At 43.6% G+C, this 274,366-nt stretch overlaps 3 protein-coding genes across 4 annotated transcripts in view; 2 read left to right on the top strand and 1 right to left on the bottom strand.

The window, feature by feature from the left end:
• Positions 1-28,611: 28,611 nt before the first annotated feature.
• Positions 28,612-33,658, bottom strand: LOC116673999 (zona pellucida sperm-binding protein 3). The gene is made up of 12 exons (XM_032506464.1): positions 33,141-33,658; positions 32,959-33,064; positions 32,411-32,529; positions 32,184-32,302; positions 31,675-31,778; positions 30,831-31,008; positions 30,551-30,668; positions 29,786-29,877; positions 29,517-29,605; positions 29,011-29,046; positions 28,910-28,974; positions 28,612-28,747 (listed from the first exon to the last, which is right to left on the bottom strand). The coding sequence occupies exons 1-12, from the start codon at positions 33,567-33,569 to the stop codon at positions 28,622-28,624; spliced, it is 1,581 nt and encodes a 526-aa protein (XP_032362355.1). The 5' UTR covers positions 33,570-33,658; the 3' UTR covers positions 28,612-28,621.
• A 25,003-nt stretch (positions 33,659-58,661) lies between these two features.
• Positions 58,662-201,701, top strand: pard3ba (par-3 family cell polarity regulator beta a). The gene is given in 24 exon segments (XM_032506458.1): positions 58,662-59,104; positions 66,744-66,845; positions 85,980-86,154; positions 92,982-93,076; positions 97,686-97,768; positions 102,467-102,488; positions 102,490-102,554; positions 102,766-102,891; positions 103,855-104,327; positions 106,330-106,469; positions 107,879-108,007; positions 117,606-117,791; positions 120,626-120,778; positions 122,169-122,255; positions 127,514-127,646; positions 129,861-129,996; positions 130,706-130,812; positions 146,351-146,566; positions 147,527-147,728; positions 163,882-163,992; positions 164,746-165,009; positions 173,496-173,607; positions 188,317-188,393; positions 200,242-201,701. Coding segments are annotated over 24 exon segments (3,705 nt in total). The 5' UTR covers positions 58,662-58,987; the 3' UTR covers positions 200,636-201,701.
• Positions 201,702-233,228: 31,527 nt separating this feature from the next.
• nrp2a (neuropilin 2a) overlaps positions 233,229-274,366 on the top strand; it is a 61,011-nt gene continuing 19,873 nt past the window's right edge. The window contains exons 1-11 of one of the 2 annotated variants that reach the window (XM_032506370.1): positions 233,229-234,093; positions 243,474-243,648; positions 252,789-252,970; positions 260,223-260,453; positions 262,414-262,569; positions 263,150-263,319; positions 264,040-264,195; positions 271,300-271,444; positions 273,124-273,299; positions 273,823-274,002; positions 274,114-274,258. In XM_032506370.1, the coding sequence (XP_032362261.1) occupies positions 234,018-234,093; positions 243,474-243,648; positions 252,789-252,970; positions 260,223-260,453; positions 262,414-262,569; positions 263,150-263,319; positions 264,040-264,195; positions 271,300-271,444; positions 273,124-273,299; positions 273,823-274,002; positions 274,114-274,258 (1,792 nt within the window). In that variant the 5' untranslated portion in view covers positions 233,229-234,017. The remainder of the gene's footprint in view (positions 234,094-243,473; positions 243,649-252,788; positions 252,971-260,222; positions 260,454-262,413; positions 262,570-263,149; positions 263,320-264,039; positions 264,196-271,299; positions 271,445-273,123; positions 273,300-273,822; positions 274,003-274,113; positions 274,259-274,366) is intronic. The other variant, XM_032506369.1, reaches the window with a different exon arrangement.

Below are 274,366 nucleotides of genomic sequence, written 5' to 3'. Positions count from 1 at the left end.
AAAGGCTGTTTATTGTCGACAGAACTCACGACGTGTGAATGACTTGTTGCTGACAGATGCCTGAAAGTAATGTGTCAGGAGCAACTTCCCAGATCAAACCAAGGCTGCGCTGGGTGGGAATGGTTTCTCCATCCAGGTCAAGTCCTTGATGTCTTTTGCAGGTCTTCCACTGGAAATGCTCTCAGGACATCTACGCTGTTTGATGTTCTTTTATGAAGCCTCAAGTTTGAATCAGAGAGAGAGGCTTGTGTTTCTCTTTAGCAGGGTAATAGCCTCCTCCTCAGTAGCCAAGAAATGAGTCCATCATCCACATAGAACTCACGTTCTACAAAGTGTCTGGTGTCTGATCCATATTGCTGTTCTCCCTTTATAGGCAGCTCTCTGAGGCCGTAGGTGGCCACGGCTGGCGAGGGCTGTTGCCAAACACATGGACCCTCATCCTATACTGAACCACATCTCGCTTGGGTCATTATCACGATACCAGAGAAAGCGTAGTATCTCGATGATCGTCTCTCACTACAAACAGTGAAACATTTGTTGAATGTCTGCAGTCACTGCCACACGCTCCTTCCTGAAGCGAACAAGACACCCATGAGGCTGTTATTCAGGTCCGGTCCAGTGAGCAGAACATTGTTCAGAGAGATGCCATTGTATTGCGCGCTGGAGTCGAAAACCACTCTGATCTGGTCCGTTTTCTTGGGTGATAAACTCCAAAAGTTGGTAAATACCAGCACTCCTTTCCTTTCGTAAGTGGAGGAGCTGGCTCTGTGTGGTTGTTGTCAAACACCTTCTGCATGAAAGCAACAAACTGTTCCTTCATTTTTGGCTTTCGTTCTAGTGTGCGCTGTAGAGAAGTCAGACGGTTTACTGCTTGTTCTCGATTGTTTGGCAGAGGTGGTCTCGGATACCTGAAGGGGAGAGGTGCCACCCAGCTGGAAGACTCATCCTGGAAAACCTGTTCGTCCATGATATTTAGAAAGTGTTCATCCTCTATAGAGAGTGCACGCTTTTCATCATCCACTGTTCTCTTGAAGACTGTGAGCCCCAGGGAATCCTCATCCACGTTACTATTCCATCGTTCATGAGAGAATCCATACAATGAGCTGGGATTGACCTTTTCTTTAAGGTGGACATGACTTGTGCACGGTCTAAACAAAGTAGGTCTTCCATCTTCTAGGATGCTTGTCTTATAAGTGCTAACCATGGGCTTATGGACATTCCCTAAGCATACATCACCCACCAAGACCCATCCTAGGTCTAGCTTCTGAGCAAAGGGTGTGTTACCAGGACCGTTGATCTGCTTCCTCACCTTGTGGGCTCTAAGAATGTCTCTCCCAAGTAGAAGAAGGATGTGGGCTTCGTTATCTAGAGCTGGAATCTCAGCAGCAAGGCTCTTGAGGTGGGGTTGATAGAGAGCAGCCTTAGGTGTCGGGATTTCTTCACGATTGTCTGGTATGTCATTGCATTCAATCAGTGTCGGAAGTGTAAGACTAACTCCACCATTTAGTGCTTCAATCTGATAGCCAGACGCTCTCCTGCCTGAACTTTCTCTCATGCCGGCACAAGTCTTCAAAGTGTAGGGAAGCGTATGACTTTGGATACCGAACAAATCAAAAAACTCTGACCTGGCTAAAGATCTGTTGCTCTGGTCATCGAGCATAGCATACATCTTGACAGCATTCTCTTGGTGCCCTTTAGGATAGACCTTGACTAGGCAAATCTTGGAGCATGACTTTGCTGTAACGGTGCTGCCACAAACCTCGGTGCACAGAGAGTTCACAGCGGGTGTTGACGAAGCATCCTCTTTTTCCTCCTCCCCGCCGTCCTCTGATGGGGAGTTGGAGGTACTGAGTGTCCATGGAGGTGGACCAGGATGTAGAGCTGTAAGGTGATGATCACTGTTGCATTCATCACACTTCAGTGCAGCTTTGCAGTTACGAGCGAGATGTGAAGATGAAGAGCAGCACTTAAAGCAGATCCCCTGCTCTTTCAGGTAGGCTTTCCGTTCCTCAATTGGTTTCAATCTGAAGCCACGGCATTTCCTGAGTGGATGAGGCTTGTTGTGGATGGGACAGTGCTTAGCTACATCATCATTAGGTGCCGTTTTGTTCTGCGCTACAACAGGGAAAACATTAGTTTTATGCACTGACACTGGAGCTCTGAAGTTTACACGCTTTAAAAAAGGTTTCTCACTCCGATGAGAGCTGTTGCCTGGAAGTGCAAAGCTCGGGTCGTTTCTTGTTTTAGCCTGGTGGCATATGAAATAGGTAAAGAAAGAAAACGGAGGGTAAGAAACATGATACTCCTCCTTATACTTTGATCCCTGAGAAATCCATTTCTCCTGCAAGCCATATGGCAGCTTCTCCACAATAGGGCTAATGCCGCGGGCGGTGTCCAAGTAAGCCAAGCCTGGTAGATAGCCATCTTCCTTAGCTGAGAGTAGCTCCATTAAGAGATCCCCTAGTTCTCTTAACCTGTGGTTGTCCTTATTTGTGATCTTTGGAAAATTGTCAAGCTTCTTAAAGAGAGCACTTTCTATGACCTCTGGAGCACTATAACACTCATCAAGCCTTTCCCAAGTCATTTTTAGAGCTGCTTGTGGGTTGCTTATGTGAACTGCCCTCAAACACCTGACGTATTCTGCTGACTCATTACCGAGCCATTTTGATAGCAAGTCCAACTGTTCTCCAGCTGTAAGGTCCAAATCCCTTATTGTGTTGAGAAAAGATGACTTCCAAGCTCTATACGTTTCTGGGCGGTCATCAAAATGTGATAAGCCGGTGCTGACAAGCTCTTTGCGTGCTAGATACTTTGCCATATCCAACATAACTGAAGACTCTGGCTGTCGAACAGGGGAACTATTTGAATACTGAGGGGCATTTAACCTGGGCATTTCATGCAATATGTTATTGGTCCGTAATGTCTCTTTTTTCACCTGAGGGAGAGTTCTCCCTTGCAGCTGGACCAATGCCAGCGGGTTGCGACGTATTTGTGTGGTCTGGGGTTTCTCTGACCATTGTTGTGGGTTAAGTGCTAAGGGGCAGGCACCACCTTCAACATGCTGGTTACCATCTTCCTCCATAGCATTCAGAGAATGTTGAAAGGGAAATCCAACGGGGTGCATTGCTTGTTGCTCATGTTGGAAGTGTAAGGCTGATTTAGATTGCTGGCTCAGACGTGTAGCTTGATCTTTTACATAATCAGCCACGCGTTCCTGTGCGCCTTGTCCTGACGCTTGGTAGCTTTTTCCACTGTGAAAATCTTCACCTTCTTGTTCTGCTGCTGCCTCCAATATTTGTGCCTCGGCCGAAGCAGCTGCAGCCTCCTTTTCAAGATGCAGAGCTTCCAAATTAGCCTCTAGTCTTGCTTTGTCAACTTTAATAGCAATCTCCCTCTCTGCAAATTCAACACGGGCTCTTGCAGCCTCTGCTTTTGCTCTTGCAGCTGCAACACCCACTGATGATCGTGATGATCGTGAGGATCGTGAATGCTGGGAACTATGAACTGATGCTCCATGGTTTGAGCCCTGAGTTTCTTTAGGGTCTTGGAAATCCATGTCATCCATGACAGTTATGTTTTGTTTACTCACTGCGATCTACTGCTGTAGCATGTTTAGCCAGCTGCGTACTCGTCTTTTCACTATGCTGCTCTCCTTGTGTGTGTACGTGTACACAATTCAGCAGTAAGCCAAACTCCATTCAAATGAATACGGGAGTCAGGATATAGCGTCCAAGCTCCTGGTGATTTATTTGGCGTCACCGTCATATACAGTATGAATAGGAGTGAAACTGTAGAACATAAACAAAAATATACAATAAGCAAGATGCACAAAGTTTAAACTGTAATATAAACTCTACGTAGCTGCTAACAGTACATCAGTTGTATAGTATTTTAAGTATACGGTCAACATAGCATGCAGTTAAGCTAATACGTGTGGTTGATACTACAAGTTACCAATTTACAAAAATATGGCTTGGTAAAACATTCATCGCAAAAATAATGCCCAGATATTGTTGTATGATCTGTGTTAAACTAGTACTTACAGACGATGCTTTCGAAGGCATAAACAAAAGAAGGATGGCAGCAGATGAAATAAGTGAGTCCCTTCAATAAAAATAAGGCTGCCTGCTAAAACTAAAATGGCCAACTTCCTTTTCTGGGTCAAAGTGTATCTCAAACTACAATAAATTTAAAGGGCCGGTAGCGGGTTAATTCACTAAACTTTAAGGCAAAACAAGGTGATGTCTCCTCCAGACTTAGAATTAAGCTGGAATAACGTCAGGATTCCTATTTAGAGTAGCCTGAAAAAGAGAAGAATATGCCTTCTGAAAAAGAGAAGAATATGTCTTTACTAGCCTGAAAAAGTGTCAATATAGCCTTGGTTTCAAGGCCTTAATTTTAAAACCGTACATCAGAATGCTCTGAAATTATGTGAGAGACACACTGGATAGGTGATGTCTCCTCCAGACTTAGAATTAAGCTGGAATAACGTCAGGATTCCTATTTAGAGTAGCCTGAAAAAGAGAAGAATATGCCTTCTGAAAAAGAGAAGAATATGTCTTTACTAGCCTGACAAAGTGTCAATATAGCCTTGGTTTCAAGGCCTTAATTTTAAAACCGTACATCAGAATGCTCTGAAATTATGTGAGAGACACACTGGATAGGTGATGTCTCCCCCAGATTTGGAATTAAGCTGGAATAACGTCAGGATTCCTATTTAGAGTAGCCTGAAAAAGAGAAGAATATGCCTTCTGAAAAAGAGAAGAATATACCTTTACTAGCCTGAAAAAGAGAAGAATATGCCTTTACTAGCCTGAAAAAGTGTCAATATAGCCTTGGTTTCAAGGCCTTAATTTTAAAACCGTACATCAGAATGCTCTGAAATTACCCGAGAGAAACACTGGATAGGTGATGTCCCCACCAGACTTGGAATGAAGCTGGCATAACGTCAGGATTCCTATTTAGAGTAGCCCGAAAAAGAGAAGAATATGCCTTCTGAAAAAGAGAAGAATATGCCTTTACTAGCCTGAAAAAGTGTCAATGTAGCCTTGGTTTCAAGGCCTTAATTTTAAAACCGTACATCAGAATGCTCTGAAATTATGTGAGAGACACACTGGATAGGTGATGTCTCCTCCGGACTTGGAATTAAGCTGGAATAACGTCAGGATTCCTATTTAGAGTAGCCTGAAAAAGAGAAGAATATAACTTCACTAGCCTGAAAAAGTGTCAATATAGCCTTGGTTTCAAGGCCTTAATTTTAAAACCGTACATCAGAATGCACTGAAGTTACCTTAGAGACACACTGGATAGGTGATGTCTCCTCCGGACTTGGAATTAAGCTGGAATAACGTCAGGATTCCTATTTAGAGTAGCCTGAAAAAGAGAAGAATATAACTTTACTAGCCTGAAAAAGTGTCAATATAGCCTTGGTTTCAAGGCCTTAATTTTAAAACCGTACATCAGAATGCTCTGAAATTAACTGAGAGAAACACTGGATAGGTGATGTCCCCACCAGACTTGGAATGAAGCTGGCATAACGTCAGGATTCCTATTTAGAGTAGCCTGAAAAGAGAAGAATATGCCTTCTGAAAAGAGAAGAATATGCCTTTACTAGCCTGAAAAAGTGTCAATATAGCCTTGGTTTTAAGCCCTAATTTTAAAACCGTACATCAGAATGCTCTGAAATTATGTGAGAGACACACTGGATAGGTGATGTCTCCTCTAGACTTGGAATGAAGCTGGCATAACGTCAGGATTTCAATTTAGAGTAGCCTGAATAAGAGAAGAATATGCCTTCTGAAAAAGAGAAGAATATGCCTTTATTAGCCTGAAAATGTGTCAATATAGCCTTGGTTTTAAGGCCCTAATTTTAAAACCGTACATCAGACTGCTCTGAAATTATGTCACACACACACTGGATAGGTGATGTGTCCTCCAGACTTGGAATTAAGCTGGAATAACGTCAGGATTTCTATTTAGAGTAGCCTGAAAAAGAGAAGAATATGCCTTTACTAGCCTGAAAAAGTGTCAATATAGCCTTGGTTTCAAGGCCTTAATTTTAAAACCGTACATCAGAATGCTCTGAAAGTATGTGAGAGACACACTGGATAGGTGATGTCTCCTCCGGACTTGGAATGAAGCTGGCATAACGTCAGGATTCCTATTTAGAGTAGCCTGAAAAAGAGAAGAATATGCCTTCTTAAAAGGAGAAGAATATGCCTTTACTAGCCTGAAAAAGTGTCAATATAGCCTTGGTTTCAATGCCTTAATTTTAAAACCGTACATCAGAATGCTCTGAAAGTATGTGAGAGACACACTGGATAGGTGATGTCTCCTCCGGACTTGGAATGAAGCTGGCATAACGTCAGGATTTCTATTTAGAGTAGCCTGAAAAAGAGAAGAATATGCCTTTACCAGCCTGAAAAAGTGTCAATATAGCCTTGGTTTCAAGGCCTCAATTTTAAAACCATACATCAGAATGCTATGAAATTATGTGAGAGACACACTGGATAGGTGATGTCTCCTCCGGACTTGGAATGAAGCTGGCATAACGTCAGGATTCCTATTTAGAGTAGCCTGAAAAAGAGAAGAATATGCCTTTACTAGCCTGAAAAAGTGTCAATATAGCCTTGATTTCAAGGCCTTAATTTTAAAACCGTACATCAGAATGCTCTGAAAGTATGTGAGAGACACACTGGATAGGTGATGTCTCCTCCGGACTTGGAATGAAGCTGGCATAACGTCAGGATTTCTATTTAGAGTAGCCTGAAAAAGAGAAGAATATGCCTTTACCAGCCTGAAAAAGTGTCAATATAGCCTTGGTTTCAAGGCCTCAATTTTAAAACCATACATCAGAATGCTATGAAATTATGTGAGAGACACACTGGATAGGTGATGTCTCCTCCGGACTTGGAATGAAGCTGGCATAACGTCAGGATTCCTATTTAGAGTAGCCTGAAAAAGAGAAGAATATGCCTTCTTAAAAGGAGAGAATATGCCTTTACTAGCCTGAAAAAGTGTCAATATAGCCTTGGTTTCAATGCCTTAATTTTAAAACCGTACATCAGAATGCTCTGAAATTATGTGAGAGACACACTGGATAGGTGATGTCTCCTCCAGACTTTGAATGAAGCTGGCATAACGTCAGGATTCCTATTTAGAGTAGCCTGAAAAAGAGAAGAAATGCCTTCTGAAAAGAGAAGATATGCCTTTACTAGCCTGAAAAAGTGTCAATATAGCCTTGGTTTCAAGGCCTTAATTTTAAAACCGTACATCAGAATGCTCTGAAGTTACCTTAGAGACACACTGGATAGGTGATGTCTCCTCCAGACTTGGAATTAAGCTGGAATAACGTCAGGATTTCTATTTAGAGTAGCCTGAAAAAGAGAAGAATATGCCTTTACCAGCCTGAAAAAGTGTCAATATAGCCTTGGTTTTAACGCCCTAATTTTAAAACCGTACATCAGAATGCTCTGAAATTATGTGAGAGACACACTGGATAGGTGATGTCTCCTCCAGACTTGGAAAGAAGCTGGCATAACGTCAGGATTTCTATTTAGAGTAGCCTGAAAAAGAGAAGAATATGCCTTTACTAGCCTGAAAAAGTGTCAATATAGCCTTGGTTTCAAGGCCTTTAATTTTAAAACCGTACATCAGAATGCTCTGAAATTATGTGAGAGACACACTGGATAGGTGATGTCTCCTCCAGACTTGGAATGAAGCTGGCATAACGTCAGGATTCCTATTTAGAGTAGCCTGAAAAAGAGAAGAATATGCCTTCTGAAAAGGAGAAGAATATGCCTTTACTAGCCTGAAAAAGTGTCAATATAGCCTTGGTTTCAAGGCCTTAATTTTAAAACCGTACATCAGACTGCTCTGAAATTATGTGTCAGACACACCGGATAGGTGATGTCTCCTCCGGACTTGGAATGAAGCTGGCATAACGTCAGGATTTCTATTTAGAGTAGCCTGAAAAAGAGAAGAATATGCCTTTACCAGCCTGAAAAAGTGTCAATATAGCCTTGGTTTCAAAGCCTCAATTTTAAAACCATACATCAGAATGCTATGAAATTATGTGAGAGACACACTGGATAGGTGATGTCTCCTCCGGACTTGGAATGAAGCTGGCATAACGTCAGGATTCCTATTTAGAGTAGCCTGAAAAAGAGAAGAATATGCCTTCTTAAAAGGAGAAGAATATGCCTTTACTAGCCTGAAAAAGTGTCAATATAGCCTTGGTTTCAATGCCTTAATTTTAAAACCGTACATCAGAATGCTCTGAAATTATGTGAGAGACACACTGGATAGGTGATGTCTCCTCCAGACTTTGAATGAAGCTGGCATAACGTCAGGATTCCTATTTAGAGTAGCCTGAAAAAGAGAAGAATATGCCTTCTGAAAAAGAGAAGAATATGCCTTTACTAGCCTGAAAAAGTGTCAATATAGCCTTGGTTTCAAGGCCTTAATTTTAAAACCGTACATCAGAATGCTCTGAAGTTACCTTAGAGACACACTGGATAGGTGATGTCTCCTCCGGACTTGGAATGAAGCTGGAATAACGTCAGGATTTCTATTTAGAGTAGCCTGAAAAAGAGAAGAATATGCCTTTACTAGCCTGAAAAAGTGTCAATATAGCCTTGGTTTTAACGCCCTAATTTTAAAACCGTACATCAGAATGCTCTGAAATTATGTGAGAGACACACTGGATAGGTGATGTCTCCTCCAGACTTGGAAAGAAGCTGGCATAACGTCAGGATTTCTATTTAGAGTAGCCTGAAAAAGAGAAGAATATGCCTTTACTAGCCTGAAAAACTGTCAATATAGCCTTGGTTTCAAGGCCTTTAATTTTAAAACCGTACATCAGAATGCTCTGAAATTATGTGAGAGACACACTGGATAGGTGATGTCTCCTCCAGACTTGGAATGAAGCTGGCATAACGTCAGGATTCCTATTTAGAGTAGCCTGAAAAAGAGAAGAATATGCCTTCTGAAAAGGAGAAGAATATGCCTTTACTAGCCTGAAAAAGTGTCAATATAGCCTTGGTTTCAAGGCCTTAATTTTAAAACCGTACATCAGACTGCTCTGAAATTATGTGTCAGACACACCGGATAGATGATGTCTCCTCCAGACTTGGAATTAAGCTGGAATAACATCAGGATTTCTATTTAGAGTAGCCTGAAAAAGAGAAGAATATGCCTTTACTACCCTGAAAAAGTGTCAATATAGCCTTGGTTTCAAGGCCTTAATTTTAAAACCGTACATCAGAATGTTCTGAAATTACCTGAGAGAAACACTGGATAGGTGATGTCCCCACCAGACTTGGAATGAAGCTGGCATAACGTCAGAATTCCTATTTGGAGTAGCCTGAAAAAGAGAAGAATATGCCTTCTGAAAAAGAGAAGAATATGCCTTTACTAGCCTGAAAAAGTGTCAATATAGCCTTGGTTTTAACGCCCTAATTTTAAAACCGTACATCAGAATGCTCTGAAATTATGTGAGGGACACACTGGATAGGTGGTGTCTCCTCCAGACTTGGAATGAAGCTGGCATAACGTCAGGATTTCTATTTAGAGTAGCCTGAAAAAGAGAAGAATATGCCTTCTGAAAAAGAGAAGAATATGCCTTTACTAGCCTGAAAAAGTGTCAATATAGCCTTGGTTTTAACGCCCTAATTTTAAAACCGTACATCAGAATGCTCTGAAATTATGTGAGAGACACACTGGATAGGTGGTGTCTCCTCCAGACTTGGAATGAAGCTGGCATAACGTCAGGATTTCTATTTAGAGTAGCCTGAAAAAGAGAAGAATATGCCTTCTGAAAAAGAGAAGAATATGCCTTTACTAGCCTGAAAAAGTGTCAATATAGCCTTGGTTTCAAGGCCTTAATTTTAAAACCGTACATCAGACTGCTCTGAAATTATGTGTCAGACACACCGGATAGGTGATGTCTCCTCCGGACTTGGAATTAAGCTGGAATAACATCAGGATTTCTATTTAGAGTAGCCTGAAAAAGAGAAGAATATGCCTTTACTAGCCTGAAAAAGTGTCAATATAGCCTTGGTTTCAAGGCCTTAATTTTAAAACCGTACATCAGACTGCTCTGAAATTATGTGTCAGACACACCGGATAGATGATGTCTCCTCCAGACTTGGAATTAAGCTGGAATAACATCAGGATTTCTATTTAGAGTAGCCTGAAAAAGAGAAGAATATGCCTTTACTACCCTGAAAAAGTGTCAATATAGCCTTGGTTTCAAGGCCTTAATTTTAAAACCGTACATCAGAATGTTCTGAAATTACCTGAGAGAAACACTGGATAGGTGATGTCCCCACCAGACTTGGAATGAAGCTGGCATAACGTCAGAATTCCTATTTGGAGTAGCCTGAAAAAGAGAAGAATATGCCTTCTGAAAAAGAGAAGAATATGCCTTTACTAGCCTGAAAAAGTGTCAATATAGCCTTGGTTTAACGCCCTAATTTTAAAACCGTACATCAGAATGCTCTGAAATTATGTGAGGACACACTGGATAGGTGGTGTCTCCTCCAGACTTGGAATGAAGCTGGCATAACGTCAGGATTTCTATTTAGAGTAGCCTGAAAAGAGAAGAATATGCCTTCTGAAAAAGAGAAGAATATGCCTTTACTAGCCTGAAAAAGTGTCAATATAGCCTTGGTTTTAACGCCCTAATTTTAAAACCGTACATCAGAATGCTCTGAAATTATGTGAGGGACACACTGGATAGGTGGTGTCTCCTCCAGACTTGGAATGAAGCTGGCATAACGTCAGGATTTCTATTTAGAGTAGCCTGAAAAAGAGAAGAATATGCCTTCTGAAAAAGAGAAGAATATGCCTTTACTAGCCTGAAAAAGTGTCAATATAGCCTTGGTTTCAAGGCCTTAATTTTAAAACCGTACATCAGACTGCTCTGAAATTATGTGTCAGACACACCGGATAGGTGATGTCTCCTCCGGACTTGGAATTAAGCTGGAATAACATCAGGATTTCTATTTAGAGTAGCCTGAAAAAGAGAAGAATATGCCTTTACTAGCCTGAAAAAGTGTCAATATAGCCTTGGTTTCAAGGCCTTAATTTAAAACCGTACATCAGACTGCTCTGAAATTATGTGTCAGACACACCGGATAGATGATGTCTCCTCCAGACTTGGAATAAGCTGGAATAACATCAGGATTTCTATTTAGAGTAGCCTGAAAAAGAGAAGAATATGCCTTTACTACCCTGAAAAGTGTCAATATAGCCTTGGTTTCAAGGCCTTAATTTTAAAACCGTACATCAGAATGTTCTGAAATTACCTGAGAGAAACACTGGATAGGTGATGTCCCCACCAGACTTGGAATGAAGCTGGCATAACGTCAGAATTCCTATTTGGAGTAGCCTGAAAAAGAGAAGAATATGCCTTCTGAAAAAGAGAAGAATATGCCTTTACTAGCCTGAAAAAGTGTCAATATAGCCTTGGTTTTAACGCCCTAATTTTAAACCGTACATCAGAATGCTCTGAAATTATGTGAGGGACACACTGGATAGGTGGTGTCTCCTCCAGACTTGGAATGAAGCTGGCATAACGTCAGGATTTCTATTTAGAGTAGCCTGAAAAGAGAAGAATATGCCTCTGAAAAAGAGAAGAATATGCCTTTACTAGCCTGAAAAAGTGTCAATATAGCCTTGGTTTCAAGGCCTTATTTTGAAACCGTACATCAGACTGCTCTGAAATTATGTGTCAGACACACCGGCTAGATGATGTCTCCTCCAGACTTGGAATTAAGCTGGAATAACATCAGGATTTCTATTTAGAGTAGCCTGAAAAAGAGAAGAATATGCCTTTACTACCCTGAAAAAGTGTCAATATAGCCTTGGTTTCAAGGCCTTAATTTTAAAACCGTACATCAGAATGTTCTGAAATTACCTGAGAGAAACACTGGATAGGTGATGTCCCCACCAGACTTGGAATGAAGCTGGCATAACGTCAGAATTCCTATTTGGAGTAGCCTGAAAAAGAGAAGAATATGCCTTCTGAAAAAGAGAAGAATATGCCTTTACTAGCCTGAATAAGTGTCAATATAGCCTTGGTTTTAACGCCCTAATTTTAAAACCGTACATCAGAATGCTCTGAAATTACCTGAGAGAAACACTGGATAGGTGATGTCCCCACCAGACTTGGAATGAAGATGGCATAACGTCAGAATTCCTATTTAGAGTAGCCCGAAAAAGAGAAGAATATGCCTTCTGAAAAAGAGAAGAATATGCCTTTACTAGCCTGAAAAAGTGTCAATATAGCCTTGGTTTTAACGCCCTAATTTTAAAACCGTACATCAGAATGCTCTGAAATTATGTGAGAGACACACTGGATAGGTGGTGTCTCCTCCAGACTTGGAATTAAGCTGGAATAACGTCAGGATTTCTATTTAGAGTAGCCTGAAAAAGAGAAGAATATGCCTTTACTAGCCTGAAAAAGTGTCAATATAGCCTTGGTTTCAAGGCCTTAATTTTAAAACCGTAAACCAGAATGCTCTGAAATTATGTGAGAGACACACTGGATAGGTGATGTCTCCTCCAGACTTGGAATGAAGCTGGCATAACGTCAGGATTCCTATTTAGAGTAGCCTGAAAAAGAGAAGAATATGCCTTCTGAAAAAGAGAAGAATATGCCTTTAGTAGCCTGAAAAAGTGTCAATATAGCCTTGGTTTCAAGGCCTTAATTTTAAAACCGTACATCAGAATGCTCTGAAATTATGTGAGAGACACACTGGATAGGTGATGTCTCCTCCTGACTTGGAATTAAGCTGGAATAACGTCAGGATTTCTATTTAGAGTAGCCTGAAAAAGAGAAGAATATGCCTTTACTAGCCTGAAAAAGTGTCAATATAGACTTGGTTTCAAGTCCTTAATTTTAAAACCGTACATCAGAATGCTCTGAAATTACCTGAGAGACACACTGGATAGTTGATGTCCCCACCAGACTTGGAATGAAGCTGGCATAACATCAGGATTCCTATTTAGAGTAGTCTGAAAAAGAGAAGAATATGCCTTCTGAAAAAGAGAAGAATATGCCTTTACTAGCCTGAAAAAGTGTCAATATAGCCTTGGTTTCAAGGCCTTAATTTTAAAACCGTACATCAGAATGCTCTGAAATTACCTGAGAGAAACACTGGATAGGTGATGTCCCCACCAGACTTGGAATGAAGCTGGCATAACATTTGGATTCCTATTTAGAGTAGCCTGAAAAAGAGAAGAATTTGCCTTCTGAAAAAGAGAAGAATATACCTTTACAGCCTGAAAAAGAGAAGAATATGCCTTTACTAGCCTGAAAAAGTGTCAATATAGACTTGGTTTCAAGGCCTTAATTTTAAAACCGTACATCAGAATGCTCTGAAATTACCTGAGAGACACACTGGATAGTTGATGTCCCCACCAGACTTGGAATGAAGCTGGCATAACATCAGGATTCCTATTTAGAGTAGCCTGAAAAAGAGAAGAATATGCCTTCTGAAAAAGAGAAGAATATGCCTTTACTAGCCTGAAAAAGTGTCAATATAGCCTTGGTTTCAAGGCCTTAATTTTAAAACCGTACATCAGAATGCTCTGAAATTACCTGAGAGAAACACTGGATAGGTGATGTCCCCACCAGACTTGGAATGAAGCTGGCATAACATTTGGATTCCTATTTAGAGTAGCCTGAAAAAGAGAAGAATTTGCCTTCTGAAAAAGAGAAGAATATACCTTTACTAGCCTGAAAAAGAGAAGAATATGCCTTTACTAGCCTGAAAAAGTGTCAATATAGCCTTGATTTTAAGGCCCTAATTTTAAAACCGTACATCAGAATGCTCTGAAATTATGTGAGAGACACACTGGATAGGTGATGTCTCCTCCAGACTTGGAATGAAGCTGGCATAACGTCAGGATTCCTATTTAGAGTAGCCTGAAAAAGAGAAGAATATGCCTTTACTAGCCTGAAAAAGTGTCAATATAGCCTTGGTTTCAAGGCCTTAATTTTAAAACCGTACATCAGAATGCTCTGAAATTATGTGAGAGACACACTGGATAGGTGATGTCTCCTCCAGACTTGGAATGAAGCTGGCATAACGTCAGGATTCCTATTTAGAGTAGCCTGAAAAAGAGAAGAATATGCCTTCTGAAAAGGAGAAGAATATGCCTTTACTAGCCTGAAAAAGTGTCAATATAGCCTTGGTTTCAATGCCTTAATTTTAAAACCGTACATCAGAATGCTCTGACATTATGTGAGAGACACACTGGATAGGTGATGTCTCCTCCAGACTTTGAATGAAGCTGGCATACCGTCAGGATTCCTATTTAGAGTAGCCTGAAAAAGAGAAGAATATGCCTTCTGAAAAAGAGAAGAATATGCCTTTACTAGCCTGAAAAAGTGTCAATATAGCCTTGGTTTCAAGGCCTTAATTTTAAAACCGTACATCAGAATGCTCTGAAATTAGGTGACAGACACACTGGATAGGTGATGTGTCCTCCAGACTTGGAATTAAGCTGGAATAACGTCAGGATTTCTATTTAGAGTAGCCTGAAAAAGAGAAGAATATGCCTTTACCTGCCTGAAAAAGTGTCAATATAGCCTTGGTTTCAAGGCCTCAATTTTAAAACCATACATCAGAATGCTATGAAATTATGTGAGAGACACACTGGATAGGTGATGTCTCCTCCAGACTTGGAATGAAGCTGGCATAACGTCAGGATTCCTATTTAGAGTAGCCTGAAAAAGAGAAGAATATGCCTTCTGAAAAGGAGAAGAATATGCCTTTACTAGCCTGAAAAAGTGTCAATATAGCCTTGGTTTCAATGCCTTAATTTTAAAACCGTACATCAGAATGCTCTGAAATTATGTGAGAGACACACTGGATAGGTGATGTCTCCTCCAGACTTTGAATGAAGCTGGAATAACGTCAGGATTTCTATTTAGAGTAGCATGAAAAAGAGAAGAATATGCCTTTACTAGCCTGAAAAAGTGTCAATATAGCCTTGGTTTCAAGGCCTTAATTTTAAAACCGTACATCAGACTGCTCTGAAATTACTGAGGAAACACGGATAGGTGAGTCCCACCAGACTTGGAATGAAGCTGGCATAACGTCAGGATTCCTATTTAGAGTACCTGAAAAGAGAAGAATAGCTTCTGAAAAAGAGAAGATATGCCTTTACTAGCCTGAAAAAGTGTCAATATAGCCTTGGTTTCAAGGCCATAATTTTAAAACCGTACATCAGACTGCTCTGAAATTATGTGACAGACACACTGGATAGGTGATGTGTCCTCCAGACTTGGAATTAAGCTGGAATAACGTTAGGATTTCTAATTAGAGTAGCCTGAAAAAGAGAAGAATATGCCTTTACTAGCCTGAAAAAGTGTCAATATAGCCTTGGTTTCAAGGCCTCAATTTTAAAACCATACATCAGAATGCTATGAAATTATGTGAGAGACACACTGGATAGGTGATGTCTCCTCCAGACTTGGAATTAAGCTGGAATAACGTGGAAATCTCTGTACACTAGATGATTATGAAAGCTTTTAACCCAAATGCTTAATGCGGCGCAGGTTTAATGGACAGAGCTTATGGCAGACACAAAGCTCAGTAGACAGTGTGTGTGTGTGTGTGTGTGTGTGTGTGTGTGTGTGTGCACATGCACACTTTCATTGCGGGAAAGTCAATTTGATTGATTGTAGGGAGATCGCATAGGTATTTTACTACCACTATGACTTTGATAAACATTTTACTAATCACAAGGCCTAAGTAATGACAGGTTGAAGATGGTCCCGCTGTTATTAAACAAACTGATCCCCGAATGCGGGCACGCTGCACAGGGAGAGCTGAGAGGATCCATTTTGAGGCAGACTCATTTGTCCACTGAGAATAGACTAGTTATGCATCACCATAAATCTCCTGCTGCAGCCATTTGTTCATATTGCTTCATCGGCTCCTCCAGGATCCACGTCAGCATATAAAGGAAGATACTGTAGAGTTCTGAATCGTATGCGAGTCAATTAAAAAGAAAAATCAGAACTACTAACTCAGCCCACTGTGCTTGATCATTTAGCTGGTGTTCTGATTAAAGAACTCACAGTCAATCTGTGTGTTTCAAGCTATTAGGCCTACTGTAAGTTAGTTAAAGGAATAGTTCTACATTTTGGCAAATACAGCCTGTTAGCTTAGTTTAGCATAAAGAATGCAAACAGAGGGGTACGGCACCTAGCTCTACCCAAAATATACCCAAAACTGACCCCTAAAGCTCGCTGATTAACATGGTGTATGTTGTTCATTAATCCATGACAAAATATATTGATTTTTTTGAGTCCCTGGTGGTTGGTTGCCTGGAAACCTCATGGTAAAGACAAGACAAAGATTTAGCTTACGTCATTTTTTCACGTTAGATCCATTGTCAATATAGAAATATTGATTAGCAGGCCTACAGCTTTACGCGGAATCTATTTGATAACAGTCTATTTTAGTACTTTCCACCACTGGTTTCTTGAACTGATTGAACAAATACTGGCTAATATTAAAATCTTCATCCCTGGCACGTAGATCCATAAAATATGCAGATGATAGATGCTCCATTTCATGAGCTGTACCAATGTACAGTCGGCCTATGTAGATTTCAGAAAACACATGACTCAGTGTCTCATGAATACGTGTTCCATTCTGTAAAAGCACACTTTTGTTAACCAATAGCTAAGTTAGAAATGTCTGAGTGTACCATTAAACTCGTAGCAATAATAAGAGAAATTATATATAATTATAATTAAATTAACCCACTTAATTATCATTCAACCTAACAGAATTAGGATTTGTCTTTATTTTTCAAAACAACTGCCTATTGTTTTAAATATTTCATGAGTTCCAGATCTTGCCCCACAGCAGAGTGAATCCAATAATGAATAGTGGTATTTCAGAAAAGAAGACAGATGGGCTGTAATTGTGAGAGATGAAAATCTCGGAAAATGTCAAGAGAAATTGCATATTACCATGACAACACGGCAATTGTCTTGTCAATGTTGCAGTGGAGTTCAGCTGCAACGAAACCAGACACTGACTGTTGTTCTCCATCAGGAGTCATTGCAATAAATCGTTCATATACTACAACCCATTATTTGCCACTAAAATCAAATTGTTCCTTGAAATTGCTCGACCAAAAATCAATGTCATCAGCCCCCCCCTCCCGCGGTCCGAAGTGCTTCTAAATACAGTAGAGGTATTTATATTATTCATGAGCTCCCGGTTCAAACGAGGCCAGCAGCTCGGCCCAGACTTCTTGATGGCTGAACCGCCCTTCATCACGGCCGGACCGCCCTGTGATCCAGGCTCGGCACTCACTTAGCCCAGAAGATTGAGACTCCTTTGAAATATTCAATAATGCATTAAGGATCAGAGAGAAGTCAGCAAATTATGTTCACACACACACACACACACATGCACGCATACACACACAAATACAAAAGGGAAGTTAAGGGTTGTAATTGATTTTGCACCTTGACAAGCGGTCATGATGTTGGGTTTTTTTTGTGAATAAAAAAAATGAACGATTGGGTTTTCCCTGTGATGTGAGGCGTTATTCTGTTTCTGTCTTTCGGTGTCAAAGATGTCAGATGTAACAGTGAGAAAACATGTTGGCGTAGATGTGTTGGTGTGTTTCCCTCCGTGTAAGAGACAATAATAACCCATCTCAAGGCGACCCATCAGCTTGAAATATTGATGCCTCTGCTGCAAGGCTGCTGGCTGCCACAGCAGGCTACAAGGACACTTCCAATGCCTCATAGAAGAGCGGGCAAGCCCCCCCCTCCCCCCCTAGCAAAGACATGCTGACCTCCTAGACTGTGTAACAAACAATGGACGTGCCTCTGTATGATAATGATAATGTATACCTTATTAATCCCCCAAGGGGAAATCACAATATCCACTCTGTTGTTATCACACACAGGCCTGAATCACACACACATGCTCAGTACCTATACATGCACTAAAGGGAGAGATGTCAGAGTGGGGGGGGCTGCACATGGAAAGGCCGGTTCCCAACCCCAATCCCTACTGATTGAACTACTACCACCCAGTATGGGTCTACTTGAGAAGATTTGTCATGAACATAGTATGAGACTGTGACTAAATTGAAAAATGTAGCATTTTTTAAATTTCAATCCATATCTTTTGAGGCTAGTGGTGCGTTCAGGGGGGGTCTGCAACTACAGTAGGCTGCTAGCCAGGCAACAATTCCAGGGCAATGTGAAACATGAAAGCAACTCACGATCTATATTTGCGTTCTTCAACGTAGTTGTACCTCTGTTGTGTGTCAATTGTCTTTGAAAGTTGCACTGAAACCAGTCCTGAAGGGCCCCGGGGTGACTACGGGCTTTGGGCCCCTCTGATTTTCCCACTCTCTGTGCATATTAATTAGTTTTTGGTAACCTGAGTAATCCCAAATTTAGTTTGGAAAATGCACATTGTAAGCACATTCCTTACTAAAATAATAAAGGGCCTTAAAGAAAATGTTAATTCAGGGCCTTTCTACAGGATGGGACTACAACACGAGGGAATAATGCAGATGTTGCAAGATCTCTATCATTTCAGTTTAAGTGATAGGGTCATTGGTTTTACTTTTTTACATTATGAAACAAGCTCGCAAGGTTTATTAAAATGATCAGTGACCTACAATGAATCCAACAGAGGGATCCAAACATCTATTCTGCTGCTAACTGAACGGCGCACGTCATATTTTCTCTGCAATTATCAATTTCTAAGTGGCCTTGCAAGCACCATCAGTCAGAGCCTCCTTCAAGTACAGCAATTATTGCATTACTGTAACCATGGTGATTTATTTGCTGTGTGATTTGCAGTGGAAATGTATTTGTGGATGAGAGTGGGCGGAGGATCAGCGAGTGTTTGAGTGTGTTTGTGCACGAGTGGTGTGCCAGGGGCTGGATCAATTAAATACCTTGCCAACACACCCCTGCACACACACACACACTCGCACACACACACTCACACACACACAAGTCTTGACCTATACGCCACAGGCACAGTTCTCATTATAATCCAGATATAAAAAAACAGTCTTATGTTCATTGTGTGTGCAGAATATACAATGTGCTGGGATAATAGTAATATTATTGCTATTTATTAGGCTATCCAGATTAATAATATCCAGATATTGTATTGGGATATAAAGACTAAGTTGGTTCTTTCTGGCAATAAAAGCATCTCAATTTATCAATTTATTCATCATTTATCAATTCAGATAGACACAAGGCTAGTGGATAGGCAAATATGAAAAAAGGCTTCTTATTATTCTGCCTGTCCAACTCCATGGAAGTTCTTGAACCCCAATAATGAATAGACAGCCCCATCTAGTGGCTGTGGCAGGTAGGGGAATAACCCGTCATCATCATCAGACTCTAGACATGATAGTACTTCAACAACCTCATCTTCGTCTTCAGAACGTTAAACTTCACATTCCAAAAATAATCCACACTACAGTCCATACAGAGATTATTTAGTATTGCACTTCTATAAAGTTGGAAGACTCACAAGAATCAGATCAAACAAAGGTAACGGTCAAAACTGGAGCAGCAATCGCTTTCCTTTTAGTCTCTTGCATGGGTCAGAGTCACAAAACTCTGGATCATACAATTCCCATACTGCAACTAAGTAACATCTTTTATCAGACTGATCGTTCTTGTTTTTAAGTTTGGAAATCTCCCTCTAGCCACAGACAGATGTTTAACCTGAGTGGTTCTCCCCAAGTAAACTAAACTTCATGTGTAAAATTGGTGGAGTGCCCCTTTAAGAGGATGCCCTATCATCTCAACCTTATCTTTAAAGCCTCTCACCACTGTTTTAATAAACCTTGGCTTTCTGGCCCCCCAGGGTGTCCGGGCCCTAAAGAATTAAACCTGTGATTATAAGGAACACATAAAGGCATGGCTATCAAAACCACAAATATTAAAGGTCCCATGACATGGTGCTCTTTGGATGTTTTTACATGGGGCTCAGTGGTCCCCTAAAACCATATCTGAAGTCTCTTTTATATAGACCTTAGTGGTCCCCTAATGCCATATTTAAAGTCGCTTTCATATGGACCTTAGTGGTCCCCTAATACTGTATCTGAAGTTTCTTTCCCAAAATTCAGCCTTGGTGCAGAATTCCAGCCACTAGAGCCAGTCCCACAATGAGCTTTCCTCAGTATGTGCCATTTCTGAGTCTGTAGCTTTTGAAGAGGAGAGAGAGGGGGCAAGGTGGAGGCTGGGGGTGTGGCCTTTACCAACTGCCACTTTGCTCGTTTGAAAGCCATGATGAATCTCTCTAGAGAGGTAACCGAGATCTGGAATCTTGATCTTGAGCATTCCAGATCGGCCCATCTGAGCTTTCATTTTCTCAAAGGCAGAGCAGGATACCCAGGGCTCGGTTTACACCTATCACCATTTCTGGCCACTGGGGGACCACAGGCAGGCCGGGGGAACTCATATTAATGTTAAAAAACCTTATAAAGTGAAATTTGCATGCCATGGGACAACATGAGCCCTCCCTACCCCATTTACAAACCATCCACATCGTGATGTGCCCCCCTCTGAACTGCCATAGGAGGGCAGCACAGCAAATGAAATGGCTTCCATCTGGCCCAGTCCCAGTCAAACAAACCCCTCCTTCACTGGACTAGCTGCACAATAATAGATTCTTTAGTTCTGTAGTTCTATCTATTAACTAAATCTGACATAGGGAGTGGAGAAAATGAAAGGAAAAAAATAATTATTTCTGTCAAACATGTGTAATTGCAACACACGTGACTTGCACGAGGCCTACTCTGTACCATGCTTGAAGGAAAAAAGTTGCTGGGAAATATGTTTTATGTGACTTTTGCACACAAAAAAAGATGTAGACAATCTTGCTAAAGAAACAAAGTTAAAGTATAGATAATTAAATGCTGTTTTCATCTACTAGTTAGCATGAATGGCTCTCCTTTAGAGCTCCCCAGGTGTGAGTGTGTAGAATTGAGACGTAAGGGTGGTTACTAAAAGAGCATACAGGCTTAGCAGTAGGTTGTAAATGCTACTGTGTAATACATTTTCATCCAAACAATATGATATTTATGGTGGGTATTATTAGTGTCTGGGCCCCTACAAGGTTCAGGGTGCTCTATTTGAGCATATCCGCATAATGGATTGTGATTGTACTTGTCTTTTGTGAATAAATTGAACATGAACATGAACATGAAAAATCCTCTGAGCGAGGTTTTAAAAAATCTCATTTCCTTCACAGACTTTATCTGTGTTTGATTGAGCATGTCTTATGAGAGTGAACGTCCCTTTTCTGACATCTGTTGGCTGCAGGTGGCAATGTTGCTCTGCCAGAAGGCTGAACAACACACAGCACTGCCTCCCTTCTGTGAGCATTTTTCGTTTCTTTTGTTCTTTTGATGAATGGAAAAAAAACCTGTAGAATAGAGCTTTTTCTGCGGTACACACCATCAAAGGCTAACAGTGATTATTCTTGACAAATTGGTCTTGTCCTGCATATTCTAGAAATCATGTCAGTGGAATAGCAGTCATTATCCAACAGAGATGTAGGACAATTTGGCACAATGTACTGCATAAATTACTTGCCTTATTTCTAAGTCGTGGATCCAGAATCATGTTACAATATGCATAAAACAAACTGTAAGTCATTGATAACAAGATCTAGGTTTCTGACATTGGGCCCAGGATTAAACTAACGTCCTCATGGTTCACAGTAGCTACAGGTGTCAAAACAGACACATGGGTGTGATATAGGATGGCAATGGTGCAGAGACAAGTAATGGCAAATACATCTCGCAAACAGGTTTAAAGGCTGACAAGTTGGAAAATCCTGTTTTCTTTCCTCCTAACCTGGAAATTTCTGCAGCGTTGCGGATTTATCGACTGCTGAAAGATATAGGCTCAGCGGCCGAGATAAGCAGGAAAGAGGGATCATGTATGGACGGTGTGGAGGGATGCATACGTCTCACGCACATGGAGGGAAATGACTCTCCGGGGATTGAAAAACCAGGAGGATGGATTGGGTAGAAAAACAGGATTCTGTCTCCGTATGAGGCAAAGGCAAAACCAAAATAGAGGTGCTGACAGCTTCCTCCATCCAGACCCGGTGGGAGCGCTTATCCAGTTTTGCGTTGTGAGATAAGAGGGGGATTTATTTATACAGGTTGATATCTCTGGCACACTTTGAATGATAAAGGAGTGTGTTTGTGTGCAGGGTGCCAATCAGTATTAAAGGTCGCGGTCTATAGGATGAAAATGCATATATCGGCATCCATAAATGAAGAGGTGCGAGTTTCTTATCCCATTGTCTGTGGCCTTGTTCCTCTCAGCACCTGAGAGCTGGGATCAAACCTTGTTCAGCACGTTCCCATTAAAGCACATGAAAAACACCCAAAGGAATCCACATCAAACACAAAGGCCAGAATATTTTCTTCCATTGTGTATCCCAAAAAAATACCCACATCTAAAGGGGGAATAAACGGAAGGGGGGGCCTTTTGTTGTGGTTATCCTCCTGGTGGTTAAAAGGAAGGTGTTGGGTTCTAGTTTACTCTTCTATGGATCTTGTGTTATTTCTGTCAGAGAAGACATCTGTTCTGCAGTAAGTCACATCCGTGTTAACTTCCCTGGTGCAGATGCTTCCCAGCATGGAGATTTATTCATCACGTACGGTGGGCGTTTGGGCCGGAGAGGTTCTGCAACGGTGCTGTTGGCACAGCTGACGAGGAGCCATGGGAACACAAGGCCTCCAAGAAATACTTTATTTTCATTTTGGGAGCTGTTGCGTTTGGCTCACATGGCCCATCTACATACGGTTAAGAAGAATGCGGTTTTGGAACAACATAACTTGGGGGAAAAGGGCACTGCAACTTTAAGAAAAGGTTCAAGTGAATTCAGTGAATTAATCCTGCCTGAGTTCTTTCTATTTTGCAATATTTAGCTCTGTGAGGTCGTCCAGAGGCAGAACATTGACAGCTCAAGATCTGCTGGCAGGCTGCAGTGCTGTTGAATCATACGCACTAAGGCCAACGTCTACAACCCTGCTTATTTGAAATGGAATTAATGGATTACAGGCTTTTTCGTGATTCTAAGACATTAGCCCCATGCCAAGGAGCTCGTACTATCATAACAACATGGAATTTAGAACCAGGTTTCACTGTGGTCAGGGTGGATCAGTGGGTGCAGCAGGCACACATGTACTTTGAGGCTCATGCCTTGATGCAGAGGTTCGGAGTTCAAGTCTGACCTCTGGTGATTTCCTGCATGTCTTCAGTCCATTAAAGGTGGAAAAGCCCAAAAGTAATCTTAAAAAAAAACAGGCTACACCCTGTTCTATTACTTTGCATTGTTTGTTTTACACCTACACAAAGAGCTGAACAATATGGCTTAAATCAGTATCACAATATCACCTCCGCCAATTCTGCACTTAAAGGTCACTCTTCCTGTGAATACAGTTGTTTAATGTCATATGTGGCTCTAAATGAGCTGTGACACATCTGTGAAAATCCCTCTGATGGAGTTTGAAAGACTAAACTAGCTAAAGGATGCTATTGGTTGTTAAAACTCTCAACTACATCTCATGGTCTTCATAAGCAGATGGAGTTGGAAGACGTTTGCATAAAGCTAGCAAGTGGACCTGCAGTTAATGTGTGTTATCAGACTATTGTTTCAAAGACTGAACTTTGATTTCCATGCTTTGGGAAATGTAAGATGGAGAAGGATCCAGACAAAGGGCTAAAACAATGTCTCTGCCTTTGGCACATTAAAATTAATATATATACAGTCTATGGTTTTGACCAATGCTTTCTGTCTCTCTTGAGTTCTGCAACTTTGTGAAAGTGGAATACTAAATCACTGAAGTGTCCCTTTAGTATTTTTTGGGATGTCACTATATTGCAAATATATGCAAAAATCACTTGTAAAATACCCTAAATTGCAAGTAATAATAATAGTCTTACCTCAAGGTCCACATTCTGTCTCTCAGTGAAACAAACTACATCTGCTGATGCAGATAAAAGCTTTAAAAAAAAAGCTTGTGTTCCGTTGTATAGAAACAAAACCACATGTCATTTTCGATTGATCTGCACAACGTTATTTTGTAATAATAGTGTATTGAAATCATCACAACATGCTTGATAACTGAATAAAGTTACTCAATTATTATGTTGACTTATTGGCCAGCCTACTTCCATGGATTGGTGACACACAGAGCAATACAATGATTCCCAGCATGCACCCATTTCTTTAAAGTTATCTACAATCTGTTGTGATACGGTAAAACTCAACTATCTGGGAACTGAACAAAGGTCTGTCAGTCAGCTCCATAGGTGGCCACATGAGACCCTCAGAACCTGGATGAAAAACAAATCTCACAATAGCATCAACTGGAAAACTGTGGAGATCTGAGGGAGCGTGGCAGCCCCCATCACGGATGTTTAGGGATACAGGGTAGTGGGGGGGTGAAGGTGCGGCTCCGCAGGTCAAGCCACCCGCTTTCCTCTCTTCTCCTCTGGGAGGGACCCCAGTGTATGTTACAACAGGAAGAGACTGAAGGTCAAAGCACAGACCTATTGTCTTCCTGGCTGTGTGACAGACGCCTGTCTATCTCTCTTTGCTATCTCTGTCGAAAAACACACACCTCAACGTATAGGGTGAAAAAGACAAAGAGAAAAAGTGGTCTGCTTGTTAAATTCGATTTTTTAAATATAAGCTATGAATGTGCAAATGCGTGCTTGGATATGATTAAACAAGACAGATGGACAGAGGACAGTTCCACGGGCAGGCAGGAACTTATTTGATTGAAAGCCAGCAGGGGTTGGTGGCACACAATCAGACAAGCAGACAGATGTACGGCCCTGGAGTCCCCCACCACTCCTCGGTCCATTATCTCGCCCCTATGAAGCCCTCAGCAGTACAACATCATAGGCATTTCCTCCATGTGAAAGACACACTTACCCTCCTTGATAAGATAAACTGCAGAAAATAACAGCAAAGCGAGGCCTCTTTTAGCTTCTCCAGCCAAACAATTCAAATGTCTATTTTAGCAGATAAGGTGGTGCAGACAGACTGCCCCACCCCTGAAACCTCGGGGACACACACTCGTCCCTTTGTGCCCCGATAAAGGAGAGCGCTGGATGCATGTAATCAGCATATTATTCATAGTCTTAATGAGAAAGGCTCTGAGTCATTGAAGCCATTAGCCAGGATAAAAGAGGCTTAATTGTTTTGTGTGTGTGTGTGGGGTGCATGTGTGTGTGTGTGTGTGTGTGTGTGTGTGTGTGTTTAACGGCGTGCTCATGCGCCTGGGCTAAGACCAAGCTAATTAAATCCATTTACTTTGTTAGGTACTTTTTTCTCTCTCTTAATTAAGAGGGTTAATTACGGGGCCCGGACAGGGGTCACGTGCATGTCTGCGTGCACGTGCATTCTCTCGACCAGACCCAGATGTAACATTGTAATCTGAATCACAGATAGCATAATAACAATGCACACTCCTGGTTTAAATTAAACAGCCTTTGACATTTATGTAAATTCAAAGAATGAAGGAATAATTTAAGTCAAAGAGTATAATAGTAAGTGATAGAGTTGTCTGCTTTGAATTTTTAAGGCTCGGAGTAATAACATAGCACCATCTCTTTCATGGTGGTCACCTGTGTCTGTCTGTCTGTCTGTCTGTCTGTATGACTATCTTGAGGAGGAATCAACATGTTTGGCATCTTGTCAAAAATCACCAACCAACTAGTCTGGTGTTAACACCGACTTCTGTCATCACCGCCGGTGTGTGGTGCGAGTGGACGTCTGCAGCATACCAATGGTGTGGAACAATATTCCCCAGCACGCTCCATCTACAGCAATAATATCGTTATGGCTGCCAGACATGAGAGGACTCTCCCTGCCTGCCACTGGACACACACCATTACTTTTGATGGCCTCTGTGTGTGCGTGCGTGTGTGTGTGCGTGTGCTTGTGCCCTGCGGGTCACACATCCTGTTGGGGTAAAATGGTTGATTCGGGACTCTGCCATTTTGCCAGTCAGCTCTGGTCCATAACCGTTATACATCTGTGGGTGGGTGCCTGTTGATGATGATGATAATAGTGATGATGATGATGATGATGATCCTCCGCGGCCGTAACAAGACATTAACACCTTTTACACTCTGTTGCATCCTCCGAAAGCCACAGGCAAGTCGTGCGTGTAAAAAGAAAACTTGTCTAGGCAGCCTGCGTCCCAAAAGTCAGGATGTTATGAAGGAAAGCAGATCACCCCTTTGAAATAATACTTCACTAATAATTCAATAATTCATCACGTTCATATGGCACTTTATCCTAGACACTCAAACCTGGGAGGTGGGGGGGACTTCCAATGTGTAGCACCCACGAAGCCAGGTGCTCACCACACATTGGTACACGGGGAGGGGAACATGTTTTTAGTGGTGGGTGGAAACATTGGTACTGAACTCTACATCAGATTCCCTGGTAATGCAGTCTAGTCCTGAATCATGTGTTTCCTTTATGATTTGTTCTGTTGTAATATCAATAACATTTACGTTTCCACACCTGGTATAGCAGCGACCTTTGATTCTGGTTCATTCCAACAGTTGTGTATGAAGTCGCTTTTAGGTTACAAACCACAATTTTAGTGGTGGAGAAGTCCCCAGAGAAAACCCATACACACAGGTAGAACATAGAAACTCTACACAGAAAGACCTGGGACAGGTATCAAACACCGTACCTTCTGGCTGTGAGGCCACCGTGCTAACCATCGGGCCACCCTGCTGCTCAAATACAAACCATAGTAGACGTGCTACATTTACCAAAATTAAATTGTGCAAATGTTCCTGGTGCACATTAAAGAGTGAAGCCAGGGCTTCTGGGTCATCTGATGAGATGTCTCCATGTCCACCATTTACCTATTAATATGTCTAGGGTGTCTTTATGGCTTGTTCTGCTGCCCCCGGGTGGCCAAAATAATCGACTCATGCAGCCATCTTGTAAATCCTGCCAACTCACACTAAATTTAGACAGCAGCTAACAGTCAATTGTTTCTTGTTCTTATTTCTTTTGTGTCCTCCATGCTTTCTCCTCTATCTAAAAAACCACGATGAAATCCTGTCCCCACATCCGCAGTGACCGCTTTCAGGGCGAGGCTTGTGAGTGTGCGTCTATCGCCGTGGCTCTGAGTGTGCATGCTTTTCACTGTCACGCTTCCTGCTGGTGCATCGTTAGGTATGGCTTTTTATTAGCCTCTGGTGTGTTGGAGATGGGGGGGGGGGGGGGGGGGGGGGGGTCAGCATCACCCCAGCGGTGAACTACTGCTGCAGTCAGACCCGCACACAGGAACAAACACCCCATTAAACCAAGGCCTTCACATATTACTGTAATAAAAGCCCCCGCTCCAGCCTTTATGGGCTTTTTAATTATGTCTATTTGTCTTCCCGGGCTTGTGAGCAACAGTTCATGATGAGCCCCATTTCAGAAATGCTCCACCACTGGCAGAAAGCTAGAGGGGGGGAATTAAAGGGAAAAAGCCTCGAAGCTAAAATATGACTATTGTTACCGGCATGGTATTTTATATTTTTACCTCGCAGCTGAGCGGAGGCAATGGCGATCTGCTTTTCCTTTTTCTTTACTTTTTTGAGGGGTTTTCTTTGTGGATTTTGAATAAAGATGGAAAAATGCAACAAAAGTGAATCACATGGCAGCTCGGTAATGACCTTATTAAATTAGCTCCCCTAGAATCGGGGCAATAGCTCGGCTCGCTGCATGCTCCCTAAAAATAAAACCATACAAATCATCCCTGCACGAATTAAAGCTTTATTGCGTAACTTTTCTAATATTAATGAACAATTACATTCAAGCCATTGCCAAATGAGTTGCTACAAAGCTAATGAAGACTATCAGCTCTACACAACTCTCTCAGTATGACTATGTTTAGAAGATTTTGGTGTACAGTGACTTTCAGGAGCTCAAGTAAAGATAATTAACTCTTTTGACAGTTTTGTCATTACTTAGAATTCCTCATGGGGGCAACAGAAAATACACACCATGGCTTTGAGCATTGAGGCCGGCACTTTGGGTCATTTCATAACTCTCACTGTCCACTTTTTGTGACCATACAATGTAGTCACTCACAGTTAAAGTGTTCATAAAGGTCACCCACCAGCCTTCCCCACATTGCTACCCCATTTACAGTTTAAAAAAAAAAAAAAAAAAAATCTAAACACACCCCTGGACCTTATGAAAACCTAAACCACACAAGTTTTATTGCACCGTGCAATTATATTATACACTGCCTCATTGTACACAGTATATATTTTTATGTATTTTATGTAGGGCTGGACACTACTTAACCCCTTTTAACTCTGACAAGCCTCCAACACTTAACTTGGAATATAATGAGCAGCATGCTGTACAGATGCAACCTAATGTAGCCCTTGCAGAGAAATACGGTCAGTTTAAGTGCAATTCTTAAAGCAGAACAAATTGTTGTTTGACTTCAGGCTGCATCTTTTCAGACTTTTCATTAGCCTGGGGAAAAACAAAGGACAAATGTGGCATGGTTACAAATGTTTTATTGTCTTAAGTCAGGTACAAACAAAGTGTCCAGTGGGTTTGTATCGTCTGCTGCAAATGATAACAGCCATGAAAACTAGCAGCACCAAAGGCAGCGCTGCACCCACTCCACACAGCAGGGCCTTCGACGAATGGGAGGCTGAGGATAGAAGGAGAACAAAAGACAAACATGGTCTCTATTAGTCATAGCGTTAAGAGTTGGTATTTAGGAGCAGAAAGGTGAGCATGGGGGAAAAAAGTGACATTAAATGCATTTTTCAGTGGAGTTTCATTGTTTCACGTGTGCGAAAATCACCGGTGGCTTCTTCTCGAATCACTTCGTGCGTTTGGAGCACGGACAGTGCAGTCAGCCCCTCCAGCAGGACGGTGTCTTCCAGCAGGACGGTGTCTTCCAGCAGGATGGGGCCCAGAGCCGCTGTCCCCTCCCATTGCAGATCTGGAGAAAGCCCAGCAAGTCCAACATTGGGAGGATGGAGGGGGGAAAAAAAAACAAAAATATATCCACTTAGCACATTTAGCCAGCTGATTAATCCGTTCACGACACGACCGATTGGCTCGACAATTAAAAAAAAAAAAAAGAAAAAAAAAAAGGGATCAGCTCGAAGTCAATCCTCTAAAGATGCATAAACCCCATGTGTGCCAAATGAGGGCAAGTTAGCTTGTCTAAATATGGGTGCAACCTCTGCAGCATCTCTGTTAGTCTGTGGCTGATTATATTTCACTCGTTACTGGCAAACATTGGGTTCATTTCCAATAGGATAGGCTGAGGCCTTTTTGTGATAATTGTACTGAACAATATGACTGCAGGCAGTGGAGACGGTGTCAGAATGTCTCCCCAGGGTCAGTAGGAAATGTTTTTAGGATTCATCCCCGTGTGTAATGTAGTATTGCTTTTGTAAACCGTACCAGCATCTGCCCCAAGGCTTCTTTTCCGTCTCTTGCAGCTGGTCTCACAGCAGTCACACACCTTATTGTCTCCACCTGATGCTACCCATCTGTCCAGAGCCAAGAATATTTACAGGCTGAAATAAAGCTTGTTATAGCAGTAGAGTCACGGTAATGCAGAGAGGGGGGGGGTGGGGGGGGGGAACATTTAAAAACAGACGGTAATAGAAAATATGTCAGTCACCCATCCACGTGTTAAGCTTCTCTGAATTCTCCTTGTGGGAACTGACCTGTTTGCTTCAGTCAAGAAGGAACACGCTTTGTGTTGCGTGTCGACGGGAACGGAGAGTTTGGTTGCCTTCAGCTGACATGTGATGTAGAGCTATGACATTTAAGACATCAAGATTCAGAATGCACAGTATTAAAATGTGGATAAATATCAAAGTACTGCACAGGTATTTCCACTAATTAAATGTTCCCAACTTTGAATTAGGTTTAACTGCTAGCATTCCTTTTCAGGAAGATTTTTTGTTTTGCACCAAACCCTTAGTGTTTTTTTTTTTTTTTTTTTTTTTTTTTAAAATCAGATTTTAAAGTCTGTTGCATTGGGAGTAAAATTTCCTATTTGGCAAAACTATCAAGGTTAATTTAAAGTTAGAACTCTTCCAATGCTCTGATTGGACAGAGAGGAGACTGGCTCGGCTCAAATGTGTGGCACAGCTCCATTCTGGCTTCTTCAGCCTAAATGAAAGCCACGGAGTTTGCCGTTACCTGAGGCTCTCATTTCCTTTGTTGGAAAGTATTTGAACCAAGCACAGATCACAACGTAGGCCTTCAAAGAACACTCACTAATGTGTACATTATGTGCCAACTTAGCACGTAAGAGACTAACAGAACAGTTGAAAGGAATGTTAAAGTAACACTTTGGCTGGTCACATCAAGACAGTGATGCTTGGAAAATTTAAGGGAAGAGAAACTGACTACATGATGCCAAATCAGTAGTTCTAAAATTGTATAAAAAAAAAAAAAAATAAAAAAAAAAACACATCTCGTACTGAATTGTTGTGATCATGGTGGAGCCTGAAGGCTTTCAGCTGGAAATGAAGTTTATCCTCCTGGCTCCTCTGCTTGAAGTAAGACTTGGCTCCTGTCAGCTTAGCATCACTGAAACACCTTATTTGGCAAAATACAGGCACAGGATTCACATCCATAAACACAGACGAAAAATGCTCTCAATTAGGTACTGCACGGTACGCAACGAAAACTAAATCTTCATTATTATGACTGGCTGACTCTTTTACATAAATACTGCACGTGCAATCTGCAGCTCCTCACCCATGGTTGTTGATGAAGGGGTATCTGGGTTGAGAGTTAGGGTCCGGGGACTCTGTGGCCACACAGCTGTCGACATAGACCCTCAGTGGAATGTGGTGACCCTGGATGAGCGCCGCTTCGATGTATATCACGTCACTCAGGAAGTAAACACTGGAAGGCCTCTGCGACTGCCAGTCCTCTAATCAAATACAGGAGGAGAAAAATACAAGGGGGGGGAAGTAATGGTGGGACCATCATCTGATTAGTTGGGAGTTAAATGATGCCCGTGGGGGAGAGTGGGTCAGTGTAGCAGCAGTGAATAGGATACAGGTACTATAACAATAAGAGAAAAGTACTTTAAAAGAAGCTATAAATGAATTACAGATGTAGCATCATTGACCCGGAAGAAACAGACAAGTGTCTGTAAAAAAAACAAGTTTAAAACTTTTATATCTTCCCACAGGCCGTGATACTTTTAAAATAAATCACAGGAGATGCTAGGCCAACTTTTAAAACAATGTGGCGCAGTCGCTATCTGCATTGTTGGAATTAATTAGAAAGCATAATCAGCTGTTTATTGATCACTTTATTGTGCGAGTGACCCCGTTAGGTCAGCCGCAGCCCACAAGGCATGTAATTTCAGCTCATCACCATGCCTCAAAAGAGCCACTCCTGTTCATCAAGTCACTGTTTAGCATCTTTTAACAGTCGCAGCAACGTCTGCGAGGCCTTGAGTGATTGCAATTACACCCGTCGCTGGGGAAATTAGCCAAGCCGCCTGGCGCAAATCACAAGTTTTAACTTGCAGAACATCCAGCTCAAAGTTTTGTTTCCTTCATGATCTGTGTGTGTGTGTTTCCCCAACCTGTCATGAGACGCAGGGAGAAGCCCAGCTGCTGTTCTGCTAACATGTTGAAGGCAAACGGCTTCCAGGTAGGCTTCACAGCGCCGCTGCTCACATAATGCCTCCTGTGAGGACAATCACAGCAAGGACGGGCATTTCACTAGAGAGAGGCTCATCGAGAATTAAAAATATATGCCTCAGAGAGCGAGAGAGGGGAGACCATAACACAGATAGGTACATTTAACAACAACATGGTTTCAGCAGGGCTCAACCAGGTAACTACAAACTCAGATCATTATAACATAGAATGCAATTTAGGACAGGTTTACTGGAGGAAAACCAAAAGAGATGATGAGGCCTAGATTTAATTATTACTTTTCTGTAAATGTTAAACCAGTTATTTTTTAATACCTCGTTAAAGCTTCTTTTTTTTCCAGACCTGCAGGTGTTCTAACAAATCTGAACTACAGCAGGGCTAGAATTGAACTTGCCAGACTAAGGAGGGGGAATACAAGATGATGAGACTTTACCTTAGATAATGGCATTCAATTACCACCTCAGCAGGGTTTGTCTTTAAAATAAAGGTGTTTGCAATGGGTGTTGGGGAGTATGTCAGAGAAAAGTAGTAGATGAGGGCTTCTTCGGTCATCTGAGGAAAAGAACGTTACAGGGACTTCAAAAACAGACAAGAGTGGATGGACACCGTAGGAGACAGAGAGCCACACACACACACACACACGCAGACACGCAGACACACCGTCATTGTGCTGCCGCAGCCCTGTAACTCCGTCTGGAACTGCACAACGTGGGGAGGGGTAGCTCGTGCAGTGCAGCCCCCTAAGGTCAGATCACTTGGGCGGATCAACTGACCGTTTCCTAGGAACGAAAGAGGGAAAAAAAAGGTGCAACTTAAATCAGGACCATTACCTGAAGCCATTCCTCTTCCTGGTCCTGGTCAATAACACTCACAGCAAGTGCAGGTTCAGCCACAGGACAAATAATGCATCACTGAAAGTCAGCATTTGCGCACTGATCAGGCATCCAGAATGCTCCTTCTCGGGAGTGAAGACATAAAAGGAAACATAATATTGATCGCCGATACCATAGTCTGTGCCATTTGCAGTAATCAGCACAGTGTCCTATCTTCACCCTTCCATTTTTCCAACTCAGGCCTCTAACCTGAACCCTTTCTTTTTTTAGTCCTTAGATCAGAAAGGATGTTAAATGGACTTGTGTCGGTGCCACTGTGGACAAAAAGCCCACAACGGATCAATTCAAACAAGTAACCGGCAGCCATTACCCTACCTAAGAGGTTCTGTTTGACCTCAATGGTGACCCCTCCTTCTTCACAGTGCGCTGCCACGCTGTTGGCTGGCACGGGCACCCGCTGGTCAAACACCAGCGTCAGCACCTGGAACATCATTCAAGTTTAATTACACTGAACTTTAATGGTGCAGAAGATCAGAAAGGTTGCGTAAAAGTCATACCTTTGATTCCGGCTTGACAGGTGGGTTGAGATCTGGGCCTTGGACCAATTTTAACAACTTTGGGAGATTTACCTCTGGCTCCAGCTGCTCTGAGGTCAGCTTTGTGGTCTTGGATGTCCGCGGGTTTGGAAAAGTGTGCGCTGAAAGAGACTGGGCCGGTTTTTGTTTCCTGACAGCTGGTTCTCTGAGCTGGTAGGTTTTGAGACGGTAGGTGAGAGGAGAACTGGCCAGATTGTCATGCTCCGTCCTGTTTGACTGATGACCAGTTGTCTGCGTGGCTCTTGGCAGCTGTAAGCTTGTTATCACTTGTTCTTGTGGGTTCAGAGTGTCATCGGTGCTGAAGTTTGACCGGTTTTGTGTGGCAGCGCAAAGATTTCCACCTGAAAGGAGAAGCACAAACCCTAACAAAGCTGCCCCTCTGAACCCCATTACAACTTATCACACAGAAACCTGAGTTCGGGGTGCTTTTTTCAGGGAACTCTGCGGCTTTTTTCTTTTGACCAAAACTAAGATGTGTGAGCTTGGCTCTGGCTCCACCTCCTCCTGATGACTTGATTGGATTCCAGCCTGGAGGATTCAATCTCTGAACCGTTCCTTTCCTCTCTTTCTTTTCATAGGATATCTGCTTGGCTGTGCACTCCATAGGTTGAATTAACAGTTTTGGTTTGCTCACTCTGTCTTTATGTCAAAGACAATAACTATTTAAGTTCAATAATCATGTGTACAGTGTGGGAAAAGCAAAACATACTGAGCATTCTTTAAATGTTTTCAGGGCAAACACCGCCTGCTTAATCTCCACTTGTCACGATGGTAATGAACAAAGACTTTTATAAACAGAAACAAGCCTGACCCTAACAGTGAGTGGCCTTCACTGCCCCCATGGGACAAATCAATCAACGCTTTCAGGGAGCTGGATCCCCGTTTTTTTTTTTCTCCATGCCAAGTGGTCTTGAATGTCAAGGCTGTGCCGAGTTCGGCAGTCGCTCATAAAACAGAGATTTATGATCATCCTCTGTGAGACTTTACAAATGTCACCACCACCAAGTGCTGTGTGTGTGTGTGTGTGTGTGTGTGTGTGTGTGTGTGTGTGTGTGTGTGTGTGTGTGTGTGTGTGTGTGTGTGTGTGGACATGTGACAGGAAGCAGGGGGTGGGTCTTGAACCTGTGCCAAGCTGGCATGTCAATCACACTGTTATAGTGAGACATGTTTTAAAGTCTGTTTAACCTTTAAACTCTTACTTTCTCCCCCCAAAATTCCACTTAAGTTTCTTTGAATTCTTTGAATTTGCTCTGTGCTTGTTCTGACACTTACAATGTGTCTTGGGGTGAACATGTACTGGAAATATTCTAGTTGTGATGTGTATCATTTTATAGGCCTACTCTTTTAAATATTTAGTCTGATATAAAAAATGTCAAACATTTGTCTCTCCACTAAAAGTTGTATTTGGCATGAAGTGTAATTTTTGTTGTCAACAAATCCCATAAAAACATATACCATATATCAATAGTGTGATATATATAGTGTGATAGATAAATGGATATAGGTAGGTAATAGATTAGACATATTACCAGCCTTATTACTTTAAAAATGTTTCATACAATAACAGAAGAAAGTTATCAGTATGAGTTTGGAACTTTCTCACCAAACTCTATGTAAAACGTGGTGACCTCCTTTTAGGTTCAGTTCGGATTCTGTTATTATTATCAATCTCTGTGATGTCATATAAACAGACTTTAAAATGAACATTTCTCGTCATCCAAAGCCATATTTGTGGAACTATTTCCAGTAAAAACACATGGATAAAAACCACAATAAGATCTCATTTAAAGAAACTCCTGTTCAAAAGGCTAATTTATTTCAAATCACTTCCTCTTGATGCAGACACACTAATCTCGGCTGACCTGCAGGAATACATTACAGCTCCTCTCTAAGCCAGGAGCTCCCTGCAGACTCCCCAACAGAGAGCTGCCATTGTCAGGAATTGGCTTTTATCTTTTGCTGATCAGCGGCAAAACAAAGAGAGGAGGTGTGTGTGTGTTTGTGTGTGTGGTTAGTTCAGGAGGCTGGAGTGAAATCGGTCCATCCCTGCCAGTCAGGCCCCCTCTGCTGCCGATCTCTAACTTGGTTAGCTGCATCTAATTTGGCCCCCGGAGGGCCCTAATGTGGCCCCCGCGGGGGTTTCTGAAAGGGGCCTGGCAGCTTCTACCTCCACACACTCACACACACAGACTGCGGCCACTCCCATCAGCTTCTGTTTCCAACAATCCTGGTGCAGTTTGAGACAGGATGATGCAGGTAAATAGGCCCTTCTGTTTAGACAATAAACACACATCCTCGTACACACACACACACCCACCAGATGGAAAATCGTCAACCGGGATGGCACACCGACGACGCAGATGCTCAGTGACAGTAGGCACACACAAATGTACACACACACATGTCCCTTGTCATGTTTTGCTGACAGCACAAAGTCATGGAAACGGCTCGATTTGGTCCGGGCTGCACTGCACCATACGGATAACGGTTATGGAGGCTCATTAAAAACATGTAGTGGGAGATGGATTAGTTATAGCCTGCTGCTGTGGTGGGCGAGCAGCGTTCAAGATCAGCTCATTTCTATGCGTTTTGTCAGATTTCAGTGGTGGTGGTGGTGAATAGATGTTGCGTGAGACAGGGAGTGAAATTTTCTCCTTCCAACATGCCCTGGCATGTGTTTTTTACAAGCTGGCATCGGTTCTGGTGCCACTGCTTCAAACGATCTCGGTATGTTGGCAATTTCTTGAAAAGGGAGCAAATGTGGATCTGCCAGGAGGGCAAAGTCAAAGATGAAATATGTGAGAGAGGCAGAAGAACAAGTGTGAGAGTGAGAAGGAAGCAAGAAGTAAGAGTTCGCAGCGTGAAGGGGGGGGGGAGGGAAGAGAAAGTTAAAACAAAAGAGGGAAAGAAGAAAAATATGCTTGAGGTCAGTGATCCTGGGGGGGTGAGGGATAACAGACAGCAGCCCGGCTGGTGCTGGGCCCGTCCCGTTGGGAGCAACATGAAATAACAACACGCTGGGCTCTGATTCACGGCCCATCAGCGGCCATTTCCAACACGTCCACACACAAGGACACACGTCCTGTTTCCGCACAAATGGGAGTGTGCACAAACACACACAGCCTAGATACCAGCCCCTATACAAAGGAGACACACACGCAGAGAGCTAATGGACTGTTATTAAAGACATGCATCACACCAGAGCACCTACCGACCACACATAAAGCCACACATAAAGCCACACACACACACACACACACACACACACACACACACACACACATATCTGAACATTGCTCCCACACACTCCAATGGGATAATGATCTCCCAGCACTGCAATAACAGCTGATGTGTCATTTAGCCAAAAAGCCACAGTGACCAGCGAGGCCACAATGACACACACACACACACACACACACACACTCCAGTGGAGTGTTTTTGACATCAGACAAAATTACTCTCTCTCTACTAGTACTCCGTTTGCGGCTGACCTCGTTTTTCTTTTTATCACAACATCCGTGACATTTCTCATGTCTGGCTCAATAGCCGGCGAACGGCATTTGTCCTGTTCTAAAGGTCTTCAGCGCGGGTTGATTGACAGGTGTCATCGCCCCATGTAGAGGTACAATGCAGCGGCGGGAGAGTCAGGAGCTGACCTTTGCCCCCCCCCCCCCCCCCCCCGCCCCGCCCTACATCATGGGTTCCAAAGTTTTTCTCAAGGGAGCAGCTTTTCAGTTTCTCCTTTTGTTTGATTTGTGTGCCATGGAAGCGCTAATCTGATGATATTTAGCTGTTTGATCGCTGCATTGTGTGGCCTGTAAACCCTCAGTTTATATATCCAAAGAGCTTAAATCTCAGCCATTGATATGACATTTTGAACATCATACTTTTTGGTTGGAAGATTAACCTCTTTTGTGTAATAATGTCTACTTAAAGCTGCATAAATCGGTAATCTAATCTAAAGTAATCCACATACAGCCACTTGTCAACACATGACCAGAATTCTGTAATACGTCACTTCTCAGGAACTAAACGTGACAACTGAGTGACTCTAAGGTCACAAAATGTTAGATTTGTTTTTGGTCTGACTTCATAAATCTTCAAGAGGGAAGTACTTACCTCAAAGCAGAAGTTTCAGACTGTGAGACAATTTCATATTTCCTCAATTTTCCCACCCGCCTCGATATTGGCGCTCAGGTATTTAGGCTTTCAGCCCCCTCCGTAAAGTAGAAATCTATTGGGCAAGGTTTTAGAAAGGTTTTTTAAAGTTGGGTCTGGAACAATAAAGGAGCTATAGTCATTCCAAACTGACAAACGTTAGGATGAATTTAAATGGAGAGTAAAGGTCAAACATGACAAAATGTCCATTGAAATTTACAAAGCCACTCCTGGCACCAAACAATCCCGGTTTCCCCAATAATCCCAAGACTGTACTTTAGGTGGAGCTCCGGAGCCTTTGGAATTTACTGCAACTGCTGTGAAGCTGACTATACTTCATTATATCCTGAGATCCATTTCACTGTAATGCTTTTCCAGAGGGGAATCTATTTAAACGATACATGCTGCATGATGACTATGTGCATCTTAGCGCACATCCACCTCTTCTGAGTGACGTTTCCCACTCAACACTTCTAAATGCGAGCTACATAATTAGATATATGAATTATGCCTCTGTATGAACTGCAGGTTCCTTGTTATAAATGTAAGAGATGACAGGAAACAAATGATCTGAGCACATTAACAGAACATATGTTGGACGCTTTTAACCAAAGTGCCATTTGAACGTGGGTGGCCCCATTGGGAATCAAACAGCGTTCACAGTGTTAGTGCCATGACCTCACTGACATTTTTTATTCCAGTGTTTATATCCTCACAGGGCATTTTTAAATGGTAGCGTTGACTCTGGAAATGACCTAAAATGGTGTGTGTGTGTGTGTGTGTGTGTGTGTGTGTGTGAATGAGTGTCTTCCTTACATGGGCACACACAGTCACACACCTCAAAAACTCGCAGCCCCCGCTTCTCTCTCATCGCTTGAATCTTTCTCAGTTATGCCGCAATTCAAGCCTTTTGTTTAATAAACAATTTGTCAGTGATGTATTGAACGCCAGCTCTAATTTGATTGTCTGTGAATTGTGTATGGAGGTGGCTGCCTGCGCTCTCTCTCTCTTTCTTTCTCTCTCTGAGAAGCAACAGTGATATTCTACCCTGTCTTTCCCCTGCAGGTGTGTGTTTGTGTGCTCATACATGTGTGCGTGCATGTGCATTTGTGTGTCTGTACGTGTGCAGGGAGGAAGATGGTGGAGCAATCCTTGAGGGTTTGCAATTACATCTAAACGGCATAATCGGACATGATGGATGGCTATTGCCTTTCCACAACGTCTAGACCTCAGTTCCACCAGCGCAACGAGGTTATAGGAGAGCGGGAAATGATAAAAGATTTAATAGTTTTGTTCTGCTTTGCTTTGTTCGACTTCACTCCATATTCCCCCTTTAAAGTCCCCCTCCGGTGACCTCACCAACGTTTGAACATTTTTTGTCGCAGACAAATCAGCTAGTTTTCTTGGTGAAATGGGCTGAATGACTCAATTCTGCCATTTTACAGCAAGTTGGGACACTAAGTAGTGGCATTGAATGTATTGTTTTGTAGTTTAATCAACTTACTTGGCTCTAGACAGAAAATAGTGCATACTTAACTTTGTGATGCAAGCATGTAAAGTATAAACCAGACTGATTTGCCTATTCAAAGCTTGAAAAAAACAATGTTGGGCCAAAATGAACCCATTGCATGTCTCACATGAAAGTCTTGAATTAGTTCTTCGTCAATAGGTGGCACTGTGGGACCAAAAGTTCAGTGCTCAGCACATGTTTCCAGCAGCTTAGAGAAGAACAAACCCAGTAAGTGCAGGGCGGTAGGTAAAACAAGGTGTGTTCTTGAAGCTCTCACTTATCCCTGCTTAGTGTTCTTCAGCACAAAGCCAGAAGTGACAGAATGACGCGGTTTTAATTCACCACAGCGTTCCAAATGAAGGCCTTGAAGTTGCCAAAAGGATCACTTTAGGATCTGAGGTAAGATGTTTAATGGACAGAACAATTGGGAGATTTTGCAAAGGCAATTTCTCGCAAGGTTCCTAGCAAATATCGTGGACATTTGCATCTTTTGACTCGCCAGGTGTTTTAAATGAAATGAGAGCAAGGCGAGGTGGAGTACAGTCTCAGACGGAACTTTGGCCATTTGCTTGTGTGGCGAAAAGCAGCTGGTAAATGTGACGAGACGTGAGGTTGTCAGACACGGACAAAAAACAGACATCTTCCTCGCAGAGGCGACGACGAATGAGGTCAGTTAGGAGCTGTCCTCGCTCACATTGGCACAGGCGAAAGAAGCAACACTCTAGCTCTTCCTCGCTTCCTGTCAAATGAATCTTTGATTGTGCTTGTTCATCTGGTCCCTGTGACATCACCAAGCAGGCCCAGCTTCCTCATGAGAACCTCATTACCAGAGGGTGACTACGATGTTGTCATCACCTGAAACGCCATCAATTACTCTTATTCTCTCTCTCTCTCTCTCTCTCTCTCTCTCTCGCTCTCTTTCTCCATCTCCCTCCTTCTCCTCTCCGTCTTTCTGCTTCGCTGATCAGACAGGCGAAGCTGTCGCTCGGGAGCATCACACAGATGTTCAGTAAGCAACAAGAAAAAAAACAACAACTTCAAAAATAGACATGATCCCTGGTAGAAATACACATTTCGTGTCTCGGGTGAGGCTGTTGTTGTTGTCACTGCTGATGTGTAAAAACGGAGACGAGAGGAGAAAAGATGGAGGCATGTCTCGCCCGAGCCACGCTCTAATTCTGTGATCACCAGGCCCCTCGTGCAGCTGAGCCCACCTCACACCACTTTGGATTGAGCTCTCACTCCGCCTCCGAGCCTACCATGAATGCTTCCTGCCTGCAGGCCGGCTATGCTTATGGTGGTCCTTTTGATCACATCTATATTTTTCCAGACATGACTTGTCATCCACTTGATTTAGAGATGAAATGCGCGAGGCAGTGTGTGGATGGATTGCCTCATCTGATTGTCGGTTTATTTCTGCTGCTGTGGCATCTGAGCTCAACAAAAGGAGGACGTTATCCTCAGACTACATTTCACACAGTTACATTTCTCTCCCGCGTTGTCTGAGCAGCTCTACTCTGATATTTCTTGTATCTATCTTTAAGTTGTTGTTTTTTTTTTTTGCAACGAAAACTAGCGGTTCCCCCTCTGCAGCCATTAAGAATGCAAACACCCCAGCAACACGAGCATTGAAAACACAGTAGAAACAAACGACTTTGTGAAATAGCCGCTGGCAGAGAAATCCTTCTTGTCCTAATGTCGGCAGTTAGCAGTTCTGACAGTGAAAAACAGAGAGAAAAAAAAAGTAGTTTCTACCCCCGTCGACTCTCCCTGTGACATACAGAGAGATATTTACCCTGTAAAGATCTTGACATTTTGCTGCATGCTCTAATAACATTGTGAAATATGAATAAGAGTGCAGAGAGTGGAGAGGAGCCCCGCAGAGCTTTTGTTAACAGGTATTGATCGATACTGAGGGGGAAGGAAGGAGCGCGGGCCACTGATCAGCTGTTAACCTTGTCAAAAGATCTCGCCCGCTACCTCAGACTGGGCCGGGGGCGTCCCGATTGGTCATCAGAGAGGCTGTGATTTCCTTATCAAAGCCGAAAAATCCAGCCGAAAGCGCAGTTCACTTGTTAGTCACAAGATGTTAGACAGCGGGATCGATGTTTGGACACCAGCAACTAGCAGCAGCGGTGATGATAGGAATGATGATGATAGGTGATGATAGGAACTGAAATCTTAGAAAAAATGTGTTTTTTTAACCCTCACGTTGTCCACGAGTCAAGTTGACCCACTTTCCTATATCAATGTTCTTTTTAACTACCCAGTTACCCAAAATAACATGATTGATTCCACACAACGCTCTTCGGCAAGTACAATTCTCAACTTTCATTAATTTTGGGGCGTCTTGTTCAATTTTATTGCATCTGGAGAAAAATTGAAGTGGATTTGAAATAGTATTGAGTAAAAGTTGACATATTCCAGTCTGTGATTACCCATCAACATACATTCCTTTAATTTTAGTCTAAATTATTCCTAATTTCTGCTTTTCTAACTCAAACATTTGGAAAAATTTCCTCTAAATGAGGTTTACTGACCATAAATTCCAAAAATAACTGTATAACAAAAGTCAATAAGTTAGTGTTACGTAGTGTTAAACGTAAAAAAAAGTTGCAAACATTGAAAAATAAGGGTAAAAAATGGAGAAAAACAGAAGAAAAACTTAAAGGTTGTTTTAAAAGCCTCGACAAAAGGGTTGATTTTCAATTTTGACGGGAAGACAACACGAGGGTTAAACAAAGGACTCATTACTGTGATTAAAAAAAAAATCTTTCTTATGCTTATACAACAACTTTATACTGACGTGATGGGACTTGTTATGCATTTATCCTCCGTGTGTGGTCTTATCAGCAGCCGTTTTATGTGGTGGGGATTTGACAAACTTTGATTGGAGGTTGTCACTGTAAGTATGTCTTCAGAGCAACTGGCCTTGTGGTGTTACAGAGCAACATGTTGAACTGAACTGAGCTAAATTGAACTGATTGAAATTACATTTTAATTAAATTAAGTTTATCTGAGAGTGAGCCAGGCTGCACTTAATGATGGCATCAAGAGCTCTGATGAACAGCTGACTACTGACCCACAGTGTCAGGTTCAATTCTGGTCAATAACCCAGTAACACTGTCTCTACAGCACCTGTTCACTGGTTCCACTATTATTCCACTTATTTAGTATTATTCATCATTCTCATTCTCATATCTCACTTATTATTTATTATTTACTATTTACTCATCCTTCCCATTCTCACATCTCACTTATTATTTGTTGTTTACTCATCAGTCTCATTTCCTATTTCAGAACTGTCCATAATGTTCATACGGTTCACATTGTAATATAATAACATAATACTATTTATCCCAGTATCCTTGCAACTATGCTCCATATTTAAATAATTTTTATTGAACTTTTTGTTCCCTCATGCCTCTATGTTGTTTCTGTTTGGAGTATGTATGTATTGTGTATATATTAGTGTGTGTATATTGTCGTTTTGGTTGTTTTGTGTGTGTAAGCACAGTGTGAGCAACGATGCTCCAAAGAAAAATTCCTCGTATGTGTCCTCATACCTGGCAAATAAAGCGGATTCTGATTCTGATTCTGATTCAAACATGGAACTGACATACCTTTGTATGTCATCTTTGTACCTTTTGATTTTATTTACCTTTTGGTTTTATTTCCCACTGTCCTCACACATGACTATGTTCATACATTAAGACTTAAGAATTTCAAATGATGATCTCCTCCACCCTTGAACAGAACAAATATGGAATTGTCAATCAACTTGAATAATAGTCCTATAGCCTAGGCTAACTGACATCCTACTCTTCTGTATTAAAAGTATTTTCTTTATTTTATTTTTTTGAAAGTTGGTCAAGTCTTTTCTTGCAGGCTTAAAAGTGTGAACATTCTCTCTGTGAACTTGATTTTTTTTTTCAGCCCGTGCATCCAGTTTCATGTCAACTTACAAGCTGTGTGGCCAAAAAAGGCCTACAGCATGTCTGCCTGCTCACAGCCATTTTGACGTTTGATCTCCAAGAACCAAAGTTGTGCAATGTTAAATAAATATGACACAATACCTATAATGCTGACATCATGCTCACATTACTAATTTACCAAATGCATCCGTTTATGAAGTTTATACTGACTTATATAACACATGTTGTGTGTTCTGTGACGCTGTAGCTAAATGCTAACACCAGCATGCTAACCAGCTTACAGTGACAACGGTAACATGCTGTTTAGCAGGTATGTTGTTTACAATGTTCACCTCAGTTTACCTAAATATTCTCTCTAACTAGTATGCTAACGTGCTAATTAGCACTTGTAACAAAGTGCAGTTGGCCACTATGTGATTAGATGTGCAGGGATTGGGTCGGATAAAGGAACTGACTGCACAAACTTGCAAAATATGATTTACAGGCAGGACCCTGAATGCTGCACAGCACAGACCCGAATATACAAACTTTTAAAACAGAGCTTGCAGGTAGAAACTTTAACGCACAAGCTTACAATGCTAAGATGACAAGTATAAATTACACGGAGAGGTAGGCTATGTGGTGTCTTGCTCAAGGACACTCCAGCGTGCAGATTGCCGGTGAAGCTCCAGTCCAACTGGAAAAGCTTATCTCCATGATTGCTGCGATCAAGAGGAACCTCAGGGAATTCAAAATGAGTGCATACATTACTGCATTTTATTCAAAACCTCCAGGAGCTCAAAACGAGCGCATACATTGATGCATTTTATTCTAATGACACGTAATTTGTTGCATACAGTAGCTCCGGCTTATTTCTCCCTCCATGATTCTAAAAAGCAGTTTAAGGTAATTACAAGAGATTGTTTTTAATGGACGATAAATGGCTCAATGCAGGCTGCAGCTAAATCAATACTTCACTACAGTTTTAAAACTGTTGTTGCATCATTGGCTGAAATTACCACCATTGATTGGTTGCCATCAGTCATTTTGATTTCATTTGAAATGACTGTAAGGAAGGGTGGAAAAGAAAGACATTTCTTTGTGTGATAGCTTTTTCTACCAAAGGCCATTGGAGAGGAGATACAGGAAAACAAAGTAAAAGTCCTCCCTGAAGCGATGCAGAATAAACCCGAGTGATGCTTGATTCTCTGTAATGTAATGACAATAGTGTTTGTTTTTCCTGTTTTCTTCGAAAGTCTCGACGAGTTTGGTTTACTGCAGTCGAATGTGTCCAAAACTTCCTTAATTAGCAGATGAGTCCGCTCAACTGAACAACTTCTGCATTGCTCGTTATCTGTCAGATATTTTACTGTGTATAGGCTAAAAATGGGCAGAGAGTGGGACGGTCGGGTATGAGGTCAAACATTTAAGTCAAACGCTGTGCTAATGAGCTTGAATCATGCCACTGACCACCCACGCGCCTTAGACTCTCAAGCACTTATTGATTTCCTCGGCCCGGACAAGCTGTTCCTCCTCCGACCCACTCACCGGCCTTCCACACACATCTTTTTCTCTTATCTTTTAATGTTTTTCTGTCCTTTCATTTCTCTGTTTCTGTCATCTCTAAACTTTCCCCAAACATGACAGCTCTTTGATTTCTTGAGTTCGGCTCCCTCCTAGGGCGTGACTGCCGGAGTGAGAGAGGAGATCAGATAACAGAAAAGCTGCTGACTCAGGCTGGGATCACCTGGAGGCCAGCGGATCTTACTGCAGAACGGCTGAAGTATCAAGGACGACGCTGACTGTTCCACTCTGTTACTTTGAACTTCTAATGAAATCCATATTTGGACAGGGACTATGTGATCCCTACTGTTGCCAAGTGACGGACACTTCCATTACAAAAGACTGCAAAGGGGACATGCAGGTAAAACGAGTCCCTTCAAAATGAGTGGGATGAGTCTGAGGTAACAGCATGGCATGGTCTGGTGGAAAGTTCAAGATGCACCTGCAACGACCTGCATGCAGGTACTCTTATCTAATTATGACAAAAGCTAAAAATTGTATTAAAATATTGTAATTGCCTTATTGCAACCAAACCCTATAGTAAGTAACTCAATTAATATCGTATGTGCCTACAGGGTATTTAAAGCTGCACTAATCAACATGTTCATATCAACTATGTGGATGTAGATGTAATGTGGAATGGGTTGCTAACAGTGATGAACCCACCAAGAATTATAAACTAAATCTGTAGCTTCATTTTTTCGGCCAACAACTCTCAGGAGTTTACCAAAACATAGCAAAAAGAAGAAGGAATATTGGATTTACATTCATCAGGTAGCCAGAAACACACACAACACAAAGATTGCTAATGTAATCGCTAAAGAAACGTGGAGAATACGCAGGCATGTAGTCACTTTATTAGTTCATGTGTTTAGTTTAGTTGTTTAGTCTTTTATCTGACACGTATATTATTTTACAAAAGATAATTTAGAGACAGTCTAGAATATATTTCCAATATGAATACACTGGAAATGCCAATCCACTTGCTAGCATATAACTTTGTCGACTCACCTATATCATGATATTACCTATCACTGGTGTGTGTGTGTGTGTGTGTGTGTGTGTGTGTGTCTCTGTGACAGCCTTATTTACAGGTCAGTGGTGTGTTTAATGGGGCCCATGAAGCAATGATCGCTCATCCAATCCTTTCTCGCCTATACCTCTTCTGCCTGGGCCTGATACTTACAACTCATCTTTTAACCCACACACACACACACATACACACACTCGACGTCTATGTGATGCAAGAAAGTGGTCACACATATACCCCAAAGTCTACCCACGCACACGCACACACACAAATCCTGCTTTATAGGGGATAATCCAATGACAGCCAATTTGCTGGAGGGATATACTTTTTTTTTATTCCATTCTTTATTTATCCATCGCTTCTGCTTTTACAAGGCAATTTGTTAGGTGGCCAGCTGGAGGAGGGAAGTATTAACCTAGACTTCCATTACTATGCCTCCCCCCCCCCCCCGACCCCCAACCCTCTCCTCCCACTCTCCCCAATCCTGCTTCCCCTCTCCCGCTCATCCTTTTAAGATTAAGCTGGCCCCCCAAAAAACGGGGTCCAGTGTAATCATGAAAGTGTCACATTTCAGCTGAGAAAAGAGGAAGCGGTGGCTTCAGGGTCACTCTAAAAATTCTCCACTCTTCAGTCTCACTTTTATTCTTTTCCCTCTTTCTCTACTTCTTCCACCCACCCACGCTCTCTCCGTCCCTGTATTTCCTCTCCCCTTCAATTACATATTCCAATCTGTATCACTCCTCTTTGCTCTCGCTACCCCTCGACTTTCTCTTGATTTTGTCCTCCCTTTCTTCTACCTACCTTCTCTTCCATTCCTCTCCAGTCTTGTTATTCCTCCACCTCCTCTCCCTCCCTTTCTCTCTGACAGTGCTTCAATAAGCAGTGCCTCCAGAGTGGTCTTTCTCAGTCAGTGGCCAATTACCCAGTCACACTGCCTGTCCTCCGGGACCGATAGGATTAGCAGGATCCGTCGTCTGACCAGACACACGCACACGCGCACACACACACACACACACACACACACACACACACACACACACAGAGTCTTGGACACCTGTCACTTAGACCTGGACAGACAACCTGTGGGTTCTTTTTTGTCTGTGGTTTTAAAAAAAAGAAAAGAAAATAAAAAAAGCTAAGGCTCCACCATCTTTTCCTCCAACAGGCAATTTGACAGGCCAGTGAAGAGAGGCACGGAGAGGCTGTGGAGAGGAGGAAATGTATGCAGTGAGGTATCAAATGCATAAAAGCTCAGTACAAGCTCCACTGGTGCTGGTGGTCAGCGTGGGGGGGGGGGAGGTAACCAGTAGAGTAACACCGGGGAATCAGACCTCACCTGGAGCAGGTTTTTGCTTAAGGGCAGCCAGCTCAAGGCAGCGTGATGGCCACAGCAGTGTAGCATGTGAAAGCAACATCAGGACCTTAATGTCACTCACTTCTACCTCTACTAGGGTCAAACTTCTTCCTTGTTGTAAGCACTTCTCTTTTGCACACTTCACTTTGCATAGCCGAGCACATTTTCTTTTTATAAGCATCTGCAAGAGGACAAATTATTCCTTAATTGAACAACTTTGTGATGGTGGTTTGGTACACTTTTGCTGCAGCAGGGAATACAAAAGAAACACCCACTTTCACTTTGATATCTCTAAGTACAGTATGAGCTTGTGGCTGATTGATGCTGGCACATGGTCATTGTGTGTTAGTTACGCTCCATCGTTATTACAAAACCTGCGTTTTCTCAAATATAGGGGCAAAGGTGACATAGTAAACATAGTGTTTACAGTAAACTTAATGGCCCATTAGAGCCAGCAAAACTTTACAAAAACAACTTAGTTAGGTTAAGGGTTACTGTAAGATGTGTACGCTGTTAAGATCAGGGAACTGTTGTTGTTACGGTTACCATAATAACCAAGTTGTTAAGGTCAAGGCACGACCTGGTAGTCATATTTAAAAGAAATCAACATTGACTGTTCCACTAATAGGGACATTGTTTCTGGAAAGAAACCCAAACTGGCTGCATTAATAAGCATCACATTACTAGACATCACAGAGGTGAGAAGTACTATATCTTTTTTTGGCCAACTGGCCCTTTAAAAGTGATTAAAAAAGAAAAAAAAAAAAAGAATGACACCCATAGGAGATGCATCCGTAGAAGCGATCCCAATCTCAATTTTAAAAGGAGACTGCTTCTATAAATAATAGTCCATGCTTTTGTGGTTGATATGATACCTAAGCTGTTTAGCACAAGCCCATTCTTCATCACAGATACAATCACTGTCCTGTCTCCAGTACTACTGACACATTATTCATATACCCCAAGTCCCAAAAATAACACTTGTGTGATGATTGTAACATTTTGTCTCCAGAGGAGAAAGAATTGCCAAGCTCGGCCGTGGCTTAACCCCTTCAACCCACTCAGGTCCCCCGGTGGGGCCGCCGTTCCAGCACGGGGGGAGCTCAGTTCAAGCTTAGTTCAAACCCGCTGTACTTCATTTCCAATTCTAGTCGAGATCCCGAAGTTTCCCAAGGCACCAAACATGTCAGGCTGAGTTACAGTGAAATGTGTTAGCAGCCATGTGAACATCTCGTGGGTTTTATTATTTCACTAACCTTTTTGTGATATGCAGCACATGCATGAGTTTAGTTTTCTGACTTTGAAGGGAAACTGATTTTATGATACTGATACTATGTTCAGTCCAGAGTCAAAAAGCCTGTTAAGCTTGACCGGATTTTGGCAAGACGGTTTGGCGCTGGAAACGCAGGGGGTGACTTCTCGTCTCCCTGAGGTCAGAGTCAGAGTGGGCCTGTTTGGGCCTGGTCACCTCCGTCCTGTGATTACACTGCTTTCGTTCCGCCAGTTCTTTGACTGTCAGCACTTCCTGTGATGCTTGAGGGGGCTAAATGATGACAGCAGCATGATGTGGCTTAAAGATGGTATAGGGGCATTAAAGAGGTGGGGGGAATGACAAAAAGCCTAAAGGAAAATCTCAATTGGTCTAACACGTATAATATAAAATAATATAGAGCTTTGTCATGGAGAGCATGTTATTAAAGCCTCGTGGGGCTACAAACATAGACTTGTTTAATATTCATTCAGTTTTGGCCATCCTTTCTCTTGGATATACAGTGATACTTACCTCTGTAGTTGTAGAGATACAGCTTGGAGACTCTATGCAACATGCATGTAAAGCTGACAGAACGATGTGTTCATGTTCTTGATTGTGATCCGGAACTATAGGAGGTGACTAATTGCACGTTTCTAAATCAAAGACAAAAAGATGTCAAAATGAAGACGCTATTCATATATTTTGTGTCTGCCCGGCCTTGCCCAGAAGGAAGCAACCAAAACGTCTCGAGTCACTCAGTCCCCTTCAATCTTTCCAGGATTTTTTTTTTTTTTTCTCTTTCCCCTTCTGCGGCTGATTGCTGACACGGTGGGAAATGAGGCTGGAAATGATCTGAGGAAGAGCCGGATTCCTTCCTCTGTTTCAAAATCCCTCCGTGGGCCCTTTTGAACTTGCCCCGCGTCCAAGGCCGGCTCATCCAAACACTTCAAAGACACTGGAGACCGCGCGTTCCATCACGGCTGCGGTGACCACTGACGGGCTCGCTACACGTGTGGGAACAGAGAGAAATGTCCTCTAATCTCAGCCCTGCACAGAGAGGCTTTCATGTCAGGGCTGGCGTTTTTCCTCTCTGGTTAGGGGGGGGGGGGGGTTATACTTGCAGGGTTTCCAGCAGGTAAGTGGCACCCCGCCTTATGTCGGATGCTACAAAAGGTTCACTTAACTTCAGTGGAGATGTTTTGGTATATATTGTGTGTGTGTGTGTGTGTGTGTGTGTGTGTGTGTGTGTGTGTGTGTGTGTGTGTGTGTGTGTGTGGGGCAAGTTTGGGAGGAATTCACTTTCAACTCAATCTTGTTTTCTTTCGATTTCAGGAACTTGCACTATTTTTCTGTAAAAGCATTATCACGCGTCTCCACTGTCTGACTTTTATTTCCAATTTACCCTTTTGAATCAAATGAAGTTAATTGCGCCTATCTCAGGTCTGCACAATAGCTGAAGAATATTAAGCAGACAGAGAGATGGGATCAATATTAGTTCTGTCTACTATTATGGGATTCAAAGTGTACTTTCACTGAAGTCCTCACTTTTAAATGACTCTGTCACCGAGTGAAAAGGCCACAACAGATGTATCTGACAACCTCTCATCTATAATCAGTTTATTGCTCACGAGAAGAAAAAAAAGCAGTAGCTGCTTACAGCGAATGGGAGCCAAACAGCATCAAAATTACTATCATTCCCTACCTTCTCCTCCAGAAAAGCTCTTTTTGATATTGACTGAATCAAAGAGGCATCTCTAGGTAATTAAGTAAATTATGGCTCGGCAGAATTGTACACTTGGTTGAGAAACTACGCCGTATGGATTCGTCTCTAATTACAAAGGAGAGCTGGACAGAAATAGCTCTTCCTTTTCATCCTTGACATTGGTGTAGTCTAGATGAAGCGGATTTAAGCCTGGATTTAGCCCCCGCTATCGACCTGCGGGCCTTGAGCCAGAGTTCATTTCCATGCTTGACTTATCCATATTTATATTCCTTCCTATTCAATTACATGGGAAAGTGTAGTTTGGATTTAGTGAGATGAGAAAAGGAAGATACAAGACGCTGTATTGTTGAATTAATGGGGATACATGGGCCTGGGATTAGAGGAAATTGATAGTCTCAAGGTAAAGAGGCAGGGCTGGATTTAGGACTGAAAACAAAGGTTCATGATGATATTACTTGCCAAACTTATCAGGTAAAATCTCAAGATATAAAAAAATAACAAAACACTTTCAGCACAAATTCACATTTTATTGGAATCAATACTTGGATTTAATTCTGCTCCATGAAATATGGTTCACAGTTTACGAGCCCCTTTGGTATTTAATAACCCTTTCCCCAGAATCAGGAAAATGTTGTATGTAAATTGCCACCCCCAAAAAAAGAAAGCAGGACGCCAATCAACTAGTGTGGTCACCATAGCAACGGTTCTCCCAAATCAAACGGCAGAGCAGCTAGCTACGTAGCTGCTGCTGGGTGGTGTCTGTCAAAACCACACAGTCATTACCTGTACCCTCGTCCCTTTGTGTCGCAGGCAATCACCGCCTATTCACAGTCTGCAGCAAGCACGGATCCTTTCTCTCCCAGAAAGTGATCACGTCTGGATTTTGAAAGAATCGCAGCGTGAAGCTTTCCCCCGTGACAAGTTCAGACTACTTTCCTTCCAACCTCCTCCTCGGTATTGATCGGGGCTCCTTTTCACCACGCCGAGCGCCTCTCTGCCATGGAATCAGGTCGGGGCCGGTCAAGTGAATAACAACCTCTGTCTCGCAATCATGCACTGCAGCGAGTCTGCTCTGTAATGGTGGGAGAGACACCTTCATCACCAAAAATCTTCCCTCGTGGAGGAAGATTCAAATTGGGGGCATTTAGGTTAAAAAGTACCTTCATCATTTCATACTAGGCTAGCTGAAGGCGTACAGAAGTCATTTCTGCACTCCCTGATTCTCTATCTTCTCGCAAAAGTACGAGGCGGTGCGAAAGTTCCAATAACGCGAATAACAGGGTGATGGAGCTCAATTTTTCGACTGAGACATTTTTCCCACCATATCATTTTTGCCTTGTTGAACTGCCCCTCTCTTGGACTGTTATACCAATTTTCTCAGTCGGCGGCACAGCCTGAGCCTCGGTATGATGGGAACATCATGTGCACGCTCAAAGCCAGGCTTTTCTCCCACTCAGTTCTGCGAATGCAAATCAAAGTTGGATCAATCGGGGATTGTCTAATGAACTAATTATGCGGTAATTGTTCTGGTCTAGACCACTGATCCATTGTATGAGAGCGGCTCTTTGTGTCTTTCCAGTGCTGATTGAGAGTGATAATTGGGTTTTTTGATTGGCAGGGGGGCAATTTTGATCTCTCTTTTCTTCTTTGCCCCTGTACATGTATGTGCACACCCTCCTCCATTCATCCACTATTGTATACCCGAGACAACTCCATCTTGCAAGCCAGACTGTAAACTGGTATGGAAACCTTTAAACAGGTTACAGAGGGTTAAGTGATGAAGCAGGACTGCTATGCATTTGCAATTAGTGCATTTGCATAACTTAATTGAGTGTGTTTGGTTGATGGGTTGTCATTTGTTCTCCAGACACATGCACGACAAAGTTGTGATGACACAGACTTATGTCCATAGTCATAGGACTGGCGGACAAGCATGCATGCACCGACACAACACAGCAACTCAGTGTGTCTGACTTTTATTTCTCTTTCCCACTTCTTCTCAGTATGAGCCATGACTGCCCAGAATCCCCACAATTTGACCAGGGTCACATAACAGCAACAGAACCTCGACCGTGTCCCCTTGAAGCCAGGTCAGCCAAAACAAATATCTCACCCCGTTGGAAAGGTAATGCTACCCCATAATGAGGTGCTGTTATTGCCGCAAAGCCTTTCTCAACTTTTTCACTCTTTGACCTTTGACCTCTGAGGCAGCAACCAATTAGACAGCCACTCCTGCTTGTAATAAAATCCAGGTTTGCTTGCAGTGGGAAAACGGGATTACAGGCCAAGTTTAAAGGGCCAGTTCAACCAATTCACAAATAAACATGGTTCATTCTTGTGGTGTGTAGCCACGTTTCTGTTCTGGCACCACCCTTATGGTTGTAAACATGTGGTGCCAGTATTCTAAACCATATACTATAAACGTATCAAAGCAACAGCAGATTAAAGGGAAACTATCAACACAGCTAGATACCACATGGTAAGATATTTGGATGAACTGTCCCTTTAAAAGCAGAACCACATACACTTTAGTATGAAATTCTGGTTATACAGAAGGTGACCATGGTGCCTGCTGTAAATAGAAATGTTCTTTTGGTCAAATTACCGGGTTGAATAAGCACAATAGAAAAGTTCACGAGGTGGAGCGGCGTGGATGAGCCACAGGATGTCAGACAGATTGAAAAGAATGACATCACTGGGACATTTTCCAGCTGCAGACAGAGTGAAAGGTGCCATTTTAGATCCATTAAACTATCTAGATATGTACCACGCTGCCCCCTCTCCTCTGCTCTCTCTTTCGTTTTCCCTCCATGCACTGAAGTCACACTCTGCCCCCTCCCCACTTCACCTTTCCCAACCATTGCCTCTGCCTTGTTTGCTTTTGTTGCAAATGTAGCCCCATAATTGTCCAAATCAATGTTTAGCCGTCTCTCTCGCTGTGATTAGGCAGAAAACGAGGTTATGCGGAGGTTGCCATGGTTTCAAGGCAGCAGATTTTCTAAAAAAGATTTCCGGCGAAACCAGAGACTGGCACGGTGTAATGAACTTAAATTAAAGCAACTTTTGTCTCATTGTAGATTTTAATTAAACGAGGAAGAAAAGGAGAAGAAAACGGAGAGAGAAGAAGTGAGGGGAGGGGTGGTGTGGGAGAATGGGTAGAAAACAGGGTTTATGTGCCAGAGCGCTAATTTGATCCATTAAGGGATGTGTGTGATTGTGCGTGTGTGAGAGCGAGTGTGTGATATGCTACCTGCCTGGTGAATATAAAGTCTCATTCTCACCCATCAAGGAGCATGGTGCAAAGGGCGAGAGTTGTGTCTTGTTAAACTCAAGGTTTCAGCTGAGAAAAATCTAATTAGTCTAATGAGGCGTGTGCAACAGTCGAAGACGGAATAAGCTCTCCTTTGTGAGAGAAAAGTGAGAAAATATGTTTTTTCCTAGGACGAGTGTGAAAATATGTGCGGACGGGTTGATGTAATTGACAAATCCACATCCTACCTTCTGACTGCAATCGCCTGCAGCGTGATTTCTTCCTTCTTAACCTGCTCTGATCTGTGAGCCTTTATGCCGCTGATAATATAATAACTCATTTCTGGTCTCTTGCCAATGGAGCTGCTCCAAAAGTAGATAATTAACACAAAACCTCACTCATCCGCTTGAATAACAAGATAGATTCAGTCAGCCTCTGGCACTTCAACAACCTCCTTTATGGAGGGTTCGATCAAAGAAAAGGATACCTGTCTTCAAATAAATGCGTGACATTTAACAGGCGACAAAAAGACACACACACACACACACACATCAATTAGATAACAGATGCTTCTGTTTTGTGGGAAAGATGACGTGCAACTGTATATCATGTTAAGGTGTTCCTTTTGCATTGGGGAAATGTAACTACGGCTTCTTTTTGGGAGGAATGTGTGCAACTCATAGACTGTATATATTTATGTATATATATTGATGTATTAATAATAACAGTCTACGGTGCAACTATAGAATAGGATTTCCTGGTTTAACAGCATTTCAAAGAATCCACAGAAATACAGTACAAAAAATAAAAGTGAACTACAATGCACATTTGCATGTTAGGTTCCTCTCTTTCTGCGGACTTCCCACACATTTCACTTGGAATGTCAACGGTATTTCACAAAGTAAAAGCCTGATAAGTTTGTTTTTCTCTCAATTGTGTGCCATTATCTCACGTTGGAGGTCCTTCTGAATTGAAATCCTACACTACGTGGGAAGGTTTTATAAGAAATCCAGGGTAAGCTTGGACTTACATGATGAACGCCGGAAGCAGAATTAAAACATAGGGCTCACGGCTCATGGGGCATCATAGGGCATTCAAGTCATAAAAATAAAATATAAACACTTATAAGATTAAGTACGACACATGGGCCAGCTGAAAACCAGGCTTAAAAAAAGTTGAAACCCTTATGGTTGTGTTTAACACAGTGTGCAGCAGGGCGCTCCAGACAGGTTAAAACCTCAATCTGTCTGCATTATATTTCAATTCTGTAGCAATGTGGTAACATTCTCCACATTTACTAACTTATGGTAGCTATCTGAGCTGGAAATACTGTATGCCGCATATATACCACATTGCTTTATAAGATTAAAGGACACAATAGAGTCCAACTTCCTCTTATATTTATTGTTTTGTACACTTCTCCTTATACTGTACCTGTATGGAAGTAGACTGCCAGCAATACTTGACAAAGATCCCCCTGAGTTGCAGAAGTGTAATGAGTGAAATATGCATTTCTGCGTGTCCATAGATCATGGTGTCTGATGATAGCTGTTTTGATGTGATTATTCCTGACAACAATTGGAGAAACTTTGGCAACACTTGTAATTCACAGGCGAGCGCCTTCGGCCATTCGATTGGAGCTTTTCAGCAGTCACACACAAAAGAAATGCAATTTTGCGGCATGAATATTACACCTGAGGTCTGAAATGAAATCCTCATGCTGAATGAAAGTCATATTTTGTGATTGCGAACACTATCTCTCCTACCCTACTTGCGCAGCTACACACACACACACACACACACATCCTCACAGAGAGCGAGAGCAGGTTTTTATTTATGAGTAATCCTTGCCACTGATTCAGGGCCTGTAATTGTAAGCAGCACAGCAGGAACTGTAGCAAGTCTCAGCTATTGACCAGCTTCAGTCTCACACTGAGCTAAAACACAGGGGTGGTGGCACTGCCGCTGAGAACATGTCAATTTTGCTCTTTAGAAAAGGGGCACTGCTTGAAGACTGAAAGCAAATCAACACGACTATCGACCCAGACAACCCAACCCTGTAAATTGCACTCAGAGAGCTGAACAAAACAACAAAAACCATCACTGGGATTTTATTGACGTCCAACACTTTGGCTAGATCGCCTTAATTCCAAACGAGGGTAAGATTGAAAAGACCCAAAAGAAAGGCCTGATAGACCGCTCAAACACATCCAGTATACGTCTTTATAACAGCGTGTTAGCTCAAAGATGACTGGGAATGTGAGCTTTTTCAATTCTGATGAACGCCAAACTCTTAAAAAGTGTTACTTGTGCATTGCGTCTTGCTATATTTACCACGTTCCGATTCTGTGATTTTTCAGGTGCCGCTGGAAATACCGCTGGATGTCCCTCTTTTTAGGCCTAATGTCTATTACCATTACCTTTCGCTTCCTTTGTATTGGCATTCTAATCTCTGATCGATTTCTAAGGACTACGGTTACCTGCTCCTCAGATCTCTGCAGGGTGAATCCAGACAGCTAGCTAGACTATCTGTCCAATCTGAGTTTTCTGTCGCACGACTAAAACAACTTTTAGACGCACACGTTTCCCGAGGTTATTTTGAAGAGACACCGTCATTGTGTCTGAGGCTTAGCCCCGCCCGAGACGATTGTGATTGGTTTAAAGGAATGCCAATAAACCAGAGCATGTTTTACTCCCAATTCGGAATACTTTGTGGACTAGCTAGACCCTCCTCCGCAGCGCTGTGGAGAAAAATCTGGCAATGCGAGACTACATACTGTATTGCCCAACACCACAACAGGTGAAGGTGTGCTTTAGAAAAGAGCATCCCGCTCTACGGATGGAGGGACACACACAGCACACACTGCAGCGAGGCATTGTTGTCAAACTTGTCTGCTCTCAGGTCAGACGTCATCTCCTTTCTGTATCACATGGGAACAAATCAAATTCTCACTGTGCTTGGTTACGACACTTCATTCTGTTCTTTTCACAAAATCCACTGTACGTTGTTTCTCTGACATAAAGGGGAGCTGTGCACAAAGGCAGAATCCACCTTAAATAAGCAGAGACGCTTCTCGATGCAGCTGTAATATCTGTTCCAGCGTGTTTGTGTGTACACAGTTTATGTGAAAATGCATGGGTGCTACTTTGTTCACTAAGTACTAAACTCTATGAAGCTCTGTAGTTCAGACGAAGGTTATGTAATGTGGTCAAAACTCTGGAAAAAAGCGCGTAAGGGAACTTTGAGTTTTGAATATTGTTCACAAAATCAATTATCCACCATAGTGTGTTGTTTTCACTGTACTGTGCAACCTATTATGAAATAAGGAGAAGTGGAAGCTGCATTAGGAAAGTTGTGATGCTAAAAAAAAATGCATTATGGTCACTGGCGGTGTGTGCACAAGATAAAAGAAATAATAAAGTTGTCTCAGTGTAAATGTCAATTAAAGCATAAAAGCATACAGCGGAGATAAGACGGTGCATCGTTTGGATCAGGGAACAAACAGACCAACAAAACAATATATGGCATTTAAAAATCTCAAAAGTGTCTCATTCATATGAGTGCAATCAATTTTGGTTGGGGACCTTTGTTGCATTTCCTGTCTGTATCTCTACTGTCATTATCAAATAAAGGCAAATGCTCTGAAAAAAAACCTTAAAAATATAAATGGATGCAATAAAAATATACTGAGAGTGTGGTGTGTTATTGAAGGACTGTATAGGCACTTCACAATCAGGACTCGCCAACATCACCTGAAATATTGTTTGCAGCTCACCTGCTGATTCAAATAATACATATAGGTGCAGTCTGCTGGTGCAACTTAACAGGACTTCTGGGTAATGATGAAGTCCTCCAAGCTTTCAATCAAAAATTTCAATCAGCAATCTCTCATTGCCACTTACAGCTGCTGAAGTGCAAAGTGACCAAGTGCAGCTACTGTAGTAGGAAGATCATTGGAATACTTCATGTTTTACAGCAGGTGAGTTCGGAAAATAAATAAGAGACAGTTCTCTTTATCAGCAAAGGAATGTGGGGCCTAATCATACACAGCTGTGTCAGAGCCTTTCATTAAGTAACAGGTTGAAGGTTGGACCTTGGATACAGAAAGTTTAAAATAACAGGAAAAATAGAGCACCACACTGTGTATTTCCTAGCTTACAGTGGTTTAATAAGGATGTGTGGAAACACTGCTAACAACATCAAATATGAATCAGCAGCTGCCATGATCACACTGGGAGAACACACAGTAACCAGCATCATATACTGTCAGTGGCTCTGCAAACGCAGTGTTAAACCAGGTGTGAAATGATGGAGCCCAGGGATTATGGAAAAACTCATTGTAGGATCTGCAAATTAGGGATCATGTCTTTCTTTCCATCTCTCTATTTGGTTTCTGCCCTCATACCTTGCTCTCTCACCCCCTCCAATACTCACCCTGTTTATAGGGAATGAGAGGAGTGAGTTGCAACGAGAGGCAAAAAAAAAAGGCCCCTCAGTCCTTTATTGGTCTGTTCCGTACATTTGGGGTGAATTACACTGGCAGTGGAAATAATTGCTTGTCCCAATTATGAATCCATCTGCCGCGGTGGCTTTCGGATTTGATGGGGAGGAAATTCCCAAGAGCAAAACCAAACAAAGCGTGGGAATTAAGGCACAGGAGCGTGTCAGCGGCCATTAATATCCATAAAGTCAATTTCACAACACACCTAATGACATAAAATGACAGACAATAAGTTAGGTAATTAGTATGCGTGATGTGTGTGTGAGTACAGGTGTGGTGGTGGGTGAGAACAGGGACATTAGAGCAGAAAAGCTAATATATTTCTCTGCAAATACGCATGGACAGTTCACCTCACATCACCTTCTGTCCTGCCTGTAAAATAACACAGTAGGATTTTACTGGAGTGTGTAGACATAAAAATATGGCATTTAGGAAATGCTTTAAATACTATAATATCCAAAAACATGCACAGTGTTACTTAAATAAATCATGTAAATTATCAGCAGACTTTACTATTAAAGGTAAAGGTAGACCTCCTTATGGACGATGACCACTGTCCATGTTAAAGTCTGACACATTAAAATTAATATATTAATATTTGATCAATTTTACAATGATCCATATTTTATAAGCTGGTTAAAGGCTGTGTATGTAAAATATGTATCTGTAAAATAGCTTAACAAGTTATACAAATGTACATTATTGGCCTCTAAAATGTAGTAAAGTAGATCTATAGGATCTAGGAGCAGTCCCATGGAATCAGCTCCTATATTACATTTCTACAGGTTTTATTTTGCTTTTAGTTATAATAATAATATCCACATCTACACTGTATATAAGATCAATTGTGAGTTAATTGTTACTTTATACATGTAATACCATTACAGTATTTAAGACACATTTGTTTTGTATTTTCCAAGTCAGTGAATGTGTCACTTTTATTTTTGTCTTTCTTTATGCACTTGTTTTTTTTTTAAAGCAAATATGTGTATTATATTTAATAGCTATAACCCTAACAACCACTCAAACTACAGAGGAAACAAAGCAAGAACAGTCTTTTAATTTCATTTAATACAAAATGTGTTATCGGTTCATTGTCAAACATGTGAAACAGTTTTCATAATAAATGGGAAGAAAGGTAGTGAACTGTGATAAAGGTGTATGGGTGTTGGAGTGTCAGTGGGAATGTAGTTTCCTGGAGTTCTTCCGGGTTCCACTCAGTTTGTTTTGCCTGGGTGTATCAACGTAACAGAAAGTCCCAGTCTGCGGCTCTAGCGACCGTTTTTCTTCGACTTACATGACGGCTTTGCTGAAAATAAGATGCCCCGTGAGGTTGTGGACCCGTTCTCAGCACGGGAAGTCGGACAAGTGACTTCACCGTGATTTCACCCCGACCCGAGACACCTGTTGCTCCAGTTTCGACAGACAGGTGTCTTCGTCTCAAACAGGGAGCACAGCGGGGTCGAGAGAGAGAGAGAGAGAGAGAGAGGGACACACACTACCGAAACTCGGATAAACTATCTCCAAAAGAACATTTGAATTGACAGCCGCTATGAAAGTTACAGTAACTTTCGGGGACACGTCAGTGGTGGTCCCCTGTAAAGCTGGGTGGACCGTCCGGGATTTAGTCGACCAAGCCACGCGGAGATACCGCAGGATTCTGGAGCAGGTAAACCGGCTAGAAACACCCTTCAAACCGTCACTTAGCTACGTCAGGGCTCTCACATCACACCAGGGTACGTTATTGTGCCACAGAACATAGTGCTTAATTCCACTCACTCTTCATAATTTGACTAAGATGTCATTTGACCACGTTACATGTTCCTAATATTATTGCTAACCTTAGCTACTAGCTAGCTTAAATGTCATGTGTCTGCATTAAAACGATGTGACTACAATTGTAGGGTAGTAGGGTAGTACTAATCTTTGTTAAACAAACTACAAGTTTAGTTTATAAAAAGTTAGACCTAAAACCTTTAACATTTCAAATGTACCAACATGGTATTGGGTTTATGGATCTCCTACTTTTATTTTGGTGGTGCACGATATGAGGATATTGATATTGCAATTGCGATGTGATTCTCGGTATTGGAGGGAATGATCATTTGTGTATCACTATAATCATTTTCACAGAAAAATATCAAAATCTAAAAAAATAAAATAAATCATAGTGTGATTTTTTTTTTTTTTTTTTTGCCAGGATCTGTACAAAACAAAGAGGTTTATTTTAGTCTGTAGGACACAATTAGTAGGCCCAGTAGTCTCTGCACGCACCACAACACTTCATTCAGTATGGTTGGACACATATTTTGCCTTGCCCACCTGCAATACCCCCCCCCCCCCCCATATGGACATTGCAGTACTCCATATTACGATTTTGATAAAATCACGATTAATTGTACAGCCCTAAATGCAACTACAGTTGATTTTTTTTTTTTCCTTTGAGAGTCAACTGTTAAATCTGTCAACATAAGTGAATTTAACATTTTATACACGGGTTTATATAAGTATCATTTACTTTTTAATGTTCAACAATCACATTAAGAATCCATCACAGAAATATGACCAACTTTCCTCAATAGACCAGAATGCAATGCAACCCTGGGCATTTCAGATTATGAGTTGTGATTGGCGTATGCCTCGACTGCACTAACACCGTGCAGAACCCATCGGGATGCTCTGTTCTGCTGGGAACAGGTATGAGCATCATCATTCACTGAACACCCCAAACCAAAAACTGAGGGTGTAATATAGTAGTTGTTTTCCTGTGACTTGTGTTGTTTTGAATGCCCCACATGTGCACAAAGAGATGCACCCCCTGCTTTCTGCTCCCTGATGTTGCAATCACTTGAACATTAATCATTCTGCTGAACTGACCTTTTATTAATCAGCCGCCTTGTATGTGCATGCTGTCTTAGCGTGATAGGGTGCTGATGTGCGTCTCTGCGAGGATGTGAGTGGAGCCGGCTGCAGGCTCAGCTGTCTACCTGTACAATAGCTCCCTGCTTAAGCCCTGGTATCTCAGTGGGCAGGTGGAAGTTTACCGTTTGATGTCCTCAATGTGGCCGCAGACGAGGATGTGCGCTGCGGACAGGCGGCTTTGTCCTGTGAGTGATTGGGGATTAGGATTGGTGACAGGTCCCGGTCTTATCGGTTGGTTGGTCCCCCTCTCAGTCCGCCCACTTACCCTACCCTCGGTGAGGCGAGAGGCTGGCATTTTGAGATGCAAGGCCGCTGAAGCAGGAATAGAAAGACCGATTGGGTGGCTGCATTGGTTGATATATTGCTTCCTCTCAGTGAAGGAGCACACACACACCTAGATGGCCACACACACACACACACACACACACACACACACACTTGGAGGAGCTCATCTTGCTCGGTGTCCCCTGAGCTGTCACGTCTCTGCTTCGCTGACACCCACAGCCATGCCCACCCTGCCCAGCGGTCCCTGTTGATTCTCACTGAGACACGCTGCGATGCACAAAGTAGGCTAAATGTGAGCGTGTGATTAAAATGCACCCGGCCCTTTATTGCTTTTCACAGAGCATGTTAATTAGGAGCCTTTGCTAGACGCTGACTCAGCGGTCTGTCGCCTTCTCTTAATAGAGGCACATCATGAGGACAGTCCAGCTCTGTAGCTGCCAGAGAGGACCGAAGAGCTCTGACCGGGTGAGCCGGCAGCTCCTGCCAGCAGAATCCACTTAGAGCCCACATTAACCGCAGGTTTCTCCACTCTCTGGCTTCACCCGCTGACAGCGGGGACAGTGTCAGAAACATGGGTATAATCACAGCGAAGGTGTGTTTATGTGTGTTGGTTTTCAGGATTCTGCGTGACCTCACTGGTTATTGCAATAATGGCATTCAGATCTCCTTAATGAGCAGGTTATTGTAATGTGATCTCAGCTGTGCCTATGTCCATGTTCTACTTGCACACGTTTTGTTTAGTTAACTGACAATTATTGCTCCTCATACAGTGTGATTTGTCAAATGTGAGCGTACGAGTTATTATAGAAGATTTTCCCCAAATAGTTTCCGGACATTATTCAGTCCTTGCTATTGTGCCATGTGATGAAGATTGTGGGAGTTGTGTAAAGATTTGCACCTAAGGTGTCATGATTTATATGTAACAGTAGGTATATTTTTCAATTTAAACTTCCATCTGTCATCCATATAATTATTCAATAAAGAAAAACTAGGCATGATGTGTAGAAAAACTATTCTATTTCTATATAAAAAAATGTATCCTAGGGCTGCAACTTTTTTCCTATCAGATAATTAGTCTATAAAATGTGGACCTGCTCACCTAAAGATATTCAAATTACAAAGATTTCATTCTGCAAACCCCTTACATTTGAGACTCTGGAACTTGCAAATGTTTGGCCATTTTTGCTTGATAACTGAGATAAATAATCAATCAATTGTGAGGATGGATGAATTTTGACTCATCATTTCAGCCCCTTTCCTCTAAACTGCAATGAAATTAAAAAAAAGTCCACAGCTGCAGGAGTAAAGAGGCTTAGGGGGGGGGACCAGCATGTAGACTGGGATTGTGGTGCGTTCTCAGGGGAAACAGCCAGGTACTGTAGCTGCCTCTCCCTCTTATGGGCTATATGTGCAGGTTCAGATCAGACTAGGGCCACTATACCAACCATGTTCTGACACCTGACAGCGCACAAGCTGAAAGCACTTTGCCCTCGTTCTTATGCGGGCGGGAGGGAGAGGCGTGGTCCAGTGTGGGGCTGGTATGTGCGTCACAACTCAGCTATGCAAAAGGCATTTTAAAAGTAACAAACTGTTCAAACCTGTTGTTTCTCTTCCCGTGGTTGTTTGTGTCATTGGATTTCAGACCTGGCTTGCTGTCAGACGTGTTCAGAGAAACCGTCTGCATTCATCAAAGTGCTGTAGTTGTGTATTGTGAATGCATATTGTGGGGAAATACTTCAAATAACTCCTAAGCTACAGAGCAGCCTCCTGAGGCTCACTGTTGCTGATTCCCGCTGGCGTTTGACTTTAAACTTCGGCATCCCAGACATCAGGACTATGATAACTTCTTAGTTACAGAGACATGAAAGTACAAAATAAAAATAATTTAAATCAAAATGCCGTCCTTTCTGCTTGCTACTGTGGAACTTGCTCAGGAAAAGCAATTTCACTTGGCAACAACCCATCCCCATTCAGCATGTATAAGCAGTATATAAACAAGTAATACACCGCTACCAAATACGTAAAAAAAAAACAAATGTTTTAGAGGCGTGGTTTATTTCATAGGCTGTGCACCTGTGTCACTACATTATCTGGATCACATAACAGTTGCTTAACCAAAAGATGTATCCTGGAATTCACAATTTGTTTAAAAAAAGTAATAAATGAATCAATCGTTTTTAATTTGACTTAAAGAGCCAATTATATTGTTAATCGCAATTATTTCCGAGGCAATTAATTGTACAGTGAAACTTAGAATTGTTACGGGTCTAGTCACAGCTTCGGCACGCATTCTTCTGAGGATCAAAGTGTGAAATAGCACCCCCCAACACCCCCAACCGCTGCCGCCCCACTGAATTTAGCTTCACTAATTGCTGAGCGGTGTCATGTTTGCTCACCGGGGAAGGGGGGAGAAGGAGGAGAGATATATCGCTTTAAATGGTCAGGGACTTAACGGTGTAATTTGCAGGAAATGTACTCTTCTAACTGTCACGGTAATTCTCCTCCGCTGTTGACTGACTGACTCCCCACTCCTTTTGTTTTTTCATGTCACGGGAAGAGTTCAGGATACAAAGGGGAATTACCAGGGATTGACAATGAGGGACTTCAGACGAGTGTTATTTTTTTTGTTCACTCCCTTCTTTCCTCTCTTTAGATTACGTTTCCTCTGAAGTGCCGTGCATTCATCCCTTTTCATCACTAGGTAGAAAGAGAGGAGCGTGTTTCCTCGGGCCTTGTGAGTTCCAGCTGAGGAAGAGGGGGTGTGCTTAGGCACACAGCCTGCAGAGGTGGTGCTGGTTAAAGGCCCTGACACACCAACCCATCAGTGTTGGTCAGTGTTGAGGATGTTGATAGTAGTCGAGAAGGATCGTCGTTGGGCGCCCGGGTAGCTCAGTTGGTAGAGCGGGCGCCCATAGAGGTCTACTCCTCGACGCAGCGGGCCCGGGTTTGACTCCGACCTGCGGCCCTTTGCCGCATGTCATTCCCCCCCTCTCTCTCCCGATTCATAGCTTCAGCTCTCCTGTGAAAAATAAAGGGCGAAAATCCCCCCAAAAAATCCCCCAAAAAAGAGAAGAATTGTTGTTGTCATTACTCGCTGAACGGAAGATAATACCATGGCTAGTAATAAGAAGATACTGCCGTTATTTCTAGTTTTCTCGTGCACTGATTCGCTAGTCAAGGGCTAGCACTCCACCAATCGGATTGGTGATTGAGTCCGACTGCCCACTGGCCGATTCAACAAGTCAAATCGGCCAAAAATGGACGCCGACGGCTTCTTCCCCACGACGGCACAGAACACACCGAGCAGAGTCACCGACGTCTCCCTACTGTCCGACGGCCGTTAATGGGATTGGTGTGTCAGCGCCTTAACACGCAGGCATTGGTGAACCCCCCCTCCCCGCAAAAATCACACTAATACACCTTATGTCATTGATGCTGGTGATGTCACCGCAGTAAGAGCCATGTTTTGCTGTTGATATCACACACCCACACACACTCGCTCACACACACACTGTACTGTAAACCGTATCGGTGAGAGGCAAAAGAATGCCGGCAGCTGGTCAGGTTGGACCGGTTTCTCTGGCGAGGTGTGAAATGCTTCGCCCTGACGTCCTGGCTGTATCTGTGCTCCACCGGTCTAACGTCTCCATCCTGTATGTGCAGCTTCATAGCAAACATTTTCAAAACAATGCTCAACGAATGATCACTAAACACACCTTTTACCTTTTCGGATTCATATTACATGTTTTTCTACGCTGTTTATTTATTTATTTATTTATTTATTTATTTTTAGCACTGTCACAATTTCATAATCTCAATAACTCCTCTTTCTTATCTCTCACTTTCTCTGTCGTCAGTTTCAAATCAGGTCAGTTTATAGCGTATTTATTTATTTTCAGTGGTCATCTAACTCCATGTGTTCCTGCTGTCTATAGCTGCCTTTTTGAGAAGCTACAGGTGACCCCTTCCTCGGAAAAAGAAGAATAAGTAGAGTGCATAGAACGTTCTGGAGAGTCAAGGCTACTGAAAAGTCAGCTGCGGATGTTTCCAGCCGGTATTGCCTCCCTTTACCTGAGATTCACCGTGTTTGTAGTTCACTTATCCAATTTGCATCATGAGTTCTATAGTGGGAACGCCTCCTGTATTAATAACAGGTGTGTTGGCACAAGTCTGTGATCAGATGTCATCATCCAGGTGTAAATTGGCCCATGAGTTCAAGTTACTGTAGCGCCCCAGCATGCATTGGGTTTGGCTGTCTTTAAATAATGTGTCACACAAAATGAAAATAATGCAAACTATGCTGAAGGTATCCAATCTTTCTTGTATTTGTATGCTAGTTGTAGCTGCAGATTACTTGCTGCTCCTTCTCACAGCTCCGGCGTTGGCATTATGGCCGCTTCTGAAGACAGAGAGGTTCTGGCTTTATTCCTGTGATTGAAATCCCAGGCTTTGTTTTAAGAGAATGGACTCGGCCCATTGTGAAAGGCAGACACCCTCTTTTTATTTTTTTTTATTTTTTTTTATTTTTTTGTGCCCCCTAATTCACATTGGGATGCAGCGGAGCAAGGAGGAGCCCATTGACAGCGGGTCTCAGTGAAACAGCAGAAGCCACTCGCTGGGTCTCAGCCAAACTCATTTCAGACTCCAAGGCTTATAGGCTATAGCTGTTAATTTAGCTGGTAATATAGTCTTGTGTTGCTACGGACAGATTGCTTATTGGTATGGGCAGATCCTAATGGGCCATTTTCTACTGCACACATTGTTAGAAACGATAAGCCTTGTCAAAGATTTCTTTTCTTAGTCTTGGTCTTACTTTTAATAGAAGTTGTTGGGTGGGGGCGGAGTAGCTAATATTTAGTAAACAATTCTAAAATTGACCCATCCAGGAGCTTGGAATTATATTCTGTTTTTAACTTTGTATTTATATTTAATGCAACGTATCATCATCCTCATCTTATATTGTCCACAGATGCAATTGCATCGCCACAATAGACTCCGTGCTGGTCACGGAAAGGGGAAGATGCTATTGTTCGTGTACTTCTCTGTTGATTTTGCTCACAGATTACAGATTGCTGCTCAGTCTAAAGTCCGGGTTCTCGTTGATAATCGAGGGAGCGCCAGGCGAGGGGGTACTTCCTGCTCTGTGCTGGGTTTTCACCCTGACCTCTGTCTTCATGGTAACAATGAATGTGGCCTGGAATGTGCCCACCACTTCTCCCCACAGAGCAGTAAAAACCGCTAATGTTCCTCTCCTCGCCCTCCTCTCTCACATTCTTCTGTGCAAACTGCACTTTGGAAACCCAGTACAGTGTAATGTAGGTCATCTGTAGCTACTGTACCTGCCAAACAAAATGGGAAGCCTGCTGTTGGGTCCTGATATACATGCGTGGTTGTTATGTTGACTGACTGTCAGTATTGTGTCACATTTGTTCCCCATCCCATTCATAGTGGTTACAATGGCCAAGTGGAGTTATTACATTTTTTCCCCCCATATTTTATAGGGGTATGCAAAAAAGTTGATTTATGAGTTGATTCAAGCTCTACCGATTCCAAATTGATCCATAGAATTCAAAAAATGTATTAATATTTTTTTTTTGTAATGGCGGGTATACTATCCCATGGAAAAAGAAACTACATGTACACACTCAGAATCGTTTTTTTTAAAATTGACAATTGTTTTTGAATCAAATTGATATCGAATGGAGACATTTTCTGAACCGTGCACCCCTAATATGTTATATATTGAAACAGTGACTCAAGAACATCGCAATACTGTATACGTGTGAATTAAAAAATGACATATGAATGATTTGTGTTGGTTGATTTGACTTTTTGTTATTTAAAGTCTGTGTAATATTAACCAAGGTTTTGATCAATTTACGTGTTCTGACCAGTTAAAGCTACTGCTGGACATCTGAGCTAGACTGTGAGCTGATTGGTTTAAACTCCCACTCAGATGTCACTGCTTGTTGCAGTTATTATTTGCTTATTTTCTGACAGTTGATTTAAAATAGGGATTATGAGTCCACTTCCATAATGTTTGTAATTCAGTCTGTAGCCATTCTTGTCTCGACCTCATCTCATGTCATCTTTGTGTCCAGCATGGGGAGACTGCAGTGAACACCCACCACTTGGAGTACGTTGACGGAGGGATCCTGGACATGGACGACCTGCTGATTGATCTAGTGGAAGACAGAGACAAGGTGAGGAGGAGTCAATGGCGCATCACTGTTTTCCTAAATTCAAACCACGAAACTACAGTGAATGTTGAACACACAGTGTTGTCCCGTACCTGTACCTCATCCACGCTCCAACACATAGACGTGCTGGCATCTGATGGACAGCCGTTTCTCATGGTCGGACAGCTTAGCATAACATGAGCTGTGATGCGTATAGCAAGCTGTTTCTTGATTGTTCCAACCTGGTATGAGGTGCAGTAAATTACAGCAGTGAATCCGTCATTCTTAGCCGTGCTTAGTCTGGTAGCAGATTTATTTTGACTCCGCTTGTAAAGTCTCCAGCCTGGCGGGATGACAGCATGTCCACAAAACAAGGTATTTGTGAATTCAAAACCTTGGTTAGCGTGTCGCTGGCTGTTAGAAGTCTAAACCGGCTAAATACCAAATGTGAAGAAAAAACATATATACTCTGATTGGGTTTGATTGGGCCATACATGCTTGGTAAGAAAATGAACTTATTTTCTCCTCTGGTTCTTCAGAAAGGGAGAGTAGGAGTGGTGACGGTGTTGTGTGATTTAGCTGTCATGTTCATTTTTTTACTGAGACGGATGAAAGGACACCATTTCAAGCAAAGGGAAGTTCTCCAAAACAGCCATGATGTAACTTCACAGAACTGGGTTGGCAGATGAAGTTCCCTGTATTTACCACACACACACACACACACACACACACACACACACACACAGTGGCCTCATTTCTATGAAGAACAAATTTCATTCGACTTGCTAATTTCCCTTAATGCATTCCAAAAATGTGCTAATAAACTGCCCAAATTCCATATTCATAAGCCCCAGGCCCGGAAGAATTAAGAATTATCAACACTTAGTCAGCAAGAAGGCCAAATGAAATGGAAATGGAATATATTCAGGCGACCCTGTGCCACGCAATAACAATTTGTGTTTTAAGCTGCATGAACAATAGTGTGAGTGGGTTAGGGTTGTGTGTTGTGTGTGTGTGTGTATGTGTGTGTGTTTGTGCACGCCGTCTTGTGCATGTGGGACTGCAAAATACTCTTTGTGGAAACAAAAAGGGGACACAACTAAATAATAGATGTGTAAACACAGTGGGAATCTTCAGCTTTTTGCAATCCCAGAGAACAGAAGCTTCATTTCCGGGGATGATGGAATTATAATCATAAGATCTGCGTCGTATTTGTGCATAAGTCCTAGATTTTAATGACTCATTTTTTCAGCATAAACCTGCTTTTTTGTCAGCATCCTCGGAATGATGAAGTGTCACAGATCAAGTCCCTCACTAACAAGTGAGCCTGGCGCCGGCTGTCTTTCCCTAGCCGCGGTGCTTTTTGTGATTACGGGCTCTGCTGAGCGAAACGCTTCACCAGAACCTGCACCATGCAGGAACTGTCTAATTTACCTTTTGTTTCTAATGTCTCTCAGCTTCCACCCAATTCTCCAAACGCCCCCTTTCATCTCACTCCTCATTTTATCCTTTTGTTTTTGCTGCTGATGAAAAGATAGCAGACGGAATAGGACGAGCGCACGTGATCTTCATGACGTGCCAGTCATCCGACTTATCTCCGGGCTTCCAAACGGCGTCGGCTCTCGTAGATTAATGAGCTCTGCCTGGGATTCTTGATTAGTCTGACTTCCTTTTGTTTGTCTACGTTTTTATTACCTCGCCGCAGCCGACAGATTCTATCTTTAGTGCTTTTCTTTTTTTTTTACTCTGTTATTGTGGCCGACGCTGTTTCGCCATCAATCATACAGGAGGGGTCCCATTGTGAGGGCCCTCCACCACACAGCATGGGCCCTGTGTTAGCCGCGGATGCTAATGAGAGATAATGGTAAGCTATTTGTACGCCTAGTGGTTAGCTCCCCCGCGAGTCCAGACCTCTTTATCAGGGCCAGTCCCTGACCATTATTCAACACACGCAGTTACACACACACGCAGTTACACACACACGCAGTTACACACACACACACAGACACACACAGACACACACAGACACACACAGACACACACACACACGCACACACGCGCGTCTCAGGCAGGCGTGTAGTGTAGCATGTTAGCATTAGCGTCTAGGGAAGGAGCGCCACTGGTGGTTGATGAGGGTGGAGATGAGGGGGCGTGTGTGATTTGATTACAGTTCTGCCCCCTGCGTCTGCGACACACACACACACACCAGCCAGCATACATAATCCGTTCATTAGGACCCCTTCTCGAGACACCGGCCACCAGCCTCCTCATGAATATTAATATCAATCTGATGAATGTGAAGACGGCCATGGGGTGTTGGCTTAGGTGAGACCACAAACACACAGTACACTCACTGACAAAAAAGACCACAGTATAAAGAGAGCAGGTCATGGTGCCGTCAATTATACTCTATCCTTTACTGTGTGTGTTGTGTGTGTGTGTGTGTGTGTGTGTGTGTGTGTGTGTGTGTGTGTGTGTGTGTGTGTGTGTGTGTGTGTGTGTGTGTGTGTGTGTGTGTGTGTGTGTGTGTGTGTGTGTGTGTGTGTGTGTGTGTGTGTGTGTGTGTGTGTGTGTGTGTGTGTGTGTGTGTGTGTGTGTGTGTGTGTGTGTGTGTGTGTGTGTGTGCGTGTGTGTGCGTGTGTGCGTGCGCATGTGCGTGTGCGCGCGCGCGCGCGTGCCCGCCAGCCCGCCCAGCGGCTCAAAGAAGACAGTTGGAGGCATGTCGGTTGGAGTCATTGACCTGTCAGATACCCCACTACTTTGTTAATGGTTTGGAGAAGTGGGCAGACATAACAGCCTTTCAATCTCTTCCTCTTTCGTTGCGCTGTTTCTGCAGACGAGTTAACCTGCCTTATCCTCCATCAGTCAATTTTTTTTCACTCACGCACACACATGCACTTGTACAGTGGGCAGAACAAGTATTTGATACATTGCCGATTTTTCAGGTTTTCCTACTTGCAAAGCATGTAGAGGTCTGTAATTTTTATGATAGGTACACTTCAACTGTGAGAGACGGAATCTAAAACAAAACTCCAGAAAATCACATTGTATGATTTTTAAATAAGTAATTAGCATTTTATTGCATGACATAAGTATTTGATCACCTACCAACCAGTAACAATTACGGCTCTCACAGACCTGTTAGTTTTTCTTTAAGAAGCCCTCCTGTTATCCTCTCATTACCTGTATTAACTGCACGGCCTGGTCAGTGACCTGAAGAGAGCTGGGACCACAGTCTCAAAGAAAACCAATAGTAACACACTATGCCGTCATGGTCTAAAATCCTGCAGCGCATGTCCAGGCCCGTCTGAAGACAGAAATAGAGCTTTTTGTTCTAAATTCCACTGCCTGGAGAGTGGCCTAGCCAGTCTCCAGACCTGAACCCAATAGAAATTCTTTCGAGGGATCTAAAAGTCCGTATTGCCCAGCGACAGCCCCGAAACCTGAAGGATCTGAAGAAGGTCTGTATGGAGGAGTGGGCCAAAATCCCTGCTGCAGTGTGTGCGCAAACCTGGTCAAGAACTACAGGAAACGTATGATCTCTGAAATTGCAAACAAAGTTTTCTGTACCAAATATTAAGGCCTTTTTGCGGATGTGTCAAATACTTATGTCATGCAATAAAATGAAAATTAATTCTTCAATCATAATCATACAATGTGATTTTCTGGATTTTTGTTTTAGATTCTGTCTCTCACAGTTGAAGTGTACCTATGATAGAAATTACAGACCCCTACATGCTTTTTAAGTAGGAAAACCTGCAAAATCAACAGTGTATCAAATACTTGTTCTCCCCACTGTATGTGGTTGTAGAGACGGGCGATATGTTATATATAAAAGCCGTTAATATTGGACATGATTTCTGCAACAATGTGCTGGAGTGTCTTGATTTCGTCAGGTATTTAGTCTGCCCAAATCAGACATTTCCATCTTTTGTTTTCTTTTTCTTTTCCTCTCCTCATCTCGCCCTCGCTCCTCCATCTCTTTGCTCCCTTTGTTGTCAGAAGCAGTTATTACCAGATGTATTGCTTTACCTCTGCACATTCGCCCATATACGCCGCTACCAGGGCTGTCATTCTCTCCCATTGACGGTCCTTTTGGATCCTGCATTAGCAGCGACCACTACTCCCGTTATGTCTCCACGGCACACAGGAGCTGTCAGGTAGGCAGTCCAATGCCAGCATGCCATCAATAATCAAGCCGGTTTCATTTGGCAAGCCCTCTAAGGTACATACCATATACCTGGCTGCTGTTTCCTGTGTTCATTGGAGAGATTTTGTTGTTGCACTGCGCGGTGCGACACAAAGGAAACTGCACATAGATGCTGCTTGATTGGAAGGCCATTGCACATCATTCCTCTCCTTCGCCCACATGCAGCTGAAATTTGAATGTTTAACATGTGCGAGTGTCCTCTCTTGTCACGCCTATCTCCTCCAGAATGGGAATTAAACTCAGGGAGCATAACATCTCCTCATAAGTAGACTGTCACTCCTCATTCCACGTGCTCAGACACACATACACATTGCTCCACATGGACCTTGTTTTGAGGGGGGGGGGGGGGGGGAAGAACCATAAAAAGTCAACGTTCCATCCAATGCAGCCAGACGAGAAATCTAATTTCATGGGAAATTTAATGGGGGAAAAAAAAAACTGGAATGATTTCCTCCATCTCCCTTTAATTAGCCCTTTTTAATCACTGCGCCTACAAGGCGTCCATGAACCTCCTGTGCAGTCTCTGGTTGCCCGGGATGTAAATGGTAAGGGTGCATATCCCAGCTGATCTCCCTCTGAAATGTCAACCTGCTTGATTACGAGGCCATCTCCCATCATCCATCTCACAGTGGCGGACGCAAGGCTATTAGAATGAATCGGTCTCATGGAAATAAGTTAGGATATTTGAAGTAGATCTGTGGTCATGAGCAACTTTCATATCTTTTTTTTTAAAGACAAAATGACACCTCTGTGAAAAATGACTTTAATTTCACTTCATGTAGTCATTAATATGTCACAAAGTTAAATTGGCACTAGTAATAAAAGATTTCAAACTTTTGAAACTACTGCGTGAGGATGTAAATATGAATGTAGGTCAGTTTATGAAAAATGAAATGCGTTCAGCATGTTTGTTAGGCCTTAAAGATCCGCACAGAGCATTTCACTAGGAAACTCTGAATCGAAACGTAACCGAATTTGCTTACAAGAACTTTGAATGCATGCAGGCAAATACTTACCAGAGTACATAACAGCCAGTGTGGACACACAGCCTTGTGGGCCAGTCTTGAGCATCAGATTTTAAAATCAATCAATCAATCAATCCAAATTTATTTATATAGCACTTTACAGCAACCTGCAATAGAAATAGAAAGAGTGAACATAGAAAACAGTAAAACTCACAGTGAAATGAAATAATGCTGCAGCAGATGTTTTTTATTTTATTTTATTTTATCCCCACCAGCTCTTTCTTGTAAGTTATTTCGGGTGATTTGTCATTTATTACATGTCAGATGTCAGCCCCTCTTGACAGGCGACAATAAGGCATTACTTGAAATGTGCTAACCCGCCGGAGAAAAAAGTTTAGTGAATGGGACGTGATTACGAGGCGCAGACGTGCTGATTAGCCTTTGACGCTCTGTGACATCTCGCTCCCTCACCTCCCCTCCCCTCGTTCACCGCCGCGGCGAGCCGCGTTTGATTGGCATCTGAATAGTCCCGTAACTCTGCACAGGGTCTGAATGGCCGGTGATGAGCAGGAGCAGGAGGTTCAAGTGCGCTGATTAGAAAATGTTAAGGCAGGTCAAGTTTATTTCCATAGCACATTCCATACACAAAGGCAATTCAGAGTGCTTTAAATAAAGCGTTAAAAAAAGACATGAAAAGGAAGGAAAATCAACATAAAAACGTGCAAGTTAAAAGAACATAAACTGGTAGAAGAAGAAAGTTTTTTACTTTTAGATTTAAAAGTGGTCAGAGTTGGTGCAAGTCTGATATCCTCTGAGATTGAGCCCAATCATAATGCCCTCTTCAGATTGTACCATGATCCATACGTCCTCACCTATGTCTGTATGACACATTTGAATATTAATTAGAAATCTTGCATGGATTCCGAACATGCCCGGTGTATAAAATGAATCCGCTGTAGTTCATCTGGAACGAGTCATTACGTTCCTTCTGTTGTCTGCTTAATTGATTTTTATTCTAGCAAAAAGAACGTTCATTTCTTAAGGTTGCCATCTCTGTTGAGGCCTCGAGGCTCCAGACATGTGGAGCATTCGAAATTTGATTGTCTGAAGCTAAACTGCACAATGGAAAATGGGTTTTTTAAATGTTTTTTTTTTCAGCCTTGGCCCTGGTGATTTCATTATGTGAAATCATATTTCTAAATATTGTCTGTCCATTTTGCAAAACATCTGTCTGATATTGACAATTCATCATTTCAAAATTACATAACAAACTGTATGTGTATTTGAGTGCCACGGAGCCGATGACGTTAGATTTCTCTACGGATTTCTGTATCGGTCGGTGTCTCTGTGTCCCAACCGGCCGTCCACCATAGCCTGGGTCTGTCCCAGGTCCGTTTCTGCCTAAAATGATGTCTTTCATGGCCATTCTTGCCTGATATGCTTGCTCTTGGGGAAACTGTTGGATTTGTTGGCTCTGTGCAATTATAGAGTGTGGTCTAGACCTACTCTGGCCCTGTTTACACGTACATGGTTATTTTGAAAAACTGAGACTTTTCCTTCGTTTGTGCCCTCGCTTCACACGCAAACGGAGAATTCACCTCTGAAAACCAGTCATTCTAAAAACTCCGGCCAGAGTGGAGAGTTTGGAAATCTTCGCTTGCACGTAAACGGAGAGGAAGTGATTCGTTGCTGTTGCTATTTTCTGGATTCTGATGAGCTAACGTGGGCTTGAGCTTCTCGTTACACTGCCACCTACAGGTTTGGAATGCCCTTGACTACATTGATGGCATATATACACGGGTATGTGCAAATGAACACTTTTCTAAAAACTGACAGCTGTGAACGATGTTATTTTTGAAAACGGAGAGGATGAAATGACTGTCTATGAAAATAGCCGGTCAAATCTGTAAAGTGTCTTGAGATAACTGTTTGACACTATCAATACAATTGAAATAAAATTGACTCCCTACTTGCTGAAGGTCCTGTACACCATGGGAAAGTCTAAGTTTTCTATGCTGCCCTCTGTCATAATGACTCATATAAAACTTAAAACATGCCGTTGGTGTAACCTTTTAAAAAAGATACAGAGCTATTAAATTAGATGGAAGGAAGAGGTGTTCCTGTTGCTTTCTCCTCACCTCGTATTTATTATGCATCCTCCTCATCGTCGGTGATCGTCCATTAACGTATTCATCTCTCCAGTAAACGTACACTATATTAAATAAAGTTGGATTATCTCTGTTGCCTGCAGATCAGATCAGACCGGAGCGGTTGAATGTTTTGCCCGGCGGGATTCGGTCACTTGATCTGATTTTATCATATCTCATCAGCCTCGACCTTGATTCTAACCCCCCCCCCCATCTGAGCACCACAACAGCTCCTCATCTGATTATATTCAATTAACAATACCCTCTACACATACCCACACACATTCACCAAGCCCCGTTTGATTGTAATTACGATGCGAGAACTCTAGGAAGGCTTAAGGAGCAAGAATTCGTGCCGTGCCCGTCTGCTTTTCATTAGCTTTTCTCATAAAGTCGCACTTTGGAATTTTAATTCCTTGTTAGATGATCCATTGCTCTACCTTTCGACTTTGAATGATGGCACCTCTCCAAAGTCATTTGTCAGTTCACTGAAGCGAAAGGCTGGGATTCAGTTAGGATAAGGCCCCTTTCTGTTTTCTTTGCGTAGGTGTGTGTGACTTACCGAGGCTACACTAGGTCATCACACCCTCAGATCTTGTCCTTTGGTGTTTCTCCGTCTGTTAATCCCACAGACTCCATGTTGCCCTCTGTGTCACCATCACACCACCCATTAGCTCCTAATGGAGTGAGACGGTCAGGCTGTAACCTGACCTGCCTGCGTCTGGCAGGATGGACCGGGGGGAGGGAGGTGGCGTGTCGAGGCCAGAGGTACACTACGCTCTGTGGACTCACTTTTCTAATGACACATGCACATAATCAGTGTGGCAGGAGAGGATGAGGCATGAGGATGTGGAAGAGTCGGCCTGTGTTTCAAATTATGTGTGTAATCCCGTGCTGCAGCTATACCCCCACCCCCAAACATTTGACATGAGATATGAGCTTTAGTTTAGAAAAGCAATCGTGTGGTATTGTGACGCTGCAGCTTGTGTTTGTCATCAATATTAGCTTCATCAGTTAGCGGTGACTTTTGTCACAGCAACCTGCAGAGATGCTAATCACATCCTGCTAATGCTCTATTATAGATCAACTTGTTTACAGCAAATCTACTCTCTGACCTAAGCAGCCTCACACCAGCTGTTTTCCTAGATGGCAGTGCCCCAGACTACTGTGTGTGTGTGTGTGTGTGTGTGTGTTTGTGTCATAGTGTGTGCATTGTCTGAGGGTTTTTGAAAAGCGTGGTGTGTCCTCCATCCGCTCACTCCAACTGCTAATAACTCAAATCAACAGAAAGTCACACTCCCGATCTTGTTTGTAGGCGCGCGCGCGCGTGCGCGCGTGCGTGCGTGTGTGTGTGTCCGTCCGTGTGTGTGTCCGTGTGTGTGTCCGTGTGTGTGTGTGCGCGTGTGTGTGTGCGCGCGTCCGTGTGCGCGTGTGTGTGTGTCAACTAGAGGATGAATGCTTGTAATACTGAATCCAACTCATTAAGGGTAAGTATTAAATGATTTCTGGTGCAATTACACAGCTGAAACCGCATCTGGGTCCATTGTGTTGCACACACACGCAACCACACAAACTACATTGTTACTATTCGTTTTTCCTGCCTCTCATCCTCCATCAACTAACTGATTGGGCTAATAAATTGAGCTCCGTGGACGGTAATGTGTCTGAATAGGCCACTCGAGTTATTAGCCATCTGACATCAAGGGCCATGTAGAAAGGTGGAGTGGTTGTTTTACTAGTTATCACATCCCAGATGATGATCATGTTAGATGTCGGTATTGAAAGACAGTAAAACGTGAGTCGGACTGAAGAAACGTCCCCGACTGGCAAATCACATTCAACCTGGACGCTCCTGATTCGGGTACAGCTCTACACAATTGTGAAAAATATCCATCTCATATGTCAGATTGTTTAATACGTTCTCTTTACAATACCTAGACGAGCAGCAAAGCAGGAAGTTGGAGATTATGCCTGGTAAATAACTGAAATAATGGTTCACTTATTTGGATTGTTTGCAATATATTAAGATGACCACATACAATAGTTTGTTTTTCTTTCCTCTTTATTTTCTTTCCTTTTGGTCTAAAGCTGTAATCTATATTTTTACATTAGCAATGGATAACATTAAGGGGTCGCTCGTAGTGGCAAAAATGTATTTATACGTTTTAATTTTATTTTCAAGTTCTGATTGGTTTCTATAACTGCTATGATGTTACAAACTCGGTGAAAAACCAGCTAAAATAGAAAAAGAAGAAAAATAGAAGAAAAGTAATCCAATGAGCCAACAGATTAATCAACTAATTGTTTCAGAACTTGGTAAGTGTCTCGTTTGCATTGCTTAATTACAGCAGAAGTTGTTGTTAAAGGGCTGAGTCTGCGTCATTGAATTGCTCCATAAGAGTCAGACTATTTCAACTGCACACCCATTATATACATGTATGGTTATTTATACTGAAAAGGCTAGCATGCAGTAGGAGCTCCAGCCCCCTCACATTCATATGTACAGATGGATGTTGCTGTCAGGTGGTGTTCTGTACTTGTGACGCTTGCAGACATGTAATGCTGCACAAATCCTACTTTTCTACCCCAGGCTTTGATGTAGAGTCAATAACTATCTACTAAGGCGTGTTGGAAGGAACACATATGTTGATGCCCCCCCCAAAACACCTTCAGGCTGTGAGTCATGGTGGCTCTCCATGGCAACGGCAAGTACTGAATGTCAGTAATGTATAGTTCGTATAGTCTGAACATATATATATATATATATATATATATATATATATATATATATATATATATATATATATATATATATATATATATATATATATATATCAGCGAGCTCAACTATAGAGGAGAGCACAATGTTTACCCCTGAAGAAATAATCTGAGCTGAAAGATTCAACTGTCCAGGGAGGAAAAGCACTTTTAGGTCATCATGGACATAGAGGAAAACTGGTTAATTATTAATAATTGAATGATTAATAATTATAATAATAATAATACCGACGGATACATATTTTCCTTTTTTAGACCATCAAAGCTCCGTCTACACAAAGAGAAACGCGACAGGCAAAAAGAAAAATACGATGTGACGTATGGTATGAAAGTCTAATGTCAAGGGAGGGCAGATGGAAAGAAGAGAAGGAGGAGGAGGAGGTGGAGGGGCAGCCTGTGGAGGAGAGAGCCACAGGTGAGAGGGCACAAGCCTCGCAGCTCTGAGTTAATCACTCCTTCCAGTTCTCTGTCAGATCCCGGGAGGGAGGGAGGGAGGGAGGGAGGGAGGATTGAAGAGGAAGTTAGAGGGAGCAGCTGGCCTTGCGATGGCCACAGGGAAAAGAAAGCTGATTATTAGGCTCCGGCTCTGACTTTTGGGGAAGAGAGTTGGAACATGTGTTTGTGTGTGTGTGTGTGTGTGTGTGCGTGTGTGGTAATCTGTGTTTATGCACATTTATGAGAAAGAGGTTATGAGTTTCTGGTGCCACGGGAGAACGCGTTCCCGTGTCAGTGAGTCGTGTCCACAGATGTGGAGCCGGCCCAGTGTACCCATCACTGATGTGCTTGCGCTGCGGGAATGATGAATATGATATTTGTGTTGCCGGCCCAAGAAATACGAGGCCTGGAGCTCCCCTGTCACCCATATCCCTCACTCCTCTGCTCCCTCTTTCCCCTCATCTCCCCCACCTTCCTCCGCCTCCTCACCCCTCCTTCTCTCTCTCGGCCTCTCGGGCATGTGTGATTTATGAAGAGTTTACCCTCTCCCTTTATGAGTGTGCATAAATAATAATGTGGCCTTTCACTGTGCGTAGTCGGCACTGCAATACCTCAGCTGGTGGCTCGATTTGTGCGTGCGTGCGTGCGTGCGTGCGTGCGTGCGTGCGTGCGTGTGTGTGTGTGTGTTTACGTGTGTGTACACTCAGTTGGTGCACACATACTCCATCACTGTGGCTGGTGCGACAGATGTGAGTGTGTGGATGCAGAAAGAGAGAGAGACGGAGAGAGAGAGAGAGGGAGATATTTCAATTCTGTTCTTTTTGGCAGTGTGCCAGAACAAGGTCTGCATTTTTGCGTTTTCTCCAAAAGCTTTGCTTAACTCCTTTCATCAGTGGTTGTGGGTGGACTAGGGTTGAATTCTTTTCCTCAGAATACATACCAAGTAGTCCTGGGAAAACTGTGATTTCTCACCTTAAATGATTTCAAACCCAGAAGTGTCAATAATTCAATCAATCAATCAATCAGTAGATCATATAGTATACAAAAACACAATGCCATTTCTATAGAATCATTCAATGTTAATATCAGTTTTTTGTTTTCTTATTTAGGCATTTGATGCATCACCTGTTGAATGCTGCTCAGCAGAGCCACTGATTTGTGAATAGAGTTCTTCACGTCCCATTAAGCCACTTTCAACCTGCAGGATTTGCTTTAACTATATAAGTGGTGAATAAGCGGCACTTATTCTACAAATTATTGTAAATTGCCATTTTGCTAGGAAAAGTATCTGGAAGAAACTTGGCATATGATCAGCTTTAGTATGCCAACACAAATAACTAGATCAAAATGGGCCCTTATAACTACTGTATGTGTATGCTAAAATGTCGGGTTTTCACAGGTGTTTTTCCTGGACAAACAAATACAAATACAATTTGGTAATAATGCCTTGGAAGCACCAGGATCCAAAGTTCCAATATACAACCCCTAATATTATATTTCCCTTAATGGTGATGTGGATTTGCCAATACCAGTCCAATTTGTCTTTCTTTCTTTCTTCCTTTTTTTTTTTTTTTAACTTTGCATCTATAGTTGAGTCAATTTTCTAAACAAATGGTTGTTGCCTTTCAATGCAAATGGTGTTAGTAGCTAATAAAATGTTGTTCAAGGAAAAGCAATTTTGATTTGACACAGTACTGTATAACCTCTCCTAAATGATTTCCTATAGTATTTCGTCTTATAATTCAATTTCAGTTCAATTTTATTTATAGTATCAAATCAGAACAAAGTTATCTCGAGACACTTTACAGATAGAGTAGGTCTGGACCACATTTTATAATTTACAAAGCCCCAAAATTCTAGTAATTCCCCCAATTATAGTACTTTGTATTATATCTATGGCGGAGATAGGAGTGTCAGGTAGAAATGAGTGTGAAGTATTGGCTAGGGTTTTTTTTTTACTTCAATTTGCTATTTTTACTTAGTGGAAGCAGTGTGAGATCTGGGTCACTATTTGCTAAATTTGCATGAATGCAAATGCTTAGGCCACTGCACCAACAGGCTGTTTAGATCAGTCTGTCAGAAGCATCAAAGAGACGTTATGTTCAATGTGGAAGCACTAGCTGCTATTTGAAGCCACTGGCATCGCTTCAAACGGAAAGAAGGAAACATTTACAGGTTCAAGTAGTGAATGTCTCAGTATATGATTCATTATTTTGAAGGAGTCCCTTAGCACAGGCTCGACGAGTTGGATTGTGCATCTGTTTAAGCGCTTCAGTTCGTGTGTGTGTGTGTGTGTGTGTGTGTGTGTGTGTGTGTGTGTGTGTGTGTGTGTGTGTGTGTGTGTGTGTGTGTGTGTGTGTGTGTGTGTGTGTGTGGTGTGTGTGTGTGTGTGTGTGTGTGTGTGTGTGTGGACTGGAGCAGGATTAGCCCCGCTCTCACCGGTAATACTACCACTTTTCTACTTGTATAAATAACAAAGGCCAAACATTCCTGTGATGGACCCATACGGTGTGTTGAACATGGCTTAGTTTTTGGTACATGCTTTAGTGCATGTAAGTATATCTTTGTGTGTGGTGTTTGCATGCAGTCTTCTGTACTTCTGAGTAGATCCTAGTAGTCCCTGTGTAAGACAAATCTACTCTAAATCACTTAAGACAATGAACAAAAACCGCTGTGTGTTACAGTATCCAGCCAGAAGAGTATTACCTATTGAAATGAACTGCTAGTGGGTTTAAAGAGGCAAATAACTGCTGACGCCTTGTTTCAAATGAATTGCCGTTACTCACATGATGCCATGCATATCAAGAGCCGCTCAGTCAGCGTTGAGACACTTCACCCCTCTGTACCTGTGCACTGTCAGTATCCATCACTCTTTACAACCATTGAAAACCCATTCTGTACACATCTGATCTGCTCTTTGTTCAGCAGCATCTAATTCCTACATGCAGCGGGTATTTTTCTGTGGGTGAACAATTCGACTTTCTAGTCTCCTCCCACCTCAGCCGCCTGAAATTCAGTGGATGAAAAACAACACCAGATGCACGTATGTTACCAGCCATACAGTATGGAGAAAGTATTTGTTTTCGCGCACAGTTCCATCAGTTGAATGTAAACGGCAGTTTAAATCCTTTTAGCTATGGTGCGTTCAGAAACATATACACCAAGTCAGATTGTCGGGTAGTGAAGGCTTTCATATTTCAAGTCAACAGAGTCACTGAGAGTGGGGGGTTTATTTTCTGTGATTCAGATTTTAGAGCTTATAAAAGCTGATGTCTAAAATAGACTTTGTAAACCTGTACTTTAGGAAAGTGTGTGTGTGTGTGTGTGTGTGTGTGTGTGTGTGTGTGTGTGTGTGTGTGTGTGTGTGTGTGTGTGTGTGTGTCTGTCACATGATTGGGTAACCACACTACTGTCTGAATGCCGCGCGCTCCTTCTGAATAATGCATCTCTCGTTCAAGAAAGAATGAAGAACAGCGTGAGGGGGAGAAAACGTAGGAGGGGGGGGCCATCTTAAGATAAATGACAACAACACAAAAGCAGAGCATCTCAATAGACTGGTAGCACAACACACACACGCACACACACACACAGACACACACACACACACACACACAGCAGTGCTAGACAGCGATGAGAGAGGAGAAGAAAAATAGGGTTGATTAGTACCAGCGGATGAAATGGGGAAGTGTGTGCGCGTACGTGCTTGTGTGTGTGTGTGTGTGTGTGTGTGTGTGTGTGTGTGTGTGGTGTGTGTGTGTGTGTGTGTGTGTGTGTGTGTGGTGTGTGTGTGTGTGTGTGTGTGTGTGTGTGGTGTGTGTGCGTACGTGTGTGCGTACGTGTGTGCGTTCGTGCTGATGCTTATGTAAAGACTAGTGGCCTGAGTGGTACCAGCATGCAGTAGTGTTTAAGTGAAGCAAGGTGGCACTCTTTATCCTCTAACTGTAAAAAGTATGTGTCTGATTATTTCCACACAAACCATTTGTGTTTTTGTGGTGTGTATTTTTCAATAATGGCATTATTCAATGCATGAACATTACTGATTTATATATATATATATATACGTGTGTGTGTGTCCATGCTGAACATACTATTTTCTCCCCAGTGTATCCCATACAGGACGTGCTTCATTTAGCTAATTAATTCTTAGTAAATACATAAATTATTAAAGACACTCAACTGTTCCATCTGTGAGTTGCGGCATGTAAACACCATCTACAGTTTACAGCAGCTGGGATCATTTCATATCCTCGCTATTAAAAACTCACAAAGCATGATGCATGCAAACTCTGCATCTGATTGGCTCTAACAGCCTGTGTGAAAGCAATCCCACTAATGGTGAGCATAATAATGTGCTACTTTATCGATCACCGTAAAGAAATCCTGTTTTGTCTTTCCCTCTCGTGACGGGGAGGTCAAAGGTCAGGCTTGGCTACAGCACAGCAGTCGGTTAACAGGGTGGAAGGTCGCTGTATGGCTGTACACCCCCCCCCCCCCCCCCCCCGCTGCCTGTTGTAAAGAGCCATCTTCATAATCAGAATATCTTGATTTAACATAGGAATAAAAACTGCTTTTGATATGAGGATGCTCGCTAACACTACAATATATAAACAGTGACTTGATACTGTTTATTTTTTAGGGCAATTTGATAACCACGATGACGTCATAGACATTAAAAGCTTTTTTTTTTTTTTTTGGTTTCACCCACATCTCAGGTCTTCCGGGATGCGGGATTGAGTTGTCAGGGAAGCGCCCCCTTGAATATTAAAACGACACCTGGAACAACATTACAGTAAACCAGAGACTCATTTATCTTGAACATAATAGTTTTGAAGCTGTCCCTTCGGTGTTTAGGAGGTATGGAGCCACAGCTGTGGCATTCATCAGGCAGACTGGGTCGTCTGCTGAAAGCAGGGTCGGCGGTTGGATCCCCGGCATTGTTTACGTCCATGTTGACTAGACCTTTTTCATGGGAGACATTTAAACAATTTTGTTAAAGACCATTTTTATCGATTACACCTGTTGGGTTTCAGATGGAACAAGTCTGGCTGTCTTGATTTTAACGAGCTTCTTGTCATTATTTTTCTCAGCCTACATGTACCCATTCCAGCAAAGTAATTTAAATCTACTCTGGCAAAGTAGGAAGAAATTCACACGGCTTCATTGTAAAACAACTTGATTAGATCTGGAGAAGAGCATCGGTAAATCAACATAAAGCAAAATCATTAAATCTACTGTATCTATATATAAGTATTATAGGATATGTGTGGGTGGGTGTATGCCTGCGAGAATCCTCACATACAATGTTTATCTCTCTCTCTCCATGCTTCACGCATGTTATTGCATATGGCTTTCATGTATGTTATGCTAATCACTTTTGCTCTGCAACACACACACACACACACACACACACACACACACACACACACACACACACACACACACACACACCACACACACACACACACACCACACACACACACACACAGTCTTCCCAGTGAAGTCTGGTCATGTCGGATACACACGCTGCCATTTGTATTTGGCACGGGTATCAGTGTGTTTTTGTGAGCATGTGTGTTTGTGTGTGTTATGGAAATGAAACAAAGGGGTCACATTATTCAGCAGTAGTTGACGTGCAGGCCCCCCCCAGGTCCATATCAATATCCCCCCACAGACGCAGCCGGAAAAATAAGGCGATTTGTTTCCTAGAATACTAATCACAGTCAGGAGGGACAGAGAGAAACCTGTGTGTTAAGTAAACACACCGTGAGCCACTCAAGGTGCTTTTCTTCTTCCCGGGGCACAGGGTCCTTCATAAGAGCATGTCGGTGCTGTGTTTGAAGGACTGAATTTCAAACCCCTTTTTCCTTTTCCAAATTTCCTTTCCTGCTGTGGTGTTTCACAGCATAACTCGTGTAGTCTCTTTTGGCTGATAGCATGAATGTAATCTGTAATGACATGCACAAACCCAGATTCTTTAGCAGGACTCTTAAAACGTGAAACGGTCAGTTCACTCAAATTGTAACAGCAACAAATGGAATGGACTGTATTTATATAGCGCTTTTCTAGTCTTAACGACTTCTTGAAGCCTGTTTACATAGTACAGGAACTATTCACCATTCAGGTGCCATCAGGTAAACACTCACACACGTTTACACTGTTCAGTGTCTTGCCCAAGGACTTTTCGACATGGGACTGCAGGGCCAGGGATCGAACCACCAACCTTCCGATTGGCAGACAACCACACGGCATTGGTTGCCTTGTAGCCACACTCCAGCTTGTCAGAAAGCGGATGTTTGCTTGAGTAATGGAATCCGTGTAGATTTGCCGTCAGCATTAAAACAAGCTGACGGGCTTTTTCCTCACCTCAGTTTGACCCTCATCAGCACCCATCAGCTGTCAGCTTCCCTTTCAGTCTGCATGGACCTGCGTCCATTTAACACATTATCTATTTAAAGAATCATTTTTGTGAAGCAAATTTTAGTTTTTTCTACAGGTAAGGCTGAGCGATATAGAGAAAATCCAATATCACAATATTCTTGACCAAATACCTCGATGTCGATATTATGACGATATTGTATGATTGACTATTGTTGTTATTTACACAACGGCATTTTTTGATAAGTATTCTCCAGAAATGATTTAATGACTTAGTGGGTAAAGGTAAATCATAGAACAGCTAGAACAGTCTAGTCAGTTCAGAAAATGACATCACTTTACTCTACTGCAGCCTTTAAAAACGGGAAAAGACAACATTTATGCCATATTACGATATATCCAAAATTTAAGCCAATATCCAATCTCATATCACAATATCGATAAAACAATAATATATTGCCCCAGCCCTATTATCAGGTCTTTGGCTAGAAATATAGTATTTTAGACTTTTCAGTGAGGAATGCGGCTACCAGGTGTAAATGCAGAGTCCCCTGATTGGATGTCGCCCGATTGGTTATAGGTTCTTACAAAGCATGAGATCAATGCAAAGTCTTCATCACAGCTGAAATACAGTGCGTCAAACGTCCATTTTTCTATACTCCGGCTTGTTCCAAATGAAGCGATACGTGATTCATTTTGTCAATACTTAGTGTTTGATTGAGCGATGAGTAGAACAGCAGGGCGGTCTTCATCTGCACCACTCCCTGCCTGTGTCAGCCATAAAAAATAAACAGCCGGAAAGCAAATCATCATCACCCCTCCACACATTAAAATAAGTTTGTGTGTGTGTTGTTGTGCACATCACATTACGCTCTGAGACTTCTTTGATTGATGCTGTCAGCGAGTTTGGAGAAAGAGATGGAGGCTTGGGAGGGAAGGAGATAAGGAGGGAACGAGGAAAGCAGATAAAGAAGAGAGAAAGAGCCCAAGAAGCATCCATCAAGCGGCCAATCAGATTGTTTTCCCGGCGTTCGGTCTTTTCTTTTCTCTCTCTTCTCTGCATCTGCCAGCCCCTCAATTCCTCATCTTTTCTTTCACTCACTCTGTCTTTCTAATGCTCTCTCGCACGCACGCACGCACACACACACACACACACACACACACACAGGCAGCAGACGAATCTCCTTTGCGTGGCGTCGACCAGGTGTCATGAGGATATTGAAACACAGGAGGTTGAGGTGAGAGGCGCCGTCACAGCGTAATGGATGATACATATTTTGCCGCCTCCTCTGTGCTTATTGTTTACACACTTAAACTCACACACACACTCTGTGCTTCTTTGTTGTTAATTGACATGCTCCACTTGTCTGTTGTTTTATATCCATCCCTCGTTCCACTGCGGTTATTGCTTTTCATTAAGTGGTCATTTCCTTCTCCAGGACCGTCTAATGAGAGTGTCACGCCGCCACACGCCCATTTATCAAACCGCGTAGCCACCATGGCTTGGCCCTGCAAGTCAACAAACACACACACACACACACACACACACACACACACACACACACACACACACACACACACACCCTTTCCCCTTTTGCTCTATCTGCCATCATGTTCCTGTCTCAATTAGGTTTGTTTGTCGCTCCTCTGCCCTCCATCCCCTGTTCATTTGGCGCCCTTGTCTCTTCCCATCGTCTCATTGTGGCAGCCATGTCATTGTGTTTGACAGCTTTTCATTCTCGTGTCACATCTCATTTGACTGCTAATTTCATACATGCACACCTCACCACGCCTTGCCGCGTGCTTTGTCAACACCTCTAAACCGGTCAGATGATTTTTTTTTTTTCCTTCGTTCAAAACGAAGAAAGTTATTGCGTGGCTGAAGTGGCAGCTGCTGTTGTGTTATGCGCTGGATGAGCTGTGAATCCAGCTCAGTTTGTGTGCCACGCACACATACACACACACACACACACACACACACACGCACAATCATTGCACACTTGGCAGAATGAACCAGGTTGCATCCCCACTGTTGGCATGATGAATCACATAAAAGCCTCTCTGTGATCATGGCACAGTGGAGGCGCTGGATAACCTCTTTATAGCTTGTTCATATGCCAGAAATCTCCTTGTTCAGACTGTCACACTCATCTTGAGGAAGGCTGGCTGATTTCAGACGGCGTGCACGTTATGTTTAGTGTCTGCCAATATTTAGGACACAGTTTGACTCTGTTTGTTTCTCATCCAGCTGGTATCGGTGTTTGACTTGCGACGCGGGAGGACCGACAGTCCCAGAGAGACCATGTCCAACGGCTACTCCAGTGCCGCCCCCAGCCCCGAACCTCTCCAATACACTCCCCACCTGGAGTACCAGGAGCCAATCAGAGGCGAGATTGAAGTCAACGAGGCCATCCTCAAAGCCAGTATGTCACAATTGTGAATTTGTTGTTGTTTTTAATATTCTTTAAGGTCTTTTTAAGTCTTTAGGTAGGTGGAAATATGATGTTGTGTAGTTTCTGCGGATATCTCAAACACCTGACAAACTAAAGCAATGCTCAATCAACACTTTTTCTGTTTTTTTGCGCGTGTGACAGTGTATAGTGGTGAGGCAGCGGGAGATGTGTGTTCATGTAGGCATGTGACTATGGGAGTGAGGAAGTCAGAAAGTACATTTGTGGAACAGCTGTAAGCCGAACCTGCTGTGTAAAGAGAGATGTTTGCCTGTAACGTGATGGCGTGTGAAAACAGATGTAGCGTCGACGCAGCGGTCTCTCCTGCCATCCTCACTTCATTTTCTTTTCTTAGTTTGTTCTTGTCTGCACACGTTGCTCAGACAAGAGCCGCAAATGTAGCGATTCAGGGTATTTTTTAAGACTTGACTAAGTGCCGCTCCTCACCTCTGTCCTGCCACTGCTTTATATTGTGTTAAGGGGAAGTCTGTTAAGGTATTTAATTGTCCATCATGAAATTACTAAGAGCTGCGTTGCTCCCTTATTTAGTCTTTATTCTTCCTATACTGACAAAAGTTTCCATTGAGGTGATGGATACTGCTTCTGACAGAGGAAGTTTCTTGATAAATTGATGCATTAACTCATTATGTTGTTGACATTTCATAGTATGACCACCAAGCCTAACCACGGCTAATACGCACGTGGTGAGTGTGTGACCCTCACAACCACACTCACACTTCTTCTAAGCGTCCTGTTGGAGACGTCATGTACTATATGTAATTGAAATAATGTAGTGCCGTTCAGCCAAGCCAGTCTCTCTGGAATGCAGTTTATAAAGCAGTTCAGTGACAGATAAAGTTTTTTTCATCTCTGTTGTCTACATACATATGTACAAGTCCTGCAGAGAAACTCTTTTCTTGTGACGTCAGAGGTTAGAGCTAAAAAAAAATATATATATATAAAACAAAAAAAACCTTGTAAGCGGTTCAGTGAGTGTATCAAGGTTGCTTCCATAAGGAAGGCACTAAAAGGTAAGTGAGAATGACACTTTGACAAACAGCAGTGGATGTGCACATGGTGATTTAAAAATACTGCTTCTAAATGAGCAGTGGAATGGCAGTTTAACTTTATTTTTTGCAGTCAGGAAATGAAGTGAACAAGTTACTGGGTCATGGTGCATCTCCAGTGGGAAACATCATCACAAGACTAGTCAGTCAGAAGCCTAAGGGAGCCTCTGGGGGAAAGTCTGCTTTGTCTGGGCTACAGTCTGTTCAGGCATTGATACATATAGATACATTTCTCTGTCAGTAATCTAGAGCAGGATATTTTGTCTCCATGTGTCATTTCTTTTCTGTTTCAGTGTCTTGTTTTTATTAATTATTAAATGACAAGAGAAGGTAAAGGACAAAATAAAGGATTAAGTAAGCCTGGATGGGTCTGTCTAATCACTGGGCCACCCAGTCACCCCTTTCGTTTTCCTCGCTCCATCTGTCTGGATTTAGAAAAACAGTGAGACTCCACCAAACGCACACATACACACACCTGCCCTTTGCCATGCCTCTCCCCCAGCCCGCATTTGCCCTCTGCCCCATCATCTGGCCCCGCTCCACTCCAGCCAGTCATTTCTTGCCTACTCTACTATTCAGCTTCGACCACCTGCCATCCAGCTCACCAGCCAGCCCTCTAGAACCCGACCCATCAACCCCCACCCGATACCTTCTCCATCCCCACCCTCTCCTCTGTCTGTCTGCATGGCTTCCAGCTCTAACTAGATTAGTGCTGTAGCTTGTTAGCATGCCCAGGGTCCAGCCGAGCGTGAACGGACTAATTCCAGCCCCCCATCCTGTCTTCAACCCAGTGGGACCCCTTCCTGCTTCCACCCCCCCCAAACTGCTCTGCAGCCCTGTTGAACCCTGACTAACTTAGTTAAGAGGTGACCCTGTGACGCCCCTCGTATAGAGCTAGACTCAATGCAATAAGGCGGCTTTTGTCATACAGACATGCGCTTTGCAGACATATATATACACACACACACACACACACACACACACACACACACACACACACACACACACACACACACACACACACACACACACACACACACACACACACACACACACACAATTTGAGAAAAGAACTCCAGGATGAAAGTTTAGCAACCCAGAACCGGTCACCCATCCACCTCAGGAAGGTCTTAGGTGGGTGTGCTCCTGTGTGTGTTTGCTGTCCCTTTTGATGTAACAAGATTGGTTATTTACGAGGTGTTACATCACATCTAGTATGCGGACCACCAGTTTTTTAGTGGCTATTGTAAAAGCCTCTAAATAATAATAATGAATTAAACAAGATTAGATAAAAGCAATACAGGCTGTCATGTACAGTATGTAAACACTTTAACTGCGTTATCGTAGTCAAATTAAATTTACATTAGAGTAAACATAACCTGATAGCTGTATAACTGCGGCTCTATCAGACCCTTATTCTGCTCATGTGCCCAAAAAAAAAAAACCTAGTTAACTATATGCAGCGAGGCTACGGGGTCATAAGATGCATCACGTAGGCGACAAACATCCCACCTGACAATAACCTATTTACCGACAAATCATGTAAACTGGGGGAACTGTGGGGAAAGAATTGGGTCACTCCAAACCATGTGAATGCTTTAATCACACTATCACCTAAATGTGATTACTCTCAATAATCTGGTTATAGTGTGCATGTAATCGCACTGAGTGGTGGTGGACAGGACAACACGTAATTTAGTAATCAGTCGGGCTTCAAAGGGTTTGTGTCTCAGGTTGGACCGCTTGTTTGAACAGGGTGATTGGACTTCACACTGCCCCAGTGGGATGATTAGACCTACATTGATCTGCTGCTACACAGACAGACACACACACACACACACACACACACACACACACACACACACACACTTCTAGGAAGAGAGTCCTTATCGCATCATCCATGAGCAGCCTCAGCCGGGCTGCTTTATCGATTGGGAGAAAAACAAGACCACCCTGGCCTGTGGCATGAAAACACACACACACACACACACACACACACACACACACACACACACACACACACACACACACACACACCACACACACACACATACACACACAGACACAGACAAATATAAATACACAGAAGCACAGTCACAGTTTGTGATGAATGTACGTGTAGTACACACAAACACACCATACACACATGCTTGCACACGCAAAGTCAAAGACAAACAAAAATACACACTGATTAGCATGTGTAGCCAAGCACACATACACACACACACACACACACACACACACACACACACACACACACACACACAGAGTCACACATAGCCAAACAAGAAACATGATGCATGCTTGTTTTCATCCTTCCCCGGCAGTGAACTTGCATTGCAGAACTTTCACAGAACTGAAAACAAGAGGAAGTGCTTAAAATAAACGTTAGTGTTCCCAGAATTGCATAAGCAGCCTAGTTAGACAGCGTGCCGCAGATGGAGAGTCAGATTAAACACAAAACTGGCGAAGTTCACAAGGCCTCTTCAGGGTCTCTCCAATTACATAAGTCTCAGCGGAAAGATAAGGGCGGAACATAACTTGGGTGTGTTTCAGTGTGTTACCCTTTGTGAAGTGGTCTCTGAGAAGATTTCGGTGGGTGAAGTGTATTTAAAGTTGCAAGGTACCTTGTGGTTGTGGCTGTACAGTTGGCATCAAATTGGCAAACCTAAAATACATCCAAAGTTGTAGTCCTTCCACCTCCTCTCCACCCTTCTGGCAGGCGACTGCATGTTAAAGGCAGGAACGTGTCTGTGATCTCAAAATAAACGGAAATTCTGCTCACAATGCACACAGAGCATGAATAATGTTCCGCTTCTGAACGCTACAGATGTCGCCCTCCTTCTTTAAGACCATGTCTCTCTCCAGAACTTCCACAGATTTCAATCTTTATCATTTGATCAAAGGCAAAGCCTGCAATCAAAAAGGCCACATTCTATATAGGTATTAAGCCACGCTAAAGTCACCTTTGATTAGTATTGACTCCGAGCCAATCTTGTTTAGAACCGACCGAACCGTGGCTGACCTGTGAGAGTTAAAACGGTCACTCTCATCAATATCCCCGACCCTCCAGAAGTCAACGCAGGTCAGAGTTCAAAGCCAGTGACCCTCAGGTTCCTTCACATGGCCGGGCTCCGGGGGCTCTAAGAGGTGGGAGGATTGATGGAGGCGGATTTGACTCCGCTGGATTAATGGAGAAGGATTTATGGGGCTGGCCGCCGGGTAATGAACCCTGACTGTGACCATGAAGCATCCTTGGCCACTTCCCAAAGTTGCATCATTGACATTGGCGTAAAGTATGCATGGTGTCAAAACTTGAGGTGCCGTAGTGTTGTCGAGCTCATATCCAAAGTCCATCATAGCTCTTTTGGAAATCTTCTTACAATCCATCATTCAGTATCTTCAAAATCTAAAGCCGATGCTAATATTTAGTCCAGTTGGGGTTTTGGAACTTAATGTACCTGTTGTCCTTGCAGTTTGAGTTAATGGTGTGTAATCCATCACAGTGTAAGAGTAGGTGTCAACTTTTTTTCCCATATTCCTTCAGTATTATCTTAGCAGACCGGCTCAAAGCGACTGTGCGAGGGTGTATGTGTTTTAAAACCTGATACATGCTTGCTGTGTATTTTTATCTGCATTCCCATAGATGTATTTTACAGGTGGGAACAGTAGGCAGAACAGAGAACCATCCATTAAGTTTTACTGCTTTCTATACATGGCCCTTCTAATCTTGTAAACTGTTGCATGTGCAAAATGTAAAGAAGTAGAAATACTGGCATGTTGTGTGAGGTTGCATCGTTTGAAAAGACGCACTAGTGAACAGATATATAATGTTAACTTAAAAAGCTTAGAAAGTTCTCCCATAAAGCCCATAGCATCCTAGGAGATGATTCAGACTTAAGACTCATTTAATAGCATTGCAAAGCGTCGTCAGTGTTTGACCTATTTTAGGTACACACAAGATGAATAGATAATCAGATGGAGAAAGCAGAAGCCACTGATATGTTGGAGCGCTCTCTGGTGCGTTTTATGTCTTTGTCTGATTCCTTTTGATGGCAGCACTAAGAAGATACCTTTTATTTCCCAGGTATTTCTGTGTTAAATCAAAGGACAAATCATATTGTTCCCTGTGTAGTTTCAGCATAACAGGTCTGCTTTTTTGAATCAGATTAGACCACGTTGTGCTGATTTCCTCAGTAACGCAAAACATCAGGAACTGGAAGCTAGAGGAGAACCAGAAGAAGACTTAATTAAAAGAAGCCAACTTTTTTTTTAAGCTTTTTTGTGCTTTTCGACACCTTTTGAATTCGTAGAAGTATAGAGAGTGTGAAACAGATGGAGGGTGAGACTGGGATTTGCCACTAGTCCAGCAGAAAATAACTGTTAAATGATGCTAATTAATCCAGATTAGGAGTTAGACAAACCTGAACACAACGTGGAGATTGTTTGAGCCATATTGGATATTTGTATGTGTGTCCGGAATGGTTGGAATGACCATTTTTCAATCTCTCTACATCACACACACACACACACACACACACACACCACACACACACACACACACACACACACACACACACACACACACACACACACACACACACACACACACAGAGACCCCTGCCTGCTCCTTCTTCCCTACTTGTTCTCCTCTGCTCTCTCTATTCTGACCACGTTAGACCAGGACCCTGTCACTGACCCTCCAAAGAGAGATTGATTACAGGAAAGAAGAGAATTTTGTTTGCCTTCCCTTTTCTCCGTGTCTGTTTTGCAGCGTTTCTCCCTCCCTCCCTCCCTCCCTCCCTCCTCGATGTCACTATCTCTCGGCTATCTCCTTTCCTTTTTGTTTATCTCAGACTCTCCCCTGTCTTTATTTTCTCCTCTTTCAAATTAGATTTGAAAACACCCAGCTACCGGTTTTACATCCGCAAATAACAGTCGGCTCCCTTTGGGGTGGATATTGAAAGCAAAAGGCGGCCCAAAGGTCTAAATTAGATTCTTTGAAATATTTTGTATTGTGGATTCAGACCTGCCCATGTTAACTCTCCCTCTCCAAGCCCACTTGGGCTGCAGGGAAGGGTTGTGGCAACTGTGTGTGGTTGGGTACATGTGTGTGTTTGGGGGCATGTAGTCAACAGCTGGTCATATGACTGTGCACTGTGCAGTGTGGGTGTGGGGCTTGGGCGTATTGATGAAAGGGTTGGGGGATTGTTGGTCCACTCTAAGGATTTATGAGTAATCTTGAAATTATTCACAACCCTTATCTATACACGTGGACGGATTTGTTTGAATTAGATGTTAATTTCTACACTTCTGTGTCCATTTTCTTCAGAATTCCCAATAGCCAACAGACACACTAAATGCTTATTTTTGAGTGCTTTGGTGTCAACTGGTTTTGGAGAGCTCAGAGAGCCTCGGGGGTTAGTCTAACCCTCTGATTCTCCCTGATTCCTATTTCAACAAGATGCCGGCCTGCTGCTCAGTGGAAAAGTTGCCAAAAGACAAAAAAACTTTTTTTTTTTTTCTTCCTCTCTCACCTCCTTCCCTCTTTTCTTTCCACCTACTCTGATTATCCTCATGCGTTTAGAGTTTGACAAAATCAATTATGGTATGGCTTCTTTGCAACAGTTTAGAAAAAAATAAAACGCATTACAGTGTCATGCAAGTGAACGAGTGACTGAACTCCTGCATTCACTCTTTCTGTGTCCCTTCACTGTATCTGTGTCCACCCAGGCACCCCTCTGTTGGTGAGGAGCAGCAGTGATTCGGCCTTGGCCCCGTCCCATGAGATGAGCCCCGATGACCACAGCAGCAGGTCTTCTGAAGTGGTAAGCATAGTGTCACAGTGGCCTCCCTTAGTGTACAGGAGGAGGAAAAAAAGCTTTTTTAGAGACTAAGGTTTGGTGATAATAATAACTTTTATTTGCATTGTCTTTTTCAAAACCAAGTTACTAAGTGCTGACTAGTTACTAGCCAGCTAAAGATGCTAATAATGTAAATCAGCCTCGTAGATGAATTCATATGTCAGATTTCATGTTCGATTTAATAGCTCTGGACAAAATGTTCAATTTCCAGCGGCTGAACTCCTGCCGTCCAACCTAGTTCTTCAAAAAGTGAAACATGTTTTAACTGAAAATAGAGATATGAAAAATGGAAAACGACAGCAAATAAATAACATTATTCATTTCCCGTTATTTCTCTGGTGTGTGTCATTCTCTCGTTGAACACAGATTGAGTATTCCTCTTAAGGTCCAGCTCCAAGCCCCGGGCTGCACTTTGTAAGGGTCGGCTTTTCAAGTGCCCTCCTTTTTCTTTTTCTTTTTTTTCTTTTTCTTCTTCCAAAACAGACCGCCATTAAGGAGGACCCGGTGTGCTGCCTTTTTGTTGTCCCTGTGTGTGTCTGTATGTGTGTGTGTGTGTGTGTTTTGTGAGTGTGTGTGTGTGTGTGTGTGAGGGGGAACTCAGGTAGAAGAAGAGACTCCTGTTGTTTACCCCCGCTTCATTCGACACAGCGGTGACTAAGCAGAACCCAGGCATCATCAGGCAGCGAGTAAACACAATGACGAAGCCATATTTCAGGCCTGATAGTCCTCAAACAGACCAGAGTGAGCGAGCCCCTTACAGATGATTTGAAATAACTGTTAAAATGGGCGCCTGGATAGCCCAGTTGCTAGAGCGTGCGCCCATATAAAGAGGTTTACTCCTCGAGGCAGCGGGCCCGGGTTTGACTCCGACCTGCGGCCCTTTGCTGCATGTTATTACCCCCTCTCTCCCCTCCATTCATTTCTTCTGCTGTCCTGTCAAAAAAGGCCCTAAAAACTGTTAGCTGTTTGTTGTAACCTGTTGCAATATTTCTAAGGCAGTTCTACTTTATTATATGGCAAATAAAGAAGAGACAATGCATAGGAGTTTTAAAAGCTCCTGAGACCCACTATCACAATGTTTAACAAATACTAAAGAGGTCACAAGAGGTAATTTTCCACAATGTTAATGAACTCAATTTAAAAGGGTTCCCAGGCACACCGAGGAGAACGTGTGTCCCTGTAGAGTGTGAGGGGCCGAGCGTGTTGTTAGGCTTGGAGGCCGTCACGGCTCTTGGGCATATTGAGCCCTGGGCCTGATGGACTTCCTTAGATCAATACGCTATCACTTCATCCACTGTACCGCTCCTCTGCATCCCCCCCACCCTTATCTCCACACAGTCACTCACTTAAACACACACAGACTTACAAGCAACACACACACACTTCTGTCCCTTCTTGTCTTCAAGGAGGTATTGAAAGCTAGATAAAGTGTAATTAAGGCTGATACAGTGATAAATATGCGCCCAGCCTCTTTAATTGATTTTACTGCCTGCTATGGTGGAGGCCAAGGTTGGCCCACTTCTCTCTGTCTTTGATTCTCATGTAGTCTACGCAGAAACAGATCGTAGTCTTTATCAGAGTAGCTTATGAAACTGGCAAAAGGCTGAGCGGTGCTCAACATGCAGTCGGCCCTTTAAGTGATTTAGACTTCCTGCCAGGTTTTGAAGCTAATAAACAAGACGTTTTAACGTAAAGTGCTAACACCAGTACCAAGTGAATTCTTTTGACTCTTCTTTCCCTCGCTCTGCCTCCCACATTTTGGCTGATTTTCAACACCGCGAGGTGCAGTGATGCAATACCTGTTAACACAGCAGAAAAGTTGGACTTTAATATGTTACACTCCATGCAGTGGTGATGTTTCCTTCTGCCGTTATGTAAAAAGCTGACACCTGAGCTAGCTAAACTAGGTTCTGTCTCTCTGTACAGTATGTGTTTGTCGTGTTGGCAGCCCGATGCTGTGTGTGTATGTGTCTTTCCGTCCCCTGATTATTGTAAGTTTGGGTTTTCTCAGACAACGTGGGTGAAAGAATGCGACCATGGCAGCCAGTGGATGTGATGGATATGACGAAGGTCAAGGAGCACTTGCTAGCATACTGAAGCTGTGATCCTGCAGTGTATACACATACAAACACCCTTTCCTTACACACACGCTATTTCTCAACCGCCTGACGTGTAGCAGACAGCAACAGCACCCGGAGGAAATACACAAACGAAACACACACCTCATTACTCATCCGTCTGACAACACACACACACACACACACACACACACACACACACTCACACACCTCATCTCTCATATGCCTGCTGCACACCGCCTCGTCACTCACAAAGCACACAAAAACTTAAAAAAAAAAACATGGATGGCAGTGTGCAACAATAACTGAGCAGACAACCTGTTAGTTGTGCCCAGACAAGTTTCACAAATTTATTTGAGCTTTCATCCCAGGACCACAAAGCATGCCACATTGAAATCACTCAGTGATATGTGAAATAAAATGTACGCGTGCTGAATTCCGCGACAACACTGCAGTTGAAACATTTGAAACCGTTTAAATGTCTCATATTTGAACTGTAACGTAGGTTAAATCATGGAATAAGTCAAAGTGGTGATGGCAAAGGGTCAGCACTGAACAGGGTTAAACATGTTTTTTTTTTATGTAGTGTAAATGTTAAAAGGAGTTTTTGTCAGTTCAAGTGCCAGTTCAAGAAGTTGTAGTTCCAGCTGATATGTGAGCACAGATGGGGGTCAGTGTCAGTTGAAGCAGTAGCAATAGTAACACTAGTAGAGCTGGCTATTGTTAGGGTGCTCTTCAACACTACAGCTAACCATAGACCGTATATTATTGTATATTATTATTTATATTAACGGTCTATGCAGCTAATGCACTACGTGGATTTTAGCACATTCATTTCATTGTGAAATGTGTAGTTCATAGGTCAATTTATGTGGACGTTAGAGTGAATGAAAGCGTCCATGATAATTATTAATACTACTAATAACAATCACTAAGAAAAGTAAAAGTCTAGCACAGTAATAACTAATCCCATCTATGCAATGCTACAAATGATTTACTTGATTCGATCACTCTAGTGTTTAAGGTTTTACCGATTTACTCAGCACTATTGTTGCTTCTTTGTGCGCTGATAATACGAGCAGTGAGCGGGGCGAGCTGATTGGCTGAGAAACAGCAGGGTGTCCAAACAGGGAAGCTGCTGTTTTTATGTCTAGAAAAACAGGAGTGCTCTCAATCAGGGATTAGATTCAGACTGGGCATTATGGTGTGATCCCTTCATTTTGTAATCCATTAAAAATGGCAGGTTTGTGTATGCGTGGGTGTGCATGCCAACATGCCATATACTATATGCATATTATAAGAAGCGGCATGTTGGCATGCACACAATGATGTCATTGTAGTGAAGCAAACATACAAGGTTTTTTTATGTTGTTCTACCACATGAGTGTCCTGTAGTAGCTCAGTTACAAGGGGCAATTCTGGTAAACCTGGATGTGCAAGTGTGTTTTTGACGAGTGTGTACGTGTGTCCACCTGCCAACCTGGTGTTCCTAAATGCTTTTGTGCCAGAAACTTACTCTATGATTAGCATGTGTGTATGTGCTGAGGGAGGAGAAGCCTCTCCGTGGTAGCTAATGGCGTTGCGGAAAGATGCACAGCAACAATGGAGCTCGTCTTTCTGCCCCCCCCCGCACACACATGCGCTCTATTGTGCGGTAATCTCACACTGCCCAGATAAGTGGGTCACTATTTGTACAGGCAGTGTATCAAGCAGTATATTTGTGTGTGTGTGTGTGTGTGTGTGTGTGTGTGTGTTTGTAAATACACCATTTTTTTGTTTGCAGCTCTGCAGAGTCGATATTGTGTAGGTTTGCACGAATGTATGCACGGGGCTGTTAAGCATGTATTTACACTGTGTGTGTGACAGAGGGTCCACCGGGAGTTGGGTGTGGTGGGGGAGTTACTAAGGAGCGGGCTGGTGGGCGGGAGCTTTTTAGCCATCAGTACTGGTGACACAATGAAAGTGACAGGGCAGAAGGACCTAATTGCACCCCTCTTGTCTTTAACGATTTGGGGCAAATTCTCTCTCCCACTCTTCCAGCGTGTTTGAGCGTCTTGCAACAGTTTGACGCCGTCGTTTTCTTCCCTTCTTCCCACATTTCTCCCTCCCTCTTGCTTTTTATTCGTTTGCCCCGGGGTTGTTGATTTTGTCGACTTAAAAATAGAGCCTTGCCTGACACGGGGCAGGGATGGAGGCAGGGGAAGGGAGGGAGGGAGAAGTAGACAGATAGGAAGACACAGAGAGGGAAGGAAGGACAGCGGCGCGGGGTCGGGAGCTCAGCGTCCGGCGGTCCTTCTCTCTTCGCTGTCTGCTGAGGTGATTGATGGCGGCGTTAGATTGTTTTGCTAATTGGCGACGGGCCTCCTCGTATTCTCCCACCGGCTACTATTTTGTTTAGTGTGTGTCTGTAAATGTTAACACTCCGAATTTGTCACTGTAGCTGATACCATGTTGACTGAATGGGTCGGGTTGTGTGTGTTTTTTTTTCTTAACAGGAAATTAACAATGTACTGAAAGGAGCGTTGGACCGACTACGCACCAACGAACCACCTGCTATGATGAGCTTAGTAAACTTCAGGTAAGTGTGTGTGTGTGTGTGTGTGTGTGTGTGTGTGTGTGTGTGTGTGTGTGTGTGTGTGTGTGTGTGTGTGTGTGTGTGTGTGTGTGCACGCATGCACGCATGCAGGTGTGTTTCTCTTTGTTTATGGGCATCCTTGTGGCAGCAGACAGATCATAGAGTCGCTCAGTACGATTAACTGTTGGAGACTGGGATTAATACTCCAGTCTTTGTTTGACAGCATGACACTCTGACTGGATGTGTGTGTGTGGGTGGGTGGGTGTGGGTGTGGATGGAGGTCTTTTGAACAGGAGACGTTTTTTCTTCTTATTGTGAAAGTGGTCTGAATGACGATGACATAACTTTACTTGTATGGCAGATTCCATACACAGGGTTGATAGTGCTTTGCCGTGACGTACAGTAGAGAGAACCAACACAATCAAAAAAGGGTCTAAAGGGTTCCTGAAAGGTAAAAGTAAAAAGTAAATACAAGCCAAAATTCAGCTGAAAGCATTTGCGAACAGTTCTGTTGTGGGACTAGACGAGGCAAGGTTAGGGACATTAGCATGTTAAGTAGTAGGGCTGCACCTAATGACTTCTGTTATTGATGAATGTGTTGCTTTTTCTTTCGGTTAATCAAACTCTGTCAGCCCCGCTGGGACGCCGCTGCTCCGCCCACTGTTGGAGTGAAGCTGACATGTGAACCAATATGTATAGCTCACTGTCAATCTACATTACTAATTATATATTCTACTGTATATATTGTGAACAAACCAGATATAATGTTCAGTTGTAACTAGAGATGGTTCCATACCAGTTCTTTATCCCTGATAGCGATTCTAATACGTGAACTTGCGTCTCGACCGATACCCAGTACTGATCCGATACCAGTGTTTAATTTATTTTTTTATGTAACAGCTGTATACTACTATCCCCATATGGATGTGATATGATTTCTATATGTGTTTGTGAAACATGAACTTAAACAAGCAATGAATGCCACAGAACTTTCTTTATTATCCAGTTTGACAGTCAGTTATAACTGTCGTAAATTAACTACTTTAACGTAGATTTTTCTTCTTCTTTTTTATTACATGGTATCGGATCGGTGCATTAACTCCAGTACTTACCGATACCAGCGTTTTAGGCGGTATTGGAGGCGACATCTCATCTCTAGTTGTAACCCCTACCTGTGTGTAATGTTGTGGCGACCCCGGCAACATGCAGGGGACGCGGCTGTACAGAGTTCCTTATTGTGATAATATTCGTCTTAATTATTGCTTATGATACTGTTGTAATTATTTGACATCCAGTGAGTTGACCATTGACCCCCCCCCCCCTTTGAAGTCTTCAACTTGCATGTGTTGTCTAACCCACCCAAATATATTCATTTAAATGGCTGTATACAGTAATATGCAGCCATTTAAACCATCGGTAACTTAACAAAATTAATTAATGCTCAATTTGTTTGCCAATCAACCAATTAATTAATCAGCGAATCACTTCAGCACTAGTAAAGAGGGTTCTCTTACATCTCCCTGACGTGATTTATTTAACTTAAGAGCTCAAAAAAGAGCAGAGTGCTTCTGTTTGTATCAACAGCATCAGCGTTGCTGTCTGACCTGTTCCAGCTAGACTCACTTGTCAAGTGTGTGTGTGTACGTGTGTGTACAGGTGAATAAGTGTACTGGACATGGGTGAGCACAGACCTCTCACAATGGCAACTCCGACCTTCTGTTGTTGGGCACATCACCCGCGGACCTCTGGCATGATGGGAGATTTATCTTCTTGTCTCCAGGCTGTCACTCTCGCGGTAACTACAGTAGGGCCACGATGGACCCCTCCATCACAACCCTTCACCCCATCTCGCCCAAGCAGGCCCGTGACCAAAGTAAAAGATCATATCGCCTGCACCGTCTGCAGCCTAGTGATTTTTCTGATTCACAAAAAGTGTTCGTTTGAAAACAACTCGCCGGCGTCCTGGAGAAGACTTGGCTGCAATGACAGATGGTGATTTTTCTGCATTTTACAGTGCATTGGTGTCCTGACAGCACTGTGATACAATGGAGGCGCGGCTCTCACAGATACTTTGCCATGGTAACAGATGGTTGGCGGTTGAAGAAGCCACGGCGAGCGAGCGAGGGCACACTCTCAGCCAGTCCCTGCCGCGGGTTTGTTAAGCACTCGGCCTCAGTTAATGCAGAGGAAGTCAACCCAGAGTGGGAGCTCCATCTGTCTCACTCCTCGTTGTTCTTTTCATCCATCCCACTGTCCCTCGCTACTCTCTCTTTCTCCCCCCAGTGGAATGACTGTGTTTGTGTTTGTGTCAGCGGGATGGTAAAATGGGTGAGCGGAGCTATTCTGCATATTAGAGTGCGGCGCTAACAAGCTGCGGCTGCCTCTGATGAGCTTGTTTGTGCCGCTGTTTGTTTTTTATGAATGTAAATGGGCTGAAACTCTGTGTGTGTGTGTGTGTGTGTGTGTGTGTCCGATTCTGGTTCAGATTGTTAACCATCACTGAAAGGAAACTCACACAGCATGCGTGTGTGTGTGTGCAATGCATGGCTTGTGCACATGTGTAATTTAGATGTAAGTGTGTTCTCTAATAGATGTAAATCCTATGCATGTGTGTATCTGTGAATTCCATTTAGAGGAATGTGACTGATGGTGTTTGTGAGCATGCAATAGATGTAGCAATAAGAATGCAAATTGGATGTGTGCGTGCGTGTGTGCGTGTGTGTGTGTGTGTGTGTGTGTGTGTGTGTGTGTGTGTGTGTGTGTGTGTACAGTACGTGGGTGACCGTGGCAGGGGTTACTGAGAGCAGGGTGACAGTGACAGAGGAGTGTGTTATAATGATCCCAGCAAGTCCTTGTGCTTGTGTCAGAAGCACATACATCTTAAACTTCACTGCTTTTCTTCTCACTGCTTTTTTTTTAAATTTTTTTTTTTTTTTTTTACTCAAAGCAGACGTGTCATCACTCCTTTTGCATTGTAGCTTTGTGAAAGCTACGCGAGAAACATTAGGGAAAACAATACCTTCTGTGTTCTCAGCCTTCGCCTGAGATCACTCCTTTTGGACCCTTCTTTATTAACTTCTCACACGCCGTTCAGAGGCTGAAGGAGAAGAGTGCATGACAATGGCGAGAATGTCTTACAGTAGATGAGGTCTGAAAATGCAAGAATGAGGACATAGAGGACCTTTTTTTTTTACTTGTCTCAGGACTGTGCGTCTGGTTCTGATGCAAAGCATACTGCAGTGCACAGGTTCTGCTCAACTACAACAACTTAGTGCATTAATGTGCCGTCAAATAAGGATCTTTGGGTTGGGTAAAAATATTTTACAAAGTGGCACTTTGCACTTGTTTTGATTTTCTTAGGAGAAATGAGAAATGTTCATACTTCTTTTCCAACTCAAGCTCTTATTGCTCATAAGATGGACATTATATTCGATTTTTCCTCACGAGCAATTTGGGTTTCAGTGTCTTGCTCAAGGACACTTCAGCACGGAGACAATTCCTAGCCAAGCTCCTTCAGTTAGAAACAATGAGAATAATTGCAAAGCTTGTTGTCAATGCAGATTAGAACCATTCAAGCAATGTTTAAACACCCCTAAATCTTCTTTCCAAACATATCAGTAATGTGGAGCTAAATAGCCGTGTGCATAAAATCTTCTTATGATTTTAGCTTTGTGTACCATTATTTAATTTGAATTCATACTCTTTATTGATCCCCTATGGGGAAATTACAAATTGCATTACTATTGTTCTCTGAGTAAAAATGCCACAGGACTCTAGAGCTGTACACAGAGGAAATACCATGAGGCTGACTTAGAGTTTGCGGTGCACAAAAACGATGCTAGAGTACACATTTCAGATTAACATTTTTGGATGCTAAAAACTGCAAATACGACTGAAAGAACATTATTCCACTTTAAAAAAAAAAAGTTGATTTTTTTTTTTTTTTTTTCTCCATCTCCTGTGATCTTCCTCCACCATGCAGGTTCCCTCTCTTAACCATCTGGTATCAAAAGCAGCCCTCTTCCTCTTTATCTTTAGTAGCATTGTCCTTGTTTATATGCTTATAAAAGCCCCAGTTCAGGAGTCTGCAGAGATTATTAGAGACACTCATTCTGTTTTCATCTCTATCTGCCTTTCTCTTTTATCTCCTGCACTATTCCTTTGTCCACTAGACTAGATTGGATGGTTGAGAAGCAGGTAGATAAAGGCTGAAGCAGCCACCTGCGTCTCAAGCACCCACCTACCCTACCACACACACACACACACACACACACACACACACACACACACACACACCACACACACACACCACACACACACACACACACAGGCAGACATGTTTATTCTGATGTTTGGCCGAACTACCTGTAAGGTAATTTGTTGTCCCTATCTGTGTAGCTCGGAGCAAAAGTCTAATTTATTTTGAAGAGTTTGCACATAGAAAGGTTTTGAGTGTGCAGCTGTGTATGACTGCATCATTGTTGTTTTTTTTGATTGCATGCATTACATTATGTACATCCGAACTTTCAATATCTTTCAACATGTCTGTGTGTGTGTTTATTTGACGGTGTGTGTGTGTGTGTGTGTGTGTGTGTGTGTGTGTGTGTGTGTGTGTGTGTGTGTGGTGTGTGTGTGTGTGTGTGTGTGTGTGTGTGTGTGTGTGTGTGTGTGTGTGTGTGTGTGTGTGCGTTTTGTTGGCAGCACCCTGACGAGGCTAGTGGAGTTTTCCAGGTGACTGGGGACCCCTGGGTATCCATGTGATCCCCTACTGCTCTTCTCTCAGTGGACGGTAAACACACACACTGATGCACCCGTATTGTGCAAATACACACTCTTCTCCCACCACATCCTCCTGTAATCAATCAAACATTCATAAGGAAAGGCAGATGGCAATGTTGACTCATAGAAATGCATAAGCTTTGGCATGCAATAATGTATTTGTTTTCCTCCATGGATTTATGTTCACTCAACATTGTGTGTGTGTGTGTGTCTGTTGCAAGGACCCTGGGTCTGCACATTAAAGGCATCGAGGAAAACAGCCGCTCCAAGAGAGAGAATATCTTCCAGCAGGATGAGTGTATCGTAAAAATCAACGGCACACCCCTCCATGACAAGACCTTTGCGCAGTAAGTATGCTGGGATGTCATCACCGACACTGAAATCTAATTTTAGCATTTTATCAAGTTACTCCGGAGCAATGGCGGCTACAAATGTGAAGCCTGCTACCTGAATGTTTTGTAAATCAATCTTCATCATTTGCTACTGACCAAAGGAGGAGTTGTGATAAAAGATGTGTTAGCCCAAGGGCACTAGCAATCCAGATTGGGCCTACCAGGGAACTAGCTATCCAAACCAACAATTTCTACATGCATGATTAGGAAAGCCAGAGAAAAAAAGACGTGTGTGTGTGTGTGTGTGTGTGTGTACCTCACCCATCACTCAGTTTGCTCCCTTTTTACCAGCCAAAGACAAATCCTTCTTATTCTCTGCCTGTCCTATCTCACCACCACATCTACTCTCACCAGAGATTGTATGTGTACGCTTCTCTTTCTTTCCCTTTTATCTTCCTCTTTCCAGTACACACGCACCTGCATTCTCCCGTCCCCACTCTTTCTCTAGCCGTCCATCTGTAGTGGAGCTGAATAGGTCACTCTAGCTGCATCCCACTGTGTTGTCTGTGATGTGTTAATGCTGTGCTGGTAGTAGTCTATTTAAACTGCGATAGGAGCCTGCTATCGGGGTCTTCCCCATCTGACAGGGGCCACGGTGTCCCAAACCAGCTGGAAGAGTCACTCCATGCTGGATCCAAATTGAAATAGAGCTCCATTAACGATGCACAAGCCTCATTCACCCTCCTCCTTCTCTGATTTACAATTGTCTTGTGTCCTCCTCCTGTGTTCTGCTTGACTGCTTTTTGGCTTCTTTGGCTGTTTTACAGCTTCGTGGTGTTCCACAGGGCAAATTGGCTCAGTGGTCATCTTATAATTTGACTGAACACAGCTGATTCAGATGTCCTCATTTGAGATTTCACTATGACATAAAATAACAAAAATGTCAGTATTGCTCAGATTTCCAGTTTTTTTTCCTAGGTCACAGGAAGTGTTCCGCCAGGCCATGAACACATCGTCGGTGCGTCTAGAGGTCCTTCCCCAGGCCAACAAGCCGCGCTACGAGAAGAGCCTGATAGGTCATCTTTTCACTGACGACAGCAAAGACTCTTCTGCAAAAGCAAAGAGTCCGATGGTGGCCCGCGCTAAAATCAACTCCCAACCAGAACCCCCAAAAGATACCAAGCTGAACACCAAACTAGAAGTAAGGCCACCAGACACGCGGGCCAAGACCCCAGAGCCAGCTGCGGTAAACCCATCACCAGCAGAGCTTCAGCCTGGGCACGGCTCCCTGGAGAGAGTCTCTCCCACACCTCCAGCCAGGGCGGCGAGCTCCTCCCCAACACCCAGGCCCCGAAGCCAGAGCCCCCTGGCCAGTAAAAGCCCTGCTCCTGGCATGGCCAGCCTTTCCAGCAAAAAGGGCGGCAAGAAGATCAAAATTGACCTGAAGAAAGGTAAATGTGCTGTCGGGTACCATTTCATTTTCTATCATGCTCACCATGACGACTACTTAACAGGACGACTGCATTGCAAACTGTTTTAATTTGATTATCCAGTCCCTGGTTAGTCCCCCTAAATGTGTGAACATGCACTATGAAATTCATTGTGATTGAGAATGAATACTTTACATGTTACATTTTGTAACATATTGTAATTTTTTTTACGATGTCTTTTAATTGGTTTTCTGTCACCGGTAAATGATCGTTTGGGCTGAACGTTGCAGAATTTGCCTTTTTTCTAAGTTTCTAAGTAACAACACAACAATAATCTTTGTGTAAGAGAAGCTTTCTTTCTCTTCTCCTTTGTTGTTCTGCACTCCGTCGCTAAAGAACTGTAAAGAAGACAACGCAGGACCTTCATGCTTTTTTATAGTTCCTGGTGTGTTTTTCTGATGTCATTCAAAGCTGATTTGGAAGTCCTGGATGTTAATGTTCATTCAGATAAAGAAATAGGGCCACATAAAACTCTGGACCACTGAAATCAGTTTAGTCTGTAACTTTAATTTTTTATCTTGCATACATGTTGTTTAGTTGTTTTGCTTTTAGATTTTAAGCCAGACTGAACCAGTCTGTCTTCGCAGCTGCCTTATCTTTTATCCCTCTAAAACACATCAGTGTGTTGATAGCACTGGAAGAGGTTTGTACGACTGTGAATAGGCTCTGTTCTTGCAACCTGCAGTGTTACGGGGCATTGAAAGGATATCTGTAATTGGGCTGCATGCACACACTTGCTTCAGGTACCCAGAGAAAGGCAAGAAGATATCCAGATGAAAGGATAAAAGAAATTGGGCTCCACACTCTCCAGCTCCAGCTCAAAGCCTTATACAGCCGTGAGGCTGTTTTATTGTTGGTTTCTTTCTTTTCCCAGCACCTTTTTTTATCCTTCCCTATTTCTTCTCCTTTTCCATCCAAGCCTGTCCCCCCCCCACCCCCTCCTGTCTCGTTCTATCCCTTTCACCTGATGCAAGATCAGAGCAGGACATATTATGGGGTTTCTAACACCCTCTCCCTAGGCAACAGGCTCTTTCTCTCCGTGATTGACAGGCGGTGAGGTTTAGGTGCGCTAATGTAGGGCAGGCAGAGGCTTAGCTTGGAGACCAGATAGCATCGCTCACCGCCTTTAGTATGCCACGCCGGCTTTGCTCTCCCTGCACACACACATACAAACCCACCCACCCACATACACACACACCCACACACACAGAGCGTGGCACATTTCACTCATGGCTTGGGGCTTGCGAGGCCGTGAAAAAGGGAGAGTTGGAGGCTCTCGGGATTGATGGCTTGTGTGTGTGTGTGTGTTGTGTGTGTGTGTGTGTGTGTGTGTGTGTGTGTGTGTGTGTGTGTGTGTGTGTGTGTGTGTGTGTGTGTGTGTGTGTGGTCTTAGATATACACACACACACACACACACACACAGACGCACACAAATGTATACACACAGATAAACATGGGCTCACACCCACAAGGAAAATCTTTGTGGAAATCACGTTGCATCCTCAGGGAGAGAAGCTAGAGAAGGGAATAATATCTCTCAGGTTCTTCTCTCTCTCTCTTTCTCTCTCTCTCTCTCTCTCTTCACGTCGCCCCAACCTTCCTTCCATCTTCTCCCTCTACCTCCCTTCATCAGCCACCGTTCAGCCTGCTCACACGTGAAATTAAAGGCAGAGTCTCTCTAATCCGGCTAGGAGAGAAGCCTTCTCCTGGCGGCTCAGAGGCTGAGCCAGGCAACAAACCCCCAGAGGAAAACAGGCACTTAAACAGTTGTCAATGGTGGTGGAAGATGCTTAAACCGCAATCTGGGTTCAGCAAGACAGACTAGGAAGAGAGAGGAAAAACTCTGGCGAGTGGAGAAGTAGAAAAGTGAGAGGGATGATTAAAGTCATATGTCATCATTTGAAGTCTTGCCTGATTGATGTCTTTAATGCACAACGTGACGCAGGCTGCTTTGTTCCTGCAGGCCCGGAGGGTCTGGGCTTCACCGTGGTAACCCGGGACTCCTCGGTGCACGGGCCAGGGCCAATCCTGGTGAAGAACATCCTGCAACGCGGAGCAGCCATCAAAGATGGCCGCCTGCAGCCTGGAGACCGCGTCCTGGAGGTGAGACAAACCTCAGGCTGTTGCAGAAAAGCAGCAGTCGCAGCGGTAGCGTCTGATCGCAGTAACTGCAACGTCATCATTAGTGGCATCAGACTGAGCTTGGTGGCGCCCCTGCTGGTCAAATGGAGTATTTGCAATTTCCTGACAGTGGATAATAGGCCTGCACAATATTGGGGAAAAAACTGACATTGCAATATTTTTTTCCCCTATATATTGCAATATGAAAAAGTAATTTTTAAAAGATGACATAAATACCTCTATTTGGAAATAATAAATCATCTCGACTACTGCGGTGATTTTGTAGGGGAGTGCATCTACACAGAAGAAAAAAATGAAAAAGGAGCTTTTCTAATGTGAACCATTCTTTGTTCAACTTTAATGCTTTACAAACACCAAAGCAAGTAAGCTAAGCACTGTGACTACTCTTCTGGAGTGGTTCTGGAGAGGGACATTAGGTAGAAATATGCTGGTTGATTAGCATGACACCATTGTATTAATATAATACTATCAATTCAGACTGAAGTGTATGACAATGACTGCATGTTGCTTCATCTAAATGTCAGTTTGTGGTCGACTAGCGGGGCCTGGTCATTATTTTGATAAATTGATCATACCTGCATGTCACGCGCACTCGCAACAAACTGTGTATCCTAGAACAATTAAATAAGTGGAAATGACGTTCGATCAGACACAAGCTTCTGTAGTAGATTCTTGTTACGTTTCCAGCGTTGCGGCTCCGAACCGAAACGTTAGTTCGGACGGACGGACCCCTTGTTTTTTTAGGCTAACTATATTAGCTTTAGCCTGGCTGGTAGCAGCTTTCTGCTTTGTTCTTTAGGCTAACTATATTAGCTTTAGCCTGGCTGGTAGCAGCTTTCTGCTTGGTTCTTTTGGCTAACTATATTAGCTTTAGCCTTGCTGGTAGCAGCTTCCTGCGGGGGGAAATGGCCGGGAGACGTTGTGATGATTTTGCATTAATCAGCTGATTTAGTTTGTATTTGCTGCGAACATAAAACACTGACTGCTGTAGCTTCACTGACTACCCATCAAAACTATGCACATCACTGTGTCAGCGGCAGCTGAGGCCTACGGTACTTTTCTACACACGGAGAGCCTCACTTCCCATAACAGTAACCCTCGTCGGACTAACGTCACATACACACTTCGGCCACATTGCTACCTGTCTTAAAGGGGAAAGGTTGGATGGTAATAATCATGTAAAAGGAAAACGGTGAAAGTTACATTTTCTATCAAACAGCAAAAAAGTTGTAGTGTCAACATCACAACGTCCTGCGATTTGATTATCACGCATCCACACATCACAATATCACTCAGCCCTAGTTGATAATGTACTTTGCTTAATATACTGTGTACTTTTCTCTTTTTTGTGTGTGTGTGTGTGTGTGTAGGTTAACGGAGTAGATATGACAGGCCGTAGCCAGGAGGAACTCGTTGCCATGCTGCGCAGCACCAGGCAGGGAGAGAGTGTGTGTGTGGTCGTGGCACGGCAGGAGGACATCTTCCTGCCTCGGGAACTGGTAAGTGTGAACGCACAAAAACCCAGCATCCATGTCCTCGCTGACCCGTCACACTGTGTGTCGTCCTCCCCCCCCCCCCCCCCCCCCCCCCCCCTTCTTCGTTGGTCCGGCAGTCATTTCTGCTGATCGGTCGTCTTTCCTGGTGCCCTTCGCTCTTTTCCTTGACATTGTGTCATTTGTTTTCCTTTTTCTCTCTCAAGGGAGCTAACCTCTTTTATGTTGATGCCCCTTTGCCTATAAGCACCACACATGGACACACACAAACACACCCAGAGCACACTCCGGCCTTCCTGTCCCACTGTGGTTTGTTGACACAGCGATGCCAGAGGAAGTCACACACACAAGCCACAGCCGCCCTCGCAGGAAACGGACGATATCGTCACGACGCAAGTGTTAAGTGACCGTTTACCTGCGGCGGCTGGCGGAGGTCAGAGGTCAGCCTCAGGGCTGAGTTTGACTGTCACTGGGGACATGGTATCAATAAACACACACTTTCAAACAAATATACACACAGACAGGTGGGCCGCTTGAAACTCAGCCGTTCTTTGCAAATGATGTTTTCGCCCGTGCACTTCTATTCTCTCCCCTCTGTCCTCGGTGGTTATTCTGATTATTCCCGTTCCGTTACTTCAAAGAGCTCTAAAAAAGACGCGCAGGGCTTTGTAGTGACTGATGCATATTCACACCTAGAGGGGCTGCAACACCTAGTCCTTGATAAAAACTTGAACACAAGTGCTCTCTCTCACACACACCACACACCACACACACACACACACACACACACACACACACACACACACACACACACACACACACACACACACACACACACACGCTCAGACAAACACATCATACAATCTTTAAACAGCCAAGTTACTGCTTCCGAAAATAGTTTGCCCTCATTAATGGCCCAGCAGTCTTGGCATAACAAGTGCACTTTGAAGAGCCTCTACAGTCTTCATCTAGCACTTGCTTGTATTTGGGCATTAGAGACTTTAAGAGGCGGGGTGTGAGGGGATGGTGGTGGTGGTGGTGGGTGGGGGGGTAGAATGAGAGAGAGCCTTCACTCCTGTCTCTGTCGAGGCTGTTGAAGCTGAGGGTGCCCCGTGAGATCTGGCCCTTATCTCCAGCACAGTCCTCCACCTCAAAGCCGGTTTGATGTCCCCTAAGCACACACACACACACACACACACACACACACACACACACACACACACACACACACACACACACACACACACACATATATTTACAGACGCACAACACCACACACAGGCACTCTAGAGGTTCTGTGTCATTGAGTTTAGATGTGCAAAACCTCAAAAAGCAAAGGATTGCATAAATGCACAGATGCAGAAACGACCACAGAGAAACAGTTTGTCATTAAAAGTAGCCAAAGAGCGCGTGCAAACACAAGCACATAGAGTACTTGACAAGAAGCAAACCCGACAAAGGAAAAAGGCAGCTTTTCTACTGAAAAAACAAACAAATCCCCACCTTTCCCAAAATACCTTTTGCAGTAGGGTGTAAAGAATTCCTTCCTTCCTCTTTCTCCTCCCCTGCAGGTTTTAATTGCTTGACTCTTCATCTCTAACATGACAAGTAGTGCTAACAAGCAGTAAATAAAAGTAGTGCATATTTACGTGGAGCGCCTCGCAACAGTTTGGTCGCACAAAAGATGCAACGATGACATATGAAGTTGGCCATCTGCTTCTGTAGGACACTCATGCGTAGGTGTCTGTCTGCGTGTCTGGCTAACCCCCAGTTTCCACCGGATGCGTAACGGCTGCGGATCGGCTCCGCTGCTGGACGGCTCCGTGCCCCGCCGCCCCCCACCTGGTTGCGAATAGGCTGCGGCCGTGACTGACAGCTGAAGTCTCAAGGACTCACAAGATCTCGGGAATTCATGTAGAATAGAACCACAAAAACCACAACAGCTTGTTTCCATCCAGAGGAGTAGAGGGGAAACAACTCTGTGCTGTGTCTTAAAGGTGTAGTGCAGGGAAACATGATCCACCATGAGCATGCTCTATTTTATTTTGAAAATTAACCGGATGTTTAATCTTTAATGGAAACCAAATTACTCCGACGCCGTCCCGGAGCGGATCCGCTGGTAAGTGTGGGTGCTCATGAATATCTATCATTGTTTTAGGGGCTGTGATATCTTGCAGAGAGGGTTCCTTTGAGCATCCACATTACTACGACCACATTCGTTAAAAAAAACAAGATCCAATACAAATCAGCAGTTCATTATAGCAATTTCACATTCATTAGCTGCTGAGATGAATCGGCTAAATTGCAATAAAAAGTTTTCTTTGACTAACCTCGCTGTCGCTGCTACAGATGATTCTCCAATATCAACTTATTGCATATATCACGGCTTAATTTGGTCTTTGAAAGGAACATGTTTTCCAATGGAAGGCATTCACATGATCATATATGTTTGCTTTTTTTTTCATTTTTAAAAGTATGAGATTAGATATCTTGGAGCAGTTATTACACATTGTTTTGATATGATCAGGGATTTAGATTTGGAATTCACTTAATTCTTAATTCAGATCTTGTGTTTCTGTGATCTTGTGTATCTGTGGTTACTTGGTTACCCCAGCTCTATATCAACTGGATATATACATGTGGGACCTTCTTCCACCGCGACGCTGTGGAGGAGGGTCTGTTTAGTCCAAACAGCATTCCGGGATGGGAGAAAAACGTGCTCTGTTTTTTTGGCATTTCTTTAAACCAAACACAATCATCTTGGGTTGTTTTAAGCCTCGGGAAAAGCTGCGCTGCCGCTGCAAATTACCCTCGGGAAGGATCTTTTTTCAATGGAACATGTGTACAGAAAACTCCGAGTGGACAGATAGTCTAGCTAGCTGTCTGGATTTACCCTGCAGAGATCTAAGGAACAGTTAACTTTAGTCCTTAGAAATCCACCGGAGTTTAAAATGCCAACACAAAGGAAGCCCAAAGTAACGGATATCCGGCCTAAATAAGTGCAATCCGGCTGAATTTCCATTGGCAACGGAGCAATCCCGGAAGTGGAAATTTGAGGATGTACACTACCGTGGACATGACAAAATGTTCAGGGAAAGTGTCAGTCACAACAGTACAGAGCAGTATCTAAATGAATAAATCTGGCATCTGACCAAAACCTGACCCAAATAAATACGTCCAAGGAAGTCAGCTTTCACAGCTGAGCAGTAGCCTATTTGGAAAACGCAAACGCATTTGCACTGTAAAGAAATTGCTTGTGATCCCGCTACTGAGCCTGCTCTCTCTCAGTGCAGTTACCTCTGCCAGCTACAGCGTCTTATATCTTTATTCCCTAACAATTATGCCAGTCTTGCCTCTAATCATGGCAGTTTGTAGGGGAGACGTGTCATTATTTACCAGTTGCGTGCTAACAGGACTTTAACAGAGACCCACTATTAAACTGGTCACGGCCTGTTGACCATTGACACACAACTGTGTACAATCCACGTGTTAGTTTTTCTTCATTAGTTTTTAATTGAAGGAAGCAGAACAGCTCCATATGTTATTATAAGATCTCTCACTTAAAGGTCTGAAAGAAAAACCAAACCAACAAGTGAGTCTGCGCTGCCGAGGCATACTGTAGCAGTGCACGGCGATATGCTGACTATTACAATGTACAAATAAAATGCCCATGTTTGGCAGGTATCATGTTTACCATGGTTACCGTTTAGTGTGTCAGCCTGCTGGCATTTGCTGATTAGCACTAAACTAATACTACTTTACTTTATTGTCACATACCTGTAGTAAAATTCATTCTCTGCATTTAACCCCTCCCTCAAGGGAGCAGTGGGCAGCTATTTACAGCGCCCCAATCTCCAGATCTGAGCCAGTGCCTTGATCAAGGGCACTGACTGGAGAACCTAGTACATGTTTTTTGATGGAGGCGGGGAAACTGGAGCAAACATGGAGAGAACATACACACTCTACACAGAAAGGCTCGTAACGACCTGGATTGGACCTGTGAGGCCACAGTGCTAACCATTGGGCCACCATGGTCCCGACAGCTGGGGCTGATGGGAATGTCGTTACTTTTGTAGGTATTGGGTCATATAAAAAGAATTGGAATTGGAATTTTGACCTGAAAACAAAACTTATATCCTAATTCGTCACATACTCACAGTACAATGCAGTGAAATTCAATTAGTGCATTTACCCCATCTTAAGTATGATGAGCAGGGACACTTTGACATGTGGCGTAAAAAGAGAATGGGATCGACCCGTCCGAATTTGTCATTGAGGGGCGACCACTCAATGAGTGAACAATGTGTGAGCAAAAATTTGGCAATGCATCCATAGTTGGTCTGCATATTTCAGTCGGGACCAAAGTAGTGTAGCAATCAGCCAGCCGACATTGCCAGAAATACACTCAATAATGCTAATACTCGTCTGTGGGATGCAGGGAGATTAGAGGTCAGCTCGGCTAAACAGCTGCAACCCTGGAGCTCTTCGGGGGTCAGTGTTTTGCCGAACGACTCTTCAGCAGGACAGACACTTGCTGACACAGCATTTTGAACCGGGGTCATCTGCTTAAAAGGCTGATTTTTGTCCCCACTGCACCATCCTGCTGCCAAAAACACAAGATTTATATTCTCCACTCCAGCATGCATACAGTCGTTTTCATCTGCCTTGTACAAGCAAAGTAGAACTCTTAAAGGAAGTCGGGAAACTGCTGATTGATTAGTTTCAATAGAAAGGGTATTGATGCGTGGGGCTCTGTGAAAACTCTCGGCAGAGCTGGAAAGAACGCTGGCCTCTTTCAGTCAAAAGAATAAAAGTAAAGCTGTGCGAATTAGCCTCTTCATTACGATACAAAAGGACAGCGGTTTCCTACCCCGTCTCCTCTACTCTCACGCACCCGCCGAGTAATTAAAAAGTGATAACGTCTAATCACAGTTTTGTTCCTGTCAGCATTTCTGTGTCTCTGACGCTCGGCACTCTCATTATATCACAGGGCCTCGTTTGGTTTCAGCGCCGAGATTAGAGAGAGTTTCTAGTGGGTATTGGCGGGAGCGCGGTACAGTATGGGTGCGTTTTGTGCAAGTGAAAGTGTGTATGTAGCAGAATTGTGAGTTTGCCAAGGACAGGATGGAGGGTTCACTCTGCACATGGGTGACCCTCAGTCGCCGGCAAGCCTAGGCCAGTTCACACGAAGGGTGGGTCGTCGGGCAGCTTGTCCTCCCGGTCCTATCCCTCTCTACCTTTTTTTTTTTTTTTTTTCCTCTTTCTGTCTTAGAGCTGAAGCTCTTCTTTTACTCTTTTCATTATCCCCCCCCACCCCCCCGACGCACCAGAATTATCCCTCAATCAGTCATTTTACTTTCTCTTTGTTGTGAGCTAAAGGTGTAAAGCGAAGAAGAGGCAGACATTAAGGCGATTAATTGGCAGCTCCGTCGAGCGCGGCGAGATCTCATCTTAATTGAATGTCGCTCTCACCGCTAATCCCACCGCTTTGAAACCCCCCATTTAGGAATCCTAAGCGACAAAAGGATCTGTGTGTAATCGCTGTGTATCCCCCCCCCCCCCGGCCTCCCACCCGGGGGTAAGAAAAAAGCTCCCTTTTGTCTTCAAAATTTGGGTGCTGAAGAGGGTGGTCTCTCTCCTGGCTAAAAGCTTGTTAAAGAGCCATTGCTCAGGGCTAACAGTGGAGGGAGGGGGGGGCGCTGAGCGGAGCCAAGGGGTCTCAGCCACCCTGGGGAGGCAATGTGCCCCCAAGGAAAGAGCATTAGAGGGGAAATTGGAGTGTGTGTGTGTGCATTTGGACCACCACTGAGATCCACTTGGTAGTTTAAATAGATATAAGTGGGCTACAATAAATAAACATGTTTTAGTTTATGTGACTTTCAGATTTTCATAACTTTTTCAATATCTTGGTTTCTTGCAGAGCCTGCTGTGCTCTGACCTGGCCACCTTCACCCTGTGTGTTCTGGCAGCTAGATCACAGAGGTATTTAAAACCTCCCAGGTTGCCTTCTGAGTCTTCTCAAGTGTCTCTCCCGCAGGAAGTAGCGGCTCGTCTGTCTAGTTCTAATTTCGAGTAGCGGCCCCCTGAAACGCCTTGTTGATAAAAATAAGCCCTGACTGAAAGTCTTGTATCGTGCTGAAATAGAAAATAGATTGCACGACTTTTGACAGACTCGTTTTTCTTGCTTTTAACTTGTTATCGTGGTATCAAGGAACTGAATACAATGATTATCAGCCGAGCCAAAGTTCTTCTATAAAACTTGCACGAGTGTGATGTGGAAACGTGAAACCTGCCGTGCGCATACAGTACACAGAGAATGGACATTTCAGTGAAGTTGGAGACGTCTTGTGTCTGAAAGTATTTGCATATTCAGAGATTCTGGATTTTTAAATGAGGGTGAGCACATACAGTATAATTTTAGGAATTTGTACCCAGTTAATTGAACTTGTGGGAAAACCCATATCAGGCACACATTATTATTCAATTAGTATTCTGGAGGGGATCTTTTGATTTTTTTCTGAATTCAAATTTAATATGTGTTTTGGGGAAAGTGTGACAGTAGATGGATGGATGACAGGAGCTAAGGAGAGAGAGAGAGACATACACTAAGGATATTAGGGCCCCCCTATATGTATTTTATAAGTTTATGATTGTATAGTAGTAGTAGTTTATATACAGAATTATTTAAAATTCATTAATGTACACTGTTAAAACACGTTAGGTTGATGGAAGTGTCATCAGTGGAGACTATCCTCAGGTTGTTCATTGAAACCTAAAACTATTTTACCTGACAAGCGCCCTCTAGCGGCCCGGTGAATAACGACTTCTGCGTCCTTTCTTTAAGCTTGATAATGACAAATAGCCTGGATGTCAGTCAAACTTAGCCCCGCCCACAACATTTGCGGTCGGGAAATTTGGTCTGGACTTGATCCGTTGTGGAGCAACTATGCTCAAACCAGAGCTGTTCGGACCAATCAAATTGTCAGGGCGGGCTTTATACGATGATGGACAGATCAGCGGTAACGTAATCAGCCACGTCACCAGAGCGGTTGCATTGAATTCGTTTATAACAAAAGTGGCTGCCGCTGGAGAATTGAGATGTGTAGATTCGGCCATCGCGTGCGTCTGATATCGACCGTATATTCAAGTTCAAGTTCAAAATTTATTGTCATATGCACTTTAGTACAAGTACCACAGCAATGAAATACAGTATGCCCTATTGCACTCTCTCAGCACCAGTCAACAGTAACAATCAATAACAATAATATAGTTTAAAAACATAAAACCATTTAACCACCAAAATAAACAGTGGCTAAGTAACTAAATACAGACCCCAGCCCTCCTTCCTGCTGCGCTATCATTCAACAACCTGATTACCTGAGGATAAAAACTATCCCTAAAACGTGATGTGCGCGTTGGGATACTCTGCAACCGTCTCCCTGATGGAAGGTGGGAGAAGAGGTTGTGTGCAGGATGATTAGAATCCTGCATAATACTACGTGCCTTCTTAGTACTACGTTTCCAGTAAATATGTTGCAATGGTTCAAGTGGAACGCCGATGATTTTAGACGCAGTTTTGACCACCTTTGTCAGAAGATTACGATCATGTGAAGTAGTCCTACCAAACCACACTACAATGTTACCTGTCAATATACTCTCAATTGTACAACGGTAGAATTCCTTTAGAATATTAAGAGACATACCATATTTCTTAAGACACCTCAAAAAATATAGCCTCTGATGTGCCTCCTAATGGCACATCTGATATGAAACAACCATAAATATTCATTTTAAAAGAGGAACAGGGAACCACGATCAGGCATGTGTCAATCTGAAAGACTTTTTAGCCATACTTCCTACGGGATTTTGGCAAAAGTTCAACATACATTACATACTCCGTTGCTCTGATTGGTTGTAGGTCTATCCAGTTGAGTGCAGAGATACTGACAAATGATGTATGTAGTATCTGTCGGGCTCTAATGAAATGGCACTGAGCTGTCCAAAGTGAGAGCGGGGACTTGGATCAGTGTGTTACTGTACAGTAGCGTTCTTTACCCTGACACAGACGCCCATCCAGGTTCAGATCCTCTACCTTTGCTGGCTTTTGAGCTCCGACCCACACTTTGGAACTAAAGGCTTTCACAGGCTGTTGTTTTAATTAGGCACATGGACGTAGCAGCACAGAGTAGTGCTGACAGAAGGGTGACTGCATTTGATGCCTGGAGGATAACAGCGAGGATGAGAACGAGCTCCTAAAGTCATGAATTTCACAAAATGATACTGGGGCACATATTTGACGCCCACATCCTTGAACATTGTGCCGGGATGACGTGAACATGGATTTCTGATTGAGGAGCAGGCGAGTCTGATGTAAGGCTCCCGCAATCCCCACGTGGGTAGTCAGATCTTTAAAGCTGTGACAGCTGGTGTGTATGGATGGTGTAATGTATGCATATTCCTACAAGATTCCCTTTTTTTCATTTTCTTACTTTCTAGTTTTTTCTAGTGAGTGTCTGTTGCCTTTATTTTAGTGGACTGACTGAATCTCACAGTCACAACCAGAGTAAGAAGAGCAGGACAAAAAATATGTGTGATCACATGCACACACACCCATCTCTTAACCTTCCATCCACTTGGGAGTAAAGTGGTGCTAAGGCCCTCCTTTCCCCGGGTGGCTGAACCTGCCATTTCTTTCCCGCTCTCCTTTCTCCTAATGACAGACATTTCCCTTTTTCCTCTTTGTTGCCTTTTGTCTCTCTCCCCCATCTTGCCTTCTGTTGCCACCGCCACAGGCACTTTCTTACCATTAAACAGCAGTGGGTGAGTGGGGCGGGTGGGTGAAAGATGTAGAGGGAGACCTGTAGAAAGGAGAGATGGAACAAACTAGGGAGGGGAAAGAGGAATGAAGAGGAGAGACGCAGAGGGGAGAGATGTACAGTAAGATTGAGAGATTAGGATGAAATGTAAAGAGTGAGGAGGGGGAGTGTGAATGAGAGAAGCGGGTATACCTCAGGGAAGGGTTATTACTTTTAAATGCTCCTCTGCGCTTCCATCCTCGTCCCTCCGCTCCTTTCCTCCCCCTTCCTCCCCCACAGCGCTCGAGGAGGAGGTATGAAAAGGTTATTATGTTTCCTTTAGAAATCGCTCGCTCTCCGTCTGCGCCTTTCATCTCCAAATGGAATAACCTCTCTACAGTAGCTTTCTTCTTATTCTCACTACCACCTTCATCTCTCTTACCAGAACACAACACCTGCTCCTTCGCCCTCTTTTCCTTTCTTTTACTTCTCTTTTTTTCCCCTCTCCCCACAGCCCTCATCTGACTCTTTAATCCATTTCTCTTCTCTTTTCACTCCGTTTTCTGTCTGCTTTTTGGTGTCGAGTATAATCAGCTTGGCGTAGGAGCGTGCATTATCAGCCTGTGCATTAGATATGGTGCTCCTACCTCAATCGTGACTGATCATACAAAGCACTCAATATGTAAAGTCGGTATTAGGTGTATGAACAGGCTCTTGCCTGTCTAGAACGGCAGGTTTTTACATGGCATTTCAAGGAAAATCTGAACTTGGGTAAAAGTCTTAATGTTTTCTTGTTTTCCGTCTTTCAGAAAGGTGAAGAGGTCGGCAGTCTGGTGTTGGAGGACGGCAGGGAGCAGCTGATGTACGAGATCCCCCTCAATGAATCGGGTTCGGCCGGCCTGGGAGTCAGCCTGAAGGGCAACAAGTCCAGAGAGACCGGAGAGGACCTGGGCATCTTCATCAAGTCCATCATCCACGGAGGGGCAGCTCACAAGGTAGAGAGGATCCTCATATGGTGGCTGCGCCCGGTGCCACAGGGCCTTTAGCAGCCGGCTTTCGAGGCCTTTTGCATCCCTCTGAGTGAAAAACAACAAAGAAAAGCAAAACGTGTCCCAAACCCAACCTGTTTAAAACAGTCCTACAGCTGATCTAAAGGAGGACTCCTGTTTATTATAACATTGGACTTATTTTTGTACTTTTGTCCATCCTTCCTTTTAGCAATGGCAAACATACATCCCCAAATAAAACAGAAAAAACCTAAAGTATACACAGTATGGTATTTAAAAAAATAATATACTACAGCAGTGATCTTTTTACACATAGATGGATACAAAATAAAATATGATCTAAAACTTGCAGATATATGTTTGAAAATGTGTGAAACGTCTCCTTCCTTGAGTTTTATAAAGGTTTCTGTATAGAGCCAAAATTCCTCATTAAGTTTTTACCATCACTGAGCCAGTTTAATGCCTTTAAAGAGCTCCTTAAAAATACATCAAACGTGAGAAATGAGAAGTATTTCAGTAACATTTTAAGTGCCACACTGCTTTCTGTATTCGGAATACATTATCTATTCAGGAGTTCTTTCGAGTTTTTTCCCCCCACCTTGCGGTATTTGTCCACACTGTTTCCCCTTCTTTATAATGTCCTCCTCTGTTGTTTTCTCTCATCTCATCTTACTTTGCACTTCTCGCTTCGTCCTCTCATTTCCTGTCTTTCTCCGGGGCCCGCCGTCCCTGGACCTTTGACTCCCATTGACCCCAAGTCGCGGCCTCCTAACACCAGCGCTGCGGGGCGTCTTATCTTTAACACTCAGTCGGCACTTTAAGTTGCGAGTGTATTGGGGGGGGGGGAAACATCAGTTTCAGCACTTTGGAGATTCCTCCTCTTGGCTTCAATATCTGGCCCCCCCCTCACATGTCACAACTCCTCGTGCCCCTCGTTGCTGCTGCCAGATCTGCGCTGCACGTCGAGGAGCACAGACACGAGTGTGGCGTTGTAGATAAACGGCTGGTCTGGGATCAGGGCTGCTAGACAGCGGCTCCCCGAAGTGCCTTCAGAAGTAGTTTTCCGACAGCTGCCGATGCGGATAGCGCCACGACAGAACGGCCTAGTAAGATCTCGGGCTGGCTGCGAAGCAGGTTTCTGGGACAAGATACCACATAAGAGGAAGACAGACAGACAGGAAGAGAGACGGCCAGTAGCGAGGGAGGGAGGAAACCCATTGAAAGAAGACACAGCGGGTGTATGAGTGAGCGAAGGGAGGGAATGTAAGAGGGAAGAAATGAGCGGTATCAAACAATAGAGAGATGGAAAGAGGCGGAATAAGAAGAGAAAGAGAAAATTGAAAAGTGGAGACACTCAGCAGGAACACAACACGTGTGTGTGTGTGTGTGTGTGTGTGTGTGTGTGTGTGTGTGTGTGTGTGTGTGTGTGTGTGTGTGTGTGTCCTCCTCGATGTTGATGCATGCTAATGAAAAGCAGCTAAGGGGTCTGATGAGGCTTTGCCGTGCCGGGCCGGTACAGAGGAGGGAACCCGGGTGTCCCCTGAGTCACACACCAACACACACAGACACAATCACACAGCAGGCAAGAAAGGGAGGAGACGAGGAAGAGTCATGGAGAGATCTAACCTATTTCCATTAAAGAGTTTTGGCTGCTGTCGCGGCCCGGGGCCTCAATTATATCAGAAAAATGTTCTTTGACTTTACTCCTGATCCTGTCATGCGATCGTATCAAAGAGTGTGCTAAAGAAAACAAATTAAAATTACATGCAGCGTGCTGCCGCTGCTTACTTGGAGTGTAGAGATATTAATAGGGAATATCACAGCCACCACCAACATACATTTTTGATGACATTCTTGGATTTGTGTGTGTGTGTGTGTGTGTGTGTGTCTGTCTGTGTGTGTGTGTGTGTGTGTGTGTGTGTCTGTCTCTGTGTGTGTGTGTGTGTGTGTGTGTGTGTGTGTGTGTGTGTGTGTGTGTGTGTATATTTGAGGTCTGTCCCGATGCCGTGTTAATGAGATGGGGTCAAAGGTCAGTGCTGACCATAATGGACCAATCATCACTCCACACACTCAAACTCACACACTCAAATAATTGTCAATGTTCTCATCTTTATTCATCTTCCTTTTTTTTTTCTTTTAAATGTAGCCTTCTGCATTACTTTTCACATTTGATCCCCCCCCCTCTCTTTCTCTCTCTCGCCCTCACTTGCCCACTCTTCCACTCTCTCTCTCCCTCCCTCTCCCTCTCCCTCCAGGGCACTATTCCGTGTTGCCTCTCTATGAGAGGCTGCTATTTAAAACACTTAGAAGTGATTTAGTGCCCACAGAGGCTATTCCATTAGCTGCTCTATGTATTTATCATGGCGCTCCCGCTCTCAGTAGATTGCTAACTCTACAATTTTCTTGCCTTCCCCCTATCTTCCATTTTCTACTCCACTTTTTCTCTCTTTCTCTCTCTTTCTCGCTCTCACACACACACATACATTTCACACCTCTCCCACTTTCTCTTCTCACTTAGAACTTTATTGGGGACCAGTCCTGTGTGTCTTACTTTATGCAAGATTTGTGCTCTGTAGTTTTTTCTCATTTTCCCACCCTAGCCTTTTAATATAATTTGTTTATTATAAAACATTAGCATTAGTGACTCGAGCAAATAAGACGTTCTTCAAAATGCCTCCATTAGATAAAATGAAATCGGAGAAAATCTCCATCCGTTTAATACTTCTCCCGTTACCATCACCTGTGTGTTCTGCTGCTAATTCACTTCATGCTAATGAGGTTAGCTGCATTGTAATGCTGATAACTTCACTGTCTCCCAACAGGACGGCCGCCTGAGCGTAAATGACCAGATGATAGCGGTGAACGGCGAGTCGCTGCTCGGTCGCTCCAACCACGCTGCCATGGAGACGCTGAGACGCTCCATGTCGTACGAGGGGAACGCCAGGGGCACCATCCAGCTCGTTGTGCTCCGACAGGTACAGCGTTATCCCACTTGGAACATTTCTGGAGTATCATGGGATTTTTGAGAGGTGTATTCCACGCAGGCAACATTTTCTGAATGTAAAATGAGTGTGTTTTACATGTTTCACATGTTGTTAGATGTCAACCTAGAGACTCTTCATGTTCAGAAAAACAACATTGACAGCAGATACTGACATTTTGAGGTCATTAAAAGTGCTCAAGCTTGATTTTGGAAAGGCAGATTTCTCACAGCTCTGCAGAAATCACTTAAGAGGGGAAAAAGTATATCTATCATGATAATACGTAATATACGTAATATTTAAAGTGTACTTGTGTGATGTTTTCTCGTCCTTCCTTTTGAAATTTTGGTGGATGTGGGGCAACGCGTTAGAAGTTTCAGTTTGGTTGGCTAGATTTGGTGAAACATGAAACATTTAGGGATGCTTATGCATTATGAAATCCTCTGCTCAGCCTGACACGTTCAAAGACTATTCAGACAGTAAGTAGCTGCCAGAGTTTTGACAGCAGAATCAATGACACAAATCAGCCACATTAGGATTATTCTCTGCCCTGTTATGATCATTGAGGCCCACTGTAAACATGCTCTACTGTACATACTGGAAGCAGCTGGCCGACATGCGTGTCAGCAAGAGACATCAGAGACATCAGCCCAGTTATTGCAGTCAGGATTAGATATTCTGTGTCTGTTTCTCAGTGTAAACAGCGAGAAATGATACATGAGACGACCTCCTGCCGCCCGGTAGAGTGTGACTACATGTAGGCTGAGTCCTTGGCAGCGGCCCGGATTTGAATCCGACCCTCTCTCTCCCTCCTTTCCTGTCTATCTGCAGCATCTAATAAAAATACGACATAATACAATAATGAAAACATCAAAATATAGACTGTGTTTTGTGAAAAGTCTTTCAGGTGGACCACACAACGATTTATTTCGGCGCCCATGTTATCCAATCCGTCCGGCCACACCAGGCGCGTAGTAACTAAAACAGAAAATTATAAAATGTGAAAATAAATAAGCCAGGTTTATGGTGATTTTGGCTGTTTTGACGTCTCAGAGTGAGACAGGCGATCAGGCACACGGAGAGAGCCACACACACATCTAGGCTACAATTACCACAGTTTTCCCCACTCATCCTGTCTCTTTCGAGAGAGACAGACAGAGAGAGAGAGACAGAGAGAGAGATAGAGAGAGAGATAGAGAGAGAGACGGACAAGACTGGCGTGTAGAAATACAAGTCCGGTATGAATGGCCACGCGCACAATTAGGCTGCGCAACACTATTACGTGTGATGTGTTCCAGCTGTTAGTCACTGTCCACACTAGCTCTACCAGTTATATCTAACTTTTCTTTTTTCTCCCAATTGTTTTATTTCTTATTTTCTACAGATGGGCAGTGCCAGCCCTGCACCAAGCCCAGCTACAAATGGGTCCTCCACCCGTCAACTGAACCACAATAAGGGCTCCAGCAATCAGGTACGAGTGAGTGACGCCTGCCACCAGCAGCAGCCTCCTCCGCCTCACCGCTCCTCCTCCCTCCTCCCCACCCTGAGGAGGCGGGCGTCGGAGCCGCTGCCTCGCGACCACAGGCAGCGTTACACACAGAGGCCGGGGGAGGCGCACACCAGATACACCGGAGGTCACAATCAGAGGGAGAGGCGTAGTGGTTACACATTTGGCCTCACACAGCGAGATATTGAGCACAGTGATGATGAAGGGGGGTACGCGCGAAAAGAGGTGCACAGACCAGCTGCGAGGTACGAGTTTGGGTTCGTCTCTCACAGCCAGACACTGAGCAGCTTCAACAGGCCCACGGAGGGAAACTTAAACGGGGAACGGCACGATTATGGATACAAACATGGACACGCGCGTAGCCGAACGCTTGCAGACGTGCAGGGCCACACCATGCACGATAACACGCGCGTTCACACGTTCGTTGACGCTCAGGGCAACACACACGTCCGCCGTTCCAGGCACACACGCAGCCGCACCCTGGACGCCGTCCACGCCTCTCAGAGTAACAGTTACACGGAGAACATCAGGGCGATGGCAGGGCAGATGTACGGTGACCCACCCACACACAGCAGGATACACACCCGCAGTCCCAACAGAAACACACACACATCTGCAGACAGATACCTAAACGCACACACGCATAACTACGCACACAACCGGGCTCTCACCAGACACCAACACCTCCAGCTCTCTGGAGGACTCTGACACACTATGTGTGTGTGTGCGTGTGTGTATATATGCAGGCTACTTTGCCAAATTTGCAATTATAATCATGATCTGAATTAAAATTTGTGAAAAAACATTGCACTTAATAGCTTAAAAATCGCTGCAAAATAATGAATAGTTCCTATGAGGTTATATTTTCAAGGATATGAAGAAAGGAAATGCTCCAGTGTCCTCTTTTGCACCAAATTTGTGATGTGTAAATACAGTGCTTTTTTTAGTGGTCGATGGTGTGGAAGCTCATTAATCTGGCTGAAAGCTTCTCACTTCTCGCCAACACCACTAACTGTCACAGCATTAACTTTTACCTCTCTTTTTAAAATATCACCCATAAACTCAATGCACTACTAAATTCTTCGCTGTGCACAACCTCCTTTCTGTCACGTCAGTCTTAACTCACTTAAATAAGATGTTATTTTTTCACATTTTCTCTTCAGTCCACTGGGTTAACTACAGACTGTTGATCTGCTCTTTCCTGTTTTGTCTATTTGCTTACAGCGTTATGTTAACTTGTTCTTTTTTAATTTTTATACTTTTTTAAAGAGGATGTACTCCCGCTTTTCTGTCTCACCCGCCTGTTTCTCCTCTGTTAAATAAAGCTAATCTGAATCCTGCTGCATGCCTGTTTGTTTCTCTGTTGGGTTTTCACTGGCTGCTTTCTCCTTTGCACCGCTCCCTCTTTATTAAATTACATTTGGGTCCCTGTTCTCTCTGTTTTGGCTCTCTTTTTTTTTTTTCTTTTCTTTTTGCCTTCTCTTTATCCTTTGTTACTCACTCTACGCAGAAACCAGCACACGTTTCCATAAAAGTTGAACGGAAAATTCCCCACATTCATTTTTTTGAACCCACCACAAACACACCAAAAGTGTATATAATAACAGCAAGAATCGCAGCCGTAGAGTATATGGAACATATTTCAGGAATACCTAATGAAGAGTGACATAAGCATAGACTCAGTACTCATGCATGCTCCATGTAACTGTGAACACACTGCCTTTTCAGATGTGTTGAAAATCCAACTGCATGGAATGTGTTCACCTTTGCTTATTTTTACCTCCATCTCTATTGTGTGCTGTTGCAAAACTAACAAAAAAAAATGGCCTCACTTTGGCAGTTTCCTTATTCCCGATGGGAAACGTGAGCAACATTAGATCACAATCACGTCACACAAGAAGTTGTGTTCAAGTAGTGCTTAAAACGCAGCGCAAATGGACATACTGATGAAAACATCAAGCATGACAGACGGTGAAAAATAGCTGTTTCTTAGTTAAGTCTGTCTATTCAGCTCCACGTTGAACCATGACTGATTATTTCAGACGCTTATAAAGATGTTTCACAGCCGTTAAAGCAGATGCTTAGCGATAATAGTGTGCAAGAGAGGGAGTAATAACGAGAGGGTTAGTGGGTGGACTGACATTGACCCGCCCATTGTGGCGTTTTCCTTCTCATGAAAATGTGTGCGTGCGTGTGTGTCAGTTATCCAGGCCTGCAGATAAATGCTATCAAACCCAGTGCAAAGTTCAGTATATATCTGCATAGTCTCATCCCGAATCAGCCAGTCTGGTGGCAGCGTGATAAAACAAACGCTCCTTAAAGCAACGCTCCCAGAGCCCCTAAGCTCTCACCATCTCTGTCTAGATCTTGCTTTCCATTCATGGTCTCTGTGATATGACTTTAAATCAGAATCACAATTTATTTACCTTTTTTATAAAAAAAAAATATATATATATATTTATATGTATTTTTATGCTGGATTCTGACTGTATTGACATTGGAGTTATGAGTACATCCAGGTCAGTAAGAGATCCAGTTAGCATGCTGATGTTAGCCTTGAGTTCAAAGTAGTTAGGTTAGAAAAGTGTAATGATATTAGCATAATTGCTGCTCCCATGCATCTTCTGCTATATGATTAGCAGTTGGCGCATTTGAATATTGCTTGGTATATGAGCTCAACATCTGGCCACCATTAGCTCACACTAAAGACTATCTATCAATCAATCAATCAGTCAAAATGTATTCATATAGCTCTTTACAGCAACCAGCAGGTAGCCAAAGTGCTTAACATTAGAAACCAAGAGTAAAAACACATATCATACAATAGAAAGAATGAACATTAAAACAGTCAAATCAGAAAAGGATACAAAGAATGAGCTTTGCTGTATACCATCCAATTCTTGAAGGAATAGCTCCTATCTTCTGATAGATTGGATTTCCTTTTTTGCAGGTAAGAAGCCTTTTTATTTGCTGCCACACATGTTTGAAAGTCAGATTATTTTTTATTTTTTATTTTTTGGGCCAAAACATTTTCATAGACTTCTTTGGAAAAATTGATGATAACAGCTTGCCCCTTTTTGTCTTTTGCACTGATAGTCATACTGGAAGATTTCCGAAACAGAATAAGAACGCTAAACCGAAACTATCACTCTATCAGTGTCACTTATTTATTTTCACAGCACCTTTCATTCAGGTGAGTGCAGTTCAACGTACCTAAAAGGTAACAGACCAACTAAAATAGGACAAATATTAGAAATAGATATTAAAATCAAAGAGAAAAACCAACACCATTTCCTGTGTTTGATACCCTTTCTGTTTCCGTTTTGCTCTCCATCCCCTGTGGAGTGATATGTGGGTGGGGTGGGTGACACAGTAGGATGAGGCAAAGCTAAGCCTCTCAGAAACCTATTGTATGCGGCTGTAGGGATCCCCCCCATTTACTTATTGTTGTGGGATTAAAGTATCTGACAGCCTGTCTGCCAGGCGGCTTCAAAAGCCTCAGGCGAATCATCAGTTTGTGGAGACAAATGGATGGATGGATGGATGGATGGATGGATGGATGGATGGATATGGGGCAATGATGTGCTTTAAGTGTCACTGGCACATGCAAAAGAGCTGTCAGAACTTTGTGTGCAAATGCATAGGACACGCACATAAATGTGCAAAAATTGATTGACAGCTATAATGTAGCGACATATTAACATGCATGGTAGATACTAATGATACCCCAGGGACTCCACGACACTGTGCACACACCCCACCCAATGCTTTGATATGATGAAGATATCGGAACACCTTTCATTATTCCTAGGATTATATTAACGTCACGCTTAAATAAGTGTGTGTGTGTGTGTGTGTGTGTGTGTGTGTGTGTGTGTGTGTGTGTGTGTGTGTGTGTGTGTGTGTGTGTGGTGTGTGTGTGTGTGTGTGTGTGTGTGTGTGTGTGTGTGTGTGTGTGTGTTGTGTGTCAGTCAGCGACAGCAGTAACCTCCATCTCTTTGACCAGAATCCTTCACCAGCACCGATTCCCACCAGTACTTCAAGTCCCTATCTCCATCAGTAGGGTGGGGGGTCCTTTGTAGTGCTGGGCTGTTCGATAACGTGCCTGTTACTGCTCTCAGGATGGTCACAATTACTGTGTTTCCAATTGTGCGCATAAAGAGAGTCGCCATTTATTTTGCAATAACACTGCATTGAAGCCAGTTTTCAAAAGGACTGTCAAAGGCGATCAATATATATACATATACCTGTATATACAGGTATATATATTGTATGATTTTTTTATTCTTCTAAGCACAGTCCACAGTCAACTGCCTCTATGTCGAATAGGAAAAGTTAAATAAAAGACTTGGCTGCCAAATGAGTGATGTGTTGACATGCTCACGTTCCTACATTATTCTCAGACACAGAGTGTGCACAGTGCTCTTCCTCTGGCCAATCCAAATGGCAAAATAATATTCTGGCACATTGCTGTATGTACAATGTCTGACTTGGGAGAGCATTCTCCTGCTAAATGTCGTGCTGACATCAAGCAAAGGCAACGGTTTTTTTTTCCATCTTAATGGATGGCAAATTTCTTCTTTAATTATGATCAACTTGACTACTTTGTGATGTTTTGCTCATCACCCACACTACCCGTCTAATCAAAACCCTCCGAGGATTGTTCTAAATCTGCTCATGTTTCCTCAAAGCCTTTTTCCCACATCTCCATCTGAGATGGATCCTATGTGATTGGTTGCAGGATGTGACTATTACAAAATGTATGTAAAATCCTATTTTTCTTCCGCGGAGTAGGTGGATGTTGGACCAAACTGCAATTGCTCTATCCCCAAGAACAGTCAAGATTCGTTTTTGCTTTGCTTTCATCAGAAGTTAATCTACCTGTAATGTTAATGCAGAATAGACCCAGGATAAATAATGAAAAGCTTTTACTGATACACTGCTTTTTGTAAGCATTGTTGGATTTGTAGCTGATATTTAGTTTGATTCTGTATATACCAACAGTGAACCACAATGGCTGATATGCGACAAACAAAAGGAATAAAAAAAGACATTAGTCCTATCCTTCCGGGTAATAAGAGACTTTAATCTTGTGATGTGTGAGGCAATATCATCCATTTTTCATGAGTGACAACTTAGGCTTGGATTTGGCACATAGTTTTGCATTTGAGCCCTTAAAAACCATTCTCATCATCTCTCTTCATCTCTTTCTTTGTTGACAGGAGCCACGGGGCCACAGTGCATACCAGGGGCCCTCAGGGCCCTCAAAACCCCCGTACACAGAGCCCACTATGAACGGCGCAGGTCACGCTCCAAAGACGACCAACAACTATGTGTACGGCAACTCTGGAAGTGGTGAGCACGCACTCGATAAATCACCCTGTGCACAATATTTGTCCATTTGAGCTGTCAGATGGTCAACATTAGGCTTTGAGTGTTTGTGTACTCCCGTTATCTGTGACTGAGTGTGTACACACAGTATGTTTGTCAGCGTGTGATTGTGTGTATGTGTGTATGGGGGTGGGTGTCTATACGTGTGTGTTTGCCGTTGCTGCACAGCATGACACCCAGCCAAGACTCCTGGCATTGTTGCCTGTTGCAGCCACTTACAGAAGTGAATTACAGAATTGTCATATACAGTATATTTCCCAGCTCTGTCCTTAGGACTCTTTTCATTTCTCCCCTGCACATTTATTAGCTATATTAACTAATAGTCATTAGCTATGTTTTTCCAAACGCGGCGCTTGCTTTTCATGTGCAAACGATCTGACCTTGGAATCATTACGCTGATGAAACCGCTTCTAAGTGGGCCAGATTTGCATACGGGGTATTGTGCTGTTGTGTTAAGAAGACTAAGAAGCTGTTTTAAATTCCTTCTGTATCTCTCTTCCTTCCTCTCCATCACCCCCTGGGATGCAGGGAGCTAGAGATGCTTTTCTCTGTCAGCTCTCCATCAGACTGGAGCGGCAGTTCAGTTAGTCATTTTATACGGTGGGGGGGGAAGAGTTGTGAGGAAGTTAGAAAGGAGCTTTAAGTGGAAGGGATCATTCTGTGTGTTATGGTGTGTGTTTGGGTGTTTTATTAAATTGTATAGAATTATTCTGACTTCACTTTGACAGTCTGTGATTATCCATGATTATCCATCAACATACGTTCTTAGAATTATTCATACTTTCTGCTTTTTTTTTTTACTCAAAAGTTAGATATAATTTCATAAAGGCTACATGTGGTGTATTGACCATAAATTCCCAAAAATTCGTGTAAAATTAATTGTAAAAAAAGTCCAAAAAAAGGCTACAAAAACTTTGAAAAAACCCCAATGAAGAGACAAAAACGCAGCAGTTAGTGACAAAAGTGTCAAAGTTTTCATTCATTCAGTCATTTTTTTGAGCCGGAAAGACAAACACAAGTGTTCAGTGTGCAGTGTGTATGGTATGTTTATTTACGTGAGCATGTGTGTTTTTGTAATCCACATGCTTTCTAAATGTAGACCTTGCTAAGATCTGTACTGATAGTGTTCATCCTCAAATGAAAGCCCCACTGATTTTCATTGTGTCTCATGTCTGTGTAAGAGGCATGTTGTATTGTTTACAGTATTTTTTTTAATAGTTATTTTATTCTCATTGCAAAGGTAAATTGTTTAATGAAATTTAAAATATGTAATATTTATTGAATTCAGATAATTGGTCATGTTGAAGAAAATGCCACTACATTAAGTCAATGCTCCACATTAGAGCTTAAAACGGGCCCAAAAAAATCAAGCCCGACCCTACCCGGGTCTGTGCACGTCGTGTCCGAGACCGGCCCCACCCGACACAGTAACTACAGAAATCTGTTTACAGTCATCTTAATGAATAATGCAACAAGGACGGAGCATATGAACTGCGTTGTTTGTCTATCCAGAACGGAATGGATCGCAAATGGATCTGAATGAAGAGAAAAAAAGAAAAAAACTCAACCCGTCGCTCCCTCAGCCGAATGGTGTGGGTAACCAAAAAAAATCAAGACAGCAACGTAATCAAAGCCCTGGAACCACATAGGAGATCATCTGATTAATACTGGCCTTCGCCTCGGTCTGCATGCCAGCGCACTGGCTGCACCACCCAGGGCTACGGGAGAAGCTGGAGATGCATAGCTTTCCCCCCACCCAATTATGCTAATAAAGTCATGATTTAAAAAAACAAATGCTTATATAATGGCCCGGCCCGAGGATAGTGGCGGAAAATATCGGCCACAAGTTTGGGCTTGGGCTAATCTGAACTCTACTCCACATCCTGCTCCGTTGAAGCCAAGTTTACAGTCTGGATTTAAATATCCTTCCCTGTGCTGATTAACATATACACTCAGAAACACACTTTCAGAATGTGTTTAGCTCATATTGCCTTCGGCACTGACATTCGAGTGAGTCCAGTTCTGTTAAAAGTATAAAGAAAATAACCCAAAAATTTACTGAAAATCTTCATATCAACAAAACATTTGAACACCTTTTCTGTATTCCAAGTTTTCTTTGGAAAACAAAATCAGGGTAGTCTTTTTTTTAACCTGTTGGCTTGTTATGTTTCTCCTCAGCTCCGTATCCCGCTGCGGCCGCCAATGGCAGCTACGGTCACTACGGCAACGACGAAGAGGAGTTTGAGGAAGGCTTCCCTCCGCCACCCTCCCCTACCACTGTGGAAGAAATCAATAGAGCATTACTACGCCACGGGTACCCCACGCACACGCACACACACACACACACACACACACACACTCCAGTACACTGCACCATCAGCACTCTTAAACTACTACAAACTATTAAACTAAACACAGAGTTATTATATTCTAATGCCACTCTTAATATAGGGCGCTGTTATGAGATAAAGAAGAGCCATTACACTAAATATTACGAGACTCATATGCATTATTTAGAGTATACAGTCTAATTGCAATAGCATATTTGCATTATGCATGAGTAATTATATCATAATAGAGTCAATTCTGTAGGAGTTCGACGGCGTAGAAAGAGCTATGCTACTTCTCCTAGTATCCTGCTGCAGCACACAGCACAACAATAACAACAACTGTCTTCTGAGTGTGTGTGTGTGTGTGTGTGTGTGTGTGTGTGTGTGTGTGTGTGTGTGTGTGTGTGTGTGCGTGTGCGTGTGCGTGTGTGCGCGCGCAGTATCTCATGTGGTCAGAATCAGAGTCCGGCATCAATATACTCATTTCCCTGAAGGTTTAATAGAGACAGTACATTCTATTGTTTTACTGAACCATGCCATCTGGAGTGGAGGAAATTGAATGATCTGTTTGGATTTTAAATTGAATTTACTCCTTCTTGTTTTGGTTGATGTAACCGACGAGTCCCTACAAGACTTCTGGACCATGGCTGCGCCGGTTCAAGAGCGAGTATTGATCATTTGGTTGCTTGACAGGGAGGTTCAGATGCGGTCCAGGAGCGGTCCAGGAGCGGTCCCGGCTGGTTTCTATGCAGACGACGTCAACAGACCTCGCAACAGAGCGTCCAAGAGCATGGACCTGGGTGAGGGTTCACACACTCACACCCCCTCATCAATGAAAGGAGCTGTTGTTTTAGTTCTCACCAGATTGAACGCGTTTCCTGGGGCGGAAACCCGCACCAACCATATTGTTGTCTCAACCCTCACAAACCAGCCAACCAACATAAGTGTCTAATCACGGAGACAGACTACACACACACACACACACACACACACAACCACAACAGCTATCACATGCCTCTTATCACTACATTTCTTTGTTGTGATATGTAGCCCTCTCCCATTATCCCCGGCCTGAGGGGAATTGACCCACTGAACTCATAAACCCAGGGGCTTTCCTATGAACTGGATAACCACGCCGTCTTGTGTGTGTGTGTGCGTGCATGCATGCGTGCATGTGTAAATTAAAGGCATGAGGTTTCCAATCTCCTGGCTTGCTGTGTGTGGAAGGTGAGAATGAAGGGGCTTATTTCTTCATATTAACCCCAAGCTGACCCCGTCTCTCCTTTCCTCTTTTTCGGTCTGTCCTTCCAATCTACTTTCTATATCTCTTATTTTTCCCTTTTTGATACTTTCCTTCAATTGTCTTTGTCACCCCTGACTATTGGGATGTGGTCTTTCTTTCCATTTTTTACTGCCATTTCTCAGCATTTCCTCCATCTTTGTTTAGCTCTATTTTCCCTTTCAGCACTTCCTTTCTCCACCTAAAGCCGACGAGTTCACTGCTCTTGCTCTCCCCTATCCATCTCTCTTTTATTCTCTGCCTCGCTCTGATTTCCAATCGTGGTTCATTAGGTTCAGTGGATTGGCTTTCTTCCTGCGGCGCACGCCTCTGCCACCCAAGCTGATTGGCTTTCATTATGGACGAGGGCGGTCTGCACACGCGGCCACGCACACTCAAACACACACTCTCTCTCTGCTCAATTCCACTGAGGACCCACTCCAATACCCACCGCTATCTGCCTCCCCTCTCTAGCTTCCACCTCCATCTCTGGCCATCCTCCATTTCAATCTGTTTTTTTTGTGGTTCTATTCATCCCTTCGCTCTCCAAAGTGCTCAGAGTTCAAACAAGGTGGCAGAGCTGTGTGTGTGTGTGTGTGTGTGTGTGTGTGTGTGTGTGTGTGTGTGTACAGTACATGTGTAACGATGGCAGGAGCTCTGAACACATACGACCTCAGATGCTGACCCTGTCCACCCGTTTTGTATTAAAGAGCCTCTGGAGAGTTTCTCACATGTCAGTCTTTACGGTCACATGTATCCGAGCTTTAGCCGCACCACAGAGCAGGTTAGCTTTTATTAAACACCACTTGACAGAAGGAGGTGAGCTTCTTTTATTGACCCCGGATGCCTTAGCAAATAGTCTGTTGACTCAGAGCTTCCACTTACACACACACACACACACACACACACACACACAAACACACACAGAGAAACCCACTCACACACCGCCTGCTGATGCAGTGAATAGTTGAGTCACTGACACTACAGCTGGACCACAAGTGCCTGAAAGCACCAGAAAGAAGAGTTTTTGCTCTCATTTGCATTGTATAACATTAGAAGGTCAAATAAAAGACTGTAATAGATAATGTAATCAAGCAAGTATGACAGAACGGACAATAATGGATGCCGATGCATTTGTCAGTCTATGGTCTGGTTTGGATTGGCTTTGAGATGCTCAAAATGCATTCCAACATCAGACCTTTTACCAGGATGTGTACACATCCAAATTAAGTTATTTGGTGTGCAATGTGCTTTCACTATTCAAGACAGACTGAGACTGAGGAACAAAAGTGGAGTTAGTGAGTACATGCACCTCGGATTGGAAATATACGTCTCAACAGGGGGGGTTACCGCCGTTTGCGGCCTGTTTACGGCTTGCAGTCAGCTCTGTGCGTTGCTATGGTTGTTGTACACACAAACCAACTAGCCAACTGTTTTTTTCATTTTTTCATTTAATCCACACACTCTCTGTATATCTTTATCTGTATTTATATTTTTCGATAACAAGTACTTCATTTTTCCATATTATTCATGGTCACTGGTGAATATAACTTATACTATGGTTACCTACTTTTGCTTTATAACTTTAATTGCATATTCAATTTAATTTTAAAGTCACTTACTTACACTGCAATATTGTTTTTTGTACTATGGCAACCGCACTTTACTTTACAAAACCTTTATTTGACGCCACTTTACGTCAGTCTACCTTCTGCTCATTGTCTACTGTTCGCTTGTTGTTGTTTTTTGTGTGCTTACTTGTTTGTTTTTTGCTGTTATTGTTGAGAATGCTTCTGTAACTAAGGAATTTCCCCGCTGTGGGATGAATAAAGTATTATCTAATCTTATCTTTGCGAGGCTGAGGTGGAGATGCATGCCCACAAGAAAAGCCCACATCTCTGGTCAGAAGGAGAAACACACCTACTTTTAAACGGTATGAAAGACTAGGGTATCAACAGGTCAGGTTTTTGGATATGCCCAAACATCCCTACTGCAACCTTTTTCAAGAAGGTGGTTGAAGGAATTGAAGAGGGAGGCTTCCAGCACAGGTGGAAAACTTTGACAAAATTCCTATTTTCCACGGCTGCGTGTAAACCGGTATGTAAGTGGAATATGCACTTCCCCATGCCATGTTAGCATTTTTTGGAATAAGGACAAAAAACTGAATATTATGTGCACGTAAATGTAGTTAGGGTATCGGTATCAAATAATTTTTTTGGGATACCCAGCCCAAAATGTAGTCACTGGATACAATGCCGGAGCAGCCCTATGTGGCATCCTCTGGAACGTCATGTCACCCTCTTCCTCAGTTGGTAACAAACAAGCGAGGTAGTAACAAGGTCTTCAAATCCGTCATTCGGTCGAGTTTCGCCAGTTCTGATTGATTGTGGCTTTTCTTCTCTTTCTGTGGCTTCTTCACAATAACTCCACAGACGAGGGACCGAGTGGCGTAAGCACATTCCAGGCCAAACCACTTCACTGTGGGACACAAAGGAAGTCTGCACACTGTCAGGCTCCAAATAAATGCTTTTTTTTTTTTCTCTTTTCAAGGCAACCAAGATCTTCCTCGCTGGTAAATTTTCACCAGTTGATGGGTTGATCGATTGCTTTTAAAGTAAAGCTGTGGTAGTAGGAGTGTTCAGTTTGCATCAGCAGTGACTTAATACAGGTCGGACACTGTCAGTGGGGCTGATGCTGTGACAATGAGATCAGATTGCGCTGGATTACATGCATGCATAATTTCCTGTGAATCCCATTGAATGGTCATCGTAGAAAAACTACCGACCATAAATATTACTAAAAATGGGTTTGATTTCATAAATATCCCAAGGATTATTACTACAAGCAGTGTCTGAAATATCAAGCAGTGCATAACCAACAAAATAATGAAAACAATCACCCAGCAGCAGTGTGAGAAGTTCATTAGTCAGACAGTATGGAGCCCTGCAAGAGTAAATGGAGACTAGGCCTAATAGTCCAACAGCTTCCAAAGCACATTCATACATTCAGAGGCCAAAGGGGTCAAATCTGGATGTGAAGAGAAACCCACGCAAACCAATCCAACAGCTACACTGACTCCCTCTGTTCTGCCTTTCTCTCTCTCTCTCTCTCTCTCGCTCTCTCTCTCTCTTTCTCTCTCTCGCTCTGTTTGTCTCCACACGTCTCTCAGCCTCTCTGGATCCATCGCTCTCTGAAACTCCCTTTTTTTTCCCCCCACCCTGTCTCTTTTACAGTTTATCTTTCCTCTTTTCCTCGCAGCTTCTGTCTGTCCCTTCTATGACTCTGTCTTTGATGCTCCCCCGTCTCTCTGTGTCTTAGACTCAGTCCCACATTTTCTCTCTTTCACTTCCTCCTCTTTTACATTGTTATTTTTTTTCTTTTCTCTGTCTCCTTCTGTCCTGCACTTTCCCTTACCTCACGCCATATAAACGCATACTGTACATTGTGTGAGTCCACTTACATTAGCTAGTTAGACTAGCCACACATACAGTATTTAACGCTATAATGTAGCTGACTGGAGGTAAAAAGAGGGTTTCTATATTTGTAGCCTTCCACTGTGGCATGAGAAGACAGATGTGGCTGCTAGCCATGCAGACTTCTATCTTTCCTCTGCAGAAAAGGAAGCCTTTCACTATCTGTCAGGGTCATATCGCCTGGCATAGCTTTTCTTCTAAACTTTAAAAGTATTCCTTTTTTTTCCTTTTTATTGGCCTTTGACAGGAAACGTATTTCTATTTCTTTTTTTGGTTTTAGATTTTTTTTTTGGGGGAATTTTGATGCAAGCTCTTTTTTCTCCACCCATAACCCTCACTCCCCCCCCTCGCGTTTATCACTCTTCGGGGTTTTCTTCCTTTAACGTGTCCCCTTTTTTCTCTTTTCCTCCACCTCATCTTCTGCCGGGAAAAATTGACCTCATAAAAAGAAAAAATTTTTAAAGAAAACGCAGCTATGAAAAAAATTTTTGTTCCCTGGGGCACGCCCTTTTGGGGCGCTGTGGCCAAACCCCAATCCTTGTAGTTATTGGGGGAGTGGTAGGGGGTTTTTTCTTGTTTTTTTTCCCCCTTTATTATTTTTTTTTTATTGTCTACCCCTATCGTTTTTATTTTTCTCACAGACACTATCATATTTTTCGGGTTTTTTTTTCCCTTTTCCCTTCTTTTTTTATTTTCCCCTTGCATCGGCCCATTTTGTCGTTGTCCCCCCGTCATACTCTGCAAAGTCATTTTCGATGTGCCACACCGGGGAGATAATATTATTACCCTTTTAAAAACGCCAAGCTGCTCTGTATTTCAGTATGTGTGGCCCAACAAAAAGAGCTATTACTGTTATTTGTTGTTGTGTTTTGTTTGGCTGATAAGCAAATGGGTCACTGGTCGGGCCCAAAAATGGAATTTTGATTACCTAAAAAACAGTAATCGCGTTCCTTTTTTTTTCTTTTTCCATAATAGCCCTTTTCTTTTTTTTTCTCACTGCAAAATTTTAAATCCATCCCAACAAAAAAACCTTGACCCTCTGCGTGCAGATTCTCATTTCCTCTGGGTTGTTTTTTATTTTTTCTTATCCATTTTTTCTTTATTCCTTCATTCCCCTTTGGCCTCCCCCTCCCTCCGCTCCCCGGCTGACAAAGTTGAGTTGTGAAGCACTTAGTGTCTGAGCTCTCGCTGCTTTATAGCCGTCCAGGTCAGCAGGCCCACAGCGCTCCATCGTCGCCCAGCTGACAGCCGCCGTATAGCATTACAATGGCTTCTGCTGCACTTATTCTCCTGCACTCAGTCGTGCCTCATTTTTATTTTAGAAAAGGCTGGTTGAAAGGTAAAATATAAAGCCAGTTTTACTATTTGCGTTTACTGACTGAAATTACACAGCAGTGGTTCAAACTGCATGTATAATCCACTCTTTTAGAATTGAAACTCTTTATGTATCCAGGAACAACGGTGGGTTTGGGATTAGCCCTGACTAAAGCCCCTCTCAGACATCTACCTCGTTATGCAAATCTGATGGCAATTTAAAATGTCAGTCTCAAGTCCCCAGTCACTTTTACCCAAAAGGAAAAGGCAAGAATCCCAGTTTAACATATTGTTATGCCGTGCTTGTCAGCCTTTATAAAAACAGTCAGCAGAATTTTGCCGTCCGCCAATTTTGCCAAGGATAGGAAATGATGAAATTGATGAAATTAATTTATTAGGGGATTCACTGTGAGAAGGGGGCGACTGAGCATCTCTCACGCTGATACGTTATTAAGGCTTCAACCCCGAAATAAGTTTGAAAACCCATCAGTGGTGCGGCCTGCGAGAACACTCTTCTTCCTCATCCCGCTCGTGCAGCAGGTGCTAAATGTCGCGCGGAGGAAGGAAAGTGGATGCAGTGGATGTCGAAGTGAGAAAAAGCCATCACTTTAACAGATTTTAGGTATTCCCTATCTGAAGGGGGCTTTAAAGTGTTCCTAAATTCATGGAATCTACACGACAGTTGCAGGGCTGTATGCAGGAGCAGATAGGGCATGAACTTCCACTGAGACACTGTAACAGTATCAAATCTCTGTGTGCTTGTTCTGTGCAACCCCTGTATGAGTATACAGGACCAGTCCAAGGTTTTCACTGGCACTGTAAATCCGAGCGTTGCTGACCATCTCTAGCTGGGCTGCAGGAGTTCATCTCATTCAGAACACCCACAGTATTTCAATATGGCAACAAGGCTCCAATGGCCAGTGGTGAAAATGTGATTTGAGTTCTGACTTTAATCTCAGAATTCTGACTTTAATCTCAGAATTCTGATTTTAATATCAGAATTCTGACTTTAATATCAGAATTCTGACTTTAATATCAGAATTCTGACTTTAATATCAGAATTCTGACTTTAATATCAGAATTCTGAATTCTGTCTTTATTCTGTCTTTATTCTGAAATTCTGAGTTTGAAGTCAGAATTCTGAGAATAAAGTCAGAACTCAAATCAATTTTCACTCTTCCGTATATAAGAAAGGAATCATGACCAGCACTTTAGTCCAAAACAGGCCTGACTCCATCACACACACACACAAACACACACACGCACACGCACACCAATCTTTTATATCCACCTGCAACAAGCCAACTAAGCCTGTTGCCTGTGGAATTCAAATGGCCCGAGCACTGCTGGTGACCTCAAATCCCCCACACTCAGCATTCACACAAGTGGCTTTGCCTCCTCCATGATCTCCCCTCCTCCTCCTCCTCCCCCCCCCCCCCCCCCCCCCTCTGCTGCTGCTATGGTTTTCTGGCATTTCTGATCAGCACCCATAACCCTTATGATATATAAAGCGATCCATCTCCCTGCTGCAGCATTCCTTTCTCTTTTTTTTCATCTCCTCTCCCCTTGACGTCTTAGCTAATGTGTATTGACAGGGCTTTTGCGTGTTTTTCATTTTTGCTGACGCAGTGTATTTGCCTAGCTTCCTGCGCTGCACCCCCACCCTCCTTCCTAAATGGCCTCAGTGTTTCTTTATGGGCTTTGACATATTTCATTAGGCGGATGATCTTAAGAGCCCTGCCTGGCTTCTTTAATCTGGCTAAAACCCTTTTTCTCTCTGGCTCGAGCCGCTGCGAGGAGCGCTTTCACTCTTCTAACTCTCTCAATCTCTCTCTACTCTCGCTCCATCTTTCTTACTGCCACTTACTCATGCTGTCCCACTCTCCCTCTCTCTCTTTCTTCTCCCTGGATTCTCCTGTCTTAGGAGTCTCCATCCTCAATAGAGCTTTTCGTTTATTCCCCTTCTTTTTTCACTTTCATCTTTGCTACCGCTCTCGTTCTTCCCTGCTTCTTCCCAGTCGCTTCTCTCTTGATTATTCTGTCTCCCGGTCTTTGTCGCCAGGCTCATCCCCATTTTTAGCATCCGCTCAATCCCAAACCTTCATCTCTCTTTCTTTATTTCTCTCCCGCCTTCCTTGCAACATCCAATTCCCTCTTCATGATCGTTTCAATTCTCTTTCTCTCAACAGGCTGATCCTTTTTTATTCACGCACTCTGTTATCTTTAGTCCTCTCTCCCTCTCTCCATCTCTCCATTCTCTGCAGCTGTATCTGTTCCAGCCTTATGTGATTATGGTGAACATGGTCTAGTCTCAGTTTCCTTTTCCAAGTTAGAAGAGCTCAGCAACTGTGTGTGTGTGTGTGCGTGTGTGTGTGTGTGTGTGTGTGTGTGTGTGTGTGTGTGTGTGTGTGTGTGTGTGTGTGTGTGTGTGTGTGTGGTGTGTGTGTGTGTGTGTGTGTGTGTGTGACATCTCCCTTGGCTACAGGCTGCCCTCTTACAACACACCTGGGAGCTCATCCAACACACACACATCATTTGAGGCTGTACAGAGGATTCTTCTGCAATACTGCACATGTACTTGCATTTGCTTGTGATGTTGCTCCAATTTCTTGTTGCGTATGTGGTTTTTCCCTCAGTCTTTTGTATGTTTCTCTCCATGTGTGTGTGTTTCCTGATGATCATTTCAAGATATCTGTTGTTGACAGGATGCTCCGTGCTCCCGAGCTTACGGCTAACCCAACAGCACGGCCACCGGTGCCGTTGCTCTGTGCGCCCCGTTGGTCCCTTTTATTTTTTCTCCGCACTTGTAAGACTTTAAAACCAGCCAGCGCAAAAACCTCTGCTTCATTTTCACACTTTCTTTTGGTGTTGTGTAATTCTGCCTTTGCGGTCATTCGCTCCTAAACTCGCGCCCTCTCTCTTTCTCTCTTTCCCTCCCTCCCTCCGTTCTTTGCATCCGACGTGTCATTGTTGATTTAAACTGAAAGTCGTCATGTTGCAACAATTTGAATGGATTTAACATTGTGTGTGCGTTCCCGTGTGTGTGTGTGTGTGTGTGTGTGTGTGTGTGTGTGTGTGTGTGTGCGTGCAGTTCTACCTCAATGCACAAGCACTTTTATCCACCACACTTTTACAAATGGCACATGTCCCGCTCCACACTGTTTGCTCCAAACCTCATCCATACTCTGCCAACCCCCTGCGCTGCTGTAATCCAGTAGAGGTAAGCAATAATTATGAAATGGCCTTTTAAGTCCCTTCCAGTTATTAAAGCCATTCATCTAGTCGGAGGCTGAATACACACGGCCCATATGTCCCCATTCTCTCATACATCTAAACAGCTAAACCCAATTACTGCCAGAGCAGCGCCTCCATCCAGCTCCATCCTCTGCCTCGGATATAGCTGAGTGCATTCAGATAGTGACGGAGGGATGCTTAATGATTGGACAGGTCTTTAATTGGAGTGGAGTTTTGATCGGCCATAACATGAATTAGATTTGCTTTTGCTGGCTTTACAGTTGTCTGAAGTAATTTGGTCTGAAGTCAAGTTTGTCGTATGTTAAGACGTCAGAATGAAGAATAGGCTGTAGACACTCACTGCGGCAGTCAAGTATGTATTAATCCTCAGATGAAAATAGTCCCTAATAAATGCACTTATTCCCCCTGTTTGATGAGGTTTGCTGAACACTACAGTGCCCAGGTGTGTCAGGTGACTACTGAGCCCTTTTTTTTTTTTTACCAATTCTGACAGATTTACATCTTCAGAAGGATCCATTGGGATTGGGGCAGAGCGCCACAGCCGGAGTAGGAAAGCGTGAACGTTTTGAGAACATTACGCTGCAGCACATTATTGGTTTTGGCTTTTTCATGAGATGTTTTGTCCGTGCCTGCAGTACATGCGTCATGCCATGCTTTTGACTCTCTAGACGTCTCACATGTCATCATGGGTTTGCTCCAATAAACCTTTAAAAGCCTGTATTCAGTACATTTAATCTAAGATGAAGCAATAGAATTAGTGTCATGAACAGACCTATTGTGTGTTCTTTCCATTACTTTGTGTAGTTTAAAGATTTTCAATACATTCATAAACAGTTATTGAGATGAGATTTGTTACCATCTATTGTAATTCACGTTGTTATGGCTTCGCTTGCATTAAATAACTTTTATTGAAACAGTGTACCACAGGAAGGGGACCATTGTATCCCTTGTAACAGTGTGTTTAGTGCTTCAGTTGGATTAAATTCAGTGCCCTTTATTGTAAAGGGTGATACTGAGAGCAGGCCTTCTTTTACAGGTGTGTGTGCGTGTGTGCGTGCCCTGTGTTTTTATGGAGGATTGCATTGCAGGTCAGAGCCTGCCTTTACAGGTCTCCAGAAAAAGGGCTCCGGGTTTTATTGGCTAGTCCTGAGATTGGATGCTAGATGGAAAAGTGTGTGTGTGTGTGTGTGTGTGTGTGTGTGTGTGTGTGTTGTGTGTGTGTGTGTGTGTGTGTGGATCTGTGACCTACATGTGTGTTTCTGTAAGCATATCTGTGACCACTGTAGTAATTCACATGTGTGTGTCTGTGCTACATGTACCCGATTTAAGGAACTATGGCCGGAAGCAACAAGCCCCTTTTCGCTGTTGGCCAAAGTGTCTCCTTGGCAACTCACCATCATCCTACACACACACACACACACACACACACACCTGCTCCATACCACCACTGTCACCCCCAGCAGTTTTTATGAAGGGGGCACTTTCTTGTAACCGTGGCAACCTTTCAGCCAGTGTGCTGCAAAGCTGCTTGCTGTTAAGCACATTGTAGTCCAGTAGGTAGGTAAGTGTTAGAGGCCTGCTGAGACACTGTGGGAGGGTTCAGCAGCGTGCTAGGGTTTGTATTGTGTGTAAGTGTGTGTACTTGTATGTTTTGCCTAGGACAACAATATTAAATTTAATAGAAATGGGACAATATCATGTTAAATAGTTTGCTGTTAGCCACCTGGTTGATTGGATAGCGTAATAGGTAAGACACGGTGGCTTAGCTGTGTGTGTGTGTGTGTGTGTGTGTGTGTGTGTGTGTGTGTGTGTGTGTGTGTGTGTGTGTGTGTGTGTGAGAATGGTGTATTCAGTTAGTAATGGAATGGCAAAGCCTGTAATTTGGACATTTTATTCTTGTGTTCATTGGGTGAAATAATTCGAGAGCTAATAGCTGACTTATTCAGATCTGACAGACATTTAGTCTGGCTGCAATTATTTTCTTTACATTATTCACACAAAATATCAGTATTGAAAATGTTTTGACCCCCGTGACATAAAAGTAGAGAACCAGTTGCATCGGTGTGCCTCACCATGACAGGTTGCAGGTGTGTCACTCTCACTTTTAAAGTTCAAAGCAGCCTCATGGAGCGGTGTAAGTCTTTGCAGGGCCTGTCAACACAGCAGGAGCCCAAGGCTACGTTTTAGGCAAAGACTTCCCTGCTGTCTGCTCAACACAGACTAGACCACCTTTACTAAAGTCACAATATACACATTGAGATGTGTGCAGGTTAGACGTGTGCAGGTGGATGTTGGCAATTGTTGTGCATACTGTACATCCACGATATGCAAGCAGGTGTGGGCTTCTCAGTGGGTGTTTGTGGATACTGGACTGTTTGTGTGTTTAGTGTGAAATGCAAGCTCCATTTTAATGTGGTTGTTGGTTCTGTGTTAACGCCTTTTTTTGGCATAAAGGTTGTTCCTACACCACATATCCCAGAATTCATTTGTCTATCAAAAGTTGAGTAGTATTGTATATAGGGGCGCTATGCAGCTTTGGCTGTATGTTGCTCTCGATCTACCGGTCAGTTTTGGTTCCTACCCTCACCTATGGTCATGAAGGCTGGGTCATGACCAAAAGAACAAGATCCAGGGTACAAGCGGCCGGAATGGGTTTCCTCAGGAGGGGGGCTGGCGTCTCCCTTAGAGATAAGGTGAGAAGCTCAGTCATCCGTGAGGAACTCGGAGTAGAGCCGCTGCTCCTTCACGTTGAAAGGAGCCAGTTGAGGTGGTTCGGGCATCGGGCAGGATGCTTCCTGGGGGCCTCCCTAGGGAGGTGGTCCAGGCACGTCCAGCTGGGAGGAGGCCTCGGGGAAGACCCAGGACTAGATGGAGAGATTATATCTCCACCCTGGCCTGGGAATGCCTCGAGATCCCCCAGTCGGAGCTGGCTGATGTGGCTCGGGAAAGGGAAGTTTGGGGTCCCCTGCTGGAGCTGCTCCTCCTGTGACCCGATACCTGATAAGTGGACAAAGATGGATGGACGGATGGATGTTTACTTGTGTCCGTCTCCTCGCTCAGTCAGTCTGCCGTTTCCTCTTTCTCTGTTCCTCTAAAAAGGCTTTCCCAGCTTTCTGCTTCTTTTTTGCCAGCTCAGCCATGACGAGTGTGTGAAAAACTGGGAATGGGCATATGTGTGCAGTGAAGCAGCACTGTTACATTGCGAGACCTGATATCATACGATCCTTCCTCACCGGCGCTAGGGGGGAGCAAGACGACCGCCTTTTAACTTGAAAGAAGTCATATAACCATTCCATTGACTCCAAAGTTGTTCACTTCAGTTAAAAACAGCATAGTTCCCCTTTAAATCTTTTTCTTTTTTTTTTCTTTTTTTACTTGTGGAACATTTTCTTACTACAATATTTTCATTGTTCCTCAACAATGGAGTCTCATCGATATTGATTAATGACACAAGGCTTTATGTTATGGTCATCAGTTTTAATTATATCAGCTTTGTTTCAATGCAGAAAAAAGAAAGAAAAACTTGGATGGAGCAAAAAGTTGAGGGAAAAGCTGATTGTCATGGTCAGTGAGGTCCCAGCTCTCGACTGTATAACTCAAACAATCTTCTGGGACTTGAATAAGAAAAACAACGCATGGAAACACATTGCTTGGGAACTACTTTCTCATGTGCCCAGGCAGTGCAGAGTTTGTTAAATGATGAGGCATTGGCTGCAATTGCTGGTGAAAAGAAGTCGGTCAGAGGCGTTCGTAAGAGCTGTAGGACATTTAGAAAGCAATCAGAAGCAAAAATCAGGACCAAAACACCACGCAACAGCAGCTTAATACATCAAATATTCACCCATAATTCAACAGCGAAGTGTTTTGAATGCTGTGTGTGTTATGCAGTTTCCACAAAGAGCAATCTTTTGCTTCAGTCATTCACTTCAGACTTTTAAGCTCCTTAATTGGATGTTTCTTACTGAAATGCACCTTTGGACTTGTACTTGACTACTCCCCTGAAGGTTATACTGCATGTGCTTTCTAAAACACTGAAAAGAGATATTTTTCTAACTGTTAATCATATTTTGTACTGACGATTGCTCTGGGAGTTTAATGTCAATCTAAGCTTTTGAATTGCTCCCACTGCCATTACCTTTTCTTTGCAGAAAATGTTACTTCTGACAAGCTAAATAAGCCCTGCCACCTCGCTGCTCGCTAACAGAACGACAGTGAAGAGGTGACATTATTGCTTGATCTTGGATGGCGGAGTGTTACAGCTGTGAAGGGCATTGCCACCATCCTGGCCTGTTTGGCTGTTAGGCTGTTTGTCAAATTTGTGCACCAGCTTGAATCAGTAGCAATCAGGCAGGCATGATGCGAACGGATGCGCGAGAGCATCTGCCGGCCCAGCGGGCAGCGATATGTGATAAACGCTGATTTCACCCTCCATTGGATTGGGCTGGCGATGATAGCCACCTCTCCCTCGCTCATCCATCCTATTAAACCCTCATTATTCATTTACCTCCAGCCTCAACCGCCTGACACGCATGGAATGAGAGCGCTCGCCGCCCCACACACAAACACACATCTCTGTGCTCATATTTCTTCTCCAATTTCATCCGAAGCGGTCAAGGACACCCGCCACTATCTCACACAGGCAGTATTTTACATTTTTTGTAGTGTTTTTTTTTTTATTTTGGGACCAAAATTGCCACATTTTGTAGTGCACACAAACACACGCCCACACGTTCAGACACACACCGTTTCTCTGTATAGTGGAGCAGTGCGCTGGCAAGGAGCTTAATTCTATCAGGCTGTGAGCTGGACAGCCGTAATTACATTTGTGACACAAATCCTGCCTCTCAAATTGAGCGTTTTATTCCTGAGCGCTCCCCCCTCTCTATTTATAACCCCTTATTTCCCATAAATCCCACTTCCTCTCAGAAAGTCAATTTAGGACTTAAAAGGCAGCAACGCTCCGCTTACTCCTTCAACTCTTTTGCCGCTTCAGTTTCACTTCCCCTTTTCCCCGCTCTTCTTTAGAGCTTTGAAGCCTCTGAAATAACGTCTTAAGCAGCGAGTGCCAATGATGCGAGAAAGTCATCCCTACAGGAAAGTTTTCAGACGGGGAAAAAATAAAACCGCTGCTTGCGACCTGTCTGTAACATCTTTGAAGAGTGCTTGTCGGCGCTACATTGTGATACACACCTGGGATGGTTTATTGTGCAGTTTCTTTTCTGGCTTTTCCTTCACCGCTCTTGGTCACCTCTCCTTTTAGTTTCTCACGCAGCGTGTAGGCGGGTCCAACTTTAGCTTGCCAGTGACTCTCTCTTCTCCTTTGACTCATTTTCTCCTTTTTTTCCCCCAACAGCTCTGCTTTTCCTCAAATCTTCCCTTTCTCCTGGCGCCTCCTCCCCCCTGCTCTCCGATCCCCTGCTGAATCAGCTGTGGCCTTCATCACTTTCCCGCTCCTCCGTCTTCCCTTTCTTCCTCCCTCGAGTTGGAGGCCATACCTGAGTACAGTATGATGGCAGTTCATTTATCCCCCCTCTCTGTCTGGCTTATGCATGAGCCTGTCACTTCCCATAGTGCTGCTCCTCATCTGTCTCTGTACCACTCCACCTCATTGTTTCCTTTCCCCTCCTGTATGTCGCTCCTATAGGACTCTGACTTTCTCCTCAATTCTGTCACCCTCTCTCCTCTGCTTCCCTCTCTCTCTCTCTTTCTGCAGTTCATCTTCATAGCTTTATATTTCTGGTTCTAACCTCTTTGAGCTTCAATCCAAAAAGCTTTATCCATTAGGGAGGAAGTGTGTGAGCTGACGCTGATTGCTCAGGTTATCAGCTGATTGATCAGGCGATCCTACATTGTGCAGTCATAGCCGGCTGAGGCAGAAGGCTGCCCTGAAGAGCCAGGGTCTGCAGGGTTAATCTGTTAATATAGAGTGTGGTCTAGACCGACTTTATCTGTAAAGGGTCCTGAGATAACTTCTGTTCTGATTTGACACTACAAATAAAATTTAATTAAATTGTCATGAAAGTTTGAAAGGCCGGCTCAATCAACATCTAAGGCTTACATTTTCAGGCCGATATATATCATTATCTTTTGTATATTCTTTTATAAATATAGATTACAATATAATTTCAATGTAGGTATAATTGTTATACATTTAGGTACAGTATGTATTATTTATTCCAAGTAACCATCGTAAAAAGTCTGGTCCAGTCCAGACTCAATAAGATTTAAGACTTAAATACTTTTCTTTAATCTTTAATCCTGCTTAAGTAAAGATGGCATGACCTCACGCCTTAAAATATGTTTGTTTTTCGTTCTTATGGTGTTCCTTTTAAAGTTTTAGAGCTTGTATTTGCAGTACTCAGTGCTGTTTTCCTCATATGTTTAGATAAGATAAAGGAATTATGTTAAATCCAGCTGCCAGTACAATCAAAGAATACACAAAGCACAAACAAAAGGGGGGGAAGAAGAGCAAAAAATATAGTTTTCAAGAGATGGCTAAAGATGAGGCATGTTGGCTAAATGCCGCCATCAACTTTGGACAGCCTTGATCTGGTTCAGTAGACGCAATGCATAACTTTAGACTGGATGAGTCCTAATCTGGCACAAATAGACCAAGTATGGACTCATTCCAGGGCTCCCTCCCGTAACTCTCCGGAATGTCCCAACTTCTTCGTCCCCTCCTGCAATGAACTGATCTCAGCCTCTCTTCAGTCTTGGGGAGCATAAATACTTAAGGAAGTTTAATGCAGAGGCCCTTTTAATTAAGGAAATATTAATGTAGGAGATGATCATGTTTTGTAAGCAGTGGAGGGAATTTAGCTAAAAGCTTATGATCTGTTTAAAATCCTCCTGTCTCATTTTTATCAGTGGCAGCATATCTGATTTTGGAGCACCCTTCCCTCCTCCATCAACCGGGCTTCTTCTGCCCTCCCTGTCTCCCTCTCATCCTGTTTAACATCCGTCCACCTCATCGCTCACAGGCCCTCCCGCCCTCTCATGTCTCTTTCGTTTTCTCAGATCCGTCAGCTGACGGAGCGCTGGGCCCGACCCTGGGCCTGTGGAAGTCCAGCTCCCTCGAGAGTCTCCAGACGGCCGTGTCGGAGGCCAAGCAGAGTCACAGCCAGGCCCAGGTGCCCTTCCACCGGCCGCGGCCACACATGGTCCGGGGCCGGGGGGCCAACCAGAGTTTCCGCCTCGCCATCGACAAGTCCTACGATGGACCTTCCGAAGATGGTAAGACCTCTCATTCGCATTTTGGAATCAGAAAGAGTGGGCTCAGACAAAATTATACGCCAAAAAGAAAGCACCAAAACTTCAAAGGATGTTCCTTTTCTGATGTCGGACTGTCACTATTGCTGTAATATGGGATTCTTTCCTAGACATTGTATCCATTTTAAATTAGACCCTACACTGCCAATGCACATCCCTTAGGCTTTACAACACACTGGCACTCAAGAAGCGCCAGAGGCCTGCCAAGGGACAGTGCTTAGCCTAAGTACCCTAATGAAATGCTACGTGATTTTATCCACTCAGCAATTTAGGAAGAGCAACTTTATATCTTACAGCAGCATATTTTTAAAGCTCTACCTCGTGAACTCAGACGTGTTGGATGTTGAGAGTGTGTTTGTGTGTGTGTGCGCGCGCGTGTCTGATTACTGAAGAAATTATCCTCTGTGTTAGCTGAAATGGGCGACTTCATGCAGAATGTTGACTAATGATCTTTGGAAAAGATCTGGAGTGTGAAAAATGACCCGTCTGCAGTTGTATAAGAGGAGAAGTCTGACTTCAACATTTTGGCGCTAAATGGCAGTTATACAGTTATATTTTCTTCCTTTAGCAGGTCACCCAAATCTGTGTTCTGATACTTTAAATTAAACAGCAAACCACAAATGAGAATCATTGCCATGTCTGTGACTTAGGTTGGGCTTTCACATGTAGGGGAAAATTCAACCCGTATAACTGCTCCTAGTTGTCCTCAGGGTGCAGAGACTTGCCTCTGGCCAGCCCCCTGCACTGGGAGAAAGACTACCTTATAAAGGACTAACTAGCTTTACTGAACAGATGCCTCAACAGCACAGGGAACCGTACATACATACTGATTGAAATGATTCATGGGATACGTGCAGCTGCATTTATGAGCATGAATTCCAGTTGTGTGCGTACATTGCAACCTCTGCCCTTCGCCCTCCTCAGACTTGTCAGAGGAGAGCTCCGGCCTTGAAACGCCCGCCAGCGGCTCCTCTCGCCAGGACCTGGACGCAGAGGACGGCAAGCCGGAGAAGAAGAAAACAAAAGGGAAGAAGAAAGAGAAAAAGAGCAAAGGGAAGAAGAAAACAGAAGATTCTGTGGATGATCCGGAGAAGAAGACCAAAAAGAAAGGATTTGGCCTCTTAAGGTAGGAAGCCTGTATATCCTTTAATACCTAAACCTCCATATAAGTCATCAGTCATGAGTCACATGTTTTTTTACTTCAAACGCATATGTGGGATTTTCTCTCATTTCAAATTTGTAGCATCAAGCATTCAATGATAAATTCAGCACAGCAGTTTCACAGACTGCCATTCACTACCTTGATTCTCCACATTTTAAAAGGCAGACTGCCAAACTAGAAACATGTGAGCTGAAGCAGAGCAGGTAATGAGGCTTGTGCTTCATCACTACTCCAAAACCCCCAAGGTCTTCCTGGAGGATCAACAACGCAGCGATTACTTCTGTTTTCAAACTATACGGATTTCCAGCTGAGAATTGGTGCTATCGGCTATTTTCCTTTGCTGTGCTGGTGTGGCACAGATTGTTCAGGTAACAAAATATCTGATGTCGCTCCTGTACTGTAAACCGTACAATTTAGGTTTTTATGTACCCTGCTCTACTGTCCCCTGGTTCAATTTCAACATATTACCCTCTGAGCCCGGCAAGATTATGGGAAGTTGGATTATTGGATATGAACACAACCCTTGCTGTAATGGAGGGTATCCATTATCTCTCAATCCAAGTAAAGTCCCACCGCCACAGTAGCAAGCCAAGCCGCGTGTCACCCCCTTTATCAACGTGTCCCCATCGTGATTGTGGCGGTCCAATCCTCCAGCAGCAATCCTTATCTATTGGCAGTGACACAGAGTGGTCAGTGTATCACTGCACTTCCAACACTTGAGATTCAATTAGGCTGTGGTGAGAGATAGCGCAGACTGAACGTTGGCCTACAGATGGCAGATAAGAATCCAATCGGCCACAGTGTCAAGGGCGGTAATGGAAGAGATGTTCACATGTTTAGGCTGGCGGTGGAGAGTAGGGCAAGATGAAGGACACGCACTCAGACAGCCAGAGGTCCATACAGGAACACATGTCAGGAAGGTTGCAATTGAGTGTAAACCCGCCTAAAATCCTGTCCAGCTTGCACTATATTTCCCCAATAAAATGTACTTTACTTTGTCTTTGTTGTGAATAGTTCCATTTATTACACACATGCTGTTTCTCTGCAGCAGAATATGTAGCAGCTGACACTGCTAGCTGTGTGACAGATTGTGTTTATGTGTTAGGAAGGTAATCTCTGCATCTATACTCCACAAGCATACAGTACCATTTCCTGTTTTTTCCTCATGTCTCTGTTCATATGTTGGAGCTGGGATTTCTGTTTCTGTCTTCCATTTGTTCATTCTCTCTTTCCATCTCCCTCTCTTTCCATCTCCCGACTTTATTAAGGTTGCCCTCTAAATGTTGATGAGGCAGTCACCGAGCCGTCGATTCGGATCTCATGTTGTGATTCGGAGCATCAGATCTTTTTTTATCGCTGTGCCATTTTACACATAGATGTAGCAACACTGGTGAGTGTAAATTACCTCACTGTAAAGCTCACTGTGATGGAAATAAGAAACGTGGGCTCCACAGTGAGAGTTTTATTATTCGGATGCACAATTTTTATTTCCTTTTGACTGTGTGGAAGTCTGAAGTTTGCACATTACGGACGATCATGTTAGGAGCCAGTAAAGCGTGAGCCTTGCAGGTAAAAGGCGAGACTTTATAAGTAGGCATGGTAGGAGCTTAGTGTGTGGCAGCGGCTCTGCAACTGCTTTGGACTGTAGAGTATGAGTAAAACAGCATTTCTTGTCATTCTAGGTGAGATGTATTAGTGAAAATGCACCGGATATAATTTCAAACCTTATTTCACAACCAAGAGATGAAGAAGCCCTGCACTTCACAGACCTAGTCTTAACCCATGCTTACTTTTCTGCACGTTATGTGAATGTAGTTACACACGTTGTCATTCTCGTTTGCAAACTCATCCTTTTGAATTGGCAACAATAGCCAGAAACACTCAAATCCATCCCACTGTTCATCCAAGCCCAGAGGCTGAGTGCTTTTCTAATTCAACAATAGAACAGAGTCTTGTATGAAGAGCGTCTCAATTGTTGCACCACACACTAGCCTTTCTCTCCCTGGCCTTTATCTGGCTGACTTGATCGTTATTGAACTTGAAATATGACTTAATTAGCTGGAGTATTGCGCAGTTCAATCTAATCGCAGCTCTCAAATGTTATTTTACTCCAATAGCAGCATTAGGAAAAGGGCAAATTATAAACATATGACCTCAATTTACCTCCGCAATGGACGGGCGCACAACAGCAGCTAGCACAACAAATGTTGGAAGTCGGCTTTGTCCTTTCATCAGCAGCCATAAATATTTAGCTTAGCTGCGCCAGTATTTGAAGAACAAGTTGTTTTTGGCGGCAGTGTGTGGCAAACAGCTGGGTGTAAGGTGACCTCTGGAGATCACGTTTGTCGTGGCAACATTTGTTTTTCTGCTAAATCCTTTAAATGCCCACTTCCTAACTCTACACACAGTGTGTCCTATCTCTGCACAGCTGATGGGAGTCTAACACCTGCTGGCATCGGGAAAGTGCTTCAATTAAAGGTCAGCAATTAGGGAAGGCTGATGTAGGAGGGAGATGTAAAAGGTTGAAAGGTTCCGACACCCATACTGTTGTGTCCAATTAATATTGAACTAGCTACACTTATCCAGCTGTCATTACAAATGACTCTAATTGGTCTAATCAGGGTGTAATCATTTGTGATGGTCAGATGTGATTCAGTGTATATTTAATATTATCATCTGTTGACTTTTAGTGGAATTGTATCATGATGATAGGATTGTATTATAGAGCTGGGCAAGATGGAGAAAACCAAATATTACAATATTTAGGACAAACACCTCAATATAGATACTGTAGGGTTGGTTATTGGTGCTTTCACAAAATATTTCTGACAAGTAATCATCAGTAACGTGGATATAATGACTAAGTAGGCAAAGGCAAATAATAAAACACCTAGAACGGCCTAAATTCAGAAAATGACATCACTTTACTGTAATGCAGCCTTTAAAACCAGAAAAAGACACTTATTTTGTTATTGTTTTATATAACAAAACACTGTAACTAAGTAGCTGTAATTAAAACCTTTAACATTGTTTTTGTTGTGCATGTGTGAAGAGTTAATGCATGCTAGTTAAACACAGTCCAGTGCATTGAAATTAAATGAAAAAATAAACTGGCTTTTGTTGGAATTTGCCACATTGTGTTGTGCCACATGTATCAATGGTGGAGAAATGCTCATATTAATTTGGGGATAAAAAATTACAGATTAGCGATTTAAAAAGATGCTTAGCAAAGACTTCTATTTTACCACGTAGAGTTAGATTCTCCCCGTTTTCATCACCGGACTCTCAAAGCCTCGTTCGCATCCTGTCTCCCTGATTGCTAAATAAGCCAAGACAAATGGCAGTGCCCTTCAGACCTGCCTCCGTAGAGGTTGACTGCCTCTCTTGTCTGCATTCAGCAGACAGCGGTGAAGTCTCTGCCTGGAACGTAGCCTCGGGGGCTGCGCCACTGACAGGCCGCAGAAAGACTAACACTGGATCACAGCCTGCACTGCTGCTTTCTCTCACATCTGCACACTGCTGTAGAACAAAGAGGCTAACCTGGTCAGGGGTTTCAGGTGTCTTCACTTCATCAAATAAGGCTATTTACATTCCACTTTTTATTTTTTTATTCGTATTTTAAGAAAAAACCTTTGCCAACACTATTTTTTGCCACAAAGTAAAGGCTAAGGTTCCATGTGCTCTAGTCTATACCACATATTTTCACGAGTTTCTCATCTTTGGAAAAGTTGTTGGTGGCATCACTTCTAGTGTGCACAGCTTATGCTTGAGCTCATACTTGTTTTTTTTGTGCGAGGATTAGACATATTAGGGCTTGATCCAACATGACTAAATTTAGGAGGTCAGGGTGTGAAGGATAAAGCTTGTGACTAACATCATCTCGTGTCATCAAGCGAGCGTCGCTCCCAAGTGACATGCCGCTGAATGGCGAAGCTGTGTGTGTTTGGACGTTCTGCACGGGACTCCATTTGCATCTTGAGTGGGTGTCAACCAATCACCGGGTGTCTCATTGCTCAACTGCCCCAGCAGCCCTGCTGGGCACTGACACATCCCGTCTGTCTCCACATCCCGTCACTCACTCACTCAGTCAGTCAGTCAGTCAGTCAGTCAGTCAGGATCAATGTTCAGCTGTCGCTATCGGCACACGTCACGCTGTGACAGAGCCCCTCCGCCAATTTAAGGGACATGAAAGCTTGGCGTTTTGATCTGTTGTTTACAAATCCACATACAACATGATATATCCTCCTCTCCCCCACACTTCTCTGTTTGCGGCGCTGAAGAAATCCGACAGGGATGCAAGCCAATTAGCGCCGTCCGTTCCGCTGTTATCCTATCGCAGAGCAGCAGGGATGTGCAGTGGTGGGCTGTACTCGACTGAACCAAAGGCTTGTTGTCAAACTGCAAGATGATTTCTGATGGATTACTGTTGTCATTGTGCACTCCTCGTTCCCTTTCCTTAAGCCCTCGCTCCCTTCCTCTTTTCGTTTCATGACGAGCCCTCCTTTACTTCCTTCCCGACCTTCCGTTTTTTCGTTCTGTCCTTCGTAACGTCCCTGTGCCTTCTTCCTTGTCATCTCTTCGCTCTATATTTGAGTGTTTATTTCTCTCTGTTTCCTTGACTGAACTATTGATCTAACCAGGCTACATTAGACAAACTGAGCTCTCAAGTCCCACTTGAATTCACACAAGTTTGTGATTGTCTATGATTAAATGTGCTAATATGAGCTCTGTGAGGTCCCAGAGACCACCTGCCAATTAAACAAGCACAAGGCTGTGTCTTTCTGAAGTATCTGTCGTCGGTCCTCTTTTTTTTCTTTTCCTTTGTCTGCTGTGTTATAATTACCCGGTTATTGACCTGTTTATTCTAAACAAACCAAAGTGTAATTTCCTGTGCATCAGAGAACATCCCAGAAAAAGAGTAGCAGTGGGTGTTTATAAGTGCAAATGTAAAAGCTTTAGCTGGCTGTAGCATTAATCACTGTTTGGTTGGCAATATGGAGTACAGAAACAGATCTACACAGTCACAGATCGGGATTTTAAACACATAAGACCAGCAAAGGAAGGAAAGATAGAGGTAGACAACTATTTGAGCGGGCCCTGGTTGTCAAAAGTGTTGGTAGGCATACCAAAATCCCTCTGACATGTTTGTGTGGGTGTCTTAGCAGTGACTCTAAGCTGTGAGAGGGGTAAATTGGAGGTGCATTACCTAATCCCACCGTTGGTTAATGCACTGCAGGTGGATTTCTTTGATCCGCCATCTCATCTGGCATTTAAGGGCTGTTAGCCGCGCTGAAAGGGAATATGGAGTGGACGCTTCAAGAGAGTATTTATTAATGTTAGTATTCTCTTTTGTAAAATATGCATAAGGCCATACATTTTGCACACAGAACAAACCTATCTCCCGTGGAAAAGCATTATCGCTCACTCTCGCTCCTTCTCTATTCATCGCTTCATATTTTCATAAATAAGATATGTGAAAGCCACAAATCCCTTTCATTGCAACACTTGACATGTACGGCGCGCACTGGCGAGGCACACTAATCAGGGCTGCCTTAAATACATGTTCCTAGAGAAGGAAAAGCCTCGCAGACTATAGTCACACACTCATACGGCACAGGTTGTGTATGTTGGCCAGAGGTTGGGATGATTGAAATGGAGACAGCAATCATGCAAATCCCACGGGGGGTTAATGTCAGCGCTCTTATCTGCTGTTGGCTTTAACCTGCAATTAGAGGAGCCGAGAGCTGGATATCTGAATATACATAAAATACACCGTGTGTTTGTACATTTTACTTATTCAAGTCAGTCCTTGCTTTTTGAAGCCATTAGGGCTCTCAAGCTTATCTGCCATTACAATTCCTAATGCAGTTTTCCCACCAAACCTCTCAACCCCTGAAACGCAAAGCAAGCCGGGAATCACCCGTCATAGAGAGAAAGCAGTCTTAAAATAACAGCTATTTCCTTTTTCCTTTTCATAATTCAGATTTGTGCTCAATTTGCTCTCCGCGAAACTCCCGCCGCCCTTAATATAAAAAAGCTGCCAAGTATTTTCTTTCCAGTCGTTGAAAATGAGCTTTTTCGCAAAGCAGAAGCAGCTTCCTATACCCGCTATTGAGGCATAATTCCAATTTACAACTTTGCCGTGGAGGCAAACAGACACGGGCGCTATCACCGTCGGCAGCTGCCGGAAAAAAACAAATTAACTTTTTTCCCTCTGTTTCTACCCTCCATCCGGCGCGATGGCCAGCTTTCCTGAAATGATGTGCAGGTTTATTGGTGTTGATGTGAGCTGTCAGTCAAATATCAGAGGGTTGGGGAATTGACAGTGGAGATGATGAGGAAATCCTCATGCATATATATCAGCTGATAAAGGGGCAGTCACTACAGGCCCTCCCATCTCCCCCCCCCCCCCCCACTCTCTCTCTCTCCTGTCTTTTGTCGCTCTCTGCATCACTCATGCCTTCTTTTATGTTTCTTGTCTTTCATGCCCTGGCTACACCTGCCTCCCTTTCCACGCCGTTTCGCCCTGAGCTGTCTCTTATTTACAGCATCCGAGGGAGAGGAGGGGTAAGGCAGGGATGCCGACTCACTCTTCTGCAGTTTGACCGTGACGTGGCTCCACTGGAGCAGTTGAAGAATTAATTGCTTTATTCATGGGCTTCAAACAACTTGTTTACCTCCTCCTTCCCAGGAAGTTTTGGGAACTATACTCTTTAATTATACATTCTCTTGTCTAACTTCTTTAATCACCCACATTATCTATTAAACATCACTCTGCCTAATGCTACAATACTGATTTAAATCCTGTTATGTAAGGAGCAATCTTCAGAAAGCTAATCACTCGCTAATGTGCTCTAGAGTTTTGCCAGTAGCTGTCACATTTTTCAAATGGCAGAGATCTCATTTGGAAATGAATTTTTTTTATTTCTACCGGTAATGTCTGTGACTCATCCAACTGAGGAACATGATACCCACATTTGTATAGTGAATTATTGCCCATAAGGTAATTGTCAAATGAGACGCTGAGCTGAGACTTCCATTTGTGTTGATCAGTCTCACGATCCATCAATTCCTATCGAGTTATGACATTTGAATTGACCCCGAGGGAGGGACGCTTTGAAGTTCAGACACATTCGTATCGGCCAGACAGCTCAGCGGCATTTCGGCAGCCGACTGCCGATCACTCACCGGCCAATTAAGGGAATTCATTTGGCCATAGGAAACAGGACATGGCCAATTTTCAATCTGACGTACCCATGCACACACATACGCTCAAAGCACAGGGCGCCAGGAAGCGATTACACCTCCAATGGGGGTTATGTCCTATACAGTCATCTCCATGCCATGAGTGATGGATGAACTTCCTCTGTCATTTAATGTCTGCTAATGACACGCACATGCAAGAACACACACACACACACACACACACACACACACACACACACACACACACACACACACACAACCGCCCTCTCTACTTGTGTTTTTCCTTGCTTCTACCACTAAAACATGCACAGAGCGTGACCTCTGCTTTCCAGGCGGAGAAGGTTAAGTGTTTCTTGTCTGAGGATGTGCGGAGGGCCCACGGAGCCAAGAGTCTAACCTTTCCCGGTCTGCCAATGGTTGTCATCTGGAGTCACGGTGACCTAGCCTTTCCCCTATCCTCCAGCTGGAAAAATGTTAAGAATTTAAAAAAAAGAAAAGCATCACAGAGTTCACTGGTTTTTCAGCAACCAACACTGTGCGGTTCATGCTATTCAAACTTTTGTTCACTCACATTAAAACCCTAATCTCGCGCTCAATTCTAAACTATTGAACATGAATTAAAACGCATGAATGCACTTTTTTTGGGCTGTATATACTGTACACAGACAACATAATCAAACCAACCTCCACAATGGCAGGGTGTGGGAAAGGAGCGTGGAGCCCAGTGGTCTCGTTAAATATTAATGGCCTCCCTGACAGAAGCGGGGAGGAAAGAGAAAAGACAAGACAAATTGCCGGTGGCAAGCGCTATTTTTGTGTGGAATTGCTAAAATATGACAGAAATCAGATTGCAAACAATTAAAGGGAAGGCTATATTTCACCAGTCGGCCCATAGACGGCACAGCACTCCAGCTACTGAGCTAAAGCCTCTTCCCCCCCCCCATCCACTCTTTCTCTCCCATCCTGTGCTTTCTGCCCTGCTCCACTCTCGGGGTTACTTCCCTCTCTCGCGCTCTCTTTTTTCTTACTAGTTGTTTCCTTTTTCTTCCACTTCTTTACATCTCTGTACCTCCTCCATTCCTAGATCTCAATCTTCTTCCCGTTTCTCTTTATTCTCCCTCCCCTCCTCCCCTTTTTTACTCCCCTTTTTTCCTCTTAACTTTTCTCTTGTCTATCATGCATCCCCGCATTCTTTGTCTTCATCCTCCTCCCTGCCTTGTCTTGCTCTTCTTTCTCCTCAAGTTCTCATCCCTCCCTTTCACTGTTCCTCTTTTCTCCTTCTTTCTTTTTTCCTGGCTCCTTCTCTTTGTCACTTCTTTTGATTTCCTTCCATTCCCTGTGTCCTTCCCTATTCCCTCCTTCCTTTGCACATCCTTTCCCCCTCCCTTTGCCTTCTCTTCCCTCTACCTTTCTCTCAGTATCAGTTCTCGGGGGACTGGCCAGGCGTTGATTAAAAAGATCTTCCCATATCTGCATTCTGTCCCCCGAGAACAACCTGCTGTGTCTTCATACCTGTCTGTATGTCTCCATCTTGCCTCCTCCAGGTGTAAATTAGAGTCATTTAAAAAAGAAATTAAAACAATTCCTCCCCTCCTGACCATTTTATATGTGCCTATGCTTCTTTGGCAAGGTATTGTGAATCTTCCCATGCACCCATGCGTCCAAGTTAACACGGCTTATATATTAGATATCAAAATAAGAACTAACCGATATATCCTCCACTCACATCTCCCTCTCTACATTATTAATACGTTCTTATTGAAGCGTTTTCAACTGATCGGTAGCATCTGTTGGATCTTTTTGAGCTGCAGTTTTATCTCTCACACTTTTATTTTTTGTAGTCCTATTGCTGCTAGTGTCATTTATGGAAGCGTAATTTGGGCCAAATTGCTGGTTTGGAGAGGAAAGCCGATACATAGATTTAATTATGCCCAGTGGGGAAAACTCGGGACCTGCTGGCTGTTTTTAATATCGAATTGGGATGGAGATTTCTGCAGAGAGGCCAGGATTGGCTGATGGTGCTGTCAATCAACTAGAGGGCTTTCCGTGGCCCGGCTTGACCTTGTTGTTGGGGGACTTGTAGCCTGATCCTCCGTTCCATCAGGAAACCACACCAATTTTAAAGAGCGCTTGTTGTCTATTTGTTGCCCCCCCCCCCCCCCCCCCCCCCCCCCATGTCATTCTGTCTATTTCAAGCCTGGCAAAATATTTTCCGACTAGTCTCACCGTGAAGCAGAGCCGCGTTGCCAGAACAGGAGAAGGAGGCTCCGTGTTACATCACATCTCTCTATAGTGTTAATCTCTCTCTCTCTCTTTTTTGTGTCTCCCGTTTCCCTCTGCTCCTCGGTTTGTTTCTCTTTCACCCTCCCTCTATCCGTCTCCCCCTTTTCTCTCTATCCTGCAAACTCCACTGAGATATGCGCCCTCCTCTCCAAATACATACAGAGCAATCTAATTACTGCGATAACATTTCTGCTTGGCTGATTAACTGTTCTCCCAGTGCCTCTGAACGCAGCTGCATTGCTTCTATATATTCCTAAGCTTCTTATTCCTCCCCAGCCGAGCCGCACTTTCACGGGAGCTTTGGCTCACCCATCCATCTCTCTTCTTTTCTCTCACTTCTTTTTTTTTTTTTTTTCCCTTACCCTTTTTTTCTGGCTCGCTCATTTAATTTCTTTTTTCTCACCTACTCTTCTTCTTTTTCAGCCTTTCTCTTGCTTTCTTTTCCCTATCACGCCCTCTGCTTCTTTTTGCCTCTGTGTCTTACTTTCAGTCATTCTCCAAGACAAACAGGATATTTGGCCAGTTTTCTACTTGCTCTGAGCTATTTGCCGCCGCCTTCTTTTTCCTGAGAACACATGGAACACGTTGCAAGAAGTTCTGTTTGATAGCCATTTAAGTTTCAAGCAGAATACCATGAGGCTTGTCCAATCTGGTTTTTATTTTTTTATTGTTTTTTTGGGTTTTTTTTTAAATAAACTCCATGTCAGGTTTTAGACTCCAAGACTATCTTGCATGCTTATATTTCCTTTGGGGGGTTACTATAGGATTAATATTAAGATCATGGCAGTAGACGCTACAGCAGAACACAGAGTTGAAAAGCAAGTATATCAGCGCTGTAACCAAAACTAAAAGGTGTAACCACAAAGCACCTGTTTTAGCCTTCCAGTAGGATTTAGGATTGATTTTTAGGCTCTTCATAGCCTGACACTTACTTCTTTTGAGCTGTTCTTCCATATGAGACGTTCAGCCAGAGGTCTTTTGGCTGTTTCAGAGTCCCGGCCTTAACAAGAGGGGGCTTTCAGAGGCCCCAAGGCTCTGGAACAACCTGCCCTATGAAGTAAGTCTGGCTGAATCATCTTTTAAATTCCTTCTAAAAGCACATTTTCATGGATCGTCATTTTACCTGAATTTACTTATTTTCAATACTTTATCATTATCTGTTTTCTCAGCACTTTGTTTCCACCTGGTTTCTGCACAGTAAATACAGATTATTTCAATCAGGAGAGACATGTTTGCAGATATGCAAATTAGGTGTATTGTATACCTCAATAAAATGTACAAAGTCTTTGGCGATTAGACTCCATCGCAATACAAATATTTCATATATCTATATACGGGTAGAGCAGCATGGACTCTAGACACTGGTGGTGGCAACGAAGGAGCCCAACGACCAGACCGTAGGAGGCTCCGGACCGGTCAGCTGGAGTAGATAACTGGAGGTGGATGGGAAGGTGGAGGGTGGCACTCTTTGCCTGCAACGACAGCTAAATAGCACAGGTAGACAAAGATTTTTAAAAGCAGGGTTGCAGCCCTGTGATTGGCCCTTGCAATTTGTGTATGATTCTGATTGGTTAAGCAGGAAGGTGAAGGCCTCCGCCAGCGGATTCCATTTAGGAAGAGAGCATTCATTAAATTAGGTCTTCCTGAAAGAATTTAAGCTTATTTTTTCTTCTTCTGTAGTTTTCCACCTTCCTTGCTCCGTCCTCTTCTCCTTTCCTGTCTTTTCTCAGACGGATGCTAAACCTGCTTCTTTCAACCCCTCTGCTGTGGAGTAGTGTGTTTCAGTTGTTTTATGCTTGTGTGTGTGTGTGTGTGTGTGTGTGTGTGTGTGTGTGTGTGTGTGTGTGTGTGTGTGTGTGTGTGTGTGTGTGTGTGTGTGTGTGTGTGTGTGTGTGTGTGTGTGTGTGTGTGTGTGTGTGTGTGTGTGTGTGTGTGTGTGTGTGTGGTGTGTGTGTGTGTGTGTGTGTGTGTGCGTGCGCATCACCTCAAACACTATGGCAAAGTGTTCACGAGTTTCATCAAGTCTGCGAGCGTGTGAGCTCACGTACGTGATTCACACATACACACACGTCAATTAAATTCTCTTCCTAAAAACATGACACACACACACACACTGTGCCACACCGCATCCTCACTTCCCTCGTTATGCTTGGCGATAAGCAACCCAACCACCCACTGACTCCCTGCTGCACCAGATAGGAAAGCTTATTAAGACTATGCACACTCAACTCACACTGCACACCGTCAGAGTTGTTGTCACAATTGCAGAAAGCAGAGCGGCCCTAATGCTGAGACTCAGAGGCAGATGATTTCTTGAAAGATTTATAGAGAAAAGGCCTCCGTCCTGCTGTTCATTCTACAGAGAGGACATGTTTAGTTCGTGGCTGCAGAAATCGGTTTGTTAAGAAAAGGATGTGTAATGTGTTGAGTTTGTCTAATAAGGAGAGCTATTCCTCCCTCCCTGGAGGGCTAATTGCACAGGTCAGGTTGGTGACATCAGCACACTGGCTAGCTGTGATCTCCGTGTTACATATAAAGCCTCATTAGAGCACTGCTAACTGAGCGCATGCACACCGGCTCCCGCCTCTCCGCCTCTTCTGCAGTAATGAGAATGACAATAGCTGTAGTAATTACAGTCAGTCCAGTTTCTTACCAGCCGTTTGCTTTGCAGCCAGTTTCCGGTGCGACTGGCTGGCCGTCCAAACCAGGGTGCCTTAGTCGTCCATGATGGCTGACTTCCGTTTTGCAAATGAAAAGAAGAAAAAGAAGAGTAAAGACCATCAGCTCTTTAAAAAGTAGATGAACAAAGTAGTTTCAACAGCTTTCTTTGAAAATGGATGACAGCAACAATATACATATTATAATAGTATAATTAGTGAGTGGAAAATTTAGCATTTCCTTGTCAACTGTAATTATTCTTTAGAAAGGAGCTGTAAATACTATATCCCCAAAATACTTTATGCATAGTGGCACATATACAGTACCAGCAGGTACTCTCATTCCCAGAGTTCAATGCAAACTGAGTAGTCCAGCGTCGTCTCCTCGCGGAGGTGACGGCGGGGCAACGGCAGGAGTCGGTGGGCTAATGATGACAGCGACACTCTAATAATGGTTCCCAGTAGCTCCTGTGACAGTGGGGAGTGTATTAAATGGGACACCAGAGCAGCCCGACTCAGCCGGACCCCCACCTCCTCCTAATGAGAGTTTGATGGAGTGGTTGTGTAGGTAGATAATGTTAAGTTAATGAGATGTCCTACTCCATGAGACTGTTTGCAGTTCCCTACAGAGTTGCTGTGCGTGTGTTGCCTGTGTTGATGTATATTGTTGTCTGCTTGAGTGTGTGTGTGTGTGGCTGCTTACCTGCGTTTGTGAGCAGTATATTGGTTTTCAGATCGCTGTCTATGGGTGTGAGTTACTTTGTTTCATAGAGCTGTCCGTAGTGTGTGTGTGTGTGTGTGTGTGTGTGTGTGTGTGTGTGTGTGTGTGTGTGTGTGTGTGTGTGTGTGTGTGTGTGTGTGTGTGTGTGTGTGTGGTGTGTGTGTGTGTGTGTGTGTGTGTGTGTGTGTGTGTGTGTGTGTGTGTGTGTGTGTGTGTGTGTGTGTGTGTGTTTGTGCATTTGCTCTCCTCCGCTTACAGTAGAGTTCAGTCATTTTTATTTATTTTTTATCCAGCAGAAGTTGAGCCCTTGACAGGAAATTAACTGTCAGATTTCCGACAGAGTGACAGAACCGAAAAGGCAGAATTAATAAATGAAACAAAGAACAGAGAGCAAGAAATGAAAACTAGAATAGACCGGGAGAGAGAAAAGGAAACCAATGAGACATCGTTAACAAATAGTTGGCTCACCGCAGTGGGAAAAGCTGGGCGTTTTGGCGATGAAGAAGGGATTAGATAATGGGATAGCGAGGGATAACCACCTCCCTCATGGCAGGTACATGTCTCTAATTGGGAGTCCCATACCCCCCCCCCCCCCCCCCCCTCCCTTCTCTTTCCTTCCATCTTCTTCCCAGACAGTGCAGTGAGAACAAAAGGCTTTTCTAATTAATGCAGATATAATGATGGGTCCAACTGTGGACAACTCTGCCCTCTTTGAATTTTGATTAATGTGACGTGTGTGTGTGTGTGTGTGTGTGTGTGTGTGTGTGTGTGTGTGTGTGTGTGTGTGTGTGTGTGTGTGTGTGTGTGTGTTGTGTGTTGTGTGTGCTCTTAAGTGCGTGCTCCAGCCTGATAAACCTGAGATTTCGGATAATCAATATTTACGTGTAATATAATTATATGTCTGTTGATGCATACTAAGATGAATGGTGCTGACATTTCTTTTTATACAATTCTGAATTCTATATGCTATGTCACTGAGGTAATTGGTAGTCTGCTTTTGGCTCCTGCATAATGTGGGAGTGCTTAGAAAATTAAAATAGTTCCAAGAAAGAAAATAGAATGTGCAGGGGGAAAAGAGACGCTGCTGCAGCGCCCACACTGTTTCTGTGGCAAGTGATCTCAAGGAGGTGAGGCGGAAAAACATTCGAGCAACAAGGGATAGTACCAGTCACCTGAAGATAACATTAAGATTAAACAGAGATGTTGCAGATCAGATTTAAACCTCCTAAAATGGCTCAGGATGAAACTGTAATGGATGCCAGTTTTGCTTAAAGGGACACCTATTCTGCCATTGAAGATCACTTGAAGTTAGCACTACTCAGCATGTGATTTTATACTCGTTTAATGTGTTCTGTGGCATAGAGGAGCTATGTCAAGTCTGAAAAATACACTATTGGCATGCATTTTGGGACGTGTAGTGTAGGAAGACTAGGGACATAGAATTGGGAGGTCATAGAATTTTTTTTCTTCTTTTTTTCTTCTTATCTGTCTCTCACAAATTCCCCAACTTTATGACAGAGAAAAAGAAATTGTCTGAAGTGCCCCTTTAAATTATCAGTACACACTGTAATCTTTATACAGACTGAAGAAGTGGGTGTGGTATTGTAGCTTCCCTTCCAGGATGTGAATGTGATAAAAATAATTCTGGCGAGAAGGGCGTGACCGGGCTCCAACATTGTGTGGTGTAGAAGACATGTAATGTGGGTGTTTTGTTGAGCGTCATACAGAGATAGGGCCACCCTAACAGGTGCAACACAACGGACGTGTCAATCAAGCACATGTCTTTACATGAGAGGGGGTCTAATGTTAGGTGGAAACATCTGTGTGTTGGTGTGTGTGTGGATCCTGAATGTTTAAGAGCTTTGAGTGAAAGTGAGTGTGTAGAATGCTTACATGGGGCCTCCTAAACATAGGACATACAAACACAAAGTGACTGTTAACTGGATAAAAAGGAGATTGGTCACCTCTTTGTGCCGTCTCCACAGCCAAACATAAGCAATGTGAATGTCTGCCATGCTGCCGGCAGTGGTGAAACACACAGATAAAAGTGAAGTGAGTAGAATAGCTCAAAACAAGACTAATTGGTTTGCAGGATGGTGACAGGTCAACGTGGCGTCCCTGTCCAGGTTTCACTGAGGCTGGGATGCCGCGCGCTGCTCTTGGCCAGGCCAACAGGTTACCATTCAGGCCACGTAGCCGCCTGTAGCAGTAATGAGAAGTGCCTCGCTGTTAATGAGATAAACACAGACATTAGATTGGCTCAGCAGGAGCTCTAAAGGGAAGGAGAGGGCGAGAGGGAAAAAAAAAAAAGAAGTAGGTTGGTGGGTGAGACGGAGGAGGCGAGAGACAGAGAGAGGGAGCTTAGTGAGAAAGGAGTTGAGAGAGGGTGAGAAAGAGGATGTGAAGGAGAGAGATAGAAGAATATGAAACATGTTTTTTTTATTGAAAGTGTGAAGCAGAGCTACATTATACCTCAAACAGAGGTGACTGGTACATTTTGCCTTTAAAATGAGAGAATAAGAGCTCCAGAATGATAATGATGATGATGGCCGTTATGGCAAAGTTGTTAACAAAAACATAGCACACTGTGGTGAAACTGCTATTTCATTGGGCAAAATGTTAAAATATTCATGCTCCATATGCTGCGTGACAACTGTTCCCCTTTTTCATGTACACACACACACTGGATTGTCGGTGCCTGCTGTGACATTATAACCATATCTATCATTAAGCAGTCTTTTTTCAGGCAAAGCCACTAATGAAACGCACATGAGTAAGAATGAGCTGGCCTAGCATGAGTGTATCATCAGTTGGAAATGTGATGCTGTGTGTGTGTGTGTGTGTGTGTGTGTGTGTGGTGTGTGTGTGTGTGTGTGTGTGTGTGTGTGTGTGTGTGTGTGGTGTGTGTGTGTGTTGTGTGTGTGTGTGTGTGTGGTGTGTGTGTGTGGTGTGTGTGTGTGGTGTGTGTGTGTGTGTGGTGTGTGTGTTTTGCATGTTATGTGAGTAAAAGCGAATCTTTCATCAACTGGTGCATGCCCTGTTGCCTTGATCAAATTTGTTGTTTCATCATAAAAGTCTCCAAAAAGATATATTAGCACTGTAAAGCACTGTTGGCAACGTTTTAAGATATAAAGATGGAAAGGGAAGTTGCTGGGGCACAACCGTGATACACAATTCCCTTATGACAGAATCCTTCAGGTCATTTAAAACTTACCTTGTTGCATCTGTGTCCCTTTTTTGTGTTGTCCAGGTTTGGTAAGAAGAAAGACGACAAGAGCAAAGATGCTGCCAAAGCCTCCAAAAGCAAACTGGACGCCCTAAGTGAAGAGGAGCTGGACCGGATTCCTGACCAAAAGGACAGGTATGAATCCCACCTGGGTAAAATACTTGTATGTGTTGGTTTTTCCCAGTTTAAAATGTCAAAGGAGAGGGTTTTACAACACAGGAAAGTGCTGTCGTTGTCAGGGTTAATATAGCCGAACTAAAATTAAAATAACCAGTGAAAGGTCTTTTTAGTAAACTGAAACTAAATGAAAACAAAAACTATATTGCTGGTATAAAATAAATAAAAAAATGAATGTGTTTTTTAGCTATACACAAGGAGACATAAGGAAGTTCCGCCAACTCTCTTGACATTGAACCATCCAAATTGAAAGGACTTGACATGAGATGGTGCTGTGCTGTAATCACTTCACATCGGACTCTAAAGGAGCAGTAAACATCGAGGCTATACTGCAACCATGTATTTTGTATGTATACAGTATGTAGCTACATACTTCTGAGACATTATACCTGGCCCTAACAAGAAACTACTGTAAAACGAAATAAAACTATACATATAAACCCTAAAACTAAACCTTTCTGATTGAGCTAAACTAAAACTAGCAGACACACTAACTAAAATGAAATGAAAAGTTAATAATTAAAATCTAATTGATAACTCTTCTAGCCTTGGTCGTCCGCAACATGCTGGTCCTCCCAAACATCAGCTCAGTTAGGTGTCTCCCATACCACCCGACTCATGGGATCCAGACTAAAGACAGAGGCTCATTCTGAAGTGAGGAGTGCATGTGTTTTTGTTGTCCCCACGCCTAACTGCCCCCCCGTCCGACAGCTACAATCCGCATTACGCCGAGATCCACTCCGGCCACTTCCCCCCCGACGTAGAAGACGACGACAGCGACCCCAACTACGCCCGCATCAACAACTTCCGACAGCCGCCCTCGCCCCAGTCGTTCATCAGTCGCACGCCCTCCCCTGCAGCGCTGGCCAACCCGCTTCAGGCCTCCGCCGAGGAGCTGGATGGGCTCTACGCCAAGGTTAACAAGTCCAGGCCGCCACCTGCTCTACAGAACCAGCATCAAACCCAGGCGGACAGGTAAGGCCCGGGCTCGCTCATTTTTCTATACCAACGAGGACCCAACTTCTTCCGGTTTTAATACATAAGTGTTTGTTTTTCAATGTGTGTGTAGTAGAGCTGTGAATCTTCACTGATGTCCCGATTCGATTACTATGATCATGTCAGCAATTCAATTTTAGATCTCGATGCATCAAAATACATTTTTTTATTAAAGACATACAGGATATTTGACTTGACAAGCTTGCTTTGGTTAGTGCAATGCCCAAGCTGCAATAAGTAACTTTAGACTGGAATGATGAGGTGTTTGGGTTTGTTTCTTTTTTTTAAAGATTTTTTGGGGGGCTTTTACCTTTATGACATAGAGACAGTGGATTGGTGTGAAAGGGGGAGAGAGATGGGGGATGACACACAGCAAAGGGCAGACATGCTAACATGGGGCGAACGCTCTTACTGGATGAGCTAGAGGCATAAAATATAGAGAAATATGAATTTTTTTCTTTCTTATTAAGAATTAACTAAAGGCTCAGACAGGAGTTCCAGCCCAACTATAGGATATACATTTTGTAGAGTATAAATAGTATATCCTTTCTCCACATATGTCATTCTGTTACCCACACTCCTACTGACGCGTGCACATACAGACACACAAATGTATACAGAGTCCAGGTGCAGCAGAACAATCCCTGAAAGCACAAGGTTGCCTCTGCCCTGCCCTCTCTTCAATGTATCGTTTGAATTATAAGCCACCCCACTTCCAAGGCCACCAGCTGTATCCTTGTTTGTTCACACTAAAAATAAATATCACCAGTGGCCAGTTCTTGATACAGATACAAATGCAAAATAAATAAGTCTGGAATAACTCGAGGCAATCCGATTTGCTCGTGGATACCATATGATGAATAATTTATACAGTATAAGTGTGTACACCGTGAAGTTTGACAGGGCTAGGACAGTGACACATTAACGGGTTGGGCATTGATTTTGAAATAAAAAGAATGACTATGAGGGTTGAAAGTGCTAACTCAGCTATAATTTAAGGGTGTTAGGATCCACATCAGATAACAGTGAAGGAAATTCAGTCATTTTTAGACCTAGCCCCTTCATTTTACCAGACAAAACCCAATCATTTGTAATATTTGGTGCAAATCCTTTGCTGTTAATAACTTTCTAAAGCCTTCAACAGACAGACATAGGACTCTGATGCTCTGCCAGGCATGCCAGACATGCTCAGTTGGACAGTCTTGGCCCAGTCAAGAACATTATGTTTGGCCATAAAAACCTCCTTGGTTGCCTTGTCTTTGTGTATGACATCATTGTCTTGCTGCATAAGCCGTGCTGTCAACCTAGGACGGATGTGAACACCCTTAAATCTATGAGTTGGACTTTACAGTTAATGTGCTAGTTTGATTTTATGGGCAAATATAACGACAAAATTAGCTTTTAACATGAGTTAAAAAAAAAGAAGCCCCCAGTGTTCAGTGGTGAATGCTTGCAGAAAGAGAGTGCTTATCAGTGTTGCCGTTACAATGATATTATGTATTATTACTGCCAAACTTTTTGGGTTTAACTTGCAGCCAGTTTTGTACGTGAGAGAGAAAGAGATAGGAGTAAATCTAGAGAGGATTCTAATGCAAATTTATCATTTCCCTTATGAAATAATACAGGCCACATTAAAACTTCCCTCAACTTAAACTCTCTGACAGAAATTACTATTGACTTGCAAATCAAAGACTAAGCCCCAGACACCCAATCTCATCCAGAAAAAGAGAGGATACAGAGAGAGAGCGGTTGGACATGGAAAGGAGACAGATGGGAATGGAAAGAAGTGACAGACGGAGGGACGGAGAGAAAAGAGAAAGCAGGGGGAAGGAGTGTAGAGAAGAGGGAAGAAAGACAGAGCCAAAATGGAGCGAGAGAAAATGCTTTAGATAGGCATAGTAAATTCGAGAGGGAAGAAGTGACAGAGGAGAGGGTGCAGACAAAAGAGGAGGAGGGATAATTAGCCACAGTCTAGCAGCCTGACAGATCTGTTAGACCACTTTAGCTCTCATCCACTAGTGGTGGGTACTTCATTACCAGCCTTTCTCCCTCACTTTCTCTCTGTCGCTGTGTCCCTTACTCTCTCGGTGTCACTTGTCCATTCTCCCTCCCTCGTTTGGCTTACATTACATATTAGATAGCATTAGCCTGATGGATGAGGAGCCGTACTTTGGCTGGTTAACTCTGTATGTGAGGGGTCTCCAGGGACAAAGAAAGACAGGTATTTTAGTTTTTTTTAGGAACTCAAATAGCTGAAAAAAATTGTGGCCGTGACAAATGGGTATTTTAGATTTTTAAATACCGTAGCTGACCATGTCCGATGACCTCAGCTGTATTCCGTGGTCACACCCATTCACATTACGCAGCCACGCTCACACATTGCCCCCTCATCGCCCCCTCATCGCCGGCTATTTTGATTCCCGTTCCTCCACCTGCGGTTTCGTCGCTCATTCACAAAGTCGGTACATCTGTTAAAACACGCACGCAGTTCTCTATGAGGTTGGAACCCACCACGCCTTTTTATTCTCACACACACACAGATAGACACACACACATGGTCAGAAATAGAAGCACACACAGCCACCCACATGTAATATGTCTGCGAGGAAGCCCAGTGTAACCTAGCAACAATGCTGTGTGTGGTCCAATGCGTTTTATACGTGTGCGTGTGTGCGCGCATGCACGTTTTATATATACAGTATGTTGAAGTGCCAACAAGCCTGCTTTTCACTTTCCAATTCCATGGCACCTTATTTTCCCACAAAGAAGTTTTTGACAGTTGTAGCATGCACCATTTGTATTGTTTCCAAGGGAACAACATATCGTAGAACATATTCTTCCATCTTTGACATTACACAGTTTTAATGATGCTGAATGGAAATGTGCTCATAATACACATGGGACATTCTTATGCTAATATAGCTTTATCCACATGTGTTTGAAGGTAAATGTGCATGCCTCTGCATCCACTTTGTTTGCATAGTTTCGCCAACTGAGACATGTTAGTCCCCCCTCCCCTCCTCTCCTGTCAAGGCCCTCAACAGTGGACTCCAGCACTGTCTCCCTAATTTACTGTCGGACATTTTCATTAGGCCTTCAATGGCAGGTGTGTGCCGTGATAGGCGTCACATTTGATTAGCACTATGCTAGAGGCTGACCTGTGGAGAAAAAAGGTTAGCTATGCTTGTCAAATTTTATTAGCCAGAATGCACTCTTTGGAGCTGGAGCAAGAAACCGGGAGATGAGATGAAAGCGGAGTGAGAAAAAGAGAGAGGCCAAAGTGAAGAGATGTAAGGATGAGAGAGATAGAGAGGTGTGTTGTAAAAATTCACCATTGTGCTAAGAAAAGTAAGTTGAAGGTGAGCTTGTAAGTGAAGACAAGTAAATGACACATCAGAGATTTCTGCTATGGTTCAAAAAGTGGCCCGACGCACGAGAAATACATGCCGCTAAGTTCACCTGACACCCCTGACAAAGTCCAATTCTCAAATCACTTTCGACAGGCTTGACTAATTGTTAAAAGAATTAAAATACATCTTTTGGATGTAGATTTGTTGGCTCCTGTTACAAGTCCTGAATAGTGTTGGTTGTCTTCCCTGCTTCCTTTTTCTCCCAGCCATTTTAGTGTGACACTGAAGACATGATTTATTCCCCTATAGAAAGACAAGATGTGACGCAAACAGCCTGCAAAGCTGATATTATATAAGGAGGCTTCCCATTAAGGCAGACGCAGAAATTCACTATTTATGTATCTCACACAGAAAATACATTCTCTTGCTTTTTGTTGTGGATTTAGTTGTTAGGCAACACCTGCCTGAGGAAGAGCTCAAACAGAAAGGATCTGTTGTTCCCTTGAAAACAACACATCATTAGTGGAGACAGCATATTAAGTCATTCTAGTCTTCTATTCCCTTTTAAAGCGTCTTTCACTGGAGCTCTATCTTAGCAATTAAAAGGTTTTCTTTTGCATTCAAGCTGCTTCCAGCTTTTCTTGTCCTTGGTCACTGACACGGAGGAAACTGACTGTTGGTGGAAGCTAGAGCTAGATTGTGAGTTAATCAAGTTTCATTTTTATGGCCGTGCACTTAACAGAATGCAGAAACATAGTGAGTAATGGGCCAGTGAGAACAGTTGGGGCTCTTGAGGTTGTTTGTCTGCAAAAGTATGTTTTTGAGTTGGAAAGAGTAGGGCATTATACTGTAAATTGCAGTATGGGAAATGTAGGAACTAGTGGTTTTAAAGCTTGACAAATTCTATGGACTGGAAGACAGGGTATCTCAGCTTTTGATTAACTGATTTTGATAACATTAGCCATTACAAAAATCTCAATTCAGATTTGGTTAGGTATACTAATACTGATACTGATTTGGTTAGGTGTACTAATACTGATACTGATTGATACTGATACTAATACTCATACTGATTTGGTTAGGTTTGCTAATACTGATACTAATACTGATACTGATTTGGTTAGGTATACTAATACTCATACTGATTTGGTAAGGTTTAATTATACTGATGCTAATACTGATACTGATTTGGTTAGGTATACTAATACTCATACTGATTTGGTTAGGTTTAATTATACTGATACTAATAATGATACTGATTTGGTTAGGTATACTAATACTCATACTGATTTGGTTAGGTTTACTAATACTGATACTGATTTGGTTAGGTTTACTAATACTGATACTAATACTGATACTGATTTGGTTAGGTATACTAATACTCATACTGATTTGGTTAGGTTTACTAATACTCATACTGATTTGGTTAGGTTTACTAATACTGATACTAATACTGATACTGATTTGGTTAGGTATACTAATACTCATACTGATTTGGTTAGGTTTACTAATACTGATACTGATTTGGTTAGGTATACTAATACTGATTGATACTGATACTAATACTCATACTGATTTGGTTATGAATACTTACGTATACGTTAAAAAACCTTTGTTTTCCCATCACTTCCAGTTTGTGTGTTTCTGTCCGACTCCATGGACACCAGGAAACCAAACATTGGCCGCGCACTTTGATCTGTGCTTACCTCCAGCATGCACGCAGCAAAGAAAAAGCTGCCTGCCTGAGCTTTTTTCCCCCTAGTGTGTTGTGTTTAAATCAGCTGGCCGCAGCAAGAAGAAGTCGCCAAACCAGCCGGCGGCGTTGCACACTTCCTAATTAGTCTGCCCCCATACTGGCTTACACCACGGGATAGTTTCTTTTCTCACACACTCTCTCCTGCATGCTTTCATATAGCAGACGGTTTTGTTCTCACTCCAGTTCCACTGCTCTTTCTTTCACTCTTTTTCAAGTTTCCCATCCCTGTGTTTTTCCTAGCGGTTTGGTTTTGCTCTCATTCTGTCTTCTGATTCATTTCATGCTCCTGTGTCTTATCTTCTCCCTCTCCCCCTTCAGTCTCCATCCTCCTCTCGTTCTTCTCCTGACTGCCTCTCAGATCAATCTGCATAGTCGAATACTCTAAAATATGGATGAAATATTATACTTGATGGGAAAACACGTCCAAGCTATTTATGTGGTTGAGCTAATAAAGCAAAATAAGACTTTATGTATTGATTAGTTGTGTGTCTATTTACCACTCAGACACTGATGCACTTATGAATTTACTAGACCTGTGTACGGCACATATGAAAACATTTGTGTAAGGAAAAATACAGAAAATTAGTACAGAGCCCTGGTTCCATACACAATCTGGCATACACATTAATTCTGCTTTATTACAATCTGCCTGTTCTCACCCAATTACCTTTAGCTAACCTGGGGGGTTGTGTACAACCTGCTAGCCCAGCTGACTCTGCTGGCTCGTTTCTTGATCTCACATCAAACTGCTCTTTTGAGAAAAGTGTATGTCACCAAAGCTTAGATCTGTTGTTTATGTAACTGGCCTCAGGTTTGCAGACAGGCAATCAGCAGCAGTTATTAGCTGCTGATGACAACAGGGGAGACTACCTGTCTCGCTACACACACACACACACACACACACACACACACACACACTCTCACACACAGGACAGGACAAATGTTTCTGCTTATACAGACACATACACACATCCCTCTCTACCGCCTCTGCCACTGTTTGGAAAGCAGCCTGCTGAATTGTCAACCCATCAAACTGCTACTTAAACATCAAGCCCCCCCCCACCCATCCTTCTCTAATGTTTTATCCGGAATCAGCCTCTGTCTTCAGCTATTAAAATGATAATATTTGCCGTTGTCAGTGATGGAGGCCGCAGCATAATGAGATAATTACAGTGTTGTTTCATTGGGAGAGCGACACGCACGCTCAATCAAAATGGCAGCCCTAATTACAGGCCCAGGGATTGGCTAATGGGCTCAGTGGAAGAAGGGTGGTTGGGAAAAAAAGAAAGTAAATCTCAACTTGAGTCGGTGTGGGCATTCTCTAAAGGTCTGTTTTTGTGAAGAGGGGCAAGTAAGAGTAATAAATAAGCAAGCAATATATAATACAAGAGATTATGTGTGAATATGTTAAAAGCAAGGTTGTCTGCAGCCCTTTGAGGGAGGGGGGGGGGGTACAGAGCTTAGTATTGATTGGCTGTGTGTTGTAACTGACCATTATACAAATCTCAAGAAGCCACAATAAGCACGACTGATATCCATCTTTATAAAGAAGAAGCATCTTGGCTGAGTGTTTCCTAGCAGCACGGAAACTTTTAGAAAGTTCTCTCGTCATGGCAGCGGGACTGAGTTTTGCGTCCTCAGCGCCTGCATTGAGAGTACACAAACTTAAGCTTGTGTAGAATAATAGCGCCACAACATACTGCCACGGAAGTGTGTGTGTCCCAGCCTTCTGTCCCCTCTGGCTTGCATAGAAGGCTGCATGAAATCAAGATACATAAACATAGGCACATGTGCTGTGTGTTCCACATACCAAATCCTAAATAAGGATCAACTACACAAAAATACACACTTTTATACATTCCTGCGGTTGTCTTCAAGATTCAAGATTTCAAGATGTCCTTATTGTCATTTCACAGTACAATGTAGTACGAAATTACATGCCAAGTTCACAGCTTAAAAAAATATAGAAAGCAACAATTAAAAACACCGTAGAAAATCAAGATATAGACTATATAAATATAAATAAATAAAAATGCTTACATGGGCGTGCAGAGCATGTAGAGTGATAAATATTAGTATACAGCATCTAAAAAAACTGAAACACACCCGAACATACACTCAGAGCCTCAGCCAGATATTCTAATTAAAGGCAGGGTCACAAGAGAGACTTAAATGTGTACTGTAAGCTATGTACTTCACTAATTAAACTCTCTGTCTGCTCTGTGTCTCTCACCCGCTCTCTCTCTCTCTCTCTCTCTCTCTCTCTCTCTCTCTCTCTCTCTCTCTCTCCTCTCTCTCTCTCTCCTTTGCTCCATTTTGGTCAATATCTGCCTGGGGGTCAGACCATTAGAATGTACGCCACAGCGGCCGTTTGATGAAGGCTGTGTGGGTGTTATGCGTCGGACAAAGGGCTTCCTTGTGTGTTCCTGTTCAGGGTGTTCGAGCTTTACAGATGCAGCGGAAGGGCGAAGAGTGTGTTTGTTTATCCTTGGGTTACTTTTTTTTTTTGAATATTTTGATACAGTGTGTATCTCCTGAGGACGAAGTAGCAAGCGAACAGCCTATCAGTGTCAATACGAGATACCTGTTTGCAATGCAGCCAGTAAACACAGATAAACGACAGCACTGTGTCATTCTTTGGTAGCACATCCTGAAGGATTGTGCTCACTCAAGCACGCCATTTGTGTGTCCGTCCACTCCGTTATGTGTGCTCGGCTCTGTACTCTCAGGTGTGTGTAGCTTATCTAACATAAAGGTCCAGTGAGCATGATGATGTTTCTCTTTAAGTTTTGTCCCCATTCTGTCCTAAGTTCTTATCTCTTCTCTGGCAGTCGCCCGGCAATTTTGTCCGTTCTTTCTTCATTGTTTCACTTTCTTGCCAAGGTCAGGTTCAGCAGGATCATTTAGATGTTGACTTGTCATCAGTCTGTCTGTCTGTAAATCCATCGAAAAAAGCAGCTGCATTGGTCCATGGGACTTTTAAGTGAAAGGCACATCCATCAAAGGTTGTTCTTGTGTTTTTTTTGCTTCATTTTTTTCCCAACTTGGTTATATCTGTCAGCTGTAGAAAGTTCAGTTCAGGCACTGATGTCTTCTCAGAGGCAGTGCTTTGTGGATATTATCTGTCTGCCCGTCAGTCTTCTTGTGCTTTCAGGGGTTGTCACTGCATGGCAAAAAATAATACTGGTGGATTTAAGAAAGGATGAATGTGGCTTTTTTCTTCCCATTTTAATTCCCAGCTGGGGTGAAAATGAAACCGTTTATCATGGAATTAGTTGTTGTTGATGTGAACCGTGTCTGTATAACAGCTCCGAACACCATCTATCCGGCATTATTAACGCCTGTCTGTCTCTCCGCAGCGATCAGCGTCTCCAGGGGCTGCGTAGGGAGTACCAGCAGGCCCGAGCCGCTCCGGGCTACGACGAGCTGGACGCCGCACGACGCAGAGTCCTGGAGCACGATCCACACCGGGTGAGGCCGCACGCCTGTGACTGTGTAGCCTAGCAATGGCAAACAGATTTTTTTAATACCACAAAATAAGTTTGCAGTGAGAGGTTTTTTTGCTTCTAGCCCCAGACATCCATCCAAACGCCATGGAATGACAAGCAAGAAATACACACATACTGGGCAGTAGTTTTGAGATTGAAATGTTAAATGTGTCTCCAGAGCACCCTAGTGTTCCTGTGAGCCCAGCTTGTTTTCCCCTGTGCCTTTCTCAGGCTATTTTCAGCCTTTCTTGTTAACATTTTGAGATGCTGTGTGCCACCGAGGCGGCGCCCGCTCTCCTCCTCATTTAGTTTATGGAAAGATCTATTAGACCGGTGACATTTCCATCCACCCTTTCCTTTAGTGCTATACCCCAACCTTGTCCCTTATTTCCTCTCTTTCCACATTTCCTCTCTGGCATTATTGTCCTTGTTCCCTCTTGCCTCTTGTTCTCATTTTGGCCAGAATAACAATGGGCTAAAATTTCCCTGCCTCTCCGAACTGAGCTGCGCTGCTAAATGTCCCTGAACCTGTATCGATCCTGTCTCAGGAATCATTTCATTTGTCTCCGTACACTCCAAAACTCAGCATACTCACCATGGAAATCAATGGCCATTTATCAGCCATTTTAAAAATGCGGGCCCAAGGATGCAGAAAATCACACTTTGATCCGAATCCGAATCACCGATATCTTTGCGAAGGCATTTCCTCCGAGCGAGATCTCTTTTTCATTAAATGACACAACTGAGCAGACAGAGGGGCAGAGGCAACTGGGAAAATACAGGATGGATTTAGTGACAGCATCGCCGATACCCAATCCTCGGACACTACCTGTGTCCTGCTGTGCTCGTTTCCTCGCTTATTGTGGACTGTGTTTATTGAGCAATGAAGCTCTGTCGAACCAGTTTTCATTAGGCACTCGCACGTTGCTTTGGCTGATGCCCAAAGGGCTCCGCCAGTCAGTACACATCCCCGTGCAGCATGACTTTCTGCCACCAGTCGGTCGCAGGACTCTGATGCAATTAAAGTGCAGCTAGTGTGAGGAGCAACCTCTGATCTGATTTATTTTTCAACCCCCCCCACCAAAAAAAAAAAAAGCAGTGTCCAGGGTGAAAGCCAGCGGTGGGTTCCTCCCCTGAGGAGCCCGATAATGAAACACCCCACTCGCAGTCACACACACGCACGAGAATAGAAACAGTAAAACACCCTGGAAGTAATATTGGCTACAGAAAAAAAGAGAAAAGATGATAATGGAATGTTATATTAAAACACAACATGATTGTTGAAGGATGACCGTGAAGTAATATTTGAATCTAACAAATTGTATTGTAACTGTAAATTCCCCCCAGAAATGGCAAGCCAAAGCTTTTCAAGAAATTTCCTCGGCCCTGAGCAGTGTCTGCAGTCTACACACACACACACACACACACACACACACACACACACACACACACACACACACACACACACACACACACACCCTGTAGAGAGATGACCACCAAAAGAATAAGCAAAGACATGAATAGATTTTCTTACCACAGTCTGAGCTTTCCTACTCGTTTTTGTTGATGTTAACTTGGGTTAGTGTGTTGCCCAGAGTTCTCCATCTCTAACGATGACATGGACAGAAACAAACACAGGCACAGGACACACACGTATGCCTCGCAGACACACAAACACACACATGGCATAGTGGAAGGTAAGCCTCCATTATCTAGACTTGCACTTACAGAATCCCTTTTTAGGTTGCACAAACAAGAATTTCAAGAAAAACAACTAATCTTAGAAGAGCCTTGCATCTAACAATTTCCAATAAGTTCTTAGTAGACATAATAAAACATAAATATCCTCAGGGGATAAAAAAAAATGTCTGTATAAGACTAGAATAAGGCATAAAAGAGTGATTATGTTGATGGTTGCTCTCCTCCATGTGCTGACAAACATGAGTTAACAGTGTCCGCACCTTTGGATTCCCCCGGATATTACTCCACACACATTTACCTATTTTCTCTCTCTGTGTGTAACGATAGCGTGAATGCAAACCACTTGAGCGCGGCACTCACTTGCTTCGGCCTTGCGGTATCAGCCTGTTAGCTGCCGCCGCCGCCTCCACCTCTGCCAGCGCCACGCTGCTCTTTTATGCACAGCCGTTTCTGTAGCCTTGAATGGTTGAAAAGGTTTTTCCACGCACCCTTCTCCCTCTCTGAGTGGTTAATGTGTGTGTGTGTGTGTGTGGGTGTGTGTGTGTGTGTGTGTGTGTGTGTGTGTGTGTGGTGTGTGTGTGTGTGTGTGTGTGTGTGTGTGTGTGTGTGTGTGTGTGTGTTTGTGTGTGTGTGTGTGTGGTCCATTTGCTCTCCTGGGTGACACACTAACCTAAGCTGACGTAAACAAAGGGATAAGGAATAAAAGGCGGTAGTTACGGTATCTATTCATGTCTCTGTTTGTTCTTTCAGCGGTTGTCTGTGGACATGATCTGGAGGTGGAGTTTTCTCTCTTTCTCTGTGTGTGTGTGTGTGTGGTGTGTGTGTGTGTGTGTGTGTGTGTGTGTGTGTGTGTGTGTGTGTGTGTGTGTGTGTCGAGTCACACTGAAGTGTGCGTGCAGCTAAATCTGGTCTTCAGAAAGGACTTCATGTCCCTTCCTCATTTCTCCCCACTAACCCTTTGTGTCTGTGTCTCTGTCTTTCTGTCTCTCTAATTTGACCCTTTCCCCCATGTTCCCTGTCTGTGGATAGGTCACACTTGTAATTATGACAATCACACTGTCCCCTCTCACTGTCTACTTTTCTCTATGTGCTAATGATAGGCTCTCTGTAATGTCCTGATGGCCAATTAACCCACAAGAGTGTGTGAGCCATGGATAGACTTCTTTTGTTCTATAAGATTGAAATAACTTTTTTTTTTAACATGAGACACTCCATTGTTGTAGGGACTGATATAGTTCTTTACTCAATATTTCAATAACTGACTTCAACAGTTTCAATGTCACACTATATAAATTCAATGTCACACTATATAAAGTCATTATTTAACTAGTTTCCATAAAGTTAAGGGTCTCCTGTGTCTTGTGAGTGAGACAGATTCAAATAAGAATGGTCAAAGTGAATGTGGCAGAGGCCAAGACATCCCGTCTTATAGTCCCGAGTATTGGTGAAGCTACATTTCCCATAATGCACTTAACCCTTGTGTTGTCTTCTCATTAAAATTGAAAATCAACACTTTTTGTTGACGCTTTTTATCGATTGTTTTTAATGTTTTTTTACAATTGTGTCCCTTTTTTCAACACTTTTGTCGCTTTTTTCACCTTTTTTTTCCAATGTTTGTCACTTTTTTTTACGTTTTCAACACTACGCAACACTAAGTTATTAACTTTAGTTTAACAGTTATTTTTGGAATTTATGGTCAACAAACCTCATTTATAGGAAATTATACCTAATGGTTGCGTTACAAAAGCAGAAAATATCAATTATTTAGACTAAAACTAAAGGAATGGATGTTGATGGATAATCCCAGACTGGAATATGTCAACTTTTACTCAATACTATTTGGAAACCACATCAATTAATTTCTCCAAATGCTATAAAATTGAATAAAAGTCGAGATTTGTACTTGCCAAAGAGCGTTGTGTGGAATCGATCATGTTATTTTGGGTAATTAAAAAGACCATTGATATAGGAAAACAGGTTAATTTGACCCAAGGACAACATGAGGGTTAATAACATCTTTTTAGTACATTCTCCCTGGCCATGTCTTTTAGATTTCACACCAGACATACTGTTCCTGAATTTGTTGTTCAAGTCCAAGCCCAGATCACCTTTCTTTCTTTCTTTTTTGCTTTCTATCTTTCTTTCACTCACTTTTGGCCTATTTGCCCCCTAGTGGTCATTATAATAAAACATTATGTCTATAACTGATACACTGATGCACCCTCTGACACAGCTGAACATCCGGGGAGCTTGACATTATGCGTCTTTGTTTACTGTAGTCCTGATTACATGTCCATGGCATGTGTATTATAATGCAGATGTACTTTATGTGCATTCCAGCTGACCGTGCATAACATGCGACTCCACAGTAAACCAGAGTCTAGAGTTTAGCCAGTGTAACAAAGACCCACAGGCACACGGTATAGGAGAAACACACACACACACACACACGCACACTCTCACACTCTCATGCATCTTATCTCAACTCATTACCCTGTGAATCGTAAACAACAGTGGCAGCACATGTGACACCTTAATGAACACAGAAGTCACAGAAAACCACACGCTGAACTACACACTCGGAGTCATTATGAAACACACACACAGAGACGCTCACACAAGTCCAGAAACGACTTGTCATCCGTTGTGCAGCTGTTTTTTGTACTTCTCTCTAATGTTGTGTGTGTAGACATCCATCACCTTGATGATATTTTAATGTCACATCCTCAGGCTGTCTCAATCTCTCCCCCTCTCTCACTTTTTCTCTCCCTCCCGCACGTCGGCCATCACTTCATAAATAAAACCCCCACATCATTAAGTAAACACGCACCAGCCTGTCACGGTGATAGATGGCCCACACACACTCACACACACACACGGGCACTGGTGACGGGCGGGGGGCTTTTGCCCACGCAAAGGCCCCCGACGGGTTTCTTCCGCCCACGCTAAAAAGCCCCGGGGCGAACTTGTTCTAAAAAACTCCATTTGGAAAAACTGTGTTTTAAAAATAAATCAAAAGTTATTATCAGCAACAGTTTTTCCAATGGGCGTGTAACACTTTAATGTGTCCTCAGCCCTTGTGGGTTGTTTGAATTTAGTTTTTGTTTTCTGGGGATACTTGGTTCCCCGTGCCCCCCGGGCTGGCCCCACTCTTTCCCTGCAGGGGCCCCTCTTTCCCCCACACCTTTTTGCGTGAACAATTTAGGGCCCCTCTCTGCCTCACTCACCAGGACCACTCACACAGGGAGGGTGAATGGGTTTTCGGCGGGTATCCCGGTGCCCACTGTTTGGGAAAACCCCAACAAAAAGCTGTAGCCCCCCAAAACGCTTATAAACCCAAAAGGGGGAAACCCCAAAGGAGAGAAACTGGAGAGGGAGGGGGAGCAAATAAACGGGGGGGAAATATAGGGGAAAAGGGGAACGGGAAGGGAGTGGAGCGGGCGCCCGAAAAAAAAAGTGAAGGGGGAAAAGGAATTGGTTTTGAAAAAGCGGAAAAATGAAAAACAATAAAACGGAGTCAAACAAAAAAGCCTTAAAAAGACCCTTAGGGGGGGAAAAGGGTTGGATAAGATGCCACTAGCGAGGGAAGCTGGATTGGCACGAGGAGAAAAGTGGGGGCGAGGGGAAATACAACCAGGGGGGAGGCATCGACATCAACGACTGAAAAGGAAAGGACGGGGGGGGAGTAAATTTTTCAGGGGGAAGACTTTTACTGAAACAGCCGGATGGCCCTTTTAACAAAAATTTTACCTGGGGGGGGAAAGGGGAAAAGGGAAAAATTTTCCCCTTTGGGGGATCAACATCCATTTAATTTTAACCCTGTTCTGTGCTCTTTAAGGAACTTGTTTTTTTGGGTTTCCATCTGATCACCCCCCCCCCCCTCTCCCTCCCCCTCCCTCCTTTCAATTTGTGCGGGGGGCCAATCAGTTAGAAACTTTTTCAAATAAACTGTTTAAATGCGATTTCAAAAAAAGGAAGGAGAAATGTGTTTGGGGCCAAAATGCAGGGGGGCATAGGGAGAGAGCGAGGGAGAGAGACCTGGTTCGGGGTTTTTTTCTCCGAAGAGGCTGCATAATGTTGGTCTAAGAGTGTTTTCATTAGCTATGCACTTGTTGTTGAAGGAGGTTTTACTGGGGGACCTGCCATTTTTAAAAAGAGGAAAAAAAGGGCGATTGGCTGACACAAAACCCCTCACCCCAACCCCTTTCCCGTCTGTCTCAAATTTTTTTTTTTTTTTTTCCCCCACACACACACACACACACACACACACACACACACACTCTAAATCCCCACGGGAAAAGCTGCATTTGAGGCATCCAAGAATGTAGGATTAAGGCCCACTTTAGTTATTTCACAAACAGTTTAGAAATGTATCGTACTCTAGACTGACTTTGCACACACACACACGTCATGCACTTGCGTATTAACACAGAAAAGACGTGCACAGGCACACACACTACATACAAATGAGCGTGACTGCCAACAGAACCCCCGCTCACACACATTTTACAACTTTTAAGAGGTAACATACCACAAACACATAACACGCAATCCACAATCAACCATAAAAAGGCAACATGCACACACACACACACACACACACACAAACACACATAGACACACACACACACACACTCAGTCACCATCAAAGAGCTTCAAACCTCAGCTTTGGCCAAACTGAAGCTGGTTTTCAAAGTTCATTTCTCTGTAGGAGGCTCCAGCCAGATCCATGTTGGCAGCACACTCTCACACACACACACACACACACACACACACACACACACATCCACACACACTCACTCAAACCTTTTGAGGAAAATCTTGTAATTCAGTAATTACAAGAAATGCAGTCTCCTGTTCCTGGTTTCCTCATGATCCGTTAGCCCTGTGCAGCAGTTGAAGCCTGTGCCGATCAAAGGCCCGTCCTGACTCACTGGACCGGGCTCGCTGCTATTCTGGCCCGTATAATTACCCTGGCCCCACCACAAGTTAGTGTTTGGATCATACACCCCAGAATAACCCTGAACAAGCTACTGTGAACGGCTGCTGGAAAACAGAAGGAAAATGATAGGGGAGAAATAAGGCAAGAAGGAGAGCTAACAGGAGATCGTGGCGATGATAATTAGGAAATGAATGTTGTCCTTCAAAAGTAATTCCTCTTCACAAGCCATTTAGTCCTATGTTAGGTCTAGCAAGATAATGGTAGGTTAAGGTATTTGACAGCAAGGTGAGTATAATCCATGTTTAACAATTATTTGTTGCACTAATACCTTTAAATGTTCCAGTATATGGTACATTATCTGTATGTATTTGTGTATTGATTGTTTGCAGATAGGAGAGCAGAGACAGCGAAGGCAGGTTCATTCATTTTCATGATTGCTAAATAATTTCATACTTTTTGACCAACTGTATTGTGTCACGTCATCTGCTCTTTGCCGTCGGCTCTCACCTCGTTGTTTGATTGGCGCACGCTGGAGCACTGCGTCTTTTTCTCGTTCAAACACACACAGAGACTTAATACTCAGGCCCGAGCTGAACTCTTGCTCACACACCCGGGAGACAAAGACAAGAGTGAACATCTCCTTCCGCCATTATGTTTCTACCCATCGCTATCAAGAGTTTTCACGCACCTTCCTCTCGCCTTTCTCATTGCAAAGTCACACTGAGTGATTCCGTCCACGGACTCGTCCTCTGTCCTTGTCTCCCCAGCTCATCCCCGAGGCTCAACACGCTTCTCGCCCTCTCTCCTCTCTTTTGTTTTAAGTAACTTTATTCCAATGCTGCACAGCAACCGGGTGAGGATTTTTTATTTTTCTTCCCCCTACCTCGTCTCCCTCCTCCCCATCTGGGCCTACAGAGACTTATTTGGTGTCTGTCTTTATCCCCACAGCTTGTCTCGGGGCCTACGGGCAAAATACAGAGTGTGATCTGTCTGCAAGTTGATAAAAATCTCCCATTCTGCTCCTCACTCGCACCCGCTCTCACTTCAAAGCTCGTCACCAGTCTACGTCTGAGTTAAAGAACGATCGGCTTTGAGTGTGTCTGACCTCTTCGCTGAGGTCAGACTTTCACATCTTACCGAAAGAAGTTAAGCAAATAAAATCATACTCTCAATCATTTTTCTCAGCTACAAAGGGCATCTTTTTGTAGCAATATTGTCGGGTCCTAATCAGTTTTCCCACCCATTATCTTATTCTTGATACACAGATGTTTTGGAAAGATATTTCCTATTCATCTGTTTTATTTGCATTTGTGCACCTCTGCTTTCAAGCCCTAGTGGTAAATGTAATATTAACCTTTGACTATTAAAAATCAAAATATGAGAGAACATTTCATTCATAAACAATTTACACACACAAGAGGAATAAAGCAAAAACAAGCAACAAAGTTATTTTTTTATTAAATGCACATATTGTCCTTATCCACTCTTTTTTGGTTTTCCATTGGCAAATGTTGTGCACAGTACATAGTACCTGATTTCTTTGAATACCGCCTCGGTCTAGATACCCAGTGAGCTGAGCCGATACCAGACGGTCGAGTTTAAACACCACAAACTACTGATTGGTCACAACATTGGCTATCCTGCACAAACCCGCGATTTTTAAATAGCCAAGCTACCGTCAATAGCATCTGGAATTCTTTTATTCACTCCAGCCAGATTTGTAATAAATGGTAGCCTGCAAGACTACGCCATACACTACTTTGTATATTACGCTGTACAATGATGCAGACCTTCCTCTGTTTGGTTGAAAGGGAAAAGGATTCAAAATGAAGATGATGTCACAGCAGTTTCACATGGCATCTTCCTGGCCATCAGCTGATAATCCCGCGTACACTGAGGGGCTGCTATCCACAGTGGAAAACAGAAAGAAAAACTACTGGTACCTAAAAATAAATAAAAAAGTGAGTGCAGTTGAGCAGAACCGTACCATGCAGTGGAAGCACGGCATTAGAGCCAGTGGAACCTTGGAAACCATTACACTGAAAGGCTAGGTCTTCCAGAGAAGAAAAGCTTGTTTGAGACAAATCTGGATCCTTCTTCTCCGTCTCAAGTGCTTCATCCAGACGAACCCTGACAGACCCTTTAAAACCAATGGAGCTCACTCTGGAGGGTCTGGAGTTGGCAGGAGTAGCATCAAAACGCATCAACCTCACAACATTTGCAGCAGGCTGTTGGAGGGCTGGATTCAGTCATCAAAACCCTCACTGGTGGTGGCGTCAACCCCCACGTCCACAAATCTGTTCCTGTAACGAGGAGCGACTGAAGCCCTGAAGCCTGAACAACCTGTGCTGTGGTGATGGCGCCGTCACAGAACACGGACACATGACTCGACAGAACCGGAGGGAGAGCTGTGGGAAGATGTGTTGGCGATTCCGCAGCTTGTGTGTGCATCAAGGCTGTGCCAAGGCTCACACAAGCACAAACGGTGTGCTACCGCTATATCACAGCTTGGTAAAAGAAAAACATACAAACTCTGTCTCTCTCATACTCACACAACCTATGACATCCCTTTTGGGGTATCACAGTCTGGTGGGGGAAGAATGAAGCCAACCACTCACGTGCACTCACACTCACAGGGGTATTTGGATGTTATTTCAGTGAACAGTGGGGAGGTAAACAAGCCCACAGAGGGGGAGAGGAACAGGGACACGGCTCCAGTAAATAAACAACACCCCATGGCCACTGCCATGGCCACACACACACAGACACTGACACACACATGGAACACATTTAAGACTCATGTTGGTTCAAGCTTTATGTGTTAACAGAATGCACACACGTGCAGGTTCACTTTCAGGCAATTTGCTTTAAGTCTAAAAAGTCCCTGATTTGGTTTGGTGGCAGTTTGATTAACATGAAACCTAATATTCCGTTTACTCTCAGAATAACCCAATAACAATTCAAGCCCAGTCCACCTCATCCTGAAAAGTGATGTAAATCTTCCAGTCACACAATGTTTATGGCTAATAGCCACTTAAACAAATCAAATTCTCTTGGGTTGCAAAACATATTTTGTCTGTTTTCCCCACTCGGAGCCTGTGACATCACTATGTTTCTGGGGTAGTGTAAAACAGTCTTTTGAATGTGTGCTGATGCGTGCAAACTCGTTAAATTTAGTTAGAGATCATACAAACAGTTGGAAAGGTTAGACCAGAGTTCACTTATTTGGACAGATAAAGTAGTCTGCATAAAGCAAGTGATGAAAGTAAGCAAGAACGTGGTGAATTCTGATTTATCTAATGCAGCTTATAAACTTAAGTCTTTCCATTCGACCTGTTACATCCTTGCATGGGGACGTTAAACTGCAAACCCACACACACACATCCAGTAAAAGTCCAAGCCCAACTGTATGTTAATGTAAAAAGCCATTCTAAGGTCAAGAGTTGAGGCCTATACAAACATTAACAATGAAGAAAATTACCAGCAGATTGGCCTATTACCAGAATAGACTGCATTCCAGTCTGAGTGTGTGTAACCTTTGCTCCCCCGTGTGTGTGTGTGTGTGTGTGTGTGTGTGTGTGTGTGTGTGTGTGTGTGTGTGTGTGTGTGTGTGTGTGTGTGTGTGTGGTGTGTGTGTGTGTGTGTGTGTGTGTGTGTGTGTGTGTGTGTGTGTGTGTGTGTGGTGTGTGTGTGTGTGTGTGCCATCTGCTGCTAACGAGCTCAGAGTGAGCAGGGTCCAGGTGTGGGAGTGTTTAGTGTACACTGGGGGGCAACTGAGCCTCCTGTCTGAGATACACACACACTCACACACAGCTTCCTAATACAGCATAATCTTGTGTACCTACGGCTCACCATGAAAGAGGTGCTTTGACCTCTTTCATGGTTGGTTATTAGTTGGTAACTATGCCAACAAGTCATTTCACAAGAACATTGGAAATTTATTTTAGGAAAAGACATTTAGTCAGGCCAGTGGCAACTTAACAAACACAAGGGAATTAAGGCGGAGAGACTGCTACTGAGTTTGTTATAAAATCCCACTTTTTTACTGTTCTTAGACTCAAACTACATGTTTAAGTGAGATAACAACATCCATCCACCATAGTTTTTTAGATTTTGTAAACCGCCTAATAACTTTCTCTTCCTTCTCCTTTGGTCAGCATAGAGAAAACAACTTATTTATATTTTAACATGAGATCTTTGAATGCATTGAATGATGGGACAGGGATCTAACCCAACCCGTTTCACTCTAACCACAACTTCTGCAGTCTCTCCTAACTAACTTGCATTGAGGTGACATTAAAAACCTGCTCTAGAGATCTAGTATCTTACAACATTATATAAACATGGTGACTTGTATGTGAGTGAGTGTATATATACATACTGTATATATTGTATTTATTTTTACCTTCTGTGCCAGATCAGTTCTCTCCCTATCGGTTTCCTCTCTTTCCATGGGGGAGTCAGCAGGATGTCATGTGATTTTTAGGGTGGGGAGGATGGATATCGGGGGGTTGCATCCGACTGGTATGATGAGGCGTCATCATGCCAGTCGGATGCAGGGCACGGGGTGAGGTTGCCAACAGGAGGTGGGCATGGGGTGCCAGTCAGAGGCTCCCGACTGAGACACATGCTTAATTAGCATCCAAGATGGATGTAGGGAGAAGGAAAAGGATGGATGCGTGGAAGAGGAATAGATGGCAGTACAGGAGGCTAATTATGCCAGTTGAAAAGAGGCGGCGAAGGAAAGCGGTTTTGGAGAAAAGGCAAATCTGAGCATCTCAGTCACGGGATGAAAGCCTTGCTCAGGCATTGTGTCAAAGCACTTGGACTCTCATTTTGAGCTTTATTGTATATATGAGCATCGCAAATTTACAGCAAAGCCAAAAGTGCTCCAAGAAATTCATTTCCTGAGCTCCGGCAATACTTTCTGATGAATGCGACAGCTGTGCTGCTCGAGTTGGGGTGTGTGTGTGTGTGTGTGTGTGTGTGGGTGTGTGTGTGTTGCAATGCGTATCATCTGGCACTGTCAAGGCACGGCTTTCTAATTTGGAAGAATAGAAAAGTGACTTTCCGCTCATTCACACTCACACAAGCGCCAAGCATTCTGCCTGAGCAGTTTGTCAGCTGGCGAATGACTCGGCAAAATAATACACTTCATAAGAAAGATTGTTCCTGATATGTTTAAGATCATTTTCTCTCCCTGATCACAAAGTCTTAAAAGCAGTCTGAAGATCTGCTGATTGTAACAGTCTTTCAGCTTTCCAATTTCCCCACATGACACTCAAGAGAAATAGGAAATTCCCTTGTGTGTGTGTGTGTGGTGTGTGTGTGTGTGTGTGTGTGTGTGTGTGGTGTGTGTGTGTGTGTGTGTGTGTGTGGTGTGTGTGTGTGTGTGTGTGTGTGTGTGTGTGTGTGTGTGTGTGTGTGTGTGTGTGTGTGTTGGTGGTCTGGCACAGAGTCCAGAGAGAATCTGGCTTTCTGTCAACTACTGTCTGCTCAAGACATTAACTTTTCCTCTGATAACCACTCAGATATGCCACATACATATTCTGTAGATACACACATCACTGTAAATGATGTCACCAGGTTCAGGACGGGGACATGAACTTGCATGGTGTGCGAGGAATAAAGTGTGTGTCATCATTGCTCTCCGCCGGAGCTGTAAAGCCTTTTTTGGTCACTGTAGGCCTCAGAAGTCTGACAGCAGTTTCACTCTAACCTGGATGAATTTTATGTTGCTATTTTCCAAGTTGCCAATGGGAGACTGGTGTGTGTGTGTGTGTGTGTGTGGTGTGTGTGTGTGTGTGTGTGTGTGTGTGTGTGTGTGTGTGTGTGTGTGGTGTGTGTGTGTGTGTGTGTGTGTGTGTGTGTGTGGTGTGTGTGTGTGTGTGTGGTGTGTGTGGTGTGTGTGTGTGTGTGTGTGTGTGTGTGTGTGTGTGTGTGTGCGTGAGAGAGAGGTAATAAACAAATCAATCAGACCAGTGGCTGCAGGCTATTATGTTAATACAATCAACGGACAATAATTTTACTCATTATATCTAAACACACATTTCCTCCCCACATCATCATCCTCTTCCCTTCTGCCCTGCTTCCTACTCAGAAGATGCATTATGCCTTGTTCAACACACACACACACACACACACACACACGGTCTTCCAGCTGAGTCCCAGCTTTTTCCTGAGACTGATGTCCCCTTTACCTCACATTATGCGTCTCTTTGCATAATGTCCCCTACCTAACGCACACACACCGCCATCCAAAGATAGAGCATTCACTTCCCGACATCACATTAAACCTGCGGCACAAAGACACACGGCCTCCCTGACTACCACAACATTAACATATACACACAGGCACACACACACACAAGCACAAGGCCACTTCATAGAACATCAGCCTTGCCTCTGATGTGCTTTTACTTCCTGGCTCCCATTCAGAGACATTAGAACTCTCTACATTACACAGACATGCTAATGATATCTGGTAATGCTCCGCGGCTGCATTGACATTCACAAAGAGTTTAAACTCTTACGTTCATGCGAAACACAGCGATAGACCGGTCCTGCCTGGAGTCATTTAGACTAGGTGTAGATTAGAGGGTGACATTACATTCTGTGTATGTGGGTGTCACTTTGATAGCCTGGATCAAACGTATCACTGTTTGCCTCTTTAGATTTCCCTGTGTGTATATGTCTGTCAGACCCGTGATTGCTTTCTCATGTACACACACACGTTCATGTCAGTTTATTGTATAAGTGGCTGCTTTGGTGTTTTTTTTTTTTTTTAACCAATGCGCTGGTGTGTGCATGTTCCGCTACAGTGGTGCATGGTGTGTTTGACCAAGGAAATATCCACTGGGTAAACAGCCTGTGTTTGGATGTGGAAACGCCGAGCCCAGAACCTAGATTACAGATAATTGAAACGGTATGCTCTCTCCTCTCTGTCTACCTCCACCCCGTATTGTCATAACCTTACACCATGTCCACACTTGCGCAACTACATTTGACGCCACATCTTTTTTTATCTACATGTTAGCATTAATTCCACACACCACTTTTCACACCAAAAAAAGGAGGATTTCAACACCTTGCTAAAACACTTCAGATAAGTCTGGAACACCATTCTTGGTGAGATATTCCCTCATTGGGTGTTTTGATGATGGTGGTTGAGAGCGCTATTAAACAATTAGCCCTCATGCCCTGAATGAAATGCATTCGTTATGTTTCCCCACTTTTTATTTCTCCAGATTTTTTCTGCAATTTGTCACCCGTCTGTAAGTTCTCATCTAGAGCAGGAGGCGACAGAATAGAGGTTTATCCTTCTGAGATGGAGTTGGGTAAAGCTGCGACTGTCCTTACTCCCCGACCACATGATGCCTTTAATCCACTGTTTGCCAACAGAAAGAGAACGGAGGCGGAGAGATTTAGCTCTGCTACTGCGGTGTTCCAGTGTGGACCGAGTCGTTTTCATGTAAACAGCGTTTCCATATTCATCCTCCTGAGCGTTGACGTGGCTTTAGTCAATCGCTTCCTGGTGTGCGGGGGTGAGAGCGTGAAGAACCCTCTGCACAAAACCTTACTCTCACTGTAATTTTCTTCATATGACTGGTGTGTTTGCATGAACTGTACACACACATGTTCATCGGAGGGGCACGGCACTTATATGTGGTTACATGTGTTTAGGTTAACACGTGTGCATTCCAGGAGTTCTCCCGCTCTTTTTTTTTTTTTTTTTTGTTCGCACTGATCCACAAGGCTGCACACAAACACTTGCAGGCTTTATGCACTTAATGTACATCCGCTAATTTGAAATATTACCGAGGTTGAACATACAGCCAAAGGGATGTATGTGTTTTTCCTCAATAGGCCTATACAAACAGGCCGACACATTGTTGTTTTCATCAGATCTCTACCTGACTGAATTTCCAGTGAGGGTGGTGGGAGTTCAACACCTTGCTCAAGGGTATTTGGACTGTTGAGTGACTGAACCGTGCACCTTTTTTAGTCTACACACAGTACTTACATTCCTTGTCCTGTGTCTCCTCACAGATGGCACCCAGAGGAGCTGAGTCTCGACCGGTGCCCCGCTACGAAGAGTTGGACCAGCAGTACGCCACACAGCCCCGGTGAGACCAGTGTGTGTGTGTGTGTCTGTGTGTGTGTGTCTGTGTGTGTGTGTCTGTGTTGTATTCCTCAATGCAGAAAATTAAGGGATAACTTCTTGCCACTCCCTCCCTTTGTGTCTCCATCACACACACACACACACACACACACACACGGCACAGACTAATCCTCTTTAGAGCTTATAATTAAATCTAGAGTGTTTGCCTTGGGAGTGTCTACTTATCCCAGGAATAGGAGTGTTCAGCTCTCCAGAGAGCAGGGCACGGTCATGAGGATCACACACACACACACACACACATGCACGCAGAAAGGATGGTTAGCTCTTATGAAGGATGTAAAACCTCTAGTGTGGGTTTAATGGAACTGCACATGGCCCTTTATATTTGTTTAAATGTTCTCATTTCAAATTAGGCATGTGTACACACATACCTTTTCCACTTCTCCCAGCTGTGCTGCAGCATACATACATCAGTCCAACCGCAGCAGAGTATTACCTGAGTCGTGCGCGCGAGTGTGTATATGCACACGCTGAGCAAACGCCATCTATGTGATGTTCGCGGCCTCAACAGCTAAGTGGAGCGTGGAGTCGCGTGGTACGGGCAAAGCGAGGGGAGGAGAATGAGGTATGGAGGGGACACCGGGATTGAGAGGAGGAGAGTGAGAAAAAGAGAACAGTCATTTCACGGGTTATTGCTCCTCATGATATGACAGGCACCAGGGAGCGCAGACATCAGCCCTGGCTCACGGGAGGACGAGACACACTGAGAATCTGAGACAGAGAGGAGGAGGGACATGACCAAGCAGCAGAGGGACAGAGAGATTGGCCATCTGTAACTGTGGAGACAAACCCAAATGGAGACAGAAACACAACGGGAGACTTGCATGATCTTTGACAGCTCAGACTACACTCGCGTACAGTAACACAGAGAAAAGAAGTCATGCCTTCCACTTATCGAAACTTTCCTCCTAATAATATAAAAGCAAGTCCGGAAAATTGAAAACCTTCCCAGCCATTGAGATTGGCAGAAATGAAAGTTGTGCTTGCATTTTATTGCTATAAAAAAGACCAACCATTATCTGTTCCAGCATCTCAAATTTGAGAGCTTGCTGCTCAATATCATTATAAATTAAATTGATTTGGATTTTACCAAGAAGAAAGAAGACATTTTAAGACATCAACTTGGACTTGCGACATTTTTCTCTACTTTCTGCCATTTCCAGTGTTTTTCTTATGCTTTTACTGCATATTATTAAACTGAGGCTTTAATTAGCACTAGCACATTTCCAGTTCTGCAAATTACACACGACGACAGCAGGGTGTTTCATCATATTCATATTCTCCGGCTTAGGCGTAAATAAGTCAAATAATGATTATTACCTCAAGAAATGTTGTCATTGTTGTTTAACTGTTGTTCGTCCCCTCTTTGGAGTATTTTAGGCCCGGGACCCATATGATATCATCTGTTTGAAATGCATATGTTACAGTTAACATGCTCCTGGGGACATTTGCCTCAGAAGAAGAGCAAAAGCACGAGCAACAAAAGGCACAGGCCAAGTACCAGATAGAGTTTAAACACTATTCAAAGTCACATGTTTGTGGTCTTGTGTCTAGTGTTTCTGTCAAAATACAGTAAATCACGACTCCTCAGTCCCCCAGAACCCCTCCGACTCCCCCTAGCATAAACACAGAGGCGAGAGGAGGAAGGGATGCATATATATTACGGTAATTTTTTTTATTTTTTCATCAAGGGGGAAAAACAGGAGAAAAAGAGAGAGCAGGCACAGCAGTGAATTGAATGCATTTTTCAAAGTGGAGCTGAACTTTGTGCAAAATCCCCCCGGGGGCTGCCATTATTGAAAGCCATTTCCTCTCAAAATGAGTGCGGCTCCACCATTGGCCTGGCTCTCATTAGCATACATTTGGCCTGCCTTTGTGTGGAGCCGGCTGGGGCTGCAGCTGGAGTGGTGGGACTGAAGGAGGTGTGTGTGTGCGTGCGTGTGCGTGCGTGTGCATGGATAGTACAGGAGATGGAGCGATGCACCTCACAGATGGGAGCATGTGGAGAGAAAGGAAAGATATGAGTCAGAAGGATGGGGATGAAATCGAGGCAGAATCGAGGCGTTCAGGCAGACATTTCAATATTTCACTTTCAGTGTTGTGTTTCTACATTTCAATACGTCCATCCACATTAGGACTCTACTAATGCAAGCACAGTATGCTGGGGTCTTTTTAATTAAATCAAAATCTTGGTGGAGTTTCAACTTTTCTTTCTTCCATGCGCCCAAGGGATTTAGACTTTTTGTAGCTTTAAGGAATATAGTATATTCCACTTTTCTCACAGTCAAACAAAATGCCCTGTTACCTTTTTAATTTCTTGATTGTATCGGAAAACTATTTTCACCACAATCTTGCAGCCCAAAATTTTCACCAAGATTTGTCTGGCTATTCCCAAGAAAGTAAACCTCAGCCTGGGACCGAGTGCCGAGAGCGACGGCACGGCGGCCAACAAGAGAAGCTGAAGTCTGGGACCGAGGATTTGGAAAGAGGGAAGAAAGCAGCGTCGAGAGGTTTTGCCCCAGGGAGGGTGATAGTGCTACTTTGGCTCTTACCTCCCTCTCTCCGTTGGCCATTAACGCCGGGATGCAGCTCAGCCTGCGGATAGGCTCTATGCTTGGGGACACACAAAAACACACACACAGGGCCATATGGAGAACATTAACATCATTACCAATTCAAAGCAGCAGGTCAGGGGCGCAGCGACCCAGCCCCGGGTTATCCAATCAGAGCACCCCCTGACCCACTCCCCCAAGGTGATTGGATTAGGGAACCGGGTTGGCTCGGCAAACGTTGCTGGCCGGGGCTGATAATTGGCTGATTAATGTGAAGCCGATGGCCAGTGAGTCAAAGAGCCCACCGTACTGGCCTCGTGAAGCCCCTGTCACATCTGGACTGTGGAGATGACCACTGAGAAGGACGCAACGTGTGTGCGTTTGCGCGTGCCAAAGGTCTTCGCAGGTCCATTTAGTTCCTAGTAAACAACGCCCGACATGGGATCCAAGTCCAGCCGGGTCCACATTATATTCAGTCTTATACAGTATATGTCTAATATTCAGGTGGAAGCACAGTAAAAACATAACTGCTTGTTAATTCGCGGCCGATGCTTTCTGTTTGGGTATGTGTGGTTCGGTCTGGGTCCTCGGGTCCCTTTCAGATCTGGTCTCTTTTGGATGGCTCTGGTCAGTCAGTCGGCCCCCCCATTTTTTACTCTGACCCAGAACGTCTTTTTGCGCGTGCGTTTGCAGTCATTCATTCCAAGGGGCCTCTCAGGTTCGTCGTTTATGGAGTGACTGAACACTAGGTTCTCTCGTCAAGCGCTCTCTGCTCCTCTTAAAAAAACAGAGGGCAACCTCTTGATTGTCCTCCGCATGTTGAGTATCCTCCCATATGTGGGAAAGTGTCCCTTAAGGACTCTCACCTGACCTTCCTCAAAAAGTGCACACACTTTCACGCACTTTCCCACTCCTGCAGCCACTTGGACTTCTCCACCATGCCTCAGCACATGAACCGTTCCACCCCGGGCTGTGTCTGCTCTGGCCCTAATGAGCCGTGTCCAAGTTGGACACACCTAGCAACACACGATAGAAAAGAATAAATGACTCAGCCCTCCTCTGAGTGAAAGCAGTCTGTTGATTAGAATAGTATGAATAAATAAGGAAAGACGAGAGGAATATTAAAAAGGAGAAACCCTTCAGAAATCTACCCATTCATTTTAGCTTTATTGTCTGATTTTGTCCACTGGAAATGAGCTCCTCGCACAGTTGGACGGTTGTATTCATTGCAAAGGTCTGTTATTATTTTAGTGCAGTAATATTGTTATGGCGTGTAGCTTGGAGCTCGCGATGAATTTGGATGGCTTTGTCAAGGTCAGCGAAGAAATCATATTTTCGCCCCGCTCGCCCCATCTTTATTAAAACCCAATCCTGCTTTCCACAGTTTCATAAGTGATCAAGCGTTTCCCCACCCGTTGCTGTCCAGCTGTCGAATGACTCACTTTATACTCACCCAACTCAGTTAGAGTTATTGTCTCCGTAACTCATTTAATTTCTCGGGTCCTGGAGAGTCCATCTTCATAATAGTTTTTCAGCGTTTGCCTCATAACAGCTGCTGATGTCTTTCCAGGACCCTACGTGATTAGTTTAAAAGGTGATGTGACCCCCTCTTTTATTGTTAAATAAGCAACCCAAGAGCATCTGAAGCAATGTGCGGATTATTTAGTTTGATTTCCCAAGAGCTGTCCTGACCCTTTTGTTATTTGCGGGCCCTTTATAAAGGAGCGGGCCCCGTTGGTGTGCAGAGACAGCAGTGTTTGTCCAGCTAACAGTATTTGTGCACAGACGCAGGGAAATTGTAATAGCATCAGCAGTAGGAAATGAAAGGGCTTTAGCCAGCTCTGCCACACGCACCGCTAAAGGCACCAGTGGCACTACCTGTTTACAATAACTCTCTCTTTCTGTCCTCTGACTCCATCAATCCTTTTTGTCTGCGTTTTTGTCTGGCTTTTGTTTATATCACTCTTACGTCTCTTTGTCTTTCGTCTCGCTCTCCGTCTTCCATCCCTGTCTCCCACAGTCTCCCAGGTCTGTGTTTGGGAAAAGTAAAAATCATGGCTTTATAAATAAAACAAAAGAAATACACTTTGAGGCCTCTGCGCTCTACATGAGCTCGGTGAGAAATACAAAAACTGTCATGTACAAGTCTGCACGACATTCAGTCCGCAAATACAGATGGACAGCAGCTCCTGTAAGAGACACAGGAGTCAGCAGGAATTCAAATGTTCTCTACTTTGCAAAGAATATAGACTAGAATAAAAAGGCATACGGTAAACTTAGCATGAACCAATGTGGAAAAATGGAATATGATTTGTGGCGAGTCTAAAAGTTTCTCTATTACCCATCTGTTTCTGTCATTAGCTGTTTCTGTTTGTTCCCAGAACGTCTCTATTACATGATTACTCTCCCTCTCGGAGTACTGTCCATGAGGTAAATCTGGCCTTCGACCTCCCCAGTTATGGCTGCACGTACATTTGGTGGCCGTTAAATGCCTTTAAATGTACAACTCATCAGAATCAAATGAAATAGAATATTGTAGAATAATTAATACAAGTCTGAAGCATGACATCACCATAATGATGAATGAGTCATTAAATGTGCCTATGAGCTTTATGGGAGAGTACCTACTCTTAGTTTACATACAGGCTGTTTTTCCCTGGTGCCTCCCGTCTCTCCTCACCTTCTCATTTCTAACAGAAAGCCCCCCCCCCACACACACACACACACACTTTGCAGCCGGGCCCACTGCTACCTGCCACTACTACATTACACATTCCTCGTCATTGCTCAGTATATAGTAGCAAAGAGTGTAAACACGGCCCCATTTAGATTAGGCACATGCGTCTAGGTGAGAGCCAATTTCCACCGCTGTTGTTGACATAGCCTGGTTTGATTAGCAGCGCTGCCTCGGCGGCCAGAGCCAGAGTGGGTAATGGTTTCCTCTGCCGCGGAGCCAGCCGGGCCTGCTCTGTGTCTGTAGCACTCAGCTAGCACAGCGCCATTAGCACTATGACTTTGTGTGTGTGTGTGTGTTTGTTTGTGTGTGTGTGTGTGTGTGTGTGCAGGGCTAGGACAAGGATGAATCTGGAGAATGCATCATGCACTAATGAGTATGTCAACTTACTGAACATACTGTATTACATGTTTTACATAAACACACAAAGACACACGATAATTGATGTCCTCGTTTTGGCTCTGGCTAGAACTTATCATCAATAGACCGCAGGACAGTGGTTTGGCTTTATTGAATAAATGAAGGCATTTCCAGCTACTTTTTTTTTTTTTTCTGCTACGCCGCTGGTATCTCCCCACAAATTATGACACATTAAACATTTTACCCAGAAAAAATGTGTGCGGACGCGCATATGAATGTCTGTGTGTGGGAGTGTTTGGCAGTGAGGGACGGCAGCTGTTTTTCTGCAGAGCAATTAATGCATTTTGCATGCAACCCCCGTGTCTGTTCCTCGTCAGTCGACTAACAGGTGAGCACATAGCTGGCAGATGTGCTTACATATGCATCTGTATGTTCCCACACTAATGAATAAAATGTGCAAATGCAATTTGGGTGAAAGCAGTTGCATTCATTTGTTATGCATGTTTGTGTGAACAAAGGAAGACAGACATACTGTACATACACACATCCTTAAACTTCAAACAGAAGGCAGAGCAGGTGAGAAGTTGTGGGTAGATAATAAAGTATACCATGGAATTGCATTTACACCACTGCAGATTTCCAGACATCGACACATAACTAGAAAAGTTTTTCATTTAACTGAATACAACTGTACCATGACTTTATTTAGTGTGTTTCCTTGAATCCACTCTTCCTATATATATCATTGATTTACATTAGTTGTAAATGTGTTACCCCACACCTCCATACAGTGACTAAAATATCATAATAAGAGTGAATAGAACATAATTTGAATTGCCTCATAATCCAACATACACGGTTCAAAATTGTAATACATTTGACACTTTTGTCCTACTATAAATGATGTAAAGCTTCCCTGGTACATTAGCTATGGAATCCTGCATTTCTAATTGAATTCAAGCAAAATAATGAATTTACCTCAATTACATAACATAGTTTTAAAGCTCTAAATGGGAAATCTGTGACCAAATGTGGAGTTTGTGTGCACATGGAGACACATGGTTGTCTTCCAGCTGTTTAGGGCTGGGGTTTTTTGGGGGACCAGGATGGTGATTGTAGGCGTCTAATAAGGAGTGGGGGGGGGGCAGATACTAATTTCCTCCTTCCGTTTCCTGGAGGCAGGTGCGGGGTAACCCCCACCCCCTATTCCCCATGCGACCACCATACACACAAATTCTTTACTGTCATAAAGCGGAAGCTATGCCTCAGTTGCAACACACACACACACTCACAGTCCCAGATGGACACTCACACATTTTCCTTTCATCATAATCACATACGCACCCAACACACATTCACATGCATACAGTATAAATTTGGAAGCAATATTCCGTCTTGTCGTTTGCTCACACCACACACACTCTCAGAGGGTGGTTGGGAGTGTGGTATATGGTGCTGATGTTCCCGAGGTGGGAGTCCGATGTATTACACGGCGTGTCATTACAGCTTTCCACTCTAGTTGGTCCCTGTGGTTCACATCACACCCCGCGCTGCTGCTCCATATAGACCTCGGAGGGACAGACGAGTAGCTCCATCTGTCTCTCTCGCCGGTCTCTGCTGAACATGGCTCGTCTTTTTACGCACACAGGAAGTCCCTTTTTGTTCTGTCTGCCTCTCCCTGTCTTTACACCATCTCCATTTTCTGGCCTGTTGCAAATCCTGAATGCATCCCATTTAAAGGGCAAGTGCAGATTCAATCACATACATTTGCTCAAATAATATAAAAATGTAAAGAAATAATGCAATGAATACGGATGGAAATGCTTTTGCTGGTATGAATGATGGTTCAATGCTGTAAATGACTTAGTAATGTCGTACCTACTGTCACGGCCATGTGTGTGTGCCGTGAATAGCAGCTTTGTTTATGAAAGCTGTATTACAATATCACCAGTACAGAAAAATAACAACCTATCAAATACTAATGTGTTCTTCAAAGTCTCTCAATTTTCCTTTTCTGACATTCATTCAAAACTATTTCTTTCTTTCAGCATCGCTCACGGAAACACCAAATTTCCATTTTTTTTTTTTTTTTAATTTGACATTTCAAAAGTGTGCGTGAAACTCTCTTGACAGCGTCATGACAACAGGCCTACTGTTTGCATGTCTCTTGTTGTCAAACGCTCTTTTTAAGCTAGATTAGCGGAGCTTTTTTAATTGTCATTGCAGACGCCAACCCATGTTTTATTTCGGCAGGAGTCTGCCATGTTGGGCATGTTTATTATAAATCAAAGCTGTGGAGGAAATTTCCGTCCCGTCCTCAGGAAACTGGAACTCACCTGTTGTGTTTTTAGAGGCAGAAGGGTAAAGCCATACTTAACTTCTTTTATAAGTAGGTTAATGGTTAGAGGGAACTTACCTTTATTCAGTTACTTTTTTGGCGTGTTCCTTCAGTGTTTGTATTTCTTAATTCTTGCGCTTTATTGTTAAAGTTTTGTTTCGGCTTATTGTTGCATTCATTTTTTTTCTCCTTTGTGTTGCTTTTTTTCAACTTTTTTCTACGTGTTTGACCCTTTTTTCTGACATTTTTGTCACTTTTACATTTGATGCTTCAAAATACTCAAATACTGTGGACATTAAACCTGGTCTGAGGACATTTCAGGTTAGCAAAGGCCCACAGAAACACACACACACACACACACACAAACACACACACACAGACTAAACACGTTCATCCCCTAACCAGGCTGAAGCCAGCTGTTTGACCCAGGGATAAGGAACTCTCTGTGGGTCACTGAGGCCCGTGGACCCCCTAATCCCTCAGCTGCTTGGCCTCACACACACCCACATGCACGCACACACACACACACACACACACACACACCTGCATACACACGCACACAAATGCTATTTATTACAAGATGCCAGGACTTCCCCTATCTTTGCTTTTATTTTTTATTAATTGGTTTACAATGATATTACATATTTCAATGAGATCAATGTCCAACACAAAAACTTAAAAAACTTAAGATACTCACGTCCCTTTAGCTCCTCCTGCAAACAAAGACACTCACCTCCCTGAAGAAATATAAGTACTTCCATGTGAGCAGGCAAAAGGCAAGCCATTCAGAGCTTCTGCTGCTGGGCTGCTAAGCCATGTCATGCCAGGGTCAAAGGTCATCTAGACTTCTATACCAGTGCACTAAAGGAATTTATTCATTTATCTCTTAGTCATTCAGAAAATTGGACAAAAACCCATTTAATTTTGCTTATTCACCTAAACTAGTACTTTTATATTTAATTTTACCAAACAGTTGTTAATGAATTGAAACAGGTAAGTTTATCAGTGATTGTATAGCAAAGTTATTCCCCTGCATCCATAAGTCTCACATTTGCCCACAGGATATTACATTGTCAAAGGATTACTCCGCACATGAATTTATTGTTGCTCCATATTACAGCTTTGCCCTCATTATTACCTCGGAGAAGCTAAAAATAGCGCTGGAGATGAGATAGGAGGAAAAGATGAGGTTCAAAGATGACGGAGGCATTTAAATAACTGGGTGCACAGGGAGGTGATAATAGCGGTGATGGAGAATGAGAGGAAGATTAAATCAAGTGGAAAGATGAGGAAATTGAGGATCTCAGAAGAGGAAAAAGAAGGCGCGTGATGAGAGAAGAATGGGGAAGCCAGCGGAGGTTCCTGTCTGTTTGGGTGGCCCTGAGTCGGGTTAAAAACCCAGGTGTTCCCCCTTCCCTACCTCATATCACTCCATCCTTTCTTTCTTACCTCCCCTGGTGGCCTTCACCATTTAATCTGGATTAATGAGGAGGTTGACCTTAGTCTTGCTCTCTCTCTCTCTCTCTCTCTCTCTCTCTCTCTCTCTCTCTCTCTCTCTCTCTCTCTCTCTCTCTCTCTCTCCTCTCTCTCCTCTCTCTCTCTCTCTCTCGCGCGCTTTCCGCTCCTTGCCAAGCTTGACATGGAGGAATTTTTTACCCAGATTCCCTCCACATCTGCTTCGGTCTCCTCGCATTGTAATTTCAGAGATCTCCTTCTCTTTTTCTTGCTCTCTATTCTCGCTTTTTTTGGAGGGGCAGGGGGCTTTCTCACCTTATCTCAAGCCTTTACAACGTGTGTGTGTGTTGTGTGTGTGTGTGTGTGTGTGTGTGTGTGTGTGTGTGTGTGTGTGTGTGTGTGTGTGTGGGGCTCCGTCTTTCCTCCTCTGCTGACTGACAAGGCAGATCTGTTCATTCTTGGGACCACCTGTGTATCCGGTCCCACCGCTCTGTTTGGGTGGTCAGGCCTCCCAGCCCACTCCACTGATATCTGCAACACACACACACACGTATATATAGAAATTTACGTCACCACAGTCCATGAATATTCTCAAGGGAAGTCTGCTTATGCACACACACACGCACACGCACACGCACACACACACACATAAACACACACACACATGCACACACATAGACATAAACACACAAGCTGTGTGCGACCTAATCTGTGGTGAGTGAGTCATTCTAATTGGCCAGTCAACAGGTGCTGAGCTCGACTCGAGGGACTGGGAAGGGGAGACGCGGGGATATGATTGCAGAACAAGGGAGGAACTAAGCTCCAGGCTTCTGTATAATAACTACAGTGGGAGCCATTGTTGAAGGGTGGGAAGTATACGTTCAAATCTGTTCTGTTGCTGATTGATATAGTTTAATAACTTAAACCGGAGCCAGTCAATGAAAGCGTTAACACGGCTAGCCTTCAGTCTGGACGCCCTGTTTCGTAACTGTGTTTCTAGAACAGACCCTTAGAGTGTGTGCATTTGATTTGAATGGATCCTTAACTACTTCTAGATTGTATGCGATCCCTCGCACCCCCGGCCCCAAATTTTTTTAAACACTCCCCTCTGGCATCAACAAGGCCCGGGACCCCCACGGACTCTACACCTTACATTAACACACATCCTGGACTATTATCCCTGGTCATTGCATATACTATATATACAATATTTTTGAACACACTGCACAATCCGTGCAGCCTTCTCTCTAAAACAGTTATATTTCATATATTTGTTAGTGTCTTTTAACATACTTTTTAGAGTAATATGTTTAATCTGTAGCAGGACTTTGCCTTATAGTTTATTTTTCTTATACATACGGTGTTTGTATACTGAATGCAACTAACACACCAAGGTGAATTCCTTGCAAGTGCAAACTTCAATAAGTCTGTTTCTGATTCTACTCCTGTATATATGGCCCAAAATATGTAGTGTTGTGGCATATTGTGGTTGTACTGCTAAACGTTATCATTTATGTTGCTGACAGGGCACATATTAGATCCCCGTTTTTAAAAATAGGAGCGTTTCCCCTACAGTTAGGCCGACAAAGACCTGACTTTTAGATTTGCTTACTTGCTCCAGCTAGACGTGTGTGTCACTCAGCACTGGAAACAGCACATAGGATGGAAAACATTTGAATTGGCCTGTGAAAGGTGAGCAGCCCTCCCTTTTCTTTTCTCCTCTCTCTCTCTCTCGCTCTCTCTCTCCCGCTCTCTTACTTTCTCTCCAGGTCCCTCTCTTTTTCAGTCTCTCTCTGTCTCTCTCTCTCCTTCCGTCTCCCAAGGCCTGCATGTCGCCCTACCCAGGGGTTTAGCCCCTAATCACCCAAAGCTAGTGGGAGGGAACCGGAGACTTCCAGCTGGCTGCCTCGTTACTGCAGACCCCTGGGACACACACACACACACACACACACACACATACATTCCTACACACACCAGCTAAACACACACACAACCTTATACATGCTTACCAAGGCATTTGGTGTTATCTCTTGGCATCTCTCCATCCACGTCCCCCCCCACAACTCGATCCTGCCAAGGCCACAGCCTGGCCACGTAAACTGAATAACAGGAGGAGGCTTACCGCGGAGAGGAGGGGGGGGGGGGGGGTCAAGTCACTGGTGGCACGTCCTCTATTCCAAACCAGTTTAAACCAGAAATAAATTTTGTCTTCATCTATACTCTCAAGTATATATATTTGTATTTGTGTATGTTTACTAATGGTGTGGGACAGTCCTGCAGACTAGCTCCAGGCTAATCTCAGGTACACTCACTACTTTACAAGTGTTCACAGACGAGTATATTTCTCTTTCAGGAGGGATCCATATGATTACCCCACCCACTCCAGACCCGTGCCCAGAGAACCAGCCCCCTTCTCCGGCCACTACCATGACCCTCCTGCTTCCAGCCAGCCCGGCCATGTGCAGCCGCCCCAGACGGGCCCACAGTCCCATCAGGCGCCCAGCAACCCGCGCTACTACCCCTCATCCCCCCAAGCAGGACAGCAGCAGCACCGCGCAGCCCTAAGGCAGGACATCCCACCTTCGCCCACCTCAGGCCGCAGAGTGCGGCACACCCACGAAGCCGTCGGAGGACGAGGAGACGGATACCGGCAGCACAGCCCCGGCCGCTACACCAGCCCCGAGCGCTACGGCGACGGGAGACAGCCCGACCCAAGGCGGAAGAACCCCTTGATAGATGCAGTGTAAACACTACTCCTGAGTGACAGACCCCTCTCATCTTAGCCCAAAAGTGCGAGGAGATGGAGTCAATCATACAAAGAATATAAATAACTCCAAAAACATGTGTTTCCAGATTAGGGAAACGTGATATAAACTGCCTAGGCCGCCAGTGTGGATAAGTGAGATTTGGCCATATTAATTTATCTGATCAAGAACGCTGAAAGCAATAAGTGACAAGCTGAGAGGCTAAAAAAGGCTTATTTTCAGAACCATCTGGTCATACCTCTCTTCACAGGCCAAGACAGATTTAACAAGTACTACAAAGTGTGTGTGTGTGTGTGTGTGTGTGTGTGTGTGTGTGTGTGTGTGTGTGTGTGTGTGTGTGTGTGTGTGTGTGTGTGTGTGTGTGTGTGTGTGTGTGTGTGTGTGTGTGTGTGTGTGTGTGTGTGTGTTGTATATTTGCAAGCGTGCCAATGTTTATATCAACCAGATGTTATTTTGACAGATTTTATATTGTAGATTTGAAATTAAATTAAGGCAAATAAATTCTATGACATAGATATATATAGAGAGAGAGTTACCTTAGTAAATGTTGTATAGAATCAAGTCTTTTCCAGTATTTTGAACACGCTAATCAAACTGAAGGAAATAAAGAGGGACCACCTTGACCCGGCAGACCAGGAGACACAGGAAGTTGAAGTCGACAAACAGGAAAAGGAAGTAAGTCCTGTTCAAAGTGTCCTCTTGTCCTTGATGTTTTGCCTCTTGAACGTCCTTTACATCCTGCCGTCACACTTTTTTACATTTTTGCCTTTGATTATTTGAACGTGGACGTGACTCATACATTTACTGTACATTCGTTGAAGTATAAATGTATTTGTGATATTTTTGTGGTGTTTCTAATAAAAATGTATACAAGTTGATCCAAACACAAGCTAGAGATTAGAAAAGTGACTCGTTCTACACGGTGCAGCTAATAAAGAGCTTAATGACACATTTGATCTTTTAATATATCACTGCTTAACGTCGCTGTATTAAATGTGGCAACAGTGCTTTGATTCAAACATGCTGTCAAACAATTCTTTTATACAAATATTTTGCGTTGAATATTTTTTTCAAATTTTCCCTCTGAGCTCAATCCACCAAATCATCTCCTCCTATTTCTTTGTTTCATGTAACAAATTATCCAGACTATGCATATTTAAAATATTCACTCAAACTACGACAACACTGTAAGTCAACACTTTAAAAAATGCATTAAATATTCAGATTAATTTCTCCGAGCACAATCTCCAGATGAATTTGCCCTGCGAGATGACAGATAAGAGTAGCCAGCGTTGTGATAATGACTAAATCATATTCAACAATTAGAGGCAAGGAAATCTTCACTAGAAAATGATTACTGCCCAATTTGCTCTCAGAAATAAAGATGGCAGTGATTGGTGAAATTAGACTTGAAATGGGGAATAATTAGAGTGTGGAGAAGGCTTTTTCTATCAGTTAGTGTTTAATTAGCGTCAAGGCCAGCGAGGACCGGGCCTCTGCTGATCCGTCTCGTCTCTGCACCGCTTTGACCCCCCCCCCCTCTCCATGAGCTGCAATAGACTTCTCACAGCAGCCAGCACAGCCAGATGAATGGTTTTATTTCAACCAATTTTTCAGCAAATGAACTCTTTGTGCACACACCAAGCATCCCAACCTACTTCAGATGAGGAGCGAGCTATCAGGCCGAATAACGGTAATAAACAAAGGCTAATTATAACACATTTTTCTATTCATACAGTCATTTTCAAAACAACCTTACAATGCATCCCAACCCAGAATGAACCCAAAAAACAATGAAAGGAAAAAGCCCAGCAGCTGCCTGCTGACCATCCTGTGATGACAAAGCAGTTCAGAATGCCTTGCTAAATCTAGAACGAGCAAAGATGCAAAGCCAGTCACGTTTCACACTCTTAAAGAGGGGTTTCACACATTTTAGGTCATTATTAGGCACATGTAGGCTACCGTAGATTTACCATTACCATGCCGTGCCGTGATAATGCCACGATAACGGCATTATGCGATGCTAATTCAGTGGTAAGCTCCCTTTAGTGAGCCGTTCAAAGGCATTCCAGTATCTGAAATGTGTGTCTGCTGATAATGTTGCATTCATGGGCTATTTTGTTGGTCAATAGAATCCAGAAGAGGAACAATGAGAGAGGGCCCTCGAACACACCAACGGCTAGATTTTTTTAAACCAGTACCTCCTCACACATAAGTGTATTTAACCGAAGAAAAAAGGTCCACTAGGAGCTTTTCCCTGGGCTTTTCTGGTCAAATAATGACAACCAAACTACTTCCACTGAAAACACCAGTAAGTGGACCTTGAGTCAAGGTTTCTGGTCAATAACTGGAAGTATTTCCTGTGGATCAGCGCAGACCGTGTCTTCTCTCGTTCTCACGGAGGGCAAAACAACTTACAGCACTTAAGCTGCCTCCACTGGCTCTCCACTGTACTTTAAAGCATAACTACGCCGTAAACAGCCTCCTTCAAGTGCCTGTGGTCAGTCTGCTGCCAAAGACAATAAACAACAGCAACAAAACATCCCAGTATTAATTGCATTTAATGTCCATTAAACAAAAGCTTTGAAATCGTTGTCAGGAGTGTTTGGCTGTAACACGCGTCTGTGTAATCAGTTAGCAGAAGTGTGCGACCCTTTGTTCATGGTCATTTAGAAGAGATTCATTAGTTTAAGCACGTGACACACACACACACACACACTCAGACTGGATGCAGTCACGGCTGTTAATACACTGACAGGCACATTTTCATGCCTCATGATGGGGGGTGGGGGTTCATCCCACTCGATGGCCTTCGACACCGAGGACCCCTCCCTAACAGCTATTTGTCTATTCTCTACTCCCCTTCGCTTTTCGTTGAACTTCCCCAACGATTCCGCTGTCTTCTTTTTGGTTTTTGAAAATCTATTAAAATTTTCTTTTGGTTTTTTTTTGGTAAATTTAATTTTGAAAACCCGTAAGCCCACATTTTTTGTACGAAAAAGGAAATAAAAAAAAAAAAAAAAAAGCCGGGCTGCCCCAGGGGAAAGTCGAACGCAGGTTGGGGAGAAATCCGGTTTATTTTCTCTTAGCAACATTTGCCGGCGCCCCGTCCAAACCTGCTTGTTAAATTGTCAATCAAAAGCCGTGTTGGGGGGGGAAAAAGTGGAGATGGAACTTTATTTTTCCCCACCGTTTCCCAAAAAAAAAAAAAAAAGAGAGCTGGTGTGAGATAGACGGAGAGAGGAGGGGGGGAGAAACCCCCGGGGTAGGAGGTGGTGGGGATACAACCCCGCCGCAGAACGAAGGTAGGGGGGAGTGCCCAGTGCCTGGGCCCGCTCCGCCCCCCCCCCCCCCCCCCCCCCCTTTTTCATCCCCTTTTATTTAAGGCACTTAAAGTATTACCCCCCGTCCTTTTGTCCTCCCTGCGCCATTCCTTTTAATCAGCGTCGTTTGGATCACGGTCCAGAATGGGGAGTAGTCTAAGAGGCAGCGGAGTTTCTCATTTTTTATACAGTCATTGAAACCCCCCCCCCCTTTCCCGGTCTGGAAAAGGCCTGGGAATCGGGGCTAAGGGGGCAGTTTTTAAAGGCCTGAATATGGAGTGGGAGTTTTGGATTCCTACCGTTTGCCTGCCCCTTTCCCCAACCCCATTTGTTTTTTGCTGCTGGGAGCCTTTTGATACAGTATCACTCAAGTTGGAGTGTGCTCTTTCAGCCAGCATGTTTGTTTGATATTGTTCATGAGCTGTGAAATTGAATTTCCACAGTTGGGCTGATATTGGAAATAATTTCATATCCTGTGCAATATTCTTGCTTGGTTTCACCTTGTGCTGTGTTTAAGACATCCATTTTACTCAATGTCTTTTTTTTTTTCTTCTTCTTTTGCTGAGTCGATACAGCAACGCTCTTCATTTGGACCATATTTACCCTAAAAGCAACAAACGCTCGCTGGCTGCCTCTCGTTTGCCCACACACCACAGCCAAGCCACCAACCACCATCTTTTACACCAACTGTCGCCATGGCAACGTGTCCGCCGCTCCTAGCACAGCAGCCCCTCTCAGAGATGATGACATTGTCGTGGCAGCAATGAAAGGTTCGTATATATCCCATTATGGAGAGAAAGCAGGGTTGTAGTTTTTTGGGACGATGGAACTGAGCCCCTGAAACCTCATACTGTAAAAATCCTTTATCAAACACAACTAAAGTCCCTTTGTTCTTTGCAACAACGCTGGTACCAAGTAATATACCGGGAGCATGCAGCTGGAATGCCATCTGCATTACATTTAGCTCAGTGTGGTAAACTCCTGCGGGTTCAGCCAGTTAGCATAAACACAACCCTATATTCAGTAAGTGAAGCACAGCATGTATTCCTCTTCTCTTTGAGGCACTTTTTTTTATTTTAAATCAAAAATATTGAATCTTTTTAAAAGCAGTGAATGCAACGTGAGGCCACTGAAGGGTTTGTAGGCACGCTCCCTGTGGGATCCCACCTGAACAGAGGGGGGCTGCATTATTTCTTTTTCTTCCTGCGTAAGGTGGCTCTAAGCTGTTGGACCCTCTTACTGTACACACCTGCCAACATCCAAACCCTCCAAAACCTTCTCTTTATACGTCTCCCCAGACCCTCTCAGCGTTCCTATCGCTCTGACAATGAAAAACACCAAAAAGTGCTGTGCACTCTGGTGCCAAGCAAGGCTAGCAGCGTGGTTCACTGGGTTGTGATGTGGCCAGCAACAGCTGAAGTCCGTGACCCCTGGACCCCATCCATCAGGCTTTCAGCACCCGCCTTGGCCTCTGACACACACAAAACTTCAGCCAAGGAATGGAAGCACGCAACAGGGAAATGCATCAATGTCACAGAGACACTGGAAACCATATAAAATTATTAGTAGGCACTTTGTCCAACACTTGACATGCATACAGTACAAATCTGCATGCACGTTAACACGCTCCGCTGTGCTTGTACATGCGGATATATAGTTCTAAATGTTTCCAGAGTCCTAACGCTGCCAAACTGGGCTTTTATGCGTGTCCAGACTGAGCCGTCTGTCATCCACACACTTGGATCCTTGTATATTAAGTTCTTATTCTAACACGTATTTTTCATATGCTCCCAGTGCTGTCTCTCATATACACACACACCTGCTCTCCTCTTACACACATACACACGAGCTGTCTTTACAGATACACGGCCCATCCGTAGCGTTCTGCCCTCACACACACACGTTTCCAATGTGTGTGTGGCAGAGGCTCAGTTGACCGCCTGGCAGTCACTGTGAAATTGGCGCCCTTCTAATACAGATGCCAGGTGTTTTGCTTGGCAGTCCGGGGTACTGGGGGGGGGGGGGTTGTTCTTGTGTCAGGAGTGTTGGGTTGCTGTGAGCGGCAGGAAAAGGATGGGGCGGTATGTCGTGTGTCCCCGTTAGCCTGAGCGCTGCCAGGTCCAAGAGGAGTTAGAGACTGCTTAGTTTCCTTATGAACGGTGCATGATATATTGTCTTCTCTATAGTATCTTATTTTAAAAAAAATGACTCATAAAGACAACCTGGTGTACACAGACTTCACCATTATTTTAACATTTGTGTGTTGTGTGTTGTGGGTCAAAGTTGTCTTGGGGTGGTTAGACCTGACACTGTTTGCCCCGTTTGAGTCATTAGAAGAAGAGGACATTTTGTTTGGCCAGGTGACACTCAGAATTAAATCTTAAAGCAGAGAATTAGATGAGAAGATTGATACCACTCACATATAAGAGTGGTGTAGTCAAATGTCAAACTATTCCTTTAAAAGTTGAGACCCTGTGATTTTATTTGTATACATTTGAGCTTGTGAGAGATTCAAAAGAATGGTTCACATTCATGCAGCAGAGAGCAACTTGATAGCGTCTTTCATTTGTACGTACCCTTGCCTGGGAGGTTAGTATAAAATAAAATAGACTTTGACAAATAAAATCAGTGGATTAGCCCCGTCACCCCCCCCCCCCCCGATGTGAGGCAAGTGCAGAATTGAGTCGTGCATGCGTCACTTTTCGACAAGTAGCCTACAACATGCTAACGAGAGACTTCTGTAATGTCAATACAGTATAAATGGAGCTACTTCTTTGCAAATCACTTGAAAATCCATGCTTTTCTTGCCTGAATTTTTACCCCCCAAAAAGTGCTGCAGTTTCCACATCCTTTGGCCCTCTGGGATGACCCTGAGCTCATTGGGAAGTTAACACTCTCAATTTTCTGTTTCTAGTGTCAGTGTGACAGTAGGCCTTACTGACACTAGAGAATTTCTATTTCCGTCCAAGTAAATCATCTGTAAAATTATTTAAAAAACACCCCTAGCGTATTACATGGGCTACATACAAAAATAGTACCCTAGCCACATCAATTTAATACAGACAAAATCCAGAAGAAAATGACTCAGAAAATGGATTTTATATGAATTGATTTCTACAGATATGTCTGTGCATTTTTCTCATTTCCTTTCAGAAAAAAATGCCCAAAAAGTGCAAAGTACAAAACGTCTCAAATTAAAAAACACATCCACGTCACTCACACACATACCTGAAATAACTACAAGCATGTATATAAATAAATAATATCAATATAAATTGATGAAATGGTGAAATGGTGAAATGCACTAACTAAGGCCTTATTTTTGCTTTGACACAGCTGGAGCCATCACAGGGTTAAAATGTTCTGGTCAAGTTTGGTGTCAATCAACTCGTCTTCTCATTGGCTAAACAGGGAGGCCGGTTTCATAATGTTTGGTTTTAACTGGAAGGAATAGCTGTCAATCTTTCCCACTTTTGCCCTCTGTAAATCCTGCAACTTGATTGGCTTCCATAAGGGCTAACTCAGGTTACAGTAGACGAATTGGGTGAAATGACCTGTCAATCGAAAACTGTGACGTCACACAATCTGACTGAATGCAAAGATATAATGTGGCAGCTTCCATCAGGCACAATACTGCTTTTCAGATATGCTGGTGGACTTCCTCCTACTGCTGTCTCCCTCCCCGATGTGGCTGAATCACCAGTTGGAAAAATCTGTTTTTCCCAACTTCCTCGAAATAATAAGAATGTCCGTGCTTTATTTCAGAAAGAAGTTGTTTCTATTCCAAATGTTACATTTTATTGGAACCGATTTGTCAATGACATCGACTGGAAAAAGGTTTGGATGATTCCTCACAAATACCTGATAGTAAACAAGGTGAAAAAAGTATCGTTTAGAATAATTCCCAGATACTACCCTGCATCCTTATATGCTAAAATTTAAAAGAGACATCAACACAAACTGTTCTTTCTGTGAGGATCACCCAGAAACCGTTTTGCACCTTTTTTGGAATTGTTCACACACCAGAAGATTTTGGCAAAAACCTCAGCAGATTCATCACTGACCATATCTATAAAGACTTTGCCTTATTATGGGAGAATGTTGTATTTTGTTTTCATAGAACTCAAAGTAAAGAAAATATGTTTTTTATCATAAATGTAAACTTTTGGCAAAGTTTCACATTCACAAATGTAAATTCAGTTCTAAAAAACCTAATTTTATACGTTATTTCCATGAAGTTGTTCTTTATATAAATCTGATTTTGGGCTCCAACAACAAGAAGGCAGTTAGAACTGTCAACTAGTGGTCCTCCTTGGCTTTGTAACGGCCTTCAAGCTTCCCCTGGCTAAAATTGTATTGTATTCTGTTTTCCTTATGTATGTTTATATGTTATTTTGAATACTTTTGTGTGTCATTTGTGTTCTGTTTCCTTTTTTTGCAATAAAGATAAAAATTTAAAAAAATTACAGCCTCAGGGCAGATGGCAGGAGCGTTCAAAATCCAGAAATGATGGACTGTTCAGCTTTGTTTTCGAGGAAACTCGGCCAGAATCTCCAAGACTGTGAGGGGACCAGCTCGTTTTGGATTAAAAGGATTGGATGTACTTATTCTTTGAACTGTTGGCGATTGAGGAAAAAAAAAGTTGATGGCTGTCTCTCACCGCTGTGGATAAAGACACGAGGACACAGGTAGGGATGCACGCTCGACTTTAGACACGCTTTGTGTGTGGGCTTAATGGAATTATGAGACTTTAAGCTTTCTAACGATGTGCTGCACGATTCTTTATGAAGATTTAATGCTTGCAATTTAGGAGTGAAGACAACGTTGTCTCCCAAAATGGAGAAAACGGCCCGTCAACGGGACCGTGCTGGCAGTTTGTTGCTAGCACTGCTAGCTACAAGTTAGCACCAAAGACAACAGAGGCTGTCAGGTGAATGGCGTTTTGAGCTAACGTTAGCATTCAATACGTCACATAGCTAAAACGTTTTTGAAATGATTTCCATCTTCTGTTGTTGTTCGTAATGAGAAAAGTTTATTAATTCATGGATTTCACTAATTTCAGTGTGACAGTTATGCCGTAAACTGTTTAAATCTGAGCATGCGCGACTCAAATCTTCACTCGATTTACATCGTGTGAAAAGCCCTTTTTAAATTAGGGTGACCACTGACGTCCCCGGTTTATCGGGGACAGTCCCCGGTTTTGTTGACCTGTCCCCGGTTGGATCTGTCCCCGGAAATGTCCCCGGTTTCCACTGTGACTGACAGACCCGAAAGTGGAATGAAAGAAAGAAAACACTGGGCAAACGGAGCCGATCGAGCAGCGCTGCTCAGTACTCTTAGGTGTTTTAGAAAGCCGTATTTTACGATGCTAAAATCACTGATTATTTACATGGAGTTTGGTGGCTTTAGCCAACGCAATTTCGCGGACTTTTATGTTTTAAAAAAGGATCTTAATCTTTAACAGAAAGGTCGACCTCCTCAGAAATCCTTTCCATAATGCTGTCTTTTGGGGGAAACGGCTCTAGGTCTAGTGTCCCCGTTTTAAGTTTTACAAAAATAAAAACATGACGTGTTTTGGAGGTATATTTGCTTCTGAGCTGAAAATGTCCCCGGATTTTCTCTAAGAAATCTGGTCACCTTACTTTAAGTCCCCCAGGTTCAGAGAAATTCTGCATATGATGGAGTCTGCTCATTGCAGTCCAGTAAAGACCTGCTGTAGATGTATTCATATTTTAATGACATTTTAAAGGATGATGCATTTGAAGTGTTTGCATCATTCATAGTCACAGCTTGTTTTCTTGTATTTTCTCTTTTGCACGGTGTCTTTAGGAAACACGTTGTTTTCTGAAAGTATTTTCCCATCAGTACTTGCACAGATTTCATGTTTGTTCCGAGTTAGGGTTTAATTTCTCAAATCACATGTCTGTCCATGCAGCTGTAACAAACAGGCAGGTCATTTGATTTCCGGGCCTCGATTTTGATTTTGCAGGGATGGTCATTCCAGCGTGGATTAGATAATGGTGAAGACAAAGTGGAGCCTCATTGGAAAGTCGCTGTAGCAGCCAGCAGCGTAATCCATCCACACATTCCTTCCAGAGAATGTCAAACAGCTCGCTGAAAATGAGGTGCGGACCCCACTCCATTAGATCTTCGCTCTGTCTCTAGGCTTTCTATCTTTCAAACACACACACACACACCTCACACTGTAGCTGGGAGCGTCTCACACATGCACTCCGCGCCTGCCACCAGCTTCATTAGTGCTAAGAAATGTCCTGCTCGTTAAGGCGAGGCAATTAGTGGCTAATTGAGAAGCTCTCTGCAGCGAAGACAAACTTCCTTCGTTTTGCTTCTCTTGTTCCAGCCTGTGTGTGTGCATTTTGACCAGTTTGCACATCTGGATTCCACCTCATTTTCTTGAGGTGATTGTTAACTACAGAGCTGCAGCCGGAAGGAGATAAGGAGCACAACACAGGGAGCAGTTTGCAGTTTTCTTCTTCTCTTCTAACCCTTTTTGACTCTTTTCACTGCAGGAAAGAGTTTCAAAACATGACGCATGATTCTTTTTTTGCTTAATGGTTTATTTAGTATAAGTGTTTGGCAGTTTGCTAAAACCGTTAGGTGCTTCTTTTGCAGTTGTGGTGCACAAAGAAAAGACATAATAGGGAGTTTAACTGAGTCATTTCAGTGTGCCCTCCATTTTCATCATTCCTCCTTTAGACATAACTCAAACGGCCACGGCTACACACTTTCTCACACACACAAGTTACCAACTGCCTGCCCTTCTCACTCCGCAGCTTGACTTTCCATCCCTCCGTCTCTGGGTTTCTCTCTGCCACACTCCTATGTCTCCTCTTTCCATTCTGTCACTCCTCTCTCCCAATTCCTTGCAGTCCACAGATAAGCTCTATGATAGGGAGGAAATGAGTGACACACATACGCACACACACTTATACACACACACACACACACAGCCTGCCAATCTCTTTCCCAAGTTGCAACTTGTGAAATAACAATAACAACTCTGCAGATAAGACTGATAAAAACATGCAAAGGAAATACAATTTAATTTAAAGCATAAAACTTATGTTATTTGCACACTAATGCTAATCCCTACTTTGTCCTACAGGGGGCAGAGTCCTTGTTACCCTGATGCACTTGTGTGACCTCTTCCCTGATTTTTTACATTATGAACATTCCCTGGCACAGCCTCGCACTCACAGTGTACCGTCATCTTGAGTGATGCACAATCTTTCCCTAACAAACTTAGATAAAAATGATGCAGCCAGAGTTCAGCAAATAACACACACACACACACACACACACACACACAACACACACACACACACACACACACACACACACACACACACACACACACACACACACACAGGCTCACATCATGGATTTCCCCTGTAAACATCAGAGAGATGTGACCTGCTAGCTCTGACCACCCTCTGAGAGAGTGTGTTTTTATAACACGCCTTATCTCAGCCCACCCCACTTCAGAGGGAGAAGGACGAGCAGGCGGGTGGGGGGGCAGAGAGAGCTGAGCCGGGGATTCCCTGTGTGTTTTGCTTAATTCCAAGCTAGCACACACACACAGACACACACACACGCTACAATGACAACTCTATTCTGCTATAATGCATGAAAACTGGTTTGTGCAAGTGTGTGTGGGCAGTCACTTGGACTCCATACTATTGGAGGTGAGGGTCCGGCCACACAAAAGCCTGGGGCTGCCTTGACTTGACTCATGAAATACACACACACATATAGAGACACCCTGGGGGGGTTGAAGGCCCATGGGTGTCCATGAGGGCAAGTCACATCCTATTCCTCCTCTTAAGTGGAGAGCAAAGTGAGCAACAGCCCTATAGATCCCAAATCTTCTTGTGTGTGTGTGTGTGTGTGTGCGTGTGTGTGTGTGTGTTGATTCATAGCATGACAGGAGATATGTGAGTCAGTTAATCACAATTGACAGAGGAAAGTGTGTGAGCAGGCTGCTTTTCCTTTGAACATGAATGCAGGAGATATGACCGATCGTATCTGATGCTGGGGACCAACAGCATGAATTCCTTTATTTTCTAAATTAACCACTTCAAACTATTGGGCAAATTCTGTACAGGTTTTACAAAAAAAACAAAAAACATTTTTAACCTCAAGACTTGTTGGCCCAGTTCAAATGTCCACCCCGATGGACTCACTGACTTTGACACGTGGTCCTGCTAAGTTCATGAAGGCTCAGGGCTGTCCCACTGGGAAATTGGCAAGTGTCTGAGGGCTCTGTGGTTGGCACTTTGAGCCCTTATGCACCCCGTTCTAAAGTTAGAAACTCTACAGACGGTGCTCACGGGGAATAACCCACAATGCATAGCATTCTGATGTAAGTTATGAAGGAGTTAAGAGAAGAAATGGGCCTGTTAAATATAAACAAATGTTGCTAATCAGCTATTTATCTGTAATTGTTTGTCTTATGAGGGCATGATGGGGTCTTCCGTGGACAACTCTAAAACACAGTTAAGACACATACTTTGAAGCAGCTGTTAAGGGTCCCTTTGATAATACTTTAGTTCACACTTCCTCTCTGCTTGCTGCTGCTGTACCCATAATATTACAGACGAGCTACTCGCCAAGCAAAACATTGCTAGTGGATGATTCTGCAGAATCCCAGATTAGGTCCAGGGTCAGTGTCATTAAACGTAGCCTAGTGTCAGTTTTAACTGAAAGAATAGGATTTATTTTCATTGCCTAGAGAAACATCCACTTTATATTTCTCAGTGTAGTGCAGTGAATTGTGTTACTGATTTCTTACTTTGCCAGCATACGTGGAATGCTGTTTACTATTTTTCCCCCCCAATTTGGGAATTCCTAGTTACAGAGCCTGCTGTGAACACACCATCAGTCTTGATTGGTCTGTTAGCCAGTGAGCTAATTATGCCACAGTGTAGACAAGTATCAGTCGGGTTGCATTGCAGTGGGACCATTTAGAGGGAATGTGCATATTGCCTCTTGGCTACGACGCTGTGCGCGTGCGTTCCCAACGCCTTGCAGGCAACTACGTCAGCTTTTACAGTGAAGGAAGTGATGAACCTTTTATACCAAACTGATCACTATGTGGGCAAATAAAGCCCAGGTTTGACACATGCATATTTGAGTGTGGAGAATGCCCAGCTTGCACGTGCTGTGTCCAACAGCATCCAGCCCCCCCCTCTCTGGTGAGCCATATTGATGCAGTGTGGAGGTTAAGCCGTCGGTTTAGTGTCCAGGCGGCCTGTAATTGACTCGCGTGCGTGTGTGTGTGTGTGTGTGTGTGTGTGTGTGTGTGTGTGTGTGTGTGTGTGTGTGTGTGTGTGTGTGTGTGTGTGTGTGTGGTGTGTGTGTGTGTCAGTAAAACCTGGCTCACCTGCCTCGTGCGTTTCGAGGGGGTCGTGATTGACAAGTTACTCTAATGCCCCAGCTCTGCAATTTGTTGTACACTGGGAATTCTTCCGCTCTGTTTTCTCTGGCAGGTACTATTTTCCCTATTTTTATTTTTTTTTTCCCACTTGGCATTTCTCACACTTGTTTTGTTTTCATCTGTGGGCCGCAAGTGGCCGTCACCCGGTCTGTCTCGCTCCCTGTCTCCATCACTATCTCTGTTTTCATCTTTCTCAGGTCCTACAGCCGGGCCCTGCTCTTGGATCCAGAGAGTCAGCTCATGTTAGTGGAGCGTTAAGTTCCACCGCTCTGCAGAGACCAGCTGGGGGTCTCAGTTACTCTGGAAAGTTTGCTGCTCATGCTACAGGCATGCCGTTCTGCCTTTGGCTTGGTTTCAGCTGTCTACTCCTGTACGTGTACACACACATGCACCCTCTCTCACTTTCTTTCTTTCTTTCTTTCTCTCTCATACACACACGGACTATATGTTAAGCCTCACCAGTGACTGGACCCCAGTAGGCTACAGGAGCTATTTAAGGCCACTAACTCTGCGGATTAGATCAAGATTGAGCCCTATAATGGCTAGTCTGGCACAGCACGCTGCTTCAATTATGGCCCAACATGTCTCTCACACACACACACACACACACACACACACACACACACACTCTCACGCTCCCCCGTCAGAATAATATCTCACTCACACCCAGATGTGATCTCACTCACACACACACACACACACATTTTAAAATCAACCTTTAATACCTTTAAAATCAAATTTAATTGTATTTTTACAAGTTTCCCCTTCCAAAGTGACATTTACATCATTTGGAAAAATCTACGCCTTCTCATATAAGATGACTCCTGGCAGGAAAGTAAAGCATGTAATGGCTCATTATTAGCATAATGAGACCTATAAAACCTTTTTATTTTGAAGAAGTAATGGTTTAGAGAATACCTGCCCAGGTCTAAAACTGTCTAAATCTGAACATGTGTTTTTTTTCACCCAAAAACTGAGCTTTTTGGAAAGCGTCTCCAGAGCCAATTAGATCTGACAACGCTGCCATTGCATTAAAGTGTTGATGATGAAAATTATTATATAAGCCTGCTCAGTCCCATTCAGAGGGTATAACCACAGTGGGAATTGAATGATAATGATGATTTACTAGCTAAATACTTAATAAAGATAATTTTTTTTGGCATTTTAGGCATGTATTTGATAGGACAGCTTAGACACGAAAGAGGGTGAATGACATGCAGCAAAGTGCCGCAGGTGGTAATTGAGCCCGCGGCCACTGCAGCAAGGACTGAACCTCTGTACACGGGGCACACGCCCTACCGAGTAAACTGCCCAGGTGCCTCAAAACTATATAAATCTGAAAAAAATAATGCATTCACATACAACGAATGTTCCATTTTGGTCAGCAAAGTGGTCGTAGACCTCTGAAATGAACAGCTATAAGAGAATCACACACACATTCATGTATAAAATCACACACTTTTTTTCATCACTGTCACCAACTGTCTTCACATACTGTCACACTTGTAAAAAAACCAATGTAAACCCCACTTCCCACACACAAAACCACATCTTCTTATAATGATGAAGTCGGGCCATTTGCTATTTTTGGCTCCGGTTTTCATTTGTTTATTTCATGGAAGCAGCTCTGTGGAGTACTTAGAGTTGGGAATCTTAGAATAATGAGACGAGCCTGTAAATAATGAAACAAAGGATTTAGTGCGTCAATTACGGGCTATTTGCTGCCTCGCATCCATCTCATCTCCATGTGTGTTTTCGTGCGTGGGTTTTTGCAAATACATCCCCGCCCGCTACACCCGTCCTTCTGAAAGCACATTCATCAAATCGAGTCTCCCCTGATATGAAAATGAGCCGTCCGGAACAACATTGAGGACATTGTCACCGTAATTGCTCTTTGACAGCTACGCACACACACATGCACGCACACAGGCATATAATCTTTAATTGCCTCCAAAATGTTTGTCAAGATGGCGTTGCTAAGATAATGTCTGGGGACTGCTTTGCCCACACTAATGGCATCTCCATATTTAGCGCTTCACATCAGCAGAGAAATCGACAGCGGCCATCAGATATTTAGTGGCGTGCGGAGGCTGCTATTGTTGGGGTAATATTGGGCTGCTGGATGCTGGCCAATTCATTAAAAAACGTATTGCCCCAGAAGGAGACCGAGAGCACAGAGAGGCATAGCAGGAAGATTTTAATAAATATAGCTAATGTGACATTTTCAATACCCTGACTCTCTGTTTACATGCTGGAATTCTATTCTACATGTTACTTTAGCGCCAAATCGTTTTGGTACTGTGCAGCCATGTTCCCGTCAAGCTCTCGTGTATTTGTTACTTCCATTTCATTAAATCCAGACGTGTTTTTTAGGATCATTACAAAGATGATGATGAAAACTGAAACAGTGCTGTTTCTTATTCATGGAGTGGGCTTTAGTAAAAAACAAACACACCCACGGATGTCACTGTGTCACTGCAGCAAGTGACAAAAGTAAAAAGTGAGATTTCCATGTATTTTTTTTTCCATTTTAAAGCCGGTCTAGTGGCTATATAAATACTGCGAACGTATCAAAATGCTCAATCCACAGAGAAATGCACACGGCCCGGATGCAGAAACGGTGCCTTCAAACAAGCCGTCAGGACTTCAGTGCGGTTGTGATGCCACAACTATATTTTATATTAGTAGGAAGTGCGGCTACAGTGCCTTTACAGTCATGCCCCGGCCAAAATGATTGTGCAGAGACGCCAAGAGCGCAGATGCATTAGACCCAGAAACACTGACCAATCAGAGCAGGCTGGGCTTTTTCAGGAGGGAGGCTTAAGATTATTTTTTGGGCATGTTTAGGCCGCCACGTGACAGGACAGTTGAAGACATGAAAGGGGAGAGAGGGGGGGGGGGACAGCCAGCAAAGGGCCAGAGCCTAACCCGGGCCAGCTGCGCTGAAGACCAAACCTCCACACGTGGGCACCCGCTCCGCTCCACTATCTGAGTTATCCGGGCGCCCCAGTAAAGTTTTTTTGTTTGAACCCCGTGGGAAGGAGGGCCACAACGTCATGGCCACCGACAAAAGTGGTAACCCCAGTGCTTGTGTACAGACACTTTGGCAGTTCATCTACTTTTGAAAAACACATTCTTTTAGCTGATCTCAATTTGTCTGTGTTCCTTAAAACAGGAAACAAGAAGTTGGCTTGCCGGTGGGGGGGGGGGGTCGTCGTCTCCATCACTGAGGAGAAACACCTGAATAACGGCGAACTTCGGTACCTGTCAGAAGTATCAGCTACCAGGTACAGTCTGTTCCACGGTTTATGCACACATCTCTCTACGGTATTTTCTCTTTTACACCCCACTCACACACTAGCCACATATCCATGTTGTTGTTGTTTTGCACATCGTGAAGTGTCATATTAGAAAAACTGGATTGGAGAGGGAAAATCTGACCTCATAAAAAGATTTTTATGTTTGCGCCAGCCTGTTTTTTTTGCTTTTGTCAAATAGGAATTAATGCTTCAAATGGACAGTGAACAGACAAGTAACATGACTGATGAGCTATTTTGGCTGTGATCCCAGATATTCTCAAAACAGTCTCCAGACAACATGGCAACAAGAAACATGAAAAGCAATTCAACCACTCTGCCTTGATCCATTTATTCTTTACTCTGACTCGACTATGTCTACTTATAAGACGGCTTAATCTAACTATGTATAACAACTATCAACTAAAGACACCTACCAAATATTTTTGCTTAAGATATTTTATACGCTCCATTAAAGTTGATGGCAGTGCCCATAATTTGCTTTTTATTTAGAGAATTATAAAAGTCCTCTTAAGAATCTTTACAAACAAAGGGAAATGTAGCTGCACTCTCTCATGCACACTTGCCAACTCTCTTGCCTTTCTCCCAGACTCTCCATCTCACACACACACACACACACACATTGCTGAATGAGCGGCTAGTGATGACCTTGCTATCGTTTACAGCAGCTGCCAGTCCATTGTATACAGTGGATCAGCTCAGTTACCCTCCCCGCCGCCACCACCACCCTAGCACTCACACACACATGCAAACACTGCAAATGGCATCCTAGTCTGAGCCTGCTTCTCCAACCTCTGCCTAATTATCATGGTACTGAAGCTGTCATAAAGAGCCTATTGAGGCCGCGCGGAGGCAAGTCTCTTCCCAATCCTCCGAGAGATTGACATTTACTAAGTCGAAAACTTGCGCCGGGATTTTCTATCACAGTCGCAGAGAGCAGAAAAGACGGCTATAATGTGGGATAGGAGGCTGAAGACTGTGATGCATTCGTCTCTTCCATATCTGGGTTGCAGAATAACAAGTGAATGATTTATGAACTGGAGCGTTTTCCCATAGCGCTTGAAGATTTTAAGTCAAATGACAACAGGCTCAGGCACATTGTTGTATTTACTCAGCAGGAATGTAGAGTGTACACTAAAACCGGTCTGTCGTAGTGACAGGTTTGTTTTTGTCATTTATTTCTTAATACCATGGATATTGAAAACATGTACTCATAATCAGTTACTTATTATGCAGGGATTTTTCTTGGTGACCCAGCAGCAAAAAAAACTGGCAGCTTCCTTTATAATAATAACCCACACCAATAGTCAGTATGCAAACTACAGCCTCATAAGTGAAATAATCTAAAAGTTGTTACAACTATTTGGACATTCTACATCCTTTGACACTGTTGGCCCTTCAGTACTAGTAGACAGCCTTGAAAGCCTGGTTAGACTCATGGTTTAATTCTGTATTTTTAAATTATGTATCAATTTTACGGAAGCACATTGAACAAGTTACTTCAGCAGTCTAATTGTTCCCATATTGAATATTGAGAACCAGCATTTTATTCTGGAAAAAACTTCATGACAGGCGTTCCCCCGTATGACTCCCATTAAATACATGTTACATACACGTATGTTCTCCATTGCCTTTGACTGAATCCCTCCAAATGATCCATCTTGTGCTGATTCTACTCATTTCTGTTTTTATTATTTTAATGCTTTCTTTACCACATATTTTGTGTTGTGACGTTAATGTCTTGTACGCTTTATAAATGCCACTTTGAGTCGCCTTTGTTTATGCTATATCCTTTTATAAATTAGCCTGCTTTGCCTTGCTGAAAAATCCGCCTGATCTCATGAAATGGTGTATGTATGACACGTCAATTCGTATGCCAATATTGGCGTGTTATCAAGATGCATACTCTGTTTTTAGCGTGTTTATCAACACCGTTTGGCCTCCATTGACTTACATTAACTTGCGATAGCGTGTTAATTGACGCCGTAGCGAGTAGTATGAAAATCAGCATAGGGAGGTTGGTCGTGGTGGATATGTAAAGCACAGGACTTTTTTTTCATGTTTCCCAAACCGTCACTTTCTTCTTGCGATAACACTGCAAGTGGCATGCATGTTTACGCCCGCTGTATACAGCGTAGCTATACACACGGAAAGCACAAAATGTGTAAAGATAACACGCTACTTGGCTTAAAAATATATGTTCATTATGCACCCGTTTGTCATAGATTAGTGTCTCAGCTTCTAGCCTTCTTAATACCCAGTGTCTGGTGGCTGTTTCCATTAGAAGCCTTTTGGCCTACAGCGAGTGATGCGTTTTGTGTTAAATAGAAGAACTGGGTTGTTACCATGAGCAGCAATAGCCACAGAAGCTGAAAAGACAAAATGAGCACAACCTACTAAAATTCAAAGTTTGCCAATGGAAAATCCAACTAAACAGCGCTGCCCACATCGACTATGGAAAAAAAAAAACTGAATGTCAAAGATTAATCCTATTAGAGAAACTGCAAATCAGTCCAAGAATTAGTCTGGCCCGTTGACATAACACATCCATCATTCTGTTACTGTGTGGGTTTAAGCAGCATGGCATCCAGCCAGCTTTCAAACCATCTCCAGTTTTGAAGTTTCACTTGCTTGAGTTGAATGCATATTGACCCAGAGTGGGGTGTGAGACGCCACAGCACTGTGACCATTATTAATAATGAGTATGAGACACAAGCTGGCTTAGACGTTTCGACAAACTGGTTTGTGACCCCCCAAAAACAATTAAAAGCTATTGTCGTGACCTTTCTCTGGTAACCACCCTGGAACCTGGGATTGAAAATAATGAGTCTGGCTGCAGTCATTACCTGAATGGAAGGAGTGTGTGTATTGCTGTCAGAGAGCAATTGGATTACAAATACACCCACAATGTGTGTTGCTGTCAACGTTTCATCGACAGCCCACACATGATTGTTGTGGACGGGATTTTTAACAGTACGTTATGTGTGTTTCTCTGCCAGATAATTTCCTGTGCTGTAGCTTTTTACATGCAAGTGTGAGTCAGGACTGTGTATATTTCCACAATTTACTGCATGTTCTCTTACTTGGCTAATGTCACCTAGACATTCTGGCAAAATATGCTTGCTTTCAAGACAGCTGTGTTGCTGTCTGAAGATTTGGACAAACATTTATTGTCACATGTGGACAACCAAGCCTTCTCGGTTTCAGTCTCACACACGTTTCTGGCTATTTCCTTCATCCCAAATTGATGTGAAAGTAGAAGACAATGTTACTGGTGCATCAATGTAAAAGATTAACACCCCCCCCCCTCTCTCTCTCTCTCCCTCTCTCCCTCATACACACACACACACTTGTGTCTATCTTCTGCTGTGTGTTTACAGTGTGTTTTCCGTCCTCAGAGCTGGCTAGTAGTGCTTTGTTGTGCCTCTCTGGTCTCATTTGCCTTTGACAACACTGATAATCCCTCAACAAGATCCCCCATTCAACCCCCCCCCCAAGATACACACACACACACACACACACACACACACACACACACACACTGATCATTAACAGACATTTTCAAATGCTCACAAACACCATTATATACACAAAACCCTGCACACACAAATACAATCATGCACAGATACACACACACGACCCGCACATACACTAGGTGCCAACCATTGCCATGGCAACTCCAATCAGCAAAAGCTCCCTTTCCCCTATTACAGCGGAGATATGACAGTTTCTCTCTCCTTCTTCCTGCCCTTCTTGCATTATAATTTTTTCATCTAGTTCCTCTCACTTCCTTTCTCATTTCCCGATGTCTTTTTCTTCTTATCATCCACTTCTTTTTCATTCCAGATCCCTTCTCATTCACAACCATTGATATAAATCATCAGCATAAGTTAAATAAAAACAACTATATATTAATTTCTGATTAATTTACTGTGTAAAGGGCCTGGGTCGGCATGGTGGTACTTGCCTGGAAAGCGCTGCAGGGTGGCATGGCGAACATAGGGACAACTTCAGTTCAACTCAAATGTCTATCTGGCCTGATCCCAATTCCTAATTTTCTGATCCTTGCTTTTGCTCTGGATTCCATTTTAATTCAATTTAGATTATTTCCATGTTGAATACAGAGCATGACAAGGCTGCCCCTCCATCTAATATCCATACCCGCTTGTGCTGTGCAGGGAGTCTATCCTGTCCAATGTGCAGTGCCAAGGCAGGAAGTAGTGCCCCGTATGTAGCAAGGCAACCAAGTATGAGTGTGAAGGTCAGGGCTGTGGGTGGGCATGAAGCATGTCTGGCTGTCATGCAGATTCAGTCCCAAACCTGTAAATGATTTAGTGGTTTTTATTAACCTTAACCACAATCTTTACCTAGTCTATGTCAACAATGATTCATTTACGGGATTGTTCAGGTGCTGCCGGATGACAGTTGTGATTGGTTTAAAGAAATGCCAACGAACCAGAGCACATTTTTCTCCACCCAGGAAGGTTGTGTGGACTAGCCTGACCTTCCTCCACGGCGCTGTGGTGATATGTCTGGCATTGCGAGACTAATCTGAAGTGGGCACAGTAGTTAATGCAATCCAGTCTTAAAGACGTGTTGATTCAACGAAGGAAGAAGTGTCCCCTTTTTACAAAAGGCTTTCCTTCTCTACAGGATGCAGCATTTGCAGTTGAGATATCTCTCTGCCCACTAGCTCACGAGGTCCCGTTGCCTCAGAGCTTGCCACTTTATTTTTAATTGAGAGCTCTTTGCTTGTTGCCGGGCGACTTGGGGGAAATTTTGACATGGTTCGATAAAACACAAAAGGATCTAAACCATACTTAATAGGGAGACGTGGGTAGAGTGAAGTTAGGGTGTTTACAATATATCAATCAAAATGATTATCAGATGATTGTTTGCAACTATAAAATTCTTGTCATACTACAAAATAGAGCCGATTCCTTTCAACTTCAGTCAAACCCTGGTTTGACCTTTTTGTTGTGAAGTTTTTGAAGATATAGTAAAAGTAATATGTGTAATATGTGACAGTAGTCCAACCATTGGGAGTACTTGGATATACTGCGTTGGAGCAAAGTTACCCTTCACAAAAAAGCTTGACCCCCTTGACCCCCCCCCCCCCCCCCCCTGATTTTACACTTCCACACCCTACACCCCCACCCCTCTCCCTTGACTGGCTGTTGAATGGACCATTTAGGTTCCATTCACATCAAAGAACCCCTCAGACACTTAATGGTGCCATTGTTGTTTCCTCTTCAAAAGAAACAAAGGTGTGAGGCGGAGAAAGAAAAGGAAAGGGAAAGGAAGATAATGTTCTGAGAGATATATATATATATATATATATATATATATATATATATATATATACACACACACACACACACACACACACACACACACACACACACACACACAGCAAGAGAAAACGTTTAGTCTAGCATTGACTCTTCAAATCATAGTTTATAAAGCGGTTGAAATATTCAGCTAATTGGGTGATACGTCCTCTTTTTCCAAAACAACTTTTTAAAGAACTCGAGTGACATTATCTTCATTAAAGATGGAAAAGCTACTGAGCTGAATCTGACTTGACCCGGGCTTGTCACTATAAAACCACACACTGTTCATTTACAGATGGACACACAGACACACAGACACACACACACACACACACACACACACGCACACACAAGCTAGAGGCATTTGCCAGTGTTTCATTCATAAAATAAAAGTCATGCTGAATAAGGTGATGAGCTGTTATATAAATGGACCTATCAGAGGAGTGGTATTGGTAATTAGTGATTGATATAAAGGCATTTAAAACATTCACCCTTGACTCACAAACTCCACGTTTCTCATTTGGATAGTATCCCACCAGAAATCGTATCTTCTTTCAATAAGTCTGCTTTAAAGATCAAAAAAGTGAATACTAGGTCAGCCAATCAGTGTAAGCTGCCCGAGGAGACTCAATAATGGACTAATTAATTGATAACTCATTAAGAAACAATACTATTATTTCACTAGACTTTTGACCTCGGGGTAGATACCCATTATGTCAATTTAATGTCTTCGCTGTCAGATTTAGCCCAGCTTAAAGTTCATTAGTGTGTGTGTGTGTGTGTGTGTGTGTGTGTGTGTGTGTGTGTGTGTGTGTGTGTGTGTGTGTGTGTGTGTGTGTGTGTGTGTGTGTGTGTGTGTGTGTGTGTGTGTGTGTGTGTGTGTGTGTGTGTGTGTGTGTGGTGTGTGTGTGTGTGTGTGTGGCCAAAGCAGAACACTCAAACATCAATGTGACATTTAACACAGGCAGTTTAAAAGCATCAGTTATATATATATATATATATTTTAAATATTGTTCTGGGTTAAGGTTCCTGTGTCATATGGATCTAATGAAAGCTTAACTCATAATTGTTTACTCATGATTCATGTCCTAATGTTAGCAACAGCTGCTTTATAAGTGATGTGCCAAATAACTCAGACGTTTTGTGATGGTTGACTGTACATCCAGACTTAGCAGAGCCGCAGGGAGTGGAAATACCTAGTACACTAAGAAGTACTTGAATGTACTATAGGGTGACATTTCTCTACTGTTATAGATAGATAGATAGATAGATAGATAGATAGATAGATAGATAGATTATTGAGCCCAAGAAAAATGGGAAATTCCGGTGTTACAGCAGCAAAATCAGTCACAAAGCACAGAATATAAATGAAATACTAGGAAAAATATACACACATACAATATACATGAAATAATAATATGAATAAAATAAAAGAACAAATATTTGAATGTGTACAGGATGGGAAAACAAAAATGTGCAACTGCCTAAATAATATGCTAAGATGGATGCTAAATGTAAATGTAACAGGTGTATGCCGAGGTGGGTATGGATCAAGGAGAAATGTTCATCATTAGGTCAACAATGATTAGCCACGTCTGATATTGGACATTGGGCTAATATACTGATATTAGAGTGAGATATCCCTGACACAATACCACACATAACAATTGTTCTTGCATCCTTTTATCAGATGGGATTAATACATAATTTAAAGAAAGAATGACAAGTCATAAAGTTGAGCCCTCTAATTATATTTTATAATTAAAGGCTGTAGTATTTAGGCAGACACTGGTTCTGCTGATGTGGTTACAAAGAACTTCACTTCTAAGGCTTTTCTTTTTACTTAACAAAGCTCCACTCTAGAAGTCTTTTTATTTTGAATCTTCCTGCCAATTAAAGCTAATAAAAAATGAATAAGGCTGTTAAATCAAGAATTAAAAAGAGCATTGGAGTTTTTACAACGTACTCATAATCACCAATTTGTCTCTCTTGACTCTTAATTTGAGCTTTTATTTTATTGCAATGCAGGGTCACTGAGCTTTTAAGATGCTGAAAAGCTGATCTTCTCAGTAGGAACAGGAAGGAAAGGGGAAAAAAGCCTCTTATTGTGAACATTTACCCAGAAAAACAAAAATGGCCTTCCAGCAATGGGCTATTTATTAATGCTAAAATACTTCAGATGGAAATTTTAAAATACACAACCACGAGCTTATTTAGGTCAGAGCCAAACATGAGTCAATTCTGGTTTGGCAGGACAGCAGTAACATGTTTGATTTATCCTCATGGTGGCAAACCCTTGACAGTTTTGCCTCACTGTAATTAATACGGTATAAAACATTAACCATGTACCCACACTGAGCACATAAAGTTGCCTCATTCAGTCCGAAGCACCGGGTCAGGTTCATCTGGAACTCTTCTATCCAGTCTGTCAGTGTCCCATTTTTTTAAAAAGATAAGAGGGTATTTATTTAATGTCTTGCAGAGTTATACTCCACTGAGTAGGTGGAATGGCAATTAATCCCGGAGTGGGTGGTAAATTGCAAGATGGGAAAAAAATCTTCTGACGCCAACTGTAATTTTTTACTTAACATTTTAATTTTGTGAAAGCTAAATAAATGTTTCCTCGAAGGGGTGCACTGAAATGTTACTGAAAACACACACACACACACACACACACACACACACACACACACACACCACAAGCATGTGGGTTTCAAAAAAAAAAGGTTAACTCTAAAATTTGGACTCCCTCAGACCCAGACATGGAGCGCTGAAGCGACCGCAGCGCCAAGGACTTTGGCTTGACTTTGCAGCAGAGTTGTGAGGCTTTGGGTCCGGATACGTCTCGTTGTACATTGTGCGAGCAGAAAAGACCAGATGCTGTCTCTAACCACGACTGTGAAGGTAAAGAGATTAATTAATTATAATCTGACTGGCTTCTTTTTTCGGCAAATATTCTGTTTGTTGCTGGGACTTAATTCAACTAATTAATTAGTGACGATGTAATTTAAATACAGACCGTCTCTACCAGCCGTCTCCTTTAGCACCTGGCTGTTGATAGCATAGGAGGGCATGACAAAGGTGACAAAACAGAGCCCTGCTGGTGACCTGAAATGTGAATTGAGCAATGCTTTGCTGCCATTTTATTGAGTGAGCAAATTAAACTTAGTGCAACATTATGTGTCTTCATACTTGGTCGATAAAGCTGATTCTGATTCTGATTATGTTGTGCTGATCTTGAGCTGCGGATTCCTGTTTTCTCTTTATCCTGATCCTGACCTAAGATCCTGTTTATCCCAGTGAAGCTCAGGCTGCAGAACCGGCACTGATAGGCACACGTTATGAAGATGTAAAACGACCTATTCCCCTCCTCTGATAAACTTGTTTGTTGTGTTCGCCCTGTCAGCAATGCATCATCATCCATCTTCACTTTGGTCGAGCTTGGCTTCACCTTAGGTCAGGGCGTGTTCGATAACGTCTCGCAATCTCCTTCTTATCGCTATCTAAATTACAACCAGCGTGGGCCACCTTTTTAGATAGCTGCATACCAAACATACCGCGTGTCACCCTTCTCTCCGGCGTCGCAGTGGGAGCTGAGGCTCAGCCGAGCTTGATAAACACTGACAGTTGAGGCGAGGTATTTCCATGACTGACGGTTATTGACTCGGCGATATGGTGATTTGTTTCTGCGCTGCGGCCCAATTGATTAGCCATAAGGAAACTCAGGAGACGTTATTGGATTACTATTCGGAAAGATTGAGTGTCAGTCTCCATCGGATTCCATATCTCATCCATCTCTCTTTCTCTCTTCAGAATATATTAGTCATTTTCAATAATGGCAGGCTGATATGGAGCCTTCGCCTGTCCTCCATTTGATATTCTATATCCATGGCTAAATAATGATGGATCCTTGTCTTGTTTACCTGTCGGCCTATTCCGTCTTTCTTTCTTCCTGTCTCTCTGTCTGTCTGTCTGTCTGCTTGCTGGTTTTAGTCTCTTATCCCGTACGCACTGAAATTAAGGGAGCACTCCATCGACTTTACACAGAAAGATCAGTTTACTCTTGAGGACTACTACTCTGCTTCTGATAATAGTTGTGTAGAGTCGTCTGTGGCTCTGAAAGGAGATTTCTGAAGTCGATACAAAAATAAGCCCTGATGATGTCATGAGGGTTACGGGTTTAGAGACTTCAAAATCCTAAATGGAAAATCATGTGTTGCAAACTGGTAAATATGCTTGCTACAGAGTTGAGGTCCAGTGTTTTTAGACCATGAACTATGCTATGATTTGTGTCGCTCGCAATTCCCCCAACTTACTGAATCTGCTATCCTTTAACCCCTAAAACCTCACTGACCTGCCGGAATTCACTAAGGACTTACATATCATATAAACCCTTTACTTTTTACATAAACATTAAATATTTGAAAGACATACAGGTAGATAAAAAAAATAGCCATATAAAAAAAAAAGAACAAAATGATATCATGTGCTGTTCAGTCTTTGTAGAAGCAGATCAGACTTGCTCATCTGTCTATTGGGCCTCCAGCACAACAGTTTTTTTGAGATTGCCGACATTTATTCAATGTAAAATATTTCCTATTAGATACATCCAGTGATGACACTGAAGTATGTCCACAATTGGTATTGTGCCAACATTTGGCTTTTGTTTTAATACTTTTTATTATCACACTGTACTTACCTGAATAGTGACTGTATTCTCAGTGAAAACATCACATATAGCGTATAGGTATAATAGCGGTAACATACATAAATGAGATGGAACAAGTCGATAGACAATACGAATGTGACGATGTCTGACAGTGTGGGACTTGAGTGATTTGATTTTTCCAACATTAAATTAACTTTAGGAAGTAAAAAAAAAAAGGCAAAACTGTCTTGTCTTAAGACAAAGATACGGTCCTTACTGCATCCAGAGGTGCATATCAAGGTCAAACTGTGTGTGTGTGTGTGTTTTTGTGTTTGTTTTTGTGTGTGTGTGTGTGTGTGTGTGCACGGCGTTCACTTACATGACTGACACAGATGTTACCTTTGTGGTCAGAAGGCTGTAAGTCAATTAGGTTTTGCTAATGGGGCAGAGTGCTTAGCTGTCTCCAACATGAACACACACACGCACACACACATGATATTGATGAGATTACCATGGTAATGTGAATGCACCAGGGTTAAACCACATTAAGGGAGCCGCCTTTCTCAAAGATCCCCTTTTTTATATTGTCAGCCATCTTATCCTAAGTGCCCTCTCTGCTTCTTTCTGTTTATGTGACTTTTCCTTTTTTTGCATACCCCTCACTTCCTTCTTCTTCATCCCCTTTCTCCCTCAGCAGATGTGAAGTGAATCTCCCTTTATATTTCAAACTTCCTTAACCCATCTGTCTCCTCAATTCTGTTGTTCTCTCTCTCTCTCACGCTTTTTTTTTTATTGAACGACTCAGTGGCATTCTTCTTCAGAAACACATAAAAATGTTTAATGTATTTCTTCCTCTTCCCATCCTACTTAGTTTTTATCATCTTTGACGGATGTCATGACTCATGAAAAGACCAAAATCAACAGTAAATCAATTACACACTGCATATGTAGCCAAAGCCTGATGTATCTTATTCCTCTGTGCCATAGAGCTCTACTGTTCCAAAAACGTCTAAAAACACATCAGTGGGTTACTGTAACATGTTCCAATATTCATATGAACACAGACACTGTAGTTTCAACATGGCATTGTGACTTTGCGTAAATATAAGTGGTGTGTTATCTTTACACATTTTGAGCGATCCGCGTGTATTCACACGCTATCGCAAGGTAATGTAAGTCAATGAAGGCCAAACGCCGTTGATAAACACACTAAAAAGTGAGTGTGCGTCTTAATAACTCAGCAATAATGGCACATGAATTGGTGTGTCATTCATGCGTAATTTCAATCCGAAGTGCCTGACTTACGATATATATCCAATTCTTCTTATTGTGGCAGCAGTAGCAGACAAAGCTGTAGCTCCTAGCCGTGCAACACTTCCAACATCTCCCACCAACAACGAAAAAAATAACTCCCTCTCTCATTAGCATGCACTTGTCCTCCAGTGTTTCTATCCCCGGTTTGTCAAGCGCTGATCTTTCCTTCAGAGGGCGAGTGATAAAGCCCCCGCCGAGTAAACAAGCCGTGGAGAATGGCCTCTTGTCTTTGTATTATTGCCTCCTAATGCAGCACTCATTCCTGCCGTGATGGAGTGGGGTTGGAACCTACAAACACCATATAGGGGGGGGGGCACTGTCACTGTTATAGACCCCCCCCCCTCCACACACCACACACAGGAAAAGAGTGTATAAAAGAGACACTCACATAAGCACACATACACACTGAAGTGGATTCCTCTCACTTTTTCTGATCCCAACTCAACTCCCAAGCAGCAGAGATGAAGCATAAAAGGAATTAGCTGTAACATCTGCAGTGAAGTGCAATTGTAATTTAAAAACTGCGCAACATGTCAGGTATTGTTTTGCTGTAGTAAGCCCCCCCCCCTTCTCTCTTTCTCTCCCCCTAGTCTCCAGACTAAAAGGAAGGGTGGGGGGTTTTGGAGGGAAAGGGGTGGCGAAGGTCACTTTGATGTGACTATAAAGACACACAGCAGGCCAGTGGAAAGAGATGAAAGAGACAAAGCAGAAGTAAAATGGATCCTGGTGGAACAGCAAAGGAAGAGGAGATGCATTCTCTCATCTCCTCTGCAAAATACAGAGGATAATGATGCTGTATCATAAACAAGAGGTGGCCGGGGAATAGAGCAGGCATCTTGCAATTAAAGTGAGCAAACAACATTTTTGAACCGAGCTGACAACAACAAGCTGTGGGGTAGATGCACAGTAGTGCAGCCATCTTGCATGTGAAACTAGCAAAGCTGAATCCAAAACAGCAACTTATTAAGCACGTTTATGAATTACCATTCATCAAAATAGGGAATTTGGAACATGCTGATCATCCACTGTGACTTATTTACTGAATGATTAACAAATTCTGCCTGATTTTAACCACACTCTGAGATGCCCTGATTATGCCACGATTAAGCAAATTAGATCTGTCCAGATAGCTGTCATAAGTGCAGTTTGCCTGCATGTTGATCTTAATATCTTAATCGTTTTAATGTATGCATAATCTAACATCAAGTTTGTTAATATTTACACCATGTTCCTAAAGATTGCCTGGAGTCTGGTTTCCTCACCACCTTGGCTTGATGCAGTTGCCTGCCCCCATTAGGCTCAGTTGTGTACTGCAAATGAATCATCCTTTACTGTATTGTGTGTCTGTCATTGGGTATGACTCCAGACTGCAGTCAGTGTTTTGTCATCTCTATTGCCTGACAAACTGATCTTAGCAACCACAAGATTAAGTATGTTAGCTTACAACAACAGTGGACACAGGATCGGGAATTCTCGCGTTTCTGTGTGTCTCTTTAAATCAAAACACTGCCTTTCTACACTGCTCTGCTTTGAGGTTTCCTCTCTGTCTGCTGTGCGTGCCGTTTCTAACTGCAGCTGAAAGTGTTTTGATGATTGAGCTGTTTTTGGTATTGAAGGTAGCACATACGGAAGCACACATACACACAGAGGGAGAAAGAGGAGTGGTGGTGAGACAGCAGCCAGACACCAGATGTTTCCATACAATCCAACCAGCCAGCACAGCAGAAGTGTGTGTGTGTGTGTGTGTGTGTGTGTGTGTGTGTGTGTGTGTAATTATTACCCTGGTCAGGGCATGCCCATAGCCTGGGTGGCCCATCAGGAATTTGACGGTGGCAGTAAGTTTAGGAATAGCACAAGAGGTGAGAGATGTGTGCCTCCTTGTGAAAGATGGAGATCCTTTTATTCACTGGAGGAATTGGTGTTAGGAATATTTGGAAATATCGTGTGTGTGTGTGTGTGTGTGTGTGTGTGTGTGTGTGTGTGTGTGTGTGTGTGTGTGTGTGTGTGTGTGTATGTACTTTTAAGATAAAGATCACATGAAACTTTAATGATCCCAAGGGGAAATTGGGTCACTGCAGCAGCAAAGAAAAGTGTGAAGATAAAAATACAACAAATAGAACAGTTTGAAGATTAAAGATGAGGGGGGAGTGTGTGTGTGTGTGAGAGAGAGTGAGATCACTTCCTAATGCATTTACCTAAAACTGGTTGGAAAGCTCAGATATTGCTAGCTGAGGTGTCACTCCAATGAATACCAAAGCAGATCACAAAACTCCCTCTTTAACCCTTGATGTGCTCACAATGCCCCTCTTCCTCACTCGAGATGCTGATAGGTCAACTCGAGGCTATCTCTAGCTTATCTCCCGGAGATGAAGAGAAGAAAGCTGAAGGCTTCGACTGGGATCACTCAGCCTCTCTAAAAGACGATAGACTTTCACACAGTTTTCTCCTTTAAACCTACAGCCGACTGACTGGCGAAAACTGATGGGGGGTGGGGGTTGAGAGAGTGAAGTAAGTAAGTGTGTGTGTGTGTGTGTGTGTGGTGTGTGTGTGTGTGTGTGTGTGTGTGTGTGTGTGTGTGTGTGTGTGTGTGTGTGTGTGTGTGTGTGTGTGTGTGTGAGAGAGAGAGACAGAGTGACAGAGGGAAGAAGGAGAGTTATCAGTCATGCTGTCAGTCTCGGGGTTGGTTGTGATAAGGGAGGTAGTACGGCAGCAGTTGGTCTCTCTCTCTCTCTCTCTCTCTCTCTCTCTCTCTTTCTCTTTCTCTTTCTCTCTCTCTCTCTCTCTCTCTCTCTCTCTCTCTCTCTCTTTCTCTTTCTCTCTCTCTCTCTCTCTCATTCAATTCAAATTGCTTATTGGCATGAATGTCAAAATAACAATATTGCCAAAGCATCAAGGATAATAATGTGAGAAGAAATCAATTCATACAATTTATTGAGTAAACTAAAATATATACATATAAAAGTCAGTCACACACACACACAACGGGTGAGAAAGACCCTGTTGTGTTCCCCTCCACCACCCATGAGTGAACACAGTGCAGGTGTGCCGAGGTGAAGAGTCGGACTGTATGGCAGCCATCTGTTGACTGTGTTTTGGGAGATGACAGTGGGGACATAGATAAGACCTGGGGTAAAATATTGCAGCTGCAAGTTGAGTCTTTGACTCCTCTGCTGTGGTACTTAAACAGCCTCTGACACAGTAATGTGTGTGTCCTTTGGCTTTTTCTAAGCTGGGGGCATGTGCTTGTGAGGATATGAGTTTAATTTACTCTATTTTGCTCCTTGCTATTGTAGTGCTATATATATATATATATATATATATATATATATATATATATATATATATCTCCAACAACTGAGTGTGTGTCAACTTCAGAAACACATTCAATCAATGGAAAATCAAGAAAAAAGACATCCGAGTATCACCCAATTGTACTGTATATGTGAAGGCTACAGAATATGTATTCCCCTGTGGGATCAATACAAACATATTCCACCCACAACATTCCCTCTCTATCTCTCGCTTTCTCAGGTTCTCTTGTGGACTGTTGCCCTCCATTAGCGGTGCGTTGACCCAATATTTTGGGGGTTGAAAGCTGATAGTGGGGGCAGCTATGTTGACAAATGGGAGAGAGGAGTATCAAATGACCCCTGGAGGCTGGGAGGGGGGAACAGACCAGAGCAAGAAGTGACCCAGTGTTACTTGAAGGTTTTTATTGGCTATGTTTATTCTCTCTCTCTTTATCTCTCCCCATCTCTGTGAAAGGGTCATCACGGGGGTTAAATGAAGATCACCCACTGGCCTTGAAAAGACTTTCATCAATAACTAAGCTTTCTCATTAATAAACACATATTGCACACACGTGGCACTGGAAAAAAATTGCATGCCTAAACAACTTCACAATAAAGCTAATTAGCACATGGCAAACTGATTCACGCCAGTGTGGACCCCCTGCCCAGAGGCTCAGATTAGCCAATCACAATCACATCTGACAACCACCGCACCCTCTAGCTAGAGATGGTCTTAAAAATGACTGGCGGGCTGTAAGATAGCTGTAAGTTGATGGCATCTAGTGAACCTGGGGGGTGTAGAGCAGCAGGGGATGACAGTTGACTGAGGTGACAGACAGACAGGCAGGCAGGCAGTGACACCCAGACCTGTCATACAACCTTCCGTCAAGGGCATAAGGGTCTTTTGTTGACTTTGTTTACAGCAGAGGACTGTCACGGTTCAATAAGGCAAGACAATGATGACTGTGAAAACATATTTATTTTCTGTTTACCACCATCAGCTAATCTATGTTGCTCATGCTCAGTTCAATTCCCCTCAGAAGCATGCACCTATACATACCTATAAGGAGTCAAAGTTCAAACCAGAAGGTGTACAGTATGTTACATTGCACCCGAAAGTGTGTCCTGACCTGTTGGAATGCACCTAGCTGTTCCAAATAAAGATGCCGGCGAGGCTACATACTGAACCTCATTATACAGCCAGTCCATTACATTACACGGTAATACAAGCCATAGGCAGGGCACATGGGCTGGGAGCTGGAGAGGCCTTTCTCAGCAGATTATTTTGGGCTCACTACTGTGTCATTATATGCCTCCCCGCTCTGTATTTAGGCCTGTTGATTGCAGGGCAGAGATTGGGCATGGCTGATGGCTGAGGTGGGCTCTCCCTCTCTTGAGTTGAGGGCTTTGACATTGGCTTGGTCGTTTTGATGTGTTTAGTGGTGAAAGGCAGCCTTGTGCCTAACCCTAACCCTGTGCAACCACCCCTTCCCCAGTCACAGTCTCCTCCCTGCCTCACTCCTTCTGGGATTTTCTGTTCCTCATCAAACCCCTCTGTTCCTTTTGAAAACAGCCCCGGGTGAAGTTCTGCACCCTGGTTTACCATTACAATATGTCTTATCTGGGCTTTATCTGGTGGTGTGTGTGTGTGTGTGTGTGTGGTGTGTGTGTGTGTGGTGTGTGTGTGTGTGTGTGTGTGTGTGTGTGGTGTGTGTGTGTGTGTGTGTGTGTGTGTGTGTGTGTGTGTGGTGTGTGTGTGTGTGTGTGTGTGTGTGTGTGTGTGTGTGTGTGTGTGTGTGTGTCGCGCGCTCTCTCTCTCTCCAATTCCCTATAATCAGCGACCGACGGGAGGGGGCGGAGCCGAAGCGCCGTGACTGTAACGCGATAGCTGCTCAGCTCAAAAGCTCGATCACTCTCACACGAACTACACACACTTCCCAGACACATCCACAGGACACACGCCGGTGTCGGAGCGGAGCGAGGAAGGCACACAGGAGAACGGAACGGTGCCGCAGGAGGTGGCACGACATGAAAGGTCTTTTTGGAGAGCAAGAGCGCAACACCTTTTATGATTTATTATTCTCTGAGTTTTGTGCTGCATTAAAAAGCAGCTTCTGACACTCGGACTGAGGCTTCCAGGGCTTTGAGAGCTGTTACTGTGGACTTTATATCTTGCTACTACCAAACCCGTACAGGAGAACCAACCCTCGTGTGCGCAAAATACGCGGGGACGGGGAGACAGATACCGGGACTGAGAGCCTCTCAATCGGGACTTGAAGCACCCTGGAGCCGCTGTTTCTGGAGCGCAGATACCGCAGGAAGCCTCCCAGCTGCGGAGCGCACGCAGCATTGATCAAGGAGTTTGTGTGTTTGTTCACTATTTTGTTGGGTGAGGTTTAGTGGCATCCGCTAAATGGACAGACATAAAAGACAAAAGCCTGCGAAAATACACATCTTTAAATTTCTCCAATAACATGTAGTTGGCATAGTTTCCTCCATCAATGGTTAAATAAAATTGGGATTATTCCTGAAGTGGTCGAATTGTGACTGCTGCCAGCGCTTTTTGGTTTTACGGGGGTGTGGATTTTTTTTTTTTTTTTTAAACGAACAGCACAATTTGTATTCTACGAGGTGGGAACACTAGAAACTTAAAGCTCTCCACGAGTTTCTGCATCGCTCAAGATGGATTTTGAGCCATCGCTGATTGGATTTTTAATGGCAATGTGTCATCTGGCATTGAGAGTCAGAGGAGATGATGGTGAGTTTCAGTTACTTCTTTGATTTTGACGCATCAAAACAGATGGGAGAATAAACGATCTTCTGAATCACAGAAGCATGCATGTAGTCCAAACATGGCATTCAGTTCAATCTGCTGTGCCATACCTACATTTTTAAAATGGTTTATCAAGAGATCCTTGGCATGTGTTTCATATTGTTTCAATACACATACGCGTCTGGTATGATAGCTATTGTGTTATAACCAGACCCATGTGTCTCTTGGTCTCTTGGAGATTTCTTTCCCTTAATTATGGGATACATTGAGAAAACTCTGAGAATATATATATATATATATATATATATATATATATATATATATACCTAATGTGTAAGTTTAATCAGAATCATGATGACTTTAAGTTGAAGTCAGTCTAATACAGCTCTGCCCTGTACACTAGCCAGCTGTGACACATTTAAATATAAAGAACTTAGATGCTTTCATCAAATATTTAGAAGATCGGAAACAGTTATCTGTCCCAGCTCATGTGGTAGCTGGGTAGAGTCTATCATCAGCTCACTGGTCTGTGAATGAGCTGACTATATGCATGAAGCTTTTGGAAATTCAAACACCTTGTTTATCCTTGTTTTCCTTTTGATTTAATTATTCATCAGTGGAAATAAGCAAACCCTTGTCTTGATTAAAATGGAATTTCACATCCGGGTGACAACTGGTGTTAGGCGTAGGTCTGGACCATGACCTGCTATTTTATCATTTCGCTGGTGTCCCAAGAAACCATGCGTAAAAGCCACACTGTCATCGTAGGATTCCACTAATAGGACTGTAATCATCACCATTATAATTATTATCATCATCAGCCACCCCAGTCTCTCTCCTTTATTATCTCCTCGTGCTCTTCGGGGTTGTCTGTGCAGCGTAAAGCTGCTGGTGGCTGAGCGCCGGGCAGCTCCAGGCGGCGGCGCACCGTCACCTCCATATGCGCTCTCCGCAATCAAATAACAATAAGCAGGGAGGTTACAGTGCAGGATGAGTTGCAGAATAGCAACCCTGCAGCTGTTGGGATTCGGAGCCATGCTTTAAGGCACTTAACCAAGGTTAATTATTTCCGTAACGCACGGAAACGGCACTGTGTCTACACTTGATATACTACTGAGAGAGCGAAGCTCAGCCGTGGAAGCAGCGCCAAATGTATTTAGAATCCTCTTTACTTGTGGATTTGACACCAGGGAGCACAGTGTTCCATCTGGTGACATGATCAAATAATAACAATAAGGAGCCGTCATTGGCTGTGTCTTCATTATGTCAGCAGAAATGCGCAGGGTGTTGGTGGGAAAGGGTTGTATGTTGGGGCTCAGCCGACACTCAGGAGAAGTGACGCCACTTGCGGGATGACACATGGCCTTTCACTTACGCGCTTATGCCTACTCTAGCGTTGTTGTTGCTTTTACGGTGGTTTGACTGCGGGTGTCACGGTTTTATAGTTGATGTCGATGCGCGTTTTCTTAGTTTGTCGCCAGGTGGGATATGTGCGTAAATCTTCCAACACGCTGTTCTCTGTGGCATAGTGTAACATGCTTGGCCACACAATTTAATGCATGACAGTTATTTTTTCCGATTATAATACACTGAGTATTCCGAATGATATGTATAGTTTTGTATGCTATTTTCTGGAGTGCATTAGTTCCTTTTCACGGTGATGAGCTGTTCATGATCATATGATGATGACGGCTGAGCCTTTACAGCAGCTCCCGCTGGTTTGTCTCAAGCTCTGATCACTTCATGTGGGTTCTTCCTCTTGTTAAGGCTTCTTGTTTTAAATAGGACAGCCACTCTAGCCATTTGTGTGTGTGTGTGTGTGTGTGTGGGTGTGTGTGTGTGTGTGTGTGTGTGTGTGTGTGTGTGTGTGTGTGTGTGTGTGTGTGTGTGTGTGTGTGTGTGTGTGTGTGTGACTGGCTGCCTGCCTGTGTACCCCTTGATCAGAGACAGATGTGGGCCTCTTGGCAGCCATCAGGCAAGCAAGAAGCTAGATCCCCCCCCCCCTCCCACTCTCTCTCTCATTCTCCTGCCAAGACACTGCACCGCGTGTCCCTGCCTCTATGCTCCCCTCAAGAGCCACATTACACACAGATGCCAGAGGAAAGAGAGACTGAAGGAGAACAGAATAGGGAGGTTCAGAGAGTCGGGGGAGAAAGAGGGTGCTGCCGAGAGAGTAATGTGAGGGGACAGTGACTGCATAAGAGAATGGAAGGCAGATGCAAACCTGCCCAAGGCACCGAAAAGTGAGCATAGCATCCACTCTGTCTCATTGTGAAGTAACAGAAGGGAACAAGGCAGAGGGAGGCTGGGGGTGGGTGGGGGGGATTGTACATCCAACAGAGTGTGAGAGGAAAAAGGGCATCAAAAGTGTGCAGGGGTCACAGAATTAAAATGGCACTGGAGTTAAGGCTGTTTCATGCCTCTGCGGGGGCTCCACACAGAGCTTTCAACGTAGCCTATGTCAGCGTCCTGGTGGTTATACTTGTACGAAGGAGTGTGTGGGGGGGAGAGAAGTGAGAACGATGGGTGGCGATTAGCTTTGGAGAGAGTACTATTTCTAAAGTCAAAGAAACAAAGTGTCTCCCCTGTGCTTTCTGACCAAGGTTGGACATCTTTAGCAGGAACAGTTAACCCTCTCCTTGATTTCATGTTGTTTAAGGAGAACCAGGAAATGAGTCCGGGGGGGGGATGCAACGCCATCAAGTCACAGTTGAGAGACTAGCGTCGTCACGATGTGTACATTTTTCGAGAGGTGCCTGTCAGGCTACGGCGTAGGGACCGGTGTAGTCGCAGAGGGGTCTGCGGGGGTACGTTGTGGATTCGACGCAGAAACATAAAACGGCCTTTAGGGGGAACAGATAGTTAGGGGTTTAAGAAGTAACACTCGTCTGGTGTGGTAAAATCCCAGCCAGAACGCTACAGGGAGGGTGGAAATAAACGACGTTAAGAATATCTACACTGTTACGCAACGATGCTGCTCTCATGAAAGTTAAGCACATTCGAGTCACATTAAAGGTTCCTGCTTTTGAGGATCGACTCCATCTGGTTTTAGCGACTTAGTACATTTCCAGTAGCAAAAAAAGATTTCCCTAAAAAATATAATTGTGTGGAACAAAATGATGCACGCCCGAGGCGTCTCTGCCAGAATCCTCTGTAAGTGTAAAACTAATGCATGGTCTGATGTTTCTTGCTTGGACATTTCCAGTTGTGGCCTGCTGTTCTCCGCTGGTGGCATCCTCGCGTGGATTAGAAAAGGTCCCTTTTCATATTTTAAAAAGACCTATTTGCAGCAATCTTTAAATCCGAAGCAGGGAGACTTCGACTCTACTGTACTGTAGTCGCAGTTGTTTGACTCAGTGACATGTAGATCAATTACTCCTCACCACAAGCATTAATATTCAGGCCATTAACAAGCTCATTTGCATGTTTATTGAGTGGGCGGCTGTGAATCCTCTCCACCTATGGTATCGCCTTCTTCCAGAGTAGGATTTCTACTCATTTAATCATTTCTTTTCCAAATGTTAGCCCCCGACTGAATGGACTTTCTCATTTTTATCGTCTTTGTTGGTCTTTTTCTTACGGTTCTCTATTTGTTTTTGTTTTTTTTCTCTCTTCTCCGCTCCTCTACAACCGAGCCCTTCAATTCTTTGCATTTCTCTGTTTTAATCTGCCCCAGCCTCGGAGGTATCAGCTGTGAAAACAAGGTCATATATTAGCATTCATAGCCAAAGACAAACGGAGCGGCCCGTTCAATACCAGTCAGGTATGAGAGTACCTCGCTCACGCAAAGCCCTGGAACAGCTCGCCACACTTGGGGTGAAATTAAAAACAAGACCTCCATAAATAAAACAGAGCTGGGTCTTTCACTCTGCCGCATTAGCCACACAGGGGGGTCTTAACGGGTGCTCAGGGATGGGTTTAGATGGGAGCTGGAGGGGGGGGGGGGTTAGCATTGTCAAGAGGAAAAGCATTTTAAATTTACTGTAATTCACGAGCAGGGTTAAAGAGGAAAGGGTACACAAGGGTGTGGATTAAAAAAAAATTAATTTTGTAGTAACTGCAGTTCTCACAGGAAGGGTTTTTAAGCAGTCAGTTCCACTGAAACGTAACATTCTGTAAGGCGGGGGGTAGAGTGTGGCAACAAATCAGCCAGACCCAGTGGCTAGGTTGGTTCAGTGGTAGAGCAGGCGCACATGTACTAAGAGGTTTATACCTCAACGCAGAGGTCAGGGGTTTGGAACCACCCTGTGATGATTTACTGCATGTCTTCCTCTTTCTCACCTAACGTTCCTGTCTTAAATTAATGGCGGTAAAGCCCAAAAAATAATCTTTAAAGGAAAAAAATCACCAAGACTCTGGCAGCAAAGCTCAATTCTTCACATCTGTCCCTGCTGATCTAGGCTCAGCCGTTTCCCTTTAGACAGGGACATCTTTTGTGAAAAGTGCTTTGGCCATGCAGGTTTGACGCTGCCGCACAGAGACAAAAGAGTGGGAGACAACAGAGACATGATACTGTAGTCAGGTAGTGACTACCCCCCCCCCCCCACACACACACACACACACACACACATGCACCAGCAACCATCTGTTCACTCGATTGATCCATCGAACCATTGATCACGATGGCCAGCGCTGTGCATTTAGCTGATTAGCATGGGGCACTTATCCTGTTAGGGAGGGAGGAGACGAAATAGAGAAAGAAGAGGAAACGGAGAGGAAAAGAGGATTTGGGGATATAATCTTCCTTTGATGTTGCTTTTGTTAGTTCTTAAAAGAAGAAAAAAAATCCCCCTTAAACACATTTAACACTGTTTAACACAAGTTATTGTCTGTATGTTGCATATCAGGGCTGATTGGTGTTTGTCGGTGTGTGTTTTGGTCCATTTTTCATTTATTCTGGTAGATAATGTCCGAGGTATGTGTTGAATCAATACACGCTATGTCTTTGTGAAAGGACGTCTTTTTAAATTGACCATTTTGTGCCAATTGTTGCAAATATACATGGCATATATGGTATGTTTTAGTTCCCAACCAAGGGCATAACCTTTCAAAATAGGATTACCATTCATTTTTTTTAAATCATTCAGTTTTCAGTTTTGAAATCAAACACAAACACCAAGTTTGGGAAAGTTAAAAAGTATTCTAGAAAGTTTTGAAAGTGGAATCTTGATGATATATTTCATCCATAAGGATTTTTTGGTAATGTGAATTTTAAATTCTCACTCACTGCTGCTAATACTGCTCATACCCCTGCCTCTATTCTCCAAAGCACAGCCATTCCATACCTTTAGCATAAAGGTGCAATAAAAAGTGAATCTCTTCTCTTTGCCCTTCCTCCTCATCCTCTCCCTCTCCTTGGGTCCAGTCTAGTGTGGAATGGCTGAGATTAAAAGCAGTCAGAGAGACAACCCCTGCTCTTGACTGAATGGATGAGTGCAGCCCACTCTCCCCTCTCATTCCCTCACTCTGGGCGATAGCACTTTTTAATTAAGGTGGGGGTGGAGGGGCGAGAGACACTGGAAAAGATGGAGGGATTTATCAGTGCCTCTCCTCACACTCGCAGCTTATCCCAGAGCGTGACGCCATACTTCCCCGATAAGGCGGCTAATAGAAATGAGAGCGTGAGTGTGCACGTATGCACGCACAGAACATGAGACATGCAGACATGTGCACATTTTCCCAGATAATGAAGATAAAGGCACTCGCAGTCACAGCGGGTACAAAGACGTCTCTGGGTTTGACTTGATCTGGAGTGACTAGAAAATGTGCGCGCACACACACACACACACACACACACACACACACACACACTCACTCATGCACAGATTTGACTTAACATTCATTTCATTGCCATGCTGAAAAAAATCTAGTTGCATTTAAGTTTCATTTCCACAATACTTAGAATAATAACGAAAAACATACTTTTGCAAATACACTCTTGCTCATACATACAGCTTACACACACACACACACACACACACACACACACACACACACACACACACACACACACACAGCGGTAACATAGGTTTCATGTAATACAGGGTTTGGTCCCTGCATGGTAGAAACATATGGGGCACTTGTGTGTTTGTGTGTGTTTGTTTGTGTGTGTGTGTGTGTGTGTGGATATAGATTGGCTCCTTTAGTAGAAGAGACAGTGTAATTCATGAAGCTCGCTGGCAGCTCCTGAGTGCTTGCCCTGTGTTACTCATCCAACACCACAACTTCTGTTCTCACTAAAACATTACGCTTAACAGTGAAACGCACACCAATGTCAAAAATGTTTATTTTGTACTATTTGCCATGGACATTTAATCTATAAAGAAAAAAATACACACATCTCTAAATCTGCTCATAACGGTTCATTTAGTACAGACATACTGTACATATTTCTGCTGCATCCCCATCATTGTATTTTTAATTTTTCTGAGCTACAGCAAACACCCACCAGCCCAAACACACTCGCTCAAACACACACAGCGTGTGTGTGTGTGTGGTGTGTGTGTGTGTGTGTGTGTGTGTGTGTGTGTGTGTGTGTGTGTGTGTGTGTGTGTGTGTGTGTGTGGTGTGTGTGTGTGTGTGTGTGTGTGTGTGTGTGTGTGTGTGTGTAAGCTGAGTGACAGAGTTTTCCCAGTGGGGTCAGTGTCTACAGGGAGCCGCTGGATAGCAGGCATGTCTTAATGAGGCTTGTCTCTGCTCGACACACACACCTACACACACACTTACACACACATACACACACACACACACACACACAGTCCCTTCACTCCATCTCTTCTCACACTCACATCATCCTTCTCTCTCTCTTTCTCAACCTCTCTAATTCTCCTTCCTCGTCAACTTTTGTTGCCTCCCTCCCTCTCTCTCTCTCTCTCTCTCTTTCTCTCCGCCTGTCACTCGTCCTCTCTCTTCCTTGCTATTCCCACCGAGGTCCTCGCACCCGCCCATCGTACATCAACCCCACCCCCTGCCTTCACCCTCCTCCCCGTTACGATCAATCTTCCTCCTTCTTCCCCAATCTATCTTTTATCCATCGCCTCACCGTCTCTCCTCCTTTTCAATCCTCCTCTCCACTTCCTTTCCTTTTCATCCTCTCCTCCCTGCTGTAATCCTTTGCCCCCCTTCCCTTTACTTTTCCGCTCTCGCCGCCACCCCTCCTCTTCATCCTTCTTGGAGGCCACTGAATGGGAAGCTCAGGGAAAAAGTGTCGAGGCTGCAGGATTCTCCCCAAACGGCTTAATCTGCCGAGGCTCTGCTCACTGATAGCCTCCTGCACGCCGTCCCCTCCATAGGCTTCCCAACAATGGCTGTCTGCACAGCCACAGCAGATAGAGATGTGTGTGTGTCTGTCTGTCTGTCTGTGTGTGTGTGTCTGTCTGTGTCTGTACGGCTTTCTTTCTGTCTCTGTCATTCTTTGTCATCCCTGCTATCTTTTTTGAAAAAATTCTGCTAGCTATCCTTCCCACCTCTGTCGGCCCTCGTGATTGACAGGCCCTCTGTACATATTTGGATGTGTGCATGCGTGGGTGGCCGTTTGAACATGGAGCAGCGGCGTGTGTGTGTGTGTGTGTGTGTGTGTGTATATAAATGCGTTGGTGTTTGTTTATGCTCACATCCCTGTACGTGCTTTCAAATGTGCACATGTAGCTCAACTTGTGCGTGTGTGCGCATCTGTGTGTCGTACATTTGTGTAACAAGCTTCAATGTGTATCTGCGTGTACGCATGTGGGCGACTGGAGTCGCGCACACTCACACAAAATGACCGGCAGCTGTGTTGCGCCTGGTGTGTGAGCGTGGGCATTGCTCCTTTCCAGCAACAAAGTAAGGAAGCCATCGCAGCTCTATCAAATGTCAAAGAATCTTAAGTGTGCCTTTTAAGCACAATAGGCGGTGGAAATGTCAACACTTGAAGGGTCTATTACACTTCAAGCCTTTGGTGCAGTTTTTTTCCCTTTCTTTCCGCTCCCTTTATTGATGCTTTCACAGAAATTTGAAAGAAACAGGCAAGAATATCAACCCATTTATGTCAAGAATAGATGCATCTCAGCAGCTGAGTGGTTAAGCCCAACATTTGGCAGTGCATTGTTAATGGCAGTATACCGTGAGCTTTAGTTTGTTGCCTGATGTAGCAGTTTCCCTGCAGCTGTGTGTTGTTTTCCTCATTCTGCCGACATATACCGGCTACAATATTAAGAAAACTTGTATCCCTTTGAGTTCAATATCATAAAGTTCATTACATTACATTTCCCCCTGGTGCATCAGTAACCACACACACTCACATATACAGAAGTAGAGCTAAACCACCCCCCGCTGTTGTCATGGAGAACACGTTGCTCCTTTGCCGTAAAGAATAATAATGCCTGCAAATCTATTGCAACACAAGACAATACAATAACGTGTGCGTGTGTGTGTGTGTGTGTGCGTGTGTGTGCGCAAAATACCCAAATACATGTTTCTTTTGTATGTGCATATGAGTTTATGTGTTTAGCGTGTTTATGGGAGATAACACAAAGCGCGGGAGCTGCCTGAGCTGTCAGGGTGTTCGCAGAGAATGGGGCCTTTGTTGCTGTGTGAGGCTTTTCATTACAGATTCGGGGTGACCCCCAGAACCCCGCTAGACAGGCCGTCTGTGTGTCACTTCCTGTCAAAGCCTGCCGAGCGATGCCATTGGCAGCCTATTGTTCCTGGGAGAGCGTGATAGGATCAGGGAATGTGTCCTAATGTTTGCAGATTGGCTTGCCGGAGCAACAATTACACTTGGAGAATACTCCCGACGGGGAACTAGAGAGATAAGAGGCTGGGTGTGGAAGAGGCTCTGTGTGTGTGTGTGTGTGTGTGTGTGTGTGTGTGTGTGTGTGTGGTGTGTGTGGTGTGTGTGTGTGTGTGTGTGTGTGTGTGTGTGTGTGTCTGTGTGTGTGTGTGGTGTGTGTGTGTGTGTGTCTGTGTGTGTGTGTGTGTCTGTGTGTGCGCGCTCACCAAAATGCTGCATTGATGATCTTTTATTGTTTTAATAGCTTACCCATGTGATCCCGCTCGCATTGAGAATCCACAATGGAGAAGTTTTTCCAATTTCCTCCTAACTGACGGCATAAATTGCTTTCTTTGTTTTACTGTTCATTTGTTGCTCATCACATCTTCATACAGAGAAACAAGGTAAATGAAGGAGCGTCCTCTGAGTCACTGTTATAGGGAGTGTGCCATTTACTGGAGATTTTATATGGTTCACAGCCTGCCATGCAAATGGCATGTATGAATTGAAGGTTTAAAAGAACAATGTACTCAATTTACTGAATCGTTTGTGTATTGTGTTTTACAATCAATAACTGTTCTCTCTCCCGTACCCCGCCCTTCTGTCTCTCTCACAGTGCCAGAGTGCGGAGGCATGTTGGATGCCAGCGAGGCGGGTTACATCACCTCCCCTGGTTATCCTCTGGAGTACCCGCCTCATCAGAACTGTCACTGGATCATCACGGCGCCGGAGTCCTCGCGCATCGTCCTCAACTTTAACCCTCACTTTGAGATCGAGAGGCTGGACTGCAAGTAAGACGAGCAGGGTGCAAATGGGAGAATGGTGGAGAGGGCGGAGATGTAGTCACGTCTTAGGGGGATGTCTGAAATCACTCATCTCTCAGAGTAAAATTGCTTTGACCAGTAAGACTTCATGGTGTATTATTATTCTGGCTGAATGACGATTTGTGTTGACGTCTCATTAGTATGCTGCAAAGGCAATTGCATCTCAAATAAGTAATTTCCTGTAGAAGCACACAGGTTTTTACATACCATTATAATTCACTGCCAGCGGTTTGGCATGATCCCAAGTTGTTGAAACATTTTCCACATTTCGACCTCATCGGTCAATTGCAAAGGAAATTTTAATTGTAGATACAAGCTTTCTGCAAAGCGCAGACCATTAAGTGGACTGTGGTTTCTTTTTTGTGAAATAATTATTCACGGAGAGAACAACGAGTACATGAGCTCTTTTCAGCGCCGTCCCTTTTCGCATCCACACCATTACACACATTATGTCTTGGATGCTGCCCAGTGCAACCACAGGCTTTTTAGTACTGGCCTTTTTTTTCTTCTTCTTTTTTTTAACTTCTCCAGAGCATTTACTTGCTGGAATTCCTTGCTCAAGGGCACGTCAGCTGCATGTAACCTCAACAGTTCAAAGGGCTTTTAGTTTCCACGTGTCATTCACAGACCGAATGGAAAGAACGATTCAAATGTCTCATGAATTAGTCGATGTGTTTCTTCCACTGGTTAAACTGAGGACGTAGGACAACATATTTGCCTAAAGATATTTTTTGTTTTATTCTGCTCGCAACCATTTTTTGAATGCTGAAGGACAGTACGTCCTATTTACAACATAATCGAAAAGTTTGAGAATTACTTTTGTGTCTTTGTTTAACAATCTGACTTCATCAGGACTGTCCTGTTTGAGTTTAAGGGCAGAGAGTATGCAAATACAGACCGGACAGGATAAAAGAAAAGAATCATGATGTTTGTGGAGAGAGATAATAAAAAGGGAAGGAGAAGAAGAAAAAGTAGAGAATGAAGCCCAGCTGTTTGTCTGGTTATATGACTGCGTTGGGCAGTTTCCTTTCTCAGAGACATGAATAAGCCAAATCATATGGTCTTCTATTGTCTTTGACCTCAGAGGAAGGAGGAAGAAGTAGTCATGGTCTCTACTGTGTAATCCATTTTTATACAACTGAGTCAGGGAGACTATTACACAATTCACCCACTTTGAGACTTTTCCATTGTCTGTTTCAAGTGAACACGGACACGAGTCAGCAGTAGTTTCTGCAAATGTGACCGTTTATGTCTCCAGCTCTCCGTTCTCTCTGTAAATTAAAGACTTATTCATACTAGATGGGTGTTTTTTGCGTTGTTCACTGGCAAAGAGCTTTGTCCGGCCACAAGAAAAAATAAATAAATTTAACTTTCGTTATGACATCAATGGCAGCTTTGGTAAAAAGGGTATTTGTGTCACGTTGCAGCGATCTGGGAAATGTTATTTTTGATGTGTCGGCTTTGTGTCTCCGGGTTTCTGTCGCTTTTGTCAGAGGCGAACATGTTTCATAATTATCTCCCTCGCAATATGTTTCTGAGTAATAACGCTTTTACACCAGCGTCACAGTGTCAACACAGTAGCGCACTGGACTTCCCCGCTGTAGTGGCTCAGCTGTTGATGAGCAGTGTGTCAAGCAGTTTCTCACAGCCCAAGGCGCGCAGGGCAATAGAAGGCCGAGGGAGGAGGAAGAGAAAACTGAAATGCCTCCTCTTTTCTGTTCTCCACAGAGGGTTTTACTGGGATGAGGTTTTTTTTTTCACTCGCCTGGAGGGGCTGAGACCTTAGCCTGCCCTCTAACACACACTCCCACTCAATCTCCCTTCATCATGTGTGTGTGTGTGTGTGAGTGAGAGTGAGTGTGTGAGAGAGAGAGAGAGAGAGGGAAGGAGTCAACAAGCGTGGGTGGGAAAAGGCGTCTACATGTGAGTAACTCTGCAAGCATGTAAGTTAGTTTGTAAGACTAGCCGCTCCGCTTCCATCCGTCCATCCATCTAGCCTCCTCGCGATAACCCCCATTCTAAAGGGCCATTAGAGAAAAAGGGGATCACGCCAACATTTATTTATGCATAACCTCCAACACTAATGTGTTTGCCCTTCTGTGTTTCATGGAGGATGCATTTCCCATTGGGGCGCAGAAAAAGCAGCAGAAATAAGTGGAAAAAGCCAAAGTACGGCTCGATATTCCTGCTCTCTCCTTCCTGTGCTATGCTTTTTACCCGGATTGATCCAGGCCCTGTAGCACTGTTACGGACAGCTTCTCTTTTTTTTTTTGCTTGCATGATTAGGCACGGCAGTGTGAGCGAGCAGAGAGTAGATTTTTGCATGTTTTCATGGTGTTCCGCAAGGTTAAGGCGAGGGGAGCCGGAGGGCTGCAGAGGTGGAGGGCTCCCCATCTTGGTCAAGGCTGAAAATCTGCCTGACAGCTGGATTATAGAGACGGCAGCAGCGAATACCATGAGGTGTGTGTGTTACCTGAAAGATGCAGAGCCATGTGGTCTGGACTGTCGATCGTGGGAACACCAAAAGGAAAAAAGATACACAGTAACATGGTCGTAGAGATTGTTAATAGACATATGTTTTTGGTGGGTACACTTTAAAACACATTTACTTAAGCTTGCAACCTTGATGTGAGAGTGCTCGGGAGCCATCATATCCCCCCTTAGGCCCTTATAAAACCAAGAAAACTGCTTTGTCAGCCCAAGCAAGAGGTCAGAACTCAATATATCTCTAATATCCCTGGTGATTTTCCCTCAGTGGGTTCTAACAGTGAGTACTCGGACGATGTAGCGTAGCCAAACCGCGGGTCTACTGCAGCAATCAAATCCGCAGACTTATGCAGGCGTTCCGTGTCTGAGGTGGCACTTTAATTCAGGATTTCATTTCAGGGGGAGTCCGGCCGCGTGCCAAATAGCTCTTACCTCCAGGTTGCCAGCCGATTGATGCGAACTAAATGTAATAAAGGCTAGATGAAATATCAGGCCCATATCTCTAATGCAATCTGCCATCACCGAGCCCCAGGATGCTACCTAGTGATATACCAGTAGCTGAGGAGAGAGAGAGTGAGTGAGAAAGAGAGAGAGAGAATTCTCCCTCCCTTTTTCTGTTTTTCTTTGGCTCTCTTTCTCATTCATTTCATCTTCCCCCCTCCCTTTCTTATTCTATCTCTTTTACTCCCTTTTTGTTCTTTCATTCTACCCTGAGGACAACGTGTGTTATTTTTACACACTCAAATTAAACATAGAAAGAATCCCATACGGACGTGCATACAAACTGCAGTCATTCCAAAAGATCCATTTTTTCCATCTTTGTGGTTTTTCTTTTCTTTCTTTTATTTAGTTATTTGTTATCGACTGGAGCCTGAGGTGGGGAGATTTGATGATATAAGTTTATAACTTCACACACAAAGCTATAAGTCCCTTTGACCTGTGACATGCCTGTTCACAGTGAGAAACACCAACCCACAGCAACAACTCTCCTGTGTTTGCGTGTGTGTGTGTGTGTGTGTGTGTGTGTGTGTGTGTGTGTGTGTGTGTGCGTGCGCGCGCGATATCACCCTCTTACTAATACCCAGAGGGGTCGCAGAGAAGTGTGGAATCAATGTCTGTATTCCGCTTGTAATGGGAAATCGATAAATGATCAGCAATGGCCGGAGGCAGCAAGAGAAGGAGATGAAGAGTAGGGGAAGAGTGATGGTTAAGGATGAAAGTAGAGACATATGAGTAGCCAGAGGTCACGACTAAAGGGAGTTGTTCAGGTTCTGATTCGTCAATATCTGGCACACGACCATGATCTTGTCCGATCATGGTCGTCAGCGTCCAGCGGTCATACGTATAACAGTTGTCAGTGCTATAATGATGAGATAACAAGAAGGAGGTATGAATACATGTTATCAACCACTTTAAATACTGTCTTTATTAGATTGCTCTTGCCTGCCACAGAGAGCTTTCTAGCCTGGTGTAAAGTCCAAAAACATGTAAACAAAGTGGAGTGGAGGATCTAAATTGTGTCTGGAGGAATTGTAAAGCAGTGAGATAAATCTCCGTCGCAAATACATGTTGATAGAGGTCGATTAAAATGCATCCAGCAGGGTCGCAGCTTCAGCTCAGACAGCAGTTACAGTCTGATGTTTCAGATCGATGCTGCACTAGAAGGTCTGGGGCCGAGCCCAGACTGCCTGTGGTCAGCGGTTTGGCCTCAGTCATGTGTAAGTATGAATCTGTGATGGACAGCAGAAGAAGGAGGTGAGGCATGAGGAGATGAGAAAGAGGAGTGCTATTAGTTTTTGGGGCTAGATTGAAGATGGCAGGCCCTGTGGATCTGCAGGGATTTTGCTCGCAGCATCTAGTTAATATTTTAGAGGCACTTATGGTTTATTAGAGTCCCCATCGAGGGCGGGAGGAGTGTGTGTGTGTGTGTGTGTGTGTGTGTGTGTGTGTGTGTGTGTGTGTGTGTGTGTGTGTGTGTGTGTGTGTGTGTGTGTGTGTGTGTGTGTGTGTGTGTGGTGTGTGTGTGTGTGTGTGTGTGTGGTGTGTGTGTGTGTAGATGCTTTTTTATCTGGGTGTGTGTGAACTGTACACCTTCCGCTTTACTTAATTTCTGCTTCTGTTCTTCAGCGAGAGGAAAAAGAAAATAGCGACAGACGTCGCTGTTTACCGGATCAGGGTCTGGTGGGTTTCTGAGAAAACGGGGGGGGGAAAACTCACACAGTGGAGCGGAGAGAAAAAAAATCATTTCAACTTGGAGGCCTCAAGTGTCTCAACAACACAGCCAAGTTTGGTTTGCTGATGTTCGGGAACAGCTGTTGCTCTTTTATAGGCATAAACAAACTGAATCAGACGACCATGACGCGCCCACAGCAAATTCTGTGTTAATCTTTTGTGTAATTTCGACGCTCCCAATGAATGCATTTATGTAGATGAAACTAAATGAAACACAAGATCCCACGCTAGTTCTTTTGCAGACACGTAGTTAGAAGAGCACTCATTTGCTGATAAAGATAAAAAAATATATATATCTGACTCCTGGAGTAAGATGTTTACAGCAAAGAGAGTACTGGAGCCCTGAAGGCCACAAAAGGCTAGTTGAGAGACCTATAAATATACATAGACACAGTGTATACATACTGCAGTTAGGTTTCTCAGTGGTGAGGTGCCAATGCCTACAAGGGATCTGCCTAGTCCTTGACAAACAGCAAAGGTGTGAAAGGCAATTAGTTGTTTTGGCAGAGTGGCGGAGTGATATATGAGAGCAGAGGAAGAGAAGACATGTCTGGACTGGTGCAGAATTACTGGCCCTTAAGGGTTTTTACTTTCCTTAACCCCTCTCCCTCTGCTCCAGCTATTCTCTACGGGTGCACATTAATGGCTCCCTCAACACAGGGCCGGTCATGCAGACCCAGACAGACAGACTGCCAGACAGACAGACAGAAAGCTGGGAATGGGGAATGGATGGTGTCAGACATGGGGCGGGGTTTGGCTAAAAAACATCAACTTAATGGAATCTGGATGAGGGGGGCTTTGGTGTGTGTGTGTGTGTGTGTGTGTGTGTGTGTGTGTGTGTGTGTGTGTGTGTGTGTCTTTCAGGGGTCTGCGTGTGCGCATGTGCATAATTTAATGTGTGTGTCGTGGAATGCGTTCAAGTGTGTGTTTGAGAGAGACAGACAGACAGTGGGCTCTCACACGTCAGGTCCTCATGCATGTATTCATCAGAGCCTGGGGAGAGGCTGAGCGAACAGGTCAATAATCACATCTGAGGAACACTCACTCGCTGACGCTAATCCACGACAGGAGAGAGCAGGAGACACAGAGAGAGAGAGAGAGAGAGAGAGAAGGATAGAGACCCACTCCAAAATCAATTAAAACCTAATTAAGCTCTCAGCTCTTTCACTGGATTTTTATCCTTGGCATTGGCGATACGCCGCTGAGTGTGTACGCGCACGTCTGTGTTTGTGTATATCAGCGTGTGCTTGTGTGTACATGTCTGTCTGTCTGCATGTGTATGTGCGTGTTTGTTGGCACATGTTTGAGTGTGTGTTTTCCCAAAGCATGTGTCAGTAACAGCCTTAAGCAGGCGTACTCAGGGATAGATGTGGCTCTTACAGACTCACCGTGGGAGCTTGCAGCTAAAGCCTTCTCGATCGCCTCTGTAGTGCAGGATTACAACCAAGACATGTATAAGAGAATTGGACAACAGTTTCTGTACTCACGCAAGTGCTCTTCAGGCCTACTTTTGTGCAGATTTGCTTAAACCATCACACACTTTAACTGCACTGAAACTTGTCTTCTTACTAACATCGCAGCAGAGTCAACATATAGGGAATGCTTTAGAGAGGAATGGCATCTGTCTTTGAATAATTTACAAATGTTCTTTCGTGCTAGTGCACAGATATAATGTGAATTGTTTAAAAAGCACTCCAGTGATGCATTTCCGTACAGTTAAGGGCCTCGAGAGACACAGAGCAGCCAGCATTGCTGCAACAGATGTAGATACATCCTAACATGTCGTCAAAACCGCTGGAACTCGATACCACCTTACATTAGACCCTCCATCCCCGATGACACCCTCATCACACCCATTACTACTAAAAAGCCCCTAAAGTTGGGATTTTCCTAAATATCTTTGTGATTCCAAATCAGAAGTTTCCAAAATGGCTTCATAGTTCTCATGTTCTGATCATATTTAGTTTAATGAAACTGACCACTTCCTACACATCCGTCAGCTGCTTGCATGGTGCCGACAGTGTTGTGGTGACATTACAGGCTCATTGCAGCATTTACCCACTCTGATCCTCACCTGTACATGTGCCCCTCTGACCCAGATTAATGTGGCTGGGATTATTCCTCCATCAGCAGTATTATCTTGAATGCTCTGTAAAGGAATCAAAATGCTGCAGGAAGGAGGAAAAAAAAGAGGCTTACTGACGCTCCTTAATCCACGTTTTATTCAAAGGCGCAGTACAAAAGCCGCCTTAGTGCTTAGATCCCATAAAGGAACACAGCCGGGTGCTGATTGGTACCTCTCAGCTTTACTGAATACTTTTCAGTTTGAGGAAGTAGTGTTTAGAATATTAGATGCCATGTTTAAAAAGTGACAAAAAAAACCCAGAGACGTCTGTGAGGCTTTTTCAGCATCAAAGAACCCATCACAGTAATTAGCGAGACAACAGCGGCCCTGTTGTCTATTTGACGGCTCCGTCATATCATCTAATTGAGATGAGTGTGTGTGTGTGTGTGTGTGTGGTGTGTGTGTGTGTGTGTGTGTGTGTGTGTCTGTGTGTGTGTCTGTGTGTGTGTGTGTGTGGTGTGTTGTGTGTGTGTGTGTGTGTGTGTGTGTGTGTGTGAAGGGAGGGCGTCCCCTGTGTAGCTGCAGGGCTCCTGTGGCGATGCAGTTAGTTACGCAGGGAATCACAATATGGGTGGTGAAGAGACACTTGGTAGCACTGTAGAGAGAGAGAGCAACAGGGATTAATATTATGGAGAGCGGAATTACAAGGAAGTGTTTCACAGTTGAAATACAATAGCATGCATATTTAGATATACACACATTTAGCAGCAACCCAAACACATGCTTACAAAAGAGGTAAAAAATGAGGATTGCTTTAAGTATGATTCCCAGTTTAGGAAGATCATTACTTAAGTCAAATTCAGTGTAACTTACATAAAACAGTACTTACGGACTGAGATAGTAACAGAAATTATGGAATTTTCCACACCTTCCAGTGTCACATCCCCAAATTATTACCTTCAGACCTGGTGGTTTTCTGGCAACTCACAGGCACGGGCCGGCCCTTTCTTAATCATATCAACAAAGCTGTGGTATCAGTTGTTGGAGGTAATGCATAGAAGGACTGCTTTATAGTAAATGACCGTTTTCATTGGACAACAGTCACTGAAAAATGTCATGAAGAATGTAGAGTAATTGAACATGTCTCTAGAAACAGCATCTAGAGGACATGCAGGGCAGTTGATCTAAACATACTGATAGTGATGCAAGGGTACTTTAAATTTAAAATGAAATAATTCATCAGGCAAACAACCTACTGTAGTCTTCATGCCTCATGCTGGGCTTCACTGGGGTGTTTATTCCCACTTAGTCTCTCGTTTCCATCTTATTCTGTACTTTATATGGACATATAAACCTATATTTGACCTGGCAACAATGTCATGTTATGGATATTCTGTTCTGTGACTGCTGCATGCTTCTAATAATGTTGGAAGAATGAAACACAGGATTATATTTGCTAATTCAGGATCAGCCAGGTGGGCTCTTATTCTAGCTCATTCTTTGTTTCTCTCAAACACACTCATTAAACACACACACATACACACAAATAGGACATGACAGTTAAGAATTTGCCTTTATTGTTCAGGGTCAGTTGGGAGCTGAGAGCTCAAGCATGTAGAAGCTAAAAAGCGAGGTGTCTTTTACATTTGTTTATCTTAATTTCCTGACTCACTCCACGTGCTAACGTCCTCACCTTTCCTCTCTCCAAGCCCTCGCCTCTTTATTTTTTCATGAGCTCCTCTGTCTATTTTTTACGCATCTTATTAATGAATCCATCCAGCCGTCTACAGTATTTGCCTGGATCTTTACCCTCACGTTGCAGCCACTTGCTCCAGCTCGGTTGTGTTGGGAACACAGATCGTCTTTCCTGTGATCCAAGGTTCAATATTTTGGGGCATGCTCGCCCCAAGCTGATGTAAAAGGGATCTGACTGTGTTGTCGCGAGCAACGAAAGGTTTTAAGAGCTACATTTATTGAATGCAGCTGAGGGGAAAAAGCACAAGGCAGGTGGAGAAGCTGTGACAGAGCCAATTCTGTGGCAGATATATCTCCCTTTGTCTTAATGTTGTGTTCCTAAATGCTTTGCTCGGACACTGTGTATTCTGTCCTGAGGCTGAACTCTGGTGGTAAATAGGTCCACACCTGTCTGGTTTTTATTAGCTTAGCTTGTTGCATAACCCCATAACTATCTATCTATGTTTATCTTCCCTCCGCCGCTCTCCTTTTATCGCCTCTCTGATTTCCTTCCTGCTGCATTATGCGCAACGTTAAGATTGTTCTTAAAGCAACAGGTTATCATCTCTTCCGTTTGTTATTTCATCAGGTATGACTTCATCGAGATCCGCGATGGGACTTCGGAAAATGCCGACGTTCTGGGTCGACACTGCAGCAACATCGCCCCAGCGCCGATCATCTCCTCTGGACACTCGCTGCAGATCCGATTTGTCTCCGACTACGCCCACCAGGGGGCGGGCTTCTCGCTGCGCTACGAGATCTTCAAAACAGGTGAGGGACTGGACCTGAAACATGATTGGAAGTTTAAAATAAGACTTGTGTGAGTGATGAGTTCATCAAAGTTGGGTTTATAATAGTTAGTTGGCATAAAAATAAGATTTAAAGCTAAATATGATAGCTAGCTAGATATGAATAAATGCATGTTTGATATTTAGCATAGAGCGGAGAGCAGAGCATTTCTCGACTGTTCTGATCTTTGGTTTAGTATAATAGCAGCTGATTGTTTAATTCACATTGCTTATTTTTAATATATAGACAAAATCTCACTAAAAGTGCTCCAGCCACTCTGTCTGTTACCACTGTATGGGTCCACTGCTCATTGCTTATCATTTATCTCAATGTATTTAAAGGCCTTGTGGGAAACAGAAGTTCCAACTTTTCCACACTCTGAACTAAACATAAGGCTCCGCTGTACATTAATACTTAAGTTAATGATTTTGTTTTTGCCCCCCATGTTAACGGCCCGAAACCTGTGATCAGTCACCCCAACACTCTTACAACAATTTAGAAATCAGCATAGGCAGCCGTGCATATAAACAACAGTTAAAATGAGAGAGAGAGAAAAAAAAAGTACTTTCAAGTCACTTGAAAGCATGTTAGGAATGCTTGGTTAATTGGAGCAGGATCCACTTCCTCCGGGGAGATGTGTTGGGGGGGGGGGCTTGGTGTGGGATGATGGAGAGAGCTCTAAGGCAACTTGGAGTTGGACTTAAGGTTAAAGGTTTATAGGTAGAGGCGGGGGCGAGGAGATTGATGGGGATGAGTGTGTGCCGAAATGGAATTTTCCCGAGGTCGTCGAAGTGCACGAGGTGAAGTGCGCATATTGCAGGTGAGATTTTAGCAGGAAGTGCATTTGTTTTGGCGGGTGTGTGGTGTGTGTGTGTGTGTGTGTGTGTGGTGTGTGTGTGTGTGTGTGTGTGTGTGGTGTGTGTGTGTGTGTGTGTGTGTGTGTGTGTGTGTGTGTGTGTGTGTGTGTGTGTGTGTGTGTGGTGTGTGTGTGGTGTGTGTGTGTGTGTGTGTGTGTGTGTGTGTGTGTGTGTGTGTGTGGAGAGGTGAAATGGTCAGTGGCCTTGAGGCAGCTAAAAGATTTATGTTCATGTGAGTTACCAGCTGATTGTCTTTGCACATGCGTTCCACAGTGGCCGCCATTCTTTTCATTCGTGTTTAGGTCTCAAAGTGTATCTTAATTAAAACACAAGAAATTCTGAGTGTTTAAATCAAAAGCATTTATAGGAAAAGTAAAAGTTGAGGTTTATGGAGCACAAAAAAATAAGCACTTATCCCTCAGAGAGAGCACTGAGTTATCACCTCCTACCTTTGAAAAATATCTCTGGTTTTGTGTCAAATGAATGTGACCCAGTTTTGGCATTAAGCTCCGTTACCAAGGCCACCAGCTCCAACCCCAACAATAGTTTAGATTGCATCTGTCTCATACACACACACACACACACATATACACAGATGGATTGAAGGATGGTGGATGCGGTTGCCATGGCTTTAACAAGATTCCTGTATAAAATCATGGGGCATAAGAGATTGTTACTGTGTGAGCACATGTAGGTGCCTGTTTGCTGCATGTGTGGGTGGTTCCACTCAGCTTGTTGTGTGTCTGTATGTATGTGGAGGCGGAATGATAGATCTCTGTGGTGTGTGTGTGTGTGTGTGTGTGTGTGTGTGTGTGTGTGTGTGTGTGTGCGTGTGCGTGTGCGTGTGCGTGTGTGTGTGTGTGTGTGTGTGTGTGTGTGTGTGTGACAGACAGAGACACACAAAGTGGGAAAATGATTGGGGTGAAGGGAGATAGAGCGACAAAGCAGGAGTGAGTCAGAGAGTGAAAATGTATTCAGGATGCGTAATTGAGGCCATGTGTTAATTACGGCGTTTCCAGCGCCTGCACGCTCTCTCATCATAGCTGTTTGTCTTCCCGTGGCAGGCCTGGGCCATGGGTTTCCACTAAACACAGTTTACAACTTCTGACAGGAACGCAGAGATTCAGGCTGAGATGTGTTTATTTACCAGAGTGAAAGGGAAATTACGTTTACCCTCGTTAATGGAGTTGAGTTGCATTTTTGTGTACCTGTAATTTCTGTATCGCTTTGGACGACTGTAATATTTTTTCACTAAAGTATGTTTTGACGCAACTGTATTTTGCTATGTTTAAAGTGAGCTGTAAAAGTGCGAGTACAGTGGGTTGTGGATGAGTGGGTCTGTTTATGGGTGCGTATGTGTTTTTAAAGGGTGCGTCCCAGCAGAGATAGAAATCTGTGTGTGTGGGTTCCTTCCCATATCAAACAGACAGTACAGCTTACAGTCCAGGCTGACCCCCCCACGCAGTTTCTAGAAGCCAGACAGTGCGTGTCTGGTTTTTTGTGCGTGTGATGTGTGTGTTTCAGGGATATCTTAGCTTGTTCAGACTGATACTGCAGCTTGTTTTTGTTTTGTTCATCTAACCCTGTTACATGACTGCGACGGAGACTGTAACAACTCTAGTTTGGTTTTTTAATTGGTTAAGAAATGTGTGTGTGTGTGTGTGTTCGCGTGTGTGTGTGTGTGTGTGCATGTGTGTGTGTGTGTGTAATGGGGTACAGTGCAGTGAAATCCAATTATTTCCAGCTAGAAGGAGCAGGAGTCGACCTTTGACTCTACATCCATCCTGATACCCCTCCACCCCTTCAGTACACCTCCCCAGGTGAGCGTTTGCCCCAAAACAACATCCATTCACCCAGCCACCCCCCCCCCCCCCGTACACACTCACATACACATACAGTACATACATACCTTAATCCAGCTGTACAGTGAAGTGCATGACTCCGCTCCTCCCCATTATTGTTGTGCCCTACTTTGCTCATGCTCATGCGTGCTTAACCCTTTATTCTCTGCCCCGACTACCACTCCCCCAACCCCCCCCCCCCCCCCCCCCCCCCCCGCGCCCCCATCCCTCAAACACTTTCACATACACACAGTCATGTCTGCTGTCGCTGTTACCACGGCTACAGGGGGAAGACTTGCCAGTGAAGCCCCATTTCTCCCAGTTCGCCAAAGCCCACCACTAGCGCGGCGTGGGCGGACAACGTCGCAGCCAATCCCGAGTTAAGACAGGGAGCACCTCAGGGCGTTAGGCCCCCTCCGTGACCGCTGCCGTCATGGCATCTGTGGGGTCGCGGCGAGAGCGCCGCCTGAAGGCAGGACCCCCAACCAAGTGCCAGTCACAACATTGGCCCTGTGTGTATTTCTGATGCTATCGCATTTATTGGATGGCGACCCTCGCGTCAGTGATGGCTGTTACTATATGGCTAATTGCCATTTGGTGTTTTATTCCTGAAACACGTGATTCCTCCCAACTCTGGAATTATCCTCAAGTAATTAACTAGCAATGGTAAATTCAATTCATGAATAAATAAATTGGATGAGCTCAAAGAGTGTTTAAAACTGATCAGTGATGAAGAGAACGTGTCGCAAAATGAAATAATAAGACATGATGTGCAAATGGCATGAAGAAGGAAATCAAGAGCTGCACAAACACTTTGATCAAAAACAGCGGGAGGCTTTCTGGTGTTATTTTCTTCATGCTCAATATTTAAAAAGAAATTTGAGAATGACATTCCATTCCGCAACAGAGGCATCAGTGCGATACGTGACTTAGAAGGAGCATTCCTTTCTATATAAAGCTGCTTCAGACTGATGTCTCTCTGGGTCCATAAAAGTGTTGAGCCGTGGCACGCCAAGACCCTTGTTTTTCTTTTCTTGGGTCTTCTTCTTGTTTGCAAGATGTTGTTATTGTGGTTTTTCCACCCCAACCCCTTTGTGTAGCATACCCTTTCCACCACAAATTCATGCATGCATGCACACCCTTCCTAAGATGCCTCAGGAGAGATTTTTCTTCAATGAAATCCAGAACTGAGCTCCAGCAGGGTTACACGAGAGATCTGCGTGTTTCTGAGGTGGAGATGCATGTCAGACGGAGACAGGCAGGTAGGGAGTGTAGACTGAGGCGGGTTTGATGTGTGGCAGGCACTGTGCGCAGAGGTGAGCCCTCAGCGAGAGTTGTGTGCCGAGGACAGGACGAGCGAGGCGACGCCAGACGAGACAGAGAGTTAAAAGAGTGAATGAACACAGACACCGCGTGTCGCTGCTGAGAAGACAGGAAACGAAGGAAAGGGTGAGAGAAGAAGAGAGGAGGGGGGAAGGGGGGTTGCTTTGACACAACATGTGGAGCTGCTACTACATCAGGCACTCATGTGCAAGAGTTGAGTGGTTTCTACCCAGCAACTCACCCTCTTGGCCCCCCTGCCCAACAGACACACATACACACTCACACCATGACCTCCCCCTCTTTGCCAGCAGACAGCTCTTGCCAAATGGCAGCTCATGGTGCGATGCAAGCACCAACCAGGGCCCTGCATAAGGTGTGTGTGTGTGTGTGTGTGTGTGTGTGTGTGTTGGTGTGTGTGTGTGTGTGTGTGTGTGTGTGTGTGTGTGTGTGTGTGTGTGTGTGTGTGTGTGTGTGTGTGTGTGTGTGTGTGTGTGTTGTGTGTGTGTGTGTGTGTGTGTGTGTGTGACATGGGTTGAGGGTAGACGGAGGGAGGTAGTAACGGGGACTTGTTTTTGGCATGTTCACATACTGTGAACTAATGAGCACGTACGAAAAGAGAAAGGTACTCATGCATACACTGCTACACACGCAAATATATGAGCACGCAAGCGCAGAGTGTCGGCACGTGGCAGTACGGAGTGTGTGAAGCGACTGTTTGGTGTGTGTGTGTGTGTGTGTGTGTAAAAGACGTAGAGTGGTGTTTTTGGAGGCGATGGAGTCAAGCTGTGCTCATATTGAAGTTCTCGGCGGTAGGACTCCAGACTGCTGCACCGTGACCCAGTAAGAAACAAGGCCAGTGTGTTACTGGGTCTAACACCTACTGTGAAGCCATCACACACACCTTCAGACACACAGAGACTCATACAGAGAAACAAATATGCCAGCAGCAAAAGATACACATGCAAGGAGCTGAAAAAACACAGGAAAGACATGCAAAGACACACACTCGTGGCATTTGGCTCAGGCAGACTGCATAGTTAATTTTCTGTTTTATTACAATCACATGCTTCTTACTGCTTTAATGGATTCAAAGCATTGTTTACTCTAATGAATGCTGTTCAGACACACACAGTAACTGCAGACACACACAACAACACACTAACCACAGAGAGGTGAGGGGATTGGCAGATCTCACCAGTAGCTAGCTGTAAATTACCTTATTTCAACTTGCCTGTGTGTGTGTGTGTGTGTGTGTGTGTGTGTGTGTGTGTGTGTGTGTGTGTGTCTGTGTGTGTCTGTGTGTGTCTGTGTGTGTCTGTGTGTGTGTGTGTGAGTAGGCATCCCGGCTCCTAACATGAAGGCCATCCTGTGTTTTTTATGTTGCTCTGTGTGTGTGTGTGTTTTTTTGTGAGTGTGAGAGAGTCGACACACAAGAGTGCTACTTTTAACATGTTGGGGTAGATTTCATACATTTTTGTCAACATCTTCAGCACAGAAGATGCAGAAAACAGATCGATCGACAGAAAGGTAGATACACGGGCACCGTAAATACATGAATGCACACATGAGTCACGGAACACACGTGAGAAAATTGGCATTAAAAATAGAGCAAAGACTAGGAGGAGAAAAAACTGCTGCTCAAAGCTGCTAGAGAACAGGAAAAACAACGGGAGAGAGACACAGAGACTGTCTCCTGAGTTTTCTCCTCTGTCTCAGTGCTGATTGGGGTCAGTTCTCTGCCATTAACCAAGTGTAGACAGGGGAGGGCCAGAGCAGCCAGTCAAACTCCTCAGCTTTTATAGGGCTGTCTGATAATAAGGACTGGTGCCTTGGAGGAATGTTGCAGAAGGAATGTGCTTTTAACATGTCTGTGCTCCTAAACGCTGCTTTTTATGAATATGTATCTGGTTATCAAACGCGGCCTGGCACTCCTCTGAGATGATGCAGAGCTCTCACTTTCCTTGATTTGAAATACACCAGATAGCTTACCCCTGAGTCTCTTCAACCTGGCCTCCCTATCAGCTACCCAACACCCTTAATGATGGGAAAATACTACAAGCACAGACTCTTTTCTTTATGCTAGTTATGTGCTTGCCAGTTGGCAAAGGGAAATGTAATGTCTATCAGTCCATCAACTGAAAAGAAGTTGGGAAAACCAGCGTCCACTCAAAGTGCATTTATATATAGTCACAGAGAAGCATTATTACAAAAAGGTATTTGCCCTCCTGGCAAGTGTAAAAATAGATGTAGACACAGAAAGACACACAGTTAAACAGACCTGACTGTTTATAGCCCACATATAAAGATAGAAAACTTTTGAGGGGAAGGCAGATGGTCAGACTGAGAAAATAGCCCCGGTTTGTGAATGAGACTGTGTGACATTTGTGTGAAGTCCCCTGTATATTTTGCGCGTGTGTGCACGCACGGGGCCGTCAGCTCTCTCCCACCCTCATTGATGTGCCGGTCCATAAACACTTGGCCGTGACTCAGGCTCCCTAGTGGGCCGCGTAGCAGTGGCTGATGGGTAGATGATCTGAGCCATGCAGCTGCCGCCGCTCAAGGTGAACCGCCCAGGGCGCATAAATCTGCATGGATAATGAGGAGCTGCCGCAGAGAGCCCACTTAGAACCATTACACAACATTTGTGGTGCGTGAGAGAGTGTGTGCAAAAGAGAATGGGAGGTGAAGAGAGAGTGTTAGAGAATATTTGTTTAGAATATATGCAATGGTCAGTCTACTCCCCTCTTAGCTTCTTGTGTATCATCAATTATGCATTGTACGAGCATCATAAAACAAACATGATATTACTACTTTTCTGGAAATATAATTGATTTCTGTTTAAATCTTGCTTGTTTTTAACACAAAAGTGGTGTAAAAGGTTGATGCTTTGTGTCAAATACGGTGGCATACAACCGACAAAAAAAGCTTTCAGCCGGCTCATATCGCGCGTTGCAACGCCCACTTGAGCATTTATTCATCGTGTATTTTCTCCTCCATCAGCGATCCCTAAAACCGTGTGTGTTTGTGTGTTGTCTCACCACCCCAGCTACTGTATGTTCCAGCTTGCTGTCAGTGATGAACGACTCTCTGAAACACCCTCTGCAAGTCAGATGAGATATCCGAGTGTGATCGATTGCTTACGCCTGTATTTTCCCCTTATATGAGCGATTGCTCATTCCTTTCTAAATATCCTCTCATCCTTGGTCTGCACAGGGTCGGAATTCTGCTTCCGCAATTTCACCAGCTCCTCCGGCATGATCGAGTCCCCGGGCTTCCCGGATAAATACCCTCATAATCTGGAGTGCTCCTACATGATCATTGCCCCGCCCCACATGGACATCACGCTCACGTTCCTGACCTTTGACCTCGAGAACGACCCCCTGCTGGTGGGAGAGGGTGACTGCAAGTACGATTGGCTGGACGTGTGGGACGGCCTGCCACAAGGTGAGAGCACACGCACACAAACCGAATACTAACACGTGCATACACACTGGATAAAATCTGTATACACTCACTTATTAAGGTGCATGGAAATTAACACACACACATTCTACATTCATATCCACAAACAGAACCCACACAGACTCGTGCACATTCCCACACAGAAACTTCCATACCCATCTTCACTTCCCTGAGCAGCCGTAGCTGTCTTTAATGCACCTTACATTCCTTCACATTACATGCAGGAAACATAATTTCACACATGGAGCTGAAAGTGCTTCGACACCCCTACGGAGCAGCCCTTTCCCATGCCCCTCTTCCCTCTCCATAATAACTCCCTTCATCACCCCCTTCCTATCCTCCCTGTACTCCCTCCTTATCACCTAGCGCTTCCTTCCTCCCCCGGGCGAGTGAGAGTGATGGCTACGATGACTATCTGTTTGTATCCAATAGGAGGTGCCGTGCGTTGTGAAAGTGGCCTATCGGCCGAGATCAGGAAGTGGCGAGGGAAAAAACATTTGAGGATATTATCAAGGACTTTGATAGTGACCGCCATAGGGTAATGTTAGCCACTGTAGTGCTGATGAAAAGCACATTAGCAGCGGTGAGAGGTGAACTTCCCCCCTCTCTCTTGCTGACGTCCTTTCCCCCTTTTTTTGAAATGTGAAGCAGAGAACTGAGGATTTGCTCTAATTATTCTATTTCCAGTTACTACAAAAAGGGATCCAAGTGGATTTAAAATTGCAATTATAGCCTTGAATTTGGGGGCTTTGATAGCTGAAAACAATTTATACCATTCAAAGTTGAGAATTAGGAGGAAATTAAAGTGTAACCCAGTTACAGTGAGTCCTCGGGCATGAATGAGGGACAGGAGACAAAACGGAAGGGTAAAGATTTTGGTGTCTGGTGAGGGAGCTACTCTATTGTAATTCTCTTGGCCGTGGGTGCGCACACGTGTGTGTGTGTGTGTGTGTGTGTGTGTGTGCGTGCGTGCGTGCGTGCGCGCGCATTTGTCTGCAGCTGATCCCAGTGCAGCTTGCATTAAGGCAGGGATTCCAGTCCCCCTGCTGGTCCCTGGCTGAGACACACATGGCAGATGGATGGACAGACAGGAGAAAAAAGGGAGAGAGAGAGAGAGGAATGAGGGGAGGACGAAAAGTGGTGGAAGCATGCTGTGACTCATTAGACAACACTTACTGAAGCAGCGTGGCCACTGTCTTTCCAGGGCTGGATTCCGTTTCCTATTTTCCGTGAAAAGTACACCGTAGCGTCATATAGCAACCAGATTTTACTCCGCTTTTCTAGGCAAGGCAAGGCAAGGCAGCTTTATTTGTAGAGCACATCTCAGCAACAGGGCAATTCAAAGTGCTTTACACAAAATCATTTAAACAGATAAAACACAAGTACAAACAGTTAAAAATCATAAGCATTAAAAACCAATAAAACACATGAATAGACAGTTAAAAACAAAATAGAAACATTATGACACATAAAACAGAAGAATAAAAGTTACAGGGCAGCATAAGAAATTCAAAGAAATGAGCATTAATTTAAAGAAAGGCAGCATCAAAAAGAAAGGTCTTCAGCCCTGATTTAAAAGAACTGAGAGTAGCAGCGGATCTACAGGTTTCTGGGAGTTTATTCCAGATATGAGGAGCATAGAAACTGAAAGCTGCTTCACCCTGTTTAGTTCTGACTCTGGGGACAGAAAGTAGACCTGTCCCAGATGACCGGAGAGGTCTGGGGGGGGTCGTAGTGTAGAAGCAGATCAGAAATGTATTTTGGACCTAAACCGTTAAGGGATTTATAAACTAGCAAAAGTACCTTTATTTTCTAAATAAAAGCACAGACACCATAGTGTATTAGGGTTTTAAAAACCTTTATCGCAATATCACCCTGAAAATACTATTTAGAACCACCAAAACTACAACATGTAATTTGATTTATGTGTGTGTGTACGCAGTGGCTCCTCTGATCGGCCGGTACTGTGGGACAAAGATCCCTCCAGAGATCCAGTCGTCCTCCGGCCTGCTGTCCCTCTCCTTCCACACCGACATGGCTGTAGCCAAAGACGGCTTCTCCGCCCGGTACAACTTGACGCACAAAGAAGTCAGCGACTGTGAGTGCGAGATAACTTTTAGCGAGAGTGTGTTGGTTTGTCTACCTGTTTTTCTTACCACCTATATTTTCTCTCTTTCAACCGTTTCTTCTCCGTCATCTCTGCTGTCTTTCTTTCTTCTTCTTTTACTCCTCTTACCCTCTCGATCTTTTCAGCTCTGCCTATTTAAATGCTATATAAACCTCAGAGCTCTCTCTCAGCGCTCTCTGTCTATTTTCCTCTCTCCTAAGAGAGCAGGATTTCTCAGAAGCAGACTCATGCTATTTTCTTTCAGAATATAAATCAACTCCACCTCAATTTACTTCTGCTCACCTGTTGGGCTGCTTTCTGTCTCCCTTTGCCCTTTCTCTGTCTGGATTTACCTTTTCGTCTCTGTCTTCAAGCTCTGTAATATGCAGCTTAGATCTTTTCTTTCAGTGCTCTCGCATCTGTCATCCATCCATTCAACTTTCCTTCCATCCTCTTTTCCTTTTTTTTCCCTGACAGCTTACTTTCCATCTCCACAGTCATGTCAACAAGTATACAGTTAACGCTCTGCTTTCTCCATCTCCCCCCTCTTCCTCTCTCTTTCCCCCACCAGCGTTCCACTGTAGCATGGCGCTCGGTATGGAGTCGGGGAAGATCAGCGATGATCAGATCACCGCATCCACAACATTCTACGACAACCGCTGGTTGCCACGCCAGGCCCGCCTCAACAACGACGACAACGCCTGGACGCCTTCAGAGGACAGCAACAAGGAGTATATACAGGTCAGGGTTTACAGATCGGAAAATTCTAATAATTCCACACAAAGAGACCACACAGAGCGAGACATCTGAATCAGCATTACTTTCACTTGCTGAGGACAATAAATGTAGAGAATGTGTCTTTGTGATACTATAGTATAGAGGAGAAGATGCGCCTGGGCATCAGCGTCTCCTATACAGTGAGGACATACAGCAGGACACACACACACCCACCCACACACACACACACACACACACACCCACTGAAAGGAAGGAACTGTAAACTGGTGATAAGGAAGTGCTTCTGGGCTCTAAATCTTTTCAGTTTCAAGCACACCCGGCCCACGTGTACACATGCATAGGTAGACGCACACACAGGCACAGAGGAGAGCGGCGAGGCGCCCGTGATTGATGAAGGAGCTCTTCAGGAATGCATCCCAACACTACGCCATTGATCTTTGCCTCCAGCCTTCCTTCGTATACACACAACAATACAAAAACACACACACACACACACACACACACACACACACACACCACCTAAGCTCTCTCAGCAGTAGGCCACAGTTGGTGTCCATCCCCTGCTGTCTGTGTGACAGATAGACACACCAGCTGGTCTGTCTCTGTTATCTACATCAGCCCTGAGCACCATAAATCCCTACAGCAATCTACACCGCCGTCCTATTAATCTGTTCCACTCGGTTATTGAGAGTTTTAAATTATTTCTTTTTTTTTTTTTTCCAGGTTGACCTGCACTTCCTCAAGGTTTTGACAGGCATCGCCACACAGGGTGCCATTTCCAAGGAGACGCTGAAGTCCTACTACGTCACTACCTTCAAACTGGAGGTCAGCACCAACGGGGAGGACTGGATGGTCTACCGCCACGGCAAGAACCACAAGGTAGGAACTAGCAGAAGAAATGCATAGCAATAGGACTTTCCTCATCCAGGACATGAAGTTACAAGGCCCTCTTTTTTTTTTTAAGCTTTATACCACCATCCTGATACGTTCTTTAACAACAGAGGCTGTTGTGTGGGTCCGAGAGCCATATCAATAGATGGAACATTCCTGAAGGAGCCGTTCCCCTTCGTGGACTGTTTATGAACCGGAGTCACCAACCCAGTCATGAGGCTGAGAAAGAGGGAATAGCAGGGAGGAAGAGATAGAGAGAGGAGGGGAAGCTGACAAACAAGAACAATGGAGTCCTCTATGTTCCCTTATCTGCACTAGTTATTCATCATCTCTCTCACAACAACGTGCGCACGCACACATAAACACACACACACACACCTGGGGTTGTGAAGTCAGGTGTGGACCGAGCAAATTTGGGTTTAATAGCAACATTATTTAGTGAAAATGATGAGTGTTTAGGGCTTTGTGTGTAGGATGGGGGGCTGCCTTCACACACAGGCCTGTGTATGAATGTATGTTCAGTACAGTGCAGGTTGTTCTTCTGAGCTACAGTAAGCCTGTCTCCAGGGGATTTGAACTATGTCCCTCACATCTGGGTTAAGGTCACTGTGGATTGCAAGCGGCAAAATAGAGAGTGGTAAGACTAGGGGGGAGGTATGGAGGGTTAATCCACACTTACTTACCCACATAGACTGGGGGCCCCCTTCTGTGTGTGCCCGTGATTGGTTTGGGTGGGGCTGGTCGGGGGTATTTGATGTGGAGATTATTGAGCAAAACGTGGATTTGACTTAAAAAGTCAACATCTGTGCAATTTTAACCCCCCTCACATACACACACTCCTTTCACACACACACATGCAAAATCCACAGGACCCCCCCTTAAAATAACCTCTGGCTGATCTCGCTGCCTGGAGATCTGTGCGTGTCCGCGCATATGTATATGATGTGTGCCTGTCTGCACTACTGTGTAATCTGAGTCCACTAATCTGTCTGAGCAGGAAAAAAAAACAAAACTGTTAGGACACTTTCAGACAGATGCATCAACGTGCATTTAGGAGAGGTGCTGCTTGTATGAGTGGTCGCTATAAAATTGGTTATGTTTTCAGCTTTTAGAAAATCCAGTAGGAAAATGAAAGATCAATAAAAGATAGCAGACACATTCGACTTGATTCAGCCAACCAAAGGGTTTGGGAATATTCCTCAAAAACAAGTTGAAACCAGGAAATCAAGTCTGCTACTTTTACTAATGGAACGTTACATTATTATTATAGATACATGAAATATTTAAGTACCGCCTGCTTGTGATGATCATAAAGAAAACATGACAACATTTTTGTAAGTTTCTCTTTGTATTTTTGGTGACCACAGACTGACGGATGGATGGGATTGAGGAATTACACCTTTGACTACTGGCACATAATTTGCCGTTATGATTTGAGCCCGGCCTGACTTTATAATGCCAGTACTGAAGAGATTATTGTACTCCTAACTGTCCTCGTTAGCCAGGTTCTCCTCTGGTCCCGGTGGGCTGGCGGTTGAATCTTCCGTGACTGCTAATCCACCAGTCTGGTCGTACAAACTCCCAGTTAGCCCGTCCTAAGCCCCCTAAAGAGCCCTTAAGTGGTTGAAACTGAATTCTCGTCAGGGAGTCCTGTAATGACTGGGATTTGGTTCTTGTAATTGTCATTTAACAGTGAGCTCAAAGTTAATGTGGCTTTGGAAGAGTGGGTGTGTGCGTGTGTCAGCGGTGTTGGTGGAAGGTTGAGCCGTGAGCCTGTGCATCAGATATGATTCACCGATGAATAAAAAGGACCGGCTTGGCAGTTCCAGCCTCGCTGTGTTTGTTATTGGGGGAGAGGGCGCGTTGCCATTTATTGTCAAGATTTGTGTTCTTATTTGCTGTGTTAACAACGACTGAAGGATTTAATGCCAATAAAGATAATTTGACAGAAAGAGTGGCAGAGAGAAGCTGAAAAAGGAAAGGCATTGTGGGAAATGGCACTTTTTTTGTAAAGAATTGAAAGTGCTGTCAGAAGAGAAAAACACAAGCACTGCAGATTGCACACCTCAGTCACACCAGTGTGTCTGTGTCTGTGTGTGTGTGTGTGTGTGTCTGTGTGTGTGTGTCTGTGTGTGCGTGTTTGTGATTTTCTGCAAGCCAACACATTTTCAGTTTGACACCCATGTGACTTGTTAATTTTGAATCACACTCCTCTCTTATGCACCTCATTACTTGATGAGACGCTAGCACACTTAGGAATTGCCTATCTCTCACAGACACACACACTCGCACATGGATACAAAAACACAATGATTTATTTTGTAGCGGTACCATAGACACAAGTGCGCCAAACAAAGTAACATTAAAGGCACACACTCTAATCTGTCCAACATGCACACACACACACACACACACACACACACACACACACACACACACACACACACACACACACACACACACACACACACACACACACACACACACACACACACACAACACACACCACAGTAACCTGGGAGAGGAAAAAGAAAAATATGCCAAGACAGCATTTCAGCCCTCTCCTCCGTTACACTGTCACACAACCTCACACAGACACACACTTTGTTTTTTACCGACTCATTCTTCAAGCTTACGCAAAATACTTTGAATTCCTGCACATGCTCACATCCACGCACATGTGGACGGACGGAGTCAAACACAACTGGTAACGTTGGTACAAAGTGGGAGACTTCGACCTTAGTTGTTGTAAGATTTGTAGGGATCACTGCTTCAACCTCACACGCATGCACACATACACACACACACACACACACACACACACACCGCTCAGCTTGCTCACTCTTAGAGCCAGTAGTGGAGAGCGGCCAGCTGGAACCAGTTCATACTGTCAACATCTTCATACCGAGAACGAGAGAGGGAGAAAGCGTCTGGAGCAAAGACGGAGGGTTGGAGGGGGGTAATGGCTAGAAAGAAAGAAGCAGAAAGATAGAGAGAGAGAGGGAATAACTAAAGCAAGAAGACAGGGATGACGAGTGTAATGGACAGAGAAAGAGACTGGGATCAAGGGAACCACACAGGGATGAAAAAGTGGCTGGGAAACGAATAATGTCTTGTGCAGAGGCCGCCGCGGCTCCCTGTGGTGCCATCAGCTTGAAGGAACACACTGGCAGAGGAAGGAGACATGTGCCAAAAACACAGAATTGAGAGAGAAAGGGAGAGATGGTAAATGAATCAAGCTATGATGCATATATCTATCCACCCATCGTTGTCCAGAGAGCAAATATTCTTAGCTCTAACAAGAATCCTGTGAAATTAAGTCTGTTTTTGATTCACACAAGCTTCTTTTTTACTCTGTGTACTGGTCCAGGGCGTGTTGGATCTTGTGAAAGGGCGTTTGCTATTACACACGCCTTTCACTGTGACCTCGTTCTCCAGAGAGGGCATCAATAGTTAAATACCCATGGTCCCTGTGTCCCGACAATGTCCACTCAAACGGTGGAAAAGTCTGGCCGACGCATGCTGCTTTCTGTGTGGGAGTGTGTGTGCGCGGGCAGGGCCTGGTTATTTTTTCATGAGTCTCCACAATCGGAGACGCAACATGACAACGTTAATTATTCAGCCTACCTCGCCTGCACGTCACGTGACGGGCAAGGCTCGCATTGACACGCATAGTCAATCAACAAGAAAAAAAACATGCTAGTCGTCAGGCAGATTGCAGAGGTGGTCCAGACAGCAGACTGGCATCTACAACACAAGCATACATCTCAATTCATGCCAAAGTCCCAGTTAGTCAAAAAGTAACCACGTTATCTACAAGTTGGTCAATGAGCAACCATCTGCTTCCTCAGGCCGTTGACCTTTAACCTTGGAAGTAATGGGTTCAGAGGTCAAACGAGTGACCTCTCAGGTAGGGGAGGAAGTGGAGAAGACAACAGTAGCTGAGAGCCAACTGACAACTTGTCTTTGTTTTTGTCTCTCGTCCGTCTTTAGTTTGTTCTCTCTCCTCTCACATCCAAAAGAAAAATGGAAAGAGCGTCTTAAGAGCCAATTGTTATTGAATGAATTGTCTGTAATAGTAATGTTGGCCATAGTCTCTGCTTTTATCCAAAGATGAAAACAAAGGAAAGCAGCTGAAAGTATTGCACCGGCTAATAGCCTTTTAGTCTTTGTGGGGCATCTCGAACGATTGGACGTTTCTGGGAACTTTTAGCGGACAAAAATTGCACAGACTTACAGTATCTAAAGCATTTATCGACCTAATCATGCCAAGTTTAGATTTTTTTTTATTTTTTTTTATTTTGATCATATAATTTCTTTATTGAAAAAAAAATCACAATGGATGTAATAGTCTGCAATTCATTTCATTTTTTTCAAGGAGGAAAGTCTATTGAATTGAGGTGTTTTGCCTTATTAAAGTGTTCATATTATGCTCATTTTCAGGTTCAGAATTGCATTTAGAGGTAATATCAGAATAGGTTTACATGGTTACATTTTCAAAAGACATTATTTTTGTTGTACTGCACATTGCTGCAGCTCCTCTTTTCACCCTGTGTGTCGAGCTCTCTGCTTTAGCGACAGAGTGAGGCATCTCACTTCTGTTCCATTTGTTGGGAGTTGCACATGCGCATTGCCTAGGTAAGGACTACTAGCCAGTCAGAAGCAGAGTATGAGGGCGTGCCATGCTAGCAGCTAGCTAGTGACGCATGTTTCTCACAGAAGTAAAGACTGTACCACAATAGAGCTGTTTGGAGCAGTTGGTCTCTAGAAGATGGTAAGTCCCTCTGGAATGGACTTTGGGCTCTTTGTTAACCTATTATATGCACAAAAAAGAGATATATAACACAATAAAGGAAAGGGAAAAAGCCAAAAAAAAAGCATATGAGCACTTGAAGAGATAAATGCTTGGATTTCCTGTTTCAGTGATGAATCTGTCCGTTGTTCTGTCCTTCCTACTCGCCACCACTCCTTCCACATTCCTCCGTTCATATTCCTCAATCAGTTCTATCTGCTGCCCTCCATTCAACCTTCTTTTTTTCACCTCTCTCTCTCTCTCTCATCCGCCTCCACCCCTCTCTTCATCTGTTTTTAACTATTCTTCTGAGGACTCCTCCTCCCTGCAGTCATTTTCTTGTTTTTCCTGTCCTCCGCTCTTCCCTCCATGCTGCTCTTTGTTTCATAGTCAGAATGTCTGGGAGTGGTAAAGATGGGTCGGTTGAACTGTACGAGAGGCAAGCCCTCCATCATACGCACGTCTTTGTGTGAGCTTGTGTGGGTGTTTATATAACCCCCATAAGAGCCCACATCCACTGTTTGGCCTCTTAGGTAAACATACCGGCTGTCTATCCTCATCCAGCAGCAGATACAGCAGAGATAGAGCTGCTTATCTGTTCAAACACTCACACTGCTTTGTATTGCCAGTGTCAGCTCCACTTGATTAAATCAGGCCATGCCCAAAATCAAATAAAACCCCTCGAGTAGGATTTTGAAGTCGTATCTCTCATATATCCCACTGGTTATGGAATTTCTGGAATATCATATTATCTTTTTTTTTTCTTTTTTAGGCATGCGCCTGTCAGGGAATTTTACAAATAGGTCACTTTACACCAATATGGCAGAGTAATATTTTCAAACTCAAAACTAAAATCCCACTGTTTATCACTTATAATGAAAAACAACATTATCAAAACAAGACAGAATGAAATCTTCAGACTAAGGGAGCGTGCTTTGGTTTGATCATCGTGTGCTTGGATCGGAGTAAAAGAGAAATCATGTAGGGATCTTTTTTTAAGAGATGATGCCTTTTAATCTTTAATTCAGCTGCTTGTAGCAGTTGTCTTTCCATCTTCCCATTGTGCGTAGTGGCCGTGATGTTCGTCAGTGTGGTTTGGAGAATATTTGCCGGCTCTCCCATCAGCCGGCCTTGTCGACCACAGACAGGCTGAATGACACTTAACAGTCACTCAGGCAATTAAAAGACTTCCTCTGCTCATCTGATTGTGTAGGATCTGTGTGTGTTTCTGTGGTTTCCTGTGGTTTCCTGTGTCACTGTGTGTGTGGTGTGTTTGTAGCCACCAACAAGAGGAAAAAATGCAGAGGAGGTGAGAGAGGATGTGTTCAGTGATATCAACGGTACGGTTTTGAAGAAAGAATTAAAGAGAAAATGGAGGTGTAAAGATGTAGGTATATGTGGTAAGTAACACCAGACAGAGAGTAGGAAAAAGGGGGAGATTATTTATAATTACAAAAACGTTATGGTTTTGGGGAAAACTTGGGTGATACAAAAATACGAAAGAAAGGAAGACTCATGTCTGTCATTGAATGTCTCCGTCCAACGCCCTCAAGCATCACGGGTCTTTTCTGCCCAAAACAGGAAGTAACTCAACCGCCCTGGTTACATTTGCCCTCCAACCCCTGCTGCCCCACCCGCTGCTTAAAAGCAAATGGAAGGAAGGGAGTGTTCATAAAGAAGAAGTTAATGTTGATGCTTTGCGAAGATAATTTCACTTATATCCTGCCCACCTGGACGCACTTCCTGCGTCCAACGGCGAATCGTGTTTGGTAGTTTCAGGTCAAGTGTCCCACAGCTTCCTGCGACCAACAACGTTGAGGTGTGTGTGTGTGTGTGTGTGTGTGTGTGTGTGTGTGTGTGTGTGTGTGTGTGTGTGTGTGTGTGTGTGTGTGTGTGTGTGTGTGTGTGGTGTGTGGTGTGTGTGTGTGTGTGTGTGTGTGTGTGTGTGTGTGTGTCCGTGTGTGTGTGTGTGTGTGTGTGTGTGTGTCCGTGTCCCTCATCCATCGTCAGGTTTTCCCAGCCTCCCAGCACCGAACCTTTGACCCCAAAACACATCGACAGCTGGGCTTGTGACATTGGATCCATGTTTGGGTTGTCTCTGCTTTGTCCGGCCTGCCACTGTGTGTGTGTGTGTGTGTGTGTGTGTGTGTGTGTGTAGCCAAGTGAAACCGGGCACCGTGGGTGGGTGTAGAGCCAGAGGTAGTGTGTGTGAGAAAAAGAGAGATAAGACCTAAAGGCATAAGCAGCACATCTCCTTCTGACAATAACCTTTGTCTTCTATTTGTCGTTCGTTTTCCCAGATTTTCCACGGTAACACAGACCCGGCCGAGGTGGTTCTGAACCGGGTCCCGCAGCCAGTTCTGGCCCGGTTTGTTCGGATCCGACCACAGACCTGGAGGAACGGCATCGCCCTGCGCTTTGAGCTCTACGGATGCCAGATTACAGGTGTGTGTGGCCGCGTCACAAGGTTCGACCTGTCTATTTTGCCTAAGGAAAGTTGACTTTGCCAGAATCACGCGTCTTCGCAATTGTGCAGTTTGACTGAACAGACACGACAACGGTTTTCTGCTGCACTCGGGTTCTCGTTCAAAGGCAATTGAACAAAGCTGATGAGAGAGCTTTAGGGATTTCAAAGCAGCAATGCTGTGGTCTGAAGTGTGCCTTTTCTGCTGCTTGTCATTAAAAAGAAATCTCTATATATAATTTGCTTTAAAAAGATAATTAAACACCAGCTAAACAATAATCTACTAAATTGTAAAAACCAACAACACACACACACACGTGTATTTAGTCTCTTTCCCACACTTTCCCTTGCTGTCTTTTAAACATAGCACGCCGTGGGCTAATTATAGGAAACTTTTACTCTATTCTTCCTTCCAGAGGCACCGCCAGTGTCATTTCCCTCTCTCGGCGTTCTCCCACTTCTTCTCCGTGCTCGCGTTCTGTCTCTCGATCTCCCCCAGCGATGCCTCTCTTCCCTCTCATAGTATTAGAGACTCTCTTGATGTGTCCTCTTTTCTCTGTGAGCTCCTCTATATTGAGAAATGAGTACCAATCAATCATTCATGGCTCCCTGTTCACGCTTACATCAGAAACTGTGATTCGCTTCAGCCTCAACAGCTGCTATTGAAATAACTATTAGCTCCTACAGTACAGGTGTACACACACACACACACACACACACTCAGGCTAAATATAGCAGATGACCCCATAAGCGGGTGCATCCTTTGAAATGTACACAGACACCACCCACCGGCGCGCACACACACATGCATATACTTCCTGTGCCTTTTATTCATTATTTACATCTCCTGCTTTCGTAGTGACATAACAGCATGAAACTTTGATCTGTGTTCTCTTAAACCGTCAGCACAACTAACATCTCTCCATCGCCCTTCCTCCTGCCCTTTCTCTCTTCCTCTGTGTACCTTCTTCAAGCTCTCTCTACCTCATCCACCACCCACAGTGTCTCGCTCCTCCTCCCTCGTTCCTTCCCTCTCCCATGGTGTCTCTGTGGGAGCCTCACCTCAAACATCTTGCTCTCCCCCTAGCTTCCCCAAGCTCCGTCTCTCTTTCTTTTTGGTACTTATTTTCTCACTCTTTACGCTCTCTACTTCTTTGCCTCCCGACTCCTGGTATTATACCTCCCTTATCCCCTTAATGCTCATTTCTCCCTCTCACATACTCCGTCAGCAAGTTACTTTCAATGCTACTCGCTCATCCATATCTGAATGCGTTTCCAAGTGCTTTTGCATGTACGTAGAACTTTCCCTCAGCTGGTGAAAGTACACAAAATGTTTGCAGCATAATGAACAGACAAGCTATTGTAGAGAATGTAAAGATACAAGTACCTTTTCAAAATGTTTGTGTGAGATGTGAAGTGCATGAATGCACAGCAGGAAAGTCAGCGTATGCTTTTATTCTCACTTAAGGCAATGCAATTGCATATTTAAGCAATAGTGCTGTGCTACACATCTCTTTTTCGCCCCTCCGTCTTCAGTCTTCAGGGTGGGAATATGTGTAACAGCATGAATGTATGTTAGGTCATCGCTAAAACTTCTTCATCAAAGCGCCTCTGAGGTGAAGGTTAAACTTATCTCTCCCTTCTCCGCCTTCCACTCCAGATGCTCCGTGTTCAGACCTGCAGGGCCTGCTGTCTGGCCTGCTCCCTGATGCCCAGATCTCAGCCTCCTCCAGCAGGGATATGGTGTGGAACCCTGCGACCGCCCGTCTGGTCGCCAGTCGCTCCGGCTGGTTCCCTAACCCTGCACAGCCCCTGGCTGGAGAGGAGTGGCTTCAGGTACAAGAGGGTTTTTAATTGCATTTATTGTACATTTTCACTCTATGTTTCCAGATGATGTCACCTTAAAAGCACCAATAATGAACATTGAAATGAATGCATCCACTGGTAACCTATGTAGTGCATTTTATATATTGTGCCATGGTGTTCAATTTAGTGCTAAATATGCAAGACAAAAGCCAGCAAGAGTATGGTTGGGGTAATTGTTGTTGTTTTACAGTAAAAATGTCATGTTTATATATGCAACAAGTAGTCCCTTTAAACTCTGGCTTTATAGTGCCATTTCAGCTGCCAGAGGCAACCAAGCTAAAACAAGTAGGTGTTTGGTGTTTTTTCCCCCAACGTCTCTTTCCAGGCAGCGCGGCAAGGTTAGGGTCAAGGTTAGGGTTAGCTGCCTGGAAGGCGACGTTAGAGGCAAAAAACACCATCGAGCAAACAAGTAGCACAGCTGTATTAAAACATAACCATGTGTTGTGTAAAATACATTCATCACCATGCATTAATCTGAATCTGACCTCCACAGGTGGACCTCGGGGTGCCTAAGACGGTGCGCGGAGTGATCACCCAGGGAGCAAGGGGAGGCGACGCAGGAAGCGGGGCGACCACAGATAACCGGGCGTTTGTCAGGAAGTACAAAGTGGCACACAGCCTGAATGGAAAAGAGTGGAATTTCATCATGGACAGCAAGACTAGCCTGCCCAAGGTGGGTGGGTGAGGGCGGAAGATAGACGGCAAAATGATGTGTTTGCAAGTAAACTTCCCCCATACAGACAAACCACCATGATGACATTTGTATTTGTGTGTTTCTGGACAGATCTTTGAGGGGAACACACACTACGACAACCCAGAGCTGCGCCATTTTGAGGAGATAGTGTCCCAGTATGTCCGGCTGTATCCAGAGAGGTGGTCTCCAGCAGGAATCGGGATGAGAGTGGAGATACTGGGCTGTGACCTTCCAGGTAGGGCATTCTGCTATTGCTTAAATGACAGGGGAATCATTTTATATATGATTATTTGCTACTTGCACTATTCAAGGCTAAATTATTTGCCCCGCACTGTAATGAACC

The sequence above is a fragment of the Etheostoma spectabile genome, chromosome 24 (genome assembly GCF_008692095.1).
Source record: "Etheostoma spectabile isolate EspeVRDwgs_2016 chromosome 24, UIUC_Espe_1.0, whole genome shotgun sequence".
Taxonomy (NCBI): domain Eukaryota; kingdom Metazoa; phylum Chordata; class Actinopteri; order Perciformes; family Percidae; genus Etheostoma; species Etheostoma spectabile.
Note: the sequence above shows the minus strand (reverse complement) of the source record. Positions and strands in the feature narration are given on the sequence as shown.

What these genes read in the sequence shown, in the direction of transcription:
- LOC116673999 (XM_032506464.1), bottom strand. Translation starts at nt 33,569, where the DNA reads ATGGGGTTCAGAGGGGCAGCTTTGTTAGGGTTTGTGCTTCTCCTTTCA. An exon ending in TTCTTGACTGAAGCAAACAG is followed by an intron (nt 29,606 to 29,785) that starts GTCAGTTCCCAC and finishes GGCTCTGGACAG; the next exon opens with ATGGGTAGCATCAGGTGGAG. An exon ending in AAGTGATTCGAGAAGAAGCC is followed by an intron (nt 28,748 to 28,909) that starts ACCGGTGATTTT and finishes CTATCCTCAGCC; the next exon opens with TCCCATTCGTCGAAGGCCCT.